Source organism: Pelobates fuscus, chromosome 1 (genome assembly GCF_036172605.1).
Source record: "Pelobates fuscus isolate aPelFus1 chromosome 1, aPelFus1.pri, whole genome shotgun sequence".
Lineage (NCBI taxonomy): Eukaryota > Metazoa > Chordata > Amphibia > Anura > Pelobatidae > Pelobates > Pelobates fuscus.
In genome coordinates, this window is record NC_086317.1 from 171348345 (window position 1) to 171636702 (window position 288358).

A 288358-nucleotide genomic window follows, 5' to 3' on the forward strand; every position below is an offset into this window, starting at 1 on the left:
AGCCTGTGCATTTGAGGAGGTATCTCTGTGTGAGAACATTTGACCAATAAATGAAAATTAACTACTTTTTTTTTTTTTAAATTGGCTGTTTTTTGGTTTCATGTACATTTTTATTAAGAATGTCAAGTAACATTACACCAGTTGCAAATATTTTAGCAAAGTGTTAGAGAAAGTTAATCAAGATCACGCTGTTTACAGTTGGTTTGAGTAAGGGACATTCTAATGTGGTTTTACACACTAAAAATATAAAACAAAAATATCTAAGTAACAACAAAAGCAGAAAAATATCTTTGTCCCAACCACCCCTCCTACCCCCTCACAGTAAAACCTAGTCGCCTTGGAAAGTATTTCATTGGAGAAAACATATTCATGCCAGGTTTTGTTCAGCCCCACAACTGGGTCCGAGTGGAATGACCAAGGAGAAGATCAGAAGGACTTAAACTTAAAACGATGGTGTAACTAAGAAAAACTATTGTGTGTTTCTGGACCATCTACCCAACATCCTACTAATTCTAAAACATGGAAGCCAAACCCACTAGGGTTGGTGAGAAATAGGTTGCAAGAGGGTTGCATCTCACCACCACCTCTGCAGAGAACGAAGCATTGTACTCCAGAGTTGCCTTACTTTTTGGAAAGAAATGTCTAAAGTTGGTTTATAGAATTTCCATGTTTTGAGAATTTTTTTGACTAGTGTTTCTTTAGTAGTTAAAGTACGGAGCCTATCCATTTTGAATAAATGATTAAGTTTGGTTCGGAACATATTTTGAATGTGACTGTTTCCAGGCCCTGATGGGCACAGCCAACAAGGGATTCGATACAACAGTTGCAGGGAGGAGATTGTGTGGTCTGGCAAGGAGGCTGGCAGCACCAGAAAGGATTCCAGGTTTAGGTTGAAAATCTATTTTGAGATTGTATGCAATCCTATGTGTGTAAGAGTCAACTTTTGCCACTGGTAAAGTTCTGTAAAAGTGGACTTGAGGATGGGGGAATGTTTAATTTATAGACTAAGAACAGAATCTTGTAAATTTAGACACCATGGTATTGAAGGTACACCGGCTGTCAGGCAAACAGTAGGGTCCAATGACAGGCAGGCAGGGTTCCAACCCCCAAATACAGTGCATTTGATTAATTCCAGTTAACTCCTGCTACAGGAGTCAACGGTTGTAAGCAACAAGGAGGGATGGCAAGGACACGGTTGAGTCTGTGATATATATATCTGAAGGTCTTTAGCAAAGGCTGTTACCCTCAAGTCAGTATCTCCCATCAGGATTCCCCTGAGATCCTGCAAGCAGTCTATTGTTCTCAATAACGGATCTATGGCCAAGTTAAACAGTAAAGGACATTCTCACTTCACGTCCAATAGTGAAATTTGTAGAGTCAAGGCCATTCATTGTGATGCACGTGAGTGGATCTTGGTACAGTTTTTTAAAGAAAGTTACAAATGTATGGCCAAATTATTCTAGCTTCAGGTGGGGCTAGGTGATACAGTCAAATGCTTTTTCTATATCAAGACTAAGTGCAGAGGACACAAACCTACTAGCCCCTGGGAAGCGCCCACCACTGCCCTCCAGACTCCCATAACTGCATGTTGTCCAGTCGTTCTAGCCGGTGATCAGTTAAGATCTTAGGGAGAAAAGACTGCAGCCATCCTGCAATGATCTTCGTAAGGAGTTTGAGATCCTGGTTGAGCAGGGAGATTCTACTTCTTTAGAATCTCTACCCGGTTTGGGAAGGAGCATCTCGCAGGCTTTCACGTACAGCTGGTTAAATAATACTGATTTGTAGTTTTAGCATTTTATAATAGTCTGCTATGTACCCATCAGGATCCAGGGCCGTCCCAGTTTTGAGAGATGCAATTGATGGGTATATTTCCATTTCTGTGATGGGTTCAATCAGGAGAACTCATCTATGTGGTGAAGGTTAATGTTTAAAAAAAAACAAAAAAAACAACAACAATATCATGGGCATGGTGATCTTGTGGAACAGCTGTTAGTGTGTGAAAGTAATCATAAAAGAGCTCATTGTTGGCTGTGTGCTGTGTGATGGAGTAGGTGAACTGCACTATCAATAGAATACTTCATGTCCTTGAATTGAGATTCAAAAATCGGTTTGAGTAGGTTAGACACCTCTCATGCCATTTCTGAGGCTTGTTGTGAAATGAATGTTGAAGCTGATATGACTGGGATGGAGGGGTGTGAAGGACCCTTAAGATGTTATTTTTTTAGCTGATCTCTAGGGTTTGGTGTATGTTCGCTTTGAAGATAGTTTGTCAATTTATTTATTCGTAACTGAGGTGGAGGGGGGGGGGAGAAGCTAGATCAGCGAGAAATTATGTTTTGTAAGTAAGTTAAAGCAATGATGAGTGGAGGAAGCCACATTTTTGGTAAGCAAAAAGTTAGTGATTACGTGTAAATTACCAGGAGAGATACAGATTAAGTCCCTATTTTTTTTTAGGAAAAGTACTATGTGTTTCAGAGGTGCATAGAACTGGAGTAGTGTACTGTGGTTTGGTGAGAAATCCACTGCGTGTGGCCAGTGCCATTTGAAGCAATGTTCAGAGTGATAGTAGTGAAAGGTGACTATAGAAGCATTAATCGTTTAAAAGGCAGAGAGAGGATGAGAAAAACAGAGGGAGGATACAGATGGGGTAAGCAGTAAGGAAGGAGGGATCAGTTAGGATAGGAGTTCACTCAGCCATCTGGCTGTCTTTTGGGCTATGAGCCAAGGAGAGGTCAACTGCAATTCAGGCTTTAGGGCTGAGGAGACCTTTGAGACAGCACAAGCCACCAATTGGCTGGCCATTAGTCCGGCAATGCTATAAGTGAACCATGACGTCAAGGGAGAGCAACAAACCACACCCTCAAAGTGAGAATGGTAGAAAACTTGAAAATAAATCAATATTAACCAAAGTATGTACAGTCACCTAGGCACTTACACAGACTGGATTTAAGAAAAAATATGCTTTGCAATACGTGCACCAGAGGATAATGAATAAAATGCTATTGTAGAAGAGTTTATATAGGGCTCAGCCCCTAAGACTCTTGAGAGAAGACTGCTAAGTCATAATGGTGTGTTCCATATGGGATGCAATGAGGAAAGGTTTGTGCCTCAACTCCCTCTCATTGTGGGGGTCAGACACAATAAGGTAACTTCAGGGCAGACACTCTGTGTCCCTTGGATGGTCTCTGCTGTGGGTATCGAGGTAGGATTGGGACGGATTGCTCCCCAGCTATCAGAGCCAAGAAAAAAACACGGCAAGCGAACATGATTGAGGAACTGGAAGTTCCAATTTGGCTATTTTGACTTAAATTCTGTTATTGCTTTTCTTTTCATCTCAGTTCTTTGAGAATAAAACCTATAGCTAGTTGAACCGCCTAATGTAGGAAATGGAAAAAATACACTATAGCACTTAAGGCTTTGTGGAAAGGTAACATTATTAGGATATATATTTAAATGATTGTCTTTAAGAGCACCACAGGTTAAGAATATGTTGATTATAGCAGAAGGAAACCATTTGGATCTCTGATTTTTCAGTCTGCTTTTCTTTTCATCCTGAATAATTTACAGGATACTCAGTGTTTCTGAAAGTGAGAGACTATGGGTGGGGGAAGGAATGGAACCTTTGCTAACTCTGTACATATACACACCATAAACATACTATAGAATTCTTGGGAGCGACTGAGCAAACCTTAATTTTCTACACTACCAGCTTTAAAGAAGTTACTCTTTAATAATAATATTTTTATTTAAATTAAATAAATATATATATATATATATATATATATATATATATAAGTGTGTGTGTGTGTGTGTGTGTGTGTGTGTGTGTGTATATATATATATATATAATATATAATGCACATTTCTGTAACATGGTGTTTTTTATTCAGATACGGGATACATTTTTTTCTTTTTGTCTTCTGTATGTTCCCTCTTCTTTCTGCACCCACATAGAGGGATGACCTGATTTCTCAACCAATTCTTACCTCAGATTCCATTCTCCCTTCTAACAGAGATTTGTTTAATTATGACAACCAGTGCAGTAAATTTTTGATGAAGATGTTATTAAATATTTGTGGCGGCAACGTGGGCTTTTAATTATTCAGTATGAAGTGCAAATACAGTTGACTCTAGAGTTCCCAGCATATCCTATCAGAGAGATCATAGAGGCAAGCAAGAGCTAGGCCCTGTAGGGATGATAGTTTGTGATTCACGTGACTGTTAATTCAAACTATGAAAAGCCACATAAAGAGTATAAAGCAAGAGAAAGAGACAAGATACTAGTGGTCATTAACAAAAAGTGACAGAGTCTATTCACTATACAATGCATTGTGATGAATTGTGTCTGAGACGTTTTCTAATTGAACTATTTTGGACTTAAAAAAAGCTTAATGTAGTTGTTCTGGTATCTATATTTAGTCACTACAGGCTTTTTAATGTAAATACTGCCTTTTTAGAGAAAAGGCAGTATTTACACTTTACACTGCTGCCTAGGGACGAGATCAGTGGCAGTCACTCAGAAGGCCACTAGAGGTACTTCCTAGGTCAGTGCTGCATGTTGTGCAGCACTAACATTCAGCGTCTCCATGCTCTGCATGGAGGTGCTGAACATTCTTCATAGAGATGCATTGAGTCAATACGTCTCTATTCAGAGATGGTGACTGGTGCAGCCTGACGTTTTGCCACAAATGTGCACTAGCTTCCCAATGCTTTCCTATGGGATCGTCAATGCTGATGGTCTCAGTCAAGGAGGCGCAGGGGGGCGGATCCACGCAGCGCTTGAATAAAGGTACATTTTCTACTTATTTAAGGGGGCAAAGCTAAATAGTGTTTTAACACTATACAGACAGAAATACACATTTGTATTTCTGACCTTATATTGTTACTTTAATATTCTTGTGACAATCTGCCTGTGTCTGTTCCTTTATTATATGTGTTATACTATACTACCTTTTATTGACCAATCACTAAGTTTATCTTCCTTTAATTAAAACTTTGGAAACTTAAAGAAAAGAAGTGTTCTCACACATACAAAGATCATTTCAAATTTAATAACAATATAGCCAAACTGAAAGCATAACTGACTTATAGATTTCTTCCAGTTTGGCTGTTTTGATTTATGTTTGAAATTCAGTTTGAATTCTCACTTTAGTTAATAACCCTGATAATATGTGCCAGGCTGCACTGACATACATGTGTATGAAGCATGTTCTGTTCACAAGACATGCTGTTGCCACATGTGTTTAATTCTCAATTCACTGGCTTGGAAAGATGCATCTACTGCTGTTACCAAGGAAACCTTAAAACATTTATTAGTCGTTGTTAGGTGTTTAAACCCAAAAGTGTTAAGAACAGGGGGAGGAAGCGAAAGGGGGAGGGAGGGAGAAAAGAAGCTGAGAATTAAGAAAAAGAAAAAAAATGTCATGCACTTGGGAAATTGTTTGTACGAACAGGAAAGATAGGAGAATAAACAATCTGAGGTTTATTCACTAAGTAGTGACTTGTGGTGAACTAAAATGGAATTTACCCAATAAAATGTATTACAAGTATAGCAGAGTTTGGATTTTATTTTAGTTCAAATATGTTGACCTTAATTTTCCTTATTCAGCTTTAAATGCACCACAATTTACTGTTTAGCAAATAAACCCTTGTGAAATCACAGTGGCGATTGTGAGGTTCTGTGACCTCCTCTTGTTGTTAAGCAGGAATATGACTTAAGCGTTCTGAGTGCCTTGTTGCATCTTGTTCACACGATCTGTTTAGAGTGCTCTAAAGCAACAGGCAAAAAGGATAGTGCTGTGTAATGCGCGTATTTTTCATGTGTGTGCTGCCACTTGCATTGAAGGTTAATGAGTGATGAATCCAGATGTTCAGTGTGGGTCTCTAGACTCTGATCTGAAACATCATAAGTTTTAGATAATGGTGGGACCCAGGGATCCCAGGTTTATGAGAATATGTCAATCATTCATTGTCACCATGGGAGCAATGCTGCACTACGCTCATTAATCATAATAGCTTCCACGCTATCAGCCTCTGTGTGCGCACACAGACACATGCATTCACAAAGGACTTCTTCCAAAATACAGTCGATCCCACTAGAGTAGTTGCGTAGGCAGTTGTACCAGTGACAGCTATTTCTATAATGTACAGGAGCTCTCGCTCTCTCCCTATGTCCTCTGTTTTACTTAGACACTCTTATTCCTCTATATCCTGTAGCTGTCTCTGCATCTCAACATCCCTTTCTTCTGTCCTTTTCAATGCCTCATGGAAAGTGTCATACAGTGTCTATCCCTCAGGGAAGTGTCTTATGGGGTCAGTGACTGCAGTTTGAGCTGAAGAACCCATTTCAGACAAGACAGTCTGTGCTGAGCAGAATGCCATTCAGCGGATCAGTGACCCATTAACTTCTACACTGCCAAATTAGACACATAGCAGTCACTCAAAAGTCACACACAAATTTAAAAAATGAAACATGATTTAGATGGCAGATACAAGCCAACTAGCCCATCTGATATCTTTGTTTTCCTTCTAAAGGCACATATTTTATTCTTGATTTTGCTGTTCAGGACAGAAGTGAATCAACACCAAGATGCCTTGAACTTTTCCGCTGTATAAGTCTTGACCACCTGTGCTGGAATGCTGCTCTTTGTATTTACATAATTTAAGGAGCCTATGAACCACATGTAGTGAAACAAGCAAATCCCCTTCATGATATTTAATATATGATATAGCAATGCATGATTATATACTGTCACATAATCCCCATTATTTTGTATATGTCAGGCAAATCATTTTGTTATACTTGAGGTTGGTATTTAATGAGTGAGCGAGTGCAGCCCTCTTGGTTATTTATATATATATATATATATATATATATATATATATCAAGATTTACACTAGAGATGTGCAGCCATCGTGCTTCTAATTCATGTGCATCAAAGCAGCTCACGGTTGATCGAGAAACAGTGTTTGTGAATAGGGGGTTGCTTGCAGTAAAGAACACATTCCTGATTAAGTGCATTCATTGACATCTCTGTTTCTCTCCAGGCCAGATGTCACTTATTAGATAAAGTTTATGGTATCAGAAATTGGGTTTGTGTTCTTATCACCTAGGTCCTAGGGCAAGGCTCAAACTTCCAAGTCCTACACTACTACGTAAGTGTCCCTATATAGGAAGGAAATTCTCTTTGAGCCCAAATTCCTATTTTCTACCCTAATGTCCCTTTTTCAAGGATATGCATATTGTTCATGTGTCTTAATGTATAACAGAGCTCCAGAGCAATAATTATCCCAGTACTGTGAAATCATTCTGGGAAAATAGTCTTTAATGATGAGTGCTGTGCTGCCTGGGAACAGTTCCCTGGTGTCCCCAGATGCAGAGAACAATGGCATTAAAAAAGTATTGTGGGACAGATCTCCAATATTGGGTCTGTCCCACCAAAAGCAGGATAGTTGGGAGACATGCAAATGCCCTTTCTGGTAAGTGACACTGGGAATTCATAACATGAAAAATGCTAAACCTACAATCCCACTATCATTGGTTTATATGTCCATGTCTAGAACTCTGGGTTTACCATTAATTTTACCTGTATCTAACTTCATCTTATGTGTTCAATCCATTCTCATGTTGCAAAATAAATCAGCTTTTTACTACAAAAATATTGTTTTAATTTGTGTAATGGATTTCCCTTTGATTGTCTGACAGCAGTGGTAGTGAACATTGTAGGCCAAAGTGCCACATTTTCCACAGTATTAGTAATAGAGTAAAAGTAGTAAAGAGTTGAAAGGGCTTCTATTATTCTTTTTTTCTCTCTCTTGATTTCCACACCCCTATTTCTCAATCTGTCTCCACACTAATTTCCCTATTAAATCCCCCTTCATTCTTTCTCTAATCTCTATGTCAGTATTTATTCTAGTTATCATACCATCTTCACTTCAATCACAACTGCTTCATCTCCTTCAATTCAGTGCTAACCCATACCTATAAAGCATTGACCAATTCCAGCCCCTCTTATATCTCTTCACAGATCCATAGATATGCCCCTTCTTGGTCTCTCCTTCTGCCTGTGACCTTCTCCTGTCTGCAGCTCGCACCAGTACGGCCAACTCACGCTTGCAGGACTTCTTGTGGGCGGCTCCCTTCCTATGGAATAGCGTGCCTACTGCCATCAGACTCTCCCCTAGTCTTCAATTGTTTAAGAAGTGCCTTAAAACCCATCTCTTTATGAAAGCCGTAAGAGTAACCTCTACCTCACATACCTGTCTCCCAGAGTAACCTCTACCTCACATGCCTGTCTCTTGCTCTCTCCTAAAGGGCAGCACTCTACTCTCTCCTCCATCTCTGCTTCACTCCCACCATATTTGATTGCTATTTCCTGTCCTATTGTGTTTTACACTCCACCTCCTATAGAATGTAAGCTTGTTTGAGCAGGGCCCTCTTCAACCTATCAGTTGTCTTGTAAGTGTCCTATTTAGAGTTAAATCCCTATTGTAAAGCGCTACAGAATCTGAATATGAATATGGCAACAATAATAATAATAATAATAATAATAATAATATTGATCAAATTCATCCCACTGTTCTATCTAAGTACCAAACCTTCCCGATTTATAATCTGGCCCATTTGTGTGCTCACCCCTCTATGCACATAACTGTCCTTGTTGTGCTTTTTTATTTGTATGATACTTTTTTATGCCATGAAAGTACTGTAATGGTAAAAAAAAAAAAAAAAAAAAGTACATCTTTGAATTATATGGTTTTACATATAAGGACATAATAACAATCATCTGTTCTAAAATTTGCTAAACAGTAAATTGTGGTGCATTGAAATTAGGTAAATACAACCTCAGATGAACAACAACATATGACATATTACACCATGATCAGGATTAATTTAACAAAAATAAAGCCAAAATATAAAGCAATATGTGAAAAACTAAGAACACCCTTACTGCCAAAGGAATTTAGAGGCTAAGTAGCAGACAGGTACTGCTAATAAAATGTCCTCGATTAATTGATCATGAACAAGTGTGGACACATCTATAAAAGCCGACATTTTAGTAGTTTGCTGGTCTGGCGCATTCAGGTGTTTGTTAACACAATGCCAAGGAGGAATTACATCCGTAATGATCTTAGAGATCTTTGTTGCTGCCCATCAAACTCAGAAGGGTTATAAGGCCGTTTTCAAATAATTTAAAGTCCAGAGAAAGATTGTTCAAAAGTGGAAAACATTCAAGACAATTAAATAATGAATATGAACTTAAAGTGCAGTCTCCCAGCTTTCATGTGAGGGTAGTCACATCCAAATTGGAGGAAGGGTTTATGAATTACAGCTCTTTGATATGTAGCCCCCTCTATTTCAAGGGACGAAACGTAATTGAACAATTGACTCAAAAGCTGTTTCATGTACAGGTGTGGGCCATTCCTTCCTAATTTCTTCAGAGATTAGGCAGGTAAAATGTCTGGAGTTGATTCCAGGTGTGGCATTTACATTTGGAAGCTGTTGCTTTGAACCCACACAATGTGGTCAAATGAGCTCTTAATGCAAGTGAACCAGGCCATCTCTAAGCTGCAAAAAAAAATAATAAAAAAAAATAGCAGAGATAGCAAGAACATTAGGAGTGGCCAAATCAACAGTTTGATACATTCTGAGAAAACAACAACAACGCACTAGTGAGCTCTGCAACCCAAAAAGGCCTGGACTTCCATGAAGACAACAGTGGTGGATGATTGTAGGATCCTTTCCATGGTAAAGAAAAACCCTTTCACAAAATCCAGGCTAGTGAAGAACACTATCCAGGAGGTAGGCATATCATTAGCCAAGTCTACCATAAAGAGAAAACTTGGAGAGCAAATACAGAGGGTTCACCACAAGGTGCAAACCATTCGTAAACCTTATGGATAGAAAGGCCAGATAAGACCTTGCCAAAAAACATATAAAAAGACAGCACAGTTCTGCAACAGTATTCCTTTGACAGATGAAACTAAGATCAATCGGTACCAGAATGATGGGAATAAAAAAGTATTGAGAAGGCTGCAACAGCTTCTGGAACATAACACATTATCTGTAAAACGCAGTGGAGGCAGTGTGATTGCATGGGCATGCATGGCTTCCAGTGGCACTGGGTCACTAGTGTTAATTGATGATGTGACAGAAGACAGAAGCAGCCGGATGAATTGTGAAGTGTATAGGGATAAATTGTGAGATTCAGCCAAATCCAGCTAAGTCGATTGGTTGCCATTTCACTTTAAATTTGGACAATGACCCAAAACATACTGCAAAAGCAACCCATGTGTTTTTTTAAGGCAAAGAAGTGGACTATTCTGTAATGGCCAAGTCAATCACCTGATCTCAACCCGATTGAGCATGCATTTCACTTGCTGAAGGCAAAACTTAAAGCAGAAAGACCTACAAACAACTGAAGACAGGTGCATTCAAGGCCTGGCAAAGCATCACAATGGAAGAAACCCAGCATTTGGCGATCGCCAATGGGTTCCAGACTTCAAGCAGTCATTGCTTGTAAAGGATTCTCGACAAAGTATTAGAAATTAACATTTTATTTATGATTGTGTTAATTTGTCCAAATACATTTGAGCCCCTAAAATAAGGGACTGTGTATGAAAATGGTTGCAATTTACTACATGTTTCATATGGCATTTTTGTTCAACCCCTTGAACTAAAGCTGAAAGTCTGCACTTCATATGCATCTTGGTTGTTTTTTTTTTTAAATCCACTGTGGTGGCGTACAGAGAGAAAATTGTGTCAAATATCCAAATATTTCCAGACTTAACTGTATTTACCTAATTTTAAGACCAGCTAAGGAACAGATGATGTTATGTCCTGATATGTAAAAGCACAGAATTCAAAGAGGGTGTACTTTGTTTTTTTCCAAGACTATATTTGCTGTGATATAAGCACTAGCTGCAAATGTCCACCTGGCAACTATGTCATGGCAAATCTAGCACCACAGCATGCAAAATTAAACCTCAGGGTTGAGAGTTACTTGTAGGTACATAGATAATTCCAACGTTGAGGCCTGTGAATGCCAGTGGTAGCACCAGTACTATTTGTCTTCAATGTCCTATAGATAAGTTCAGGGATAAGAGATAAGGGTCCAAAGGTTGACTGGCCTGGTGAGCAGGAGGGCAATTAGCCCGAGGCCTCTCTAAAATCTCATCTGGTAGGCAAACATCATGACTCCAATTATAGTAGTGGCTACAAAAAAATTGGTTAACATGGCCACCATCGAAGTATGCATGGGCAATGGTTTATTCCAATGACCATGGCTGTGACCCACCATCGAAGTTTGCATGGGCAAAGGCTTATTCCAATGACCATGGCTGTGATCATGGGAAAATGCTGGTTATTGACTCTAATGAGATATCACAGCTTCAGATTCTATCTTTGTCTAGAAACGGTGCAGGGCATCACATAATGCAACTTTACTAGCATGGAAAGGCTGGCAAAGAGTGTAGATGGCTGCAGATTAAAACCATTCTTTCGAAAATTAAAACAGCAAGAGGTGTGATGAGAAATCTAGGACCACAAATCCAGGAACTTCGATGACGGCTCTAGACAGAGACCTAACAGAATACGGAGCCCTCTCAGGATATAAAGTCAACTTATCAAAATCCACTGCCCTCCCAATAGCCATGACGGCGAACGACACGATGCACATTAGGAATCACCACCACATACCCATAACACATACCGCGATCAAGTATCTAGGGATACATTTGACGGCTGATCCCCGAAAGCTGTACGGAGCTAACTACACCCCCCTTATCAAGACCCTGGACGCGGACCTTGACAAATGGACTGATAAGCCCATATCCTGGATAGGGAGAGTGCACACAATCAAAATGAATATACTCCCCAGGCTCCTCTTCCTCTTCCAAGCCCTCCCCATCCCCGTCACTAAAAATGACCTGGCCCCCTTACAGAGGGCTATCGGAGACTTTATATGGCAGCGCAAACGACACAGAGTGGCCCGCAACATACTATACAGACCCAAAGATGGAGGGGGTTTGGGGTTACCCCATCTTTACAACTACTACCTAGCGGCTCAATTGGCACAGGTGGCCTTGTGGCATTCAACACCGGGAAACCGCAGATGGGCAGACCTTGAAGCTGGCTTCACGGGAGCCGACTTGCCCCAATTCTACATATGGGTACCGAGAGAACACAGGGCTATCCTGCGCACGGGCTGCCCAGCCATACTGAACTCCCTACGGGTATGGGACTCCACGGCCCTAAAATTCAAACTAACCTCGGCCCCCTCCCCAATGATGCCCCTGTTTCGAAATAGAGCTTTCTTACCGGGTATGAGGGCCCAAGATTTTAAAAACATAGAGGAGGCGGGGATACAGAGGGCGTTACACTTATATGAAGGGAACCAATTGGTGACGTTCGACATGCTGACAGAAAGGACCAGGTTAGGCCCCTCAGACTTCTTTAGATACATGCAAATTCGTGATTTCGCACAACATAATTTAGCAAAAACGGCAGCAACCACTGCACTCACAGGTTTCGAGCGAATGTGCCTCAGAGAAAACCCCCCAAAGGGGTTGATATCTAACCTCTATGCACACCTATGCACAAACAGCTCAGATTGGGGCAACCTCCCCTACACCACACAGTGGGAAACTGACCTCAATGAGACACTAGAGGGCACAGATTGGAGGGAAATCTGGGAAGCGAACAAAACTATCTCGATATGCGTCACCCAACAAGAGCAGGCCTACAAGACCATGCTGAGATGGTATACGACCCCGGCAAAACTATACCGCATGGGAAAAACCCCAGACGACCTATGCTGGAGAGGGTGCGGGCATAAGGGGACTTACATCCATATGTGGTGGGTATGCCCTAAAGCACAGGCTTTCTGGAGAGATGTAGGGAACCTATTGCAACAAGTATTCCACAGGCACGTAACGGTAGACCCATGGGTGTTCTTACTCTCGAGAACTCTAGACGACTGGCCTAGGAAGCAACAAAAACTGTTGCATAAAATCACGTTAGCAGCCAGACTTACCATGGCACAGGCTTGGCTTAAACCAGAAATCCCCCAGGTGACCGCACTAATTTCTAAAATAAAGGACATACGGGTTATGGACGACCTCACAGCACGAGTGAGAGGTAATATAAAATCATACGAAAAAATCTGGGAAATGTGGATGGCTGGTGACTGGGGCTCATAAGTAAACCATACTAGGACCACCCCACTGACACACTGCCTTCCACCGCTAACACGCTTGACTGGTAAAAAGTGACACACCTCCTGCACGGCGCTCCGATGCTCACCATGAGACTCCGCTCCTACCCCCCCCCCCAGACTATCCTCCCCCCCCCCCTCTGTTAATTCCTAATTAATTACCTCAATAGCCCCATGTCTCCCCACCCATAATAGTGTGTTTTATTTCTTTTTTTTTTCTAACCTCAGACCTTATATTTCAGACTGGGCCCCTTAAAACAGCATTAACACCCAGCACTCCCAAGCAACCAAGTCCTGCTGAATCTTCAGAGCAGAGGTATCATCTCTGGAAGATTGCCCACCCACCCCTCCCCACACCATCCCGCCCCATGGTCGACAACTTACTTATAGATAGTGCACATCAGCTGGTTTCCTTAACACACCAATCAAATCACTAAACCTCTCCTCACCTGAATATATTTAACACACTGCATCCTTACATTGGTTTAATCACTCATTGATATTTGTGTGTTTGTATATATGATCTACAAATCTATATAATACACTTTTTCTAATGTTCTCCCTTCTATTTTTCACTTTAACACTAACTTCTCTCATCACTAAAATATCGCTATCCTTTCACTCACCTATCCCTAGCAACACCATAATTATTACTTCAACCTTACTCCCCTCCCCTCTCTATTCAGCCCATGCACTCTACACATACCTTTCCAGCCTATCTCCACCAACTCCTCACAAATCCTCTACATACATACCATCCTACAAAACTTTCAAATCCTACTCCCACCTTCACTTCCTTTCTATCCTTCTGCTCCTAGCTGCTGGTGATGTCTCTCCTAACCCCGGCCCCCTCGCAACAAACTCAGCACATACTAACCCAAGGATCCACACTAATCTCATACCCATCTCATGTTCCTCTAAATCCTCCTTCAATACTGCCCTCTGGAACGCACGCTCTGTTTGCAATATAACTAAATCCACTGCTGTCCATGACTTCTTCATCTCTCGTTCTATAGATTTACTAGCCATAACAGAAACCTGGCTCTCCCCCTCTGACACTGCCACCCCTGCATCTTTGTCCTTCGGTGGTCTCCAACTTACCCACAACCCAAGAAACTCTGAATGTAAAGGTGGTGGTGTTGGGTTTCTCCTCTCCCCTCACTGCTCTTTTAAACCTCTTCCCACCCCCCCTTCTCTCTCTTTCCCATCATTTGAAATACACTCAATTCGCCTTTTCAAACCCTTCTCTGCTAACATTGCTGTTATTTACCGCCCCCCTGGTTCCCCTCTTCTCTTCCTTGACCACTTTGCTGCCTGGCTACCCTATTTCCTCTCTTCTAACATTCCATCCCTAATTCTCGGGGACTTCAATATTCCTATAAACCCACCTTTGACCTCTGCAGCCACCAAACTACTTTCCATCACTTCCTCCCTCGGGCTATCGCAGTGGGCAGATTCTCCCACCCATGTAGCTGGCAATACCCTTGACCTAATCTTCACTTATGCATGTACAGTATCTAATATCTGCAACACTCCATATCCACTCTCTGATCACCACCTCTTATCATTTGCTCTCACATACCCCCTCACCCAAAAACCTCAGCCTAACCCCCCTCAACTCAGGAGGGACCTTAATTCTCTTGATCTCCAACAGTTGTCATCTGACATTGATTCACAACTGCTGTCCATCCCTTCCCTCTCCTGTCCTTCACAGGCCATCTCCATATATAACTCTACTCTTACATCTGCCTTGAACACTGCAGCGCCACTCCAAACAAGCACCTCAAGGAGGACCCGCCCCCAACCATGGCATACTAAATCAACGCGCTACCTGCAAAGATGCTCCCGTTGTGCTGAACGCTCCTGGAGGAAGTCTCGTACACAATCAGACTTTCTCCATTATAGATTCATATTGTGCTCATACAGTGCAGCCCTTGCCCTTGCCAAACAGTCCTATTTTTCCACTCTCATTAGTTCATGTTCCCGCAACCCCAGGCGTCTCTTTCACACCTTTAATTCTCTTCTTCACCCTGCTGTGGCCACCCCCAAAACAAACCTTACTGCTGATAACTTCGCATGTTACTTCACTGACAAGATTGAACAGCTAAGGAATGAATTCTCCCCTCCTTGCCTTTCTGTTTCTCAATCACACATAGATCATGCCTTTCCTACCCTTCAGACATTCTCCCCAGCTACTGACCAAGAGGTGGCTGCTCTTCTTTGCTCCTCTCGCCCCACCACTTGCCCGCTCGATCCTGTCCCATCTCACCTTATTAGATCTCTCTCCACTTGTCTCGTGCCTTCTTTAACACACATCTTCAACTGCTCGCTCTCCTCTGGCATCGTCCCTGCTGACCTTAAACATGCCACTGTAGTACCTATACTAAAAAAACCATCCCTCGACCCATCCACCCCCTCTAACTACCGTCCCATATCCCTGCTCCCTTTTTCCTCAAAGCTTCTGGAAAGACTTGTCTTTACCCGTGTGTCTCATTTCCTCAATTCCAACTCTCTCCTTGACCCTCTTCAATCTGGCTTCCGCCCTCTCCACTCTACAGAGACTGCCCTTATCAAAGTTACTAACGACCTAATCGCAGCTAAATCCAAAGGCCACTACTCCATACTAATTCTTCTTGACCTCTCAGCGGCCTTTGACACCGTTGATCATGCTCTCCTTCTTCAAACTCTTCAATCGCTTGGTCTCTGTGACTCTGTCCTCTCGTGGTTTTCCTCCTATCTCTCCCAACGCTCATTCAGTGTCTCCTTTTCTAATGATACCTCCTCCCCTTGCCCTGTCTCAGTTGGAGTTCCCCAAGGCTCCGTCCTTGGTCCCCTTCTATTTTCTCTTTATACTGCCTCTCTTGGCAAACTTATTACCTCTTTTGGATTTCACTACCACCTGTACGCTGATGACACCCAACTATATCTCTCCTCCCCGGACCTCTCCCCTGCCGTCCTGCAACGTGTCACTGCTTGCCTTTCTTCCATCTCTGACTGGATGTCCTCCCGCTTTCTGAAACTCAATCTCTCAAAAACTGAGCTCCTTGTCTTTCCTCCTCCTAATACTGATCCTCCTCTTTCGCTCTCCCTCCAAGTTTGTGGTACCAACATCAGTCCATCCTTGCAAGCACGCTGTCTTGGCGTCATACTTGACTCTGGTCTCACCTTTGAGCCTCACATCCAGCATGTTGCCAAATCCTGTAGATTCCATCTTAAAAACATAGCCCGCATCCGCCCCTTTCTTGCACCAGATACTACCAAGGAGCTTGTCCATGCTCTAGTAATTTCCCGCATGGATTATTGTAACGCTCTCCTGATTGGTCTCCCCAATAGCCGTACTGCACCCTTACAGTCCGTAATGAATGCTGCTGCTAGATTGATTTTCCTCTCTAGTCGTTTCTCTCACACCTCACCCCTCTGCCAGTCCTTACATTGGCTTCCTGTATGCTATAGGAGTCAATTCAAGGTACTAACTCACACCTATAAAGCACTGAACAACTCTAGCCCCTCTTATATCTCCTCACAGATCCATAGGTATGTCCCTTCTCGGTCTCTCCGTTCTGCCCGTGACCACCTCCTGTCCGTTGTCCGCACTCGTACGGCCAACTCGCGCTTGCAGGACTTCTCACGGGCGGCTCCCTTCCTATGGAATAGCCTGCCTACCGCCATCAGACTCTCCCCTAGTCTTGCATCTTTTAAGAAGTGCCTTAAAACCCATCTCTTTAGGAAAGCTTATGGCCTCCAAGACTAACCCTTACCTCACATACCTGTCTCTTTCCCTCTCCTAAAGGGCAGCCCACCTTATTTGATTGTAAATTCCTGTCCTAATGTGTTTTACACCCCACCTCCTATAGAATGTAAGCTCGTTTGAGCAGGGTCCTCTTCAACCTATTGTTCCTGTAAGTTTATTTGTAATTGTCCTATTTATAGTTAAATCCCCCTCTCATAATATTGTAAAGCGCTACGGAATCTGTTGGCGCTATATAAATGGCAATAATAAATAAATAAATAAATGAGGGACAACAGGCTAAGTCTACTCATCCGCAGCATCGAGAGGACTTACTCATTAAGTATCCAGCCAACGAGCAGTGTTTGATGATACATGAGTGGATACCCCACGCTCGGAGCACAGGTCTGGGCTACGTGGCTCGTCCCTCCGGGCTGGATACTACATGGTTTAATCAAGTTTACTTAGGCACCTCTATAGCATGCACATTTAATATGTTTTTGTTCTTTATGTCGTTCTCTTTTTATGACTATTGTCGTTTCTCATTGTATTATTTACATGTACAATGTATATAATGTATAACTGTGACACCAATTAGCTAACACTAACGAATCTGAGAAACTATATCTAAACCGCGGACGCGGTATGTTCCAGTGCCAATTGTACACAAACCATTGTAAACAGGGGAACTTGTATTATAACTTGCAATGTGTTATACGAAGAAATACCAATGTCACTCCAAAAATAAAGAATTTGAAAAAAAAAAAAGAAATCTAGGACCAGTGGTTAGACAGAGGCCACGGAACCTTGAATTTTCTTGGCCCCATTAAACATCACTCTGTGAAGAATGAACCGGCTGGTCAAACTGGTAAACTGCCTGAACCCCATGGGATCTTTCTTTGTCTACATGTCAACAGGAGTAAGACCACAGGCAGAAATTATGCAGGGTTTTTCATAACTCAACATTATGTTGGTTTGTTCTTATGCTCTTTGTGATCTCCAGGCCTGCACTGGCCTTTTGGGATATATCCTAGTAGACTGCAGTATCTGCGGCTGATGTGGCTGCCTAACTACAATAAGTATGTATGATTTCCCTGAAGGTGTGTACCAGTGACCACACAGTGAGATGACACATTGATCATATCATTCATAACACACGTTAGTTGTCTTTAATGGAAATGTGTTGGAAACAGAGTCTGCATCTCCAAGGCATGCACAAATCTCCATGAATACTCTTCATACTGTGCAAGGTATAATGATCAAGGTAATATGGATATATGATGACATACCTTGCAACTCGTTGAGCCTTCCTTTTTCAAATCTATGTGTATTACATGCGCCATTTAGGTAGCAGAATCGTCATCGGAGAATTTCATGTGTAAAAGAATCCATTCATTTGTAAAGGTCAAAAGTTCCCAGTCCTTCCATAGCTTTACCCCATTAGGACAGCACAATGCTTAGAAGAGAAGAGGTGCATTCGCTTAAAATGGTCTGTCATGAGGAGGACTCCACCTCTAGGTTCTCAATTTGCAGAAACAAATGAAAAGACGCTCAGTCAAAATTGAGCTACAAGTGGAATTAAATGCAGCAATTAAACTGACCTGGCAACATTTCAACCTCTGGGAGGTCTTTGTTAAGCCCATGATCATTTCATTTGTTTCAGCATCCTGTTTAGCTTGTTCTAGATTGTTTTTAAATAAACAAATATGTTTATATGTCTATCTGTTCCTGTCCAAATCTGAGATGATTAAATTGAGTATACGCAGAAGTAAATTCAGACTGACACACGGAGTTCAGGTTAAAAGCGCTTCGAGAAAATTTAATGGCATCTGATTAAAAGCGGGCTCGCAGACCCTTATAAGAGCGAAATTGCATCATCATTGAATATCAAGATAACAACAAATAAACATCATTAATTGGATTAAGTGTTAAGTGGTTATGTCAATGTCCACCCATCAATATTATTAATTGGCTCCAGCACTAAGTGGTTAGCTAGGTGTCCTCCCACCGGGAGGTGGCGTTATTCTGGACACGGGTGTGGACAGATGGCTCAAGCGCCATCTTACCCAGCACGAGGCTTACTCGGTGGGAAGGGGGGCTTGGGCGTCATTTTGGGTAGTTAGTGATGTCAGACTCTAGGTCAGGTTCAGGGTCTTTTTTATGAAAGAACATTTCATACAAGCTGTTTCTCATGGCCTAGCTATAGTATACTTTGTTGCATGTTACAGGAACTTGATAATTCCGGTGTTAGTCATGTCCTTCTAGAAACTACAGTCTCTGTTCATTATTCTAAATGCTGTTAGGAAAATCTGTCATGTAATGTAGACAAAATGGAGTTAGTACAAAAATTCAATACAGGATCAATAAAGGTTTTTAATAATTCTACATCAGTCCCCCCTATGAAATGTTAGATTCTAAAAAAAGATAAACTTTATTTTGTTAATACCAGAAGACGTGTTAGCCCAAAGGCACAGAAACCCAGTGGCCGCTAGCTAGTGTTATTGCAAAGTGCAATTCTGTCCCTTCCTGTCCCTAACAGGCTGCAGCACATCCGTCAATACGGGCAGGAAATCTCTTCACTCCGCTGGTGGCCCGCGGTGGCTAGTCCACCACTTCTCCGCACGGCAGTCAGTTCCATAGAGACGGACGCTGTCCCTAAGCTGGTTCCCTACCTAGAACCAGGGCCGTCTTTAATACTGATTGGGCCCTGGGCAAGCATTTGCTTGGGCCCCCTGGACCCACTCCCTGGCATGCAATCATGCCTCCACCCCAACGCAGTGGGCGAACTAAAGTAGAAAGAGTCCTGGTGCAAGAATTTAATTTGGACTCCAATTGCAAGGTTGGAAAGAAGGTACAACCCTATCTGTCGTGCAACTCCAACAATGCATTGACAGCTGGGGCTCTACCAATTTCCCATGCTTGCAGGATTGTATTTAGCACTGTGTTTGTATGTAAAAAAATTTTGTTATGGAGTATGTTTGTGTGAATGTGTTTGTATGTAGTATTAGAGTTTGAATGCAAGTGTACATTTAAGTGTAGTGCTGGTTTTTGAATGTAGGGGTTTGTTTATATATAATTTTGGTATTTAACAGAGGTGTGTTTGTATGAAGTGTTGACTTCCAATGCAGGAGTGTGTTTGTATGTAATGTTGAAGTTTGAATGGAAGGGTGTATTTGTATTTATTGTTGGTGCTCTGACCCAGGTAAACACACTGACACACAAGCAGATACACACACTGACTACATACATATACGCACACAGATAAACACACACACACACAGAGATAAACTGAGACATACTGACACACATAAACACATACAATGATAGACATACTGACACACAGGCACATACGATGACAAACATACTGACACACAGATACATATACTGACACACACAGGCACAAACACTAATAGACATACTGACACACACACACACACACACACATGCACATATACAGACATACTAACACACACACAGTATCTCTATCAGCATAGGTGGCTATGTGTGTGTCAGTATGTCTGTATATGTGCCTGTGTGTGTGTCAGTATATCTATCAGTATAAGTGCCTGTGTGTGTGTGTGTGTCAGTATGTCTGTATATGTGTGTGTGTGTCAGTATGTCTGTATATGTGCGTGCGTGTGTGTGTGTCAGTATGTCTATCAGTGTATGTGCCTATGTGTGTGTCAGAATGTCTGTCAGTGTATGTATCTGTGTGTCAGTATGTTTGTCATTGTATGTGCCTGAGTGTGTCATTATGTCTATCAGTGTGCCTTGGTCAGTATGTATATCAGTGTATGTGCCTGACACACACACACACACCAGGTACACACACACACAGACACACTGGAAGACATACTGACACACAGGCACATACACTGGCAGACATACTGACACACACAGACACATACACTGTCAGACATACTGACATACACAGACACATACACTGCCAGACAGACATACTGACACACACAGACACATACACTATCAGACATACTGACACACACACACAGACACATACACTATCAGACATACTGACATACACTATCAGACATACTGACACACACAGACACATACACTGTCAGACATACTGACACACACAGACACATACACTGTCAGACATACTGACACACACAGACACATACACTATCAGACATACTGACACACACAGACACAAACATACTGACATACACACATACATACTGACACACACAGACACATACACTGTCAGACATACTGACACACACACAGACATACTGACACACACAGACACATACACTGTCAGACATACTGACACACACACAGACATACTGACACACACAGACACATACACTGTCAGACATACTGACACACACAGACACAGACATACTGAACATACACACACACAGACATACTGACACACACAGACACATACACTGTCAGACAAACTGACAAACATATAAAATTTACATTTAAGCACACCCTCCAGTTTCCTACCTTTTGCTGGAGGGTGGCATCCCTGCCTGAGGATGATGTGAGTGAGGAGCCCCCATCCTCACTGGCTCCTCCTCCTCCCTCCCATGCAGGTCCTTCTTCTCCTGCGCAGCAGCTCTTTATGGGAGGAAGTGACGCTCAGCACTCACTTCCTCCCAGTGCTGCCGAAAAGCGAGGGGCCCGGTCGCGCTGTTAAAGGACCACAGCGCCCGACCGGCCCCTGCTGGTACAAGCCCACTGGGTGGCCCTAAGTGCATGGGCCACCCGATGGGACTCCTTACAGGGCGTGGCCCGCCTAAAGTGGCCAGGAAACATTTTTTTTTTAGGGCAGCTGGGCCCGCGGGACAGCTGCCTTGGGCCCCCCAGGAGTAATTGGGCCCGGGGCAGCTGCCCCGTTTGCCCCTTGTTAAAGACGGCCCTGCCTAGAACTCTTGCACTTTATCAGTAAAAGGGATAGATTGCAGCGGCAGACAGGGTGAGTTGAGATCTTGGAAATCTTGGTCATCAACTGTCAGATGTGCGAAAGTTGGTGCCGCTTGGTCTACAGTCTTCTGTAGGAATTTTCTCAGACAGGGGAGGACACAACAAACGAGAAGAGCAAAAATAAAAAGAGAAATTAGTATTGCCATACCAATATGCATTAAAGCTTTTTGCCATCCTGTCATCCAACCAAACCATCTTTCCCAGGGATCTTTTATCCCAGAATTCCTTTTTAACTCTTCAGAGAGTTGATTTAATTTCTCTATGGCCAAGGTGACTTTACCATTAGGACCTGTGTTTTCTGGGATGTAGGTACAACAGGTCATGGTGTTGGGCAATATTTTACATACACCCCCTTTTTCAGCTAGAATCATGTCTAAGGCCATTCTATTCTGGAAGGACATTTGAGATGTAGCCTGCAGCTGTTCGGCTAAACCCTGGAGGGCATCCCTGGTGTAGTTAACAAAGCGTTGTTGGTTTTAATAAATGTAATTTATCCAATTTAAATTTTTGTTTGCAGTAACTATGGTAAAAAGTGATTCAAACCCCGCAGCAACTTCATCTCTTGCTTTAAACTCATTAGGCACCCCCCTAGGCACCCCAATGGCATCAATGTAAATGTGAGGGTCAAAACTGCCTTTTACTGGGTTAAGCTTCACGCTTAACCTTGGCTGGTGTGTGTATGGACTCATGTATGTCAGGGTGTGTGTCAGAGATAATATGTATAGGCATGATAGCTTTAGCCAGAGTACACTCCCCCCACCATTCCTTGTCCATCCTGGATCTTAGCTGTAAATCCCCACACAACCAGTAAATATCCCCCAATGACCTAGTATGGAATTGTAATAGGTACATAGGAACAGTTCTGTAGGTGGCACAATACCCTTTGGAGAAGTTACCCAAGAATTTACCAATTCCATCATAATTGGCATAACAAGTGTAGTTACCTTTATAAACTGTAACACCATCTGGGGGTTTGACATCCTTGGTTAGAAGAGGGTATTCTACTGTCCATGCTTTGCAGAGGGACCTATTGAAATTGTAGTGGTAGGCAAAAAGACTCAAAACACATTCTTCTATATCTACTGGCAAAGTTAAAGGTACGGTGCCGAGGTGAGGCCGGGCACCACCACACACATAGCATGCAGTTCTGTTATGTTTGTTGGCATTATATTTCATCCATTCTAACCATAAATTAACATCATTAAAACCTGTTTCAGCGGCCATGGTATCTTCAAAGGTGGGATTAGCAATGGCCATCATGTCTTTAAAAGACTGGATGTGTGGTTTTAATGGATTTGAGACCATGTGTGTGGCCCCTTGCCACTCTGGAGAGTGGAACATATCTTTTAGGTAGAAGTGCCCTAATTTGTTATAGGAACCTTTCTTCCAATACATTCCCATTACATACTGGTCTGCATCTGTTGGACTGGGATGCTCAATGTTTAGGATTAATTTCATGGGTATGCCCCCTCCAGGCTTCCTCAGAGTCATTCTTTGGAGAAGGGATCTACCGTGATCATCTACTTTAGATAAGGCACTTTTTGGTTTGTAACCCCAGGCAGGCCCGGCATTCCATCCCGCCGCCCCCCAATGGTTACAGTTGTGCCCCCATTGTTTGTCAACTACACAAACATAGGGGTCTTTTACATGAGGGATATCTCTATAGATATTTTGAATTTGTGACGTAGGGAATGGGCAGTCTACAATGTCACAGTAATCAAAAGTGTATGTAGCCACACGGGTACATGAAGAGTTGTACCAGAAGGTATACCCACTGGCATCTTTAGTAATGGCTACTTGTTGGGCCTTAATTAGACTAATTAAGGAGATGATGTACCAGAGGCACATGGTTGTGCGGTATCTGCTTCCTCTGGGGCAGGAGTCTTCTTGCAATGGGAAGCGTGGATCCAATGTGGCCTGCCGGCCAACTTGACGGAGGTTGAAGTGATCAGGAGAACTTGGAATGGTCCGTCAAATCTTGGTTCTAGGGTGTGTTTCCGCACAAATCTCTTGACCAGAACCCAATCTCCGGGAAGCAGGTTGTGGGTACCCGTATCAAAATCGGGATCTGGAATTGAAGAGAAAACTTGGGCATGTATTTAGTTCAAGGCACTTGCAAGTTCAGTTACATAGTCTACTAAAACATCAGTTTGAAGCTGCAACTGTTGCGGGTAATAACAACCTAGTCTGGGTGCAGTCCCAAATAGAATCTCATATGGGGATAGTGAGTGCTTCCCTCTAGGTGTGTGCCTAACGCTGAATAAAGCTATTGACAGGCTTTCTGGCCAGGGCATCTTTGTTTCTTGTGACATTTTTAACATTCTGGCTTTTAGGGTGCCATTCATGCGTTCCACTTTGCCACTACTTTGTGGGTGGTAAGGGGTGTGAAAGGCTAGGGTCACTCCAAGAGCAGTCCAGATTTCTTTAGTCACTGTTGCTGTAAAAGCTGGGCCCTGGTCACTTTCAATAACTTCTGGAAGTCCAAATCTACATACAATATCTGTAAGTAGACGTCTTGCTGTTGTTTTTGCAGTGATATTGGTTACTGGGTAGGCTTCAGGCCAGCCTGAAAACATGTCCACTATTACTAGTGCATATTCATGAGGCCCACTCTTGGGCATTTGTATGTGGTCAATCTGAATTCTCTGGAATGGGTACATAGGCTTAGCCAGGTGTTTCAAAGGCACTTTGATTGGTTTTCCTGGGTTGCATTTTGCGCAAATGACACAGGCCCTACAGAAGCTGTTGATCAATGTTGTGATTCCAGGTGCTTCGTAATACTTTTGTATGAGGGCGGCCATTAAGTCTTTTGACAGATGTGCAGGTCCATGTGCCCATTGGACAACTGCTGGATATAAGTTCTTAGGAAGGCAGAATCTAAAGTTGTTGTAGTTTACTCCATCCTTTAGGACTGCGCCTTTCTTCTTCCATTTCTGTATTTCCTCGGGGGCAGTTGTAGCTTGCTGTTCCCGTAAGATTCTTAGGTCAGTAGGAAGAGTCTGCAAGGTAAAAATAGGAATTTCTTCGTGTCTGGACACTTCTTCATCCACTTCCTGCAATTTTCTTGCCGCTTGCTTAGCAGTCTGATCAGCTAAGTGGTTGCCCTTTGCTTCATCTGTTTCCAATTTCCCATGTGCCTTTACTTTCAAGATGGCCACTTCTTCAGGGAGTAGGAGGGCATCCATTAGTTCCTTGATTGCAGAGCTGTGTTTGACTGGTGTACCGGCAGTGGTAAGAAATCCTCTTGTTTTCCAAATTAGTCCGAAGTCATGTGCCACACCCAGAGCGTATCTTGAATCTGTGTAGATGTTGGCACGTTTTCCTTCGGAGATCTTGCATGCTGAAGTCAGGGCTTGCAATTCAGCTTCTTGTGCAGACATTGCTGGTGGTAAAGATGATGATTTGATAACTTCATCTGTTGTGGTTACGGCATATCCTGTGTGGTATTTTCCTTCTTCATCAGCATACCTTGAACCGTCCACAAACAGAGTGAGATCAGGATCTGTTAATGGATTCTCATGCACAGTTGGTAGGTGTATTGTCTCCATTTTCATCTGTTCAAAACAATCATGAGGTGTCTCTGGGTCATAATTATTCACTATGACCAGATCTTGAAATTCATTTTCCAGGAAGTGGCGTGGCCATGCTTCAAGATGGTCAGTTGTTGGGTATTTGGCAATGCCATTTTCCTGTAGCTGTGGTTCATCCATGGTGGCCCATAATTTTGCCATGGGCCCAAGATCATTCCATGATTTTGTTTTCAACTTGGTGACAGGGACATGTGGAATGGCAGTATCCCAATGACGGTACAAGTATTTGAGTTCTGAAGGTAGTTGAATCAAGACCATGCTGTTGCCTTCAGAGTCACAGTAGAAGTCTTGTGCAGTGAGTTTCACCTCCACCCAATGATAGAGTTCATCTTCATAGCAAGGTTCAGGAGTGATGTTTGGTTTGTACCACATGGTACAGAAGGCATATCCTGCTCCCTCGCAGAGAGGTGTTTGTCCATCATGAAAGGATAAATCAGGATGCATTCTCTTGATGGTACCAGTAAGAAGGTAAATGTAGGTTTCATCCATGATAAACCCATAGTGGATACCCCCCTCAGGTAGTGGGAGGAGAGTGGACGGATTGAGAACTTGACATCTTTGTATGGTGATGTTGTCAGGTAATAGGAGGTGACATTGAAGGCGTAGGTGTCTTGCAGGAGACACATGCTTGAGTTGTACTTGGTTGATGATGGCAGAAATGTCATGAAGGGCCAAGACAACTAGAGGGTGGCCAAGGACCAGGTCTGCAGTTCTTTCAATGAGTTCTCTTGCTGCAAAAACGGCCCGTAGGCAAGAAGGGGTCCCTCTAGCCACAATATCCAGCTGGCAGGAGAAAAATCCAAAATCTTAAGTCATTTGTTTGAGTAAGGACTCCTGTAGCGTGGCCTTGTCTTTCAGAGACAAACAACTTGAAGGGTTTGGTATAGTTTGGTAGGCCTAGAGCAGGAGCAGATGCAATGGCACGTTTTAGTGTGCAGAAGTTGTCTAGTGCTTCATTGGTCAGGCAGAATGGGTCTGACTTGAGTGCATCATAGAGTGGTTGCATGAGCAGAGAGGGTTCTGGGATCCATGCTCGGCAGTAGGAAATGAGGCCTAAGAAGGCATGTAGAGATTTTGAAGTCCTTGGTGGAGGAATATCCAGTACTGCTTTGACTCGGTCACGAGTGAGATGTCTGGTACCCTGAGATAGACAATGTCCAAGGAAGATTACAGTAGGTTGACAGAATTGAAGCTTGAGAAGTGAAGCTTTGCATCCTTGGTCTGCTAAATAGCAAAGGAGACTAATTGAACATTCTTCAGTTGTAGGTATGTCATCTCCACAGAGCAGCAAATCATCCACATACTGGAGCAGGACAACTTGTGGGTGGTCTGATTGCCATGGATCAAGGATAGAGCACATGGCCTTTGCAAATTGACTTGGAGAATTTTGTGCCCCTTGGGGCATGACAGTCCATGTATACTGTTGCATTTCATGTGTGAAGGCGAATAGGTATTGACAAATTGGATCCAGGGGTACACTGAAGAAGGCGTTGGCCAGATTAATGACTGTGAAGTATTTTGCAGAAGGTGGGACTCCAGAGAGCAGAGTGTGTGGATTTGGTACAATAGGGGTGTCCAGGACAGTGGCTTCATTCACTGCACGGAGATCCTGGACCATCCTGTATTTCTCTGGTACACCTTTTGGAGTCTTCTTCTTTACAGGAAACTATGGGGTGTTGCATTTTGATTCACATTTCACGAGAGCACCCTTCTCCAAGAGTGCTTTGATTTGAATTGAGATAGCTGCAGCTTGAGCTGGTTTTAAAGGATATTGTGGTTTCCTTGGTAGCTTTGCTCCTGGAATGAGTTTTACCACCACAGGTGGGACCTTTAGGTGTCCTATGTCCTCTGGGCCTGAGGACCACAGCTTTGCAGGTACTCTTGTCTTCAGTGAATCAGGGAAATTGGACCTCAGTTCCTTTGCATCCCCATGGGGTTCTTCTAAATGGAGCATCAAAGGCAGGGAGCACAGGGCTGAGGTGTCTGACACAGATAGAGGGGTGGATAACTCCACTTGTCCATCTGGAGTGAAGATGATAGATGCCTGCAGGCGTGAGAGGACATCAGCGCCTAACAGGTTAATGGGGCATGTGGAGGATACCACAAAACGAGCAAGCAAGCTAGGGTAGTTGCCAACTCATAATGGAGTTGTTAAAGGATTGTGTCTTGGTTGGCCATCCACTCCTACACAAGAGACATCAATATTTGACAGAAATGATGGGTCTGGCAGGTCTTGTTCTCGTAGAACATTTTGGGCTGCACTTGTGTCAACAAGAAATGTAGTAAGTTGTCCTTCAATGGGTAGAGTCACAGTGGCAAGTGGCCCCCCCTTATCCCCTGAAGACACTGCCATGACAGGGGTTGATGACACAGGCTTGCCAATTTCCTAATCATCAGGTTCCTCAACTATTGGAACTGTTTTTGTGGCTTTGGGGCCAGGAGCAGGCTTGAACACCTTCTTTGGTTCTGGGCAATAATTTTTGAAGTGTCCTTTAGCTTTGCAATTAAAGCAATATCCATCCTCAGGTTTGGTGCCTTTTGGGACTGGTCCGGGGCGGGACACCATGAGAGGAGCTGAAGTGGGCCTTCTAGGAGTCTGGGCAGATTCCAGACCTCTAGCAACTAAGAGTAAAGTATCCAGAGGGACTACCTTATATTCAGGGCGTGCAGCAATGATTCCCTTGCGTATGGAGTCTTTAACACCTTGGACAAATGCACCAGACAGCATTTGAGAATGGATCTTGTCTGTCAGATCAAATCCCAAATCTGTAAACAATTGAAACAGTCTTGCATGAAACCTTTCCACTGATTCTCCTTTTCCCTGTACAATATCAGTAAGGCCAGCAGCCTGATCTGCAAGTTTGTCCTTAGCCCATTCTTTTAGCTGGTTGCAGAATGCTATTCCGGAGGGGTAATCAATGTCACTTATAAGCAAATCTGTACTGAGGTGGCGGGCAATGCTGGGCCAGTATGCATCTCCGGCTTTGATAGCACAAATGCTTAGTAAATCACGCCATGCAGCGGAATAAGTCTTTTGAATTTGAACTATCCCTCGGTAAAAAGGCACAGGTTGCTTTTCTGGGTCAGGGAGTGATTTCATCAGAGAACTAGCCTGAGTAGGATTAAAAGAAACATATTTAGGAGGAGCCTGATCCCCTCGGCCCGTATGTCCGAAAGGATCATCAAGGGAACAGCGAGGCGGAGGCCCTGAGGCATCCGGTGAGCCCCGGTATCCATGAGAGCCGGTCTCCTCATACTCATCTTCGTCTGAGACCAAAGCCCCTCTGGACTGTGGGGCCACTCGGGGTGTCAGGGCCAGGGGAAAGGCGGGGATCCCGGATGCCGGGGTGGCCAGTGGATTATAATCCTGGGATGAGTAGTCACCTGGAAGTACCGGCATCAGGGGTGCTGGATGACTGGGGGCCGCCATATTGGAGGCGTGAAAGGAAGCTGCATTAGGGTTAAGGGAGGTAGTGGTGGCCATGTTGGATGTGGGCACATCCGGGGTAGACTGTGCTGGATTGGGCGTGACCGGGGTCTGGGGAGTGGCTTGGGAAAGGAAGTAGGCTTGGGTTGGATAGGGCAGGGCCATGTGGTAAGGGAAGGGGTATGGCCAGGCCATCTAGGCAGGGGCTGAGGTGGAACCTGGGGAGGGCGGGTTAGTTGGGCAAGGATTAGGGAAGGAGGTGGGAAATGAAACTGAAGGGGTGGGAACTTGCGCTGTGGGAGGAGTGGGCAGGAGAGAGGACGGAGAGAGATTAGTAGAGGCGGGTGTAGTAGGAGGAGCCAGAGTGGGTGTAGTGGGATTGACAGTAGCGGGTGAGGAGGGGTTAGAGAACTGGGTGGATGCAAGTGGGAGGGTAGGATTATTGACGGATAGGGAGCGTAGAGAAGGAATGGCGGATGAAATGTTTGGATTAGACAGAGAAGGTAGTGCAGGGATGGATGAGGATGATGGGAATGTTAGTGATGATGATGGGGAAAATAAAGATCCATCAGAATTCAGGACCGGACAAACAGGGGAAATGACGGGATGGGTGGTGGGAGGATTGGGAGTGGGGAACATGGTCAGCTGGCTGTCACTTATTGCTGACTGAACCTTGGGGATGGACATACCCTGGGCGCCATTTTGGGGCGCTGGCTGAGGAAATGCCCCAGCAACATAATTATTATGATATACATACAATTTTACACCTTTGTGATCTATTTCTTCCTCAACCCAACCTTCCTGCTGAATAGCCTTTGCTACTCTATACCACGCTTCTGCAGTACGTAATAAATCATTATCTGTAAGCTTGCCTTTCTTCTCTGTCAGTAATCTACGCCAGCTTTCTGGCTGCAATCTACCACATGTAGGCACAGCAATTTTACACACTTTAGCAATCTTTTCAACTCCTTTAACCATCTCTTCACCTTCTCTATCTTCAACTAGATCACACGCTAGCCAGCCCTTACCGGGCTTTCCCAATCCCTGTCCCATACCTCCCTATAAAAGGCGTCCCTGATATAGGGGAAAGAAGATGAAACAGAGTGTCTACAATGCTCGACTGCCACTCGGAAGGGTGGGTCCCCCCAAGTGCGTCTTCCCAAAACGTAGACTAGTCACTAATTCCGCCTACCCGAGGTAGCCACGGATTGGAGCGAGGTGAGAAGTGTGTGACCAATCACTTCTCTCACAAGAGAAATAGGAGTGGATAGTGTAAATAACACAGGAAGTAGAGTAAAAGGTAAAAGTAAAGTGAAAGTAGAGACAGACACAGGAGTTTGAATGACTCCCAATTAAAACAACAATTCAATTGAAATACAGTGCATGCATCACAGTTCAAATAAATTCAACAGTAATCCCTTTCCTTTACTCATGTGACCAAAGTCACCTCCCTCAACCTCGTAGTGTCCCCGCTCGGAGAATGACTTCCTCAAGTCTCACTACCAGCGGCCAAGGATAACAGCTAACACCGGCCCGAAATCCATATGCCTCCCCCGTTACAGTAGTCCACTAAGAGTGGCCACCACTATCCTCACCCTTGTAGCGCCCCTATGGACCCACCCATAAGTCTCACTACCCCGTGGTGATGGAGACAGCAATGCCTGCCCGAATCCACGCACCACAAATAAAATTGGAATGCCACCAGCTTCAGCGCTCGAAGCTGGAGGGTACCACCTCTCTGCAAGCAGAGCTATGTGCACAATGAGGCTAGCTAGGCTATCAAAGTGACACCATGGGGAATCCCCAGGAAGCAATGAGTCTACACCCCTCCACAGATTCCCCCCTCCTCTTTTTCCTTACTGCTGCAGCTACCCAGCACCTAAAAGAGGTAAACAGGCAAAGAAGACCCCCAGGAAAACTTCCACAGGTCCACCCCCCCCCCTTTTTCCCTACAGCCACAGCCACGTGGCTCCTAAAAGGAGTAAACAGGCAACAGAGGACCCCAGTCACACACCCGCAGGGCCACCCTCCTTTATCCCAAAAAGGGGTAAACAGACAAACAGAGGACCCCCAGGCAAACTACCACAGGTCCACCCCCCTCTTATCCCAAATAGGGGTACACAGATAAACACTCTCCCCGGGCACTTAAGCTAAAAACAGGCCAATACAAACACACCCAGGCAACAGATAGACTAAATGCAGGTAAACAGGTGGGTAACAACAATAAGGCACCGGGCAAGATATTACCTGTCTTTGATGTCCTCCCGGGAAGCAGTCACAGACACTTGGACGGGTCAATCAAAGGGGCTGGAACATACCGGCTAGGCTCTGCAGTAGTCTCTACCGTGTATTCAGAGGTGATCAGTCTCTTATCCTTCCCCCCGGATTCCTCCGTCCAACAGCGTCTTCCTTAGGACGGCTTACCGGCCAGAGGCCATAGCCCGATGCCCCACATATGGGCGCCAAATTGTTCTAGATTGTTTTTAAATAAACAAATATGTTTATATGTCTATCTGTTCCTGTCCAAATCTGAGATGATTAAATTGCGTATACGCAGAAGTAAATTCAGACTGACACACGGAGTTCAGGTTAAAAGCACTTCGAGAAAATGTAATGGCATATGATTAAAAGCGGGCTCGCAGACCCTTATAAGAGCGAAATTGCATCATCATTGAATATCAAGATAACAACAAATAAACATCATTAATTGGATTAAGTGTTAAGTGGTTATGTCAATGTCCACCCATCAATATTATTAATTGGCTCCAGCACTAAGTGGTTAGCTAGGTGTCCTCCCACCGGGAGGTGGCGTTATTCTGGACACGGGTGTGGACAGATGGCTCAAGCGCCATCTTACCCAGCACGAGGCTTACTCGGTGGGAAGGGGGGCTTGGGCGTCATTTTGGGTAGTTAGTGATGTCAGACTCTAGGTCAGGTTCAGAGTCTTTATTATGAAAGAACATTTCATACAAGCTGTTTCTCATGGCCTAGCTATAGTATACTTTGTTGCATGTTACAGGAACTTGATAATTCCGGTGTTAGTCATGTCCTTCTAGAAACTACAGTCTCTGTTCATTATTCTAAATGCTGTTAGGAAAATCTGTCATGTAATGTAGACAAAATGGAGTTAGTACAAAAATTCAATACAGGATCAATAAAGGTTTTTAATAATTCTACATCAAGCTCACTTGCAACGAGAATGATAGTTTCCACAACGAATAAAACAAAGTAGAACAGCAAGAGAACAAAGTTTGAATAAATAATATCTGAGAGAGAAGTGCTAAGCACATACAATCTGGAGAGCCCTTAAAAACAGGCACGGGTTTGAAAATGTGAAAATACAAAGAGAACCAGACAGGTTTTGGTTTGTTTTATTTTTTGCAAGTTTTAACAAATAAAGAAATGTATGAATAATTAAACAGTATATATATTTTTCTTTTCTTTTTTTTTTTTTTGAATTCTTTATTTTTGAGTGCATGGATATACAAGACAGCTTACCCTGCCACAATAGCGTTCATAATATGGTGTTAAGCCCACCACTACTTCCAAAGTACCCCATTATTGGTGGGTCCTACACTACAATGTGGGAGACAAATAAATAGTAATAGTGTTATAAATAAAACAGTGTTAAATACTAGTAAGAGCATAGTGAGTATACAAACATAAGTGATGAAAGCAATTAAAAACAGTGTTAAAACTAAATAATTAATGTGTTAGTGCTGAAAATTAGTATACTCACTAATGCAGATGACTGTGCTCACTGGAAAAAATAATACAAGTGACTTGACTACTGATAAACTCCTCCTTAATATACACACCTGTGGCCACCTCTAAAGGAGACTCTGAAGCTGGGGGGGGGCCTGGGCGGGGTGCTTAACCCCTAAGGAATCTGGTCTGGACTCCAAATATAGTATAAACAGAGAAAGGATAGGGGGCACTCCCGAGACCTGAATTTTGCATGAAAGGTGCTGCCGCTGTGACCAAAATTTCATAAATGAGAAAATAAATAGTGCGGCGCACTCAGACTACAAAATACAAAAAACAAAGAAGGCTACTAAAATGCCTAACTGAGTATAAATATGGGGATTTGGTTCCACCATATGGCCATATGTTGTTAAGCCCACCACTACTTTCAAAGTACCCCATTATTGGTGGGTCCTACACTACAATGTGGGAGACAAATAAATAGTAATAGTGTTATAAATAAAACAGTGTTAAATACTAGTAAGAGCATAGTGAGTATACAAACATAGTGCCCCCTATCCTTTCTCTGTTTATACAATAGCGTTCATAAGCATAAACATATCACAACGATATTACAATAGTGGCATTTGAGCAGTGCACATTTTTGTATATGGTTGTAGAAACAAAACATGAGTCGACATTGCTTGCTCGTTACAGTTAAAGTTACTAGGTTAATCTGCGCTAAATCGTCAGCTTGGCTAAATAATAAGATCATTAATACAGAGTGAAGAAAAGAAAAAAGGGAACAAAAAATGCTTATCAGTGCTAGGCTAGATACATTAGTGATGCTAAAACAGTTGTAGTGTGGTAATGCGCTGTGCTGCGTGGTCACAGTTGGCCTGCGTGCGAGGTTTATACAGGGTGTGTTGCTCTAGTGTGGGCTAGTTGAGAACTGCGCATTTTAATTATGTTGAGAGTGAGACTTGAGTTTGATTTAACATGCTATTCTAACCACAGGCTGAGTTAAGACATACTGTGTGTGTCGTGGTATGGTTTGGCTAGGCCAGGCTAATATAGATCGCTTATATAACATAACACAACATGCCAGTGTAATTAGGCGTAATTAGGTGTATCAAAAATTAGATGTAATTTTGATAAAACAAGCTAAATTAATAACAGGCTGAGTTAAGACATACTGTGTTTGCTGTAGTATGGTTCAGTTAGGCCAGGCTACTACAGATCGCTTATATAACATAACACAACATGTCAGTGGTATTAGGTGTATCAAAAGTTAGACGTAATTTTGATAAAATATACAAGATAGAAAAGAGAGCGCATGTACTAAAGAAAAACATAAATGGTAACCAATATAAAATCTAAATAGAGCAGTATTTTTAAACGGGGGCTCCAATAGCCCATATTAGTAAGCATCGATAAGCCAACATGTTAACTTCCACTTGTGTGTGGTAAACTTTGAACATTCAACATATATCTGTAAGGCCACTGCTATCCAGGGTAAGACATTTTATGTTATAATACATGCTAGGTAAATGAGGTGAACGTTTATCTATAGGTGTGCACGCTGAGACATAGTGTATTGCCTGCAGGGTCATATCTTAGTGTGGTGTACTGCTAGCCTTCAAACATATTTATAAGACATTGCACAAGAATAAACAGCTTTAAGCCCAATAAAGTCCTGGGACCTCCTAAATGCTCCATAGGAAAGACAGGTAGTAGATAGCCTATTAAAATAATGAGGAGAGAGACAGAAACGAAAAATCAAATTATACTAATAACGGGAAATGGCTAAGTGAGTTCGGCAGGGGCTAGTCAGTGTCCTCTGGTATTAGAGGGCTTGCAGCGTGGATGGCAGAGCTGCAGTGAGTTGTTCTGCCGCTATCAGCCTATGCCCTTGCTATGGGCTGGCCCCGGGCGTGGATGTGTGGTGAGGCTTAGGGAGTCCATGTAGCTCTGTGATCTCCGTTGGCTGTCACCGTGTCGGGGTCTCGGTGTGATGAGGTGGACCCAAGATATTTCAAAAACATTGTAAGAACAATAACAATATTAGTTTAGCTACGAGGAGTAAAATAGACAGTTTGGAAGATTTCAGAGGTATATTAGGATTAATCTCCTATGGGAATAGTGATGCCTCTAGGACTGAGCAAGTGTATGAGCAACGGTGTGTCCTTAATGCCAATTGCTCTGCGCCATAAGGGCAGCCGGTGAGACATGTGGTTGGGTACACGTGATTCTCTATCTCTAGGCGATTAGGCGAGACAGAGACTAGGCAAATAATAATGTTGATAAAGCCGAGCAGTCATTCACCTCAGATTCGATTAACTGTGGGCCAGGAGAGAAAAGAAAAAAAAATAGAATTTTTTAGAAATTAACTAGGGTAAGAGCTTGCCCGTCAGGGCTGTCAAATCAAACTTTGACTGAGCATGTAGTCATTCTCCCAATTGCGGGGTGACTGAGCTGTCCAGCTGTGGTTGAGTCCAGTTATGGAACTTCAGTGTCCCTACTAAATGAGGCGTCCTGGGGTACTCCAGAGAGCCGCTAGGGATGTCTGCAGTATCTAGGTGGTGACCGTTGCATAGGAGTCCGGTGTTGCGCCCGTGGGGAGGAATGGTGTGATCCTCGCAGGGTCCCAGCTGCAGGTGGCAGAAGTAGGGGTAGGTGGTCCCCCCTGTGAGAGCGAGTCCTGCGGTAGGCCCAGAGTCTTTAGCAGGGCTGCGGCATCCTGGATGTCGTGGAGTTGGTGTGTGTCTGCCCCCTGTTGAATTAGGAGTGCTCGGGGGAGTCGCCAGCGGTACCCGATCTTGTGGCGTTGAAGCAGGGTGGTTAGCGGTCGGAGCGACCGACGCCAGGCTAGGGTGCCACTGGATAAATCCGCAAAGAACGTCAGCTCCATGGACTCAAATTGGAGAGGCGTTTTCCTTCGCAGGGCTGCGAGTACTGCAGCTTTGTCTTGGCCATTTCGGAACGCAAGTAGGACGTCCCTTGAGGCTGTGGCTGGTGCGCTTGCAGGGTTGATCTCTTTGGCTTGCCTGGTCGGTAGGATGGTTGTTAGTAGGCGTTTCATGACTTGTGGCAGCTCGGTATCTGGCACTGCCTCTGAGACCCCTCTGATTTTCAGGTTGTGTCTCCGTCTGGAGTCCTCTTGTGCCGCGAAGCGGCTATCTTGCTTCTGGGTCTGTAGTTGTAGGTTGTGCACTGCCTGTTGTAGCGTGGCAATGCTCTGTGCATGAGCTTGTGTGGATCCCTCCAGTGTGCCGATGCGGCCTGTCAGACCCTGTAGGTCGTTTCGGAGCGCCGTGACATCCGCTAGGATGTTTCTCTGCAGGTCTGCCAATAGCGTCTTGACGATCGCCGTGGTGACCGGCTCAGAATCTGCGCCCTTTTTGCTGCGTTTAGGCATTTGTGTTGGGGCAGGAGCAGGTAGGTGTTCGTCATCTGCATCCTCAGACAGTTCCTCCGAAAAGTCTGAGCAGCCGCCATGGAGAGCCGCCATGTTTGCCCCGCTTGCGTAGCTTGCTTGCCGCCACATTTCTCCGATCGTTAGCCCTGGGGTGGGCTTGCCTGGTATAGTTTTTCTTGTTTTTCGTCCCATGTAATCTCGGGGACCTTTCCTGCCGATTGGAGGGTGAGAGGGTGTGGGACAGTCGTTGATTTTCCCGGGTGAAGCTCCATATTTTTCTTCTTTTAATGTCCTTTTTGTGCTACCTTGAGTTTACAGAAAGGAATTAACTTATCTCTAGATGTTATATTTATTTTCTTTATTTATTGCACAGATAACACATTTTCATTTAGTGGTCCAGGTAATTGACTTGCTCTAAGTTCAGCACAGTTTGCTAGTTATTGAATTAGCTGAAATTACACTGGGCAAGACATAGTTTTCTTCAGTTGTGTGTAAATTGATAGTTGTTGCCACCCTGTCACTTTGCACCTGATTGTGGCATTATTTATTTAAATAAAAATTTATAATTTTACTCTTTCATATTTGTTGATTTTTTTCTATAAAACATGACAGTCTAACTTTTTAAAGAAAGGAAATGCCATATACATATTGTGCTAGCCAAATGTATAGGTGAACAGTCATTTTATTATACAGCCACTTTACTTTGTACCAGCAAAAGCTCTAAAGACTACAAGCATCAAGGCCTGCAATGCTTGTTCGCAGAGTCACCCCACCTCCACGTGACATGGCAGCATCCAACAAAGATTTGTGTATAGGTGTTTACTTACAATATTGGTATACCTCAGGTGTAATATAACAGCTGTGTGACCATGGCAATTCTGATAATTCCAGGGTGCCTTATTGAGTGAGAAGAAAGTGTTCTTCATATCAGTATTTCTTTGTGGAAGTACATAAAGAAATGTAGATTTGGTTTATATCATAGTTACAGGGGGATATCGTCCACAATCTTTTCAGGAGATGTATGTTTTAATTATCTTAATTCTTAAAACTTGGGCTTGGGTTGTTATGTGGGGTCCTTCTTGTATTGATTATCACTAATATTACATCCAATATCCACTTGTGTAGCTATGCAATGTTTCTCCATTAAAAATAAGACAAATATATACTAATTCTTAGTCTAGGCATTGGTCACTGAGTTTAATTAATATAACAGAAATATAGTAGTTACATAACTGAGGATACACTTGAACTTGGAGTTTCCCTTGATGGGATGATAGATTTGAAGTAATCAACTAAGTCCATTTCTTAGGATATATTCTTAATGGATTAGTTCATTTTCTGTCTGCAATACGTAGATGCTACATACTGCTGGGCATCCCTTTTCTTTAAAAAAATATATTGTCCATGAAAAATGATGGCAATGGCAAGCCTAGACCCAACAGTAGAGTTTCTTGAAGAGGTATAGATGTTTCACAGTCCGTATCCCCACAGATAAGGGTACTCTTTCATCACACCCTAATCAATAGGGATTGTCAAACTGCATTCCAACACAAAGATATGCAAATTCTATGAGAGAAGAGAGAGGCCTCCAGATTAGTTAAAGCTTCATGTTCCGTGCCACATGATTTTGACATTTACATGTTTACACTACTCATCAATACTTTACATTCGCATAATCTCAGACAGTGCAGTCCTTCTTGACTTTCAATATGGTGGCTAAGGCCTGTCCTTGTGGAGGAATAAGGGGATTCTATTCTGGGCTCTTTACTTTGAAAGGGCCACTGCTGTGGTTTTCATTTAGCTGCTGTTGCATAAGTTAAACTAATATAAAGGGACACTATAGTTATCAGAACAACTACAACTACAGAGAAAAGTCAGTGTTTACATTGCAGCCTAGGAACACTTCTTGTGGCCACTCCTCAGACATCCACTAGATGTGCTTCCTGGGTCAGTATCAGGTACGTACGACAAAAAAGGTCCTTAAGGACTACGGACGTACCTGATACGTCCGTGGCTAATTAGAGAGCTGGAAGCGATCGCTTCCAACCGCTCTAGCGGTATTGCATCGATGCCTCAATGTCGAGGCATTGTGCAATACCCCCCTGACTGCCGGGCTCCCCAGTGATCACTCCCCCCAGACAGATTACGTACGGGTCGCTCCACATGGAGCCTGGCAGTGAGGCAGAGCATCGGAAGCCATCAGGCAGGAAGATTTAAATAATAAAAAAAATTATAATAATTTAAAAAATGTTTTAACCCCTTCCCCCCTCTACCTCCATATGTACTTACCCGATCGCTGCCGTTATATATAACGTCCTATTAAGTGTATTTTTTTTATTAATATATACATATATCTTATTTTTTTAATTAATATATACATATATCTATATCTATATATATATATATATATATATATTGTAAAAATAAATAATAATTAATTAAAAATAAATAAAAAAAATGAAAAATAATTTTAAAAAATTATATATATATATATATAGATATAGATATATATGTAATTGTATTCTACCTGTATTTTGAAATTAATATATATATATATATATATATATATATTTATATCAAAATACACTTAGAATGAAATTATATATATATATATATATATATATATATATATGTATAGGAAACATGGGGGGATGGTTGCACTCACCTAAACATGCTTAAATGGGGTGCTGCTGGGGGCCATATTATACAATAAACAATACACAAGATCCAGCGCACTCTCCTATCCACTAAACAGCAACTACAATGTTGACAGATTTTATTAGTTTGTAAAAGTTTTTTTTTTTTTTTAAACACCTAATCTAGGCCTAGATTAGGTGTTTTAAAAAAAACAAAAAAACTTTTCCAAACTAATAAAATCTGTCAACATTGTAGTTGCTGTTTAGTGGATAGGAGAGTGCGCTGGATCTTGTGTATTGTTTATTGTATATATCTATGTATATATAAATAAATAAAAATAATACGAAATATACAAATGTCCATATACATAATTATATAAATAATTTCATAAATATACCCGTATACTTCAAGTATATAAATATTACATAGTTACATAGCTGAAAAGAGACTTGCGTCCATCAAGTTCAGCCTTCCTCACATATGTTGTTGCTGTTGATCCAAAAGAAGGCAAAAAAACCTAGTCTGAAGCGCTTCCAATTTTGCCACAAACTAGGAAAAGGTGCGTTCAAAGTGTCGATGATCAATGTGTCCTGCAATTCACACTAATTCTTGCAGCTAGCTGCGTTCTTCATCGACGCACGAGCCGATGAAGAACGCAGCTAGCTGCGAGAATTAGTGTGAATTGCAGGACACATTGATCATCGACACCTTGAACGCACCTTGCGGCTCCGGGTTCCTCCCGGGTCTACGCCTGTCTGAGGGTCGCTCAAGGTACTTTGTAGGTCTAGCTCGCTCAAGTTTTTATCGATGTTGGCTTCTACTTTATCACGATTTATACACACTATCTTGGTGTATCTACATTTTTATATTCTTCTAATAAAGGTTTACTTACCCTATTATGTGACGTTTGACTGCAGGAGGTATAGTTCAGTGGATTTGATTTTCCACCCGTCTTTTTAGTAGCCACTTAGTCACAAACAATGACCAAAGTTAGCATTCATAATAGTTTTTTTTGCATTTTTAACACACAAACAAATATAAATGCTAACTTTGGCCAGTGTTTGTAACTAAGTGGCTATTAAAAAAGACTGGACATACCCCATATTGAATACCCTGAGTTGTCTACTTTTCAAAAATATATGGTTTGATGGTGGTAGAATACATTGGCCGGCTTTAAAAATGTCCCAAATAGGACATGGGTGCATAATGACCAGCTGTGAAAATTACAAGTTGGAAAACTGGAATGCGCACCCTCCAAATAAGGTCTTTTAGCCCCCAGAGAACCCGACACACCTATACATGGGTGGTATCACTGTACTCAGGAGATGCTGCTGAACACATATTGGGGTGTTCCTTGGCAGTAACCCTTAAAGTTCACAGTACATGTATTCCTAAATTGCTATGTGTGTCAAAAAAACACCCATATTTTTTTTTTAAACTTTTTTTATCTGGCATAGATTGGTGGTAAAATGGTTGCATGAAAAGAGTCAAAATTCCCCAAGTTTAATACCTTAGATTGTCTTCTTTTAAAAAAGATATACATGTTTAGGGTTATTCAGGGATTCCTGACAGATATCAGTGTTACAATATAACTGATTAATTTGTTAATTTTGAAAAAAAAATGTTTGGAAAGTGCCACAAGTGCCACTTGTACTTATAGCCCTATAACTTTAAAAAAAAAAAAACTAAGAGCATGTTAACATTGGGTATTTCTAAAAACTCAGGACACAATTTAGCAAGGGTGTTTTTTGGCGGTTGTAGATTTTGGGGGTCAGAGTATGGAAAAGTGTGTTTTTTCATCATATGTTATAAGTTTTTTATAGTAAATTATGATATGATGAAAATAATGGTATCTTTAGAAACACCATTTAATGAAGAGAAAAACTGTATATAATATGTGTGGGTACAGTAAATGAGTAGAGGGAAAATTACAGCTGAACACAAACACCGCAGAAATGTAAAAACAGCTCTAGTCCCAAACGATAAGAAAATTGAAAAGCGGTCTGGTCACTAGGGGGTTAAACATTGGCTTCAAACCTTTAATTAGAGGTGGATTTTCAGGTCTGTCACAATAAAAAGGTATTTGACTAATCTCATTATAGTGGTTAAAGGGCCAGTTCAGTACTCACTGGATATTTTTAGCAATCCACTTCTTATTTTAGAAGAGTTCTGAATCTTAGTAGTTATCTTAAATGTTTACTTAGACAGAAGAATAACTCAATAGTTGGTTTAATACATAGTGACTATTATATAAAGGACACCACATGATCTGACATTGAAATTACACAAATATAAATACATGTATTGTTACAATTATTTTATGCCATCTGTATTACCTGTCCTGAATATACTGAAATAACGAAAAAAATGTAAAAAAAAAAAAAAAAATGACCCTTTCAGCTTTTGGTTTATTAGTCTCTTCATTTTCCTTGGCCCACTGATGTAAATTAACTGTTGATGTCCTGACATTACCCCAGCTGAATGGAGAGACGGTTCCAAAGTGGACACCAGTCTTAGAACTTGTCTTCAGAAGGATAGCACAGCTCTTCCATCAACAGCTGACTGACATATTAGCAAGATAAACAAGAATCCAGTATGAGAAATGTAAAATGACAAAAAGGCAGGCATGTGTGTGGGCATCCGTCATGCATTGTTGTGATATCGGTTTGTAAAAGGTATTGGGGCATAATTAGCACGAGGATATGTTAATTGAGGGGGAAATCTGGTTCTGTAAATTGTGCTGAGTGAATTACTGACTTTAAGATGCATGGTAACAGGGATTGTTGGTGTAACGGACACCTTCCGTTGACGGATGCTCCTAGCGCTTCCTGAGGACTCCAAGCACTGCAGCAGACACCACAACCACCGCAGACTCCACCACCGCCGTAGCTTAACTGGAGCCACGCCGTCTTCCTTCCACCCTGTATGAACCTCCAGCATCCAGGAACGTGTGGGGAGGACCTCTCCTCCAAGGAGAGCGTAACAGGATCAAGCTCTCAAAAGAGCTAAGTGATTAAAGCTCAAGGGAATATGTAGTGCATAGCAATCCCCAGTGTGATATAGCAGTTCCCTCCAATAACGAGACAAGGCTATGTATTGAGGGTCAAGAAGATCTCTGGTTTAATGACACACACACTCTGATTTTATGCAATTCTTCCCTGCAAGGGAGACGCCCACATACAATTATACATTACCCAATCATATATCGGTTACATCCCACAAATTCCCTCCCCTCTGCTTGGGAGATATTTGAATTTCTTACTGTATCTACTCAATTATCTCCAAGCTGAAAAATCATACTTTTTATGCATTTTAATAACTTTCTCATTTTACATAGTACATGAATAAAAGTGATGAACTAGTGATGTACCGAACTGTTCGCTGGCGAATAGTTCCTGGCGAACATAGCATGTTCGCGTTCGCCACGGCGGGCGAACACATGCGCGGTTCGATCCGCCCCCTATTCGTCATCATTGACTAAACTTTGACCCTGTGCCTCACAGTTAGCAGACACATTCCAGCCAATCAGCAGCAGACCCTCCCTTCCAGACCCCCCCACCTCCTGTACAGCATCCATTTTAGATTCATTCTGAAGCTGCATTCTTAGATAGAAGAGGGAAAGTGTAGCTGCTGCTCATTTGATAGGGAAATGTATAGCTTGGCTAGTGTATTCAGTGTCCACTACAGTCCTGAAGGACTCATCTGATCTCTGCTGTAAGGACAGCACCCCAAAAAGCCCTTTTTAGGGCTAGAACATCAGTCTGCTTTTTTTTCTTGTGTAATCTAATTGCAGTTGCCTGCCTGCCTGCCAGCTTCTGTGTCAGGCTCACAGTGGATACTATACCCACTTGCCCAGTGCCACCACTCATATCTGGTTTCACAATAGCTTGCATTTAAAAACCAAAAAAAATATTTTCACTGTAATAGATTGAATAGCAGTTAGTTGTCTTCAAGCGGGTGTGTCAGGCCTACAGCGTGTACTCTGCCAACCTCTGCAAGTGCACATTGCCACTCATATCTGGTGTCACAATAGCGTGCATTTAAAACCCAAAAACTTTTTTCACTGTTATAGATTGAATAGCAGTTAGTTGTCTTCAAGCGGGTGTGTCAGGCCTACAGGCTACAGCGTGTACTCTGCCAACCTCTGCAAGTGCACATTGCCACTCATATCTGGTGTCACAATAGCGTGCATTTAAAACCAAAAAACTTTTTTCACTGTTATAGATTAAATAGCAGTTAGTTGTCTTCAAGCGGGTGTGTCAGGCCTACAGCGTGTACTCTGCCAACCTCTGCAAGTGCACATTGCCACTCATATCTGGTCTCACAGTAGCTTGCACGCATAGTACCACTAATCCAAAAAAAAATGACATTCAGAGGCAGGCCACCCCGCAGGGGCCGTTGTGGTCGTGGTGCTGTGATTCCCTTTTGCCCTGGAATAATGCCCTATTTTCAGAGGCCACGTACCCTGAACTTGAAAAGTTCTGAGGACATAGTTGACTGGCTAACACAGGACACCCAATCTTCTACAGCTTCCACTCGGAACCTTGACGCACCATCCTCCTCCAGCTTAGCTTCGGGCACCTCTCAAGATACCACTCACCCGCATGCCGCCACCACTAGCATCACAGCCACTTCACTTTATCTGTCAGAGGAGTTATTTACACATCCGTTTGAAGAAATGAGTGATGCCATTATTGCCAGAGGATGTAGATAACAGGGATATGTCTCAGTCAGGCAGCATTACACACATGGACGTACGGTGTGATGATGATAATGTTGTACCCGCTGCTGCTTCCTTTGCTGAGTTGTCAGATACAAGTGAAGCGGTTGATGATGACGATGCGTCCATGGATGTCACGTGGGTGCCCGCTCGGCAAGAAGAAGAACAGGGCGAAAGTTCAGATGGGGAGACAGAGGAGGAGGAGACGAGTTGGAAGCAGGGGGAGGTCGTCGCAAGGAGCTAGTGGCACAGTCAGACAGCATGCATCGGCACCCGGGGTCAGCCCGACAGCACGCCAATCAACGCATGCTGTGTCCACCACCAGAATGCCGTCATTGCAGAGCTCAGCAGTGTGGCACTTTTTTTGTGTGTCTGCCTCTGACAACAGCGATGCCATTTGCAACCTGTGCCAAAAGAAACTGAGTCGTGGGAAGTCCAACACTCACCTAGGTACAACTGCTTTGCGTAGGCACATGATCGCACATCACAAACGCCTATGGGATCAACACATGAGTACAAGCAGCACACAAACTCAAAGCGGCCATCCTCCTCCTGGTCCAGCATCTTCAGCCACGTCAACCACTGCTGTCCTCCTTGCCCCTTCTCAACCATCCGCCACTCCGTCTCTCGCCTTGAGCAGTTCCCGCTCATCTGCCCACAGTCAGGTGTCTGTCAAGGACATGTTTGAGTGTAAGAAGCCAATGTCAGAAAGTCACCCCCTTGCCCAGTGTCTGACAGCTGGCTTGTCTAAACTATTAGCCCGACAGCTTTTACCATACAAGCTGGTGGAGTCTGAGGCGTTCAAAACATTTGTGGCTATTGGGACACCGCAGTGGAAGGTACCCGGACGAAATTTATTTTCACAAAAGGCAATCCCCAATCTGTACTCGATTGTGCAAAAGGAAGTAATGGCATGTCTGGCACACAGTGTTGGGGCAAGGGTCCATCTGACCACTGATACCTGGTCTGCAAAGCATGGTCAGGGCAGGTATATCACCTACACTGCGCATTTGGTAAACCTGCTGACGGCTGCCAAGCCTGGAATGCGTGGCTCTGCAGAGGAGTTGGTGACATCGCCACGACTTGCAGGCAGGCCTGCTGCCACCTCCTCTACTCCTCCTACTCCATCCTCTTCCATAACCTCCTCGGCTGAGTCCTCTTCTGCTGCTGCGTCTTGCTCCACATCAACGGCACCCCCCCAGCTCCCCAGGTACTATTTCACATCCCGGATACGGCAGTGTCACGCCGTCTTGGGTTTGACTTGCTTGAAAGCAGAGAGTCACACCGGACAAGCACTCCTGTCCGCCCTGAACACACAGGTGAAAAAGTGGCTGACTCCGCAGCAACTGGATATCGGCAAAGTGGTTTGTGACAATGGAACAAATTTGTTGGCGGCATTGAAGTTGGGCAAGTTGACACATGTGCCGTGCATGGCACATGTGTGTAATCTGATCGTACAACGCTTTGTGCATATATACACAGGCTTACAGGACGTCCTGAAGCAGGCCAGGAAGGTGTGTGGCCATTTCAGGCGTTCCTACACGGCCATGGCGCACTTTGCAGATATCCAGCGGCGAAACAACATGCCAGTGAGGCGCTTGATTTGCGACAGCCCAACACGTTGGAATTCAACACTCCTAATATTCGACCGCCTGCTCCAACAAGAAAAAGCCGTTAATGAATATTTGTATGACCGGGGTGCTAGGACAGCCTCTGGGGAGCTGGGAATTTTTTTTTGCCACATTACTGGACGCTCATGCGCAATGCCTGTAGGCTCATGCGGCCTTTTGAGGAGGTGACAAACCTAGTCAGCGACATCATACCATTTGTTTTCTTCCTGGAGCGTGCCCTGCGAAGATAGCTGGATCAGGCCATAGATGAGCGTGAAGAGGAAGAGTTGTGGTCACCATCACCACCAGAAACAGCCTTATCAGCATTGTTTGCTGGAAGAGGATTGTGAGGAAGAGGAGTCAGAGGAGGAATGTGGCTTTGAGGAGGAGGAGGAGGAGCAAGACCAAACACAACAGGCATCCCAGGGTGCTCGTTGTCACCTATCTGGTACCCGTGGTGTTGTACGTGGCTGGGGGGAAGAACATACCTTCATTGAGATCACTGAGGAGGAGGAACGGGAAATGAGTAGCTCGGCATCCAACCTTGTGCAAATGGGGTCTTTCATGCTGTAGTGCCTGTTGAGGGACCCTCGTATAAAAAGGCTGAAGGAGAAGGACCTGTACTGGGTGTCCACGCTACTAGACCCCCGGTATAAGCAGAAAGTGGCTGAAATGTTACCAAATTACAACAAGTCGGAAAGTATGCAGCATTTGCAAAATAAATTAAAAAGTATGCTTTACACAGCGTATAAGGGTGATGTCACAGCACAACGGGAATCTAACAGGGGAAGAGGTGAAAGTAATCCTCCTCCTCCCACGACCACGCCGGCAAGGACAGGACGCTTAAAGATGTGTTGTTGATGGAGGACATGCGGAGCTTTTTAAGTCCTACGCATCGCCACAGCCCTTTGGGATCCACCCTCAGAGAACGACTCGACCGACAGGTAGCAGACTACCTCGCCTTAACTGAAGATATCGACACTCTGAGGAGCGATGAACCCCTTGACTACTGGGTGTGCAGGCTTGAACTGTGGCCTGAGCTATCCCAATTTGCGAAAGGACCTTCAGTGCAGCAGAAGGTATTGTCACTGAGAAGAGGTCAAAAAAGTCTAGATTACCTCACCTTTATTAAGATGAATGAGGGATGGCTCCCGAAGGGACTGACAGTGGGCGATACATTCGACTAAAAAAGGTCTGATGAGATGAGCTGCCTTGGGCTAAAAAGGGTGACCCTATGTAGGAGGAACAGTCTCTATTCTGCTCTGTGTCAGTGTGTATCAGGGTCCCTGAGGACAGGTGTCAATCCATATCTGCCAAGTGACCCTATGTAGGAGGAACAGTCCCTATTCTGCTCTGTGTCAGTGTGTATCAGGGTCCCTGAGGACAGGTGTCAATCCATATCTGCCAAGTGACCCTATGTAGGGGGAACAGTCGTTGTGTAGTAGGGAATGGCCTACTTTGGTTGCCGCATGGCCACCACGTGGCAGTTTGGATCCTAATCTGGTACAGCGTGTACACGTGGCTGTATCAGGTAGGCCTGAACTTTACGGCCAGTTTCCACATATTGATTGTTGGAGGCAGGCCGTAAATGACTCGCCAAAATGGATCCGAGTATGCCACGAGGAACAATGTCGCCTCATGGTGGCCAGGACTCGCTTGTCCACTAAGGCCGTAATTATGCCCATTTTGGACACGCCCCCTGAGTCTGAGATCCCTATGCCGCCCCCTTACTCCTTCTCCACCGGAAAAGGAAGAGGAGGTGCTGCTGGAAACGCTCTTCCCCTTTCCCTGTTGTCCCCACCTACTTTCTCCTCTAGCTCAGAGCCCAGCCCTCTTGCTTCAAAACCTCCCCTTCAAATACCTGCTTCCGTTAACTCCACATACCCAGATTTGGCGCCATATCTAGCTTCCGGTCAGGCTCCCCCTAGCCCGGCCCGGAATATTTTACTCACCAACCTTCCCCATAGTAAAGCTTCCCTATCCCCTTGCCTTACTACCCCTCGACCGGAACCCCTAACTGACGCATCTCTACGAAGCCCCATATTAACCCGACAACTGACCGGTACTCTCCAACCCCGACACTATCAAATGCCACTTCGATTGACTCCTGGCCCGACACACATTAACGATGACGGCCATATACAATATGCTGATCCAGTCTACGTCTATGTCCCTTTCACGACCACCGATCTCTTTAATTGGAAGACCCATAACGCCTCTTACACCGAAAAGCCTCAAGCCATGACGGATCTGTTTACTTCAATAGTCCAGACACATAATCCCACTTGGGCTGATTGCCAGCAATTATTAATGACATTATTTAATAACGAGGAAAGGACTAGGATAAATCAAGCAGCAATTAAAGCGCTGGAAGAAGAGGCCCGTACACAAAATCAGGCCAACCCAGCAGCATGGGCCACAGCCCATTATCCAAACACCGATCCAAATTGGAATGTCAATGACTTGGTTCATTTAAAAGCTTATAGGGACGCTATTATTGCTGGCATGAAAGCTGGAGGAAAGAAGGCGATTAACATGTCTAAGACGGCTGAGGTATTGCAGAAATGTGATGAATCACCCAGTGTCTTTTATGACCGATTATTGGAGGCATACCGCTTGTATACCCCCTTTAATCCGGAGGCCCCTGAGAATTCCCGGATGGTTAACTCTGCCTTTGTCAGCCAAGCCTACAGAGATATAAAGCGCAAGCTACAAAAGTTAGAAGGGTTCGTAGGGATGTCCATAACCCAACTAATGGAGGTAGCGAATAAAGTGTATATGAACAGGGAAACAGAAACGAAGAAAGAGGAAGAGCGCAAGATGCGTAGAAAGGCAGATATGCTAGCGGTAGCGATCGCAGGCGTAGATAGAAGGGAAAAAGAGGTGTATAGGGGAGCAGATAAAGGCGATGGTAAGTGGAATAGGGAACCCCTGAGTAGAAATCAGTGCGCGTACTGTAGGGAAGAAGGGCATTGGAGAAGTGAGTGTCCACAAAGGGAACAGTATGAGAGAGACAGACCTAGGGCAGGATATGGTAATTATAGAGGCAGAGCGAGAGGTAGAGGAGGTCCTGGCGGGAATAATGGTAGTAATAGAGGAAGTGTTAGAGAAGACAGGTATTATCCAGCAGCGCAGAGATCCCGCGATAGAAAAGATAGGGACTTTGTAGGATTGGCTGACATGGTTATGGAGGACTATTGATACCGACCGGGCTCTATCCCCCTTGGCCGAGCGGAGCCTATGGTCGATGTATCAATAGGGGGAAAAAGGAGTGCGTTCATGATCGATACTGGTGCTGAACATTCGGTGGTGACTGACCTAGTTGCTCCTCCATCTGGAAGAACCATCACCGTAATAGGAGCAACTGGAAGAAGTGCTGCTAAACCGGTTCTTAAAAGTCGACTGTGTACATTGGGAGGCCACGTAGTAAAACATCAATTCCTTTATATGCCTGAATGTCCAGTCCAACTGTTAGGACGTGATTTGTTGTCAAAACTACAAGCGCAGATAACGTTTCTACCAAATGGAACAACATCTTTAAAGTTCAATGGACCTTCAGGTATAATGACAATATCTGTACCAAAGGAAGAAGAGTGGCGACTTTATACAGCGCTGACTAGCCAAAACCCTAAGAGTGATGAATCCTTGTTTAATATACCAGGAGTGTGGGCAGAGAACAACCCACCAGCACTTGCTCGCAATATCCCACCATTTCGAATCGAACTGAAACTTGGGGTCTATCCAGTGAGCTTAAGGCAATATCATATCCCACAAAAGGCCAAGAATAATATACAATCATATTTGGATAAGTTCATAAGGTATGGTTGTGGCGAAACCGACCTCGCCACGTGTCCTTGGAGGGGGCTGATTGCCCGCCTCTTGCCTTTGGACTATGGACCAGACTTTATGGGAATGTGATACCCCCCAGATAGCTATGCCATGGAGCCTATTCATATAATGAAAGACTATGGGAAAGACTTTGGCTCCATGGCAATTAAACTGTATTTGTGTGGTCTGCGTGCCATTCACCTAATAATGTGCACGCAGACCTGAGCTATCTGGGGATATGTTAAATGTCTGTGTTTAATGTATAAAATGTGACTTTATGTATTTTAAAGAGTTTTATGTTGTTTTGCAACCATGTGGTTAATGGAGTCTGCCTCTAGTCCTGGATAATTAGATTTCTTCTCCAATTATCTCCAGGGCAGAAGGGAGGAAGCCAGGATGCATTGTGGGGATGTTTTACTTTTACTGTTTGAGCCAGGGGGAATAAAAGATAGTTTTACTAACTGTTGAACCCCTGGTCTGATTCATGCCATTTTTTAATATGTTGTTCCCCTGAATGGATTGATTGTGGATATGTATTTTTATGTGAATGTGATGTATGGTTTTAAAGTTATGAAAGTTGTGTAAAAGTATATTTTACACTGTATGCATAATGGGATTATGTGTCACACTAAGGGGAGGGGATGTGTGGGAGGTAACATCTATGTCATTGGTTCTTTTATGCCTCCCCCTGGGTGTGGCCTGTATGTGTGAGTTGGAAATAAAAGCCAGGCTGGATGAGCCAGTCCAGAGTTCCTGTTTTACCCTCAAAGTGATGTGTCGTCTCATTATTGGGGGGGAAGATTTATTGTATGCTGTTCCAGTTGACTGCTAGGAGTACAAGCCTATTCGTATGGTTCCTATTCAATGGTCTACAGCATTCATACGCTTGGGAGAATTTAAAGGTTTCTCGGATTCGGTGATTGTGGTGTCTGCCAGAGAGCTTGGAGTCCTCAGGAAGCACTAGGAGCATCCATTAACGGAGGTACCAAGTCGGGGTGCCAGGTGATCCGTTACATTGGTGGCAAGCAGTGGGATGGCATCCTAGTGTGAGGTAAAGCAGCTCAGAGACACTGTTTGGATTTACAAATTGAGGGCAACGCTAGCAGTCGTGCAGCGCCCCTGGGAGCAGACAAGTATGGAAGGTTCTGGCTCTGGAGATGATTGGCTGGCCGAGGTGAGGCAGCGAGTGGCCGAGTATGGGGATGATATACCCATGGAGACACGCCGGGTGATCTGGAACCAGGTCATGGCTGAGCGAAACACAAGGCTGGACCGAGAATTCCGGTTGGCAAAAGAGAGGAAGTATGCTCAGCAGCAGGAGCGGTACAGCAGCCGAGTAGAGGCTGCATCCGAGGAGGTTAGCCGTCTTTCCCTGAGGCGGCGGGAGGAACCCGAAGTGGGGGTCCTCATAGACTGGTCCTGTGAGGAACCACAACAGGCAGGTAGAGATGGGACCAAGGTCTCTTCACCGGGCCCTTACTCACAAATGTTGCGGGGCCTCACGGATTGGTCCTGGGAAGACCCACAGATGGCAGGTGGAGATGGAACTGCGGTCTCTCTACCGGCCCTACAGGGATGCTGGGCAGTCGGCCCAGATCCCCAGCGGCAGTGTGCGTTACAGGGAGCTGAAGGTGCCGTTCTTGCTCCCCAGCGGCAGTCTACGGTGCAGGGAGAGGAGCCTGTTATCCCCTCTCCCCAGCGGCTGAAGGTGTGTAAGGGAGAGGAGTTTGTTATTCCCTCTCCCCAGCGGCAGCGCAGCTCACCAAGGGGAGACAGTAAGCCCCTCACCAGCGCAGATGGGACCGTGGTCTCTGCGCCCTGCCTACAGGGAGTACAGAGGGTCAGCCCTGCTCCCCAGCGGCTGAAAGTGTGTAAGGGAGAGGAGTTTGTTATTCCCTCTCCCCAGCGGCAGCTTAGCACACCAAGGGGAGACAGTAAGCCCCACACCAGCGCAGATGGGACCGTGGTCTCTGCGCCCAAGTTACAGGGAGCTGAAGGAGCCGTCCTCCCTCCCCAGCGGCAGTGTGATTTGTTGGGAATTGGGAGCCCGGTCTCCATTCCCCAGCGGCAGAGTATCCAGCAGGGAATAGAGAGCCCAGCCCCCTTTCCCCCACAGCAGGACTCTGTGCTGGGAGGAGAGACAGTCGGTCTCCCTCCGCAGAGACGGGAAGTATGCATGGGAGAGGAGATTGTTACCACCTCTCCCCAGCGGCGGATCATTAACGTACAGGGAATAGAGAGCCCAGTCTCCATTCCCCAGCGGCAGAGTGTTCTAATGGGAGAGGAGCTGGTTACCACCTCTCCCCAGCGGCAGCTTAATGTACCAGGGGGAGACTGTAAGCCCCACACCTGTGCAGATGGGACCGTGGTCTCTGCACTTCCAGCACAGGGGGTAGGGACGGTCGGTCCTGCCCCCCCACAACAGGGCTGTTTAGCCAAAGGGGACACAGTCTGTCTCCAGCAGCAGAGCTGTGTAACTAAAGGGGAGACAGTCGGTCTCCAGCAGCAGAGCTGTGTAACTCAAGGGGAGACAGTCGGTCTCCAGCAGCAGAGCTGTGTAACTCAAGGGGAGACAGTCGGTCTCCAACAGCAGAGCGGTGTAACTCAAGGGGAGACAGTCGGTCTCCAGCAGCAGAGCGGTGTATTTAAAGGGGAGACAGTCGGTCTCCAGCAACCAGGCTCCAACCAGACTACTCCCGTGGTAGTGCTGGCAACAGGACAGAGTACCGCTGGTCTCTGCCCCCTCAGCAACCTACCAAGGCAGCCTACCAGTCCCCCACACAGCCGTGGTGAGGCACCTGAACCTGGACAAGATTCTCCCTCACCCAGGTGTAGTAACTGTTTATTGTGGGTGGGCTGCTCTGCTGTTTCTGTCTTGTGGGTGGGCTGCTGGACTAACAAGGGCACTGACCGGCAGGAGGTCAAGTACCCTGTTAGTCTGGGGGGTAAAGGGGAGAAGTGTGGCGAAACCGACCTCGCCACGTGTCCTTGGAGGGGGCTGATTGCCCGCCTCTTGCCTTTGGACTATGGACCAGACTTTATGGGAATGTGATACCCCCCAGATAGCTATGCCATGGAGCCTATTCATATAATGAAAGACTATTCATATAATGAAAGACTATGGGAAATTGCTCCATGGCAATTAAACTGTATTTGTGTGGTCTGCGTGCCATTCACCTAATAATGTGCACGCAGACCTGAGCTATCTGGGGATATGTTAAATGTCTGTGTTTAATGTATAAAATGTGACTTTATGTATTTTAAAGAGTTTTATGTTGTTTTGCAACCATGTGGTTAATGGAGTCTGCCTCTAGTCCTGGATAATTAGATTTCTTCTCCAATTATCTCCAGGGCAGAAGGGAGGAAGCCAGGATGCATTGTGGGGATGTTTTACTTTTACTGTTTGAGCCAGGGGGAATAAAAGATAGTTTTACTAACTGTTGAACCCCTGGTCTGATTCATGCCATTTTTTAATATGTTGTTCCCCTGAATGGATTGATTGTGGATATGTATTTTTATGTGAATGTGATGTATGGTTTTAAAGTTATGAAAGTTGTGTAAAAGTATATTTTACACTGTATGCATAATGGGATTATGTGTCACACTAAGGGGAGGGGATGTGTGGGAGGTAACATCTATGTCATTGGTTCTTTTATGCCTCCCCCTGGGTGTGGCCTGTATGTGTGAGTTGGAAATAAAAGCCAGGCTGGATGAGCCAGTCCAGAGTTCCTGTTTTACCCTCAAAGTGATGTGTCGTCTCATTATTGGGGGGGAAGATTTATTGTATGCTGTTCCAGTTGACTGCTAGGAGTACAAGCCTATTCGTATGGTTCCTATTCAATGGTCTACAGCATTCATACGCTTGGGAGAATTTAAAGGTTTCTCGGATTCGGTGATTGTGGTGTCTGCCAGAGAGCTTGGAGTCCTCAGGAAGCACTAGGAGCATCCATTAACGGAGGTACCAAGTCGGGGTGCCAGGTGATCCGTTACAATGGTATCCTAAAATTCTGTACTTCCCCCTGGAACACCCCATTGCTGCCTGTTCAAAAGCCCGGTACAGATGAGTATCGCCCTATGCAGGACTTGAGAGCAGTCAATGATGCGGTTGTAAGTATACACCCAGTTGTGCCCAATCCATATAACCTGCTTGCTTTAATTCCGGGCGGGGCTACCTATTTCACTGTCTTAGATCTTAAAGATGCCTTCTTTTGCCTTCGAATTGCTGCGGAGAGCCAGTGTATCTTCGCATTCCAGTGGGAAAATGCTGTAACGGGCGCGAAACGCCAGATGACTTGGACAAGACTGCCCCAAGGGTTTAAAAATTCATCTACCCTATTTGGATCAGCTTTAAGTCAAGACTTACTGGATTTCAAGTCCATCCCAGGAGAGTGTGTACTATTGCAATATGTAGATGATTTGTTGATAGCGGCAGTTACAAGAGAAATATGTCAGCCAGCAACACATGATCTACTACACATTCTTTGGAAGGCAGGATACAAGGTGTCCAGGAAGAAAGCTCAGTTGTGTCAGCCAACTGTCAAGTATCTGGGATTCCATATTTCTGAAGGTCAAAGAATAATGGGGCCAGAGAGAAAAGAAGCTGTATGCCAAATACCAATACCCAAGAATAGAAGACAAGTGTGGGAATTCTTGGGGGCAGCAGGTTTCTGTAGGATATGGATTCCCAGTTATGCGATATTGGCGAAACCTCTTTATGCAGCTATAAAAGGTACAGAACACGATCCCTTCCTGTGGACACCTGAACAGCAAAAGGCATTTGAAGATGTGAAGAAGGCTTTGATGAGTGCCCCAGCATTAGGTCTACCTGGTCATACACGTCCATTCTACTTATATGTACACGAGCACAGAAGAATGGCTGTGGGAGTATTGACACAGTACTTGGGATCATGGCAAAGACCTGTTGCATATATGTCAAAACAACTGGATGCAGTGGCCAGTGGTCTTCCACCTTGTCTAAGAGCCATAGCTGCCGCCGCCCTGCTGGTAGCTGAAGCCGATAAACTCACTCTGGGTCAAGAACTCTATGTGCGAGTCCCGCACGCAGTACAGACGTTGCTAGACTATAAAGGCAATCATTGGTTTAGTAACAGCCGCATGACTAAGCATCAAGCTATGTTGTGTGAAAACCCAAGAGTGCATTTAGAGACTGTTAACACCTTAAATCCAGCTACCCTTTTGCCACAACCTACTGAAAGTCAACACGATTGCCTGGAGGTGATGGATGAAGTATTTTCAAGTAGACCAGATCTTCGTGACTTTCCCATCCAGAACCCTGATGTCCAGTACTATACGGACGGCAGTAGTTATGTGAAAGAAGGGATTCGCTATGCAGGATATGCAGTAACAACCATAGACAAGGTGATAGAAGCTCGGCCATTGTCAAAAGGAACATCGGCACAGAAGGCTGAACTAATTGCACTAACACGAGCGTTACAATTGGCTGAAGGTTTAAGAGTGAACATCTACACGGACTCCAAGTATGCGTTTTTAACCACTCATGCCCACGGAGCTTTGTATAAAGAAAGAGGACTATTGAATTCAGAGGGTAAAGAAATTAAGTACGCAGCTGAAATATTACAACTACTGGAAGCCGTGTGGGAACCAAAAGAAGTTGGTATTATACATTGTCGGGCACATCTGAAAGGAGATGGTGATGTAACCAAAGGAAATCGGATGGCAGATAATGCAGCTAAGCGTGCCGCTGAATCAGGAAGACAGGAATATGTGGAACATATATCTGCTCTTATACCGACTCCACTGACTCAATGGACTCCAGTTTATACAGCTCAAGAAGAAGAGTGGTTAAAGACTGAAGCTGGGAAGTACCTGGAGAACAAATGGTATCAGTTAGAAGATGGAAGAATAGTTATTCCAGCATCACTAGCTGTAGAAATTGTCCAGAACGATCACAACGGGGCACATTCTGGAAGAGATAGTATGGTAGAATCGCTCAGAAAACATTTCTACATACCAAGATTGTCCAACTTGACTCAAGCCATTGTACGAAGATGTGTAATATGTGCTAAGAACAACGCAAGGCAAGGACCAGTGAAACCACCGGGAGTCCAGTATATGGGGGGACTCCCTATGTCCGATCTTCAAATAGACTATACAGTAATGCCTAAATCCGGTGGACATCGCTACCTACTAGTAGTTGTGTGTACCTATTCAGGTTGGGTAGAAGCATGTCCTACTCGTACAGAAAAAGCAGGAGAAGTTGTACGATTCCTGTTACGAGAAATAATACCCCGATATGGACTACCATGCTCTATAGGATCGGATAATGGTCCAGCCTTTGTTCATCAGTGCCTACAACAACTGACTCATATAATATACAAAAAAAACAAGCTAAAAGATGGCGCAGTAATTTCTAAGTGTCTATAAGATATTTAAACAAATAATAGCAGCACCTTATAAGTGTAAAAGCTCAAAAACACTAGAATACAAATAGTTAAAACATAAAGTGCGCTGTGTCTTTAAATAGCTATGCCTTCACAAAATTGTGCAAAATGCAACACTCACAAAAGTGCTTAAGTGCAAAATGTGCAAAACAATAAATGTTGTGACTTGTGTATAGATTCTTATTATACAACAAATTGTGATAAAAAAAGGGTTAATTTTGTGAAATAATATAGTTTTACAAACCCAAATTGATAGAAGTAAATGATGCTCTACATGTAAAAAGGAGACAAAACATATAATAGTATAATACTGTAAGAACACTTGAGAATATTTAAAAATGTGGTATAACACTCACAAACACAGAGCAGGTAAAGAGACTGCTCAGGCTATAATCGCTTGTACACTGTGAACAGTGTCTCCAGGGAGTAGACCTCTGGAATCCAATAGGTTAAAAACGATGGGGCGGTTGTCTCAGTAAAAGATAAATTTTATTGCATAAAAACAATCTGCAGCCTTCGATATACAACTTCTCTAGACTGGATTATACTCGCTTTAACTCCACTGCGAATGGGCAAACAGACATCCAGATACCGGTTCTCCAGATACCAATAGGTTAAAAACGATGGGGCGGTCGTCTCAGTAAAAGATACATTTTATTGCATAAAAACAATCTGCAGCCTTCGATATACAACTTCTCTAGACTGGATTATACTCGCTTTAACTCCACTCCGAACGGGCAAACAGACATCCAGATACCGGTTCTCTGGATGTTGTGAGTAGTGTCCCTCGGTCTTTCAAGCGTCCAATCCTCCTTGCGTGCTGCGTGCTAGCGTGATGACGCGTTTCGCCGTAAAGGCTTCCTCAGATCACGTGTTCATGTGCCGACCATCCCATTATAACAGCCTCCAAAAGTGGGCGTACTTCAGTCATTAAGAAAAAAGTCATTAAGAAAAAAAGTCCGATATGTCCATCTGGCTGAATTCAGCCTGCTAATCAGAAAACTTTTAAGTCTTAAAGAGACATACTCAAAATTACAAGTGGTATTATAAAAACATAAAAAAATACATATAGTCAAATACATTATTAGGAAATACGTTTTAAATAAGATACTTTCAAATGATATTACCTTACATATGCATAATTAATTTAAAAACGTCTGGCAATAATAGACAAGGGAGAATAAAAATTATTAAAGGGACCATATCACATAAAATTAAAAAGGTCAAACTCAATATTAAGACCGGAGGGTTGCAAGGTATTCAATCTATAAACCCATCTCATCTCAACTTTTCCTATTTGTTGTATAAAATTCCCTCCCCTCCATGACTTCTTAACATTCTGGATGCCTAAAAACACAAGTCCTTTTGGGTCCATATTATGGTACTTCTTAAAATGAGCTGACACACTGTGCAACTCATACCCTCTCCTTATATTATAAACATGTTCTGCTATTCTTTTGTGCAGAGGCCTAATCGTTCTACCGACATATTGCAGTCCGCAGGGACATACTAGTAAATATATCACATTTCTTGTAAAGCAAGTGATAAACTCATTAATCTGATGTTCCACATTATTATACTTATTCTTAAATTTACTAATCCCTTTCAAGGTGCTATTGATACTACATCTACAGCCAATACATTTATTACAAGAGTAAAAGCCATTTTTACTTGTTAAAAAATTATTGGTCAACCTATTACCACTGTCCTCTTTTGGATAGATATTAGTTAGAATACTAATATCTATCCAAAAGAGGACAGTGGTAATAGGTTGACCAATAATTTTTTAACAAGTAAAAATGGCTTTTACTCTTGTAATAAATGTATTGGCTGTAGATGTAGTATCAATAGCACCTTGAAAGGGATTAGTAAATTTAAGAATAAGTATAATAATGTGGAACATCAGATTAATGAGTTTATCACTTGCTTTACAAGAAATGTGATATATTTACTAGTATGTCCCTGCGGACTGCAATATGTCGGTAGAACGATTAGGCCTCTGCACAAAAGAATAGCAGAACATGTTTATAATATAAGGAGAGGGTATGAGTTGCACAGTGTGTCAGCTCATTTTAAGAAGTACCATAATATGGACCCAAAAGGACTTGTGTTTTTAGGCATCCAGAATGTTAAGAAGTCATGGAGGGGAGGGAATTGTATACAACAAATAGGAAAAGTTGAGATGAGATGGGTTTATAGATTGAATACCTTGCAACCCTCCGGTCTTAATATTGAGTTTGACCTTTTTAATTTTATGTGATATGGTCCCTTTAATAATTTTTATTCTCCCTTGTCTATTATTGCCAGACGTTTTTAAATTAATTATGCATATGTAAGGTAATATCATTTGAAAGTATTCTTATTTAAAACGTATTTCCTAATAATGTATTTGACTATATGTATTTTTTTATGTTTTTATAATACCACTTGTAATTTTGAGTATGTCTCTTTAAGACTTAAAAGTTTTCTGATTAGCAGGCTGAATTCAGCCAGATGGACATATCGGACTTTTTTTCTTAATGACTTTTTTCTTAATGACTGAAGTACGCCCACTTTTGGAGGCTGTTATAATGGGATGGTCGCACAGGAACACGTGATCTGAGGAAGCCTTTACGGCGAAACGCGTCATCACGATAGCACGCAGCACGCAAGGAGGATTGGACGCTTGAAAGACCGAGGGACACTACTCACAACATCCAGAGAACCGGTATCTGGATGTCTGTTTGCCCGTTTGGAGTGGAGTTAAAGCGAGTATAATCCAGTCTAGAGAAGTTGTATATCGAAGGCTGCAGATTGTTTTTATGCAATAAAATTTATCTTTTACTGAGACGACCGCCCCATCGTTTTTAACCTATTGGATTCCAGAGGTCTACTCCCTGGAGACACTGTTCACAGTGTACAAGCGATTATAGCCTGAGCAGTCTCTTTACCTGCTCTGTGTTTGTGAGTGTTATACCACATTTTTAAATATTCTCAAGTGTTCTTACAGTATTATACTATTATATGTTTTGTCTCCTTTTTACATGTAGAGCATCATTTACTTCTATCAATTTGGGTTTGTAAAACTATATTATTTCACAAAACTAACCCTTTTTTTTATCACAATTTGTTGTATAATAAGAATCTATACACAAGTCACAACATTTATTGTTTTGCACATTTTGCACTTAAGCACTTTTGTGAGTGTTGCATTTTGCACAATTTTGTGAAGGCATAGCTATTTAAAGACACAGCGCACTTTATGTTTTAACTGACTCATATGCTTGGTATTAAGTGGAAGCTTCATACGGCATATAGACCTCAGAGCTCTGGTAAAGTAGAAAGAATGAATAGAACTATTAAGAACCAGTTGGCAAAGATGTGTCAAGAGACTCAGCTTAAGTGGAATGTTCTTTTGCCTATAGCTCTGTTACGTATTCGTAGTACACCTACCAGAAGGATGGGTCTCTCACCTTTTGAAATCATGTATGGGCGTCCACCTCCCGTACTTGGTAACTTAAGGGGGGATTTGAGTCAGTTGGGAGAAGGAATTACCCGGCAGCAGGTTGTAGAGTTGGGTAAAACTATGGAGGAGGTACAGAAATGGGTACAAGATAATTACCTGTGAATATTTATCCCCCTGTTCATAGCTATCATCCAGGAGATCAAGTGTGGATTAAAGAGTGGAACAGTATACCGTTAGTGGAGGGGTCCTTATGTTGTTCTTTTGTCTACCCCTACAGCAATAAAGGTGGCTGAAGTGACTCAGTGGATTCATCACTCCAGGGTTAAACCAGCAGCAGTAGATTCTTGGCAAGCTACACCAGATCCAGAGAATCCCTGCAAGATCCGGTTAAAGCGCACGACTCAGTCGGAGTGACGAGGAGATATTGGGATTACAAGTGTGTTTAAAGAGATCAGTAAGTGAGTGTTTTGACGGCCATAATAAAGCCTGACCACTTACCCACGTGTCATAGCCAGGGTGTCTCGAAGGGACCTCTGTGAAGGGTAGAGCAGAACTCCATTCCTTGCAGCCCTTACATCCTGGAAGCTGAGGTGCCATCGCACGGACGAAGACTGAGGATGAAGACGTTGAAATAAGTGTTTTTGATAATGTGTAATTTTGTGTTTCTAAATATTCAGGAAGGTAGAGGTACCGACACACCTAGCTGTGAGGTTTGCATTAAGACTACTATAGGTAATCATATTTCCCAGACCCTAATTTGGCATTCACAATATGAGTGTAAAGGATATGTGTCTAGGTGTAGATACTTAGGTATAGAATATAGTGTATGCCATTTAGGAGTAGGAGACCCTAAGTGCTTCAATCCAGAGTATCAACCCCGTACAATTTGGTTGACCCTCCAGAATGGAGATCCACAGGAGACCCTAATAAATAAAACAGTATTAGAAACCGTACATTCTTCGGGTGTTCTGCTATTTGATGCATGTAAAGTGATATAAATTGGTAGAAAGCCGTGGAATGTATGTGGGGATCTTAAATGGGAGAGAACGTATGGGTCTAACGATAAGTATATTTGTCCCAGTAGTAAAAATAAGTATGTAAATCCAAAATGCCCAGATAGGGATTATAATTATTGCCCATATTGGTCTTGTGTGGGGTGGGCAACTTGGGGACAGACAGTAGATAAGGATATGATTGTTACTAAGTTGCCTACCAAACCGTATTGTACGTCTATGGAGTGTAACCCAGTCCATATACTTATTATAAATCCTGAACAATTTTTGGATAGGTTTGGTAACTTATTTGGGTTCCAGATATATGGGACGGGTTTAGATCCTGGGACAATATTATTTATAGGGATAGAGACCGATACCGTAGCATCCCAAACTCATCTGGTTTTCCATTCTTTTTATGAAGAGATGAGTGTAGAAAATAAGATCCCCCATAATGCTAAAAACCTGTTTATAGATTTAGCTGAAAGTATTGCTGGTAGTCTTAATGTGACCAACTGCTATGTATGTGGAGGCACTAACATGGGAGACCAATGGCCCTGGGAAGCAAAGGAGGTAATGTCCGGTTCTGAGACAGTTGAACAAATAATATCTTCTCAAGCCGATTATCAAATGAGTGTTAGAGGTAAATCTGAGTGGCGATTAAAGACCTCCATCATAGGTTATGTTTGCATAGCAAGAAAAGGAATAATGTTTAACACATCTGTAGGAGAACTAACTTGTCTAGGGCAAAAAGCTTATGATGATACTACAAAGAATACAACCTGGTGGTCGGCTTCAAATGTCTCAGAACCACCTAACCCGTTTGCAAGTTATGCCAATTTAAAGGACGCGTGGTTTGATCTATCTATCACATCTAGTTGGAAAGCCCCAGCAAATTTGTACTGGATCTGTGGTAAGAAGGCCTATTCGGAGTTACCACAGGACTGGTAAGGGGCATGTGTGTTAGGAATGCTCAAACCATCCTTCTTCTTGTTGCCTATTGAAACAGGAGAGACTTTGGGAGTTAAAGTATATGATGTGAATCATAGGAAGAAAAGGGGACCCCTAGAGATAGGTACCTGGGAAGATAATGAATGGCCTCCCCAGCGTATTATAGATTATTATGGGCCAGCCACTTGGGCAGAAGATGGTACTTTCGGATATAGAACCCCAATATATATGCTCAACCGTATTATAAGGTTACAGGCGGTGGTTGAGATAATTACCAATGAGACATCACAAGCGCTCAATCTCCTAGCGAAGCATAATACTAGGATGAGGACAGCCGTTTACCAAAATAGATTAGCTTTGGATTATCTATTGGCAGTAGAGGGAGGTGTATGTGGGAAGTTTAACCTAAGCAATTGCTGTCTTCAAATAGATGATGAAGGGCAAGCAATAGCTGAGCTTACTAGCCATATGGTTAAACTAGCGCATGTGTCTACTCAGGTATGGAAAGGGTATAATCCAAGTAGTTGGTTTGGTAATTGGTATGAGCAGTTTGGAGGACTTAAGGCATTGGTAGGTGGAGTCATGCTAATCTTAATGCTGTGTCTTCTCCTACCATGTCTTGTTCCTTTGGTAGTTAGGTCTGTGCAGGGCATTATAGAAAATATAGCAGAAAGAAAGGCTGCTGCACAGATAATGGCCATATATAGATATGAGGCTCTAAATCAGGGAGAACTAGTGCAGGAAGAAGAATGTTGAGGGATTCACGTCATTAGTCGCAAAGTCTGGTCTGGTTCATGGCAACCTGAGGTATATGCAAACTAAGGTTAAGTGATGCCTCCGTAATTGTGAAAATATCAGAGGCATCAAAGGGGGGAATGTGGTGGAATCTCTGTAAAAATAAATTTAGTAGGCCGAGATTACCACGTGGCATGTGTACGTGCATATACTGGTGTATCGGTTGGTTGGTTGCACGTGGCAAAGATACGATCAGTAGTGTACGGAGCATGTGCGAGAATACCGGATGTAGTATTCCCCTCCTCCATTGTGCTGGGCAAGCCATGCGGTCAAACAGGAAGTTAGTTCTTGTTCGTTTGATTGGGTAAGAGAATGTGTGGGTGGAGCTACTTATGGGTGGAGTTACATGCTTATATAAGGAGCCTACACTATTGTCTGGGGCTCAGAACTTGTTGTATTTTGGTGACATTAGTCCCTCTGAGTCCCGATCGGTGAACCGAATAAAGAATCTCTTCCTTCCTGAAGAAACCTGTGTCCATCTCTCTGTGCTTGGCTTCCGTCAGTTTCTCCGGTATCATTACCTCCTTCACCCTAATGCTAGTGAGAGAGCACATCAACCTAAATATCTGTAAAAAAATAAAATAAATAATAATATATATATATATATATATATATATATATATATATATATATATATATAAAATACCTTTTTCTAGCATGACAGAATTTCAAACAGATCTGGCTTTAGTTAATAGAAGAATTGCAAATCCAGTCAGAATACAGTCATCTTCATTACATTTTGTCCATCTTGGTGAATAGACTCCTTAGTAAACAACCTTGTGTGCGACTGTTACAAGTAGCTATACATATTTTTCTTGTACATATGAGGTCATGGCCTTGCTCCACTCCCTACCCTTCTTTGAATAAATTGACAACGTATAGCCTTATTAACCCTCACATCAATATTCATTGCCAGAGAGGTCAATCAATACCAGCTGTAACCTGCACTGACCCCTCTCTTCCCATCCCACACTTTGCCTATCCACTATCAATCTGAAATATGTAAAGCCTTAAGGGAAATTTTATGGATAAAGGAAGATGTAGACCCCAGATTCGGAATAGTAAGAAATGTCCCGTGTCTATTAAACCTTGATTTAGGGTGCATAGCTGTACTAATTAATGCACTGCTCAACAGCTCTGGAACAGATAATCAATTACGGGCAGATTGCTCTCCAGGTTTGTCAACGACACTCTGTAACATCGGAACATAGTAAATATAACAATGCTATGCAGATCTAGCAGCATTAGAGTTAACAGGGAACAGTCACATCCCAGGATATATAATATTTTATTTACTTACACCCTATATATAATAAATAGGTGTTTTGTAAGGTGGGCTCCTCCATCTTAGCTCTGTCTTGGTCAGTCATTTTGTTAAGCTTTGTATTTTGTACGACCAAATGAGAGAGTCTGGCAGGCAGATTCCATCACACTGCAGACTTTTATAGGAATAAACACAACATGATAACGTTTTGTCCGATATGGACATCCTTTCTGACTTGAGAAAGACCGTCCATGTCAGCCACAAAATTGTCATGTGCTTACTCCAATACAAAGTCTGCAGTGTGATGGAAACTGCGTGCCTGGACTCGCTCTGTATTTGGAAATATTATAGGGGGCTTGACATCCCCTGATAATGGGGCACTAGTATATTATTTGGTTTAATTACCTCATATAATGTCCCTACTGGAAACTTATCTGTCCCTTGTACCAGTCATTCACCACAGAGATTAGGAGCATCAGAGACAGGCAGGGCTAGTCACTAAACTCTAATTTGTATTGATTTGTTGTAATTCTAAAAGCATAGTTAAGGCTAAAAGAGCTAAGCTATGACAACTGCCACGTGGAAGAATTTTTACAGATCACCTATTTTAGCCTAAATTTACCCATTTGGATGTTAATTTGCTAGTGAATAAACCCAGTTGTTTATTACTCCTCCTCCAATACAATGTGTGCATTGGCAGTGTTTGGACTGTCACTCACTAAATCTTTGAAACAAAATTGTAGGAAAACGAAGTATTCCATTAACAAAAAAAGTTAACACAGGTTACAAGTGATTATAGGTTTAAGTTAATGTTTTATTTAATGGTCTGATTATCAGAGAAGCGATTTTACCCTTTGAAGGGGGCAGATCGTTCATTTTGCAGATCGGTCAGTGTAGTGTTTATTTTTTATTTTTTATGCAATGCTCTGCAACTCTACCAGTTCCTGTTGATACAACTCTGTATCTCTGACAGAGATCGTCCTGTACATCTAGCTGAGAAGCATTTATGCAATGTTCAGCCATGGGCACAGTGCTCTGCAGATGAAGAAGGGAATAATTATTGGTACAATATTCTGGAACGGTATCTGTCAATGAGGAGGTAGTGGTGCAATGCAGTCTGTTTTTTTTTTTTTTTTTTGCACAGCATTTGTAATGCTCTGCAGCTGCTATGTGTCACGGATCCCCGGGGTTTCCCTGCTTCGTTTGTGATCTGCAGACTGATTTTGCACACAGGCCAGATGCTCTGCACAGAATCCTAATGTAGGCAGGAGCTGCTTGCAGAGCAGAGGGAGTCCCCCTCCCTTCCTCCCGCCCGCCATCCTGCGCATACCAAGCACAAACACAGTCAGCACTTGTGACAGCACTCACTCTGCAGCAACACCATGGCACCTGTGCGCAATGATTACTGTTACAGCTGTGTCAGTGTATCATGGGGTGGGGGGCACAGCTTCAGGAGTTGGTTTCCGTCAGAACACACATCTCATGACCTTCAGTAGAAGAAGCAGGGAGATGTGCTACACAGTATGGGCATTGCACTGTGCAACGGTGTGCAGAGTGGCTCTACTGTTGCATGTTGTGTATGTTAAATTTCATAAGTGCTGATCTGAAATATATTTATCCTATTATACGTAAGGCAAAATCTTGAAACAATGAGCGTTTTTTTTTTTTTTCAATAGGAGTTCATGTTTGGTATTTTACTCTATACTTTCTATAATTATAGCGTAATTGGTACTTTGGAGTTTCTTCACTAAGCAGTGAATAGTGGAGAGCTGACATGAGAATTAGAAATGTTATACCAAAGTAGCGAGAAAATAAAACCAGCTTGATAGTTATTTTTACAATCCAGCTATTTTTGGCCTAGATACTGCAATTCCCTTGCCAATTCTTCGCAGATCCCTGTTTAGTGAATAAACCACGTGTGTCAATAGATTCCACCCCCTCTAAACTTCATTTAAAATTGTGTTTGTTAATACCGAATACACAGCTATGATTTTTGTTCCATCAATTCTTTTTTTTTTCTTTCTATCAAATATTTTATAAGCAATAGGTTTTGTATGAATTGTGAGAGCAGTTTCAAAGCATGTCCAGCCCATTCCAGAACTCTCTCTAGTATTTGTAAGCAGGGTGTCTCTCTGTGCCCCTGGGCGCAGCATTCAGACTGATCAATATGTGAGATCCTGCCTGAAAGTCACCTTCACGCTGCAGAGGAGGGGGGAAGTCTGCTGTGTGCTCTGTGTTATGTGCACAATGACTACGCTAGCGTTTGTGTGATCCATGATGCGTTGTGCAACCATAGTATACTTTTTAGGGCATGTGTACGCATAAATTCTCATTTGGGGTTTATTCCCTAAACAGCAAATTGTAGTTAATTAAAACCTGAATTGTCAAAGTTAACTGATAACTGACCTAGACAGAGCTAAGATGGAGAAGCCCACCTTACAATACACCTATTTATTATATATAGGGTGTAAGTAAATACAATTATTATATATCCTGGGATGTGACTGTTCCCTGTTAACTCTATTGCTGCTAGATATGCATAGCATTGTTATATTTACTATTTTCTATAGTTGTGCTGGATAGTGATGTCGCGAACATAACATTTTCCGTTCGCAAACGGTGAACGCGAACTTCCGCAAATGTTCGCGAACGGGCGAACCGCCATAGACGTCAATAGGCAGGCGAATTTTAAGACCCACAGGGACTCTTTCTGGCCACAATAGTGATGGAAAAGTTGTTTCAAGGGGACTAACACCTGGACTGTGGCATGCCGGAGGGGGATCCATGGCAAAACTCCCATGGAAAATTACATAGTTGATGCAGAGTCTGGTTTTAATCCATAAAGGGCATAAATCACCTAACATTCCTAAATTGTTTGGAATAACGTGCTTTAAAACATCAGGTATGATGTTGTATCGATCAGGTAGTGTAAGGGTTACGCCCGCTTCACAGTGACAGACCAAACTCCCCGTTTAACGCACCGCAAACATTCCATTTGCACAACTGCAAACTCCCCATTTGCACAAGGTTGGATACCGATCGATGGTTCGATATTCTGAGCCCTCTCTGATTTACTGTACACGACTATTCGATATTCCCACAAATTTTATATAGCATTTTATGTTTGTTTGAGACCACCTTAAAAATATTGGATATCGCTAAAAATCATGATCACTATATACTTTCTCTACGAACCAAACTACTTATCCATCCGCTATACCACTTTATCCCACCTAGTGATGTCCCGAACTGTTCGCGAACTGTCTGCCGGCGAACAATAGCGTGTTCGCGTTGGGCGAACATATGCGATTTCCGGTCCGCCCCCTATTCGTCATCATTGAGTAAACTTTGGCCCGGAACCTCACAGTCAGCAGACACATTCCAGCCAATCAGCAGCAGACCCTCCCTCCCAGGATGTGTCTGCTGACTGTGAGGTTCCGGGTCAACGTTTACTCAATGATGACGAATAGGGGGCGTACCGGAAATCGCAAATGTTCGCCCAACGCGAACACACTATTGTTCGCCAGCGGACAGTTCGCGAACAGTTTGGCGAACAGTTCGGGACATCACTAATCCCACCTAAAACTAGTGCCCAGTTAAAATACTTGACTCTTACTTACCCACACTCAGTCATGCCACACACATTTCACCACTACTCTCACTGAATCCCTCTGACTACGGATAAATTCATCTTCTACATAAGAACACTACTCCTAAGATTGGGTTGTATCCATGTCTCGGGTCTTTCATTTAGAATAGGGGCAGCTTCGGTCTCCTTCAACACTGACACTCCAGTGCATATTATTAAAAGATTGGGCAGATTGAAATCCTCAGTCTACAACCAATATATTCCTCATCCCGAGAAAGAAATGAGGAAAGCTTTTAAAAGCTTCTAAAAGTTTGGCTTTGTAAATTTGATGCAATAAGTGTGTTTTTCTTTAATACCTTTTCACCCACTTTGCATGAACCCGATTTACATATATTACTAATATGTTTCTGAACATATATATTATATTATTCACTCACTCACTCACTCACTCACTCACTCTCTGGGCCGGCCTAAGACATCATGCTGCCTAGGTCCAACAATAAATGACTATGGGGGATAATGTATAATAAACACAGGTTACTGGCTATGGGGGGATAATGTATAATAAACACAGGTTACTGGCTATGAGAGGTATGATGTATAATAAACACAGGTTACTGGCTATGGGAGGGATAATGTAAAATAAACACAGGTTACTGGTGTTGGGGGGATAATGTATAATAAACACAGGTTACTGGTTGTGGGGGGATAATGTATAATAAACACAGGTTACTGGCTATGGGAGGATAATGTATAATAAACACAGGTTACTGGCTATGGGGGGATAATGTATAATAAACACAGGTTACTGGCTATGGAGGGATAATGTATAATAAACACAGGTTACTGGCTATGGAGGGATAATGTATAATAAACAGAGGTTACTGGCTATGGGAGGATAATGTATAATAAACACGGGTTACTGGCTATGGGGGGATAATGTATAATAAACACAGGTTACTGGCTATGGGGAGGATAATGTATAATAGACACAGCTTACTGGTTGTGGGGGGATAATGTATAATAAACACAGGTTACTGGTTGTGGGGGGATAATGTATAATAAACACAGGTTACTGGCTATGGGGGAGATAATGTATAATAAGCACAGGTTACTGGCTATGGGGAGGATAATGTATAATAAACACAGGTTACTGGCTATGGGAGGATAATGTATAATAAACACAGGTTACTGGCTATGGGGGGATAATGTATAATAAACACAGGTTACTGGCTATGGGGAGGATAATGTATAATAAACACAGGTTACTGGCTATGGGGGATAATGTATAATAAACACAGGTTACTGGCTATGGAGGACAATGTATAATAATTAATAAACACAAAAAAAAAATGAACGCAGCTTCAGAATTAATCTAAATTGTATGCTGTCTAGGAGGTGGGAGGGTCTGGGAGGGAGGGTCTGCTGCTGATTGTATGGAATGTGTCTGCTGACTGTGAGGTACAGGGTCAAAGTTTACTCAATGATAACGAATAGGGGGCGGACCGAACATCGCATATGTTCGTCGTCCGTGGCGAACGCGAACATGCTATGTTCGCCGGGAACTTTTCGCCAGCGAACCGTTCAGGACATCACTAATTATATACAATTGTGCTCAAAAGTTTGCATACCCTGGCAGAAATTTTAAAAGTTTGGCATTGATTTTGAAAATACGACTGATCATGCAAAGAAATGTTTTAGATTGCAGGATAGTGATCATATGAAGCCATTTATTATAACATAGTTGTTTGGCTCCTTTTTAAATCATAATGATAACAGAAATCACCCAAATGGCCTTCATCAAAAGTTTACATACCCTTGAATGTTTGGCCTTGTTACAGACACACAAGGTGACACACACAGGTTAAAATGGCAATTAAAGATTAATTTCCCCTACCTGTGGCTTTTCAAATTGCAATTAGTGTCTGTGTATAAATAGTCAATGAGTTTGTTAGCTCTACGTGGATGCACTGAGGAGGATATAAAGGATATAAAAAGATATTCAAAGCCTTGAAAATACCAGTCAGTACTGTTCAATCACTTATTAAGAAGTGGAAAATTCAGGGATCTCTTGATACAAAGCCAAGATACAAAACAAGATACACCTAGAAAAAACAAGAGCAGAGAACACTCATAGGGAAACACCGTTGAGTAGAGATGTCCCTGCTATAGATATTTGCACTCACAGAATAAAGGAGTAATTCAAGCCCATCAAGGTATTTTTAAATCTTGAAATGAAATTCCTCAAGGGTACATGCAGAAGAAAGAAGAACTGGACATAGTGTAAAAACTTAATGATATAAAAATCACGTTTTTAATTGAAACACTTACAAGAAGTAAGGAGTAAAAATGCTCATCAAAGATTTTAATCTCTCTCTCCAGGATGATAAATGGGAGGAGCAGGTTACAAGATTTACAGGCAGCTCTACGCGTTTCGTCTATATATTAGACTTCATCAGGAGCAGTAGTAAAAGAGCATGTAAAACAATCAGATCAAAGTATATCAATAAAAAGTCCCATGTCTTCTATCTTCTTTTAAAGGTCCTTCTCGCCATATTCCACGCCAATTCCGCCAATCCGTGAGTCCCATAGCAGGTGTTGTAAGTTTTCTTAAGTTCATGTCCATATATGGACTTTCGCACGGTCGCCGTGGAACGCACGTGCGTTCCACCTATCCAGAAGAGATCCTCCTTTTTCGGCGTCCCTCTAAGTACGTCATCCTTCTGCGGCTGGAACGCACGTGCGTTCCACCCCAGCCGCGGCCGAGTAACGAAAGGGGACAGGAACGAAGGAGAAACAAGATGTATAAATATATCAAAAAACATTGACAGAATTAACATGGGCAAATGCCCCATAACTAATTAAACACACATAGTGATTATAAATAAAACAAGCATTAATGATTATACAAATATGCTGAATGGAATTTAATTGACACATAATAAAATAAAATGACACATAGAATAATAAAATAATGAAGATGACTTGAGACTATTTAAGGGGGCGGTACTGGAGTACACAAACTATAAAAAAATATAAAAAATATAAAAAATTGTGAAGAATAATGTAAAAGAATAATATGAAAAAAATAAATAAACAAAGAAAAATATGTGAATAAAATAATCAAAATAAAATTAAATAAAATAGAATAAAATAAATAATAAATATAAATACGGATACAAATAAAAAATAATAATAAAAATGCGGTAAAGATTAAAGAAAACAAATTAAATCAAAATCCACATTCAACCCGTAGGGTTGAACTGTTCTAAGTTTGTGAATCCAGTATCCCTCCCTTTGTCTCAGGTAGACCAAGAAAGATTTCAGCCACAACTGCCAGAATAATTGTTCGGGATACAAAGAAAAACCCACAGAAATACAGGCTGCTCTAGAAAAAGATGGTGTGAGCTGGATGGTCGGGTTACCAGACAAAAGCTTTTACTGCGTCAATGCCACACAAAAGCCCAGTTACAATATACCCGACAACACCTTGACATACCTCACAGCTTCTGTAATTTAGAGTGACAAGATCAAAACAGAGGTCAGAACCAAAAGCGCTATGTTTAGAGAGGGGTCAACAAGGCCTATAGTGAAAAGAAAACCATCCCCACTGAAGCATAGTATTGGCTCACTGATGTTTTGGGGGATGTGAACTCTAAAGGCATGGGGAATCTTGTGAAAATTGATGGCAAGATGAATGCAGCATGTTATCAGAAAATACTGGCAGACAATTTGCATTCTTCTGCGCGAAGGCTGCGTATGGGATGCTCTTAGACTTTCCAGCATGACAATGACCCTAAGCACAAGGCCAAGTTGACCCTCCAGTGGTTACAGCAGAAAAAGGTGAAGGTTCTGGAGTGACCATCACAGTCTCCTGACCTTGATGTCATTGAGCCACTCTGGGGCAGTTACATACTAATAGGGGGAAGAGGGGGCCGTATGCCCCGGGTGCTACTCGTTACGTGGTGCCACCTACCCTCACAGTGAGAGCCGCGGGCAGGCAGCAGAGGGAGGAAACCAGAGGCGCACAATGCCACGCTGTCAATGTGCTCCGCCCTCACGGTGTTCTGAGCCGAAGGGCTCTGACACTGTGTGTGGGCGGCGCCACAGCGGGAGACCATGGAGTTAGGATCAGCAAGGAGCAGCTAGCAGGCAGAGGAGCAGAGTAAGCGATTGCTAATATTGTTTTTTTAAATTGTTTTTTTGTATAGGGAGGGGAGGGTTGGGGACAGGGGTCTTGTTCGAGGTGGGTGCACAGGGGTCTGTAAGGGGGGCAGGGTTTTATGTGAATGGTGGTGCAGCGGTCTTGTAGAGAGGGGGCAGGGGTTTTTGTGAATGATGAGTGCAGGGTTCTTGGAGAGGGGGCAGGAATTTTTTTATGAATGGGGTGAAGGAGGTTTGTAGAGGTATGCAGGGTTTTTTGTAGAGGGGTGCAGGGTTTTCTTGTATAGGGGTGCAGTTTTGTTTTTTTGAGAGAAGTGCGCAGTGTTTTTTAGAGAGGGGTGCAGGTTTTGTTTTAAACAGGTGTGCAGTTTTTTGTAGAGAGGGGCAGGGGATTTGTAAAAGGTGGACTGGGCAGAGGCTTTGTAGAAAGGGGGGTTTGTAGAAGGGGACAGGGCGGAGGGTTTTGTAAAGGAGGGGGGGCAGGGGTTTTGTACGGGGGGCGGGAGCATTTGTAGAAGAGGGACTGGGAAGGTGTTTTGTAAAAGGGGGACCAGGCAGGGTTTTGTAGAAGACAATAAAAACCAAGGTGGGGGGGGGGGGGGGGGGGAGGGGGCGGTGCCAAACACAGGATCCGCCCCGAGTGTGGATGAATAGGCAGCTATATCACCTGCAAGAATTAGGGGCCTCATAGACAACAATTACAAAAGACTGCATGCTACCATTGATGCTAAAGGAGGCAATACACAGTATTAAGAACTAAGAGAATGCAGACTTTTGAACAGGGGTCATTTCATTTTTTTCTTTGTTGCCATGTTTTGTTTTATAATTGTGCCATTCTGTTATAACCTACAGTTGAATATGAATCCCATAAGGAATAAAATAAATGTTTTTTGCTTGCTCACTCATGTTTTCTTTATAACTGATACATATATTACCAATTCTCCAAGGGTAGGCAAACTTTTGAGCACAACTGTGCATGTCATGATTTTATGCATGTATGATAGGTGCCATATTGGTGACCCCCATTTTACTATTTTGTAGATCTTGGACTACTGTTATTTATGCACATTCATTGAGACATTTGGGACTCCTCCCATGAACAGTTGTCACATGTATTGGTTACATTATTGCAGCCACAGATAGGCAAGAAAAACAGAGACGTTTCCCCTCCAGGGCTCTGTTATCACAGGATTCTCATTTTGGGCGACTTCCCTTTAGACGACACTGAAGCTTAGAACTGCAGAAACCGGGACAGAACAGTGTATCAGTGATCCGCACTCTTTTTAAATGTTAGAGAAAACAAACCAGAAAAAAACCATGGGTTACCTATAAGACTTAGGTTGTGACCTTTTGTTTGGTGGGAAAGAATCAAGATTAGAGGAATCTGAGACTTCCATATCCATCTGCAGAACCAAATGCAAGAAATAATCTCAAATCTCAAATTGAATCCCAAGGGGCCAGGGGAACAAATCCCCAGGTAAGCCATAAAAGAAAAAGAATAGTTCCAAGGAAAAAGCACATGTCCTATAGGGATAGGATAGGAACAAAAAGACTGAGGGAGGAGGGGATAGGAGGAGGTACTTATACATTTATTTTAATTAGTCCTGTCTAATTAGGGATAGGGAGGAGCTACCTATTGTTGTGCTGCCATGTATATGGCCAGGAAAAGAAAATCTCTCACTGGATAATCCAATATTCTCATTATGTAGCTCAAACTAGCTGTTTCTGAGTGGCCAGACCTCTGGGTGGATCAGAGGGGTTTTGTCAGGATCCCGCGGGCGGCTGCGAGGGGAGGCTGCAGTCCGCTCGCGGCACTCACCCTCCAGCCGTCCGCGGTCCCCTTCCTGCCATGCGCTCGGTGGGCGGTATCCTCCCAGCCACGGATACCGCCCGCGCCTTCCTCCACGTCCCCCAGCGGCAGCATGCATGACGCTGCACGCTGGGAGACCGCCCAATTTATTACACGCCGGGGTCAGCCACCTGACCCGGCGTTAAAGGCACAGTGCCTCAATCACAGTGGGAGGTCTAGATACCTCCCACGTGTGATTGTTAATTCTGATTGGAAATTATCCAATAAGAATTAACCTTATGGTTTAAATACTTACTTTTCCTGTTCCTCCCTGCCCTGTTGTGGTCTTTGCTTGCTAGTATTGCTACTGAACTTGTGTTTCTGGTTACGTACTCTCTGGCTTGTTTATCTGACATTGTGACTTTCTCCTACCCTTTGACCTCGGCTTGTTTCTCGTTATTCTGTCTTCTGGTTCCACTTACTCGGCTTGTCTCCTGACCATTCTTTGTGTGCTTAGCCAGGCCACTCTAAGGTCCGGTACTGCACCTTTTCTCTGTGTGTGTGTGTGTGTGTTAGCGTGTTTGGTTCCCAGAATCGTGACAGGTTTGGCCTGGCAGTTTATTGTCCAGTCCATATTTTCTTAAATTATGTTCTTTGAATAACCCAAAGTCAGAGCATATGCACCAATACATTTTATGACACCCTATGTCCAGCTCTGGTGATGGTTATCTAGTCGTTACATTTCATGGCTTAGGCCTGGCGTTTGATCAAAGTCTACAATAAATGTTATCCCAACATGAACGGAAACAACTCATAACATATATCAAATGCCAACGCATGCTTTGGCATGACAATTATTATTGTACCCATAGTGCCATAGGCGTGGGTAATAGTGAACAATATAAAATATTGAATATTGTAATGACTGATCTATTTCTGTATTCAGAATATCATAAGATACATAATGTAACCAGTTATAGAGATAAAGCTATTAGGACGTAAATTAGATTTACCAGTAACCTTGCAAATATGGGGTAATCAGCCAGTCCTCATATATAAATGGGATTGATGGGATTTGGCTATAGCAATTAGAGAATGACATATTGACTGCCAACAAGATATAGAATAAAATACCTTATTTGATCATAAATACATGTGTGTATCCATTTAATTTCACTGGGCACAATTTCTATATGCATAATAACATTGCCACCAAAATCAGTTGATGTTATATATATATATATGAAACAGGAAAAATTCAAGAATTTACACAGAATATTTTTTAAGCCTTTATTTTAGGGGACGATGAACATTTTTTGACAGCTAGCATACATACATGTGACCTAAATTTGCTCTATGAATTTTACTTCTTTGACCTGGTTTGTGCATACGATGCACTCCCTATAATTATTAAAAATTGTTCTAGATAGAATTGCACTGCTCAGTGGAAGGTGCCAGTGGGAAGACGAGGGATGCAGAAATAGCCCTCTCCAAATCTGCTCAGGTTAATGGGGTTCCCATCCAGTCGAATGTCTTCCAGGGCTCGTCTGATGAATGTACGGTCCTGGCTGTCACAGAATGTATCCTTGTGCATTGTCTGGATTTTGTTATTCTGAAAATATCCAAAAGCAAATGGTTTATTAATGATAAATAAGTATTAATTTAGGAATAATAAATAAGTTAATATATATATATATAGTTATTGCAAAAAGAAAGTTCATGAAAACATGTTGATTGTTTAAAAGTTAAGAAGTGGTTATAGGAACACTCCAAGCAATATAACATTACAATGTGTTGTAGTGTATTTGGTTCCAAGAGTGCCCTGGCACCCTCCCAGTGTAATGATTCAAGTCATTTAAGAAGGAGCTGTAGTGGTTATGGTTCTTAGAGTGTTCCTTTAACCCCTTAAGGACGGCGGGCATGCTATGCGTTCCTTGGGGACCAGCCTCTAAATGCCGGCGGGCGGCATATAACTTTCACCCCGTCCAGGGGACTTACCTGCTCGCCGACGATCCCACGCCGGCGATCGCAATGGGGGGACTTATGTTGCATCTCAGGGAGTCCCACTGCTGCTGATCCGGCCCTCGTGGGCCGTGTGATTGTGAGGTCCTTGTGAGCACCTCACGATCACATGGACGGAATAACCGTCCATAGCAGTGCCAGGAATGACAGGTTATCCCCCTGCTGCCTGAAATAAATTTAAATAAAGTTAAAACAGTGTACAATTAAATAATATATACTTAGATCTAATCATCTAAATATAATCAATAGCTCTAATCATGGCAGCATATACATCATGGGTTAGCTCCGCCCCTCACAGCCGATAGGACAGGAAAAACACCAACGGCATTAAAAGGAGGCTCCATTCCTAAGGTCTTCTGTCTTTTTCCTGTCCTACAGCCCTTAGGATGTGAGCATTTTGCTCCCTTTACTTATGGACATGTATGTTTTTTCTCTTCAATACTTTATTTTTTTTTTGCTATTTTAGGGTGCCTTTATTCTGTGGTGCCTTTGTATTATGGTGCCTTTTATATTAGGGTGCCTTATACTGTGGTGTTTTTATACTATGGTACTTTTACACTGTGATTCCTTTAATCTGTGGTGCATTATGCAGCTGTGCATTATGCTGTAATGCTTTTTTTGCCACAGGTAGTATTTATTTTTTGTTTATTTGATGTCTGAATCTACACCATGTTCTGATGGGAACGCAGTGGAAGGAAAACCGTTATGCATTAACTGTCTTCAGAAGGTAACCTCTTCAGCATAACCTATACCTGCTCAGCTACAGGACATGTTGACATAGCTTACAAAGGAAGTGTCAAGGTATTTCAGAGGCCATAAGGGTAAGAAAAAGAGGCCAAACTTTACCCTGTGAAGGAAGGTACCTCCCCCAACTGGACTACACTACCTAAGGTGGATGCGCCGATTTCCAGGGTAGCCTGTGGGACGATGCTAACACTTGACAACTCTGCTTTTTTTCCTCAAGCCTATGGATCAAAAGTGGGCGCAGACCTGTCCAAATTTATACGCCTGCCGATGCAAGATGTCATACAGCTGTAGCTTTCACTGCTGTTTCTAGAACTAAATGAAGTGGTCTGGGTACCACGTCTATCTAGGGTTAACCCTGCAGCTGTAAACATAGCAGTTTCAGAGAAACTGTTATGTTTACATTAGGGTTAATCCAGCCTCTAGTGGCTGTCTCATTGACAGCCGCTAGAGGCGCTTCCGCGCTTCTCACTGTGAAAATCACAGTGAGAAGACGCTGCCGTCCATAGGAAAGCATTGAGAAATACTTTCCTATGGACTGATTGAATGCGCGCACGGCTCTTGCCACGCTTGCGCATTCGGCGCTGACGTCGGAAGAGGGAAGAGAGTTCCTCAGCGCAGAGGTAGCCCGGCGCTGGAGAAAGGTAAGTGTTTAACCCCTTCAGCCCGGCGGGAGGGGGGCCATGAGGGTGGGGGGGACCTAAAGACCCTATAGTGTCAGGAAAACAAGTTTGTTTTCCTGGCACTATAGTGGTCCTTTAAGGGTATGGTAAAACTATATGAGGTTTATTTTTGCAATGAAATTTAAAATGAGATGTATAAAGCATTCTTTACCGAGAGTAGTTATGACAGTGACATATCAAAGTGAATTTCAAATTTAAGGTCAACATACCCAAACTGGTATTTTATACTTTCAGTTCAGCTACTCTGACCTTAAATTTTCAATTCTATTTTACTTTGAATTTGCTTTTTAATTCTCACATTAGTAAATAACCCTGTATACAGCCCTGCAGGTCATATTTATAATCACAAACAGCTACATTCTATGAGACAACATGAGACAATTCAGAATTATATGAATTGAAAAATAAAATGCTCAAACAGTGTGATTAAAAAAATAAATAAATGAAAATATATATATATTCTAGTATGTATGTATGGTATGTATGTGTGTGTCTCTATATATATATATATATATATATATATATATATATATATATATATATATATATGTATATATATATATGTATGTATATACATATTAGAATAAAAAAAGGCCTGGGCCAGTTGTTCATTGCAATGCAATTATTTTTTATTTAGCTCCTGCAAATCCTACATTAAGAATAGCATGTAGTACAATATGCATCTGGTGATAGTATGAATTGCTGGTAGCACTGTCCATGAAAATAATCTTTCTTAACAACAGAGGAAATCACAGACACGCAAATCAGGGGGAAAAGTGCATCATATTTTAAAGTCGTATTTCTTGTTCAGTTCATGTCTGCAAGTGCAAATTGGGAACTTGCCCAATCCTCTGGAGAGCAAATAACTAATTTAAGTTCCGCTCTGTTTTAGCACAATGTGCCTCTAGGCATATATTTGTCAAGCAGGGAGGGAATAAAACCCTCTTTAAATCCTATGTTATTCTGTGAAAGCTATTAATCAAAATGCCTAAAAAAAAATCTATACACTGGATAACTAGGCTACACAGAATAAGAGGATTTGCCTGTATATTTCCCTTGGGAGTTTACTCACTGATTATAAGAAACAGCAGACAAGTAAAGGATTCTGGGTACCTGGAGGTGAAGCGACTGCAGACTAAAAGGGAGAGGCACAGGGATATAGTCAAGTTTGTTGTCCGACAGGTATAGAAACTGCAACTTTGTCAGGTCCTGCAACAAAAGACAAGGCAGCAATTGTATGAAACAGAAGGAAATTAGAAGACTATTGTGGTCATTTTTTATACCATGTAATAAATTTATTCAATGGATGAAAACTTGTTTGTATTTTAGAAATGGCTTCAGTGGTTTAGTTTGCGTAGTACCTGAATATTCTAATTTCGAATGATTGAAAATGCACCTTTTCTAGTTATTCACTAAGCAGGGATATTTTTTTTTCTGAACGAAATTATAGGCCATAGTAGCCAAACCGTTAACACATCTGTGTTGGAGAATGTATCCAGTTCTGTTATTTGGGCACACAATCTGCAGCTCCCTTGTCGATTCCAAACTTAGAACGCAGACCAATGGTTTTCATCAGTTTAGATACTGATGACTTTTAGTCAATAAATCTTTTTTTCATCTGGTGACCCATAAAAGAAGAGACACTATAGATGTAAAGTGAGTTACGGGCCTGAAGTGCCTCTGAACTGTTGAGGGTCATGTGTATAATTAGATACAGGCATGACGTTCTCTGGGCTGAATGAAGACATAGGTCTATAAGACATATAGCAGCCATTTATGTCAAGGTAATTCTGTACCTTTATTTTTCGAAAATGTTGCTCAATTTTATTTGTTTTAAGGTTTTGTCCTTTCACGCAACACTGAATATCAGGCCTAGAATAGGAAAGATATTTCACATATATATCATATGAAAAATATATATTCTTAAGGGCCTTTTATGCTGGATAGTCACTGAGCAGGTGTTCCCGTTGCTAGGTGATGTCTCACGTGTGTTTCACAGTCTTTAAGACGGATGATATAAACAATTTTCTATCTATGAAGAGTGTGCCTACAAAGAGCAATATATTTTAAGACATAAGTATTTGCTATTCTGGGGAAAAGTGGTAAATAAAGAGCATTCACCTTGGAAACCAAGAGTGTCTCTCAGCAGTTAGCACTTTGCCCAGAATAGTAGCTATGCTGCCTTGCTAAATCAGGCCACATGACTGTTACAAACCAGACAAGTAAACAATGTCCTATAAAATAAAAATACTATATGAAGTGTACTAAATGCAGTGCTGTTACCTGTTGTACTAAACCATGTAATTTAAATATATACTTCTAAACTTTCATAAAAATTTACCATTGTCAATGCTTAGTTATTTCCTGAATCCTAACCCAAATCAAAACGAGCCTCTGCTCCCTCAACCACCCCCATCCCACTCCGTCTCTTGCTCCTGTAATAAATATGCTGTTACCCTGATTATCAGGCACTGCTTTTTCCAATACATTCCCACAACAATACGATCCACAGTCACCATTCCTATGAACTACCATCCCAATGACAATGAACCTTAAAGTCATTACAGACACCATCCCCCTTTTTTTAGACAACTTCTTTAGCCTCTCATCTATTACAGACTACTTGCTCCTGATTAGTCTCTAAAACCCTCTTCCCTATCCATTACATATTCCACATACCTCACATCACACATTTTACACCTCCTCTATATTTGCCTTTCCTTTAAAACGTCCCTCCTCTCCATTACAAATTGTCCAACTTGCCAAAGCCAATACATCACTACTTTAATATATTGTAAAAGCCCACAAAATCACCATTTTGGTTGTTGTTAACCTAGTGATCTTGACATATTAATCACATGATGAAGTGATTAACGACAATGGCAAAAGCTGAGTCCAGGTTTAAATGTATAACCATTTATACATTTGGCAGCATTAAATCAGTTTAAGACTGGATTGGATTGGATTATGTTAATTAAAAATCAGGCAATACTTGCCTAAGTGAAGCCGATAAAGTAAAAACAAGTGAGGATTGTGATCGACACCCTAGTTATAATACTGTTTGACTTAACTGTTTTAATTCTACTGATGTTTGATGCAGAACTTTAATATGTAGAGAGAGAACTCTATTTTACAATCTGGTCTAAAGTGCTAAACTAAAAGTGGGCAATCACCATGGAAACCTGGAAAATATTTCATTGGTGACTCCTCCCCTTTACATTTTTGCGCCACTGTATTGAACAGAACACTTTGATAATCTAATCACGAGACAGCAAAGTTGAATTTAGAAATGTTTTGAAATATTGAAGACCAAAATAGGAGAGTTGGAAATAATAACAAACTGTGATCATGTGGAGATTTTTTCCATACTCAATTATATTATGTACATTTTGCAAAGAGGTTCTGAAATTACCACAGACTTTTATTACTAGAATCATTGATCAGTCTGGTAATGTTCTGAGGCCAACAATAATAAAATATCAGCAATAATAGTATAATTATATTTCTTTTTATATCATGTTATATACTGCTCTCTGACCATTCTGCACTAGATATACATTCTGGACTCGAGCCATCAGTTACATCCATCCACTCTATTGAGAGATTATGTTTTTTTTTAATGCAACAGGTCTGTTCACTAAAATGTAAATTGTTGGAAATTGAAACTGAATTTCAAATTTAAGCCATAATTTTTCCACTTTGGTTATTAAACTCTGATATTCACTTTGAATTCCAAACACTTTCCTGATTGATCCAGTGGGGCTTATTTTTCTCATATCAATTTTGTCTATCCTCCCCAGTTCCCATAGTATCTATGATCTAACACATGGGTCGTCAACCTGGTCCCTACCACCCACTAGTGGGCGTTTCAGGATTCCAGGTGGGCGGTAGGGATTTTTTAATTTTGAGAGATTGGGCGGGCGGGCGAGAGCCGGCGGTACCCCTGCGACCAGGTACCGCCATCACCACTTGCGGCCCCGGCCCGTGCGGCAAACCGCAGGGGGCGCATATGGAGGGGTCCATGCATGTGTGTCGTATGCATGTGTGTCTTGCGTCTGTCTGTCTGTGTGTATGTGTCTTTGTATGTATGTCTTATGTGTGTGTCTTTGTATGTGTGTGTCTGTATGCATGTCTGTGTGTGTGTCTGTATGTATGTGTGCCTGTCTGTTTGTATGTATGTGTCTTGTGTGTGTGTGTGTGTCTGTATGTGTGCCTGTCTGTCTGTATGTATGTGTCTTGTGTGTGTGTGTGTGTGTCTGTATGTATGTATGTATGTATGTGTGCCTGTCTGTTACAGTGGGCTATAGTAAGTAATAGTAAGTGGGATACCTAGCTCAGCCTTCCTACTGGGCATTGCTATAAGGAAGGTTAATTTTTTTTTAAAAAAAGAGTGGAAAAAAGGTGGGTCGGGAATTGAGGAGGGAGAGGAGGGGAGCTGACGCACAGATGAGAAATCATATTATGCGCAATAAGAGAAGTCGTCTGAATATCACCGAAAGAGGAGACCTTAGTTTGTTCCTTACTAAAATCGAACCAGATATCAAATATTTAGTCTTGCAGCATCAACCTCAAGGATCTTATTAATCACTAGTAAAGGTAATTTCAATTTACTTTATTGTTTTCTCAGTAAACTTTATAAAGTTAAAAACATTATAAACATGCTTTAAGTAGAAATAAAAAGATAAATGTACGTACATTTATTTTTTAAAAAACACCCTCCTTTCTAAAAAATATTCCGCACTTGCGCGAAAACTGGTCGGCGGTAAGGAAATTTTTTCAACCGAAAAGATGCATTAGTGGGCAGTAGGCAGAAAAAGGTTGACTACCACTGATCTAACACTTTTTAGAATACAAAATTTATAATGTACAGTATTCCTATTTGTGTGATTAATATGTCCTAGAACCAATATACTTTTTTTTTTTTTTTTGCAAATGGGTGTACAGTCTTTTAGAAACACATGACCACTCTATATGAAAATATTTAATATTTAATAGATCAGGTTAGGCAACCTTTAAGCAGCACTGTGCCAAAACTAGATTTTGAAGTCTCTTGAAGTGCTAGTCCTATTTTTTCTTTTTTTAAACGTGTATTTTGCATTGTGCAACTTGTGTTATGTATAGGTGCTGCAGCTGCTTTGCAGGGTTGTACTTGCGATACTGTTATAATACTTATGTGCATTCCTCCCATCTTTGATGTCCTGCTTTTGGGGACACCAAGGAACTGTTCCTAGCAAGCACAGCACGAGTGAATCAAAAAGACATGCTCGTGCTTTGTTCAGGGCACTAGGACCCTGCAAGGAGATTGAAATAGTGTTCCCTGCAGTGTCTGTCCTCAGTGGATTGGACTAAATGATTGGCAGGATCCACTACTTTTGGGGCTGAGCCAATGACACGATTGCATATCTGGCCCGCCCACTCTACCTTATACCACTAGGCTTCTCGATTTTATGGACACTGGAGTTGGGAGGTATGTAGGTGCATGACCAGTTTGCAGTATTGTAGTATTTGTGGTACCCTCTATGGCAGAGACTTACACATTGCACATACACTGCAAGTCTCACACACAATGCTACATACACACACACACACACACAATCACACTGTTAGACACAAACAAACTGCAAGACACAGACACTGTAACACACATATACCCACACATTGAGAAATGACTGCTTTGTTGTTGTTTTTTTGCAATCTTTTTTGCTTACCATTTAGCAAAAGGAGGGTGGCTTTCTGAGGTCCAATGTCGACCAGGCTGGCCAGGTACAGGGCAAGGTGCTTCAGCGTGCTGGTCTCCACCCACACGGTTTATCTATAATCAGTTCCTCCCAGTGCATCCAAATGTAAATTGAGGGATACACCCCACCACCCTCTGCAAATGGGTACTTGCAGATATCTTAAGAAGTCATCAGCCTTGCAAGCCGTGCAAAGGTATCCCTTGTGCCATAGGTTGCTGCCCCCTTTTATAGTACTATCTAGTTACTAATCATACACAATGCAGTATAGTAATTTTGAGGTGTCTTATGTTCGTACATCATCACATTTCTAAATTTCTATAAGGATGCATGTCCACGTCTGGGTAAATAGTAAAGTGGATGTTTCATTTTCTAGGATAGAAATGACATGCTTTCAAAAATAGCTCAGAATTCATGAGTAAGCTCAAGGGAAAACAACTATATCTTTTTAGCAATATGAAGTTTGACGTTTGGGACACTGACGAATGGGTACTACTAGTATGGAGTTTAAAGAAGCAGATGTAATACAGGATCTGTGTGTTGTTGTTAGGTGTATCAACACCACTATAAGAAACTAAAAATTCTTAAATAGAAGCCATTTGTCTCTCCTCTAGATGCCACAACTTGAAATCTGATGTTAAGTACTAATCTACTACAATTCTGTAGAGCTGGTAAAGGAAAAACAAAAAAAAAATGAGTAAACCGCTAATTTAATTTAAAAACATTTCTAAATCAAACTATAGCCATATAATGGGCCCCTAGACAGATTTGCAGCTTGGTCCCCCCTTCATTCTTCACATAAGGATGGCTCATGGTCAAGTGCCCCTGTCTAATCGCTGGGCCCTAGGTGGCTGTCCAGGGTTGCCTTATGGTTAATCTTGCTCTGACTCTATTCATAGCTTGGATATTTTATCCTGGGTTCTACAATCTAAGCTGACATTCAGCAATCTTCTGCTTGTTGCGAACAAATTCCCTAAGTGCCATTAAACATCCCAGAAAACACATTGAACCTGATTGCAAATTGAGCTAATTGTCCATTTTATATATTATATTTAACAGGGTTTGCTTTTAATATCTAACACTTGTCATTTCTAATTGCTTGCGACTGGAGATTACACATTTTAGTAAAATTTGATTCTGTTTTTTGATTGAGCATCTAGAGCAAGCATGTCAAACTCGCGAGCCGCATGCGGCCCACAAGGACCATCTTTGCGGCCCGGCGAGCCGCGAGTAGATGCTGGTGTTATAGCAGAGTAGGCACCTGCTTTCCCCATATTGTAGGTGCCTACTCTGCTAAGACTTACCCGGCCGGGGAGGAGGGCCGCCAGGGAGCTCAGTGTTCTGCTCCTCACTGATCCCTCGCACGCAGACTGAAGGGAAGCCGGACGCCGGAATATGACGTTACTAAACCACGCGAGGGAGCAGTGAGGAGCAGAAAGGACCCCAGGGAGATGCCTCCCATCGGCTCTATAAGTTAAGGAGCAGTAAAGTATGTGTGTGTAAGTGTGTCTGTCAGGCAGTGATTGTGTGTCTGTGTGTGTCTGTCTGTCAGTGAGTGTGTGTGTGTGTCTGTCAGCGAGTATGTGTGTGTCTGTCAGCTAGTATGTGTGTGTGTCTGTCAGTGAGTATGTGTGTGTCTGTCAGTGAGTGTGTGTGTGTGTGTGTCTGCCTGTGAGTATGTGTGTGTGTGTCTGCCAGTGTGTGTGTCTGTCTGTGAGTATGTGTGTGTGTCTTTCTGTGTGTGTCTGTCTATCTGTCTGTGAGTGTGTGTGTGTGTCTGTCAGTGTGTGTCTGTCTGTCAGTGTGTCAGCAAGTATGTGTGAGTATGTGCGTGTGTGTGTCTGTCAGTGTGTCTGTCTGTCAGTGTGTCTGTATGTGTCTGTCTGTCTGTGAGTATGTGTGTGTCTGTCTGTGAGTGAGTGTGTGTCTGTTAGTGAGTATGTGTGTGTGTGTGTGTGTGTGTGCGGCCCACATAAACTTAAACCTTGTTTATGTGGCCCGTGCCACGCTTTGAGTTTGACATACTTGATCTAGAGAGTTTCAAACTTGTTTTAGTAGCATTCTACTTTATATTCTAGAGCTCTCTCTTTGTTTTAAACTTTCACCTTGAAGGCCTCTGTCCGGATGCCTGAACTCTGCAGTTGATTCAGTTTGGCATCTAGATGAATGAGACTTGATGGCAACTCAGGTAGAGCCCTCAGCTGGTTTTCCGACAGGATGAGCTCCTGAAGAGATGGCAGCAGACGAAAGGCGCCCTCATCAATCTGAGATAGAGAGTTGCTGGAGAGATCCACACGCTTTAGTTTCTCTGTGAATAGAAAAATGTCAGCTTAGTCAAACCGCGAAGAACTAAGATTAATGATGTCATCATCATATTTAATATGTTAAGAATATTATGCAATATAAATTTGTTTGTAGAACAATACTATGACATCTTTATTAGAAACATTAAATATTGTCCTGTTATTATTGGTTTTATATGGTATGCATTTAAAATGCATGACAACAAAATATTCTGTAAAATACAAATTGACTTAATTGAAGTGCAAAGCTTGATTTGCTTAAGGCACTCTTTTTCATGTCTTAAATTTCAATAACAGCGCACTATTCAAAATGTGCACTATAGTCGTTGCTGCCACCCAGGAGTAGTGGGAGTTTATGTGCAGGGCTTAACTTTGTATGTTTGTATTTGCTTTTGTATTTGTGTTCCCTATTAAGGTTTAATAAGTATGTAGGGGTTTAGAAAAATTCCCCCCTCTCTCTCATTAGAGATTTTTACCTTTAGCTGAAGACAGCAAGAGGTTTTGTCTTGTTGTGGCAGGTGAGCTTACACTTAAATGACCATTGGAGTGATACTAAAAAACCTCCAGTTATTTAAATGTGCATAGGGATTTGAGATGGTACGCAAGTATATGTTTTGATAAAGCTCTGAGTGTGAATGAACCAACCAACTGTAAGTTGTATTATTCCTTCTAAAACTTTCTGATTATATTAAGAAAAAACTAAACTATTTCCCTTTCACCCAAATCACATACTCAGTCCTGCAAAGTCTCCAGAGCGTATTTGTTCAATTTTGTTAAAGCGGGCATAGAAGTAAGTTGTTTCTTTGGGGAGTGGTGGAATAGTAGTGAGGTCTACATCGTCACAGTATACAGAGCTTCCGAGGCAAACACAAAGCAAGCATGTTGGTAGACCTGGGAACGAGAAGAGCAAAAAAGTCAATATCCACTTCAAATTCTTATATAACTGTGAGAATGGCCACATTTTAGAAAGGCCAGACCTATGTTTGATTTACATTGTTGGCAGTCATTTTGATGTGCCTTTATGAACGTTAAACTTATGAAACCATCACTACAAACACTATATCCTCTAGTGTGTTATGGTGTTTCCTTGGTGCCCCGCAATGTAAGTCAAAACTTCTGCTACAATTTACATAGGGTCTACCACACACCCGTCATCTAATCTGTGACAGTTGCAAGCTCTCTGCACTGACCTTGCCCCACGAAGAAGCTTCTAACTCTCATTAGAGGAAGTGACTGGTGCTCATTGGCTTTAATACTTACATTGTGGGGTAGTGCCAAGGCACTCCTGACACCATAAGCAGACATTGACACACCTTTCTTGCATGTGACTTACATAGCCTTCCTAATCACTTCCTGTAACGGGAGAGCTAATGTTTATACTTCCTTTATTGCACAGTCTGTTTAATTTAGAATTTCTCATCTCCTGCACTGCTCATAGCGTTCTAGATCCTGCACGAGTCTCCTGTGTGTGATTTAAGTTCAATTTAAAGAGCAGGAGATAAAAACTTCTAAAATAAGTAAGTTCTAAAACCCTCTATTAAAGGAGGCCGTGTCAGTCGCAGCCTGGGGAGGTCTGGCTAGGACTGCATAAACAGAAACAAAAGTGATTTAACTCCTAAATGGCAGAGAATTGAGCAGTGAGACTGCAGGGGTATGATCTATACACCAAGACTGCTTCATTAAGCTGAAGTTATTTTGATGTCTATAGTGTCCCTTGAACTTGCACACCATCCGAACAAATACAGGAGTCTTTTGTTTGTGTGCTCTTTGCACATGCCTTCACCGTGTTTGTTTGTATTGTTATTTTACATTATATAGTTACATAGTTATACAGGCTGAAAAAAAGACTTGCGTCCATCAAGTTCAGACTTTCTCACATCAGTTTTTGCTGTTGACCCAAAAGAAGGTAAAAAAAACAAAACAATTTGAAGTGCTTTCCAATTTTGCAACAAGCAAAAGAAATCTCGACTCCAGAATGGCATTGAGATCTCTTTTTGCATCAACACACTCCTCCCCACATGTTAAAAATGATATCCCTGAATACTACATTTTTACAAGAATTCATCCAGTCGCTGTTTAAACATCTGTACAGAGTCTGATAAAACCACGTCTTCATCTTTATTGTTCTTACCGCAAAGAACCTTTTTCTTTGCCTTAGACTAAATCTAATTTCTTCTGATATAAAAGGGTGGCCTTGTGTCCTATGTATAGTCATGTTAGAAGTAGATTTCCACACAATGGTTTGTACTGGTCCCCAATATATTTGCTTAATGCTATCATAACACCTCTGAGGTTTTTAATCTAAATAGAAGCCTTTCTTCACAACTAAAATATTCCATTAATTGTATTTATTTTGTAGCCCACCTGTGCTCTTTTTGCTCTACGTCTAGTGCCATAATATCATTATTTAGATTATACAGCATATTTAAAGGGACACTATAGTCACCAGAACAACTACAGTTTATTGAATTTGTTCTGGTGTGTAGAATCATTACGTTCAGGCTTTTTGCTGTAAACACTGTCTTTTCAGAGAAAATGCAGTGTTTACATTACAGCCTAGTGATAACTTCACTGGCCACTCCTCAGATGGCTGTTAGAGATCCTTCTTGGGTCATAGCTGCCTAAAAGGCATCCAAATATTCAGTATCTCTTCCCTCTGCATGCAGACACTGATTCAATTTATCTCTATGAGGAGATGTTGATTGGCCAGGGCTGTGTTTGAATCATGCTGGCTCTGCCCCTGATCTGCCTCTTTGTCAGTCTCAGCCAATCCTGTGGGGAAGCACTGTGATTGGATCGGGCTGCCACTTCTGATGATGACAGCAGACTGCTTTTTTTTTTTGAGGCAAACAGCATGCAGAGTTACAGTTTCTGGCTTGAATACAGTAAGATTTGTTATATTTATGGAGGCATGAGGGGCCCAGGGGGGGCTAGATGGTGGTTTTAACACTATAGGGTCAGGAATACATGTTTGTGTTCCTGACCCTATAGTGATCCTTTAAGGTTCAATCTTACCACTGATTTATAAAGAGACAAAATTATATTTGCATCTCGAGAATGAATGTCCTTTTTTATACATGACCTTACTGGCCTTAGCAACTGACAATTCACATTGCACATTGTTGCCTTATTTGCTGTCTATAACGATTCCCAGCTCCTTCTTGTGTATTGTTATTCCTAATTCACTGCCATTTAGGGTGTAAATTGCTTGTCCATTCTTTACCTCGAACTGTATAACTTTGCATTTATCTACATTAAATTTAATTTGCCATTTGAGTGCCCAGTCCCCCAATCTATCTAAATCCATCTGCAGCAAAGCAATTTCCTGCTCACATTGTATTACAAAATATTGACACATGACTTTCATTGCATATTTGAAGATCATTTACAAATATGTTGAACATAAGTGGTCCCAGAAAAGACCCCAGAGGGATATTGTTTTATTATCTTATTTTTTTTACACCTGTATGCTAGCTTTGTCCTACTTTGCCAATCTTTTCATTTTTTTTTTTAAACATTTTAATAGTCTCCTAACAATCTCTGCATCGGTAGATTATGGATATCACTCCTTCTTTGTAAATTCTCTCCCAGATCACTCCAACAACTCCGCACAAAGCCAGTTCTAAGGAAATTTTAACAAGACTGAGGCTGATACTATATAAATATACCTATTTTCATACATTTAAAAGATTTTTTACACTTTTGGTCCTGAGTATTTAGTAATAAGGCTTTGAACTATATAAATTTCATTACACCCAATTCAAAAACCTAAGGGAATTTCAGCCTGGCTGGAACAGGCAGATGTTGAATCTGTAGTGCAGAATGAGTGGCGTCTGTGTACTATCACTTGAGAATGTTGTCTTCAACTAAGCACCCACTTGGCCCTGCAGAATGAGCCATTGGGTATGTACTATGTAGCCTCCTTTAGGTTTTATGAGCTCTTATGGCCAGAGTACATAAGAGGCAACTTGTCAGTTCCATAAAATGGCACAAATGCGTGATGTGCTGCTGTCCTCAATGTGTCTTTATATGTGAGTACCACCGAGGGGTAAAAAAGATCAAATGCTAAATCAACAAACTGATATCCACAACAGGATTTTGTAGGTATTTCCGATTAAACTAATATATTGTTATGTAAACCTTACATTGTGAAAAGATTATGACCTATAATCAGATGTATTTATTGTCACCAGTTGTGCAATCCCATGTGAATATGACTGTAATGGAACATAAAATATTTTGTTTAACAATATACTTGTTTTAGGCATATAGCTGAGGCTTACCAAGGACTCTGGATGTCTGCAGATATAATCAATTTTAAGAGGAGGTTAATGAATTCTACTATTCTCAAGAGAATATCATTGGGTATTTATATTGTCAGCATTGCCTGGTTTATTAGGAGAGCTAAAATCACTTATTTCTTGTAAGATAATAAAGTAGAAAAGGTGCACACATTTTAGAATAACCAATAGGTTTTAACAAAGATAGTAAAAGATGACTTGTAAAAAGACTTACAAACATACAGATTTTTATTAATGCCAGAGGAAAATAACTAGTGCTTTTGGTCATGCGATGCTGCAATGTAGCATGACAACATATAAAGTAAAGAAAGGCTGTGTGGCCAAAAATATAGAGAATGCATATACGTAATCACCTTTTGGTCATAAATGTTCATACGTGGTAATTGGAGACTAGTGACCAAAGGGTAGACTATAACTGTAGAAATACAACTTTCATGATACATTGACAGCCTTACGGTGTACTTGTTCAACAGGTGGGAGCCTACGTTTGGCCACCCCTGGTCTAAGACAGTAATCCAGGTGGACTGGCAAGATGTGCCACATTATACAGGGGGCATACTTGGCTCACAAAGTACAGTGCTTCTAAATTACAACCTAGGTGTATGGAAAATAGAAGCACACAATCCAACATGCAACACAGATGTCTAGTTTAGCCACATTTCCATACTTACTCAATGAGGTGTTATGCACGCATGCAGTCACTATCCTAATATTCTGCTGGCATTTTGGGAATTCAATAAAAAACACATATTTCGTAATTAACTTACCATGCCACAAAAATTGCAATGGATAAATATTTAATGTATTAGGGTTTCATTGAACTGCTCTTTACACAGTAATTTAATTTTCTTGTCCTAAAGTTACACAGCAGCTGTGCATCTAATGTTTCAAATATGTAATGCACCTACCGTATATACTTGAGTATAAGCCGACCCGAATATAAGTCGAGGCTCCTAATTTTACCCCAAAAAACTGGGAAAACTTATTGACTCGAGTATAAGACTAGGGTGAGAAATGCAGCAGCTTTTGGTAAATCTCTAAATAAAATTAGATCCTAAAAAAATTATATTCATTAAAAATGTATTTACAGTGTGTGTGTATGAGTGCAGTGTGTGTGTATGAGAATGCAGTGTGGGTATGAGTGCAGTGTGTGTATGAGTGCAGTGTGTGTGTATGAGTGCAGTGTGTGTATGAGTGCAGTGTGTGTATGAGTGCAGTGTGTGTGTATGAGTGCAGTGTGTGTGTATGAGTGCAGTGTGTGTGTGTGTGTGTGATGCAGTGTGTGTAAGAGTGCAGTGTGTGTGTGTGTGTGTGTGATGCAGTGTGTGTAAGAGTGCAGTGTGTGTGTATGAGTGCAGTGTGTATGAATGCAGTGTTTGAGTGTGTGATGCAGAGCCTTGGGCATTTTTATTACTTTTTTTATTATTTTATTTGAATAGTTTTTTTTTAATTATTATTATTTTATTTATTTTTTAATTATTATTATTATTATTAATATTTTTATTATTTTTTTCGTCCCCCCTCCCTGCTTGATACATGGCAGGGAGGGGGGCTCTCACTCCCTGGTGGTCCAGTGGCATTGGCAGTTCAGTGGGGAGAGAGGGGGGCTGGCAGGAAGCACTTACCTCTCCTGCAGCTCCTGTCAGCTCCCTTCTCCTCCGCGCCGGTCCGTGCAGCTCCTCTGTCAGCTCACAGTGTAAGTCTCGCGAGAGCCGCACTATGACCCCGCGGCTCTCGTGAGACTTACACTGGGAGCTGACAGAGGTGCTGAAAGGACCGTTGCGGAGGAGAAGGGAGCTGACAGGCGCTGCAGGCCCCCAGTCTGTATTATGGCAATGTAAATTGCCATAATACAGACACTGACTCGAGTATAACCCGAGTTGGGGTTTTTCAGCACAAAAAATGTGCTGAAAAACTCGGCTTATACTCGAGTATATACGGTATTTTTTCACAAAAAGAACGTGAAGTTGTAGTGATTGTGTTAGTAGATGAAGTTTATGTGAGTGTGAGAAAAGCAGCATAATTGCAATACAATATGCTAGTAATTTTCTATTAGAAGGCTCTCACTCTGGTGTATTGGGAGCTGTCTGGATGAGTTTCATGTGATAATTAGGTCAGCCCATGCCGAACGTCCACTCATTACATTTGATTAGTAGTGATGTACCGAACTGTTCGCTGGCGAATAGTTCCTGGCGAACATAACGTGTTCGCGTTCACCACGGTGGGCGAACACATGCGCGGTTCGATCCGCCCCCTATTCGTCATCATTGAGTAAACTTTGACCCTGTGCCTCACGGTCAGCAGACACATTCCGGCAAAAGGCCTGACACACCCGCTTGAAGGCCTGACACACCCGCTTGAAGGACACTGACTGCTATTAGCTTACAGTGAAAAACTTTTTTTCTTTTTAAAGGCACGCTATTGTGACACCAGATATGAGTGGCAATGTGCAGTTGCAGAGGTTGGCACTCATATCTGGTGTCACAATAGCGTGCATTTAAAACCAAAAAACTTTATTCACTGTTATAGATTGAATAGCAGTTAGTTGTCTTCAAGCGGGTGTGTCAGGCCTTCAGCGTGTACTCTGCCAACCTCTGGTCGTGGTGCTGTGATTCCCTTTTGCCCTAGAATAATGCCCAATTTTCAGAGGCCACGTACCCTGAACTTGAAAAGTTCTGAGGACATAGTTGACTGGCTAACACAGGACACCCAATCTTCTACAGCTTCCGCTCGGAACCTTGACGCACCATCCTCCTCCAGCTTAGCTTCGGGCACCTCTCAAGATACCACTCACCCGCCTGCCGCCACCACCAACACTAGCACCACAGCCGCTTCACTTTATCTGTCAGAGGAGTTATTTACACATCCGTTTGAAGAAATGAATGATGCGCAACCATTATTGCCAGAGGATGTAGATAAACGGGATATGTCTCAGTCAGGCAGCATTACACACATGGACGTACGGTGTGATGATGATGATGTTGTATCGCTGCTGCTTCCTTTGCTGAGTTGTCAGATTCAAGTAAGCGGTTGATGATGACGATGCGTCCATGGATGTCACGTGGGTGCCCGCTCGGCAAGAAGAAGAACAGGGCGAAAGTTCAGATGGGGAGACAGAGAGGAGGAGGAGACGAGTTGGAAGCAGGGGGAGGTCATCGCAAGGCGCTAGTGGCACAGTCAGACAGCATGCATCGGCACCCGGGGTCACCCCGACAGCACGCCAATCAACGCATGCTGTGTCCACCACCAGAATGCCGTCATTGCGGAGCTCAGCAGTGTGGCATTTTTTTGTGTGTCTGCCTCTGACAACAGCGATGCCATTTGCAACCTGTGCCAAAAGAAACTGAGTCGTGGGAAGTCCAACACCCACCTAGGTACAACTGCTTTGCGTAGGCACATGATCGCACATCACAAACGCCTATTGGATCAACACATGAGTACAAGCAGCACACAAACTCAAAGCCGCCATCCTCCTCCTGGTCCATCAACTTTAGCCACGTCAACCACTGCTGTCCTCCTTGCCCCCTCTCAAGCATCCGCCACTCCGTCTCTCGCCTTGAGCAGTTCCCGCTCATCTGCCCACAGTCAGGTGTCTGTCAAAGACATGTTTGAGCGTAAGAAGCCAATGTCAGAAAGTCACCCCCTTGCCCAGCGTCTGACAGCTGGCTTGTCCGAACTATTAGCCCGCCAGCTTTTACCATACAACATGAGGCGTTCAAAAAAATTTGTGGCTATTGGGATACTGCAGTTGAAGGTACCCGGACGAAATTTCTTTGCACAAAAGGCAATCCCCAACCTGTACTCGATTGTGCAAAAGGAAGTAATGGCATGTCTGGCACACAGTGTTGGGGCAAGGGTCCATCTGACCACTGATACCTGATCTGCAAAGCATGGTCAGGGCAGGTATATCACCTACATTTCGCATTGGGTAAACCTGCTGACGGCTGCCAAGCATGGAATGTGTGGCTCTGCAGAGGAGATGGTGACACTGCCACGACTTGCAGGCAGGCCTGCTGCCACCTCCTCTACTCCTCCTACTCCATCCTCTTCCATAACCTCCTCGGCTGAGTCCTCTTCTGCTGCTGCGTCTTGCTCCACATTAACGGCACCCCCCCAGCTCCCCAGGTACTATTCCACATCCTGGATACGGCAGTGTCACGCCGTCTTGGGTTTGACTTGCTTGAGAGTCACACCGGACAAGCACTCCTGTCCGCCCTGAATGCACAGGTGGAAAAGTGGCTGACTCCGCAGCAACTGGATATCGGCAAAGTGGTTTGTGACCAAGGAACAAATTTGTTGGCGGCATTGAAGTTGGGCAAGTTGACACATGTGCCGTGCATGGCACATGTGTGTAATCTCATCGTACAACGCTTTGTGCATAAGTACACAGGCTTACAGGACGTCCTGAAGCAGGCCAGGAAGGTGTGTAGCCATTTCAGGCGTTCCTACACGGCCATGGCGCACTTTGCAGATATTCAGCGGCGAAACAACATGCCAGTGAGGCGCTTGATTTGCGACAGCCGACACGTTGGAATTCAACACTCCTAATGTTCGACCGCCTGCTCCAACAAGAAAAAGCCGTTAATGAATATTTGTATTACCGGGGTGCTAGGACAGCCTCTGGGGAGCTGGGAATTTTTTTGCCACGTTACTGGACACTCATGCACAATGCCTGTAGGCTCATGCGTCCTTTTGAGGAGGTAACAAACCTAGTCAGTCACACCGAAGGCACCATCAGCGACATCATACCATTTGTTTTCTTCCTGGAGCGTGCCCTGCGAAGAGTGCTGGATCAGGCCGTAGATGAGCGTGAAGAGGAAGAGTTGTGGCCACCATCACCACCAGAAACAGCCTTATCAGCATCGCTTGCTGGACCTGCGGCAACGCTGGAAGATGATTGTGAGGAAGAGGAGGAATGTGGCTTTGAGGAGGAGGAGGAAGACCAACCACAACAGGCATCCCAGGGTGCTCGTTGACAGGACGCTTTAAAGACGTGTTGTTGATGGAGGACATGCGGACCTTTTTAAGTCCTACGCATCGCCACAGCCCTTCGGGACAGTAGGTCCTTATCCTTATCCTTATTTACTGAATATTCCCCTGTATAACAATGTTTGGCATTTAGTGAATATTCCCTATTCTGCTCTGTGTCAGTGTGTATCAGGGTCTCTGAGGACACGTGTCAATCCATATCTGCCAAGTGACCCTATGTAAGGGGAACAGTCCCTATTCTGCTCTGTGTCAGTGTGTATCAGGGTCCCTGAGGATAGGTGTCAATCCATATCTGCCAAGTGACCCTATGTAGGGGGAACAGTCCCTATTCTGCTCTGTGTCAGTGTGTATCAGGGTCCCTGAGGACAGGTGTCAATCCATATCTGCCAAGTGACCCTATGTAGGGGGAACAGTCCCTATTCTGCTCTGTGTCAGTGTGTATCAGGGTCTCTGAGGACAGGTGTCAATCCATATCTGCCAAGTGACCCTATGTAGGGGGAACAGTCCCTATTCTGCTCTGTGTCAGTGTGTATCAGGGATCCTTAGGATAGGTGTCAATCCATATCTGCCAAGTGACCCTATGTAGGGGGAACAGTCCCTATTCTGCTCTGTGTCAGTGTGTATCAGGGTCCCTGAGGACAGGTGTCAATCCATATCTGCCAAGTGACCCTATGTAGGGGGAACAGTCCCTATTCTGCTCTGTGTCAGTGTGTATCAGGGTCTCTGAGGACAGGTGTCAATCCATATCTGCCAAGTGACCCTATGTAGGGGGAACAGTCCCTATTCTGCTCTGTGTCAGTGTGTATCAGGGATCCTTAAGATAGGTGTCAATCCATATCTGCCAAGTGACCCTATGTAGGGGGAACAGTCCCTATTCTGCTCTGTGTCAGTTCGTATCAGGGTCTCTGAGGACAGGTGTCAATCCATATCTGCCAAGTGACCCTATGTAGGGGGAACAGTCCCTATTCTGCTCTGTGTCAGTGTGTATCAGGGATCCTTAGGATAGGTGTCAATCCATAACTGCCAAGTGACCCTATGTAGGGGGAACAGTCCCTATTCTGCTCTGTGTCAGTGTGTATCAGGGTCTCTGAGGACAGGTGTCAATCCATATGTCAAGGTGTCAATATGTCAGGTGTCAATCCATATCCATTGTGATTTAGGAATGTCAGGTGATTTATGCCCTTTATGGATTAAAACCCGACTCTGCATCAACTGTGTAATTTTCCATGGGAGTTTTGCCATGGATCCCCCTCCGGCATGCCACAGTCCAGGTGTTAGTCCCCTTGAAACAACTTTTCCATCACTAGTGTGGCCAGAAAGAGTCCCTGTGGGTTTTAAAATTTGCCTGCCCATTGAAGTCTATGGCGATTCGCCAGGTTCGCGAACGTTTGCGGAAGTTCGCGTCCGCCGTTCGCGAACCGAAAATGTTGTGTTTGCGACATCACTGTTGATTAGCGAAACCGCTTATTGATTTAACACTAGTCATACCACAGGTGCTATCAGCCTGCCCACAATGGATCCAATAATGGTAAGAGTGTAAAAATCATTATAATTTTAGAAATCATTAAAGCGGCACATACATATCTTTTTGACATACTCATATGGACTGTTAGAATTTTACTGAAATGTAGTTACTACTTTTTCTTAGTATTTTTCCTTTGCCTAACACTTCTTGACACTGGGCACAGCTACCGCCGTCAAGGAGTTTCAATCCTCCAGCCATCACCAGTGACTGCTGTAGGTAAATTGGCTATATATAAGGAGAATCACGAAGGACAGGATCAAGTCAATAAATCTCACCTTTACCTGCCACCCCTTGCCACCAGAACCTATGTGACAATGCCATCAACGTCAGAAGGTGACAGGTCCTCTAATCCTTGCAGTTACATGCTGCTGTACTCTGACAGCCTCCTCACAAGCAGTAACATACAGAAGGGGGGCAGTGTGGGAGCCCACCACAGGTGACTGATGGGTGCTGGGTACACAGAACTACCCCTTTCTGCACTGTAACCTATTTTAGTACTTCCTATGGAACAGCCTGCCTACCGCCATCAGACTCTCCCCTAGTCTTCAGTCGTTTAAGAGGTGCCTTTAAACGTTTAAGAGGTGCCTCTTTAGGAAAGCTTATGGCTTCCCAGAGTAACCTCTACCTCACACACCTGTCTCTTGCTCTCTCTCAAAGGGCAGCACTCTACTCTCCCCTCCAGCTCTGCTTCACTCCCATCACCTTATTTGATAATTCCTGTCCTAATGTGTTTTACACCCCACCTCCTATAGACTGTAAGCTCGTTTGAGCAGGGTCCTCTTCAACCTATCGTTCCTGTACGTTTTCTTGTAATTGTCCTATTTATAGTTAAATCCCCCCTCTCATAATATTGAAAAGCGCTACGGAATCTGTTGGTGCTATGTAAATGGCAATAATAATAATAATAATAATAATAGTGTAGGAATGTCATGACCCTCTGCTGGTCTTGTAATCCTAACACCTGTACACTTATGAAATAAAGCAATAGGCTTGTCTACAGTAAAAGCATATATTCAGGGATATCTGTCACTAGCATGCATTGAGTGAATGGAGCAAAGCTCATGATATCAAAAAAAGAATTATAGCTCTTACTGATTAGCCTCAGATGGGTTAATTAGCTTATCAGTAACCTGGTTAGACAAAATACACAGATCAACATTAAAGCCACCTACCTGAAATAATGTAGGTCCCTCTTGTGCTCTTGAGGAAAGGACCATTCCTGAACAATTTTTGCAGTGTGACTTTTTCCTGCTGAAAGAGGCCACTGCAACAATCTCTAGGTAGGTGGTACGTGTAAAAGTATCATCCACCTGAATGCCAAGATGCCAGATTTCCCAGCAGATCATTGCCCAGATCATAACACTGCCTCCGTCGGCCTACCCTCTTCCCATAGTGGTTGCTGCTGGCATCTCTTCCCCAGGTAAACAATGCACACACAGCCATCCACCTGATCAAAAAAAAAAACGTGATTCTTCAGACCATGCAACCTTCTACCATTGCACCATGTGATGAACTCACTATTAACAATCACGTTGGATGAGCTCCCCTATTTTGTATAACAGTTTTACCGAACCCCACATGCTTTTCCCTATATCAATACCTGCAAACTACCGAACACCGACCACCCATCTAGCTTGTGAACTAGAAAGAAACCACAACCTTAAGTGCTCTCTCTGGGTGGCCACCATTTGCATAACTGAAAACAAGTGCTTCAGGACAAGATGGCCATTTGTCTTCCAAACTCGGGCAGCGGTACTCTGCCTCGCGAACTCCGGGAAAAATCATACCGTTGCCTGCTCCATTCCTAGACAAGGGGAAACGTCCTTTAAATTCGCATAGGATCTCCCAAACAGTGACCATCCGCTACCTCCTTTTCTCTGGAACTATTTTGGGCAGCAGCCACATGTGCGGGCCGGTCAAAACTTTACCCCGTGGCGATTCGGCTATGTTACATGGATCTGAGCACTATTTGGACAACTTGGGAGCTCAGACCGGGCTATCTAGAGATATAATACTTGTGGGGGTTCCTATCAATATTGCATGTATTTTGGGGTGTTTTTTGTGTCATGTATTGTAACTCCTAGTGCCTGGGAGATAATTAGTTTAAGGAAAAGCAAGCTCACATATCTCCCAGACACAGTGGCGTCGGAGTAGGCTTTCTGTTATAGTGAATGGAGACCCCATGCTGGGGTCTGTGTATATAAACAGGCTACTTGGCTATAATAAGCCAGTTTTTTTTTTTTTTTTAATTCTTTATTTTTTCTTGTGCATATGAATATACATGACATATAATCCTGCAGTGCCACAACAGCTTTAACAGGCGCATTAAGAGTATTGGTTAATGTGGCTTGCGGTAGACCGCACAATTTAATATTTTAGAACATAGAACAGGCTGCGTATAGAATATGATTACTGACTATTTAGTTACAACGTATGAAAACAGTGTGATTAGTCTCGAGGAGTTGTACATCATATCACATATTCTGCACTGTTTATGTTAGTATGCATGCGTGTCTAGAGGACCTGCCTGAACGAGACAGATTATACGACTCATGAGACATGAAAATATGAAAAGAAAACCTCAGGCATACTCATAGATTATCATCATAGATTATCAGTAAGCTTTCAGTTAGTTGTGATGAACGATTAGTTGTTACAAAAGATTATTTTGCCCCTGAGACCTCACCAACCATACAGCAAACCAGGTAAGCAAAGGAACCCTGCCCCCCATGCTGATCTAAGGTTAATGAGGGAAGACATGCGTTAATTATAGACAGCAGATATCAATAGTCCCAAGAAATGGGCCCATGGTAAAGGTTAAGACTCTGCATGATATTAAGTGTTACAGCATGGTGGTGCCAGATGACCCAGGAATCTCAGGAACCTTCCGTTAGTGTCCTCCTCCAGCTGTAGGCTGCTTTGCACATGTAGGATGCTTTGCCCATGTATTCCGCCTGCAAGATGGAGAGTTCATGTGAACTGTTGCCCCCTTGTGGACAGGCTGTCATCGGTTGCCGTGGCCCTGTTGTGAAGGCGTATAATGCTGGAGTCCTTCTGTGGAGTGTCCCCTCTTGCCGGACCGGCCCAAAGGTAAGTTCTTTGATGAGGGGTCGGTGTGGGCTATCTCTGAGCTTTTGGTGAGTATCGGGTGGGCACTGCTCGGAGCCCTATGTGATCCAGCCTCTCCATGATGTTGGGTTCCACCTGCACTCTGTGGGGAGTTTGGCCAGCTAGGAGGGAGAGTCTACATGCCTCTGGGTTTGGGCATATAGAGTTGATTTTGCCGCCATTTTGCACGCGGCTCCGGGTTCCATCCATAGTAGTGTGGTGATAGGACCCTGCCGCAGGTTCACCGTTGCCGCAGGGGTCTCGGGGCATGGACCGGGATAACCCCCACCGGCCCGAGAGGGGGGGGGGCCTACTCCACGAACTTGTGAGGGTCTGGCATGACACAGTCGGATGGGATAGCGGGGCGGCGGCCTAAGTAGGCCTCATCCTATGCGGACGACATGAGTCTCTCTGAGGGACTAAAACACGGTATGCAAGCCTCTCCTCAGGTCCAGTGCCCCTTCGTGTATCGGACCGCATTCTCTGGTCATCAGGAGAGTACCAGGTCAGTTTTAACTTGCTTAAATTTCGCCTGATTGCAGGAGCTGTTGTTTCACGCGGCTGGTCTGCATGGCGGTCAGGCCCCGCCCCCCAAGCCAGTTTATTTTGTATCCCTTATCAAGTCTCGACTGATGTTTGGGTAGGCGAGAGTTATAATCACTGCTTCACTTTGGGACCTGGGAAAATCTACAGCGCAGGTCCCACTCAGGGTACAGGTGCTCCATTACAGTCTAGTTAAGACACTCATGTCCCAATTGTAGTTGCTTTCAGCAATGGACAGGGGTCATCATGGGCATTCTGAAAGCTGTGATGCACGGTGTGTTCTGACCCCTTTCGTTCATGGCCAGCATTACGTATTTCAACAATTTGAGCTACAGAAGTTCTTCTATGTGATCAAAGCAGATGAGCTAGCTTAAACTTTCCATGTGCATCAATGAGACTTAGGGACCTGGTTGTCCTTCCTTGCACCACGTTTGATAGTTACTATTATTATTATTATTATGATATTTATAGAGCGCCATCAAATTCGCAGCGCTTTACAATGGGTGGACGAACAGACATGTAGTTGTAACCAGACAAGTTGGACACACAGGAACAGAGGGGTTGAGGGCCCTGCTCAATGAGCTTACATGCTAGAGGGAGTGGGGTAAAATGACACTGCATACTAGGAACACCCCACAAGACTTGCTGTTTTGGAAATGCTCTGATCCAGTTGTCAATGCATCACTATTTGGCCCTTGTCAAAGTCACTCAGATCTTTTCAATTGCCCATTTTTCCTGCTTTCAACACATGACATTCAAGAACTGACTGTTCACTTGCTGTCTAATATATCCCACCATTTCACAGGTGCCATTGTAATGATATAATCAATGTTATTCACTTCACCTGTCAGTTATTTTAATGTTGTGGCTGACAAGTTTATATATTGTCAATATTGATGTGCATTTAATCTGTGGGTGTTTTCCTATAATAATTAAAATAAATCTTATGCAGCACAGGACAAATATAAGCTTTACGTATAAGCAGAGATAATACTGACCTTGTTCTGTCATTGATCCAAAGAGACCAGGTTCTGTTGGCTTTTTAAAGGAGGGGTTTGGAGTAATTTTTGGGGGTGCTCTGGTTGTAACCATCTCTGTCTTTTTGGCAAGAGTAGCCAGAGTGCCAACCTCAATCTACACAGAGAGGAGACAAAGGAAACCAAAATCATGTCATCAATTTACAATATCTCATAAAATGCAGTTAATAAATAGCGATCAATAAGATCAAAATGTTAAGCCGAAATGCATATGTGAAACCTGACACTTTTTTAACCCCTTAAGGACACATGACGTGTGTGACACGTCATGATTCCCTTTTATTCCAGAAGCTTGGTCCTTAAGGGGTTAAAGCAATTGCTGTTAAAATATCTATAATCTGCTGAATGTTTACATTTTTTATATATATTGTAAAAAAAAAAGAAAAATAACAAAAAGTGTAGCTATATAAAATAAATAAAACATTTTGTTTTGCACATTATACTACAAATTTTTATCTATCTTCTGTCTCGTTCATTAATTTCTGTCACAATTTTCTACTTCCTAGTTTAAGATTATCCATAAAACCTGAAACTGTGGGGAATTGGCCTGGTAACTGAAAATTATAGGCCACAATATTGAACTAAAGATTCTCTAATTCCAGTTCCTCTTACATTTCCGGCTGTTATTTTGGCTGAAAATGTGCAATTCGCTAAATGCTACAGCAGGAAATGGCTTCTTTTCCCAGCAGGAAGTATCAACAAAGGTGGCAGACAGAAACCAAAGAAAATATGAGGCAAAAGTGTTCAAGCATGCAGTTAGTACAAGGTGAAACAATGTGGTTATTCCCAATCATTTTGGCAGAAATATTCTTTTTTGTTGAGAATGTAGTTCTTGCTGCTGTTCAAGTTGTTTAAATTTTAGTGCCCCCAAAATGGTGACTATTACTGACATGCAAAAACAACTGCAATATTGGCAGGCCTAGCGGGTATGTAATATCAGTCGCTATTAAAATGCTAATGCCAAAATTAGGTTATTATATACTTTGGATAAAAAACTTAGGAAGTGAGAGAACTTTGTTAATGAAAAATGCGGAGCATTTTTAAAATAGGGTATTTATTCAATAATAAGAGCAAAAAGTCAGTGAGCAAACGTTTAACCACTCACCCCTTTCACCCTGACAAGAACAAAGCTTTCCTATGCTTCTAGTCTGTAGCTTAAGCGACAGACCTTCAGTGTGGGAGAGAAATAGTGATGTCCCAAACTGTTCGCTGGCGAATAGTTCCTGGCGAACATCGCTTGTTCACGTTCGCCACGGATGGCGAACACATGCACTGTTCGGTCCGCCCCCTATTCGTCATCATAGAGTAAACTTTGACCCTGTGCCTCACAGTCACCAGACACATTCCAGTCAATCAGCAGCAGACCCTCCCACCTCCTGGACAGCATCCATTTTACATTCATTGTGAAGCTGCATTCTTAGTGAGAGGAGGGACAGTGTAGCTGCTGCTGATTTGATAGGGAAATTGATAGCCAGGCTAGTGTATTCAGTGTCCACTACAGTCCTGAAGGGCTCATCTGATCTCTGCTGTAAGGACAGCACCCCAAAAAGCCCTTTTTAGGGCTAGAACATCAGTCTGCTTTTTTTTTTCTGTGTAATGTAATTGCAGTTGCCTGCCTGCCAGCCTGTGTGTAAGGCTCACAGCATATACTGTGCCCACTTGCCCAGTGCCACAACTCACTCACTGGTGTCACAATAGCTTGCATTTAAAAAAACCAAAACTTTTTTGACTGTAATATCATAGCAGTCAGTTTCCTTCACTAGTGTGCGTTTCAGGGCCTGCCCAGTGCTACCACTCACTCACTGGTGTCGCAATAGCTTGCATTTAAAAAAAACCAAAACTTTTTTGACTGTAATATAATAGCAGTCAGTTTTCTTCACTAGTGTGCGTTTCAGGGCCTGCCCAGTGCCACCACTCACTCACTAGTGTCACAATAGCTTGCATTTAAAAAAAAACAAAAACTTTTTTGACTGTAATATAATAGCAGTCAGTTTCCTTCACGCATGTGCGTTTCGGGGCCTGCCAGGGCACAGTGTCACACCAGTGCAACTCATATCTGGTGTAACAGTAGAGTACATTTAAAAAAAAAAATTTTTTTGACTGTAATAGATTGAATAGCAGTTAGTTGTCTGCCAGCGTGTGTGTCTGGCTCACAGCGTATACTGTGACCACTTGCCCAGTGCCACCACTCATATCTGGTGTCACAATAGCTTGCATTTAAAAAAAAAAACTTTTTGGACTGTAATATAATAGCAGTCAGTTTCCTTCACACGTGTGCGTTTCAGGGCCTGCCAGGGCACAGTTTCACACCAGTGCAACTCATATCTGGTGTAACAGTAGTGTACATTTTTTTAAAAAAATACAATTTTGACTGTAATAGATTGAATAGCAGTTAGTTGTCTGCCAGCGTGTGTGTCAGGCTCACAGCGTATACTGTGCCCACTTGCCCAGTGCCACCACTCATATCTGGTGTCACAAAAGCTTGCATTTAAAAAAAACTAAACTTTTTGGACTGTAATATAATAGCATTCAGTTTCCTTCACGAGTGTGCATTTCAGGGCCTGCCCAATGCCACCACTCACTCATATCTGGTGTCCCAATAGCTTGCATTTAAAAAAAAACTAAACTTTTTGGACTGTAATATAATAGCAGTCAGTTTTCTTCACGAGTGTGCGTTTCAGGGCCTGCCAGGGCACAGTGTCACACCAGTGCCACTCATATCTGTTGTCACAGTAGCTTGCACAAATAGTACCACTAATCGAAAAAAAAAATGACAGGCAGAGGCAGGCCACCCCGCAGGGGCCGTCGTGGTCATGGTGCTGTGATTCCCTTTGGCCCTAGAAAAATGCCCAGTGTTTAGAGGCCACGTACCCTGAACTTGAAAAGTTCTGAGGACATAGTTGACTGGCTAACACAGGACACCCAATCTTCTACAGCTTCCGCTTGGAACCTTGACGCACCATCCTCCTCCAGCTTAGCTTCGGGCACCTCTCAAGTTACCACTCGCCCACTTGCCGCCACCACCAACACTAGCACCACAGCCGCTTCACTTAAACATAGAAACATAGAATGTGACGGCAGATAAGAACCATTCGGCCCATCTAGTCTGCCCAATTTTCTAAATACTTTCATTAGTCTCTGGCCTTATCTTATAGTTAGGATAGCCTTATGCCTATCCCACGCATGCTTAAACTCCTTTACTGTGTTAATCTCTGCCACTTAAGCTGGAAGGCTATTCCATGCATCCACTACCCTCTCAGTAAAGTAATACTTCCTGGTATTATTTTATTTTTATTTTTTTTAATTCTTTATTTTTATTGTGCAGAAAGATTCACAAACAGCACGTTCTGCCATAACAGCTAGGGCGTGTAGAGTGTCGACAATATTGTACATTGGTTCAGCAGTGAAAAAACATTGCACATTTTATATATAAACGAGTAACATATAGTAGTATCCTATTTTGTGTTTGTAGAAATAATAATAAATCGTTAAACTCCGCTGATAACTGTAGCAGAAGACTGCGCAGTTGGTTTAAGAGACGTGGCCCGCTTAAAATAAAGATTTGCCTGCTATGTGGCCCGTTTAGGTTTCATGGGATTAGGTCCCCGGCCATAGGTCTCCTTATGTTCTGCTAGTACGTTAACACATTAGCTGGAGCATAATAAGCATAGGAGGAGCATACATATTGGTAAGGCCAGTATTATTAGGTACGTTAAGCAGTGGTATCAGTATAATACCCTATCTCCTGGAGTGCATGGTCAGGAAACATACAATTCTAGTATATGAGAGCTTACATGTGAGGAGGCATTAAGAGAGAACATGCGCAATTTTTGTAGATTATAATGGCAAGCGCAGAGCCCTGTCTAGCTGTGACTAGTGGTATGCACTTGTGGGCGACTAAAAGCCTTCAAGATAGTGTGACATTTAGCAAAAAAACATAACAAGAAATCGCAAAGAAAAGAAAAAGGAACAACGTTGTGCTGAATAACGCTTAGCGCCTAGCGTGATCTCGTTTGGCTAGATAAGATTTTGATCTCAAAGATATCACTTGCCACTATTCCACCTTACAAAGAAAGGAAAAGCAAAATGGCAGTGTCACCGGCAAACCAACTTAGAATCACAGTGCTTGTAAGTATGTCCGTGACCAGAGTCTCTGAGTGAGTGCTTTAGGTTTCTGTTTGTCCACATAATAATAATAATGAAATTGAATTACATAAAAATGGCTGGCATGTAACTTATGTAACTTATGCATGTAACATACGATAACTGGGTTATCTACTTAGAGTAACTACGCTACGTTAGAACAGATTTCTTTAACAGGAGCTAGGTAGGGTAAAGTGAGATTAGAAACTGCTGGGGTCTTCCAAAACAACAGGAAACAGCTCAAATACGCAGGCTGAGTTATCCTGTCGCTTTCAAGGCTGTGTAGGTCGAGTTCAGTTTAGCCCACACCATCTCGGCAGAGGATAGGTGAGAGCCCCAAAGTCCCCAATAAGGCCCCAAACCTTGTAACTTGGTCCGTAGTACCATCCGTTTTCATCCTGTTTGGTACAGCTCGGACTTTGTCGTCCTCGTCCTTTCTTTTATGACCCCAGAGTTTGCTGTCTCTGTGGCGGGGGACGGCCATTATGGTGCCTGATGGAGTATGCAGCCGTGCGGTCGCCTGTGTTGCCGGGAGATTCAGCAACATGGTTGAGGGAGGTGCAGAGTCCGCGTGGGGTAATCGGAGAAGGCCTGGAGTGCTTTGCTGGAGTCTCTTTGTTGTTGCCGATTCTCGTCGCTGGGTTAAGTGAGGGGCCCGGAGGGTCCCCTTTGCTTGCCAGGGTTGTGAGTTGATCCGTTTCCCCACCTTGCCAGGGAGATGCAGGTATATGAACCCCTGCCGCCTTCTGGTATCCGCTTTTTTGGGCTGTGCGTTCTGCCTCCGCCCTTGCCGGTTTGGGTTAGTATCGCCCTCTTGCTGAGTTTGCCGTTGTGCTTGCGCCGCTGTTTTCCCTTGTCTAACAGCCTGTGGGGTACCTCTGTGCGGGGTCTGGAGAGTCTCTTCTGGCTCTGGGCCCTTCATGTGGGCTTCCAGGGACTCCCAGAAAGCAGTGAAGATTCTGTTTAGCCGCAACTCAGTTTCCCACCATGCGTTAGCTGTGTTGGCGGTGTGGGAGGCTTCCGCCATCTTGGAGGTCGTAGGGACAGTAGCTTTTGGGCTCCAAGGAGCCGGTTCTAGCCCATTGCTTTGCCAGGGAGACAGTTTGGGGTAGACCGGGATGACCCCCACCGGTCCAGAGGGGGGGGAACGAGGGCTCGCAGTCTGCTTTCCGGCGTGGCCTTGCTGCTGGGGAGCGGCCGTCTCCCCTGCGCCTGCCCCGCTTGTAGGCCTCATTGTGTGCTGTGCCCGTTTTGGCGCTTGAGAGGTACCGATCTCTGCACCTCGGTGTCCTCTCTCAGGTGGTAACTTCGGGTTCTCGTTTAAGTGCCTGTGTGGCGGTTGATTTTAAAGTTAAGTGCCCGGTTTAGCAGGAGCTGCCGAGATGAGCGTCTTCACAGCTCTGCGTTCAGGCCCCGCCCCCTTCCTGGTATTATTTTTAAACCTTTGTCCCTCTAATTTATGACTATGTCCTCTTGTTTTGGTAGTTTTTCTTCTTTTAAATATAGTCTCCTCCTTTACTGTGTTGATTCTCTTTATGTATTTAAATGTTTCTATCATATCCCCCCTGTCTCGTCTGTCACTTGATCTGTCAGAGGAGTTATTTACACATCAGTTGGAAGAAATGAGTGATGCGCAACCATTATTGCCAGAGGATGTAGATAACAGGGAGGCAGCATTACAGTCAGGCAGCATTTCAGTCAGGCAGCATTACACACGTACGGTGTGATGATGATGATGTTGTACCCGCTGCTGCTTCCTTTGCTGAGTTGTCAGATACAAGTGAAGCGGCTGATGATGACGATGCGTCCGTGGATGTGACGTGGGTGCCCGCTAGAAGAGAAGAAGAACAGGGGGAAAGTTCAAATGGGGAGACAGAGAGGAGGAGACGAGTTGGAAGCAGGGGGAGGTCGTCGCAAGGAGCTAGTGGCACAGTCAGACAGCATGCATCGGCACCCGGGGTCAGCCAGACAGCACGCCAATCAACGCATGCTGTTGCCACCACCAGAATGCCGTCATTGCAGAGCTCAGCAGTGTGGCATTTTTTTGTGTGTCTGCCTCTGACAACAGCGATGCCATCACATGTGTACAAGCAGCACACAAACTCAAAGCCGCCATCCTCCTCCTGGTCCAGCATCATCAACCACGTTAACCACTGCTGTCCTCCTTGCCCCCTCTCAACCATCCGCCACTCCGTCTCTCGCCTTGAGCAGTTCCCGCTCATTTGCCCACAGTCAAGTGTCTGTCAAGGACATGTTTGAGCGTAAGAAGCCAATGTCAGAAAGTCACCCCCTTGCCCGGCGTCTGACAGCTGGCTTGTCTGAACTATTAGCCCGCCAGCTTTTACCATACAAGCTGGTGGAGTCTGAGGCATTCAAAAAATTTGTAGCTATTGGGACACCGCAGTGGAAGGTACCCGGACGAAATTTTTTTGCACAAAAGGCAATCCCCAATCTGTACTCGATTGTGCAAAAGGAAGTAATGGCATGTCTGGCACACAGTGTTGGGGCAAGGGTCCATCTGACCACTGATACCTGGTCTGCAAAGCATGGTCAGGGCAGGTATATCACCTACACTGCGCATTTGGTAAACCTGCTGACGGCTGCCAAGCATGGAATGCGTGGCATTGCAGAGGAGTTGGTGACACCGCCACGACTTGCAGGCAGGCCTGCTGCCACCTCCTCTACTCCTCCTACTCCATCCTCTTCCATAACCTCTTCGGCTGAGTCCTCTTCTGCTGCTGCGTCTTGCTCCACATCAACGGCACCCCCCCAGCTCCCCAGGTACTGTTCCACATCCCGGATATGGCAGTGTCACGCCATCTTGGGGTTGACTTGCCTGAAAGCAGAGAGTCACACCGGACCAGCACTCCTGTCCGCCCTGAACGCACAGGTGGATCAGTGGCTGACTCCACACCAACTGGAGATTGGCAAAGTGGTTTGTGACAACGGAAGAAATTTGTAGGCGGCATTGCATTTGGGCAAGTTGACACATGTGCCGTGCATGGCACAAGTGTGTAATCTGATCGTACAACGCTTTGTGCATAAGTACCCAGGCTTACAGGACGTCCTTAAGCAGGCCAGGAAGGTGTGTGGCCATTTCAGGCGTTCCTACACGACCATGGCGCAGTTTTCCGATTTCCAGCGGCGAAACAACATGCCAGTGAGGTGCTTGATTTGCGACAGCCCGACACGTTGGAATTCAACACTCCTAATGTTCGACCGCCTGCTCCAACAAGAAAAAGCCGTTAACGAGTATTTGTATGACCGGGGTGCTAGGACAACCTCTGCGGAGCTGGGAATTTTTTTGCCACGTTACTGGACGCTCATGTGCAATGCCTGTAGGCTCATGTGTCCTTTTAAGGAGGTGACAAACCGAGTCAGTCGCACCGGAGGCACCATCAGCGACATCATACCATTTGTTTTCTTCCTGGAGCGTGCCCTGCGAAGAGTGCTGGATCAGGCCGTAGATGAGCGTGAAGAGGAAGAGTTGTAGTCACCATCACCACCAGAAACAGCCTTATCAGCATCGCTTGCTGGACCTGCGGCAATGCTGGAAGAGGATTGTGAGGAAGAGGAGTCAGAGGAGGAATGTGGCTTTGAGGAGGAGGAGGAAGACCAACCACAACAGGCATCCCAGGGTGCTCGTTGTCACCTATCTGGTACCCGTGGTGTTGTACATGGCTGGGGGGAAGAACATACCTTCAGAGAGATCACTGAGGACGAGGAACAGGACATGAGTAGCTCAGCATCAAACCTTGTGCAAATGGGGTCTTTCATGCTGTCGTGCCTGTTGAGGGACCCTCGTATAAAAAGACTGAAGGAGAACGACCTGTACTGGGTGTTCACGCTACTAGACCCCCGGTATAAGCAGAAAGTGCCTGAAATTTTACCGAATTACGGCAAGTCGGAAAGGATGCAGTTCCAAAATCAATTAAAAAGCTTTACACAGCGTATAAGGGTGATGTCACAGCACAACGGGAATCTAACAGGGGAAGAGGTGAAAGTAATCCTCCTCCTCCCACAACCACGCCGGCAAGGACAGGACGCTTTACAGACGTGTTGTTGATGGAGGACATGCAGAGCTTTTTAAGTCCTACGCATCGCCACAGCCCTTCGGGGTCCACCCTCAGAGAACGACTCGACCGACAGGTAGCAGACTACCTCGCCTTAACTGCAGATATCGACACTCTGAGGAGCGATGAACCCCTTGACTACTGGGTGTGCAGGCTTGACCTGTGGCCTGAGCTATCCCAATTTGCGATAGAACTTCTGGCCTGCCCCGCTTCAAGTGTCCTGTCAGAAAGGACCTTCAGTGCAGCAGGAGGTATTGTCACTGAGAAGAGAAGTCGCCTAGGTCAAAAAAGTCTAGATTACCTCACCTTTATTAAGATGAATGAGGGATGGATCCCGAAGGAACTGACAGTGGGCGATACATTCGTCTAAAAAAGGCTTGATGAGGGGGACTACACTTAAAGTGTCGCTGTCGCTGTTACCTGCCCGCCGCGTCATATTTAAATCCCTAGCTCACCCCAATACCTTGCCCTGTCGTGGTTTCCTGTTCCTGGTTTCCTGAGAGTGCTTTATCATTGTGAATCTGATTTCCTGGTATCCTGATCTTGGCTTTTCCCTGGTTATTCTGAATTCTGGTTTCCCTGACTTGGCTTGTGTAAACGGTATTGTGTATTTTCTGGCTTCCTTGACCTCGGCTTTCCCTTTGACCATTCTCTGTCTCTAGCGTATTAGTCCGGCCATTCTAAGGTCCGGTCTACGCTCTGTCCTTTTATTTTCCTTTTCTTGCCTTTGTATATGTTTACATAGTTTCTGCATGCTGAACCACACTAGTAGTCGTGACATTGGGATTAAACTGATAAGAATAGTACTACTTAACACACCACTCCTATCTGGTGGCACATTAGAAAGCACGCGCAGTGCCCCAAATTTGAAGTAGAGGGACCGACCAAGCATCTTTTTCCATCTCCCGGTTCCTAAAATCGATGCCTTATATACACGTCCCCTGATAGGGGACGTAACAGGGATTAAACTTATAAGAATAGTACTACTTAACACACCACTCCTATCTGGTGGCACATTAGATTGCACGCGCAGTGCCCCAAATTTGAAGTAGGAGGACCGACCAAGCATCTTTTTCCATTTCCCGGTTCCTAAAATCGATGCCTTATATACACGTCCCCTGATAGGGGACGTAACAGGGATTAAACTAATAGGAATAGTACACTTAACACACCTTATAATAACGCAGAGAGAGGCAACGCAGAGAGAGGAGTCCGAAGAAGAGGAGTCAGAGGAGGAAGGTGGCTTTGAGGAGGTGGAAGACCAAACACAGCAGGCGTCCCAGGGGGCTTGTTGTCACCTTTCGGGGACCCTTGGTGTTGAACGTGGCTGGGTGGAGGAAGAGAGACCTTCAATGACATCAGTGAGGACAAGGAACGGGACATGGCTAGCTTGGTATCCAACCTTGGGCAAATGGGGAGTTTACGGTTGTGCAAATGGACTGTTTGCGGTTGTTTGCGGTGCGTTAAACGGGGAGTTTTGTCTGTCACTGTGAAGCGGGCGTAACCCTTACACTACCTGATCGATACATCATCATACCTGATGTTTTAAAGCACGTTATTCCAAACAATTTAGGAATGTTAGGTGATTTATGCCCTTTATGGATTAAAACCAGACTCTGCATCAACTATGTAATTTTCCATGGGAGTTTTGCCATGGATCCCCCTCCGGCATGCCACAGTCCAGGTGTTAGTCCCCTTGAAACAACTTTTCCATCACTATTGTGGCCAGAAAGAGTCCCTGTGGGTTTTAAAATTTGCCTGCCTATTGAAGTCTATGGCGGTTCGCCCCGGTTCGCCCGTTCGCGAACATTTGCGGAAGTTCGCGTTCGCCGTTCACGAACCGAAAATTTTATGTTCGCAACATCACTAGAGAGAAACAGTGCCCTATCAGCTACAGTAAAGATAACAAGAAGAAGTTACACAGAAAGAATATTCCAAGCAGGTAAAAACTACTACAATGAAAAACATTTGAAAAAAGGGACCTACATCAGAGAGAAAAAAAATAATTAGATTTTTTGGGGAGGGAGTAGGGTTCTTGTCATTCTTTATTTTTGCTCCTTCCAGACTGTGAAGAAACCAACATACAGTTATCATGGAATAAACCATAAAAGCATACAAAATTGAAGACAAGTATATATTTGGGTGGTGGGTTTTCAATTAAAAGAAAAATAACAGTTCTGACACTATACTCCTTGGGAATGAGACAGCAGTACGCTAAAGACACTCTCCTACAGGTTGCAATTAAAAGTATTTAGAGTGAAGAAAAAGAAACTGTAAAACAGTGACTCAAAAACCCATGCTAAAAGTATAAGCAAAGCTGTACGAATGCCTCAACATATACCAACAAAAGTATATATCCATGTAACGAGAGATGTATGAGGTAGAGAGGCCTCAAACCCTTATGTTCTCCCACCTCCGTTGATCCTCAATAGTAAGCACCTTACTAGTCCTCTACTTCTTGAATCATTAGTAACTTCTGTTCCAGCATGGCAATATGATTAGTATGCTCAACAGTGGTAACTTCACTATTACGTGGACGTTTGTAGAAGACTCCATTGATCTCTTCATAGAAATAGCCTATGTGGAAGCCTACGTGCAAATTGTATCCCAGAGATCTTTCAGTAAGAGCCTAAGGGTACCCTCTGTCACTGGAGAATTATTTCTCAACACAAGTGGAGGAAATTGGATTGAGGTTTGGGGGGGCTGGGATCTTCAACATCAAAGATCTTCTCACTGGGTGATCCATAGCCATGTCATGTTTCTGTGAGTTTCAGGGCCTCCAATATTTGCCATTTCATTCAGACTGTTCAGTTTAGAATGCTTACTTGCGTCCCATAGTTTGTGTAGATATCCTGTGATGGGTATATGCAAAGCAAATCCAGTCCAATCACCCCAAAAATAAGATAAAAGAGGTTCACAAGGCAGTTTGCTCCACCCATAATTTGCATTTTCTTATTCACCACCAGATTTTAGAATGCTTGTACAAATCAGAAACAACCTTTAAGAGAGAGGTGAGTGGCCAAATGGATCTCAGCTAGCACATGATGACACCTCAAGTGTCAATGTGAAGAGCAGGTTAACTTAACTTGGAAAGATTAAACTCGAGGAAGACTATTTACTCCATTAGCTGTGGTGATATTTGTGGGGACTGAGAATGTTCCCTGTAGGAGAAAACACTTGCTAGCTTTGTACAGTGGTGGGTGGAAATAATAGCTGTTGTGCAACCAGAAACAGAGCAGGCCTCACACTCAGAGGGTCAGTAAGAGTCAAAGCACATTCAGTCATGAAGCTTTGACAATTCCAGAGGCACTACTCTACTTCACTTGCTTGCTGCTTCATCCTCTCCCCTACACCGGTGGGCTAATACATTATCAGTAGAATCTGTTCAACCCTTGGGTCACAGGTTTGAATCCCAGCACGGTTGACTCAGCCCTTCATCCTTCGGAGGTAGATAAAATGAGTATTGGGGGCGTGGCCTACCAGCTAATGATGTAGGATGCAGTTCTTTGAGTCTCCGTGCTTTCGCCCACATTGCCCCTTCTATAAGCTCTCCAACCTCTAGCAATGGGAAAACCTAAGCGCACAATGACCCCTGGCCCCTCTGGCGATGGGCCCCATGGACAACTTCATCTGCAACCCGGATGGTCCCTGTCACACACGTCAGCTTGACAAAATGGCGCCGACCTCGCCGAACTCCGATAGCCTGACTCCCTACCAGGATCCGCAAGGAGTGTAACACTGGCTCAAATCTCTGCTGAGTTAGCAACCATCTCAGCAAGCATGCTCACAAAAGCGGACAAGCAAGCCCTATCGGAATTAAGAACAGTGATCCGGCAGTAAGTGCAAGAGGTCCACAAGAATCTCTCTGCCCTGGAGCACCGTGTGGAAGCAACAAGCATACCACTCTCAACTGATACAGCTATAGAGAGACAGGGATCAGTTCTGTTGGACCTCTGACGACAAATAGAGGTTTGGATAATAGCAGTAGGCGCAACAATATCAGAGGCGGATGGGGAAGACCTCTCGGAAGCTCTTACACACCTGTTCTCGCAGATCCTGGAAGAGGAGGCACCTGAAGAATACCATATTGAAAGGGCCTACAGAGCGCTCCATCCTCAGAGACGAGACGGCCTACCACGGGACTTCATATGTTGCCTGACTCCCTACCGGGATCTACGCCCTGAGACCCCTGACCCTCATGCTCCAAGAGAAGATTCCAGAGGGCCACCCTTACCAACACCCCAGTCCGGAGAAGTCGTACCAGCACCACAGCTGGCTGAGCGGAGCACCTCTTTGAGGAGACGAGGTGGACCCGAATAATCCTAAAGAATAAAGGCCTCCCACCCTGGCATGCGGGACTCCCTGTCACCGATAGGACCTCTGCCCGCGTTGTACGTTTCCCGCGGAGCGGTGTAGGCCTGGATGAAGATGGTATCTATAAGTACACCCCCCTGCCTGGTTGGCTGGCCCCGGGATCCTTGGTTTGGGGTACTCTCAATTAGCCACACCCTGCAGTTGGTGACCCTTGGATCACTAAGCTCACAACCTCTCTAAACAGCAACTCATGGCAAGACCTGGTCTCTACCCCGGTTACGTACGACCTATAGGGACTGTTGCCATGAAGGCCTTAGAGTGAACCTATTTGCAGCTACACTAGGGTGCGCTCAGGGTGGGCACACATGGACTGTTTGGGAGGGGACGTACGGGATTGGGATTGTCTATGGTCATGGTGGGTTATTGGGTGGGGAGTTGCTCCTTGAGGCCCACAGGGGTGGTGTGGCATGGTGTAACGGATCGCCTGGCACCCCGACTGGGTACCTCCATTGAAGGATGCTCCTAGCGCTTACAGAGGGCTCCAAGCGCTCCGCAGACACCACAACCACCGCAGACCCCACGAACCGCCACAGCTTGGTTGGGGTCTTGCCGTCTCCTTTCCACCCTGGACCTCCGACAAGGCTCCAGGTTCCAGTGGGTGATCCTCTCCTCCAAGAGAGTGAAGCAGGAGCAAGCTCTTAAAAGAGCTTAGAAGTGATTATCCAAGGGAGCAGGCAGAGCATAGCAATCCCTTGTAGTGATATAGCAATTCCCCCATTAAGAGACAGGACTCTAGATTGAGGGTGAAGAAGAACTGATGTTTAATGGCAGGTACTCTGCTTTTATGCAGTGCTCCCCTGCGAGGGAGACACCCACAGGCAATTAGGCATTAGCCAATCAAATATCGGTTACATCCCACATATTCCCTCCCCTCTGCTTGGGAGATAATTGAGTTTCTTACTGTATCTACTCAATTATCTCCAAGCTAAAACTTATAATTTTTTATAACTCCAAAACTATACATTCAATCTTCATAAAAAACACATATTAATAATCAGCATACTTTACTTACAAACATGTAAACATGAATCTTCGAATGGGACTTAGTCTCCAGCCGCAGTGACGAAGAAGGTACAGGTCAGCGGTGTTCGTGCATTTGGGTAGCCGCAAACAGTTCCATAGATTTGGCTGCACACCGCGTTCGAATAAGTTAAAATGGTCGCCTCCACGTGTTCGTTTGTCGAATGGCGGCCACTTCGACACTTCAACGACTTCGGCACTTCGACTGCATTCGAAGTGCCAGTTTAAAAGTTGTAACACTGCTCCCACGTATTTAAAGGGCCAGGAACACCATACAAAAATCCATTGTGCCCAAATACAGTTCTAAAAGGGCAATACATCCCAGGGCCATAGTCGCAGGGCAGGAGGCTGGCAAACAGGCCCCTCCAAAAACCAGTGGCGAGGTTACTTTCGCCACATATCTCCCCTTTGAGGGGAAGACTAACCAGGCACCTGACCTTCTGTCGGTCAGTGCCTATGTTAGTCGATTCACCAACCCACAATAAACCAGTGCCAGAGCAGCCTCCCCCCAACAACAAAGTGTAAGAGCAAGTGTAAGAGTGTAAGAGCAGCCCACGCACAACAAACAGTTACTGTACCTGGGTAATTCGCTGTGGGGACTTAAGGGGCAGAGGCCAGTGGCGCTCTGCCCTGATGCCAGCTCTTCTGCTGGGATAGCCTGCAGGACATCCGGCTCTGGACATGGGACAAAGATAGGGCAGAGGCCGACTGCACTCTGCCCAGCTGCCAGCTCTTCTGCTGGGGTGCTGGGAACATAGTCCAGCTCAGTAGCCAGGGGAACATGGGAGTCAGTGGGGGTTAACATCTCCTCTGTTAACCCTGGGGCCAAGTTAGGAGTTAGCTGGGGAGGGGAATTCATACTTACCCCCTCCTCCTGGTGTCCCTGTGAGGGTAGTTGGGGATCTGGACAGGCTGTCCAGCATCCCTGTAGGTCAAGCACAGAGACCACGGTCCCATCTGCGCCGTCTTGGAGATTGGTGTCTCTCCTTGTTAGGGTAAGCTGCCGCTGGGGAGAGAGGGTGCTGTTCGAATAAGTTAGAATAAGTTAGAATGGCCGCCACTTCGACGACTTTGATGATTTCAGCACTTCGACTGCATTCGAAGTGCCAGTTTGAAAGTTGTAACACTGCTCCCACGTATTTAAAGGGCCAGGAACACCATACAAAAATCCATTGTGCCCAAATACAGTTCTAAAAGGGCAATACATCCCAGGGCCATAGTCGCAAGGCAGGAGGCTGGCAAACACGCCCCTCCAAAAACCAGTGGCAAGGTTACTTTCGCCACACATGGGCCCTGATGTTAGTTGGTCGTGGCGCTACCTACCCGGTGCGACCCAGAGCTGACTTGCTTGTGCACTGTGCGGCAGGGTGCCTCCCTACCCTTGGGGGCCCCTTGGTCCCATAACCCAATGGCGTGGGACGTGTCACGCATACCCCTTAATTAGGCTAACTAGACTGGCCCGAGCTCCCCTGCACCCTCGGACACTCCTAGCGCACACTGACCCGGGCTCCCCCCTCCTCCCCCTGAGCGACAAAGTGAGATCTGAGAACACTCTGACATCATGTAGAAGCCAGTTAGCTCATAGATGGGAGATGTACAGCCAGCCCTTCCATCCTATCCTGCGAAAGGCTACCGACATAGCAAGCTGCAGTAATCCCTCCTACACCTACACCACCCTGTTGGCTGGCCCCGAGATCCTGGGTTTGGGGTACTCTCAATCAGCCGCACCCTGCAGTGGGTGACCCACACCTGCTCACGGCGTCAACATCCCTCATACCTACGCTCTGGAAGAGGGCAGGGGCACCAACCTTCCAGCAATGGGAAGACAGGGTGAGGGAGATACACTCTATGGAGTCGTTGACCGCAGCCCTCCACGGCCGCTTGGATGCCTGTACTAGAACCTGGACCCCATGGCTGTTGTACATGGCCACCAACGTAATGGGCACTTAATCTGCCCCCTCCCCTCTTACCCCCAATCCCCACCCCTTTTTTGTCTCTTTTCTTTCTCTCTTTTTCCCTCTCCTCTCTCTCGCACTTGATGCAATCCCAGGCTTTTTCTTCCCTCAGCCCAACCCCGACGGATGTCCTACCCATAGGCGTGTGCAGCCTATTGCATTAGGGTGTGCACCCTAAAGCACAAACACACACGCCGCGTATATATGTGTGTGTATGTATGTATATATATATATATATACCCACACATATATATATATATATATACATATATACACACACACAAACACACACACATATATATATATATATATATATATACACTGCTGTGTGTGTGTGAGGGTGCTGTTAGTGTGTGTGTCTGTGCTGCCATGCCTGATCCCTAGTGTGAGTGAACTCTAGCCTGCAGGCAACGCTCCGACCTCGCGAGAGGAACCCAGCGAAACTGCTGGCTAGAGGAGTTGCAAGGGGTGGCATTGTGTGTATGCATATCGGTGTTGTGCACATGTGTGTATTGGTGTGGTAATAATAAGGGGTGTAGTGTGTGTTTAGGGGAGTTGTGTGTGCATAAGGGTACAGTTAGTGCACAGGAGGTGTATATCGGCATAGTATGAATGCAGTGGTAGGGTGTTTATAGGGGTATAGAATGTGTAGTGCTTTTGTATGTGTGTATGCAGGTGGTGTAATACGTGTGTTTATAGGGAATATAGAGTGTGTGTAGTGATTGAGTGCAGTGTATAGGGGTATAGAGTGTGTGTGAGTGCAGAGGGTGTAGTGTGTGTATATAGGGGTATAGTGTGTAGTGTGTATATAGTGTGTGTAGGTGCAGGTGGTGTAGTGTGTATGTATAGGGGGTATAGTGTGTAGGTGCAGGGGGTGTAATGTGTATAGGGGGTATAGTGGGTATAGGGGTATAGGGGGTATAGTGTGTAGGTGTAGGGGTATAGTGTGTAGGTATAGGGAGTATAGTGTGTAGGTGCAGGGGGTGTATAGTGTGTGGGTGCAGGGGGTATAGTGTGTGGGTGCAGGGGGTGTATAGTATGTAGGTGCAGGGGGTGTATAGTGTGTAGGTGCAGGGAGTATAGTGTGTGGGTGCAGGGGGTGTATAGTGTGTAGGTGCAGGGGGTATAGTGTGTGGGTGCAGGGGGTGTATAGTGTGTAGGTGCAGGGGGTATAGTGTGTGGGTGCAGGGGGTGTATAGTGTGTAGGTGCAGGGGGTATAGTGTGTGGGTGCAGGGGGTGTATAGTGTGTAGGTGCAGGGGGTATAGTGTGTAGGTGCAGGGGGTATAGTGTGTGGGTGCAGGGGGTGTATAGTGTGTAGGTGCAGGGGGTATATAGTGTGTAGGTGCAGGGGTGTATAGTGTGTAGGTGCAGGGGGTATAGTGTGTGGGTGCAGGGGGTGTATAGTGTGTGTGGTGTGTAGGTGTAGGGTGTATATTGGGTATAGTTTATTACTAAAGAAGGGCTGGATAGTGTTAAATAATAAATTTTGATTGTTTCATTATTTAAAATAAAATAACCCTACACATTTACTCCCCTTTCCCCTTGTTACCTTATTATTTTGCAGGGGGGATAGGGAGCATGCTGCTGATCATCCCTGGTGATCCAGTGGGCTGGTGATGTGGTCTGTACCTCCGCAGGGTACAGACCATACCTTCCTCTCGCGAGAGTTGGAGTTTCAGAGCATTGCCGTGGGTTACACCCGGCACACCCCGTGCGCACGCCTATGGTCCTACCCCGTGACTTACTCCCTCCCCAGAGATAGATGAGTGTAGACAATCACCACTCGACTGACTCCTGCAACCTCTGATGACCCACAGGGATGCATCACTGACTTAGAAACCAGCGGCCTATGTGTATAAGCACAATACCCTAATGTAACTCTGTCAGAAGCAATGTGCGCCCACTGTCTCTTGCATATTATTTTTCCGGTTCGAAATGTTTTGGACTCACTTCTTTAGAAATGCGAAGTCGATTTGATACTTGCACTCCCGTGTTGCACAGTGTGAAGCACTGGCGTGGAAATGCTGAAAGCTCACCACAGAAATGCATTAATTCATCGCATTTCTATGAGGAAATTCTGATTGGTGCAGAGCTGTGTTTTGCTGCACGTGCTAAATAGCCTTCCAATGCTTTCCTATGGGAAAATATTGGATGGGCTGAGATAATCAAGATTGATGATCTCAGTCATGGAGGTGGGGTCAGTTGTGGCGAGACCGGCGCGGCGTGGGAGAAAAGGTAAGTAAAATAGCCTTTTCACTGTATAACGAGTATTCCTGACACAATAGCGTTCTTTTAACATATAACTGATCAAAGCAGAGTTTTACTTGTCCTAGGGAATTCAAGGATTTTACAATTATCATGACGGAAAGTCATGATTTTATTAAAGACACGGAGGCGAGTATTATGCTGCACTCTTTCTTTATTTCCCTCAGCAGCAAAGAAACATTATTGGAAAAAAAAAACATTAAAACAGGTCTGCCTTCCAACAGGCAATGTCCGCCTAGCAACATGATCATCCAATCAGCGCCATCCTTTCCCTATAGCTGGCTGAGTGTTGATGACCATTTCCTCTTTCTTTCTTGCGACTCCCGAAGAAACTCAAACTCGGAACAGGAAACCAGAGTAAACCAAACGATTCGTAACAAAGCACGTGATTCCAAGAGGTCTTTTAGCCAGGTCACGCTAAAGAAACAAGAGAAATATGGTAATTTCTTGAAAATTATGGGTTGTCCGCATATATATAGGTCTAAATGTCTGCAAGAACAGTGATAACTTTTCATATCAGTAATAAGAGGCAACTACCAACCTGAGGACAACAATGGCAATAAAGTCCCATCATTATATAGTGCTCTAGAGCGATGTAGATATGTGATATCATCCCTACCGTCAAGTTGAACTTACCTTGGAAATCTTTTCTCTGAAAACTTACCTCGTCCCACCACTGAGCCGTCCGAGGGTGGGTGGGTGGGATAATACTCGCCTCCGTGTCTTTAATAAAATCATGACTTTCCGTCATGATAATTGTAAAATCCTTGAATTTTATTAAAGACCCGGAGGCTCCTATTATGCTATTTCAAAGCTGTGATATCACGGCTTCTGCGAAATGCTGGATTGGTTTGAAATAGAAATTACGGAAAGTAGATTCTGCGGACCAATCAGCCGCCTTCAGTATATCTTCCAAGCGACAACCCACCATGGAGGCTTTGGAGGCCATGGCACCGCGAACTGAATGAGGAGAGAATATGGAGGTATCAATACCTGCCAAGGACATGAGCCATTTGACCCAGCGGGCCAAGGTAGGAGAGGATACCGGAGCGTGTGGTTTACGGAAGGAGATGAAGAGTTGGGGGTTCGACTCAATCCGGAGGGATGCAGTACGAGCTTCGTACGCCCTAAGACATGCTACTGGGCAGAGGAGTGGTGTCGCGGGGAACGCTGGATACAGGACCGATCTGGAGGACGATTTCGTCCTTCGTGAGATGTCAAAGACGACTCCTTCTGGGGTGAAGGATCGGGCATTGACATCGAGAGCTCGAACGTCTGACACTCTCTTGCATGAGACTAGACATAACAGCATAACTAGTTTAGCTGAGATTTGTTTTAAGGATAGAGACTCGTTGTCTGGCCACCTAGTCAGGAAAGTTAGTACCAGGGAGACGTCCCATAGGGAGGAATAGCGAGGTAAGGGTGGCCTTGCGAAGCGGATGCCTCTTAGGAGGCGACATACTAAGGGATGTCGTCCTATTGGAACCCCGTCAATGCCGGTATGGCCGGCTGAGATAGCTGATCGGTAGAGGTTTACCGTTCTGTATGCTTTCCCGTTATCATAGAGGGAGGTCAAGAATTGCAGGACAGTTGTCACAGGAGTTGATAGGGGATCCACACCCCGTGCCACGCACCAACCATCCCATGTGCGCCAAGCAGACTTGTAAGACTGTCTCGTGCCGGGTGCCCATGCGCCCTCGAGAAGTCGTAGAGTCGATTGCGAAACTCCCTCGATTGACCAGGGTCCCCGGAAATCAGCCATGCCATGAGGCGGAGGAGGCCCTGAAGTATCAGGGGGTGGGGATTCCCTTCGGGGTCCCGGAGGAGAGATTGGGTGTCCGGGAGGAGACGTGGAGGGTCTATGGCCATCTCCAGCAGAGGAGGAAACCAAGGTTGTGCCGGCCATAGGGGGGTTATTAGAACCATGTCGCCCAAGTGGCGCCGTAGGTGGAGGAGGCAACGAGGGATAAGGGCAAATGGAGGGAATGCATAGTTCCTGGTTGTTGACCAGTCTTGTGAGAATGCATTCGTAGCCGCTGCCGTGGGGTCTGGCCTCCAACTGAAGAAGGTCGGAAGTTGGGCGTTCAAGCGAGAGGCAAATAAGTCTATTGCCAGAGGACCCCACAGATCCCAAATGCGTTGGAAGATTTGGGGATCGAGGTGCCAGTCGCTGGAGTCCCGCAGGTGACGGGAGTACCAATCTGCCGTAGTGTTGCATGACCCTGGCAAATATTCCGCCTTGACTGTCATGTTGTGTTGCGGACAGAACTGCCAAAAATCTCGAGCCAAATTCGCTAGAACTTTGGATCTTGTGCCACCGAGGTGGTTGATATAACGGACAGCCGATATGTTGTCCATCTTCAGTAGGATTGAACACTGGGACAGTGTCGGGGAGAGGCTGCGAATCGCAAAGGATCCTGCTAGGAGTTCCAAGCAATTTATGTGGAGCCTGGATTCCGCTTCTGACCAGCGTCCGCCTGTGGAGGTATCTCCGCAGCGTGCGCCCCAACCGTAAGAACTCGCGTCCGATTCGATGACTATATCTGGGGCTGAGCCGAAGATGGCTCTGCCGTTCCACGCCTCCATGTGTAGGAGCCACCATTGGAGTTCTTTCTTCGCTTCCGCGTCTAGAGTCAGAGTATCCTCGTATGAGGCACCGCCTCTGAGGTGTGACGCTTGTAAGCGTTGTAGGGCTCTGTAATGAAGGGGGCCCGGAAATATGGCCTGTATGGAGGCCGCTAGAAGCCCAATCACTCTGGCCAGGTGTTTGAGCGATATTTGAGGAAAGGTAAGCACACGTCTTATCTCTTTCTTGATATTTCTCATCTTGGAGGTTGGTAAATGCAATGTTTGCGTTTCTGAGTCCACCAAGAGTCCTAGGAACTCTATTTGTTGAGTGGGGGCCAGGATGGACTTTTCCCCAATTGATTATGAAGCCCAAATTCTGTAGCAAGGTTGTGGTCCAACCGAGGTGAGTATGGAGTAATGGTATTGACTGGGATAGCAGCAGGATGTCGTCTAAGTATATGATTAGACGAATCCCCCGACTGCGTAGGAGCGCGATAACGGGCTTCATGAGCTTGGTGAAACACCAAGGTGCGGAAGAGAGACCGAAGGGAAGGCAGCGGAACCGCCATTTTCTTCCCTGCCATATGAATTGCAGGAAGTTTTGGTGTGCTTGCGCAATGGGTACTGTAAGATAAGCGTCTCTTAGGTCGAGTTTGACCATCCAGTCCGCTGGTTGGAGCAAGTCCCGTAGGCAATGGATGCCTTCCATCTTGAAGTGATGGTAGGCTACGTAGGTGTTTAAATGTTTGAGGTTGATAACTGGGCGGGATCCGCCCCCTTTTTTGGGAACAATGAATAAATTGCTCACAAATCCCGGGGTATGCATGGGGATTTCTTGGATAGCACCCTTGAGTGCCAAGTCTTGAATTTCCTCGGAAACGAGGGTCGTGTCTATTTGGGAAAAAGCAATCTCCCTGGGTGGGGAGAGCTGAGTGGGCAGGGATACAAAATCTATGAGATATCCTTGGACTGCCCTGAGAATCCAAACATCTGATGTAATTAGGGCCCATACATGGGAAAAATGTGTGAGTCTGCCCCCTATCAATAGATGTGAAGAAAATTGAGAAGGGTAGCTTACCGTAAGGACGTCTTCCGGAAGGAGCGCCTCGTGCACCTCTCGACAACCAAGGTCTACCTCGTTGGGGGAAGAAGGTTGGAGCGGGCCTCTGGTCGTGGAAGGGGGTTCTCCCCATATAGGAGCCTCGGTTCGGGCGCGAACCTCTACTGAGTCTGCCGGACAGACGGCCCCTTGCTCTGCCGGCCCCACCAAAAACCTTTGGGTGGAATACCCTTTTTAGATTAGTTTGTGCCTTGTCCAAGGCTGTGAATGTCTGGACATAAGAGCCCAGGTCTTTTACAAAAGATTCTCCAAAAAGATACCCTTTTGCTTGGGCTCCTGGCTCAGTAATGGCCATATTTACCAGTTTGGGTTCTATTTTAATTAGGATAGATTTCCTGCGCTCAGTAGCCAGGGCCGTATTGGCATTGCCTATAAGGCATATCACTCTTTGAATCCAACCTCTAATAGTGAGGCGATCTAAGGCTTCGTCGCGCGCCAAGGATTCCTCTACGGCTTCGAAAATTTTGGTTGCCGGACCCAAAATATCCAAGACTTTATCTTGACAATTATAGAGGGAGAAGTCTAGACCTTTCTTAGGTTTCCAATTGGTTTTACTTAGAAATTGTATGATTTTAGGGTCCACCTGGGGTGTCTTACAGACTTCGTCTGGTACGGTGGGACGTGGGCATTCGGCCCTTAGTTTGTTACGTGTTGCCTTGTCTAAAGGCTTACGGGCTCGAGATGCGATGTATTGCGCCACATGCTCAGCCGGTGACCATTCCGCAGAGCGGGGGTGCCGTAAATCGTCGGGTTCGAATAACGGTTCACCCTGTGGGTCAAGTATTCTACCCTCTTTGTGTATCTCAGAACTGGGCATGCCAGTGGTAGCCATTTTAGTGGAGGGATCATGCTCCTTATCCATATCGTACTCCGACTCTAAGTCGGATAAGTCATTAGACTGATCTGAGTCTAGGGTGGGTGCACTCTCCTCATCTGAACTGAGCTCTGACTCAGTATTATCAGGCTGGGTTTTAGCCCACTTCCAGTGTCTAGCCGTTTTTGCCCGGCTAGAGGCTCTCTTGCGCGGTGGTTCAATATTCGCGCCATCCATGACAGGTGTTATACTGTCCATCATTAGTTTGGAGGAGTGCTTAACTTTTGCCAGGGCTTTGCGGCCGAGGCGTGGGGGTTGAGAAACAGGTGGTATCGCGACTGACATAGCAGGCGGAGGGACCATGAGTTGGGCCTGTAGTAATGCTTGGGTAAAAGATTTGGAGATAGAAGAGGACATAATGTCCATGGCAGATGCCAAGGCTTTGGATACAGAATTGGAAACAGTAGTATCCATGATGGCCTGGATTTCCTCAGATGCTGGGAAATCCACCTCATCCCCAGGAGTTACAGGGGGAATACCCAAGACAGTGTGAGGGTTAGTTTGTGCCCCTGAGGGGCCAGGCAAGTCATTAGAGGACTGCATATTGCTAGCAAAGAACAGGCAAATAGATATAGCAGAGTATTAGAAGTGGTATTGGCAGGTTAAGTAACCCAGCAAAGGACTTAGAACAATATATCTAGCAATAGGTAGATGAATAGTACTCACTGAGATTAATAATGAAATTTTTTGGGAGCAGGTAGAAAGGGGGGACCGTCCGCCACAACTCTGGACACCAACTCCGATTCAGGGGACGGAGTGGGCGTGTCACAGACGAAAAGAGCGCGAAAGCGCCGTTTAAAATGGCCGCCGGTGAAAATTCCGGCTGAATTGAGGGTTAAATAGTGCTAAACGTTAGCCGCGAGGCGGCAGAAGAATATGTGCTCAGTTAGTGCCCGGCGGTTGCGGCTGTTTACCGCGCTCGGTTAACGAAATTCCGAGCGCGGACACAGCAGCCGAGTCACAAGATGGCCGCCGGAGGCGTCCCTGACGGGATGCGCACGCGCGGCTGACTCAGACAATGCCGGGATCCGCGGTTCACAGAAAAAACCTCCCTAGGATTTTGAATCCTAGGGAGTAACAAATGACCAAGAAAAAACTGGTGAATAGCGAAAAGGACTGTCAAGTTAAAGTAGTATGTGCCTATCACAGCACATTTCAATAAAGCACCACAATTAAAGGAACATGAATAAATATGTAAAAATAAAACTTTTTTCATGTATACTATCGATCAATATGAGAAGCATTCAATATACACAATTAGTATGCAATCATAAAACAAATACAAAATTCCCACAGCCAGAAGCTGAGAGAGTTGTACTTATCTGAGGGAAAGCAGCAAAGAAAGAGGAAATGGTCATCAACACTCAGCCAGCTATAGGGAAAGGATGGCGCTGATTGGATGATCATGTTGCTAGGCGGACATTGCCTGTTGGAAGGCAGACCTGTTTTAATGTTTTTTTTTTCCAATAATGTTTCTTTGCTGCTGAGGGAAATAAAGAAAGAGTGCAGCATAATAGGAGCCTCCGGGTCTTTAATAAAATTATGATTACAGCAGTGTGTCACCAGATTCCAGGGTTTATATTTGCAATACAATGACAAGGCTGATAAGGGCAGGACATTGTCTTCAGGTCAACAAAGTGATGTTGCTAAATATTAACCACTGAAGTATTGAGTTACTACTTTTACCAGTACTAGGTGCATGTAGAGGTGTTGAGTTAACCTGCACTTCTGTCAAAGCACGTTCACCTTTACTGGCATCACAAGCTTCTAACTTCATAAATCTTATTTTGCCAAATGTGTTACTTATACTATCACTCCCCCCTGCTGTTGATTCTCTACCTTTCTGTCTTCCCCTCCCCCAAGATCTGTTATTTTTCTCTGTTTCTGACACCCGCCCCCTCTGTTTTGCTATCTCCTGTCTGTGGATGTCTGTTTCATCTCTCTCCTGTCTCTCCTGCCTTAATTTCTATTTCTGTCATCTCTTTTTGCTCTTCAGCTGTCTCATTTACCCATCTATTTATCTCTACTCTCTTTCCGTTTATCTTTGTGTTTCATTTCACTTCCATTGATGCTTTAATGCAGCGTGTCTCATAAAGATACACTCTCACACAATATACTCCTTTTTGCATTTACCTGTCGCCTTTTTTTACACGGTATAATTTTCTGTTCCATCATCAGCTGTTTATGTCTCTTCTGTTATATCACGCACACTACCCACTTTACATGCTCACTCCATTTTCCTCCTATAACATTCCATCATCAGCTGTTTATGTCTCTTCTGTTATATCACGCACACTACACACTTTACATGCTCACTCCATTTTCCTCCTATAACACCCTAATCTATCCTTTATAATAAGAATTCTCTCCATTTACAAACTTGTTTTCACAAATTACCAGTGTCCTTTAATGTCCCTTTTTATTCTATAGCTTTTGGATGGAATGACTCTTCACCTCCTTGTTTCTCTCAGTCGAGCCGAGACTTATGCCCATCTAATAAACATAGTGGGTTAAAGAGACAGCTATTGGCCCCTTAGAATAGTTGAGCCCTCAACAACAATAATACATGTTCTTCTACATTTTTACATTCTCCTATAGCACTCTAATTACCCATAAACCTGAGTACACCGTCACCCACCTTTCTCTCATTTTATCTTTCCTAGCATACCTTTATTTTCCGGTATTTAAAAAAAAAAAAAATGTTAAACTCGCTATTCTTCCTCAATGTACACATACAAACTAATTTATTCCAAAGCAGTCTTTGTTCCCACATTCATACACCTTTGCTCTTACTTAGATCTACATATGTAACACAATTTTTTATATCTTGCAACAATCTGACTTATTTCAAGTTTATAGAATCTTTATGAAATACTCATTATGGCTGTACTTTCGTGCGAGAGTACAGCAGTGATGTTGGCTCCTAGCACTGAAGCGGCAGGGGTTGAAGAGGAGGTGCATGACAAAGATGGTAAGTAATTTCACCTTAACCTGCCCCCCCTGGCCACCGGGCTCCCAGCGGTGATGTCACTGTTGGGGGATTTGTAAATTCGGCAAACTCCCCAGACGGCGGCAATGCTGTTTTAAGATGCCTTTTTAGATCCTCTGTAAGAATGCAGTCGGAATAGATGTGAAATCTTTTATTGAGTGCTGATATTTGATTTCTTGGTATAGAGACCCAAATGACAGTCAGTGCTATAGGTTGCCCTCCAGTTTCCTGTATAATTAATTACCTTGCCTCTGAGTTGCCAATATTCATTAGTATTGAAGAGCAAGCCTATTTGAATTTGTTTTTTTCCTCGTAGTGTTACATTCCAGAAGACAGTGTGCTTTATAGATAGCTGGCAATAATAACCTAGAAGTTGAACCTAGAAAGCTTTAGGTTAGCAAAGTTGATCCATTACCTAGAATGTAAGCACGTTTGAGCAGTGCCCTCAAGTACTTTTATTTGTGTTCGTCCAACTTGTTGCAACTACTTGTTTGTTAATCCGTGTTTTGTACAGTGCTGAAGAATTTGTTGGGGCTTTATAAATAATAACGATAATTAATCGAAGCCCTGCTTGTTTACTATTGGTCAGAACCTGATGCAAATCAAGGACATATAAATAGAGCGTAAGCACAACAAAACTAAATAAACCTATACCCCATATCATCTCCAAAACCAAGTCACTCTTTAAATACAATAATTTACTAGATTTATACTGTTTCTCTGAAATGGATTTTCTCTCTTATCTAATACCCCTCAGCGTTCTACTGTAACATACCCTAGCATCTAACCTCTAACTTTTCCCATTACAATCATATCCCCCTCCACCCCAGACAATACTCTGTCCCTTTTCTTCCAGTATCTCTATTATGTGCTTTTCCCATTCCCAAGATTCTTTTAGTCTCTGACAGACAGGTCTCTGCTCTCTTTGGCTTGTAGCTTCTTGCCCTGATCATCTGTCATGGCAGATGCTCACAAACAGGCTCTGATGAAAGCTCAGCCCTGAGTGATATTTCAGAACCTTTCCCCCTTCTCTGCCCCCCTTTCATGTTCCTTCTCTCATCAGCCACAGAGAAATAAGTAATCTGACAAACCTGCTGCAAGATGCAGGATCAGAGGCTTCTCAAGCAATAGTTTCATCCCTCCTCCCATCCTTCCATCTAATGATCCGGCTCTGGTCTGTCAGTCTATTTACTATTCATCTATCTATCTTTATCTATACATGTTTCTATACCTATCGATCATCTACACAGCATCTATGTGTGTAAAGGCTTTCTGTCTGCCATTCTTTATGTTGTTACCCATCTATTAATCTTTGTATTTGCTAGCTCAATATTTATGCCTGTATCTATGTGAAAATGATTCATGTGTGTATGCACCATGTATATGTATTATTGTCCCTCTGTTCTTGATCTCTTATCTAGTATAGATAGATAGTGCCAGACTGCCAGTGTACTGTCCAAAGTCCAAACTAAGCCAAATTATGCATGACTCATAGCTCATTGTGAGGAGCATTACAGTCTGACAATAGGAACAAGACCTGTACACATGGAGTATCTATCTGTCTGTCTATCTATTATATATATATATATATATCATTCTACATGTTGTCTGTCTGTTTATCTATATGGTATCTATATTGCATCTATATGTCTGTTTGTCTATGTATGTTTGTCTGTTCATCCTTTCAAGTGTTTGTCCTCCTAACTGTCTATGCAAATATCTATCTTTTTAGAGAATGTCTATGCATTCTGTATTCTTAATAACACGTCCATGGACATAATACAGAAATGGAAACAAGATAAAAGTCATATCCATGTGGAATATCTATCTATCTATTTCAATCTACCTATCTATGTCTATCTCTCCATTTATCCCTCTATCTCTCTATCCTTACATCCTTCTATCTATCCATCCCTCTATCTATCCATCTATCCTTCTGTCAATGTGTTCATCTATTTTCTATCTAAGTCCATACAGAGTATGTGTAATACAATGTCCATGGGCATTATTAAGGATTACAATCAATTAATTAATTTCAAAGACACAATGATAATATGCAAATACAAAGATGTTTTTGATGCTTGAATTCCTTTACAGAATATTTTTTTTAAAACAGACTGAATATTGTTTATTCCATGTGATGGGATATCCTAAAATACCACTACCATGTAGTTTATACAGGACTTGGGGTTTTCCAAAACCAATGAGGCTTTACACATATTTAATTTATAGTAGCACAGTACTAGCTGACTGGCGGTGAACCCAATAGGACAGAAATCTTAATACGATACTGAAGTATTGTGATGGCATTGTGCTTTTAATGTCAGATTTTGTAAGTTTAAGCACAATACAGAATGTTGGAGTATTTTTGAACACTGTGTGTCAATTCAACACCATATTTCTCTGGTGATAAAGTCTACACTTTTCATCTGAAATAACATTAAATACTTGTCTGAACAGTAAGATTTTTATCCACATAAATGACCTATTGTCTATATTACTGCAAGACATAATACTCATGCATTTCAAAAAATGATCTGCACCGAATATAAAATACAATAGGCAGATCATGTCATATGCCATCAGTTCTCCATTCTCTCCACTGGTTACATATTTAAGCACTGTTGACCGTCAAACACCTATACAATTATTTTACATAACATCTACATGCTTTCTTTGAAGAAGAAGTATTTTCTGCATTGTTGCCAAAAAAAAAAAAAAAATCAAGGTAACTCATGCTGCTGCCACACTTGGAAACGTTCTTTTTATTTTAAATAGATGTTAAAAAAAAAACTTGTTTTGCCACTTTAGTAATGTTTATTGAATTGTATTTCTCTATTCTGATTCGGATTATTATTAAAGCTCCTTTGCGTTCTACAATTGCACTGGAAAGCGATTGTGTTTGCCTATTGGTTGGGTAAAAAAAATGACAACTGAAACCTTTGGTCAGGAATTTATGAGTTTGCCAGACTCAATTATGCAAAAGAATCTGCATTCTAGGTGTGATCAAACAACCTTTGAAAGGGAAGGTGCATTTCCACACAATACAAATATAATGGCAATTCTGCATCAACGTGATTAACTGTCACTATGCTATCTTCAAAGAAACTTTAATTTTAAAAGTCTCATTTGAAAAAGAACACATGGCACCCAGTGGTGTATCCTGGTTTTGTGCTGCCCTAGGCAGCCCCCCCCGCGCGCCACCCCCACCCAACCTTTACCCCGCCCCGCATTCTAAACACACACACACACACACATTCACTGAAAGATACGCATACACTAGCTAACAGAAACACACACACTAATAGACAAACTCACACTCAGTCAGTGGCGGATCCAGGGGGGGGGCAACGGGGCAATTGCCCCCCCCGAGAGCGGATCCTGCTGGGTGCCTTCACGGACCGGAGGGGAGATCAGAGATCTCCCTCTCCAGTCCGCTGGCACATTGCTGGGCGGCCGGCATTGGAGGGAGAGGAGACCCGGGAGCTCTAGCTTGCAGCTCCGCCGGGTCTCCTCTCGCGAGAACGGAGCGTTGCCGCGGTTACCATGGCAACGCTCCGTTCTCGCGAGAGTGAACTCTAGCCCACGAGGTGCAGGCTAGAGTTCACTCCCCCACTAGAACCGCCAGGGATTATCCACGAGGACCACCAGGGCTTCACAGAAGGGATATCCCCCCTCCCTGGGCAAAGGTAAGAAGGGAGGGGGGATAATATTTATAATAGTAATTGCAAATATTTGTTTTTAAATAAAAAAAAAATATGCTTTATATCCTCCCTTCCCTGGGCAAAGGTAAGAACGGAGGGGAGATATAAAACATATTTTTTAATTTAAAAAACAACAACACTTATCTGTTTTAATTACCCCCCCCCCCAACTACACACACACACTGCCCCACCACACACTTACCCCCACTGCACCCCCATAGACACACTGCCCCACTGCACCCCCATACACACACTGCACCCCCATACACACTCTTGCCCCCACTGCACCCCCACGCACACTGCACCCCCATACACCCCATACACACACTGCCCCCACTGCAGCCCATACACACACTTATCCCCACTACACCCCCATACACACACTGCCCCCACTGCACCCCCATACACACACTGCCCCCACTGCAGCCCATACACACACTTATCCCCACTACACCCCCATACACACTGCCCCCACTGCACCCCCATACACACACTGCCCCCACTGCAGTCCATACACACACTTACCCCCACTGCAGCCCATACACACACTTACCCCCACTGCACCCCCATACACACTTACCCCATGCACACTTACCCCCACTGCACCCCCATGCACACTTACCCCCACTGCACCCCCATGCACACACTTACCCCCACACACTACCCCCACTGCACCCCCGTACACACTACCCCCACTGCACCCCCGTACACACTACCCCCACTGCACCCCCCCATACACACACTGCCCCCACTACACCCCATACACAGTGTTCCCACTGCACCCCATATGTACACTGCGCTCCCATGCACACACTACACCACTCACACAAACGCACAATGCCCCTCCTACACACAGTGCTCCCACTGCACACACACACACAGTCACACACACACACCTACCTACCTAGAGGCCCTATCCCCATACTACAACCCCTATCCTGGCAGACCCCAGGTAAATTGTCAAACTGTTCTTAAACGGTTTGACTATTTACTCTGGGAGGGCACCACGGCATCCTGGCACCATAAACACTACAGAGAGCTGTAGTGGTTATTGTGCCTGGATTGTTTCTTTAAATTATATATGAGTGCCCCTCCCGAGATAAGGCTCTGGATCCGCCAGTGCACTCAGTAACATACAAACTCACACTCAGTAACAGACAAACTCACACTCAGTAACAGACAAACTCACACTCAGTAACAGACAAACACACTAACAGACACACACTAACAGACACACACTAACAGACACACACACACACTAACAGACACACACACTCGCTAACAGACACACACACACTCGCTAACAGACACACACACACTCACACTCACTAACAGACACACACACACACACTCGCTAACAGACACACACGCACTCGCTAACAGACACACACACTCACACTCACTAACAGACACACACACACTCGCTAACAGACACACACACACTCGCTAACAGACACACACACACTCGCTAACAGACACACACACTCACACTCACTAACAGACACACACACACTCACACTCACTAACAGACACACTCACACTCACTAACAGACACTCACATAAACACTTTTTTTTTTTTTTTACTTTAACCCCCCCCAGCCTCCTTACCTTTGGGAATGCTGGGGGGCCTTCTTTTTTCCCTGGTGGTCCAGTGGCTTTTTTTTTTACTTTAACCCCCCCCCAGCCTCCTTACCTTTGGGAATGCTGGGGGGGGGGGCCTTCTTTTTTCCCTGGTGGTCCAGTGGCTGCTGGGCGGTCGGGCGGCGCTGCTGGGTGGGCGGCGAGGGAGCACTCCCCCTGAGCTGTCTGCTCAGCTCCCTCGCGCGCCGCACAGTGAGGCTGGGAGGCGGAGCCGGAATATGACGTCATATTCCGGCTCCCAGCTTCACTGTGCAGCGCGCGCGAGGGAGCTGAGCAGACAGCTCAGGGGGAGTGCTCCCTCGCCGCCCGCCCCCAGCAGCGCCGCCCGACCGCCCAGCAGCAGCCCAGCATGTCTGTTAGCCGCAAGGCTAACAAGACATTTGCCTTGGGCATTTGGGGGCGGCTTTTTTTGCCGCCCCCTGGAAAATGCCGCCCAAGGCAAATGCCTTGTTTGCCTCGCGGCTAATACGCCCCTGATGGCACCCACATTTGACTTTACTGAATCTCTGTAATGTTAAGAGTATTATGCATAACTTCCCTGATGCTGGAGTATGGATAAAGTGGATTCAAAGCAAGAGATAGATATGGTTACGTATAGATAAGTTACTCTGGGAGTCCATAAGCATTTCTGAACAGATGTGTTTTGAAGGACTTCCTAAACAATTGATGCGAGAAGTCCTGCAAGCGCGAGTTAGCAGTAAGGGTGCGAGCAGCGGACAGGAGAAGGTAACCGGCAGAGTGGAGAGACCGAGAAGGGGCATATCTATGAATCAGTGAAGAAATGTAACAGGCTTTATAGGTAAGGGTTACTATTTTGAACTGACACCTATAGGATACAGGAAGCCAGTGTAAGCATCAACAGAGGGGCAAGGTATGGGAGGCGCGACGGGTGAGAAAGATCAGCTTGGAGGCAGCATTCCTAACAGATTGTAGCTGGGCCATTCTGCTTCTGGGGAGACCAACTAGAAGAGAATTACAGTAATCCATGCAAGAGATTACCAGAGCATGAACAAGCTCCTTGGCAGCATCTTGTGTGAGAAAGTGGTGTTTTTAAGGTGGAATCAACAGGTGCTTGCCATGTACACCAGCAATGTTTAACTTTTCTGGATAAAAAAGTTGCAAAATTTACTTTTTTGGTTCAAATATCCATGGGGTGTACCTGTAAGGGCTGTATTTATCATTTTCAGATTTTTATTCTGCTATAATACTATCTTCTAAAGACATCAGGACATAAAAAAGTCAAATTACACCACGGACATCAGAGCTAACATTATTGATGGAAACTGGTGTGAAATCAAGAATCTGAGGTCCTGTGATACAGTAACAGAGGAGAGGACTATCAACTAGGATTTCCTTGGAGATTGTGTGCTGGGGAGGATACGTTAGAAAGAATTGTTGGAAGCTTGAATCCTCCAAGCTTACTTGCCGGAGCACAGCAGAGCATTCTAGTGCATTAAAATAAGTTCTAAAGCTCTACAAACTGCCAAGTGGGTAAACATCTATTTAAGAACCTTTGGTAATTATCTGATATTGACATGCTTGCATTGGCTATACATGGAGAAGAGAGAAGCAGGATCATCTGTCTTGTTCAACTTGCATACGATATACAGAAGAATGTCTCTAGGTTAATTCCTCCCAGAGGGGTTAGACTCTAAGAAATAGACATACTCTTACACTCTTTATCTGTGTTCTCAGAAGTGACTGCTAAGTTTGTAGAGTTACAGACGAAAACCGAGATAACCGAGAAGTCTGGTCTATCATAGCTATTGCTGGGAAGCAGCTTATTCTCCAGACTACTGAACCATTCAATAACAGTGAAATAACAGGGAAAAGAATGGAAGACAAGCAAATATGAAAATAGATGTAGATAATTACCACTGGGGAATCTTGACCTGACATGATGGATTGGTTCTAACAAAGCTTTCATTTAATATTGTTGGATATGCTTTTGAGAGATTATATTTTTGGATAAGCTTTTAAAATGATTTAATATTATGAAAAATATTTTAATATTTTTTATATATTTCTGCTTCATGTGATATATTTTTGGTATTTTAATATTTTGAAAAAAAGTGTATCCAAAAATATTAAATCATTTAAAAAGCTTAACCAAAAATCTTAAATCAAGGCCTTTGTTTTCAATCCCTAATAAGGAAGATAAGTCACAGTCACATTTCAAGCGGGTATGGCAGAAATAATGGCAATATTGAATTTAATTATTTATTTAAGTATTTAACACATTCAAAGGTACATTAAAACCCATATTGTATCCAGGGCCAGTGCAAGGATTTTTGCCACCCTAGGCAAAATAAACATTTTCTGCCCCCTCCCCCTATGTGACATCACAATGCCCCACCCATATGATCTGTCATATAAACTAATGCCAGTGCTGCACACAGTGTGTGTTTACATTAAAAAGCCTGCAGGGACAGGCTATAGACACCAGAACCACTCCATTAAGCTGAAGTGGTTCTGGGGACTATAGTGTCCCTTTAATGTGAGGTCAATTAGAGATTAGTGTCACTAATAATATCCTAGATTGCCTACTTACAACCAGATGAGGATGGTGATGGGCTCTGGCTGCAGTTTGGCTCCACTGGTCTGGTGAAGAACAGGATCTCTGGAGGCTGTTTGTAACTGTGATCACAAAATTCAATGTTCTGGGAGAACGGGAAGCAGCTCCATTTTTTTTGGCCCCTTACACAGCTCAAGGTCTGGGCCCCAGGGCCTGACGGTGAGTATGCCCATAAGGCCCACCTATAAGTCCACCTACATGTTCCACCCATGAGTTTGCTCACAGGGAGTGCCAGTATAATGGCGGCAAGAGCATTATGGAAAATGTAGTCCAATACATCTAAAGTACCAAGGGTAAACTAGATGTTGTGGACTACATCTCCCATAATGCCTACCCCTGTGGTGATGTGAGTTGTGCATAGCACTATTAATCCATGTCTGCCACTTTCCCATGTTGAGAAATCTCAGAAATTTTAGCAATGGGATTGCTCATGTTTGTAATCAGCTATAGCCCCTTTCCATATTTAAGGTGATGCCCCTCTTGCCCTTGACCACTCATGTCCACATAAGGTGAGACCCATATACACAGGTACGGGTATATAATAGGAGGTAAAGTCACACCACTTTGTTTAAGATGTTGACTCTTGGATTGTACATGTGCTCAGACAAAGTCTAGAACTTCGGTTTAGTACACCCATGGCATAAGGCATATATATACATGATTGCTGGTGTGCTGTTGCAGTATCAGTTGCTGAAAATAATCTCTTATACTTTAGATGTAACACACCTATTCTAGTCCAAGGAATGCAGAAACATATTTTCTGATCTGTAGAAATTTGGGGAAGATGGTTATTTCACAAATTGCTTTATGTACTTCCATCAAACTAGCCTATTTGATTAAATTCTTAACTAAAAAATATGTCAGGCTAATCTCAGAAAACCTCCAATGAGGAATGATATGGCTCTGGAAAATACACTGCAATCACTATGATAAAGTGGAAAGATTTTTTTTTTTTTTTTTAAGACTCAGTCAGAGCTCCAGTCAGTTTCTCTGCCTTGTGCCAACAGATTGTAACTTATGCCACACCGTTTCCCTCTCACATAGTATAGGGGTCTGCCAGGATGAGTGTGAACAGGACTTCTGAATGGTATCTTTGTGAAAGCAGGAAGTATGGTGGGAGCTTGGTACATACACACATGGTATATGGCTGTGCAGGCTGCAACCTCAGTCTGTAGTGCCTTTTGAAATACAGATGCCTTGTTTAACCCCTTAAGGACCAAACTTCTGGAATAAAAGGAAATCATGACATGTCACACATGTCATGTGTCCTTAAGTGGTTAAGGAGGCAAAAATATTTACTGTGTGTTGTCATTATGCTCAATGTTTCTCTAAATGAAGAATTCATTAATTAATGAAAATGTATAAAACCATACATCCCGTCCCATGCACTATAAGAGCAGTTTTGTCTTAATTGTATATGTTAGTCATAGATGTCTGGTTTCAAAACACCTTCAGTCTTGTGGTTTATTATGATGTCTCCAGAACCCCTTGATAGCATTATTTCCCCATAATACATGATTCACCATTATCATGTATCCTCTATAAACGCACACATAATTGGTATATTCCATATAATTATATACTTGTTTGTCTCACGGCAGTGCAGGGGAAACATCCGACAACATACTTGTGATTAGCTGATGACAGACAAGAAATTATTAAGTATGAATTCTAATAGCTAATAGGATGCTTTTTAGATTTACTTTAATACAACAATACCACCAAAGCTGTCATTTTTCAAATTGTATACCTTTAATGACTTTATGGACCATATTGCTACTTATAAATAATAGTGAGTAAAAGCATATTGATCGCTAAATATGCGGTTTAATTTTTAAACTGGCCAGTGGCAGTAAGATATTTGGCCAGCTGGGGGAGTTCTGGTACTCTTTGTGGATTTATAAATCCAGCAAATTTATGGAGAGACTGGTCAAAGATACTGCTACTTAGTTGAACATGAAGGTAATCTCGAAAGAATTAAACATTTTCTTTTTATTAGACTGTGATAGGAATCTGAGACTAGCAGCATCCATAGATGAGCACTCATAACTGTAAATAAAAGTAACTGTAATTACATTTTCAGAATATGGGGCAAAATGCTATTATAATCATAATGTAATAATAATTCATGGATGAAAAAAGATAAATTAAAGAGGATACCTGTAGAAGTCTCTAGGATACCTATAGTCATTTCTAATCATGTGATGTTCACTTAAAACTGCCATTTGTAGCTAATTTTATTTGCAGATCATACTAGTATTGATTCTTAAATGAATGGAGAATTTGCATAACGGATCCATGCTTTAGTTTATTCAAATTTCACCTTGGCATTTTATGGCTTATTTATTTATTTTTTAATAAACTAGTCAACTACAACATGTTTTGATGCACAAGTCTGCTTAAGTAGGTAAGTGAGATGTATCAAAAGCAAGTGTATATATAAAAATGTTGCTACTGGGTATAATGGAAATGTATAGGTTACATTTATACCTAAGTGACAGGGGTCCCACAAGATTGGACAATGACAAGTTTAGTTTTTATACAGGACAGAGGCTGGTTAGTCGAGTCCCAAATATTCAATTCATGTTAAAGTATCAATGTAGTCGTAGTAGTTATGGTACTACCGACAGACCGTTTTAGAATGGTTTGACAATTTACCTGGGTCCTACTGGGTGCCTGTGCTGCGTATGTTCCATCAAAGCATGACTGCAATAGTTGGTAGAGCATAATCTGAGCCCTCTCAGTCATTAATTATTGTACTCTATAGAGCAATCCAGCTTCTACTGCTGGAGGAGATCAGCTGATGCGGATATAGTGCAAGGCATCTGGCTGCACCAAGGTAGAACACCTAAAAAGGCTTGCTACTCCTGCTACTATATTTACTGCACTTGGCTGTAGTGATTATGGTGCTTAAAATTGTATTTTAAAGTTGTTACATAAAGTGCTAGCATGCTGACAGTTTCATACACTACAAATAAACTACATTGTATAGTTAGGAAATTATGTATAAAATCAAGAAAGAGAGTAAGCGCTAAATAACAATAAAGCTGCAACCCTTAAAGGGAATCCCTCAAAAACCCTTCAAATACAACAAGAATAAAAACAAACAAAGATAAAGGTTGTGCCAAAATAGACCAATAAAATATAATATAAACTGTAATAGGATGGGATTTAGGTATAAAAGTCTTAGCTGAACAGATCTTCTTTAGATCAGATAGTCTTTAAAGTGCTTGTTCAGGAACAATGTCCTTGCTGTCCTTCCCCAAGGGGATCCGGTATTATGAAAAGATAAAACATAAAAAAACAAATAGCAAATGTTATGCACAAAACTCTGTTTGACGTATGAGCTATGTGATATTGTTGATACCTGTGAAAATTCTCAATAAAATACGATTGACACAAAAAACAACAAATAGCGTAGTATGTCCAATATGGTACAACAGATAATAAAAGAAGATGGTAATGCACTCACATGTATTTTAGAACTATAGCTAGCTCTAGTATGAAAAGCGTACATCGGTATAATCCCCGCTTATGGGATATGGTGCAGGCTTCTTCTTGCAAAGGTATATTCAACACTCAAATAAAACAGAGAGAGACGACCAATAGTGTTCACTGGATAAAACAGTGTAAATAAGATACATAAAAAGGTACTCACAAGAGTGGAGCAGACAAACTGCTCCTCATAGGCATGCGCACGGGGTGTGCCGGGTGTGCCTGGGCACACCCTAATCCCCGCGGCACGCCTATGTATTGAGACCGGCAGGGGAGATCTCAGGATCCCCCTTGTCGGCTCATGCAGAGCCGGCGCTATCCGAGCGCCGGCTCTGCTCTCAGCCTCCCCTCACCGGCTCACATGCAGGGAGGGAGACAGGAGAGGACCCGGGGAGCTCCGCCGGGCTACTCTCGCGAGATCTGAGCGTTGCCGCAGCAACGCTCAGATCTCGCGTGAGTGAACTCTAGCCCTTCGGGGGCTAGAGTTCACTCTCCACTGGACCACCAGGGATGGATGGCGGCAGCAGCAGGATCCCCCCTCCCAGGCATAAGGTAAGAAGGGAGGGGATAACTGATCTGCCCCCACCTCCACTGGACCACCAGGGAAGGCAGCAGGGAAGGATCCCCCCTCCCTACATGAAGTAAGAAGGGAGGGGGGATATTAAGTAATGTACCCCCACCTCCACCCCCCACAATCACCCACAGACAGACATAGCACCCACAGACATACACAGCACCAACACACATACAGCACCCACACACATACAGCACCTACACACATACAGCACCTACACACATACAGCACCCACACACATACAGCACCCACACACATACAGCACCCACACACATACAGCACCTACACACATACAGCACCTACACACATACAGCACCCACACACATACAGCACCCACAGACATACACAGCACATACACACATACAGCACCCACAGACATACAGCACATACACACATACAGCACCCACAAACATACACAGCACCCACACACATACACATCACCCACACACATACACAGCACCAACACACATACACAGCACCAACACACATACACAGCACCAACACACATACAGCACCCACACACACATACAGCACCCACACACACAGCACCCTCACACAAACAGCACCCTCACACTCACACAGCACACTAACAGTACCCTCACAAACACAAACAGGACCCTAACAAACACACACACACACACAGTACATTTACAGCACCCTCACAAGTGCACACACACACACAAACAGCACCCTGACACACAGAACATTCACAGCACCCTCACAAGCACGCACACACAAACACCGTCACCCACATAGTACACTACCAGCACCCTCACACACACATCACACTAACAGCACCCTCACACAGCTTTGTGTGTGTGTGTGTGTGTATATATGTGTATATATATATATACATACATACATACATACATACATACATATATACACGCCGCGTGTGCTTGTGCTTTAGGGTGCACACCCTAATGCAATAGGCTGCGCACGCCTATGCTGCTCCTTGACAACAGCGTTGGTGGTATGATCCCCACCTCAGGATTACTTGGAGTCCAGAATGATAAAATGCCAGGTAAAAATGATAAAAATATATAAAGTGTATTAAAAGATAATTGGCACGGGGGGCGGAGCTTGACTGCCATGCTGCCTGGATGTGCACAGCTAGAGCTCCCAGGCCTTGCTCTAATTCATGGGGATTACTCCTGGTCCACTCACTCCTGCAGACCGCAGACTGCAACCTTCTTGCTCACGGAACGACGCAGAACCCAGGGATACCCGTTGCAAATGTCTCCCCTGCTGAATTGCCCGACTCGAGGCTTGCGGCCTACCCGCGCTGGAACCGAGGGGAGACGGCCGCTCTCCCGGTTCAAGGACCGACGGTGTGACCTACACTTAAAGCTGTCCCCCCCCCCCTTTGGACCGGTCCAAATCCCGGTCCCCACTGGCCCACCACGCAAACCCAAACACACAGCAACCTGAGAATAAGGCACTAGCACAGACCGCAGCAACAACACGCAAGATGGCGGCAGTGCAGACCCAACACGAGAACACGCTGTCGGCGCCGACCCAGGGGAGCACAATGGATTCCCTAGCACAGCGCATAGATGCAGCCTTCGAGCGCTTCTGGGCCAAATTGGAGGCTCATACACATGCGGAGCCGGCACGGGGCTGGAGTGGCGAGCGGAATGGAGAGGGGCGGGGAAAGAGTGGGCACAACTACCAAGCCGCATAAAGCACCAGCACTCACTGGCCCACCCGGGCGGAGAGCACACAGGGAGGCAATCTCCCAGCATCACCCATAAACGCTGAATCCCCGACGCCGCAGGCGGCGAAGAAACACCTGGAGCTCATGCTATCCCCAACATGGGAAGGATCCGGACTCTAACTTGAGCCACCGAATCTCTGGCAATGAGATGCAAGCTCTCATCAGGGCCTGGGGCTGGAGGGATGCCAATCTCTACACCTGCCTCAAAACGCCCCATGCCTGCCTCAGCGGGCTCCCATGCACTGGCGTTGGCTGAAGCTGGACTCACATTACAGGTCTGGTCCCCATCCACTTTTGGCTGTTACCTAATTGGACAACGCCACCACCCTACGCTAATGTGCTATTTATAACCTAGCAAAATACTAATTTGGACTTGAGTTCCTACCTTTCATCACTCTATTCTATAAGTCTAAACTCTGCAGGGCTTACTCTACACTACAACTAAAGTAGCGATTGGGTGCGTGGGGACACAGTGGTTTATATAGTTATTCATATAGTTAGTATGTTTGCTTTTGATTATTCTCACTTCTGAAGAGCAAGGTCTAGTACAGACTCCAGTTTATCTAGTCATATGTCTACATGCCTAAATACTGAAACGTAACTGCAGTACCAGTGCACATTTGAATTGTGAGCCTGAGACTGTTAGGGCAGGCTTGCTCTGTATCTAGTAGCGAGGCATGCCAGAATAGCCTGCAACCCTATCTAATGTATATTATGCTACTGTGCACTCAGGAGGTGTACCTAGCTTGTTAAGTCCAACCGGTTATGACCAAACCAGGAAATGTCAATAATGTCATATAACGCATAACCTTTAAATGTGCATCCCATTAAGCAATGTTTTTTTACACTCATGTGGACAGTTCACTGCCTACCTATATGCTACTTAATACCTAAACACTCTGACTTATGTTAATTAAACGTGTCAATAAGCAAGCAAGCATACAATTAAGCTATCAGTCTGTTTAAATCTAGCATGCTATACCAGAAGATGAAGCTTACTAGCCTGCTATATCCATGTTAATATTATACTTGCACATGTCATGTTCTCTACCTTTGTCACACCTCTGAATATTTCACCCTGACATATGCATCTTACTATACAATCGTTTGTTTATACATGTTATGAATATAAAATTGTGCTAGTCTATCCTGTGCCCCGCATGTTGAGCGTGGGAAATGTTGGAGGACTGCTCTTGGGGCACCTCTCACCTGCCTGTACTACACATATGCACAGCAAAAATAAAGAATAAATAAAAAAAAAAAAGATAATTGGCACAATAAAAGGTGACCAAAAAATCTTTAATAGAATAAAATACACAGTATAAATATCCATAAACGCGTTTCGCCAACAAGGCTTCTTCAATATTCATATTCCATATTGAAGAAGCCTTGTTGGCGAAACGCGTTTGTGGATATTTATACTGTGTATTTTATTCTATTAAAGATTTTGTGGTCACCTTTTATTGTGCCAATTATCTTTTAATACACTTTATATATTTTTATCATTTTTACCTGGCATTTTATCATTCTGGACTCCAAGTAATCCTGAGGTGGGGATCATACCACCAACACTGTTGTCAAGGAGCAGTTTGTCTGCTCCACTCTTGTGAGTAAATTTTTATGTATCTTATTTACACTGTTTTATCCAGTGAACACTATTGGTCGTCTCTCTCTGTTTTATTTGAGTGTTGAACATACCTTTGCAAGAAGAAGCCTGCACCATATCCCATAAGCAGGGATTATACAGCTGTACGCTTTTCATACTAGAGCTAGCTATAGCTCTAATACATGTGAGTGCATTACCATCTTCTTTTATTATCTGTTGTACCATATTGGACATACTACGCTATTTGGTTTTTTATCTGTTTTATCTTTTCATAATACCGGATCCCCTTGGGGAAGGACAGCGAGGACATTGTTCCTGAACAAGCACTTTAAAGACTATCTGATCTAAAGAAGATCTGTTCAGCTAAGACTTTTATACCTAAATCCCATTCTATTACATTTTATATTATATTTTATTGGTCTATTTTGGTGCAACCTTTACCTTTGTTTGTTTTTATTCAAGGAAATTATGTATGCATGTTTGCAGGAACATACATCATCTTATGACCTTAACAGTACAGAAACAGGGGCAGATTTTCAAATAAACGTTTGTTGAAAATTCCTTTTTTTTTAAATCATCCATCAACCAGCCTTATCATAATTAAGTAAATTAATTTTAAAATAAACAAAACACAAAAACCAACAAGCCATTTTGCAAACATAAATACAGATTCACATCTCAGTTCTCAAACTGGTATTCATACACGAGTACAGAGATGCAGACAGATCTCCATGTACCTGAGATACGGACAGATCTCCATGTACCTGAGATGCGGACAGATCTCCTTGTACCTGAGATGCAGACAGATCTCCATTTACCTAAGATGCGGACAGATCTTCATGTACCTGAGATGCAGACAGATCTCCATGTACCTGAGATGCAGACAGATCTCCATTTGAAGCTCAACTGCTAAAGAGATGTAATGTCGGTTCAAATGTGTAGCTCAATATATAGGAAATCCTTCTGCCTGCTAAGTTCGCATTGTGACTAGATTTATAGATTTGTTTCGTTAGGAGCTGCAATTCATCCGAATTTGGGCCGATCGGTGATCATCTAAATTCCCCATCTCGTAACTGCCATGTAGATTAATCATGAAAACAAACAGCAAAACAACCAGCATGTTCTTTTTGGTTCATGATTTGCCATTCTGCCCATGGAACCAAAAAAATAAATGATTTTATTCATACATTAAGTGAGAAGTAAGTAATAGAGGGACAAAATGGAGGAGCAGTAAAAAAAAAAAAAAAGCCCAACAACCTATATTTATTTATTAATATGATATATTTAATAAATATATGTCTATACTTATTGATTTATTACTGCTCTTCTTTTTACTTCTGTTAGTTACTTTTTCTAACCTGATCTGTCAACCAAATGGTGGGAAAAAGTGCACTGCAAAATAAATGCACAATATTTATAAATTATTATTAATATTATGTACCGTATATACTCGAGTATAAGCCGACCCGAATATAAGCCGAGGCCCCTAATTTTACCCAAAAAAACTGGGAAAACTTATTGACTCGAGTATAAGACTAGGGTGAGAAATGCAGCAGCTACTGGTAAATTTCTAAATAAAATTAGATCCTAAAAAAAATATATTAATTGAATATTTATTTACCGTGTGTGTATAATGAATGCAGTGTGAGTGTATGAGTGCAGCGTGTGTGTATGAGTGCAGCGTGTGTGTATGAGTGCAGCGTGTGTATGAGTGCAGCGTGTGTATGAGTGCAGCGTGTGTGTATGAGTGCAGCGTGTGTGTATGAGTGCAGCGTGTGTGTATGAGTGCAGCGTGTGTATGAGTGCAGCGTGTGTATGAGTGCAGCGTGTGTATGAGTGCAGCGTGTGTTAATGAGTGCAGTGTGTGAGCGTATGAGTGCAGTGTTTGTGTGTGTGTGTGTGTGTTGCAGAGCCTTGGTGGGGGATGGGCAATTTAGTTTTTTATTATTATTTTATTTATTATTTTTATTTACTTAATTTAATTTTTTATTATTTTTGTATTATTATTTAATTTTTCTTTTTTTTTATTATTACTAATTTTTTTTTTTTCGTCCCCCCTCCCTGCTTGATACATGGCAGGGAGGGGGGCTCTGCTTCCCTGGTGGTCCAGCATTGGCAGTTCAGTGGGGGGCTGTGGGGGCTGTAAGAGAGTTTACTTACCTCTCCTGCAGCTCCTGTCAGCTCCCTCCTCCTCCGCGCCGTCCGTGCAGCTCCCTCTGTCAGCTCCCAGTGTAAGTCTCGCGAGAGCCGCGGCTCTCGCGAGACTTACACTGGGAGCTGACCGAGGTGCTGAACGGACGGCGCGGAGGAGGAGGAAGCTGACAGGAGCTGCAGGAGAGGTAAGTAAACTCTCTTACAGCCCCCACAGCCCCCAGTCTGTATTATGGCAATGCAAATTGCCATAATACAGACTATTGAATCGAGTATAAGCCGAGTTGGGGTTTTTTAGCACAAAAAATGTGCTAAAAAACTCGGCTTATACTCGAGTATATACGGTATATATTTAGCAGCACACTTTTTTTTCACCCATTTTTGCTTTCCATTTTGGATTATCCGATTAGTCCCCCAAACCTGTTTTCACGTACGGTATTCTAATGAACCGAACCACCACATGCACGAAATTCAGTTTTCCAGAAAAATGTTTTATTTTCAGATGAGCTAGTTCACCCGAAACTAATTTTATCACATGACAGGAGGCTTCGTATTTTGCATAAACTTTCTTTACTAACTCCATAGCAGCAAAGAAAAGAGTGACATAACTGAGAACCAATCACAATGCAGTATAGAGTATAAGAGGTGTAATGTATGACATAATTTCCTCTTTCTTTGCTGCTCCATCACAAGATAAATACAGATTTGGTGTATCCTCTCTGTCCTTTCATTACTACTGTATTTCATTCCATTTTGTAAACTACTGTTACTATTATAATATTGCTAATTATTTTCTATATTCCTTTTGGGGACTTTCCCCTCTGTTCTGGGGTTCTTCCCCTGGCTCTGGGAATTTCCATTGTGTCCCTTTCCCTTTATTCGAGGTCTTACCGGCTTTTTCGCCGTCTTCACCTCTAATTCCTAGTGTCAGTTTGTTCTCGCGGTATTTCCCGCTCTTTCTTTGCATTTGCACGTTGTATTCGTTTTTCGAACGGCACTTTGCCCGTTCATTCGTTTAAATTCTTTTCTTGTATTAGGCGCTCGCATTCGTTTCAGGGGCCGAACGCCTGCACCATCTATTGGTGCGGGCGTTCGGCTAATTCGTGCGCACGAAGCACAGCGGTCGTGTAAATCCCTTTTTGACGCCTAACACCTAGGGGAGGTACTAAAACCTCCCATTTCAACTGTCTTTAGTCCGGCAGCCATTTTAAACTGCTGATACTGCTCTGTTACAGACTCCTGGTAATTTCTGCAGCCAGATATTCTGGAATATTATCCTGAAGCCAGGTTTTCTTTTCTCCGCTCACTGTGGGACCAGTATAAGGTTAGTGCTTTGCACTTGGGGTCAGTTTAAGCCAGTTGGTATATCCTTATTCTGGGAGGGGTGAGCCCCCATTCATGTGCTGCTGAACGGACCTGTTTATGCAGGATTCCGAATTCCTGGGTGAGCCCCAGTGACAGCCCTCATCATCTCATTTGACCTACCAGTCGCTTAATCCTCTCAGGTTAACCATACCTAAATTTATACCATCCCTGGTCCCCAGGCCTCTCCAAGTTTTTTGTGCCACAAGTGCCCTCACGCATAATTACCCGGTGAGCCCCGAGTGTGAGTTATCATGGAAGAATCACAAAATCCCTCAGACCTCCAGGCCATGATTGCGGCAGCGGTAGCTAAGTCGTTCCAAATGGAACAAGAGGCATCTAAGACCACTCCCAGATGGGCTCATTATAGGGCAGATTCTGAGGACTCCGATTCCTCCAGGGAGCGCTCCCGCCCCTCTAAGCGCCATTGGAAAGGCGAAGCCATGGGACGTCGTAAGTCCAAAGGAAAAGCCCCTGCTAGACGCAGCAGAGACACGAGCAGGTCATCTCAAAAACCCGCTCAGGCTTCCTCTGGAGAAGAGGACGCAGGACCGTCACACACACTAGCGGTGGTGAACGAATGGCAGGCGGCTGCCTCCGACCAGGAGGAATCCGACTGGGACTCCGCTGCCAATTCTGACCCTTATCTGGTAAGGGAACAGACCCTGGGTGAGCCCCAGGATTCTGTGGTTACATCTTTGGATACCCCACAAGAGGGTTCAGAGCTATTTCTGGACAACTCTGGCCAAAGAATGTTCGACCCAAGGAACATTCGCCATCCCCGTTCGGAAGAATGGACACCACCCGAACACTTGACCAGATTCAGGCACTTCTGGCTCCGGAAGTCTCTCGATAAGGAAGTGAGAAAATGCATGAGATTGGAATGTCCTCGCCCAAGCCTACCAGACAAGGTAGCATACACTCCCGAGTTCGACCTGCTTATGACCACGTTTATGTCCCACGGGGGTCGGGACCCATGCAAGGGAGTGGAACGTGGCTTCAAGGGAGCCCAAGATAAATTATTGGATGCTATCGGTCCATTGGTGAGGATTATGGATATGGCAGATGATGCCTATGAAAGGGTTGATGATTTCACCCCAGATATGGTGCGTGAGTGAGCACGAGATACCCGAAAGTGGGCACAGAGGTGCTTCTGCTTCCTCGGGAACACTAATGTGTCCCTCTCTTCGGAGAGGCCCCAAGCAGCACTGTTCCAAATTGATGACAAGCTTGTCGAACTGGGGGATCAGGAATTGGGCCCCTTGGCACAGGGCAAACTGTTTGGAGAGGCCTTCCTTACTGAGCTCAATAAGAGAGTAAATATCTTCACATCCCTCAATAAGGCGCAAACGTCCATGCGGAAAGTATTCCGCGGATCCAACACTCAAGGTATTTTAGAGAGGGCTGGTCGGCAGAGTGGCCGTGCCACCAGCCGTTTCTGGCCATCCGGCCCCCCGGACAACCAGGACACAGCCATTATACACGGACTCATCTGTCCGCCATCGATTCCACCAGTTTAGGGGATCGGACCGTGGCCATGGTTTTCGAGGATGCTCCAGAGCGAGATTCTCCAATGGTAAGTCACCTTTCTATCCTATCTCTAACCCCCTGCCGTATTGCAGGACGTGTTTCTCTTTTTTTCCAGAATTGGGCAGACCTATCCTCAGACACATGGATACTGCGGATGGTACGGGGCTATCAAATAGAATTCGAGACGATGCCGCTGCAACAGACCCCACCTCGCCCGATTCAACTATCTCAGGCAGACGCTGGCGTGATAGACGCGGAACTTCAGGACTTACACTCCAAAGGTGCCATCCAACCGGCTCGGACCCCTCCGGATTTTACAGCAATATTTTCCTGTTCAGGAAGAAGACAGGAGAATTCCGACCTGTCATCAACCTCAGGGAACTGAATTCCTACGTGGTATATCGCCACTTCAAGATGGAAGGTATCCATCTCCTACGGGACCTACTTCGAGACAACAAATGGTTCACGCATCTAGACCTCAAGGACGCATACCTTACCATCCCCGTGCACGAAAGGAGCCGATCATATCTCCGTTTCTACTGGCACGGGACGCCTTGGCAAATCACCTGTCTCCCGTTTGGCCTCAGTTCGGCCCCATGGTGTTTCACCAAAATTATGAAACCGGTAATGGCGAAGCTGAGAGCCCAAGGCATAAGATGCATCGTCTACCTCAACGACATCTTGATACTCGACGAGGATGTAAGGACCCTAGCAAATCATACAGCCTACGCTGTACACCTACTCGAATCTCTGGGCTTCGTTATCAATGGCCCCAAATCATCTCTGATTCCCGCTCAGGTGATCAAATTCCTAGGGTTCGAGATAGACTCAACATCATGCACTCTACGCCTTCCGGCCGCAAAGATTACCACCATCCGCAGAGAAATTCGGAAAGTACTTCGACTGACGTCCATACCTTTACGACTACTGCCACGGATCGTGGGCCTTCTCTCCTCCATCCAAGCCATCTTTCCCGGACCCCTACATTACAGAGCCATGCAACGCCTCAAGGCAAGGTTCCTTTGCAGAATCCCGACTTACGACCAACCTATGTCAGACGAGGTTCGGGAAGAATTGCAATGGTGGCTGAACTGCATGCAGGCTTAGAACGGCCGGGCCATATTCGGAAACCAACCAGACTTCATACTGGAGTCAGACGCCAGACGCTCAGGCTGGGGAGCAACGGACGGCACCTCCTCCACGGGAGGAGTGTGGACTCCCCAAGAACTTTCTATGAACATCAACTGTCTGGAGCTCTTGGCAGGATCGTTCGCCATTCGCAGCCTAGCAAAGGAACTAACTGTTGCATCCTGCTCCGGATGGAGCGGGAGGCACCCGCTCTCAGGCACTAGTAGAACTCACAAAGGAAATCTTCGATTACTGCCTACCCCGCAACATCACATTGTTGGCGGAACATTTTCCAGGGGAATCCAACATGACAGCAGACTGGTAGTCACACCACTGGCTGGACGCCAGCGACTGGCAATTAGGTTTTTGAGATACTGGACGCACATAGGGGTCCTTTCTCCCTGGATTTATTCGCCTCCCGCATCAACCGTCAAATGAAAGACTTCTTCAGCTGGCTCCCAGACCCGGAGAGCCTAGCAACGGACGCTTTCCTACAGCAATGGCCACAACACGGAGCCTACGCATTCCCGCCATTCTTGATGATAACGAGGGTTCTGCACCGAATCAGGACACAGAGGGTGACACTGACCCTCATCACGCCACTGTGGCAGAGCCAGCCGTGGTTCCCGGAGCTCCTGGAACTGTCGAAGAAGGATCCCCTCCTCCTACCAGATACTCCGACCATTCTCAGGAACCCGATGGGACTACCCCATCCACTGGTCAGGGAAGACCGGCTTCCTTTAGTGGCCTGGACTCTTTCAGGGGTTCCTGGCGAACCGAAGATTTATCGCAGGAAACTAGGGATCTCCTATGGGATTCATGGGCACCAGGCACAAGGAGGTGCTATTTATCAGCATGGCACTGCTGGACAACTTGGTGTCTGGGACAGCATCTCAATCCCTTTACGGCACCTATTCCCTTCATCATGAACTTCTGGGAAATCGTACCGGTCCATCAACATGGTACGTTCGGCCATCTCGGCGGCCCATACGCCGACTCAAGGAACACCAGTAGGCCAGAACCCTCTCATCTACACTTTTTCCCCCAGAACTTGACCTCTGGATGAACAGCATGTTGATTTCACACGTGAAGCTAGCATCATAAGCAGTAATAGCCAAATTATTAGCACGAACAAAGTCTCAGATACCACTTTAACCTGGCACCTCAACATACCATTTAACAAGTGCCACAATATTACATAAAACACACATGCATTAGTGTCTACAGAGGTCCTTTTGTCCATCATAGATGCATGTATCTCCTGGTTCCTCAGAGCATTTGACATCTACTGTACTTTAATCTAATCAGGCCTACATTAATATCATCAACTATACATTCAATGTTTCTCATCAATCCTCTAGCACTAAGAAGTCCAGCTTTGGGGAATAAAAGCCAACAGACTTACTAAAGCAGCCTTACCAAGTCAGCATTCTTTGATTGACATGCCATCTAGGGACATTCCATCCAGAGGCATTCCATCTTGGTACCATTACACATTTAAACAGCTTATGGGAATATTTTATTACTCCGTAATTAACTAATGTCAGCATTTGAATTTTGTAGATTTATACAACCCCTTTTTTAGACACATAGCTGGCCTCATCAAATTATTTGTAACACATCAATGTTTGGCAACTTTTAGGTGTTCGAAACATTCCAATGTGTCCCAATTATGCCGGACTGTCTTGATTAGGGTAAAAAGGATGTATACTCTACCTATGGTTTAGATGAAAATCCAGAGATCCAGAGATTTATTCACAATATTGAAAAGTAAGTAGGTTGTTCAGAAAATGATAGAATAAAGAACAGATTTCATTTTAGATCATTCAGCCTCGAAGTGATACACCAAAAAACACTTAACATAATTCTTTCATGAACTAATATTACTTGACTTCTGGACAATAAATAGCCATGTCAATGGTGGGCAGATGTTTCTTGCTGCGATGCACTTTGGCTAATTTGTGGTACTGCCTCCGAACTAACTAGGTAACTGGGATGTACTGAGTTAAGCCAGTCAATGCCCTGGATATTGGCTTCCTATGTTGGAAGTAATGGCATCACTTGCAAGAATGTACATTCCTTGTCTCATGGAAATCCATGGGACCAAGGATTGAGCAAAATATCTCTGCCATGTCCTGATTCAAAAGCATGTTTGTGACAAACTGCCATTTGCCACTGGGCATTGGAGAGGACTGATTGCTAGCCTCCTGCCCTGCGACTATGACCCTGGGATGTATTGCCCTATAAGGAATTGAGTTGGGGCTTATGGACTTATATTATGCTGTTTCTGGCCCTTTAAGTGTGTTGTACAAAGAATGGGTACATTTGAACTGGCACTTCAGATGCAGTCGAAGTACCAAAGTCGTCGAAGTGGCCGCCATTCGAATAAAGAACACGTGGCGGCGGCCATTTTAACTTATTCGAACGCGGTCAGCGGTGTGTGCAGCCAGATCTATGGAACTGTTTTCGGCTACCCAATTGCACGAACACCGCTGACCCGTATCTTCTACTCTACTTCGACACTGCGGCTGGAGACTAAGTCCTGTTCGAAGATTCTAACGCTCGTTCGAATGGGACTTAGTAATTTTCTCGGTGTAAAATAGACTGACTGCACAGCCCAAATCCATTGAACTGTTTTTGGCATGAAAATGTGCTTGCGGTCGGTCAAAAGTGACCCATATCTATCTCCCGAACGGCTGAACGGATTCAAATGATTTTTCGGTATGTTTGTATTTGGAATGTGCTGATTAATAATAGGATGTATAGTTTTAGAGTTATGAAAGTTGGGTAAAAAGTATGTTTTAAACTGGATGGATAATTGGGTTACCTCTCAGGCTAAGGGGAGGAGATGTGTGGGATGTAACCATTGTTTGATTGGCTAATGTATAATTGTCTGTGGGCGTCTCCCTTGCATGGGAGAATTGCATAAAAGCAGAGTGTGCGTCATTAAACCTCAGTTCTTCTTGACCCTCAACACGTAGTCTTGTCTCGTGATTGGAGGGGACAGCTATATTCACACTGGGGATTGCTATGCTCTGCATACTCCCTGGAGCCTTAATCACTTAGCTCTTTTAAGAGCTGTTCCTGTTACGCTCTCCTTGGAGGAGAGGTCTTCCCCACACGGTCCTGGAGGACAGAAGCTTATCCAGGGTGGAAGGAAGATGGCAAGACTCCAGTTAAGCTAAGGCGGTTGTGGAGTCTGCGTTGGTTGTGGTGTCTGCTGCAGTGCTTGGAGTCCTCAGGAAGCGCTAGGAGCATCCTTCAACGGAGGTACCCAGTCGGGGTACCAGGTGATCCATTACAATGTTCTATATACAAAAGGATGCACACCGATTTATAAGCAATAATCAAACACTTGATTACACAATCAAGTCTTACAATAAAATAAACAGATAAACAATAAATAAAAAATAAAAACCTAAACGTGTGCCTTTCTCAAGGGATAGCCATAGATCTCTTGCAAAAGGTACAAGTTTAGATGCCAAAATGTTGGAGGTTTAGTGTTACACATGCCCAGCCCTTGGAGGCTTTATGTAAATGTAACTTTGAGGCATTACCTTGTGGTCTATATTCATTTTAGCCTGTGTCACTATTTTTGATTCATTGTTAATGTTTGTTGTATTGCAAGACTTGATTGTGTAATAACGTGTTTGATTATTGCTTACTTATACATTGGTGTGCATCCTTTTGTATACAGAACAGAGATTTGTTGGCATATTAGGGATGCCTCTTTAGTGGTACAACCTTTACCAATTGATGATATACTACTGATTCAAAAGCACATCACTGAACAAGGGTTAGGCCTAACAATCTGCCTAATAATCTGCATATTATTTTAAAAATTATGTTCTAAAACATATAATTAGCGATAGAGACATCTTTTTAGACATGTTAAAATGGCAATACAATGTTATTGCACTCTGGTGGGGAAGTATGTCCAAAGTATATAAAAGTCTGCACAAAGTAACCTATATAGACAAAATATAGATACATTTATTATTATACATAAGTGCTCTATACATTTTGCTAGCCCTATTGAGTTTGATGCTAGTAGTCATAGTGATATTACAACCCTTAGATGCATGTTCACTGAAGTTGGGACTGGAAGAATACACTTTATTAAGCTCAGCATCATTTACTGGTTGCTAAGGACCACTAAACTGCAAAGTATATGCATATTATATATCAGGGAGGGTCTTTTATTTTTACCTTTTTTAATATTCTTATGTTCACCACATTTTATGATTAAATTTAGGCTTACATTTTCTCTTCCCATTGTTTAATTGATACTGCTATTTTATATATTTTTTGTTTAAATTATATTTTGAACTTAGAATTCAGCACCTTTGTCTGGTAATGATTTCTCCTGGCTGTGCACTCTGATGGATTCTTAGTGACATGCTGGTATGTAACTACCAAACATGCCTCTGGAATTTATTCTTGGCAGTCATGCAAGTTATGGATGGAGCAAACAACAGTGCTTTATTTTGCTTTGGACGCATCAAACTTTCTATGACGACAATACACATGCAGCACAGTATACTAATGTACTCTTCTGTTACAATCTTTATTATGAATCTTTTTTGTCTATCCATCTGATCATTTCCAGTTATAAATAATATATATAATAATATAATGTATATAATTCCTTTTATTTTTCAGTTTGTACTCCGTATTCTATGCCACTTCTCAGGTAATGATGCACACATATAAAAGGTGAGAAGCCACCAATGGGATGTGCCTGCAGGCTCCACTGGGTTTCATGGTGATGACCCAATTTTTAATACTTTAGGACACTTTTTAGAACAGAACTCTCTGATTAATATCTCCCAGAGATGTGATTAATTTAAAGTTCTATGATCCACAATATTTTTCCTCACCTTAGGTTCAGGTTCTGAGTAGTCATACAGTTCATCATAGTTGTTCAGGTCTAATGAATCTCCATAGATATCCAGGCTTGGGTCATAATTATTCAGGTCAAGGTTCTCATATGAGCTGGTCTCACTGGGTTGGAGCTTTTCTGTTCTTCGTCTACCATTCTCAGTGGATGGTGGAGCCACAGAAATGGTTACTAACGATAGCCACAGAATCAAAGACAGCTGCATCTTGCAATGTATACGTAGGATATCCTATACACCTATGATCAGAAAATACAGTCATCGAAATGTGCTAACATATAGGTCTACTGGATGCATTTCTTCAAAGAGATTCTACGTTTTTTATACATGGGAGGTGTTAAGGAAATATTTTTTTTTAAATAAAGTTTCCTTGTAATATGAGAGAAATTATCTTAATTCAATTGTCAACCTAAAGCCTAATTGCTAACAATAGTGACCAGTTTCAACATTTAAACCACAAGTGTGTAAGAATTAAACTGTACTGCAAAAGGTTTTTTTACACTTAAGGATATTCATAAAATATTCGAGTGAAGGATCTATTTCTAGCCATCATGTTGAAACATAAAAAGTGTATTTCACTTTACTAAATTAAGCTGTAGAAAGACATTAGAGTCAAATAGACTTACCTATTACATCTCATCAGCAATGTATATATTGAATATTACAAGCAAAGTAACGGAACAGTAAGTGCATATTTATAGCAAATAAATAAAATATAGAGTTATCATAGGGGAAAAAAAAGATGGGTTCAATCGTTATAAAATGTATTACAAAGTAAAATAAATTAAATACACCAAGCCGCCTGCTGTGAAAAATACTGCTGTAAAATAGTCACAATTTTAGAGTCGTAATAGACTATATCTACTACTGATGTTCTAGTCATGCCTTTTGCTCCATACAGCGCTCTGTTTTATGCTAAACATATGTACCCCCACACATACTCCTATAGCTCTATATAATATAGACATGAAATGCCTATTACCTCTCTGCACAATCTCTTCCCATATCTTCTTTAGTTCAGCATTTCTATAATCCCGTGGCTCCTATTAATGCTGCATAAAACTAATTTTTAAATAAATCATACAGTGACAAGAATCGCTTGACTCTAATTTGTCCTGTCCTTACATGACTCAGTGCATCACACTACAACAGAATTCTTGACATACCTTTATATTTGTCATTGGTCTTTTTACACTGCGGAAGTCTATATATCTAATCTAATATATACATATTTGGTTACAAAAACATCTGTTTCTTAATTTCAGCTAATAATATCAAACAAAGGAAAGTTACAAAGTAACATGTCTCTATTGTGATATCTTATTGGTGGAATAACTATATACCTTGAAAAGTTGCACGAAGGCAAAACAACTTGGGTGAAAAATTGCTCTCACTTCTGCTTGTTTGTGGGCCAGTGAAGTCCGTAAAGTAGAATCTGTTCAAAAATGAACCTTGAAGATACTAATTGCAATGAAGGCTAGGGACAAAAGGAGGAGGCAGGAGATTGGTAGAGCAACCAATAAGATATATTTTTGCAGCTGTCAGCAGGACCCCTTGCAATGAGACCCAGTGACCCCAGGCCTGTACTTCAACCAATTAGACAGAGCTGTGGTTTTGAAGTGGGGGTGGTAAAAACGAGGGCATTCATATTTTTTTTTCCTGCCCAAGACAAAGTAATCCTGTCTGAACCTGTACCTTCAAGACAGAGAAAGCAAAACAAGGGTCTCAGGCAATATTAACTCTTTAACAGCAGAATAATTATCTTCAAGCATTTTGCCCACATCATATAGTTTTTTGAGAATCTTTATAAAGTTAAGGTACTAAAATAACTATCTTTTATATCATCACTGACTTACTATATATTTGACTTGTGTTCCACACAAGGCTTTTCTAGCAAATCCTAATACTACCTTATGTAATCCTTCATATCCATCAAATACCCATGGGTCTTATTTATCACTATCTTTCGCAGTCTGCTTTTAAACGAAAAAGCAGCTTAAGAGCATACAAATCCCCACTAACTGCTCTGTGATCTTCCTACATCAAATGTCCACATGGGTAAAATTAGAATGTATTAAAAATAACCAATATATGGATCTTTGATTTTCTGCCCTTTGAATAATGTGATTAGCTGCTATTAGCATTTAAAGAGTCAACTGAACAGGCATCTCTTATTGACTCCAGTGTATTTTAAACCACCTTGGAATCAATAAGTGAGACAATGTAACAGTATGTGAAAGAGTAAAGCCACAATGCAAAGAAAATCCAGGTATGTATATAGCTTATTAGAGAGAGGTTATTATTTTATTTATAGCTTGACATATCCCCCGTTGTGGGCCAAAATGTCTGTTCATGTCCAAAAAAGCTGCTTGAATTGATGGAGCGCCTGACTACATGACATTGAGGGGTTGCCAGCCGTTGTTCAAGAGCACCCTATTACTTTTTATATGAGTGCTTTCTTTTTATGATGGACTAAATTATTTTATTTGTAGGCATAATAATAAGCAGATATACAGATCATAGTTTGGGAATTTATAACAACATGGTAAATCCAAAATATTTGTCCTAATAAAATGGCACCATTGTGTTTTTTTTTGTCACTGCTCCTTGCTTCTGATCTCCTTAACCTCAGAACTTCACTTACATATTGTATTGAGATGCACTTCTTACCGGTGAAGAAATATATGAGATTTTGCAGCACTGATTTTGCTCCTTTTTTTTTTTTTTTTTTTTTTTTTTTTAATTCTTTATTTTTCATGTGCAAATAGTAACAGACATGCTTGAGCTGCCACAACAGCTGTTTCAAGCGCAATAATAACATTCAACTTTAGTCAATCATATGGCTTCGTTTAGACTGCACAATTTTATATTTAATTAAGTAGTGTTGTTTCTGTAGGCATTCAAGAAGTGGTGGCAATGTGTAGGTCGTGTAGTGAGCAATAGTTTAGTTGCGTAATGTCGTGTGTGTGTCTCTTATTTGCTGGTGTATGCCTTGGCTAGTTGTCTCCAGGAATCATGGCATTCCCGGTACGCGTGGTCCTAGCGAGTCGGGTGGTTTGTGGCCTGCCATGTGGGTTTGGTAGCCCCTGTAACCCAGGGGAGGGGGGGGGGGGGTATGAGCAGGAGTATGTGGACGGGCTTGGGATGGCCCATTCTCTGTCGAGCTGCCCTGTGGTTGCGAGTGTAACTACTGTATTTGGGCTGTTTGGTATTTCGTTGCATGTGTGTAACATGTGGTGTGCCCCGAAATTTGAGCCCCTTGGCGTCTAATATCGTGTGTGTAAGGTAACAATATATACCAGACATCTATAAAACAGGTATTTGGGGCATCTTCAACTGTGAAGTTCGCAGTAGTCCTTTACAGGTGCCTTAGAGGCCAGTCTTTGGGTTGCGGTTTGCCCATGGGTGGGGAGGGTAACAGTAATGAACCAGGTTGTCGCCTGTGGAGTAATGTCCCACAGTAGGGGAGTTTTTCATCTGCCCTCAGGTGGTGGGTGCTGCGAGTGCGGCTTTCCCCTTTCCCCGTGGGATGAAGGGGACAGTCTTCGTCGGGTCCCATCTCGGTGTTGCCGTTGTTTGTTCAGGTGCAGTCGTGGTTAACAGCCCCTCCGTGGGTAGGCCCAGTTGAGGCAGCAAGGCGGTCGCTTCCTGGATATCCGAAATGGTGTATGTCCGGTTGTCATGTTGGATTCGTAGCGCGCGCGGTGTGCGCCAGCGGTAGGTAATTTGCTTCTCCCGCAGCAGTGAGGTAAGGGGTTGTAGGGACCTGCGCCATTGCAGAGTCTCCCCTGACAGGTCCGCATAAAAGGCCAGCGTCATGCCTTCAAAGGTGTAGGTGGTGGATCCCTTCAGGGCTGCCAGTACCGCCATCTTGTCTGTCGGGCTTTTATACCTCACCACTAGGTCTCGGGGGGCCGCCTCAGGTGCTCTCCGGGGTTTCGGGATCCGGAAGGCTGCCTCAAAGCCAATGTTCCTGGCTTGTTTAGGCGTCAGCAGCACTCCCGAGAGCCGTCTCAAGAGGTGAGGAATTTCTTCTGCTGGGATATCCTCCGGAATTCCACGTATTTTTAAATTGTTGCGGCGCCTGGCATCCTCCATTGCCGCGAAGCGCTGGTCGGTTTTGGCCTGCTTTTGTTTAAGGGCCTGGATTTCCTGCTTGAGCTGTGCAATATCGTGTGTTTGCTGTGTGGAGGTAGCTTCGGCCGCGTCGATGCGGCTCACTAGGCCCGCGAGGTCTGTGCGTAGCTGTGCGACATCCGCCTGGAGAGTTTTCTGCAGGTCTCCTAGGAGAGTCTTCAATAGCGCTGCCGTGACCGGTTCTGCTGCCGCTGGGCTTGGTGTCGGTTGTTGGGGTCTCTCTGGAGGTAGGCTGATAGTGGCGTCCTCCGGATAGAAATCCCCCGAGGAGTCAGAAAGCTCGTCGAGGTCGGCGGCCATCTTGGGGCCGTAGGCACCCTGTGCCCGGTGGAAGAGATCTTGTATGCTGGTCCCCTGTGCGGGTCGGTTTGGTTTCTGTTTTTTTGTCTTCCTCCCCATTACTGTTCTGGGCCGCCTGGGTGTTATTTTTAAAGGTTGGGTGACCGATATTCGTTGGGTTACACTGGGTATTCACGGAGCCCATCCACCCTGCGTCTGCTCTGATCGGCTGCCAGACTCCGCCCCCCCTGATTTTGCTCCTGCAACTCCAGCCTATGGTAGAAGTTTGGGAATTGTTTCTGTTTGTGCATGAGAGGGACTAAAAGGAAAGGAAAAAAAGAGAGTAACATTTTAAGTTGGAGTACCATGAGTATAAGTGTGGAGGAACCAACCTCGCCACTGGCCACTGGAGGAGCCTGGTCGCCCGCCTCCTGCCGCTGGACTATGGCCCCATGTTTAACACTGTTCTTTTTCCCTGCAGAAAGGCTGGTTTGTGCCTTTCTGCGGACTGTTAAAGCCATGCTACCCCAGATAGCTATGCCATGGAGCCCAGCCGTATACTGAAAGACTGTATGAAAGACTTTGGCTCCATGGCGATTGAACTGTATGCATGTGACCCGGTAATAATGTGCGCTCAGATCTAAGCTATCTGGGGATAGGTACAATGTGTATGTTCTATGTGATAAATGTAACAGTATGTAATTTTATGTCTTTTATTGTCCTTTGTCTGCCATGTGGTTAATGGAGTTTTGCCTTTGTTCTTTGAGATAATTGGATTACTTCCCAATTATCTCCAGGACAGAGAGGAGGGATTGTGATGCATTGTGGGATTGTAAGCTTGTGATTGGTCAGTGTCCAATATGTTTCCCAGTTTCCCATCTGGTCCCCTAGGGGATTGTCCACCAGGTGGGAGACCTGCATAAAAGCCGGGCAGGTAGCCCCAGTAAATCAGTTCTGCTTGACCCTCAAACGAAGTGTCGTCTCGTTCTTGGGGGGAATTGGATTGTATGCTGTTACAGTGCGACTGCCAGGAGTGTAAACTGTTCGTATGGTTTTTCCTGTTCGGCTTTTTACAGCATTTGTGTGTTTCCTGTTCGGGAGTTTGGAGCATTCCCCTGGTTCCAGGTCGGGAGATTGGTGAATTCATGTGTTTGCAGTTCGGGAGATTGGTGAATTTGTGTGTTTGCAGTTCGGGAGTTTGAGTATTCATGTGCTTGCAATTCGGGAGATTGGTGATTGCAGTAGCTGCCTGTGCATCTGAAAAGGGGAATATCGCCTAAACTGTTTTTAACCTCTTGTGTGCAAAACGGTCTGTTACATAAAGAATAGGGCCAAGTGCTGGTGAATGAAATTAAACACTTTGAGTTGTGTGTTCTGAGAATTTACAAAGAGGTTTCTGAAGAACCAATAATGAGAATTATTTGACCTCTCAACCACTTGGTAGATGTCTGTAGAGAGATAGTACAGTTTGAGGTCAGGCAGCCCCCTCTCCAATCTCGAGAAGACCAGGATGGAATGCTGAAGGTCTTTTCTCTGTGTATTCATGCTGTATGAGAATGGAGTATTTTAAAAAATAAACAATATTAGAAAAGCTCCATCTTTAGTACCCAAACTGTCTTCAACCAAAGACTAATTTCCACGCTTGTTCATAAACACCCTCAACCCCTTAAGACACAGCTTCTGGAATAAAAGGAAATCATGACGGAATATTTCCGTCATGTGTCCTTAAGGGGTTAATGTATATCTGTCATGGTATAAATTTATTTCATAGTAAATTAAATTATATAGAATTGGGAGAAAAACATTTGTCTAAAAAAAGGGCCAAACCCTACCTTTCAATCAGTTCTTCATCGGAGAGAGCAACAGAACCCTACTACAAGTGGTATTCCGGCACTCTAGCATAGCCATCATAGTCTATGACAGTGTTTCTAGCACTAGCTAGAGAGTACAGGAATGGGTACACATCGTTGAGTATGTTGGCAATGAAGCCAGATGTTATGGAAAATGTTTGCCCTGCTTAAATGAAGTGCCCCCAATCTGGGCAAATTAAATAAAAACATAAGCAGGACACAGGCAGCAGAGTTACGTCGACTGGGCTGTAGTTCACTTTATAATATAACATATTCACTTCAAGCTTTGTAAATAACAACAGCTTGTAGATCTTTGCAGCTAAATAATACTGACAGTTTTCTAAGGACAACACTTGTGCTGCCCCCAATTTAATGTTTACCATTTTTAAACCTGGAGATATGCCAAGAAAGGTGCATTTTCCAAATTATTGCCATAGCAACTCCACAAGGACAGTATAAATGTTCGCTCAGCACATACTTCACTAGTGATTATCTGAGCAAGTTGACCTTATTGTTTGCAAAGACATGTCTTGCCAAATTTCATGGATATCTATTGAAAATAAAAAACACCACGTTTATAGTTAGGGTTCAGAGATTAAATGTGCTTAAATATAGAATGCATTTTTATTTAGAGAATTATGGGTTGTTCACAGTGCCTGGTGTCACGATTCTGATAGGATATCAAATAGATTTAACATTTTCATTTTTAGTTTAGTGTAGTTTATTTGGTTTGGGGTCCCTAGTGGCTGTCTGACTGTGTAGGAGTGAAAGATGTGAAATATAAACAGTGCCATTTCTCCGAAACAGCAATGTGTTTAAGTTCAAGACTGCTACAGCAACATCTATGCCCCAAAGTCAATTCATGCAAATGTTATTAAGTCTTCCTTTTTACATCGAGAGCAGGTGTCATTTTTAGTTAGGTAGCAACAGGTCATGTTTCCTGTTGAACATGGAAACCAGGTACTACTTAGCATTTACCATGCCCTATTAATTTCTGTTTGAATTTATTTGAGTATGATATCATAGAAAGAGCTGATAATTGTAAGCGATAGTTACGGCTATTTTAGTAGTTACACTTGAGGAAATTTCCATCCTCTGAAAGAGCTCCTCACCTCTCAATTTCTTTCCTTGTAGTGCAAAGATTCTCAGTTGATATTTTGCTGCATATGAATGAATTACTTCTTGAATAATAATATTTAAAAAGTAGAGGTAGATTGCAGATCTCTGGAAGGTGGTCTCTGGAGAGGAAGAAATACATGTGGAAGAAAACACATTTTCTGAAAATTCACAAAATACAGTGTGGGTGAGTTAAAACTTAGTAGGTTACAACAGAAGATCGATCTATTAGAGGTAAAATGAGAAGATCCTACTGATACCGGAGAAACTGACGGAAGCCAAGCACAGAGAGATGGACACAGGTTTCTTCAGGAAGGAAGAGATTCTTTATTCGATTCACCGACCGGGACTCAGAGGGACTAATGTCACCAAAAAACAGCAAAGTCTGAGTCCTGATCATACAGTGTAGGTCCCTTATATAGGCATGTAGCTCCTCCCATAATCAGTTCAACCTGCACATACTCTTATCTAAGCAACCGAATAGAGACTAAATTCCTGTTTGACCACATGGCTTGCCCAGCACAAGGGAGGAGGGGAAATACTCGTATATCCTGTATTCCTACATATGCTCCTTACACTACTGATTGTATCTTAGCTACGTGTAACTAACTAACTGATACATCAACATATGCAAGTGCACATACCACGTGGCAATCTTGTCCTAGTAAATTTATTTTTACTGAGATTCCACCACACTACAAGGTCTTTTCTCCGAAATCAACAAAACACTAGGTATAACGTAGACTCCTCGGCATCAAATATTAAGAATTCAGAATTGGATATTTTGAAAATAGGTCCGCAAACACCAAAATTAGGAAGGGACAAATGAGTCCAATGATATCAAAAACAACAAAAAACTTTTCCACCGGGGCCTTAAGGGATGTGCTCTTCCCAGAACCAGCCACTGCCATAACACATTATTTATTTTAATTATCCATGTAATTTTTAATGTAATATATTAAATTTCCACAATGTTTACATGTAAAAATAAAATTAAACAATATATAGCGCAGAGGGTATTTTCAATTTATGAAGAATGGTAAGTAATAGATAAAAGTGTTCCACACTCCACACAGCTTATAAAAACAGTTCTAGTGAGAAGGTGGTCACCAACCCCATTCAAATGTGCTCCTTTCAATTACCCAAAACAATGTGGTGCAAAGAAAAATGTTTATTAGCAACAGCATCAAAGTCTGGATAAGAGGAACATCTAGTGTCTGAATACCCTGGGATGTGTGAGACAAGTTCCCTCTCATTTGGAGCTGTTTAATCCCAGAAACAGGGGTGTATGGGCTCTGGTACATGTGGGTTGGATCATTGCATTTACATCTATATTTATGTTGTGTATATATTTATGATATATAGATGGTCTGCACCATCACTTTAGTGTGTGGGATTTAAGGTAAATTTTACTATATGCTGAAACTGCAGTAAACATATATAAATTCGTTTTTGTAAATACAATACTTATTGGCTTATTGTAAATTTACTATAAACAGAAATAATACTTTTCATTTCTATTTTATTGATAAAAAAGAAATGGAGCATTTTAGGTTAACAAATTTAAATCTCTTTAGTTTGGCAAAAACATAAAAAAATATATATTATACAAATATATTCAGGGACAATACAAACCATTGTCTGGAAAATTATTCATAAACAGGACAAGAGATCACGCATTTAGACTGGAAGAAAGGAGATGCAGAGATATACGCTTACCCTTGCAAATAAACACAGACCAAGGTGACCAGATAAGGAACCACATGACCTGTGAGTCTGTGCACGGGGGCTGTGCAGGATATTGCTCCAAGTCGCAGTACAGGCAAGGACACAAGCAGGAGAATCATCGAGGGTAGGCCAAAATTCAGAGGGTGCCAGAAGTCAGGATAAACAAGGGTAAGCCAAAGTCAGAGGGTACCAGAGATCAGGACACACTATAAGAATAAACCAAGGTCAGGAGCCGAATGGAGAACACTGGATCACAAATACAAACGCAGGAACCAGAGCCAATGAACTCACACTGCCCTCAGGAAGAGGCAGTGTCTTACACCTGGCTAATTGGGCATCAGCTTCAGGTGGGCTGAGATTGATGGGAGCAGCCCCAGGTAAAATCCAGCCCCCAGTGTTGAAGACAAGGCAAGGATAAGCATAATACAGGTATAAGAACTGATGTGTGGCCCAGAGGAAAGATAGCAAGACTAGGACACAGATGGACCTCAGTTCAAATCCCCTGTTGAGCACTTCTGGGGTGACCACGTCTGACAAACCGACACTGCCACCACTCCCACACTTATATTAACTCCTCCTGATTCAGCCACACTCAACCCCTCCACTCAAGCAGCACTTACCTCGTCACATTCTCCTCCTCATGTCACTCTGTTACAATCACCCAGTCAAAAAAAAACCTCTAATCCTGTCATGCCCACGACCTGTCACTCTCCCACCCCAACCCTTCCACACTCATCCCGTCACAATAATACGTCTAATCCTGTTACACTTGCATTCTTAATTAACCCCGTTAATCCTGTCAAACTCACTCCTCCAACCATGCCACATTAACCCCTAATCCTGTCATACGTAGTTTTTCTCACCCTGTAACACTCTCCGCAAACCATGTCACACTCACCCTCCCTCATTCTGTGACACTCATGACTCAACTCTGTCTTATTCACCCCCTTGCTCTGTCACACTCACCCCGCCACAGTTACCCCTTTAGTCACCCTGTCACCCCTTGAAGACAATTATTATACACACAGTCATAACACATAGCTTTGCCATAAACACAGTGCCCAAAGGCAGCATCCCCACCCCCCACCTATACACAAAACACTGCAAGCAGCTGCCCCACACACAAACATATACATGCTCAGAGAAACATACATACAGATACAAGGATACTGTCAGACACACACTCAGGTAGACAATGCAAGACACAATCCAAAATACACACAGCCAGATAAATACACATGACTGATTTTTTTTCAACAGCCCAACCAAAATTAAAATTTCTGTTTCCATTAACCTCTTCACACCAGCACTTATGCATACGCAACTTCCAGGCTATACAACCATACCCTGTAATCGTGTATAAACAATTAGCATAAATGCTAATTTAAATTGTTTATTGCTAATTATGCCAGAACTACATTCAGAGACCTCACATTGACGTGGGACAGTGAGCAACAACAATACAAGCCTCTGAACGATGTGTACAGAGAGTAGCTCTCTATATCCAGTGCTGCAAGTCCGTCATTCAATATATCTACAGCTTGATATGCACACACAAGCTAACCGCTATTTTTTTTCCCACTAATGGCCAAGTCTAGAGCCATCACCTTGTATAGTAGACATGTAACCTTATATTTGCTACCCGATATTCCTAAGTCAAACATTTCACAATTTACTGTCTCATAAGACTTTAATGATAGGGATGTATTCTCCCCCCCCAAGAAGGACCATGCACTCGAGGGGAGCCCCCCCTAATTTGCCGTTGTTTGTTACCGGGGGCAAGGGGCTAGGTGTAGGTGAAATGTGTGTCTGTTCTCTAACCGAGTACCAAGTGCGGAGTGCATGTGACACCAGTTACCATTCATCCCTGTGTTCCAACCCCCTTTGTGTTCCCAACCATGTCGCCGACTCCAAGCAAGTGTCCGTGCCTCCCCTGTCCAGTGCCACCCATTGTTTGTGTGTGCTGCCCGCCTGCCAGTCAAGGATACAGTGCAGAACCGCGACTTGATAGTACTTTTTAAAATCTGGCAACTCTAATCACCCCCTGTGTCTAGGTAGACATAACAACTTGTGGCGAAGCCTCGATCTTTCCCCCCACCACACATAGTGTATGAACGCTGTTTTGAGTGTAGGAGGAAAAGGATGCCGGTACCATCAGTGGGATTGTTTGGAAGAGATAAAGGACTCGTGGGAGTATATACATTTTGATCACAGCTCATTCGCCTGTACCATGTGGGTATGCCCATCTATTCAGGTCCGCCATCTGCGTCTTCAGTAGGGGTAAAAAGTTATGTTGGTATATGTCCCGAGGATCTGTGGTTACCCATATGCCAAGGTATTTAATTTTGCCAAAGCACTAATGAAACAGGAACAGCGATGCCATGTATCCCTCAGTGGGAAGCATGATATTGAGTACTTCACATTTTGATAGATTGAACTTAAATCCTGAAAATCTGCTGAATCGTTCAAATTCCACAAGGAGGTAAGGTAATGTGGTCTGAGGTTCAGATATAAAGAACAAAAGATCATCCGCGTAGGTGGCAGCCTTATGCTCCGCTCTCTGCCAGGTATAGCCCTGGATATCTGGGTTCTGGTGGATCGCCTGGAGTAGCGGCTCCAGTGATATGGCGAACAGCAGAGGTGACAGATGGCATCCCTGCCTCGTTCTGTTGCTGATACCAGAGTTATCCATCAGGGCCCCATTAACCCTCACAGAGGCTCGTGGTTTGTTGTATAAGGCGGAGATACAAGCAAGCATTCTATATGAAAATACAGTGTAATATAGGTTTTAAGGCCTATATCGATAGGGGAGCACTCACAAATGATAATAAAACATAAACATGCAATTTTCTTACCCCCTTATTAAACAGATGGAGGGGTGTATATCTTAAATAAAAATAAATAAAAAATATATAGTGTAGATGGTATTGGGAAAGTGCAAGAGACTGGTAAATGAATAGAACCACTCAGATGGTTCAGAGCCTGATACATCTGGCTCTGTAGAATGCACTGTTATGCTTTTATGGCAGCATCACACCTCTCTTTGATGGTTAAAACGATCTCCACATACATAAGGTGAGAGAAAACAAGAAGAGTATAGCCTGTATTAAGCTTATCAACTAAGCAGTAGTTTCTATGTTAAGCTCACCTTGAACAGAGCTTTAAGATCCTGGCTCTGAGGTTGAAACACTTAGTGTCAGTTTGTGGGGTGACACTCTCCTTGTGTCAGGATTACTAGTTGATCCAGCACGCAGAACTGAATCACACCTAAGACAAAGGTAACGTCTTACCAAGCCTTAAAATGGCCGGATTTAACGTACCAGAGAATAGTCAGAATACTTGCCGAGGTCAGGGACACAGAAGGAGACGATGAGGGAAAGCTAAAAGTCAGGGATACCAGAATACAGGGACGTCAAAACGAAGCCAAAGTCAATAACCAGAATTAAACGCTCAGGAACACACTATCGGACAACCACTAAGGGAAACCACGACAGGGCAATGAGTAAAAGGCAAAAAAGGAGTTTAAGCCTCCTTCAGATCCGATTGGCCGTACCTGGCCTTTGACCCCAGAATGTGTGTGCGGGTCCTTTACGTGACGTCACACACACGTCGACATATTGGTGTGGATCGGCCGCCGTACACCAAGATGTCGCAGGAGTCAGATATATTGCTTCATTACCGCTGAACGGCACTTCCGCATTTATCAGGAAGGAAACTACTGCAAATACCGCAAGGTGAGGGTGAACATGTTACACCTTGTAGATAAATGTAGAAGCAGTGAGACATAAAACTAGACATAAAGGTATTTACTCTAAAAAACAATACATATATAAAATATTAAATACAAAAGACCATGGCACAATACAGTGGAGCTATCGAGCTCAGGGTAGCAAAGTGGGAAGCGCGATCCACGCAGCGTCCTCTGGAGAGATCCATCATCCCCCCAAAATAAAGCTTGCGCAGCCCTCATACCCCGTCCCATACCAGCGCAGTCTCAAACCTGGGATGTAGCAATGGCCAAAGCATATCAGCGCCCATACCTCACACTCTCCTCTCATGAAAAGCATTTAGACCCCCCCAAAAAAATTCCCACCCAAAACACAATGAAAAACCGCAGCAGGACTCCCTACCCTGTTCCCTTCACCCAACAAAGACCCAAATGGGGATCACCTCAGGCAGTGACAGTATGTGTGTAATTCACGACCGGAGAGATTCTCCAGCTAGGCCGAGGCATGCCATTCGCCTAAGTGTCAGGGTTCAAAAGAAAGGTAAAAAACCCCAACAAATTAGAGGCATCCCCAGGCCCACATCTTCCCCCTCAGCCTCCGGTATTCCACGAACCCGAATGTTGCATCGACTGCCCCTATTATCTAGGTCCTCCAGTGATATCCTCATAGCTAGGAGCAGTTCCTACTGTCTTGACACCCCCGTGTCAGTAGCCGCCATCCTCGTGGTTTGGATTTCGGCTGATTCCACCAACGCTTGGATGCGGCTTCCCTGCGCGACCACCTCCGTCCGGAAGCCCACCATCTCCCCTTTCAGTGTGTCTTTAATGGTGGTAGTAAGGGTGAGTAGATCAGCTTTTGTGGCCATGGAGGCTTTTGTCGCCTCTCCACACGTGCACGGCTGGGATTGAAGAAAGCTCAATATATACAGCTTTCTTCAATCCCAGCCGTGCACGTGTGGAGAGGTCGAGAGCCCTAAGATGGCGCCGTCCTCCCTGGCAGGCTTGGAATCCCACACGTTAGATCGTATTGGGGAGGAACTAAGGAATATGGTAGCACCCAGTTGGTGCCCTGTTTGCGAGCCCCTCTGGGCCTGGGGGTTTCGGGCGCTTGGTACGTCCCATTAGCTTAGTGTGGCTGGGTATAAAATGCTTATTACGGGACCGATGGAGCGGAATGTTCGGTTTATGCGGCTATCTGTTGACATTTGATGGGTTTAAAAACTATTTGTTTTCCGTGTTTTTATGCATAGCAGCTATTGTATAATAAGAGGTAATTGAATAATGTATTGATTTCTTAATGATATATTGAGCTTTTTTAAGATAGTTTATTTTCTTTCTCAAATTATGCCCCACTAACTACATTTTTTGCTAGCACCCACCCCACCCCTATGGAAAAAAAACAACCTAAATACCAAAGGTACAGGCAATAAATCTATCATAATCATCAAAATATGCATAACCCGAGGAGGTAAAATTTCTCTTTATGTTTTTTTTTTCTTTCTTTTTCTGCAGCATGAAAGCATATGATTTTGATGGCAAGATTTATTTAGGAACATCATTATAAAGAGATTCTTTAGCAACTTAGCAACAGATATGTATGTGGGTGGCATGAAGCCAGTTCGAATAATAATAATAAAAAAATGCTGAAACTATTTGGATTGAAAAACGATAGGACAATATTCCCTCTAGTGGAGATCATAAGATTCAAGATAGTTTGACAAATTGCAGAAACAAAGTAAAAAATGTTTAATGTTATGGTTGTGCTAAAGCATTTCTCAATCTGTCAATGAAAAGTAAAGTGATTAAGAAAATTAAAGAGAATAAATATGTTGTTGTGAAACTAGCATATTGTACTACTTGATACTAGTGGGATTATGAATAAGAATTCTATATGCATCTGATTCATGAAATGACACATACAATACATATCATGGAATTGTTGCAGAACTAAAATCTGGAAAAGTAATACTTTTCGTCTTAAGGACACATGACGGACATTTTCCGTCATGCTGGCCCTTTACTTCTTAAGCTGTGTCCTTGTCGGGATCCCGCGGGCGGCTGCGAGGGGAGGCTGCACTCCGCTCGCAGTACTCACCCTCCAGCCGTCCGCGGTCCCCTCCTCCTCCTGGGCTCGGCGAGCGGCATCCTTCCAGTCTTGGATGCCGCCCGCGTCTTCCTCCACGTCCCCCAGCGGCAGCATGCATGACGCTGCACGCTGGGAGACCGCCCAATCACAGTGGAAGGTTTAGATATCTCCCACGTGTGATTGTTAATTCTGATTGGAAATTATCCAATCAGAATTAACCTTATGGTTTAAATACTTACCCTTCCTGCCCTGTTGTGGTCTTTGCTTGCTAGTATTGCTACTGAACTTGTGTTTCTGGTTACGTACTCTCTGGCTTGTTAATCTGACTTTGTGACTTTCTCCTACTCTTTGACCTCGGCTTGTTTCTCGTTATTCTGTCTTCTGGGTGCCCTTACTCGGCTCGTCTCCTGACTATTCTGTGTGTGCTTAGCCTGGCCACTCTAAGGTCCGGTACTGCACCTTTTCTGTGTGTGTGTGTGTGTTAGCGTGTTGGGTTCCCCGAATCGTGAAAGTCCTGAAGGGGTTATTACCTGACTTGAGCCCAGAGGATCAACATTACATCCATTGACTACCCGTAGATAAGGGCTAAACCTGCAAATGCATATGTTGAAGAATAAAATAGCCTTTAGTCCTGTTACTTCAGCCCTGTGAGATACAATCCTTTACTTGCAGCGTGGACTTTCCATGTTGATGGACTAATCTTGTGAATGATGATATTAGTGAGAATATAAAGTATGACAGTGTTTGTATAGATTTCAGAGCATAAAAAGGGATTGAAGAAACTGAATATACATGTGAAATAGAAACATGTGAATAGTTTTTGTGCATAATTTTTTTTCCCCCAATTTCTTCAAACATATTTTTCTGATGATTAGAATTTTCTCCAAAGGTTTTTATCACAGATATGATATTTGAAATCTGTTTCTAATAGGTGAGATATGTAAGTGTTTTAACACCACCTGTATATATTTTGTGCCTGAAGGGGGAAAAAAACAAGTTTACTGTGTACTGCTTTTTAATAATGTTGTGCCCAGTTTTTAATTCATACAAATACATTGTGTTGGTACACTTTCAAAAATCTGAGTTATTGATATAGATGTGCTTATAAATTGTATGTGATGCTCAATACAATGGAATAAGGTACTGGAATATGGAAGCTGCATCTTTGTACAAGTAAAGACAGATTTGTCAGTCACGTTTTCATCTTGACACCTGTCAATATTATCAACATTGCCCTTGGCTGTTACTGAACGGCAGTGTTTCTGATGGCACTCATATCACAAAATAGGGATAAGCTAGGCAAACTTAACTGGAGAATGGAACAATTTACTTTGAAGGAGAAAATGTATTTCTGACCTTTTAAGGGACCTATTGTATAACACTGCAAAAATGAATGGTGATTAGTAAATAATCATAATATTAAAGATAAAGGATGCTTACAGGAACCAGAAGTAGAAACAAGCAAAATAGTTCTTTACTGGCAGTACAATAATGCAGAACTGGAACACTGCCGGCCTACTTGGCACAAGTTAACTCAAATTAAATATATGACCTCAGCTGCTAGACTTGGCACTCTTACTGTACTGCCAGGCTGTGCATGCTCTATCAAAGGCAGCATGGATACATAGCGGTTAAACCATGAAAGGCAGCACTAGTTCAGTATACAGAGCAACAGAAATTACAATTGGAAAGGATACATCATCAAAATTTTAGTATTGTCACACATGGTAAGGCTGTCTATACTGGAACTTTAATAACTATACGGGAACTTGAATAAAGATTAAAAGCTCCAGACACTATTACAGGGTATTGTAGTGGTAATGGTAGATAAAATAAAGATTGGTATATAAACATAAGATACCTATTTCTCAAGATCTCTAGATCCGATAAACTGAGATATATTGGCGACGTTCCTAAGGAATTGTATGGACTGGAGTAGACTTTACATCAAAATTCAGAAGAATCAGCCAGATTAAGTGTGGCTGTGACAAGATAAAATGCATACAATTGCTTACATTATGTATGAATCCCTTGACTTGAGAAAGAATCATTTCATGGTTGAAACATTGCCTTTACCTAGGGGTAAAAATAAACAATGATCTCTAATCAAAGTGAACAAAGGCTTTGATGTCATATAAAGTGTTACCTGCTGGGTTTTCCAGATCAATAGGTATGGAATATGATATAGTAAAATGGCTAGGAAATTCGACACTGAAGTTTTAATCTTCATTAATTTAATTTCTCAAGTTCAGTTCTAACAGCACAACAATTGTAATTGGCAATGCACTAAATGCAAATAGGTTGATATATTGTTTGTATACATATTCAAACTCGCATATCCAGGTGGTTTCGTTTATGTCTGCTAAAGAATCATCTAAAATACTACAGGAAATAAAGCTTTGTATAGTTAAACATAAGCCTTACATGTAAAGGCAGGAATGCCTTTTTTATTTCTTTATGAATTAGTGTTTGGTTTCATTCCATTTGTCGTAGTTTGCAGTGGAGCCTCCAGCACTTATTAAACAGTACACTTCTTAGGCTTCACTAGGGGAAAAAATGTATAAAAGATTTATTTTCTAGGAAGTGGTCTATAGTACAAAACGTTGGGCAAACACCAGGGAAACCAGTGGAATCAACAGGAACATTCCATTGGTGACTCTTCCTCTTTTTGCAACACATTTGAGAACAAAACACTTTGATAAATCTCCCTCGGTGTCTTTCTGCTGTGGACTAAAAAGGTCTAGGTATTGCTAGGTGTTGTTATCAATACCTGCCTCCTACTGGCATCTTACCACTCTTTACCACATGTTTGATCATGGTGTTTGTTTCACCTTGTGTCTCCATCGTCATCTTCTTTGTTCCATTTTTATTTTGTTATGCCTTAACCATTGTAACGGCACCCTGTGCATAAAGGGGGTTAAACCGCCGTTTATAAGATCTTCCCCTTCCAGAGATACAGGCACAGCTACTGCAGAACACCAAACTCCCGAACTGAATACAAGGGAATGCTCCAAACTCCCGAACTGCATACAAAATAGCACTCCAAACTCCCGAACTGGAATCTCACGAATAGCTGCTAGCAGACGAATAGGAAAAGCACCCAAGCGGCTTACACTCCTAGCAGTCAGTCTCTAACAGCATACAGTAAATCCCCCCAAGGACGAGACAGAGCTCCGTTGATGGTCAAGCAGTGGTCTGGTTTAATGTGGGCTACCTGCCAAGTATTTATGCAGGTCTTCTACCTGGTGGACACTCCCCTAGGGGACCAGATGGAAGACTGGGACACAAATGGTAAAATGACCAATCACAGGCATACAGGGTTAAAACACTCTCACAGTACATTACAACCCCTCCCCTCTATCCTGGAGATAATTGGGTAGTAATCCAATTATCTCCAAGGACAGAGGCAAAACTCCATTAACCACATGGTTACAGTAAAACACTAAAAACCAATAAAATACATAATGTTATGTGACGAAACCAATCTCGCCACATTGTATTGGAGGAGCCTGGTTGCCCGCCTGCTACCTCTGGACTATGGACCGGCAGCTAAAGGGTTAATTTTACTGTGCAGAATGATTTATTTCTCCCTTTCTGCACAGCAGTTCGGTAGATTTCATCTACCGAACAAACAGCCGTTCACCAACCTCCCCAGAGCCGTGGGAAGCCGGCCGGCGTTGTTAATTGGCCACCCAGAAGCTGGAGTGTGCCCTCCATTTACCTCCCTGAAGCTGCGGTTAATTGCCTGTTAACTGTGTGGCCGCTGTTACACTTAGCGGCCGCTAGGTGGCGCTGTTCTGGAGCTCCCCGGGCAGCCAACACTTTGCTGCCCGGCTTTCATGCACCAAAATCGGACACTTTTACGTGCAGGCACCGCTGAACCTCCAGCCCCTGGTTCTAATTCGAATGGATTTGGTGAATGCAGGGAAATTCGGTAGTTTATGTTTTATGTGAACTGTAGTAACCCAGATAGCCTGCCATGGAGCCTGTTCGTATAATTAAAGACTTTAGCTCCATGGCAATTAAAATGTATTTGTGTGGTCTGGGTGCCATTCACCTAATAATGTGCGCCCAGACCTGAGCTATCTGGGGATATGTTACATGTCTGTGTTTTATGTATAAAATGTGTCTGTATGTATTTTAAAGTGATAGTCTGTTTCTGTGTCACCATGTGCATAATGGAGTCTGGCCTTTGTCTTAGGAGATAATTGAATTACTTCATTAATTATCTCCAGGGCAGGGAGGAGGAAACCAGGATGCATTGTGGGAAAGTATTGTGGCTGTGTGTACGAAAATGATACATGTCTGTCTGCTGTTTCAGTCTTCCATCTGGTCCCCTAGGGGAGTGTCCACCAGGTGGGAGACCTGCATAAATACAGGGGCAGGTAGCCCTGAATAAACAGACCACTGCTTGACCTTCAACACGGAGCCTTGTCTCGTTCTTGGGGGGATTCACTGTATGCTGTTGGAGATTGATTGCTAAGGAGTGTAAGCTGATGTCTGCTTTTCCCTATTCATCTGCTAGCAGCTATTCGTGAGGTTCCAGCTGGAGTGCTACCTTATTCCCTTGTATGCAGTTCGGGAGTTTGGTGCATTCATTTATATCCGAATTCGTGAGTTTTGGTGCTTTTATAGTAGCTGTGCCTTGTTTGGGAAAAGGGGATTATCGCCTAAACGGATTTTTCCCCTTTTATGCTGAAACGGTCCGTAACAATTGGTGGCAAGCGGCGGGATCGTTCCTACAGCCAGAAGGACAGCTACAGAACACCATTGCTTTGGATTTTTACAATTTGAGGGCAACGCATGTCCCAGTACAGCGACCCTAAAAGCAACAGCATGGAACCAGCAGTGGAGTACGATGAGGGTGACATGGATGACCGGGAGGCGTTAAGGAAAGGCATCTGGTACCAGGCACTGGACATTGTGGAATACCAACGAGGTGAGAGACTTCCCAAGGAAGATCAGCGTTTGCAGGAGCGACTAGCCCTGCGGATGCCCTTCCTGGGAGAGCAGCCCAGGGAGGAATGGGTAAAAGAATTGGAGCTCCGGGTATGGCAGGAGATGTGGCTGGAGGATGCCTACCAGGCGCTTTGGTGGTATGTTGCACGGCACCTGCCCTGGACAGCCGAGCATGACAAGCCAGAGGGAGAGGAGTTTGATGGTCCTGGCTTGTTATGGGAGACTTTTGCAGAGCCTGAATTTGGGAGCCCCACACAAGCCCGGTTCAGTGATCTCTTTGAGTGGAGGGAGAGCAGGTATGACTGGGACGACACTCATGAAATTGAGCAAGACCTGGTCCACCTAGTAACCCTAGAGATGGAGCTGGAACAGGACTACCAAAATCTGTTCCACTCCAGTGAGAAGGCTCAACAGGGAAGCGCAGACCCAGATCCAGACCCCTTCAGCTGGGAAGATATTGTACAATTTTACTGGGAAGAACCCCAGGTGGCCAGTGGAGATGGGACCGAGGTCTCTCCACCGAGCCTGCAGGGAATTGGGAGCCCAGTCTCCATTCCCCAGCGGCAGGCTGAGTTACAGGGGGCAGAGGTAGTTGTTCCTGCCCCCCAGCAGCAGAGTGATATGCCAGGAGGGCAATGTGAAGTGCAGGGAGAGGAGAGCAGTGGCCTCCCTCCCCAGCGGCAGGCTGAGTTACAGGGGGCAGAGGTTGTTGTTCCTGCCCCCCAGCAGCAGAGTGATATGCCAGGAGGGCAATGTGAAGTGCAGGGAGAGGAGAGCAGCGTCCTCCCTCCCCAGCGGCAGGCTGAGTTACAGGGGGCAGAGGTAGTTGTTCCTGCCCCCCAGCAGCAGAGTGATATGCCAGGAGGGCAATGTGAAGTGCAGGGAGAGGAGAGCAGTGGCCTCCCTCCCCAGCGGCAGGCTGAGTTACAGGGGGCAGAGGTAGTTGTTCCTGCCCCCCAGCAGCAGAGTGATATGCCAGGAGGGCAATGTGGAATACAGGGAGAGGAGAGCAGCGTCCTCCCTCCCCAGCGGCAGCGTGAGTTTTCGGGAATTGGGGGCCCAGTCTCCATTCTCCAGCGGCAGAGTATCCAGCAGGGAATAGAGAGCCCTGTCTCCTTTCCCCAGCGGCAGGACTCTGTATTGGGAGGAGAGACAGTCGGTCTCCCTCCGCAAAGACTAGGAATATGTATGGGAGAGGAGCTTGTTACCACCTCTCCCCAGCGGCGGATCATTAATGTGCAGAGTGTTCTATCGGGAGAGGAACTTGTTACCCCCTCTCCCCAGCGGCAGCTTAATGTACCAGGGGGAGACTGTAAACCCCCCACCAGTGCAGATGGGACCGTGGTCTCTGCACTTACCACACAGGGGGTAGGGATGGTCGGTCCTACCCCCCCACGACAGAGCTGTGTATCCAAGGGGGAGACAACCGGTCTCCCCACTCAGCAGCAGAGCTATGCAACTAAGGGGGAGACAGTCCGTCTCCAGCAACCAGGCTCCAACCAGACTACTCCGGTGGTAGTGCTGGCACCAGGACAGAGTACCGCTGGTCTCTGCCCACTCAGCAACCCACCAAGGCAGCCTACCAGTCCCCTACACAGCCGTGGTGAGGCAACTGGACCGGGACAAACTTCTCCTCTACCCAGGTGTAGTAACTATTTATTGTGGGTGGGCTGTACTGTTTTTTTTGCTTTGTGGGTGGGTTGCTGGACTAACAAGGGCACTGACCGGCAGGAGGTCAGGTACCCTGTTAGTCTTTTTGGAAAGGGGGAGAGATGTGACGAAACCAATCTCGCCACATTGTATTGGAGGAGCCTGGTTGCCCGCCTGCTACCTCTGGACTATGGACCGGCAGCTAAAGGGTTAATTTTACTGTGCAGAATGATTTATTTCTCCCTTTCTGCACAGCAGTTCGGTAGATTTCATCTACCGAACAAACAGCCGTTCACCAACCTCCCCAGAGCCGTGGGAAGCCGGCCGGCGTTGTTAATTGGCCACCCAGAAGCTGGAGTGTGCCCTCCATTTACCTTCCTGAAGCTGCGGTTAATTGCCTGTTAACTGTGTGGCCGCTGTTACACTTAGCGGCCGCTAGGTGGCGCTGTTCTGGAGCTCCCCGGGCAGCCAACACTTTGCTGCCCGGCTTTCATGCTCCAAAATCGGACACTTTTACGTGCAGGCACCGCTGAACCTCCAGCCCCTGGTTCTAATTCGAATGGATTTGGTGAATGCAGGGAAATTCGGTAGTTTATGTTTTATGTGAACTGTAGTAACCCAGATAGCCTGCCATGGAGCCTGTTCGTATAATTAAAGACTTTAGCTCCATGGCAATTAAAATGTATTTGTGTGGTCTGAGTGCCATTCACCTAATAATGTGCGCCCAGACCTGAGCTATCTGGGGATATGTTACATGTCTGTGTTTTATGTATAAAATGTGTCTGTATGTATTTTAAAGTGATAGTCTGTTTCTGTGTCACCATGTGCATAATGGAGTCTGGCCTTTGTCTTAGGAGATAATTGAATTACTTCATTAATTATCTCCAGGGCAGGGAGGAGGAAACCAGGATGCATTGTGGGAAAGTATTGTGGCTGTGTGTACGAAAATGATACATGTCTGTCTGCTGTTTCAGTCTTCCATCTGGTCCCCTAGGGGAGTGTCCACCAGGTGGGAGACCTGCATAAATACAGGGGCAGGTAGCCCTGAATAAACAGACCACTGCTTGACCTTCAACACGGAGCCTTGTCTCGTTCTTGGGGGGATTCACTGTATGCTGTTGGAGATTGATTGCTAAGGAGTGTAAGCTGATGTCTGCTTTTCCCTATTCATCTGCTAGCAGCTATTCGTGAGGTTCCAGCTGGAGTGCTACCTTATTCCCTTGTATGCAGTTCGGGAGTTTGGTGCATTCATTTATATCCGAATTCGTGAGTTTTGGTGCTTTTATAGTAGCTGTGCCTTGTTTGGGAAAAGGGGATTATCGCCTAAACGGATTTTTCCCCTTTTATGCTGAAACGGTCCGTAACATGTTACATTTGTCACATAAAATATATACATGATAGCTGGGATCTGAGCGCACAAAAGTACCGAATAGCGCTCACATCCTATGCACACAGTCCAATCGCCGTGGCTATCTGGGGTAATGCTGTTCATACGGTTTTAACTACCGAATGAACAGGCATCTGGTTAAATGACCGAATGCAGAAGCAAGGAGGCTGACGTCTCAGCGATGTTCACGCAAATAAGTGTGCATAGTTTGAGCGCTGAACACCGCTGGCCATTCGGGACTTTAAAATGGCCGCCACCACGTGTTCGGCAAACAAACAAAGGCCACCCAGTATTCGTCAATTAAGCTGCGGTTAACCGCAGCATCTGGGAGGTCAATTGATGGCACACTCCAGCTCCCAGGTGGTCCAGTCATTTGTTTGTTTGTTCAGTAGATTGAATCTACCTACCGCCGGGCAGAAAGGCACGAACAAGCCTTTTCTGCAGGGGAAAAGAATACTTTTTAACATGGGGCCATAGTCCAGAGGCACCAGGCGGGCAACCAGGCTTCTCCAATGCAATGTGGCGAGATTGGTCTCGTCACAACCATGTTTCTGATTCAGTTTGAACTTTACCAGTCTATATGTTCCTGAACCCTGTCTCCTAAATTCCTTATCGCTGTTACATTGTTTATTTTTTTTTTACTCTATTGTCTTATCCTTGTTTGTTTCTTGTCTTCAACTGACCACTCTTCCTGATTCTCAATCTAAACTACACTGCTCAAAAAAATAAATGGAACATTTAAACAACACAATGTAACTCCAAGTCAATCACACTTCTGTGAAATCAAACTGTCCACTTAGGAAGCAACAATGAGTGACAATCAATTTCACATGCTGTTGTGCAAATGGGATAGACAACAGGTGGAAATTATAGGCAATTAGCAAGACAACCCCAATAAAGGAGTGGTTCTGCAGGTGGTGACACAGACCACTTCTCAGTTCCTATGATTCCTGGCGGATGTTTTGGTCACTTGAATGCTGGCGGCGCTTTTCACTCTAGTGGTAGCATGAGACGGAGTCTACAACCCACACAAGTGGCTCAGGTAGTGCAGCTCATCCAGGATGGCACATCAATACGAGCTGTGGCAAGAAGGTTTGCAGTGTCTGTCAGCGTAGTGTCCAGAGGATGGAGGCGCTACCAGGAGACAGGCCAGTACATCAGGAGACGTGGATGAGGCCGTAGGAGGGCAACAACCCAGCAGCAGGACTGCTACCTCCGCCTTTGTGCAAGGAGAAACATGAGGAGCACTGCCAGAGCCCTGCAAAATGACCTCCAGCAGGCCACAAATGTGCATGTGTCTGCTCAAACGGTCAGAAACAGACTCCATGAGGGTGGTATGAGGGCCCGACGTCCACAGGTGGGGGTTGTGCTTACAGCCCAACACCATGCAGGATGTTTGGCATTTGCCAGAGAACACCAAGATTGGCAAATTCGCCACTGGCGCCCTGTGCTCTTCACAGATGAAAGCAGGCTCACACTGAGCACATGTGACAGACGTGACAACGCCTGCAACATCCTCCAGCATGACCGGTTTGGCAGTGGGTCAGTAATGATGTGGGGTGGCATTTGTTTGTGGGGCCGCACAGCCCTCCATGTGCTTGCCAGAGGTAGCCTGACTGCCATTAGGTACCGAGATAAGATCCTCAAACCCCTTGTGAGACCATATGCTGGTGTGGTTGGCCCTCCTAATGCAAGACAATGCTAGACCTCATGTGGCTGGAGTGTGTCAGCAGTTCCTGCAAGACGAAGGCATTGATGCTATGGAGTTGCCCTCCTGTTCCCCAGACCAGAATCCAATTGAGCACAATTGTGGTTGCACCACAGACTTTCCAGGAGTTGGCAGATGCTTTAGTCCAGGCCTCTTGATCACACCCGACCCCTCCCACGGCCGCGCCTTCGCGACCTTTCACCTTTGGATTCCCTCATATCATTCCCTTTTTCCATCAAATAAAAGTCAAATTTCAGCATTCTTTAAGCGCTATACAAGGGTTTTAAACCATCCCATGTACTCATTTATGCAAAACGATCACTGTGTATCATTTATGTTTATCTTGTATATATGTACATGTCATGTGATCGCGATCACATGCTAATGACGTCATTATGGCGCCAATTTTCATTTTCAAGCCATTACTGCTGCCTATATAATGTAACCAGCCAGGAGTATCTGTCTACACTTGAAAAAGCCTATTTTGGTCGAAACGCGTTGTGTTTTTATGAATTTGTTATAATTAAAGTATTTTTAGACTACCTATATTCCTATGGTCAGTCCTTCTATTTTTAATTTTTGCTACTTTTATCCTGGCTGTTTTTTACTGTCTTAAAGATCCTGCACTCCATACATCACCAGAAGGATATCCTACATGTGGGGAGTTTAAATACCACTGTATGCTGTTTTACTCAGAGCTGGTTATAGCTCTTTTTATTGTAAGTTAGCACTCTCAGGACTTCAGTGTTTGTCTGTAGCTGCAGGTGTCATACGTTATTGTACCATTGGTTCGCTTTTCCTTTATGTTTTTTATATGCTGACACGAGTTGTTGTACAAAGTATTGAAGAATCACCTATTGTCCAGCTATATCCTACATGTGGGGAGTTTCAAATACCACTGTATGCTGTTTTACCTAGAGCTGGGCATAGCTCTATCGATCGTGAGTTGGCATTTTTCTCCTCTGTGTTGTCCGTGACACCATTCCTAACGGTTTTGCACTATTGGTCTTCCTTTTGTCTAATTTTATTTTTCATATCAACCACTGAGGACCTTATTAAGAACCTAAGAAGACCTACCCAAGACCTACTTTTGTATTTTCAGAGTCTTTTGTAAATATTATCTCTTATTTGTACTATTTATCTCTTATTTATTCTACCCTGTATTTTTGTTGTCTCCTGCTCCCAGATTTATTGAAGGGATTGAGGGTTGCCCTTCCCCTCAGGTGTGCAGCTCCATCCAACTCTGTGATCAGTACTGTAGCGCTGTTCCACCCCAAATTCTATTTCTCTCTGTTATATGCACCCAGATATACTTGAAAGGTACATTTAAATAATTTGAGATAATTTATTTTGATGAATGAACTTGCTTACAGGTTTTACCAGAGATGTTGGCATCCTTGTTACCATATATGTGAAATATAGAAGTCCCACATTATTTACATTCACACCTCAGCATATCTGACCATATCAACCTTTCATTATTCCCTGAGCCCCAGCAGCGTGGACACGGACAGTCTTCTTCCTGTCCTCATAAACTATTCTATAAAAATTCAAAATGATTCTGGGCATATGGCCCAAATAAGTCAATCTATTCTACAATAAACAATCTTCAATGCCATCACCCAATGTCTGTACATCTCTGACAGAGGGCTCCACCTGACTTCATGCTTTTTATCAACCTCTTTGTCTCTATTCTATACTCTACGTAAAGGGATACAATACGCATCAAAACAACGTTTGCTTAATGAAGCAGTTTGGTTGTATAGAGTAGGGGTTCCCAAATATTTTTGCCCCTTTGACATAGTGTACCAACATTGTGGAACCCCCTTCAATCCCCCCGGTATTTTTTTTTTTTTTTAAACTGCGCCATTTTTTGTATGTGTCTGTGTGTCAAGGTGTGTGTATGTGTGTGTCAGTGTGTATGAATCTGACACACAGATAGACACACTGACACACGATACACCCACCTTGACACACATTGTGTGTCTGTGTGTGTGTGCATGTATCTGTGTGTCAAGGTGTGTGTATCTATGTGTCAAAGTGTGTATATCTGTGTTTGTATGTGCCAGTGTGTGTATCTGTGTGTCAGTGTGTACCTGTGTGTGTGTATGTATATGACACACAGATACACACACTGGCACATAGTGACTCACATATGCACACAATGACATACAGACACACACACTTTGACACACAGATACACACACACACACACACACACTCAGATGCACACAGTGACACATACACTCATTTTGACTAACAAATACACAGACACTCAGTTCCACACAGTGACATATACACACACTTGCACCCACAGATACACACACTGGCACATGCACACACTCAGATACACACATTGACACATTCACACAGTGTCACATTCAAACACACTGAGATACACTGGCACATACACACACCAATAAACACACACTCAGATACACACAGTGACACATACACAAACCTTGACACACAGATACACACACTGACACACACTCAGACACACGTACTCTTTGACAGACACACATACACTCTCAATGACATACACATACTCTTTGACAGATACACATACAAACACATATACACTCTCACTGACAAGCACGCACACACACTCACTGACAAGCACACAAACACTCTCACTGACAAACACACATACACACACTCACTGACAAACACACATACAAATTCCTTAACTGACACACACAAAATGTATTTATTTTTTTAAATTTCACTCCACCCAGCCTCCCTACCTTTGGGAGTGCTGGCATGGAGTCTATATTTCCCTGGGGTCCAGTGGGGCTGCTGGGCTGATCAGTTGTTGTGCAGTCCCTGGGGTCCAGTGGGGCTGCTGGGCTTAGCGTCTGGCGTGCGGGCGTACAGTGCGGGCGGCGAGGGAGCAGTGATCTTCCTGCTTAGCTCCCTCATGTGCCTCTTTGTGATGCTGGAGCCGGAGTGACGTCATATTCTGGCACTACTGTTCACACTGCGAGAATGGCCGCTGCGATAATTGAGGCGGGCAGCGAGGGAGCAGTCCCCCCTGCTCAGCTCCCTCACCGCCCGCTTCAATTATCGCGGCGATCATTTTGGTCAAAACGTGATGTATAGCTTCATTAAGGTAAAGTTTTTTGTGTGCCTATAGTGTTCCTTTAAGTACGCTTGTTTTTTTCTGTTTTCTCCACATCCATGCATTATGACTGTAGGTCATTGTTTCTAGGTTCAACTTCAACACACTCACTGTGTATATGTACTGTACACTAATTGTTAAGCAGTATATTGGCACAATTATGGACACATTTATGTTGTCACAGTTGTATTTTATCCCCCCAACCTTCTGTTTCAATGTACAATTCCCCTCTAGATTGTAAGCTCACTTGCAGGGTGCTCTTCTCATTTTGTTTCAGTGTTGTCTATATATTTATTACCTGTTTGTATAATTACCAATTTTCTTTTTGCATAAATTGTAAAGTGCCTCTGGATAAAAGTGCCATATAAAAACTGTTAAATAAATACCTTCCAGAGGGGTGGACACATTTAGTGGTCTAGTCTTCACAGGCGATGTCTATTTGGCTAAAAGTGCACCTGTATGTTGGTTAACTCATTTAGTGAATATGAATAGCCCTATAAGTATTTAGAGTGCTAAGTCCTGTCTAATGCTTCTAAGCTTTAGGCTTCTTAATATTTACCCTACAGCTTGATGTTTCTGTTGTTTCTCCCTAAGTATCTACAACACACCGCATTCTAAAATAAAATAGCACTGATATAAACAACTCCTAAGTACCTAATTTAGCCAGAAGATGGCAATCCTTTCCCAACAGTTAACTTGTCACAACGTTTTGACCTCTATCATAACCTTTTCTGATTACCCAAGTTTTAGGAAACTTAAACATGCCTAGGATTCTACAGAACCACGTCTCCATAGACTAGTATTTATAAAAAAGTATAATTAGTCTTCCCATTGCCACTACTAGAGCTGATATGTGAATTCATAGTTTAATAATACAAAGGCTAACGTTTTGAATTTTGTTTTTAAATCCATTATAATGAAGAACTTACTTATTCTTTGCTAACAATTTTCCATCTTTGCTTACAAAAACCCAATTGTATTTTGTTTTAGGAATCAACTGCTTTTCTTTAGTTTTGTAAAGTCAAACGGAAAAAAAATAATGGAAACAAAACAAAAACCATGCAATTTATTTTAGGAAGATAATCAAGCGACATTATGTGAGAAACTTGGTAGATGGGGAATGTAGAGGGAGGGATAGAGCAAATGAGACAGCATGCAAAAACAAAAATTGTCTTTAATTAAAATGGAAGAGACAGATTTTGAACAACAAAAGAGCACAGAGAGCTGCAATACAGCAATCTCTCTTAGCTTCAAACGCTGTGTACATCATTAACAAAAATATAATGAGCATTTAACCCCTTTGTCTTCAACTGAATGTGCAGCACATTGCAGTGAGTTGCAGCAACTATACTAGTAAGAGCAAATGTATAGTAGTAGCATCCTGTGTATATAGATATAAATATATATATATTTACACCTATACATATTGTGCATGAACATATACTAATTTTCAGGTCTAAATAGTTACTGAGAAAGCATGCAGCAAGATATTAAGGGTAAAAAGTCATGTGCTCAAGACTTAACTAGTGTAGCATGTTCATATAGCAATGTACATAATGTATATATTAGTAAAACATAATTAAATATATATAAATTGTGTTTTAATAATGCAGTAATTACCATTCTCCTTTAAAGAGACTCTATATGTATGCCTTGAGTTGCCTGTTGTCCACTCACTGTATTCGAAGAGTTTAATACTGAAATAGGTTCCCCAGGTACCGGCTGCACAGCACCCTCTAGGGATTCAGCAAGACAAAGATAAACTCCTCCTTAGTCATATCACCTCATACCAGCAAGAGGCAGCAGTGATAGGCAAAGAGCACTTAATGCTCTCAGCCAATCACTGTTACCCATTGCTGATTTGGTGAATACAGAAGCATCGGACCAAGAAGTAGAGATAGGTTTGGTTGCCTGTTCTCATTAATTTCTACGATGTTCAGAAATGGTTTAGCACTGAACAGAGTACTCTAGGCACCATAAGCATTTCAATGAGACAATGTGGTTATAGTGCTTATAGTGTTCCTTTAAGGACACTAATACACAGTTTTTTTCTATAATACTTCAAGGAGGCCTATGCATTGTTAAAGCAGAATTTTAGATATTTGTATTTATAAGCATTGTACTGATATGAGTAGTTAAAGTAAATTTTGTAGAGAATGTGTTGTGATAACATTGTCAGAGTTATTTACTGACATGAGAATTAAAAGTCAATTTCCCATTTAAAGGGACATCCCAGGCACCCAGACCACTTCTGCCCATTGGAGTGGTCTGGGTGCCAACTCCCACTACCCTTAACCCTGCAAGTGTAATTATTGCAGTTTTCATAAACTGCAATAATTGCATTGCAGGGTTAACTCCTCCTCTAGTGGCTGTCTAATAGACAGCCACTAGAGGGCACTTCCGGGATTCTAGCACCGGTTTTCTGTGCTATAGCATCGCTGGACATCCTTACGCTTTGTGATCCCTCAATGCTTTCCTATGGAGAGGTCTAACGCGCATGCGCATTAGGTCTCCCCTGCCGGATGACGTGGTGACGGGGAGGAGCATGGGTGGACCCAGAAGCAGCGCAGAGGGACATTGGCGCTGCCTCAGGTAAGTCACTGAAGGGGTTTTGACCCCTTCGGCAACCGGGGATGGGAGGTGGGAGGGAGAGGGTACCTGCAGTGCCAGGAAAACGATTTGTCTTCCTGGCACTGGAGAGTCCCTTTAAAGGTTTACACCAACCCTTTTGCGGGTAAAATGAAAAAGGTGCCCCCACCTCTGTTTACTCTCCACCCTCCAAAAGAAATGTATTACTTACCTGGAATTAAGTGCCTGGCAAATCTCTCGGCACTGACTTCCACTCTTTCTAATGACGTCAGCCAGGTGCCTCTCGCAGTCAAATCATATACCAGGAGCCACATGCAGTCCAATTATAGGCTCAATATCTCTGTTGCCAGCTTACAGTGAACGCTGACATTGGACGCATTTTATGCACAGAATTGATTTCAGGCAGTCTGGAACAGAGTTCCAGGCTGCTTGAATTATGTGTTCTGGAAGTGGAAATAGCCCCAGGCAGAAAATAAAAAAGATCTCTGAATGTGTAGTGTTTTAAACAGAAACACTGCACTTTCAGGCTCCTATCACCACGACCACTTCAAATCACTAAAATGGTTTAGATGGTTGGAGTAACCCTTTAAGGCCATAGTAGATGAATTATATACTGTAACTAAATACCCTTTTTTTAAGTCAGGTATTTTGTGAGTGAGTGTGCTGGATCCTGTAAATACACATACAGAACAGTGAACTGTATATTATAGGGGAAATAATGCCATGAGTCTGGAAACATCATAATACAACTCCACAAGAATGATGGTTGAGTAGTTTACAAATGCCTCCAGATCCACAAATGCCTCCAGGGACACTGTAGGCACCCAGACCACTTCATCTCCTTCAAGTGGTTTGGGTGCAATGTTCCATTTTTCTTAACCCTGCAGTGGTAATTATTGCAGTTTCTGAGACACTGCAATAATTACCTCTCAGGGTTAACTCCACCTCTGGGGCTGTAGTGTGTGTAGGATGGTTGGCGCTATAGTATATGTGGGGATAGGGGCTGTATTGTGTGAGCTGTAGTGAATGTGCATGTGTTTTTAGTATGTGTCTGGGTGGGAGGATAGGGACTGTAATGTGTGTGTGGGTAGTGACTATAATGTGTGTCGGTAGGAGTTGTAATGTTTTTGTTTAGGGGCTGTTATGTGTGTGGGGGTAGGGGGTGATATGGGCTGTAGTGTGTGTGCATGTATTTTGGGGATAGCAGGGCTGTAGTATATGTGTATATTTTGGGGCATCATTAGAGTGCTTCTGTAGCACATGTTCCTTTATGTAGGGGGCTGGCTGGAAGGCTGTAGGTCAGCCTGGCATGCTGGACACCAAGCTGACGTGCCTCTTCCCTGTGTGCCACACATTTAGGTGTTCCCAAGTGAAGCAAATTGTGTCACTGGTAATGTTCCCTTATAGGCCTGTATCCTTGTTTCAATTTCATACTTTCCATTGTTAGGATAGAGGGGATACGGGCTGTAGTGTGTGGATTTAAGGGGTTAGGGTTGTAGTTTGTGTGTGTCTATGGATATAAGGTTGCAGTGTGTGTGTTTAGGGGATATAGGGCTATAGTGTGTGTGAAGAGTATAGGGACTCATAGCCCTCATGACCCACTGGGCATTTACCTGGTTTGTCGGATGGTGGGGCCTGGTTCCAGGGACCTGTTCCGCATTCTCAAATCGGCTCAGCAGTTCAGTCTACCAAGCAGATTTCAGGATTCATATGGGGACAGGGCACTAGGCCCATAAACAGAGTTATTCAGAGGGGTGACCTGTCAGTTAGTCTGACCACCTACTTTAGGGGCAGTCTTACCTACTGTATAGGCAGACCCACCTTTTTTTACAGGTAGTTCTTCCTGTCTGCCCCTATGTGCAGCCAGTTGGCAGGTATGCCAATAGAAAGTTACACATTCTCTTGGGATGTACATGAAAAGTGCTGCCCGGCAGTATATAGAATTTGAATGCATTTGGAAAAGAGTGACTTAATCAGTTGGGATCCCATTGGAATGATGATGATTAATAAATTTTCACTTTCAGCATATGATTACTGTATACTGCTGGGGAGTACTATTCATGAAACTCCCAACAGCTTGCATAATGAAAAACATGACTGGAAGTTCATCTCTACAGTGTGTATTGTATGTTTATTATAGCATGGTTTAATGCTATGTGTAACAGGGTATGGTGTGTTTGTGTAGCAGTCTAAATGTACAAATAGGTGTTTGCTTTAGTGTTGCACTTTATATTCATTTAATCTTGTATAAGTTTCTCAGATGACCACAGACTGCAGCAGCCGGAAGCACATGATCACATCCAGTGGAATAGGGGGTTTCAGCTGGTTTCCATCTAGTCTCAGATATCGCAGTCGGGGCATAGAAGAGAAATCAGAAGCTGAGAAATCATATGGAGCGAATGGCAGTGGGCAAATTTCGGTACCATTAATTTCTACAGAGGAAAAAAAAACAGAAAGATTATCAGACAGCTCAGGGGTGGGATATATTAGGCAGAAAGTGAACAATCAGTTTTTGAATTTCATGTGTTGGAAGCAGGAAAAATGGGAAAGTGAAAAGAGTGACTTTGACCAGACCAAATAGTGATGGTGAGACGATGGGTCAGAGCATGTCCAAAACAAAAAGTCTTGTGGGGTGTGTTTCTGGTATGCAGTGGTTAGTACCTACTAAAAGTGGTGCAAGAAAGGACAACTGGTGAACCAGTGTCACAGTCATGGATGCCCAAGGTTCATTGATGCACATGAGGAGCAAAGGCTAGCCCTTCTTATCCAATCACACAGAAGAGGTACTACAGATGCTCCTCACTTACCGACCAGGTTCCATTTTTTTAGACCCGGTCGTAAAACAAATTGGTTGGTAAGTGAGGAGCATGGGCACCAGTTTAGGTCTATGTTTGGGGACATTTCCCCAAACATAGACAAGCCCAGCAGAGCAGGGAATCCCTCAAATCTATGTTAAGGGAACGTTCCCCGAAAACTTAGATTAGATGGATTCCCTTCTCTGGTGCGTTTTTCTATGTTTAAGGAAATTTCCCTGAACGTAGACATACGCACCAGAGAAGGGAATCCCTCTAATCTATGTTCGAGGAAAATTCCCCAAACATAGACCAACTCTGTAACGTGGGGAATCCCTTGACGTGCAAAACAGGTAGGTCGCACAGTGAGGACCACCTGTATAGCTCAAATTGCTGAAAAACGTAATGCTGGTCATCATAGAAGGTGTCAGAAGACACAGTGCATCACAGTTTGCTACATATGGGACTCTGTACATCAGTTTTATGCTCTGTGAAATGTTCTGCTGGGAAACCTTGGGTCCTGGAATTCATCTAGATGTTACTTTGACATGTACCAACTACCTAGAGATAATGGAAGTCCATGTATACCCCTTCATAGCAATTGTGTTCCCTGATGGCAGTGGCCTCTTTCAGCAGGATAATGTACCCTGCCACACTGCAAAAATTGTCCAGGAATGGTTGGCCTCAAAACTCCCCAAATCTTAATCTGATTGAGCATATGTGGGATGTGCTGGAACAACAAATGCAATCCATGGAGGCCCCACCTTGCAATTTACAGGATTTAACGGATGTGCTGCTAATGTCTTGGTGCCACATAGCATAGGACACATTCAGAGGTCTTGTGGAGACCATGCCTTACATAGTTACATAGCTGAAAAGAGACTTGCGTCCATCAAGTTCAGCCTTCCTCACATATGTTTTTGCTGTTGATCCAAAAGAAGGCAAAAAACCTAGTCTGAAGTGCTTCCAATTTAGCAACAAACTAGGAAAAAATTCCTTCTTAACCCCAAAATAGCAGTCAGATGTCTCCTTGGATCAAGCAACTATTACCCCACTAATTAGAAATTATATCCCTGTATGTTATGTTTTTGGAAGTATTTATCCAATTGCTGTTTAAACATCTGTATGGACTCTGACAAAACCACCTCTTCAGGCAGAGAATTCCATACCCTTATTGCTCTTACTGTAAAAAAACCTTTTTGTTTGCCTTAGAAGAAATCTCCTTTCTTCCAGCCTAAATGTGTGACTTCGTGTCCTATGTATAGCCCTGTTTATGAATAGATTTCCAGATAAAGGTTTGTACTGGCCCCGAATATATTTCATATCCCCTCTCAGGCGCCCTTTTTCCAAACTAAACAGATGTCAATTTTTTTACTTTTCTTCGTAACTAAATTGCTCCATCTTTTATCAATTTTGTAGTGCCATGATATCTTTCTTTAGAACAGGTGCCCAAAATTGCACAGCTGTTTTGGCAGCACAAGGGGGAACTACATGCTATTAGGCAGGTGGTATTAATATTGTTGCTGATCAGTGTATATTATAAGGTAAGGCACATGCTTTACAATTTCTTTACCAATATCAGATCACTAAAAAAGAGCCCTGCACCTTACGTTACACGCTAAGGTATTTGAGATCACTATTTTGATAAAAAGAAGGAATAATAGACACATTACCCAAAACCTCAGACACTTAGCAAAACTAACACAAACATTACTTTTCAAAGTAATTGAAAACACTTTTCTAACAATTAATCAGTTTAATTATTGTGTAAGTGCATGAACAGAATAAAAACAAAAATACTTCCCATGACATGATGGCATGTTCAAAACAAAACACGACTAATGAGTCCTTGTTAGATCAAATAAAATGGAAATAAGCACTGTAACTAAAACATAACATAGCACAATCAATAACCTAAAAAATATATTCACAATACATGTAGTGTCCATTGTTAATACCGTAAAGAAACACACACTACATTGCAAATATGGAGCATAAATAATACTAGTATCACTAAGGGACAGCTGGCAAGTTGTGGCCTGGGGTGCAAAAACTATTTAGTGGTCCAATTAAGTGGCAATTGTATCAACCCTGTTGACATCATCTATAGACACAAGTACACAAACAAAATAGATTGTGTTAAAAGACATCCAAGATATTTGAATATAAAGAATTAAAGTACTATGCACTTGGGCATTTAGATGTGAAAAGTAGTTAGAGAGCAGCCAGGGGACCAATTGCCTAGCCCCCTTGACACTTATATATCATTAACCAATAAGGGTGATCTCCCCAACCAGGCAAGCATTGAGTAAAATGAGTTCTGAAGGATTTTTCAGCAATGGAATGCTATTAATGCATTAAATGCATTAACTTTGTATATCAAGCCAATTAAAAGTAAATGCATAAACTTGGCATATTATGCCAATGAACATTAAATGCATAAACATGGTATATGATGCCAATAAGCATTACACACAAACATGTTATATCATGCCAAAAATCATTAAATGTATAAACTTGGTATATTATACCAATGAGCAGTAAATTCATAAGTTTTGTATGGCATGCCAAAGAGCAGTAAATTCATAACATTTGTATATCATGCCAAAGAGACATATGTGTCTTTAAAAACCTGCCAGTTGCATCTGTGTCAACAAACAATCTGCCAGTGTGATCTTTCTGTCACCAGCCTCTCTGTGCCATCTCTCTCCCACAGCCTCTTTGTGACATTTTTCTGCTCCCAGCCTCTCTGTGCCATCGCTCTGCCCCCAGCACCACTGTGCCATCTCTCTGCCCCCAACAAATTTCTCAGGCACCCATTTGGCATCTTGCTCTACACCCAGATGCCTGTCATCCCCAGCACTTACCTCAAGATCCAGATGGCATCCTCAGGTGTCTAGTAGGAGGCAGTGTCTGTCTGCCTCTCAAGCTCTCCACACTTTTAGTGAAGTCATGTGACTTCCCGAGGGCAAAAGATAGAGAGACAGAATGACTGTACACATGCACAGTGCCCAGGCACCACACTGCCTCCCACTCAGTGCAGAGGCGGCTGGCTGGCAGCAGTAAAATATGCCAGAAATGCTGCTGAATATTCCGAATGCCAGCACTGACTGCATTGGTTAGAATTTTGGGTGACCTGTAGGGCAATTGCACCCCCCCCCCCCCCCGCCCCTGAATATCACCAATAAAATTAGTTATCTGTAACCCTTAATCTGTGATGATGTTATTTTTATTTTCCCCTCACAATGGTAAGCTCGATATCGCAAGAGTTTTGCTAACATTTCCTGAGTAATTCCAGGTTTCAGTTTGATTTTTGATGCATTACCAGCAGTAAAATGACCCATTAATTTTGGATTGTGAGTGCTTTGAAAACTGTCTTGTGATTCCAGTTGGAAGTGAGAAAAGCTATTGATTGTTTACTGAGGTTGGATCATACTCTTTGTAATATAATAAAGCATCTCATAATTTTTTTTAAATTCAAGTAAAACATTTTTTAGATGAAACCACTTGCCTAAATTTCCCTCTATGACAGCTATTTTATTGCTTATTAACCTACAGTTCGATTGTCAGTTATCTGACCTAGTGCTCACTATTCTACAACTATCCATTAGTTTATAATGTGAGTGGTCCTTTAATTTGAAGACCAGAACTGGAGATTGTTCTTAATTAGAAACAGAAGTTCTCTGCTGCCTCACCTTTTCTTTCTCTGTTAAGTGTTTGTGGGGAATCTGTGGAGCCAAGAAGGAATTTAGAGTTGTGAAGGATTTTATATGCATAGCTGGAGAACTTGTATAAAGTTTCATAGAAGAGCACATATAACTGAATTGTCATGATTTGGATACTAAAATTATGAAGTTTAAAAAGTAAATGCTGCCATGAACCATAATTTCCACCATGTCTAGCCAGTTTTGGCTTGTTTATAAGACAGATTGTGGGCTCACTGGTGTGTGCTCTGGCTCCCTTCCAGATTGCTCTCTTACACTTGTATTCGGTCATTACCTATGGAGGAAGTAAAGTTCGGTCATATTGTCCAAACACTCTCATTACGGCCCTGACTAGCCTTGGTCAAACTGGGCAAATGCTTGGTGGGTTCCAGTTGCCTTGAGTTACATAGCTGAAAAGAGACTTGCGTCCATCAAGTTCAGCCTTCCTCACATATGTTTTTGCTGTTGATCCAAAAGAAGGCAAAAAACCTAGTCTGAAGTGCTTCCAATTTAGCAACAAACTAGGAAAAAATTCCTTCTTAACCCCAAAATAGCAGTCAGATGTCTCCTTGGATCAAGCAACTATTACCCCACTAATTAGAAATTATATCCCTGTATGTTATGTTTTTGGAAGTATTTATCCAATTGCTGTTTAAACATCTGTATGGACTCTGACAAAACCACCTCTTCAGGCAGAGAATTCCATACCCTTATTGCTCTTACTGTAAAAAAACCTTTTTGTTTGCCTTAGAAGAAATCTCCTTTCTTCCAGCCTAAATGTGTGACTTCGTGTCCTATGTATAGCCCTGTTTATGAATAGATTTCCAGATAAAGGTTTGTACTGGCCCCGAATATATTTCATATCCCCTCTCAGGCGCCCTTTTTCCAAACTAAACAGATGTCAATTTTTTTACTTTTCTTCGTAACTAAATTGCTCCATCTTTTATCAATTTTGTAGTGCCATGATATCTTTCTTTAGAACAGGTTCCCAAAATTGCACAGCTGTTTTGGCAGCACAAGGGGGAACTACATGCTATTAGGCAGGTGGTATTAATATTGTTGCTGATCAGTGTATATTATAAGGTAAGGCACATGCTTTACAATTTCTTTACCAATATCAGATCACTAAAAAAGAGCCCTGCACCTTACGTTACACGCTAAGGTATTTGAGATCACTATTTTGATAAAAAGAAGGAATAATAGACACATTACCCAAAACCTCAGACACTTAGCAAAACTAACACAAACATTACTTTTCAAAGTAATTGAAAACACTTTTCTAACAATTAATCAGTTTAATTATTGTGTAAGTGCATGAACAGAATAAAAACAAAAATACTTCCCATGACATGATGGCATGTTCAAAACAAAACACGACTAATGAGTCCTTGTTAGATCAAATAAAATGGAAATAAGCACTGTAACTAAAACATAACATAGCACAATCAATAACCTAAAAAATATATTCACAATACATGTAGTGTCCATTGTTAATACCGTAAAGAAACACACACTACATTGCAAATATGGAGCATAAATAATACTAGTATCACTAAGGGACAGCTGGCAAGTTGTGGCCTGGGGTGCAAAAACTATTTAGTGGTCCAATTAAGTGGCAATTGTATCAACCCTGTTGACATCATCTATAGACACAAGTACACAAACAAAATAGATTGTGTTAAAAGACATCCAAGATATTTGAATATAAAGAATTAAAGTACTATGCACTTGGGCATTTAGATGTGAAAAGTAGTTAGAGAGCAGCCAGGGGACCAATTGCCTAGCCCCCTTGACACTTATATATCATTAACCAATAAGGGTGATCTCCCCAACCAGGCAAGCATTGAGTAAAATGAGTTCTGAAGGATTTTTCAGCAATGGAATGCTATTAATGCATTAAATGCATTAACTTTGTATATCAAGCCAATTAAAAGTAAATGCATAAACTTGGCATATTATGCCAATGAACATTAAATGCATAAACATGGTATATGATGCCAATAAGCATTACACACAAACATGTTATATCATGCCAAAAATCATTAAATGTATAAACTTGGTATATTATACCAATGAGCAGTAAATTCATAAGTTTTGTATGGCATGCCAAAGAGCAGTAAATTCATAACATTTGTATATCATGCCAAAGAGACATATGTGTCTTTAAAAACCTGCCAGTTGCATCTGTGTCAACAAACAATCTGCCAGTGTGATCTTTCTGTCACCAGCCTCTCTGTGCCATCTCTCTCCCACAGCCTCTTTGTGACATTTTTCTGCTCCCAGCCTCTCTGTGCCATCGCTCTGCCCCCAGCACCACTGTGCCATCTCTCTGCCCCCAACAAATTTCTCAGGCACCCATTTGGCATCTTGCTCTACACCCAGATGCCTGTCATCCCCAGCACTTACCTCAAGATCCAGATGGCATCCTCAGGTGTCTAGTAGGAGGCAGTGTCTGTCTGCCTCTCAAGCTCTCCACACTTTTAGTGAAGTCATGTGACTTCCCGAGGGCAAAAGATAGAGAGACAGAATGACTGTACACATGCACAGTGCCCAGGCACCACACTGCCTCCCACTCAGTGCAGAGGCGGCTGGCTGGCAGCAGTAAAATATGCCAGAAATGCTGCTGAATATTCCGAATGCCAGCACTGACTGCATTGGTTAGAATTTTGGGTGACCTGTAGGGCAATTGCACCCCCCCCCCCCCGCCCCTGAATATCACCAATAAAATTAGTTATCTGTAACCCTTAATCTGTGATGATGTTATTTTTATTTTCCCCTCACAATGGTAAGCTCGATATCGCAAGAGTTTTGCTAACATTTCCTGAGTAATTCCAGGTTTCAGTTTGATTTTTGATGCATTACCAGCAGTAAAATGACCCATTAATTTTGGATTGTGAGTGCTTTGAAAACTGTCTTGTGATTCCAGTTGGAAGTGAGAAAAGCTATTGATTGTTTACTGAGGTTGGATCATACTCTTTGTAATATAATAAAGCATCTCATAATTTTTTTAAAATTCAAGTAAAACATTTTTTAGATGAAACCACTTGCCTAAATTTCCCTCTATGACAGCTATTTTATTGCTTATTAACCTACAGTTCGATTGTCAGTTATCTGACCTAGTGCTCACTATTCTACAACTATCCATTAGTTTATAATGTGAGTGGTCCTTTAATTTGAAGACCAGAACTGGAGATTGTTCTTAATTAGAAACAGAAGTTCTCTGCTGCCTCACCTTTTCTTTCTCTGTTAAGTGTTTGTGGGGAATCTGTGGAGCCAAGAAGGAATTTAGAGTTGTGAAGGATTTTATATGCATAGCTGGAGAACTTGTATAAAGTTTCATAGAAGAGCACATATAACTGAATTGTCATGATTTGGATACTAAAATTATGAAGTTTAAAAAGTAAATGCTGCCATGAACCATAATTTCCACCATGTCTAGCCAGTTTTGGCTTGTTTATAAGACAGATTGTGGGCTCACTGGTGTGTGCTCTGGCTCCCTTCCAGATTGCTCTCTTACACTTGTATTCGGTCATTACCTATGGAGGAAGTAAAGTTCGGTCATATTGTCCAAACACTCTCATTACGGCCCTGACTAGCCTTGGTCAAACTGGGCAAATGCTTGGTGGGTTCCAGTTGCCTTGAGCTGAGACCATAAGATCTTCAAAGCTGGTCCATATAGGGCTACTATAATCCCAAACCATGCTAAAGAGGGTTCTATGTCTCTTCTTCAAAGATTTACCTAAATGGCCCTAATGGGGCAGAACCCATGGAGATGGTCTGCAACTTAGCCAGGTGCAGATTAAGCACAACACACTCAAAAAATTAGAGTGAAAATGTGAGAGGAAAGCACATGGTCTGCACCATCATGTGGATCATCGTGGATCAGCATGTCCTCCCTTCCTTGCCCAAGGTAACAATGTGGGTGAGAAAGCCTTTATTTTTTAACAGATTTTAAAGCCCCTATCTCACCCCCCACAAAAGAGCAGCCCATCCTTTACACACAATACATCCCCTACACACCCTCACAATACATCTCCTACACAGCAGGCAAATACAGCAGGATATTAATCAGTGCATTACATACTATTACATAGGTATCAAACTTTATAGTGCCTGAAAAACAAATCAGTAGTTAAATGTAAGAAAAATGTATAACGTACCTATATACCGTATATACTCGAGTATAAGCCGACCCGAATATAAGCCGAGGCCCCTAATTTTACCCCAAAAAACTGGGAAAACTTATTGACTCGAGTATAAGACTAGGGTGGGAAATGCAGCAGCTGCTGGTAAATTTCTAAATAAAATTAGATCCTTAAAAAATTATATTAATTGAATATTTATTTACAGTGTGTGTATATAATGAATGCAGTGTGTGTATGAGAATGCAGTGTGTGTGTATGAGAATGCAGTGTGTGTGTATGAGAATGCAGTGTGTATATGAGTGCAGTGTGTGTATATGAATGCAGTGTGTGTGTATGAGAATGCTGTGTGTATGAGAATGCTGTGTGTATGAGTGCAGTGTGTGTGTATGAGAATGCTGTGTATGAGTGCAGTGTGTGTATGAGTGCAGTGTGTGTATGAATGCTGTGTGTGTGTGTATGAATGCTGTGTGTATGAGTGCAGTGTGTATGAGTGCTGTGTGTGTGTATGAGTGCAGTGTGTGTGTATGAATGCAGTGTGTGTGTATGAGTGCAGTGTGTGTATGTGTGTGTGTAATGCAGAGTGTGATGCAGAGCCTTGGTGGGGGGTGGGCATTTTTATTTTTTTATAATTATTTTAATATTTTTTTTTTGTTTCATTACATTTTTTTATTTTATTATTTTTTATTTTATTATTTTTTATTTTATTATTTTTTTATTTTTATTTTTTTTATTATTATTAATATATATATATATATATATATATTTTTGTCCCCCCTCCCTGCTTGCTAGCTGGCCAGGGAGGGGGGCTCTCCTTCCCTGGTGGTCCAGTGGATGGGCACTGTGTAGAAGGGGGCTGTGGGGGCTGCAGAGAGATGTTACTTACCTTTCCTGCAGCTCCTGTCAGCTCTCTCCTCCTCCGCCGGTCCGTTCAGCACCTCGGTCAGCTCCCAGTGTAAATCTCGCGAGAGCCGCGGCTCTCGCGAGATTTACACTGTGAGCTGACAGAAGAGCTGAACGGACCGGCGGAGGAGGAGAGAGCTGACAGGAGCTGCAGGAAAGGTAAGTAACATCTCTCTGCAGCCCCCACAGCCCCCATTGTCTGTATTATGGCAATGCAAATTGCCATAATACAGACTGACTCGAGTATAAGCCGAGTTGGGGTTTTTCAGCACAAAAAATGTGCTGAAAAACTCGGCTTATACTCGAGTATATACGGTAATTATATCTCCAGCACAACATTTTCAAAGAGAACACTGAGCAGTCAAGGGGAAACAAGTAGGACAGACATTCCATCTTCCATTTACTACACCTAACCTCAATTTCACCTCACACTGGGTTCTGCTTTTAATGTTTCATTGCAATCTTTATGTTTTAGTCCGTAATATCTAATCTACCAATTCCAGTCACAAAAAGGATTTTTTAACACTTCACGAAAGGCTAGGTTTCTCTGGGTAAATAGGGTGCAACATACCTTTTGAGGAAAAAACTAAGCTTTAGAATGCCTAAACAACACATATAAATGCATCACACCTTTGTTCCCTTGCCTCTTTGTTTAAAATGGATAACTCGAGGGGGCCCGGGCGCCCTGCGGACCCCTGCGTCCGGGTTCCTGCCGCCATGTTTTGCGGCCCCGGCCTGCGCGGCAAACGCACATGAAGGGGTCCATTGGGTGGCCCATGCTGTTAGGGCCACCCGATGGATATGGATTTTCAGGGGGCCCGGTCAGCACTGCGGTGCTTTAACAGTTTTTGCACAGTGCTCTTTGTGTAAAGCCTATTAATTGAGGTTGTGTGCTGTTATGATCTTGCCACAATATATTAAAGAGTCCAAGCACCATCAACACTTCAGTGATTTGAAGCGATCATGGTGCTTGGAGTCTGTATGTGCAGTGCTTGAGTTTAACCCCATTGCTGATGGAGGTGCAATGCCACCTCTGGTAGCATCAGTGGGGCTTCATTAGCCAGCAAGAGTTCTGGGCTGGCCAACCAGATACACACTGATACACAGATACACACACAAATACACAAATACTGGTGTGGCAAAAATAACACTAGGTCTTGGAGAGGCCTGCTTGCCAGCCTCTTGCCTTGTGACTATGGCCCCTGGGAGATTGTGCCCTTTAAAAACATTATTTGGGCTTATTGGATTTTGGGACACTTTTTCTGCTCCTTTGAATCCATGGGAAGGTGTGCCTCTTCCCCTCCCCCCGTTTCCTGTCCCATTGTTCTCCTGCAGGGCATTGTCCCTGGGACACGGCCAGACCAGTTGAAACTGGCTGCTTTGTCCCTCCTCAATCTCTCGTCAGCCCTTGCTATTGTTTAACCCCATGGCGATTTGACTGTGTTCGTGGTATCTGAGTGCTGTTCGGCTATACTGAGCGCTCAGATCCAAGCTGGGGATGTTTTGGGCATGAAAGCCATGCTTGCAGTCGGTCAAATAGGACTTCCATATAACTTTTGAACCACTGGACCAATTTGTATGATTTTGACATATGTTTGTTTGCTTATGCTGGTTCAAAATATGTAAATTGCATGTATGGTTTGGAAGTTATGAATATTGTATAAAACTGTATATATTTTCCTGCCTGTGATAATTAAGTTAACCCATTGTGTACAGTAATTATATCACAGGCAGAGGGGAGGGTTTCTGTGTCATGACTGGGAGTGTCTGATTGTATTGTATTGTGTTTGATTGGCTCCTCCACAAGACCACCTGGGTGGTAACTTTGTGAGAAAAGTTGCATATAAGACAATAAACCCTCAGACTGCTGAGTTCCTGTTTTACCCTCAACATAGCGCCTCGTCTCATGTGTGGGGGAAAAGGCTGCATCTACACTGGGGATTGCTATACGCTGTATACTACAATCACTAAGATCTTATAAGAGCTTGTTCCAGCTTTGCTCTCTGCAGGACGAGAGGTTAGGTCTGCAGTGCTGATGGTGTCAAGTGGAGTGCTTGGAGTCCTCGGGAAGCACTAGGAGCATCCTTCAACGGAGGTACCAAGTCGGGGTGCCAGGTGATCTGTTACAACTGGCACATACACTAAGATAAACACACTGACACACAGATACACACACTTACATAAACTCAGATACACTAAAACTGGCACATACACTCAGATACACACTGACATACAGATGCACATCCTGACATACACACAATCTTACACACATACATTTCATAATTTATACATTTGCAGCAGCTCTCCAGTTAGCTTACCTTTGTGTCCAGCAGGGCAGTTAGGATGGGAGTGAGCTGTTGCTCTTCTCTGCCTCCATGCATCCTCCAACCTTCTCCTCCCTCACGGCTCTCTTTGAAGCAGGGTGGCAGCACTTAGCATTTCTCCCCTGCCGTCTGATATCGCAGGGACCAGGTCAGCTCTTAAAGGGCCGTCACTCGACCGGCTCCCTGTTTAACTAGTTTAGAAAGTATTATTTAGCAAGTATCATGCTAAATAGTACAATATCCCGGAAATCACACACACAATCTGACATACAATGTGTGTGTGATTTCCGGGCTATTATATATGATTTGCGGGAGTCAGGAAGCCACATTTAAAATGTGGGAGTCTCCCAGAGGCTCCTGGGGATTTGGGATGTCTGTTTATCACACAACTTTATCATGCAACTTGGAAACTCCCCTTTCTTCCACAAATGATCTGATGCATGTGGAATAAGGAGCCATGTATTAGCACCAGACCTTTGTCTCTCTCTCTCTTATAAAAGGTGGGGTGGTGGGGCAGAGACCTGGGAATTTATAAGTACAGTTGTAAGTTTATGGAGAAGTTTAACAAAAATATACAATTCTCCAAGCATGGCCAGAATTACATGGCATGTGCCTGTAGACAATTTTAAACCCAAAAAAATAATTAATGAGTTTAATGAATGTAAAAACTGGGCATTGCAGGCAAAAACAACAACTAAAAGTCGAAAAAAACATATTCAAATTGGACAACTGCATGTGTATAAATGTACCTATTTCTGTAATGTATTGTGTCTGAATATGTAAATATAGTGAGTGCATGCAACTGTGTAAATACATGCAGGGTTAAACATTTTTTATAAGTGGATAGGTCGCAGGGGTCGCAGCTGCGACTGGACTCATCACTCCAGGGGGCCCGGGCGCCCTGCGGACCCATGCGTCCGGGTTCCTGCCGCCATGTTTTGCGGCCCCGGCCTGCGCGGCAAACGCACATGAAGGGGTCCATCGGGTGGCCCATGCTGTTAGGGCTACCTACCCGATGGATATGGATTTTCAGGGGGCCCGGTCAGCACTGCGGTGCTTTAACAGCGCGACGGGGCCCCCGTGATAACATCAGACAGAGCTGGGAGGAAGTGACTGCCCCGGTCACTCCTCCCAGCTGTCAGAGTGCTGTGTGGGAGGAAGGAGGAGGGAGTGGGAACTCTGACTCCCACCAGCCTGAGCCATCACTGGACCCTAGGGAAAGTCGCCCTCCTGCCAAAGGAGACACACACACACACACATACAGACCCATACATACAGACTGTATGTAGACTCAAGGAAGCAAGGTGAAGGGTCAGAGTAGGACCCGTCAAGGGGGGTCTGCCTTGACGTTGGCAGGCGGGCATTCCCTCTAGTGGCTATTGGAGTAACTAAATGACCTCCATTTGTTTAAATATAAATAGGGATTAAGGAGAGAGTGCAGGTAGTTTTCTTTGGTTTTTACTACATGTATTGAGCTGATGTGTACTGATGTGTACTGTGGTCGTTGCTGCCGCCCAGGAGAGATGGGAGTGAGCACAGGACTTTTCTTTTTGCATTTGTATGTATGTATGTGTCTGTGTGTATGTCTGTCGGGGGTGTGTGTGTCTGTCTGTATGTATGTGTCTGTCGGGGGGGGTGTATGTGTGTGTGTGTATTTTTCTGTATGTATCTGTATGTGTGTGTGTCTCTCTTTATGTGTGTCTCTGTATGTGTGTGTGTATGTGTGTGTCTGTTTATATGTGTCTGGGGGGGGCACGGATCGGGGGGTGGGGGCACGGATCAGTTTTGCACCAGGTTCCCATGGATTGTGTGTACGCCACTGATAGGGAGATTTAATTTTAAAGAGGGTGGATAATGTTAGAGTAAATTTACAAAAGGTATTAAGAAGCTTAAAAGCTTCTGAGAAGGTATAGAGTGGATTTAGGGCTTTAGTGGGATTTAATTTAGTATTGGATACATGGTGGTTTTAATTATTAAGAGGAGTAAAAGGGTTATTATAACTTGTTTCTCATACGGTACATTTTTTTCTCTTTATTATGCCAGATTGGGCACTATTGAACATGTCTAGCCCCTTATTTAATAAATAAAAAAATGCTGGGCGAAGTCCTCTTCCCTCGTTTCCACTCCCTATTTGACTTCATACATGACATCCATGATCCAACAAAACGCTTCTCTATGAAAAGCATTTAATGAAACCATTTTTCCTAGTTGACAGAGCAAGCGATCGCTCTGGGGAGCGGGAGGAGGTAGTGGGAAAGGTTGGCTTTTACTATGCTTTAAAAAAAAAAAAAAAGTAGTTGATGAAAATAGAGAGAGGTCAAACTTCCCCTAGCAGGCGCTTATGGCAGATATAATTTTTGCAGAATTGTGTGTGCAGGGGATGCAAATAGCCTTTGGCACAAAACTGCAAGTATCTCAGTATATTCAGCATTTCAAACAGAAACGCTGCACATACAGACTCCTACCACATTGACCATTTGTAAAAGCAGAAGTAGCCACAGTGATTGGACTAATCACTTAAATCTAGACTTCTGTCTAGTTTTTGTTTTTTTTTAGGTTTAGGCCTTGAGTGCTTAAATTTGGGACTAAGGAAAAATATTATTTAGGTTTTGCGAGAGGTTACATTTAGGGTTAGGGAAAAAGGGGTTGCTTAGGATATGGGTATGACTGTATCTTCATAGGATCACCCTTCTAATATAGATAGTAGAACTGCAAGAGCTGTTATACCAGCGGTTCCCAAACTGTGTGCCGCGGTGCCCCAGGGCACAAAGGGGCGCCGCAAGATATTTGCCTCACTGTGCCTCACTCTACCCTACTGGCTCTGCAGGACCAGAGGGGAGATCAGAGATCTCCCTCTCTGGCCCAATAGCACTTTGCTGACAGCCGGCAGGGGAATGAGGGAGAGAGGACCCGGGGGGAGCTCTAACATGCAGCTCCGCCAAGTTCTCCTCTCGCGAGCTTGGAGTGTTGCCGCGATTACCATGGCAATGCTCCAAATCTCGCATGAGTGAAGTCTAGCAGCTCCTGAGTCTACTAGAGTTCACTGTCACCACTAAGACTGCCAAGGCTTCTCCACCGGACCACCAGGGATTGCAGGAAATATCCCCCTTCCCAGTCAAAGGTAAGCAGGGAGGAGGGATTTCATTTTAATTTTAATTAAAAGAAAAGAGAGTATATATTTATTAATTTGCCCTCCTACTCCAAACAGACCTCACACCACACAATACCTCCCCCCCATACACACACACACGGCTCGCCCATGGACACACACTTCTCCCCATACGAACAATTACCCCTATATACACACACTGCCCCCCATACACACACATTGCCCTCCCATACACACACACACACTGCACCTCTCCACACACTGCACACCAACCACACACCAACCACACACTGTACCCCTCACACAACCTGCCCCCCCATACACACACTTTACCCCTCACACACACAATGTACCCCTCATGCACAAATTGCCCCACATACACACACACTGCACCCCTCACACACAAACACACTACATTCTTGACAAACACAATACACCCCTGTACCACACACACACACACACACACACACTACAGCCCCTAACCGGGCAGACCCCAGGTAAGTTGTCAAACTGTTCTTAAACAGTTTGACTACTTACCCTGGGAGGGCACTACGGCACTACTGGCACCATAACCATTTCTGTAATGTAGTGGTTATTGTGCCTGGATTGTTTCTTTAAATAATCTACCAGTGCCACTTCCAAGATTAGGTTCTCTATCTGTGCCTGAACGGCAAGCATTTCTGCCGAACAGGGGCCCAGCATATGCCACAGCGCTGTACATATATATAACCTAGAAAATTTTTTGACTTGGGCTGCATTAGAAAAAAATTGAAATATTAAGGGTGCCTTGAACCTAAAAAGTTTGGGAACCACTGTGTTATTATACCGTTTGCATCACTGTTCCCCCTCCAAGGCATTTCCTGTGTTAGAGGCTGTTGGTGGGCAAATGGGAAGTGATTCCTTCCACTTCCTGTCTATCCTCAGAGAAGGACACTGGAGGAGCTGAGACAGCACTGAGTTTTAATCCCTCGATACATGTCCCTGCAGCTCTTCTATCAAGCTTTAGAGTCTGACTGGACTACAGAAGACATTGGCCAAGGTTGTTATCTCCCTTCACAAGCCCACCTAATCTCCAAAATTGATAAGTGCCCCTTACAGGATAGGTGCCTACTCTGCCTATTGGGAAATCCAGTCCTCTATCCAACAAAATTAAAAGATTGCAGCTACATGCACCAGAAAGAATATAAGCAAGGTGTATCTAATTCAGGCATAGTCAATCTTCAGGACTCCAGATGTTTTGGACTACACCTACCTTGATGCTTTGCCAGCATTATGGGTGTAATAGCATTAGGGGGGATGTAGTCCACAACATGTGGAGTGCCGAAGGTTGCCTATCCCTGATCTAAGTTAATGCCTCTCATTTCTTGGATATAGATTTCCTTTTTTTTTAAATTACATTGTTTGGCAGCATACTTTATAACATCTGTGGTTTTTTAGTGAATCGCCATGGATGATAACATCTCTGCTGTGACAAAGTATGTGAGAGTTTTATCTGCATGTTTTCCAGCCAGGGCACAGACCAGTAAGCTGGCTGGAAGTAGATCTGTGACTGAATAAATTTAATGCTCCTGCATATAGAGTGAAGGCTTTTCCTTTACTCACCAACACTTCATTATCATTCTGGTGGTGCATTATATTGTAAGGTATATCAATTCTGCCTTGAGGGTCGTAAATGCTTCGAGCCAAGGATCCTTAAATGCTAGTGCCTTAACTGCCTCTCATGCAATAACTGTCTGCTAGATTAAATTCCCTTCATATAAACGTATCACTTCCATAGAGGGCAAACATAAAAATTATGAAAATGTTTAAAATGTGCAAGATGTGAAAGCTTCCCAGCATATCCTGGTGCTATAATTAATTTAAATATCTGATATTTTGGAATCTTTGGTGTCCAGTTGAAAGTCTTTAGTTAGATATTCCAAGACACAGACCTCACCATTCTCTCTATGTTTTCTCAAAATACTGTAATACTTCTGACTTCTGTTATGATTCTCCCCCTTTTGACGATTATACCAATTTTTCTAAAACTTCCTTCTCTAATTTCTCCCCTGCCTATACTGCACATTGGGTTCTCCTATTCCCCACCAGTATACAACAAAATATTTAATTTATAAAAAGCCAACAAGTTCCATACAATGGATGAGCTAACATTGTACAATGGAGATAAGCTAAAATTTGTCTAACTCACTACTCTAGGTTTATGTGGCCGGATTTACATCACAAGCACCTGTAGGAACATAATTCTCAAGTGCCCCCAATCATCCAACTTCCAAACTAGCAGTGTGTCAATGTCTGAGTGCATGCATTTCTGTGTATGTGTACAAGTGCATGTCTGTGTAGGGTGTGCATTAGTGCAGGGCTCGACAAATACCAGGTGCCAGGTCGCCATGGCAACTAGAAATTTCGCCCTGGCACCTGGGATTTGCCAGCTCGTTAATGTGGCCACTGAGGGTGCTCATGAAGGCGGCTGCCGCTGGAAATATTGGAGCCGCCCGCCCTGGGGAGCAAAGAGGTGGCCGGCTGAGGCAGCATGGAGCCAGCCGCCCGTGGGAGTAAGAAGGCCCCATGGAGCCGGCAGCCCGTAGGAGCATAGAGGTGGTGCACAAGGCTGAAAAGGTAGTCTTTACACTGAAAAGCCTGCATGGACAGGCTATTTACACCAGGACAACTATATTCAACGGTAGCGGTCCTGGTGATTATACTGTCCCTTTAAGAATTGCGTTTTTCTTGTTGAAAATGACTGGCTCCTAACTTTTTTAGCTAGCTCCTAGATTACAAACAAATTTGTCAGGCCCTGCGTTAGTGTGTTTGTAACAGTGTGGGCAGCAGCATGTGCAGTCTTTTATGTCTTGGGCTCTGTGTGTTCGCATTTTTTGTGGTGAGTGGGGAGGTTTTCTTGTTAAGAAATTCTGATACTGTTGGGATTGGTGATTGTAATGACGTGTGTCAGTTCTTCCATAACTTTCATGTTCATGAGGGTTGTCTCTGTAAGTGCAATTTTTTTAAGTATATCTTTTGTTTAGGTGATATGTTCTGACTTGTTTATTTGAGTAGTTAGTTTTGTCTCTTATATAACTTCTTAACTTCTTAACGAGGGGAGGGAACGGTCCTACAGACGATACAGAGCTGGAGGACACTGAGGTACCAGACTCACATTTCACCCACACCGAGCCAACAAAGCCATTGGAGGAGGCTTACCCCCCAACGCATGGCCTATTGCTACCACTGGATCGTTCATCCCTATACACAAAGCCCTGGGAGATGGAAGACTACGTACACTGGACTCGTTGCTAGAAGGTGAGCCCAGGACTCCCCTCGCCGTCATGAGACACTTACAGATGAAGCACTACTACGATGCAACGCCTCACAAGGAACGCCTACACAGAGAACTCTCTTGGTTTGAAAACCTCTGTATCAGGGGCGACCCCTTGGAACACGCGATCTCGGCACTCTACCAACACCTACTGACGGCCGGCATAACTAATGCCAACACATTCCAACGACAATGGGAAGAACAGCTAGGGACGACCTTCACAACACCTCAATGGGATAAAGCACTCATATGGCAACAGAAGAGCTCCATGACCTCATATTATCAAGAGATGAATTACAAGTGAATCTCTTCTTGGTACAGAACACCGACGCTTTTACACCGGATCTTTCCTTCCACCCCCCCTACCTGCTGGCGATGCACATTGACGCACATCTGGTGGACATGCAGAGACATAACCATATACTGGGAAATGATCAAAGACGCGGTGAAATCTATCCTAGGTGATATACCGGACTGGAGTGCGGAACTGGCCTTGCTCCACATTTCGACGCAACCAATCCCGTTATACAAAAGGTCAATACTTCGACATCTGCTAAATGCAGCCAAAGCATCCATACCGGCACACTGGAAAATGGCGACAGTACCTACTAAGAGGGAATAGATACAAAGAGTGGAGGACATCCAGGCGGCGGAAGCGATACACGCCTCTCTGATAGACCGCGGAACCAAACAAGCAGAGATGTGGTTCCCATGGTTCCAATACATCTCCCAATACCGGCGGGAAGAAGACTCTGCTGGGGCTGTAGAAGGAACATCAGCAGGGACAGAGCCCTCGTAACACAGATCACAATACAACCCCTTTCCCACTCCTACCTACCCTACCTTAATACGCTATCCCACCCTCTCTCCCCAACTTTTCCTGGCGGGACGCTGGGGTACTGGGGCGGGGGAGACCGGGGGCGGGGGCTGAGGTAGTCAAACGCGTGATATACAATACACTATATACCGGACAAAGTGTACCGCACACAACATAACCACAATCTGACTCAGGCTTCCCACCCCCTGCGTCTCGGGACGCATACCGAGTGCTACTCGGAACACAGGGAACTTATAATATTGCTACAAAACACCCACAAACACTACGTCTTACCACCGCTCAAAGCACACACCTGAACGCCTATGGACCCCATACCGCCTGCACTCAGACGAGGTAGTAGGCATTCACCACAACATACCCTTAACTCAGGACGACACAGAATAGAGATCAGTGGAATGACACACACCACGAACCCATACACGGACGGTGCACAAGTACACCTATATCAATGAATCTAGAGAAGCATAGTAAAACCAGTACGATACACCACTGAAGCTACCAGGCTCTGAGAGACCGGCCACATGCACGACCTACGAATTACTAAGCTTGCATACTTCTTGGTCCCTGTTAGCTTGACCCTGGAACAGACTCAAGCCTACGGGACGTACTCTGGTAACCGAAACTAGAGACACACAATACCTAATTTTGTAGCTTTATGTATTAAATATGGGTAAGCGTCTCGCCCGCTCAGGGCAACAACATATGGGACCTGCGTGTCCTTTCATCATAGCTGGTCTGCGAACCCACCTGTTATTATATTGCACCCGATGTTAACACTTCAGACATATCTCACAACTGTCTTTGCAAAAAAAAAAAAAAAAAAAGTTTCCTTTTGACTGCTTGTTAACTTGTAAAAATATCCACGTTCACATTCTGTAACTTTCACTTTGAAAATAAAAATCAGAATTACAAAAAAAAATATATATTTCTTAATTTTTATATGCTTAGTGTCTATCTCGACTTTCTCGATTTTGCTTTGAATCAGTATAGAATTTTGTTTGTATGCCTTGGTCTCAGTGAAGGGTAAGAGCTTTTCCCTAAGGTCATTAATCTCTGTGTCCAGAATGGACAATTTTTTTCCCTTTTTCACTATTAAAGTTTCCATGAGACCAAGGGTACAAAGTTCTAGTTTACTGTTACATTCATCCATGAATTCTAGATCGTCTTGATCAGAGGTGGGTAGTTTCAGTAGTCTTAGACCCCGGGGGGTAATTTGTTCATCAATATATTTTTTTAAAGTGTATATTTCCCATTTTAATGTAATTTCTGTACTAAGAGCTTTTTCTAGTTTTATAAACAATTCTTGTTTGCTTAGACTAGGGTAACTTATTTGAATAGGGCTAAAAAAAACTCTGTATCTCTTTATATGGAAAGGTTATGAAGATTCAGCCTCAATTCTTTTATTAACAACAGAGGCATAATTTTATTCCTATTACTTTTTTAACAATAATAACAAAAGTGGTAACATAAAAAAAGATTATAAAGAATTGGTACATTTTAAGACAATAAAATAAGCATAGGCCTACCCAGGTGTTAAACATTCCTAGTGGGTGGTGCTTTTAGGAGTTACATAAGTGCTGCTTCTAAGTGTGTGATTGGAGATATTCTGGAGAATTTTACAGAATCTTCAACTGTCTAAGATTTTGCTAAGAGATTTCTTTTTTACTGCTACAGGTAAGATCCATCTATAGGAAAAGGTTACTGATTGCACAAGGTTTGATTTCCTGTTGGTAATTGGTAAGGCATTTGATTTTATTAGCAAGGTGCTTGCTATTGATTCCTGGTTAAGTAGCTATTGTTTGCAAATAAGCATAGGCCTACCCAGGTGTTAAACATTCCTAGTGGGTGGGGATTTTAAGAGTTGTAATGGCACCCCCAGGCATAAAAGGGTTAACAGCCGTTTAGTAGATCTTTCCCTTCCAGAGACACAGGCACAGCTACTGCAGAACCCCAAACTCCCGAACAGGATACCAAGTAGCACTCCAAACTCCCGAACTGGAACCTCATAAATAGCTGCTAGCAGCTGAACAGGAAAAGCACCCAAGCGGCTTACACTCCTGGCAATCAGTCTCTAACAGCATACAGTAAATCCCCAAAGAACGAGACAAAGCTCTGTGTTGAGGGTCAAGCAGTGAACAGCCAGAGCTGTGGGTTTATTGTTCTTATATACACATTAGTACCACCCACAGGGTTTGGGAAAACAACCAATAAACACGTACAATACACTCAGACACTCCCACACAAAATCCTCCCCTCTGCCTGTGATACAATTACCTTACACAATGGGTAATGTAATTATCACAGACAGAGAAATACAGTTTTTCCACATTATTCATAACTTTAAAAGTATGCATCATATTCACATAAAACTCAGCATACTCCAAATACAAACATACGTCAAAATCATACAAATTGGTCCAGTGGTTCAAAAGATAGATCGTAGTCCTTTGTGACCAAATGAAGCATGGCTTTTCTGCCCAAAACCAGTTCCACAGATTCTTCTATCCTGGAGATAATTGGGAAGTAATCCAATTATCTCCAAGGACAGAGGCAAAACTCCATTAAGCACATGGCAGTAAAAAGACAGTAAAATACAATAAAATACACAAGGTTACATTTATTACATAAAATACAGACATGCAACATATCCCCAGATAGCTTAGGTCTGAGCACACATTATTACTGAATGGCGCTCAGACCACACACATACAGTTCAATTGCCATGGAGCCAAAGTCTTTCCCATAGTCTTTTATTATACAAATGGGCTCCATGGCATAGCTATCTGGGGTATCACCGCTCAAACAGGGCAAGCACCGAATGACCGGGCTTTTATGTCTTTGCAGGGGAAAATTAAGCGCTTCAACATGGGGCCATAATTTAAAGGCAGCAGGCGGGCAACCGGGCTCCTCCAATGCACAGTGGCGAGATTGGTCTCGTCACAAGAGTTATATAAGGATTGTGGTCATTAGCTTGGCTAATATAGCTTGGTTGTCGCTTCTAAGTGTGTGATTGGCGATATTCTGGAGGTAATTTGAGGTATACAGGAGGACAAAAAAAAGTTAAGATTTGTTAGATTTTAATTATTCACCTAATTAAAATGGCAGACTTAGTTCAGTGTAATAGTTGTTATGCATTTGTTTCACATTCTACTTTTTTGGAAATTTGGATGCTGTCTAATCTGTAGACAGTTCTCTATATTGCGACAGGAGATTGTATTTTTGAAGTCTGAGATTTGTAAATTATCTGGTAAACAAACGCTGGAACTGCTGCAAAGCCACTGCCTTGCAGGCTTGGAGACTATGGTGAGGCCTAATAGAAAGCAGTTGTTGTTGGGGGATTCTATCATAAGAGGTGTGGAGATGGACAATGGTGGTCTTGTGAGATGTCTTCCCGGAGCTACTGCTCACAAAGACAGGAGACGTATTTGTAATACTGTTAAGCGAGCAAAGCAGGAAGGGGAATTCGATGTACTTGTCCATCTAGGGACAAATTACTTGGCTTGCAATGAGGTTTCAGAGGTAAAGGAAGTGTTTTGTGTTTTTGCCAATGATACACGGCAGGTTGCTTCCACACTGTCATTCTCTGAAGTTCTGACTGTGCATAACACTCAGAACGACAGGCGGATGAGTACTAGGGACTTTAACTTTTGGCTTGGTGATTGGTGTCGGGAGCTAGGATTTGGCTTTATTTCTCATGGTAGCACTGTTTGGAATAGAAGTAAACTGTACAAAATAGATGGTTTGCATCTTTCTCAAAAGGGAACAAATGTTCTCAGTGAGCAGTTCAGAGGTTTTGAACATAGAGTCTGTTTGGGTTATGTTAGAGTTTGGTCATCACACTGTAACTCGTGTATGCAGGGCATAAAAATTTGCCGCCCCCCATGTGACATCACAATGCCCCACCCATATGATCTGCCATATGAACTAATGCCAGTGCTGCACACAGTGTGTGTTTACATTAAAAGCCTGCAGGGACAGGCTATAGACACCGTAACCACTTCATTAAGCTGCAGTGGTTCTGGGGACTATAGTGTCCCTTTAATGTGAGGTAAATTCGAGATTAGTGGAGCAACTTAAATGGAGTCCAAAATAAATGGGATTATTTAAAAGCTGCACTACTGAAGGCAACAGAAAATTGCATTACGCTTGTCAGTAAAAGCAAAAAATTCAAGAAACCACTGTGGTACTCCGCAGATGTGGCCAAAATAGTAAAAAACAAAAAGTTAGCATTTAGTAATTATAAAAAAAAACCAGAGTGAGGAAGACAGAATGACCTATAAGATTAGGCAGAAAGAGGCTAAGCAAGTTATAAGAGCTTCCAAATCCCACACAGAAGAGAAAATAGCACAGTCAGTAAAAAAGGGGGACAAAACTTTTTTTAGATACATATATGAGAAAAGAAAAGTAAAACAAGGATTAGTTAGATTAAAAACAAAAGAAGGAAGGTATGTAGATGAGGATAAAGGTCTAGCTGACTGCCTCAATGAATATTTTTGTTCGGTATTTACAGCTGAAAATGAAGGAAAGGACCTCTGTTAAAAAAAAAGGATAAATGAGTCATTTATTACATGTGAGTTTACAGAGGAAGAGGTTCTATTTCAACTGTCAAAAGTAAAGACAAATAAGTCAATGGGACCTGATGGAATACACCCAAAGCTATTAAAAGAGCTTAGTGCTGTACTAGCAAAACCATTAACAGATTTATTTAACCAATCATTGTTAACAGGAGTAGTCCCAGAAGATTGGAAGTTAGCGAATGTTGTGCCCATTCACAAGAAAGGTAATAAGGAGGAGTCGGGCAACTATAGGCCAGTAAGCCTTACTTCAGTAGTGGGGAAAGTGATGGAAACCATGTTAAAGGATAGGATTGTTGAACATCTAAAAACACATGGATTTCAAGATCAGAGACAACACGGGTTTACTTCAGGGAGATCATGCCAAACTAATCTTATTGATTTTTTTGATTGGGTAACTAAAATTATAGATCAGGGTGGTGCAGTAGACATTGCTTACCTAGATTTCAGTAAGACTTTTGACACTGTTGCACATAGAAGGCTTATCAATAAACTGCAATCTTTGAGTTTGGATTCCAATATTGTTGAATGGGTAAGGCAGTGGCTGAGTGACAGGCAACAGAGGGTTGTAGTCAATGGAGTATATTCGAAGCTTGGGCTTGTCACCAGTGGGGTACCTCAGGGATCTGTACTTGGACCCATTCTCTTTAATATTTTTATTAGTGATATTGCAGAAGGTCTTGATGGTAAGGTGTGTCTTTTTGCGGATGATACTAAGATATGTAACAGGGTTGATGTTCCAGGAGGGATAAGCCAAATGGCAAATGATTTAGGTAAACTAGAAAAATGGTCAGAGTTGTGGCAACTGACATTTAATGTGGATAAGTGCAAGATAATGCATCTTGGACGTAAAAACCCAAGGGCAGAGTACAGAATATTTGATAGAGTCCTAACCTCAACATCTGAGGAAAGGGATTTAGGGGTGATTATTTCTGAGGACTTAAAGGTAGGCAGACAATGTAATAGAGCAGCAGGAAATGCTAGCAGAATGCTTGGTTGTATAGGGAGAGGTATTAGCAGTAGAAAGAGGGAAGTGCTCATGCCATTGTACAGAACACTGGTGAGACCTCACTTGGAGTACTGTACACAGTACTGGAGACCATATCTTCAGAAGGATATTGATACCTTAGAGAGAGTTCAAAGAAGGGCTACTAAACTGGTTCATGGATTGCAGGATAAAACTTACCAGGAAAGGTTAAAGGATCTTAACATGTATAGCTTGGAGGAAAGACGAGACAGGGGGGATATGATAGAAACATTTAAATACATAAAGGGAATCAACACAGTAAAGGAGGAGACTATATTTAAAAGAAGAAAAACTACCACAACCAGAGGACATAGTCTTAAATTAGAGGGACAAAGGTTTAAAAATAATATCAGGAAGTATTACTTTACTGAGAGGGTAGTGGATGCATGGAATAGCCTTCCAGCTGAAGTGGTGGAGGTTAACACAGTAAAGGAGTTTAAGCATGCGTGGGATAGGCATAAGGCTATCCTAACTATAAGATAATGCCAGGGACTAATAAAAGTATTTAGAAAACTGGGCAGACTAGATGGGCCGAATGGTTCTTATCTGCCGTCACATTCTATGTTTCTATGTTTCTAATAATATACTAGATTGACTACTTACAACCAGGATGGTGATGGGCTCTGGCTGCAGTTTGGCTCTACTGGTCTGCTGTAGAACAGGATCTCTGAAGGCTGTTTGTAACTATGGTCACAAAATTCAATGTTCTGGGAGAACGGGAAGCAGCTCCATTTTTTGGGGCCCCTTACACAGCCCAAGGTCTGGGCCCCAGGCCTGACGGTGAGTATGCCCATAAGGCCCACCGATAAGTCCACCTATATGTTCCACCCATGAGTTCGGGAGTGGAGTGTGTAGGGGATGTGTTATGTGTTATTGTAGAGGATCTAATGTGTGTGTTTATGGAATGTAGTGTATAGGGATACCAGTTTGTGTGTGTGTGTGTGTGTAGTGGAAGCAGTGTGTGTTTGTGTATAACAGATGTATTGTGTGTTTCTGGTGGTGTGTAAGGGACGCATTGTGTGAATCTGTGTTTGTATGCATAAGGGATGCAATGTGTGTGTCTGTAAGTGTGTGCATTGAGTGTGTGTAAGAAATGCTGTGTTTCTGTGTGTATGTAAGAGAAGCAGTGTGTGTGTTTGCATGTGTGTGTAAGGGATGCATTGTGTGTTTCTGTGTATGTGTGGAAAGGATGCATTGTCTTTGTGTGTAAGGGTTGCATTGTGTGTGTGTTTGTGTGTGTGTGTAATGGATGCATTGTTTGTTTATCTGTGTGATAGGGAAGCATTGTGTGTTTCTGTGTATGTATAGGGATGCATTGTGTGTGTGTGTGTGCGCATAGTGTGAAAGAGCTCCCTGTCCTGCCCCCTGTCCCATAGAGCTCTCCCCTGCGCCTTAGTGGTCTTTCCTCTCCCCCCACCCTCCCCTAGTGGTCTCTTCTCACACCCACCCACCCTCCCTGTGTTCTTCTCACACCCACCCTCCCTCCCTGTGTTCTTCTCTGCCCCCAACCCTCCCTGTGTTCTCCTCACCTCCCCTTCTCCTTACCCCCTCTCCCTGTGTTCTTCTCACTCCCCCCTTGTGTTCTTCTCACTCCCCCTTGTGTTTTTCTCACTCCCCCGTGTTCTCCTCATCTCCCCTTCTCCTCACCCCCCTCCCTGTGTTCTTCTTAATCCCCCCGTGTTCTTCTTACTCCCCCTCCCTGTGTTCTTCTTACTCCCCCCTGTTTTCTTCTTACTCCCACTCCCCTCTTCTTCTTACTCCCCCTCTTCTTCTTACTCCCTCCCCTCCCCTCTTTTTCTGACTCTTCCCCCTCTTTTTCTTACTCCCCCTCCCCCCTCTTCTTCTTATTCTCCCCTCCCCTGTTTTCTTCTTACTCCTCGTCCCCTTTTTTCTTACTCCCCCCTCCCCTCTTCTTCTTACTCCCCCCCTCGCCTCTTCTTCTTACTCCCCTCCCCCCTTCTTCTTACTCCCCCTCCCCTCTTCTTCTTACTCCCCCTTCCCCCTTCTTCTTACTCCCCCTCCCCTCTTATTCTTACTCCCCCTCCTCTCTTCTTCTTGCTCCCCCCCTCTTCTTCTTACTCTCACCCTCCCCTTTTCTTCTTACTCCCTCCCCTCCCCCAGTTCTTCTTATCCCCCCTCCCTGTGTTCTACTCACCTCCCCTTCCATCGTGTAGCATGGGTGGTCGAGCTCCTCTGCGATCCACAGTACAGGAGTTTCTGTTTCCTGTACCTGGCCGGACTGACAGGAAGTGCACTTCCTATCAGTCCGGCCAGGACCGCGGACCGGAGAGGAGCTCGGCCACGCTACAGGAAGAGGAGGTGAGGAGAGAGGCATTGCTGCAGCCGCCTGAAGCTCTCTAGAGAGCGCTCAGGCGGCTGCAGCATTTAAAAGGCTGGCGATGCGGGCGCAGGGCACCCCCTCCTATATGGCGCCCTAGGCGGCTGCCTAGTTCGCCTTATAGGAAGCGCCGGCCTTGCGTGTATGTGTGATTTTATAGGCCCCCAGGACAAGTAGAAGAGTTAGATAATCTACTAGTTGAGGAAATATCTAAAATGACAATGAAGGGGGAAGTTATCATCATGGGTGACTTTAATCTTCCTGATGTGAATTGGAAAACCAAGATAGCTGCTTGTGCCAGGAGCACACATATTCTAAACTGTCTTTAAAACAAGTCGTTGAGGAGCCAACTCGTAAAGAGGCCATACTAGATTTAGTGTTAACAAATGGAGATTTGGTATCAGATATTTCTCTAGGTTAAAATTTTTGGATCCAGTGATCATCAGTCAGTGTGGTTTAATTTAATATAAGAACAGTGACTGAGTCACATCACACAAAAACAAAAGTTTTAGACTGACTTTTCTAAAATTAGAATATGTGTAAAGGAGTCATTATCAGAGTGGAGCAATTTAAATGGAGTCCAAGAGAAATGGGATTATTTAAAAGTTGCACTGCTGAAGGCAACATAAAATTGCATTAGGCTTGTCAGTAAAAGCAAAAAATTCAAGAAACCACTGTGGTACTCCACAGATGTGGCCAAAATAGTAAAAAACTAAACGTTAGCATTTAGTAATTATAAAAAAAAAACAGATTGAGGAAGACAGAATGATCTATAAGATTAGGCAGAAAGAGGCTAAGCAAGTTATAAGAGCTTCCAAATCACACACAGAAGAGAAAATAGCACAGTCAGTAAAAAAGGGGGCACGACATTTTTTTTAGATACATAAATGAGAAAAGTAAAATGAGGAAAGTAAAACAAGAATTAGATTAAAAACAAAAGAAGGAACGTAGAAGAGGATAAAGGTCTAGCTGACTGCCTCAATGAATATTTTTGTTCAGTATTTACAGATGAAAACGAAGGAAAGGGGCCTCAGTTAGGAAAAAGGCCAAATTAGTCATTTGTTACATGTGAGTTTACAGAGGAAGAGGTTCTATTTCAACTGTCAAAAGTAAAGACAAATAAGTCAATGGAACCTGATGGAATACACCCAAAGTTATTAAAAGAGCTTAGTGGTGTACTAGCAAAACCATGAACAGATTTATTTAACCAATCATTACTAACAGGTGTAGCCCCAGAAGATTGAAAGTTAGTGAATGTTGTGCCCATTCACAAGAAAGGTAGTAGGGAGGAGGGCAACTATAGGCTAGTAAGCCTTACTTCAGTAGTGGGGAAAGTAACGGAAACCATGTTAAAGGATAGGATTGTTGAACATCTAAAATCACATGGATTTCAAGATCAGAGACAACACGGGTTTACTTCAGGGAGATCATGCCAAACTAATCTTATTGATTTTTTTGAATGGCTAACTAAAATAATAGATCAGGGTGGTGCAGTAGACATTGCTTACCTAGATTTCAGGAGGCTTTTGACACTGTTGCACATAGAAGGCTTATCAGTAAACTGCAATCTTTAAGTTTGGATTCCAATATTGTTGAATGGGTAAGGCAGTGGTTGAGTGACAGGCAACAGAGGGCTGTCAATCTAGTATATTCGAAGCATGGGCTTGTCACCAGTGGGGATCTGTACTTGGACCCATTCTCTTTAATATTTTTATTAGTGATTATTGCAGAAGGTCTTGATGGTAAGGTATGTCTTTTTTTGCTGGTACTAAGATGTGTAACAGGGTTGATGTTCCAGGAGGGATAAGCCAAATGGCAAATGATTTAGGTAAACTAGAAAAATGGTCAGAGTTGTGGCAACTGACATTTAATGTGGATAAGTGCAAGATAATGCATCTCGGATGTAAAAATCCAAGGGCAGAGTACAGAATATTTGATAGAGTCCTAACCTCAATATCTGAGGAAAGGGATTTAGGAGTGATTATTTCTGATGAGTTAAAGGTAGGCAGACAATGTAATAGAGCATATACAAACAGGATTTGTAAACACAACCCCAGTGAAAAAAACGTGTATAATTTAAAACAAACCGGAACTTCCCTGTATTAGGTGAAGTATCCAGATAGATCCCCAAAGACTTCCTCCTGTCTTCAGCAAATATATACAAATAGAATAGGGGATAATCTGCTAAATACAGATAAAATAGAAAAACATAGTGTTTAACTGTGTGAGAGTGAGTGACAATGTGTTGATTCCAATTGGCCACTCACAAATTTTTTGATGGAAAACAGCTTTAAGTGAAATCCTTTCTTCAATATTCGCTGTATTTTCTCATCTTCACACTCCCATCAGTAGGTTGGAATATGTAACTCAGAAGAAGAGATATACAGAAAAATGAAGTGGTGTAGTAAAAAAGAAATGAAATAACTTACATATAAGCTTAAAACAATTTGCATATCACCACTACACTCTGGAAGTGCACTTCATTTTTCTGTATATCTCTTCTTCTGAGTTACATATTCCAACCTACTGATGGGAGTGTGAAGATGAGAAAATACAGCGAATATTGAAGAAAGGATTTCACTTAAAGCTGTTTTCAATCAAAAAATTTGTGAGTGGCTAATTGGAATCAACACATTGTCACTCACTCTCACACAGTTAAATGCTATGTTTTTCTATTTTATCTGTATTTAGCAGATTATCCCCTATTCTATTTGTAATGTAATAGAGCAGCAGGAAATGCTAACAGAATGCTTGGTTGTATAGGGAGAGGTATTAGCAGTAGAAAGAGCGAAGTGCTCATGCCATTGTACAGAACACTGGTGAGACCTCACTTGGAGTATTGTACGCAGTACTGGAGACCGTATCTCCAGAAGGATATTGATACTTCAGAGAGAGTTCAGAGAAGGGCTACTAAACTGGTTCATGGATTGCAGGATAAAACTTACCAGGAAAGGTTAAAGGATCTTAACATGTATAGCTTGGAGGAAAGACGAGACAGGGGGGATATGATAGAAACATTTAAATACATAAAGGGAATCAACACAGTAAAGGAGGAGACTATATTTAAAAGAAGAAAAACTACCACAACAAGAGGTCTTAAATTAGAGGGGCAAAGGTTTAAAAATAATATCCGGAAGTATTACTTTACTCAGAGGGTAGTGGATGCATGGAATAGACTTCCAGCTGAAGTGGTAGAGGTTAAAAGAAACTCATTTTACTGGCACTATAGTATTAATAGGTCTCCCCCACCCTCATGGCCCCCCTCCCGCCGGGCTCTAGGGGGAGGAAGGGGTTAAACTCTTACCTTTCTCCAGCGCCGTAAATGTAAATTTTGTATAGTCTGTAAAACTACTGACCCCGCTGTACCTTCTAAAGTAACTCAATGTATTTCTAATACTTGTGCCAATATTCTTTTAATACACTTTCTATTGATTTTATTTTTAACATTTTAAACATCCTGTACTCCAAGAAATCCTAGGTGGGGATCTTACCACCAACGCTGTCATCAAAGAGCAGTTAGCCTGCTCTTCGCTTGTGAGTACTATTTTATTTATCTTATTACTGCTGTTTTATTCAGTGAGCACTATTAGTTGTCTCTTTTTACCCTTCTCCTGAGTGTTGAACATACCCCTGACGGAAGAATCATACTGCATATCCCATAAGCAGGGATTATAACGCTGTGCGCCCTTCACACTAGAGCTAGCTATAGCTCTAACAAATGTGAGTTTATTACTATCTCTTCCACATAACGAATATATTGGACTGTACATATTAAACTATTTAGTTCCTCTTATTTCTTGTCTTTCATATCAGTGGATCTGCCCAGATAAAGATAGTGAGGATATTACACTCGATCAAGCACTTTATTCATTATCTGTGTAAGATCATTCTATTTAGACTCTTTCACTTATATTTGGACTTTTTATATTGGAGTATCTATTGCTATAGGACTTTGGTGCAGCCTTACTTCTCTTTTATCACTCTTTCTGTATTTTAAAAGGGATGTGAGGGATTCCCCTTTTTTAGGGTTGCCAATTGTTAATTAGCACTTACTCTCTTCTCTTGTTGTACCTGTAACTGGAAATTCGACCTAGTGGGCTATGACATTTAAAGCCACATTTTATGTATTGTTACATGAAGAAAACAAAACGCATAGTGAAGTGGACAACAAGAACCCTGTTACAAAAAGTAGCGTGCAGCTTTATACATTTTAGAGAACAAGGCTTGGCAGATCCCAGCAACCAGGGCTTATACTTTTTTTTTTACTGGTTACACCTATTTTTATTTGTACAAATCTCAAAGAATATAATTTTTTTTCTGATTCCTTACAAGTGCATGGAAACTTATGCTGATCTTTGTCTTTTAATTTTAGGAAGGTGATAATCCTTGCGGATACTTGGCTAGACAGATGGAAACCTGGATCATTTTAGTGTAGTTGTATTGTTCTTGCTTGATGCTAAGAAATAATGGCTTTAAGTTGTGGGACAAAATATATTTTACTACTAAATGGAAGGAAACCCTGCCTTTATTTATATGATTTAAAAATAATAAATATTTTTTTTCAAGGCAGGTTCAGAATTCTATATAAGCTGTATTTCTACTGTTTTATCAATCTTTATCTAATTTTATCGTCCTTGCCTCCTAACAGTAATTAGTTAAAGGGACTGCTGCAAGTTTCATCACATTGATCACAACACGAACATCTGACACGTTCACTCAGAGAATGGTTATATGCAAACATTCTGACATACCGTATATACTCGAGTATAAGCCGACCCGAATATAAGCCGAGGCCCCTAATTTTACCCCAAAAAACTGGGAAAACTTATTGACTCGAGTATAAGACTAGGGTGGGAAATGCAGCAGCTGCTGGTAAATTTCTAAATAAAATTAGATCCTTAAAAAATTATATTAATTGAATATTTATTTACAGTGTGTGTATATAATGAATGCAGTGTGTGTATGAGAATGCAGTGTGTGTGTATGAGAATGCAGTGTGTGTGTATGAGAATGCAGTGTGTATATGAGTGCAGTGTGTGTATATGAATGCAGTGTGTGTGTATGAGAATGCTGTGTGTATGAGAATGCTGTGTGTATGAGTGCAGTGTGTGTGTATGAGAATGCTGTGTATGAGTGCAGTGTGTGTATGAGTGCAGTGTGTGTATGAATGCTGTGTGTGTGTGTATGAATGCTGTGTGTATGAGTGCAGTGTGTATGAGTGCTGTGTGTGTGTATGAGTGCAGTGTGTGTGTATGAATGCAGTGTGTGTGTATGAGTGCAGTGTGTGTATGTGTGTGTGTAATGCAGAGTGTGATGCAGAGCCTTGGTGGGGGGTGGGCATTTTTATTTTTTTATAATTATTTTAATATTTTTTTTTTGTTTCATTACATTTTTTTATTTTATTATTTTTTATTTTATTATTTTTTATTTTATTATTTTTTTATTTTTATTTTTTTTATTATTATTAATATATATATATATATATATTTTTGTCCCCCCTCCCTGCTTGCTAGCTGGCCAGGGAGGGGGGCTCTCCTTCCCTGGTGGTCCAGTGGATGGGCACTGTGTAGAAGGGGGCTGTGGGGGCTGCAGAGAGATGTTACTTACCTTTCCTGCAGCTCCTGTCAGCTCTCTCCTCCTCCGCCGGTCCGTTCAGCACCTCGGTCAGCTCCCAGTGTAAATCTCGCGAGAGCCGCGGCTCTCGCGAGATTTACACTGTGAGCTGACAGAAGAGCTGAACGGACCGGCGGAGGAGGAGAGAGCTGACAGGAGCTGCAGGAAAGGTAAGTAACATCTCTCTGCAGCCCCCACAGCCCCCATTGTCTGTATTATGGCAATGCAAATTGCCATAATACAGACTGACTCGAGTATAAGCCGAGTTGGGGTTTTTCAGCACAAAAAATGTGCTGAAAAACTCGGCTTATACTCGAGTATATACGGTATGTTTTACATTCATATGGATGAATGCAATGGAAAATACACAATAGGAAACTATATTGGAAGATTTTGAACCAGGGCCGGACTGGGACAAAAATTCAGCCCGGGCAATTCAAGGCAGAGCAGCCCACTAGTAGGGGCGGGGTCAGAAAGGGGACGTGTAATGTCACCACCATTAACACGCACCCCCCACAAAATAATTTGTGTTGTAGTGTATGTGTAAAGGGGTCTGTTCGTGGCGTACTATGTGTGGTTAGATGCTGTAGTGTGTGTGTGTGTGTTTCTGGGTTGTAAAGTATGTGTGTATGTGCGTGCGTGTGTGTGTGTTTGGAGGGCCTGTGGAGTATGTGGGCCTAGGGGATGTAGTGTGTGCATGTAAGGCTGTACAGTGTGTTTGTAAGTGTATCTAGGGGCTCTAGTGTGTGTATACATATAGGGGCTGTAGAGCACATGTGTATAGGTGTGTCAATGTATGCATAGGTGGTATAGTGTGTACAGGGGGTGTAGAATGTGTATTTATAGGGGATATAAATCAGTGTGTGTGCATGCAGGGGGTGTAATATGTGTGTTTATAGGGGTATAAAGTATGTGAGTGCAGGGAGTGTAGTGTATGTTTAGGCGGTATAGAGTGTGTTTACTGTGCGTATGTAAGTGCTCTGGGTATAGTGTGTATATAAGGGGTATAGAGTGTGTGTAGTGTGTTTGTGTGAGTGCAGGGGGTGTAATGTGCATACAGGGATATAGTGTGTGTGTAGTATTTATAGAAAGGTATAGCATCTGTGCAGTGTGTTTGTGTGTAAGTGCACGAGGTGTAGTGTGTATATAGGGGTATAGTGTGTGTAGTGTTTTTGTGTGTTAGTGCAGGGGGTGCAGTGTGTCTGTGTGTTAGTGCAGGGGAGCAGTATACATGGGGTTTAGTGTGTTAGTGGAGGGGGTGTAGTGTGTGTTTGTGTGTTAGTGCAGGGGGTGCAGTGTGTCTGTGTGTTAGTGCAGGGGGTGCAGTGTGTCTGTGTGTTAGTGCAGGGGGTGCAGTGTGTCTGTGTGTTTGTGTGTTAGTGCAGGGGGTGCAGTGTGTCTGTGTGTTGGCGCAGGGGTGTAGTGTGTGTTTGTGTGTTAGTGCAGGGGATGCAGTGTGTCTGTGTGTTAATGCAGGGGGTGCAGTGTGTTTGTGTGTTGGTGCAGGGGGTGCAGTGTGTTTGTGTGTTGGTGCAGGGGGTGCAGTGTGTCTGTGTGTTGGTGCAGGGGGTGCAGTGTGTTTGTGTGTTAGTGCAGGGGGTGCAGTGTGTCTATGTGTTAGTGCAGGGGGTGCAGTGTGTTTGTGTGTTAGTGCAGGGGGTGCAGTGTGTCTATGTGTTAGTGCAGGGGGTGCAGTGTGTTTGTGTGTTAGTGCAGGGGAGCAGTATGCATGGGGTTTAGTGTGTTAGTGCAGGGGGTGTAGTGTGTGTTTGTGTGTTGGTGCAGGGGGTGCAGTGTGTGTTTGTGTGTTGGTGCAGGGGGTGCAGTGTGTCTATGTGTTAGTGCAGGGGGTGCAGTGTGATTGTGTGTTAGTGCAGGGGGTGCAGTGTGTCTATGTATTAGTGCAGGGGGTGCAGTGTGTTTGTGTGTTAGTGCAGGGGAGCAGTATGCATGGGGTTTAGTGTGTTAGTGCAGGGGGTGTAGTGTGTGTTTGTGTGTTGGTGCAGTGTGTGTTTGTGTGTTGGTGCAGGGGGTGCAGTGTGTTTGTGTGTTGGTGCAGGGGAGCAGTATGCATGGGGTTTAGTGTGTTAGTGCAGGGGGTGTAGTGTGTGTTTGTGTGTTAGTGCACGGGGTGCAGTGTGTTGGTGCAGGGGGTGCAGTGTGTTTGTGTGTTGGTGCAGGGGGTGCAGTGTGTTTGTGTGTTGGTGCAGGGGGTGCAGTGTGTTTGTGTGTTGGTGCAGGGGAGCAGTATGCATGGGGTTTAGTGTGTTAGTGCAGGGGGTGTAGTGTGTGTTTGTGTGTTAGTGCAGGGGGTGCAGTGTGTGTAGTGTGTGTGTATATGTGAGGGGGGTGTATATAGATATGGTCTTAAATTAATTATTTATTTCAAAAACAAAAAAAATCCCATTAAATTCCTTTTATAACTTTGTGGTTGGATATGGGCTTAAATTAATAATTTAATTAAAAAAAAAACAACAACAACATTTTCTCTATTATAACTTTGCAGGGGGAGATGAAACATGCAGGTACCTGGTAGTCCAGTGAGGGGGGGCCACGCCGCACACCGATCCCTGGCGGTCCAGGGCAGGTAATTTCAGTTTGTACCCCGCAGGGTACAGACCATGTCTCTCCCTCTCGCGAGCACCGTATTTTCAGAGCGTTGCCGCGGGTTACCATGGCAACGCTCTGATAATCTCGGAGCTCGCGAGAGGAAGAGAAGGCAGCTTCTCGGCGTGTGCGGACGGTGACCGGCTCACTGCCCGATCTCCCCTGCGGCTCATGATGGGAACTCCTTCTTGGGGCCGGTGCTGCCCTGCATGGGCCGGCAGGGGAGATCTTTTGATCTTTCCTACCGGCTTTGGCCCATGGCCATCGCGGCCCACCGGGCATTTGCCCGGTGTGCCCGATGGCCAGTCCGGGCCTGTTTTGAACAAATGTATATTCAATCTGGTTGGATGTTAGACTCCATTAATGTAAGTTTATTTGATGGTGTATATTCAGTCTGTGGATATTGTTTGAATTTATTTCATGAATGTAAGTCTATCAAACCCATATTGCTAAAAATGGCAAATTGGACTTCTAGTTAGACTGTATTTATACTGCTATTAATTAGTGTATTACAAATGGCATTACCCATAAAAACGCTGGAAAATTTTAAAGGTCCAGAAGAAGCAACATACCACTGCAGCTCAGGATATCAGTAAATTTGAACCTTGTAAGTTGTCATCTGATTTTATGTGTATTTGTAAACCATCCTTCCTTAGCTGCATTGATAATACATTATTTAGACTTCCATGTTATCTATGTCAGCATATTACAACTTGGACAGCAGTGATCGGCTGATATTTATATTTCAAGGAACACTTTAGGGTCAGGAACACAAACATGTATTTCTGACCCTATAGTGTTACAAACACTATATAGCCCCCTGGCCCAACTAAATATAGTTACATCTTACATTTGTTCCAGTCCACTGGTGCTGGCTCTGCCCCCGATCTGCCTCCTTAGCTGACATCATCAGAAGTGATGGCCTCAGCCAATCAAAATGATTTCCATTAGAAGATTGTCAATTTTAAAGATTTCAGCCAAGGAGGCCGGGGCCGGATGGGGAGCTAAGCGCCACCCTGGCTAATCAGCATCTCCTCATAGAGATGCATTGAAGAAATGTATCTCTATAGGGAATGTTCAGTATATCCATGCAGAGTGTGGAGACACTGAATGTCAGTGCTGCACAGTATGCAACACTACCCCAGGAAGTACCTCTAGTAACCATCTGAGGAGTGGCCACTGGAGGTGTCCCTGGGCTTTAATGTAAACACTGCATTTTTCTATTAAAAGACAGTGTTTACAGCAGAAAGCCTGCAGGGACTGACTACACTCACCAGAACAACTACAACAGCTGTAGTGTCCCTTTAACCATCATTTTATTTATCAAATATCACAAGTAACTGAGAATTGTTGATTCTTCTGTAGGGTTTTTTATTTGCCCATACAAAAGCAATTTAGAATATATTTGCCTGACCTTCATTACTATCAGATATCTATTACTGCTAGATCTTTAAATATTCCAAATTCACAAACTAAAATTTGTGAATCCTAAGCCCTTTTCAGCTTTTCTAATTTTCTAATTGCACCAACAGCTTTATTCTGTTAATACTGAAAGCAAACAATAATACTTAGATAACTAACACAGGTACTCATGGCAACATTGGATAAGGCTATGCAAGCATTCACCTGCAGACCTTCTTCATAGTTTCCTAACCGAACACGTAGTAAAATCCCACCTGCTATGACAAATTACATCCATAGAAAGATTTCCTGTAATCTTTTGGCACCGCATTTATTACTCCTTTGATACTTGTGTTATTGCTATTATTTAATCATAACGCCATTCATAGTTTGGCTTTACTCCCAGGATGTGTTTGGGAAATCCTATCTCCCTGAATCTTTTCTCTGTGTATTGGAAGAGATAACTATCTGCAGAAACATTTTCTTTTTTTGACAATGGTATGTGTAAAAGGGAGAATGGGTTAATTAGACAATTACATTTAAGATCTTAAGAGTATGACTGTGAAAGGTCACTTAAGAGGGGTTCTGCTTAGAAAAACTATTTGTAACTAGAATAGAAATTAAAGTGGAAACACCTGCAAATGCAACTTACTTTCAATGATGTTATCATTCAGGTAAAGATGCTCTAGATTAGCGTTAATTGGTGGGACCACACTAAGTTTGTTGTGGGAGAGCTGCAATACCAGGAGACTGGAGATGTTGAAAGTGCTTTTGGGTATCCCTTTTTCTGACAGTTGATTGTAATTTAACCGTAGGAAGACCAGGTTGGGAAGCTCCTTAAAATAGCCACTGGGAATGTCTTCAATGTTATTCCTGTCTAGAAACAGCTGATTAACACTCTCTGGAACTGTTGGAGGCATTTTTCGCAGAATGTTGTGAGCAAGATTCAGCTGAATGAGGTTCTTTAAGCCCTTAAATGTATTCTTGTTAAATACCCCATCACTTAGCTTGTTGTTGTGCAAATCCAGCAAAATCAGGTGATCCATCTTACTGAAGACACCAGAGGGTATCTTGGAGATCTGATTACGGCTGAGACGGAGCTGCTCCAATTTAGGAGGCAGATAAGATGGTATCTCCTTCAGTTGATTTTTCTCCATATACAAATAAGTAAGGTTGTCTAATTTCTCTAGGATTTTCTTCTCAATTTTCTTAATTTTGTTATTGTCCAAGTTGATCCATTGCAGCTCAGTGGCATTTTTGAAGGAATCTTCTTGCAGGTCATTAATGAAATTATTTTGCAGATAGACATACCTAGTGCGGGAAGGTAATATTGGTACTTTGCGCAGGTTGCGACTATCACAATATATAGAAGTAGGGAAGTCAGCGGGGCAGTAACATTCTCGTGGGCAATCAGGAAACACAGATGGAGGTCCTGGAGGAAGTGGAGGGGGTAGATCAGTGGGTTCAGCAGGTTCTGGTGGAAGGGGGGTTGGTCTCTTTGTTGGACGTACTACAGTTGGCTTAGGCCTACGCCGTTGACCATTTATCTCGATTACCAAAACCAGGATGAAGGGTAATAGTAGAACTATCCAGGCTCTCATAGTCACCTTCTTCAAGCAAAAAATGAAGGAAGAAACAAAAAAAATAAGTATTAACCAAATATTTTATTTAACAGTGTACATTAAAGCATTTTTTAAGGAACAGGCTGTTTCTTTTTGTTTTTTCCATAACTTAACTGGCCATGGAATATTCTGTGATTAACTTTTCAAATACATAGCTATGATGCAATAGTGCCACTGAAGCTGAAGAAAAACATACACTTGGAAATCTTATTAAAGGGACCCTATAGTGCCAGGAAAACAACGCCATTTTCCTTGCACTATAGGGTTAATAGATCCCCCCCCTCCCTCGGGGCCCACCTCCTGTGCGGATTCAGCCACTTACCTGAAACCAGCGCCGATGTCCCTCGGTGCTGGGTAAGGCTCCGCCCATGCTCCTCCCCTGCCGATGTCAGCCATCGGGGAGACCTAATGCGCATGTGCGGCAATGGCCGCGCGCATTAGACCTCCCCATCGGAAAAAAATAGTCAATGGTTTCCTATGGGGAAAATCTGACGCTGGAGGTCCATGAGGACCTCCAGCGTCAGATAATGGATCAAAAGTCCGTTTAGATCAGGGGTAGTCAACCTTTTTCTACCTTCCGCCCACTAATGCATCTTTCTTGATGGAAAAATTTCCTTACCGCCCACCAGTTTTCGCGCAAGTGCGAAATATTTTTTAGAAAGGAGGGTGTTTTTAAAAATAAAATAAATGTATGTACATTTATCTTTTTATTTCTACTTTATCCATGTTTATAATGTTTTTTAACTTTATAAAGTTTAATGAGAAAAAGTAAATTGAAATTACCTTTACTAGTGATTAATGAGGTCCTTGAGGTTGATGCTGCGAGACTAAATATTATCTGGTTCGATTTTCGTAAGGTGGATAGGGGGGGCTGTAAGGTGGGTAGGTGTTCTGTAAGTTGGGTAGGGGTTCTGTATGGTGGGTAAGGGTTCTGTATGGTGGGTAAGGGTTCTGTATGGTGGGTAGGGGGACTGTGAGTTGGTATGGGGGCTGTGAGGTGGGTAGGGGGGCCATATAGTGGGTAGAGGGGCTGTAAGGTGGGTAGAGGGGCTGTGAGGTGGGTAGGGGGACTGTGAGGTGGGTAGGGGGCTGCATAGTAGGTAGGGGGACTGTGAGGTGGATGGGGGACTGTGAGGTGAATAGGGGGCAGTATAGTGGGTAGGGGAGCTGTGAGGTGGGTAGGGGGGCTCTATAGTGGGTAGGGGGGCTCTATAGTGGGTAGGGGGATTGTATAGTGGGTAGGGGGGCTGTGAGGTGGGTAGGAGTATAGTATAGTGGGTAGGGGAGCTGTGAGGTGGGTAGGGGGGCTCTATAGTGGGTAGGGGGCTCTATAGTGGGTAGGGGGGTTGTATAGTGGGTAGGGGAGCTGTGAGGTGGGTAGGGGGGCAGTATAGTGGGTAGGGGGACTGTGAGGTGAATGGGGGGCTGAATAGTGGGTAGGGGGACTGTGAGGTGGGTAGGTGGCAGTATAGTAGGTAGGGGAGCTGTGATGTGAGTAGGGGGCAGTATAGTGGGTAGGGGAGCTGTGAGGTGTTTAGGGGGGCTCTATAGTGGGTAGGGGGCTGTAAGGGGGGGTAGGGAGGCTCTATAGTGGGTAGGGGGCTGTGAGGTGGGTAGGGGGGCTGTGAGGTGGGTAGGGGGCCTGTGAGGTGGGTAGGGGGCCTGTGAGGTGGGGAGGGGGGCTGTGATGTGGGGAGGGGGGCTGTGATGTGGGTAGGGGGGCAGTATAGTGGGTAGGGGGCTGTGAGATGGGTAGGGGGACATTATAGTGGGTAGGGGGCATTATAGTGAGTAGGGGGTCAGTATAGTGGGTAGGGGCAGTGAGGTGGGTAGGGGGGCTGTGAGGTGGGTAGGGGGGCAGTATAGTGGGTAGGGGGCTGTGCGGTGGGTAGGGGGGCATTATAGTGGGTAGGGGGCATTATAGTGAGTAGGGGGTCAGTATGGTGGGTAGGGGGGCAGTATAGTGGGTAGGGGGCTGTGAGGTGGGTAGAGGGACTGTCTGTGAGGTGGGGGCATTTGAATGGTGGGTAGGGGGCTGAAAAAGGTAAATACCTTTCAGTGTCCTCTTGGTATGGTGGGCAGCTTCCCAGTAACATGTGTGGGGGTGGAGCTTGTGGGCGGGAGGCAGAGCTTCTGTTTGGGGGCGGGGCATGCGACCGGAATGATTTTAGAGTGTGCAGGGAGACTGAGAGGTCTCCCTGCAGCTGCTGGCAGCCACACCAGCCCCCAGCTCCTCCCTCCTTCCTCCTTCCTCCCCTCGGACTGACAGGCTGGCACAGTCTGAGGGGAGGATTAATCAGAATGATTAGGTCTGTCAGCCCAGCCCCAGCCACACCAGCCCAGCCACCCACTCTCTCAAACAGAGGATTTAGCCGCCGAAATCCCTACCGCCCACCTGGAATCCTGAAACGCCCACTAGTGGGCGGTAGAGACCAGGTTGACGACCCATGGTTTAGATTCCTGAAGCCCTCTGGTGGCTGTCTGGTAGACAGCCACAGAGGGCAGACTTAGAGCTGCAATGTAAACATTGCAGTTCTCTGGAATTGCAATGCTTAACATTGCAGCACTAAGTGCAAAAGGGTCACAGCACCCAGACTACTTCAATTAGCTGAAGTGGTCTGGGTGCCTACAGTGTCCCTTTAAGAACGTAGTATGTGGCTCTTTTATAGACCAAAGTAGCATGACGTTACCTCCATTTTTAATACATAGTTTTGTCAAGCACTACATGCCTCCTAGATCCCAGAAGAGTCTCCATAAATCAAAAGCCTCTTATTCTGGGCCAAGGATTTTCTTTATGCCATGAATGCCTTTCCAGCAGAGGTCTAAAGGATAGTGGAACTGATAAACTGATAGCAGCCATACTACTATCAGCCTATTTATAACTTGATTTACAGTTTTATGAACAAGGCTTTCCGAACATCTCAAGCTCAAGTTGCAATGATATGGGACAACAAAATAAGAAGTAAAGTTTGATCCACGGATCCAAGGGCAGTGTTATAGCTGCAACAATGTTTACAAATTGCAGTGGTTGTAAAATACTTGAGAAAAGGATAAAAGAAAACAGGATACTCTCTGAACCTTACCATTTACAGTGAAACAATTGTTAATGCTTTATGTATGATACATTTTGTTCCACTAATATTTGCATTAAAGCAGTTTGGTATCTGGTAGTACAGAAAATTTCAGGATTATATATAATACTGGGCATGATTTAGAACAAGTACCCTGAATTTGATGCAATATTCACTAAATAGACACTCAGCACCAAAACAACTTTAGCTTAGTAATGCAGTTTTAGTGTATAGATCATGCTCAATTCTCCATTTAGGAGTTAAATCACTGTTGTTTCTGTTAGTGCTGCACTAACTACACCTTCCCTGGCTGAGACTCCCATATCCTCTATGAAAAACTGCTTTTATTTTCAGGTGCGACAGCCCAGTGTGTTTACTTTAGATGTTTTTGTCTCCTGTTCTTTATTTTCCTGCTCTGCAAATTGAAAGTTAATCACACACAGGACGCTCCTGAAGGCTCTAGCAGGCTATCAACAGAAAAGGAGACAAGTAGTACTAAATTAAACAGAATGCACAATAAAGAACGTTTAACCCCTTAAGGACACGTGACATGTCATGATTCCCTTTTATTCCAGAAGTTTTGGTCACATGCAAGGAGGCAAGGCTAGATTTGCAAAAAAGGCAAGGCTAGATTTGCAAGTGATTTAACTATTAAATGATAAGAATTGAGCAGTTAGATGGCAAGGGCATGATACATACACCAAAACTGCTTTATAAAGCTAACGTTGTTTTGGTGCTTATACTATCCCTCAGACAAGATGTAAACATTCATACATGACCACAAAAAACGACACTTCAGTGTGCAGTGATTTGCTTTGAAATTTTTGCCATTCTAAGTAAGCTCATTAAAATAGACTGACACTACATGTTCATTATCTGCTGCTGTAGATCAAACAAAATAAAAAAACGTAGTTTTTACAACTGCTGTCAGCTTATCTTTTCTAATCTTTTCTAGTTTATTTTGATATATTTAACACATACTGATGCATTAATTCGGAAGAATTTATAGGTTGCATCTTGTTTGAAGGAACACTCTAACGTTGTGTATAAATACTTTACCCTTTTAGATCACTGACCCCCTCCCTTTCCACTGTAGAATAAATAATTAGTTTACCTCTAAGCCAGCATTGAGATGGTCCCCTCCCTGCAGCGATGCTCCACTCACAATGGAATGCTTCTCGTAGAAGCATTACAATGGAGGGTGCATGCATAGCAATCATATTTCTGCGCTGGTATGGTGTATCCTAGACATTATGAAAATGCCAATTTATATTTAAATCTCCAGTTTTGTTTTGTTTTTTTAAATTCTTTATTTAATCACAACACAAGTATAAAGGTTAAAAACATGGACACACCAAATGTCAAAAGAGAGAGAGAGAGAGAAAAAAAAAAACACAAGAAAACAAGCCACGGAGGACAAAGCACTTAAACAGTAAAATCATCCCAAGACAAAATCTTTTCAAAGGAGGGGAGGGGTTATGTGCAAGCCTGCCCTTTAGGCAATTGGCAGCATTTTTGGCTTTGACCTCAAGGATTGAAGAAGTCACGGAGTGATATACTGTACATGACAATACCCTATGGTTTTTTTTTTTATTAAATAGCTTTTGGTGATGAATAAACAGGCCCTCTAAGGAGCATGGATACAGTTTGAAAGGTGATATAGCAGAGACAGTAAGTGTGAATATTGGACCACCACAGGACAAGTCCACCCACCAGAAACATGTATGCACAAAAACATGCCCTTAAGCTCACATGTCTGTTAACAGAGGTCTTCTGGGGTTCTGCCCATATAATACTATTTACCAGAGGTGGTGTACATTTGAAAGATTTGTTCCTGTAGGTTATCACTGATAGAGACTTTCCTAGCAACCTCCCATATAGCCACTAAAGTCACACAGACCACTAAAGTCACACAAAACCACTTCATCTCAATTAAGTGTTCTGGATGCAGTGGTCCTGTCATTTTAACCCTATTATCTAAAACATTGTAGTTTAATTAGAAACTGCAATGTTTACATTACAGGGTTAAATTTACCTCTATTGGTTTTCTTCCTCATCAGGAAGATATTTTCTCTTTCCTATATGTGCACTATTGGATGGGAGACGAACAGGGCTGGCGCTTCCTATAAGGCGAACAAGGCAGCCGCCTAGGGCGCCATATAGGAGGGGGCGCCCTGCGCCCCCATCGCCGGCCCTTTAAATGTTGCAGCCGCCTGAGCGCTCTATAGAGAGCGCTCAGCCGGCTGCTGCACTGCCTCACCTCCCCTGTAGCGTGGCCGCGCTCCTCTCCGGTCCGCGACCCGGCCGGACTGACAGGAAGTGCACACTTAGTGTGCACTTAGTGTGCACTTCCTGTCAGTCCGGCCGGTTACAGGAAACAGAAACTCCTGTACCGCGGACCGGAGAGGAGCTCGGCCACGCTACAGGAAGGGGAGGTGAGGTTAGGAGGAGAACTGGGGGGGGGGGTTGAAGAACTGGGGGAGGGAAGGGAGATAAGAAGAACGGGGGGGTAAGAAGAACAAGGGGAGGGGGGTAAAAAGAAGAGGGAAGGTGGGGGAGTAAGAAGGAAACAAGGGAGGGGGGAGTAAGAAGAAAACAAGGGAGGGGGGATTAAGAAGAAAACTAGGGAGGGGGAGTAAGAAGAAAACAAGGGAGGGGGAGTAAGAAGAATACAAGGGAGGGGGAGTAAGAAGAAGACAAGTGGAGGGGGGAGTAAGAAGAAGACAAGTGGAGGGGGCTAAGAAGGGGGAAGGGGGAGTATGAAGAGGGGTCGGGGGAGTAAGAAGAAGAGGGGTGGGGGGAGTAAGAAGAAAGGGGGGAGTAAGAAGACAAGTGGAGGGGGGAGTAAGAAGAAGAGGGGAGGGGGGAGTAGGAAGAAGAGGGGAGGGGGGAGTAAGAAGAAAGGGGGGAAGGGGAGTAAGAAGAAGACAAGTGGAGGGGAGGAGTAAGAAGAAGAGGGGAGGGGGGAGTAAGAAGAAGAGGGGAGGGGAGAGTAAGAAGAAGAGGGGGAGGGGGTAAGAAGAAGAGGGGGGGTAAGAAGAAGAGGGGGGTAAGAAGAAGAGGGGTGGGGGGAGTAAGAAGAACACAGGGAGGGGGGTGAGGAGAGGGGGAGGCGAGAAGAACACAGGGAGGGTGGAGTGAGAAGAACACAGGGAGGGGGTTAGGTTGGAAGAACACAGGGAGGGGGAGTGAGAAGAACACGGAGAGGGAGGTGAGGAGAACAAGGGGGGAGGTGAGAAGACACGGGGGAGAGGTGAGAAGAACACAGGAGAGGGGGTGAGGAGAAGTGGAGATGAGGAGAAGGGGAGGTGAGGAAAACACAGGGAGGGTGGGTGGGTGTGAGAAGAGACCCCCAGGGGAGGGTGGGGGGAGAGGAGAGACCACTAAGGGGCAGGGGAGAGCTCTAAGGGACAGAAGGGAGAGCTCTTTCACACTACACGCACACACACAATGCATCCCTTACACACACATGCAAACACACACACGCACACACACACTGCTTCTCTTACATACACACAGAAACATTGCATTTCTTACACACACTCAATGCACACACTTACAGACACATACCTTGCATCCCTTATGCATACAAACACAGATTCACACAATGGATCCCTTACACACAACCACAAACACACACTGCTTCCACTACACACAAACACACTGCATCACCTACACAAACTGGTATGCCTATACACTACATTCCATAAGCACACACATTAGATCCTCTACAATAACACATAACACATCCCCTACACACTACACTCCCTGTGAGCGAATTTAATGGGTGGAACATATAGGTGGACTTATGGGTGGGCCTTATGGGAATACTCACCGTCAGGCCCTGGGGCCCAGACCTTGAGCTGCTTCCTGTTCTCCCAGAACATTGAATTTTGTGACCGCAGTTACAAACAGCCTCCAGAGATCCGGTTCTACACAAGACCAGTGGAGCGAAACTGCAGCCAGTGCCCAACACCATCTTCATCTGGTTGTAAGTAGGCAATCTAGTATATTATTAGTGACACTAATCTCTAATTAACCTCACATTAAATGGACACTATAGTCCCCAGAACCACTGCAGCTTAATGAAGTGGTTCCGGTGTCTATAGCGTGTCCCTGCAGGCTTTTTAATGTAAACACAGTGTGCAGCACTGGCGTTAGTTCATATGGCAGATCATATGGGTGGGGCATTGTGATGTCACATGGGGGTCGGCAAATTTTTCTTTTGCCTAGGGCGGCAAAAATCCTTGCACCGGCCCTGGAGACGAAGGAGCAGCCATCATTAGTAGGGAGTTAGATCTACTTTATCCAAGCACTGGATTTACATTGACAAAAAAGAAATATGCTTTGCATGAGGACGCCCAGCATCTTAGAAAACCCCACAGGAAAGCATTGATACAATGCTTTCCTATGGTGAAGGCCTAAGGCATGTGCACATTAGGTTCCCCCCCATTGCCAATGCTGGAAGGACCTCGGCACTAGAAATAGGTAAGTGTTAAAAGGGTTTTTTAATCCTGTTAACACCAAAGGGAGTAGGTCAATAACCTTAGGACAGAAGGACACTATAGCTTTAGGAATACAGTTTTAAACACGCATAAGGTTCTTGGATCACTGTGATGTTGCAGGAGGAGGATCCCAATTCAGCATCAAGGAACTTCGGTGCTGGAATTAGGTAAGTGAAAAAAACTTACTTGATTATGGGGGAGGGGAAAGGGACGAGATGGGGGGAGATGCACTCAAATCATATCAGAATACATTTCTGCCACTTCCATGACACCAAGATTTGTGAATTTGCAGCAACTTTTAGATTCTGTATTGCCTTTGTTATTTTGTTTAGGTAAATTGTGGTTCTGGCCAAAGAGGATTTAAAGGTGTCTGCCCCAACTGAGCTTTGGTAGGCCAGGAGATTATGTTATTCATGAGACTTTTGCACAGTGCAAGAATTCAGTGCGGGCCGAATCGATTGGTTTAAAAAAAAAAAAAAGAAGTTTAGTGGGCGTGGTCAAAATTACATTCATATGGCGTTTGGTTTGGACAAATTTTGTCCAGCCACTATGTATATATTTTGCAGTACACTGATAGGCACATTTTCCCACCATTTGATTTACAGATTAAGTTAGAAGAAGTAACCAGTAGAGAGAAAAAAAATTGAGCAGTAAAAAGAGAATCTGTATTTACTAAATATATAATACAGAAAAATAGATTTTTGTACTGCTCCTTCTTTTTTCCCTCTATCAATCACTTTCTTGGTCTGTGATTAACATCAACATTTAGTGGCTATTCCCAAACCATCAACCATATTTTTTTTTAATCAATCATCTCTTATTTTAGCGCCAAAGACGGAACTCTGAATCTCAAATCAAAAGAAATGGCTTGTCTACTGTCCGTTTTGTTTGATTTGTGATCTGGTCATATGGTAAATGGGAGAGTTACGGAATTCAGATGATCCGCCTATCGCCCAAAATATGGATGAAACTAAATTAATTTGAAACCGAATGCACAAGTCGGTTATTTACTTATATGTATGGTTTACAATATTATGCCCACAGAACCTATATTATGTGCCAACTTTGATTTTACATAAAAATGTATGTTCATCTTTCTTTTATGTACATGGCATATGTAAGTTAATATCCTCTCAGTCAGCATGAGCCAATCCATTAAACATAGACAGCAATAAATTGCTAATGTAATTCTTTCCTGTGCATACTCGGTGCTGACATTATTGAATATTAAAGCCAATGATTACTCATTGGCTGGTGAGGTAAGTTAGCTATTAGGAGTTGCCTTCCTCAACCAAAATCTTTTCTCCTCCCAGTTGTTCTAACAGCTGAACACAGTATTTTATACACAGCTGGAGAGTTCCAGATTTTTTGGCATTTTCATCTTTTTTACATTCCAATCAGATGATTCTGGTTCTGTTCATTTTCTCATCCTGAACTGCTCTAAGGGAGCTCAGGGTAGGTGGGTGTCAAATGTCCTTAATCCACCTCTTCATATTCCATTCTAAGTCAATCATTGTTTAATGAGACATGGCAATTTGATCTTCACACTCCTGGGCACTTTGTTTATATGATATTTAAGAGCATAGATGCATATTCAATAGTAATAACATTGCTTGCTATCCATGTTTTCGGATTGCAAAATTTGAGGCAAATGAGTACAATTAATGGATAACGCATTAGTCTCCATGTAATGTATCATAAATATGTGCTTCAACATCCAATGTACTTTAGAGAAGCAGCAACAATACAGAGATAACTTTAAATTCTGCTGATTTGTTTCCTCTTTCTATAATAGATCAAATGTGTTCTTTTGTTTCGAGGACTAAATTAGCAGTGATCATGTGTATTACGCAACATGCATATTTTAGATATCAAGGAAACACGTGGCCTATTGACGCACAGTGGGCCTTATTTTTTTTTGTCACTGTATCTTTAGTCTACTCATAATTTTGTTTAAAAAAAAATTCAGCCTGTTTTTGAGCATTTGTTCTACTAGTTTATTGCCTAAGGGCTATGTCTGTGCTACTTTCAATCTCTTTGTGTATATTCTTGTTCTGATCTTCATCCTAATACACAATTACATTTTGTTTTCACCATTCTATTACTCACTGCTTTCTATAATAACCTACAACTAGTACAACCTGTCCTTACTATAACGCAACTACTGTTCCCTTTCTGTTTATCCTTTCATTTATCTCTCGTTCTGTTCTCCATGGTCTGTGCATGGTCCCTCTGTAAGCCTGTCCTAATAGTATTCACGATTTGGCAAACTGGAGTTTTGATTGGTTTCCATGGAAACTCTTTATCTGACTCCCCTGAGCTTTTTTTATCCTTATTACACACATATTTCCAGACACTATACTGAGAAAAGTGATGAAGCAGACACCAGAGGTGGGGGTGTTGGGGTTGAGAATTACATATAAATCTAGCAGGCAGACCCATAATATGCTGTATCAAAAACCAATGGAATTTAAATCGAAACCTGACTAAAATAGACTAAAACAGTGCCACATGTATTGTCTATATTGAGTTAACACAATCTAATGATGTTTGGAACTCTGAGATCTGAAGTAACTGAGCAAATTAATATTAATCTAAGCAAAGCTATACAGTAAACAGGTACAAACAAATTCACGCAGTTACCTATTGTCAGTTTCAACTCCCATCATGCTCACAGTGCTACCAGTAGCTGTGGAGCACAATATGGAGATGCCTGAGCTATATCTAGCACAAAATATAGACAACCATGATGTGTGTGACATAAATATACTGTAAATCTAAATTTTAGAACTGTGAATTTGTTGTATGCAGTAAATTGAAATAATAACAATGTATGTCAAATAGGAAAGGTACATTGTGATTACTCTGGTGCTCCTGTTATCTACCTTGGAAGAATAAAGGGCTGAGTCCACTCTGACAGGATTTGAACCTGTAACACATAGGGGTGGAACATATTCTACTTATGATACATTATCCCACTGATTTATCTCATTGGCCTCAATTTTGCTGTTAATTATGAATCTATAGTAATCATTGTTCAATAATTACCTATTCAGTCTGTGCCATGAGTAACTTAAACTACTACACTACTGACAATGATGTGTTGAGAATTAGGGGCTTGCATGCTGCAGCTACTAAAATCAGCAATTTGTCATAGTAGGCTATTTTAAAAAGTCCTTATCCATAGGTAGGTGGAATGCTTTGCCTGGATCATTTGTGGTTCCAATACTTTACTTCCAAAAATGTGCATTACTGTCTATTTTAATTTTAAGAGTTTTAATGCATTTATGAAAGCACAGGGTAGGTGTGAATGTTTGAGGCAGAGGGTATTTTGAATATGTCACCAATGCAGTGTAGCATACAGATAATTCAAATTAATTCAGGTAGCACAGTCATAGTTCAGACATCTGCATATATTTATTGGTTGTGTGCTTGGACTCCCCCTGCCTCCTGCCATTTATCCATATGTTATATATCCATATGTTGGATACAATTAATACAGGCTATTGCTCCCTCTCTGCCCTTATACCCATCTCATAAAATATATAGACTGTTTTTGGGGGGATTTAGCTCATCCATATTTAGTGACGAGGAAATGTTGAACTTCCTATGTTCAAAAATGTAAAAAAAAAAAAAAAAAATTAGAAAAACAAATTTCAACAACTTTACTTTAAGCCTTGTTCTGGGTTCTAAATAAACTGTCTTAGCAACATAGTCCTTGAAGAAGTGGAACAAGGAAAAACACAATTGCCACACCTTTAACTATGATTTGCATCACACACACACATCTCTCATCCTGCTTCAGAGCTGCGATGATGCTCTTAATATTTCCATGTAGCTGTTTAAGTGCATAAAGTTAACAAGGCACTCAAACAATTTTAAAAGTGATTATAGTGATTATAGTGATTATATGATGCTGTTTTTCTATTTTAACCCCAGAATGTCAGAAAAAAAGTTTAACACAAAAGTTAATATTGAAAGAATAATTTAGAACCTGCTAAACATTATTTTTGCTATTGCATTTCTGAGCTTTTTTTTGTTTAAATATAATTCATCATTTCTAAGTATTTAACCCTAAAACGTTCAGTGATAGTTATTGATAATTTATTGAGAATCCCCAATTATTTGTGAATGACAGTGTAAGAAACGTACATTTGCTGTAATTAAGGGGTGCACAAAGCACAACAGTGATTGTCTTGTGTACAGATTTACAAACATGAATCACAGGGTTCAGGGGAGGTATTTTCTATAAGGCTTGTCCACTAAGGATGCAGTAAAACATGCAGGAGAGTTTCAAAGAAAAGTTCAGTCATAAGATTAATAGATGTAGTTTATTCTGTACTAAGGTCTATAAGGGTATGACAGAATGACAGGAGACAAACCTCTTACCTGTATGGGGAGCCTGACACGGCTTCTGCCGGCTGAATACAGGTGGGCTTTATTCCCAAAGAAATATTTTGGTCTTTTTCCTCCCTCCCTCTCTTGCTCTCTCCTCCCTCCCTCGCTCTCTCTATTGAGTCCAGATCCCTGTGAGCAAATCTCGGAGTTCTCTGGGATCCAGGGAATGAGGGTGGGGAAGACAGATGAACAGGGGGGTTGTGGGGGGCTAGGGGGGTGGAATAAGGGAGAGGGAGATTGAAGGAGGAGGACAAGAGGCAAAGAGAAAGAGTAGGGATGGGAGGGAGAAAGAAAACAGAGGTACAAAAAATAGGAGGTCAGAAAAAGAGAAATTAAAAAAAAAATGGGTATAGAAAAAACTTAGTATAGAGCACAATGATGTCTTTATTTGGCAGCTGTGAGTCTGTAGATTTAATTCCTGCACAAAATTACTCACCCTTTCCAAGCATCACCTTATGTCTGCTAGTATTCTGTCATTTCCAAAGACTACACTGTGTTCTGTGGCCACTGCTTTTATTACAGAAAAGGGTTTAAAAGGTGTGAGAACAAACACTGGAACAAAGTATCAGTTGATAGTATCTTGATAGGAATAGAAGGGATCTGATATCACTGCCAGCAAGTAAAGTTACCAAGTAAAAGTTACCAAAGTTAAGTTAACCCAATGGACCCAGTCATTTAGGGAAAACTGGGGTTGAGTACATGGATGTCTAGGTTTGGCACTAAAATTAGAATTGCATCCTATTATTGATTCATAGGGCATGGAAACAGAAAAAGAAGACTGAATCTGATACCAACTATGTAGCTGTCTTTTGTTGACAAATCAAAATGTTTTAGTATTTTTTTTAAGTAGACAATTAAAAGAGCGAAAAAAACATAATTTAGGGGCCAGTGATCCTCTACCACAGAACTACAGTGTACATATATATCTGTGTGCAATACTTAACTACCTTATAGGAAAGCATACATTTGAGGAGAATCTCTGGAAGCCGTTTAAGCAGTAAGTATTGCAGTTAGCATGTTTATCTCCCATGCTAAAATGAGTGTAGCACTCGCCTATATTGGGGGTTTGTGACTCATAAAGAGGGAGAAACCCTCAGCCGAGGACTCTTGGGGATGTATGGGAATCTTAAACCTGTGAGAATCTCACTGCTGCTTACATTGACCAGTCTTCTCTTCAGCAATCTTTGTTTTCTTTTCTATACCCCAATCTCCTAGGCTTCCCCAATCCCTCTCATCTGCAAAGGACAGCAGGAATGAGGGGGGAGGAGAGCCAGCGGACCCACTCCTTCACTCCTCACCTCTTGGTTCCTACTCAGTGGTTAGGTTGCCGCATTCGCTCATCCAGAAATGGGGTGACATAGATTATGGCCTATAGACCCGCCCAACTCACTCTTTACACCCTTAACTGTATGGGTTTTAACATTCTGAGCTGCAGATCACACTTATTGAAGCAACTATGTATCACAGTCACTGGCACTCTTACAAGAGACACATTTTAAGGAAGGCTCCCCACCTACATTGCGAAGCAAAATGTATCTTACAGTATATTTTGGCAACACCCAAGTGGCTAAGGAGGCAGGGGTTGCTTGCTGCTCAAGTACAATTTCATGAGAGGGATTGTGAAAGAGATACAGAGGGCCGGTACATATTTTTACAAGGATATAGAGGGGTCTCAATATATGCACCTAACTGGAAACAACCACAGTTCCAATGCAAAACCTTTAACAATGGTGGTAGGTGAAGATTCTAGTTGTACCCCCTTTACCAAAAGCTTGACTTCTCAACTGGACATAGCAGCATAGCACAGACAGGACTTCAAGTAATCAGGAGGGCACTGACGGAGCTGTGTCTGGTGAATTGCTGGAGAGCATTGAACCCTGTATGTAAAGATCAGGACTGGTCCATCCATAGGCTGGCCAGTCCATAAGTCCCGTTGGGACCATGGCACCAGGAGGCACTTTGACAGGGGTGGCATTTTGAAGTGTCGTAATTTCGGTGGAGATGGTGGGATGATCTGCCCCGGGCTGCCCTTTTTTGGGGTGGCACTTTTCGACACAGTGCCTTGTGTGCAGCTGAGACCCCTTGTCATAAGCTCACTCACACTCAGTCAAGGAGGGAGGGGGAAGATGATTTGCAACAGAGGAACTTTCCTCCTCCTCTTGGGGCACTCAGCTTCCTCCCCATGCATCTAGCTTACTCCTCCTTCTGCATGGCCAGGGCCCAGCCAGGGGCCACAAGCTGCTACCAACTGTTGCTTAGTGATACTGGCCGACAAGGAGCACCAGGCCGGACACAGCGCCAGGTATGAGGAGCCAGGGGAGATGACAGGAAAGCTTTCGGAGTTTAATAGCAGGGTTGGCAATGCATCCACAGCACACACAGACACACTACATCCCCAGCACACACACAGACACACTCAATTCCCAGCACACACACAAATACTGCATCCCTACCACACACACAGACACACACTGCATTCAAAGCACACATACAGACACTACATCCCTAGCACACACAGACACTCCATCCCCAGCACACACACACACACACACTGCATCCCTAGCAAACACACAGACACACTCCAACCCCAGCACACACACATAGACACACTCCATCTCCAGCACACATAGCCTGACTCCATTCCCAGCACACACACACACACACACACGGCATCCATAACAATCCATAACACACACAGACACACACTCCATCCACAGCACACACACACAAACACACACATTACATTCCCAACACACACACATATGCACTACATTCCCTGCACACACACACTCGGCATCCCTAGCACACACACACACACACACACTGCATCCCTAGCACACCCACAGGCACACTTCATCCCCAGCTCACACAGACACACTCCCTCCCCAGCACACACACAAGCACACACATTACATTCCCAACACACACACATATACACTACATTCCCTGCACACACACACACACTCTGCATCCCTAGCACACACACATACACACATGCCACCACCAGGACAGAGACACAACTACATTCCCAGCACACACACAGACACAACTACATTCTCAGCACACACTGCATCCCCAGCACACACTGCATCCCTAGCACACACACTCTCTCTCTCTCACACACACACACACACTGCATTCCTAGCACACACACATACATACCCCATCTCCAGTGTGCACACTCAGATACACTATATCCCCAGCACACACATACACCCACTACATCCACAACACATGCATAGACACACTCCATCCCCAGCACACACCCAGCACACACACACAGACACACTACATCCCCTAAACAAACACACATACACTCCATCCCCAGCACACACATACATACTCCATCCCTAGCACCTACACAAGCACATACTTCATCCCAAGCATACACATAGACACACTGCACTCAAGCACAAATGCACACACATTGCATCTCCAGCACACACACACATACAACCTACATCCCCAGCACACACACTGCATCCAAAATCACTTGCAGAGACACTGCATCCCTTTGACACTACACCACACACACACACACACACATACTCAGCATCCACTATTTTTGGTGGAATGGCTTTGGTAGGGGACATCATTAAGATTATACTTATTACCAGGGCCACCATCAGAAATTCAAGATCTGGGCCCCGGGGAGGGGGGTGGGGCAAGGCTTGACTCATGTGCAGATTTTTGTTTAACTTTGTATTAACTATCCACAGACTTCAGGTGGTAGGGGTTTTCAATCATATTTTTTTCCCCACCATAACCTTTTTGTTTTTTGATTCCCACGCACTTTCAAGCCTCAATAGCCAACCAGTAACCAACCTCATGCTGATGATTTGCATTAACAATGAAACAGCTGTCCATGAGTGGTTCACTGGCTTTGCATGTTCTCCTAAGTTGTGTTTCTACGTTGTTGTATACAGCAAACACAGACTCAAAGGAATCCATGTTTAAAATGGAATGAGGCAAAAATTTGATTCTTTGTTAAATTAATTTGCATATGCCCACCCAGAATCCTTTGTGGTAGTAACATCACTGCAAATGTGGGAAAAGCAAGTCTTATGGCTTGACTGGTGTGCAGATTTTTGTTTAACATTGCATTATATATATATACACAATTTGTGTTTGAATGTAAGCATGAAGTATGTGTGTGAATGTTGGTGTTTGAATGCAGGTGTGCATTTGTGTATAGTGAATACACTTCCACACACACTGATACACAGACACATACACTGACACACATGCAAATACACAGACACACAGATACACACTCTGACACACATGCAAATGCACACACATATATATCCACATAGACACACACACAGATACACATAAACTCAAATATTGACACATAACACACACACAGACACACACAGATACCTATACTGATACAAAAGGACACAGATGCACACACACAGTTGCACACATACAGACACACAGAGACATACTGACAAACACACATATGTACTAACAGAGACACATATTGAAACAGACATACGCACATACAGGCATACATACTGTAACGCTTACATATATTGATATGGAGCACAACTGCAGATCTCCTAGGACTTAGATTGTTGATTAGGATACTTAGAGAATAGAATAGGAACTGTGTATTCAATTATGGAAAATACAGGTACTGTATCTTTAATTACTTCGCTGTTTGTTTAAATGGAGTAAGCAGCTTCTGACATACATGCAATCTAGCACATTGGAGTTTGCAAGTTTTAAGGAAATGGAGGAAGTTAGAAATGAAGTTGAAGCAGGAGTGATTCGTTTTGGAGCTAGAGATAGCAGGCCTGAGAGCAACTGTAGCATGAATGCTTAGCGGACTTGAGAGCAGGCTGTAGCAGGAATGCTTAGCGGGCTTGAGAGCAGGTAAGCTCCTATTACAAAGATAATAATTGACTTAGCTTCCAAGGTTGAAAAATCAGGTTCCCGGAGTTCTCCTCCGGGGAGGGAAGTTTCTCAAACAGGATGAAGAAAGTCCAGATACTAGCCGTGGTCGAGGAGAGGAGAAGGAGGGTAAGTAGATTTCCAATCCGGTTCAGTACACAAGTAGAGGTTGCAGAGAATCTTTAGCCGGTTTGATATCACGGTAACGCTGTTCAATAATCCAGCGTCTTGTATCTGGCGCGGTCGCATTATGTAGCATGGGGAGACCGCGTCAGAGAAGGGGTGTGGCTAAACTCCGTCAACCCGGAAGAGACAGGGAATTACCGGTAGTTAAGGCATGACACATACTGACACACACATACTGAAACAAACATACAAACACACAGAGACACACAGACATGCATACTGACACACAGACACAAACTAACATAGATACAGACACACGCACATGCATAAGGACATACAGACACACACATACCTACATACTGACATACATACAGACACACATACACATACAAGCATACTGATAAATGTGCTATGGAATTTGTTGGCGCTATATAAATGATAAAAATAATAAAAAAATAACATACATACATACTGACATACATACAAACACACATACATACTGACATACATACACAAACATACATACTGACACACACACACACACATACATACAGACACTGACATACACACACATACAGACACTGACACACTCATACATACAGACACACACATACATACTGACACACACACATACATACAGACACACACATACATACAGACACACACATACATACTGACACACACATACATACAGACACACACACATACATACAGACACTCACAAACATACTGACACACACACACACACACATACATACAGACACACACATACATACTGACACACAGACACATACATACAGACACATACCGACACACACACACACACACACACACACACATTGTGGTGGATCACCAGTATATCACAGGCACGGACTCCCTTTTCCAGTGTGATTTAGCTCTATCAAGTAGTGAAGGTGAATATAGCTGGTATAGCTTCCCCCCCCATACATTAGTCGAGACTGAATGCTAGGGGTAGATCTGTTTATTACAGGCAAGCAGTCTCAAGTTATATACAGACCCCCAGCAGGGGGTCTCCATACAGAAATACATTAAGCTCCTCCCTGTGTCTGAGAGATAATTGAGTCAGGAAACTATAACTCAATTATCTCTCAGTTACAGAAAAAACATAACAAACCATACAACCCCCCAAAAGTACCCTAAAAATACATGTGGACCCCACAAGAGTCACATCCCCGGATAGCCCTGATCTGAGCACCCAAGTTGGCCAAAATGTGCTCAGATCAGTTCGGTGGTATGGAATCGCCATCGGGGTAAAGTTTTGACCAGCCGACCATGAGATAGAAGCCCAAAATAGTTCCAGGGAAATGGTGGCAATGGCCGGTCTCTGTTCAAGGGTTCCTCTACGAAAACCACACAATATAGTCGACTGCTTTCAAGTAGCGAATGCTCCCCCATTCGGTAGTTTCTATCTCGAAAAACGCCATTCGTATAGCTGGTCAGAAACTGGGACGGTCAGCAGCTCCACCTTCACCGGTGTTCGTGCCATAAAGAGTTCCAGGCACTCTACGACCATATACCGGTGCCTGCGTTCGGGAGACAAAATGACTGCCATCCATTCTGTAGACCACGTGCGTTCGGTTGCACAAAACATCATCCACCCAGGGGAGCATTTATTAATTGTTTCCTTTGCGGTTTCGCACTTGATAACTGGCGTTCCACGTTCCAATGGGGTGCTGGGGTGGTCCTTGTTCGGTAGCCAAACTAGGGAGGTCAAACGAAAATTCAAAAAGGGAATGGTGCTGATACAAGTGATGGGGTATTCTTTCTCACACATACATACATACTGACACACACACACATATACAGACACACACAGACATACATACTGACACACACACATACATACAGACACACACATATATACTGATACACACACATACACACATACTGACATAGACATACATACATACATACATACATACACACTGTTACACACACAGGCATCTAATTTTTCAGCCACCCTCCTGTTTCTTACCTTTTCAGCGCAGGAGGTGGCTGGGGCTGATGGGAGTAAGTCTGGCTCTCCCTCTTCACCGCTTCTGCTCTGTCTCTCCTCCCTCCCACGCGGAGTGAGCAGGGAGGAAATGACCGTCTGTCACTTCCTCCCAGCACTAGTTGCAGCTGACATTTTTAAAGGCTGCAATAGTTGTGCTATTACACGGCCGCAGCGCTGACTGAGCCCCTGAAGATACAGGGCCCATTGGGTGGCCCTATATACATGGGCCACTCGATGGGCCTCATCAATGTGCGGGCCCTGGTGCAGGCTGCTGGGTCTACCTGGATCAATCTGGATTTATACCTGGCAGGGAAGATAGGGACAACATGCTGAGACTCTTTATTATCCAGCATTTAGCCATAAGGTGTGACTTGCTACTACTGCTACTACTGTCTACAGATGCCGAGAATGCCTTTGACTGGATGTTCATGCATCCATATCCATATAGAAAATGGGATTTTGGTAAAAGATACATGCTTGGTTATCGGCTTTATACACTTGTCCTAACTTGAGAGTGTGGTAAATGAGGCACTCAAAACACAGATCCTCCTCAGTTTTGGAACGGCACAAAGCAGGCCCCCTCTTTCCACTGTCTTTTGCGTTGATGGTAGAATCCTTTCTTGAAGCAGTCAGAAAATCTCTTGCATCAATTACTGTAATTTTCTCCTAATTAGTCTCCCTAGAAGCCGCACCACCCCCTTACAATCTGTGGCGAATGCTGCTGCCAGGCTGATCTTTCTTTCATGTCGCTCCTCTCACACCACACCCCTCTGTCGATCCTTACACTGGCTTCCTGTCCCCTACAGGTGTAAATTTAAAATACTAACCATTACCTATAAAGCTCTAACCAACTCTAACCCCTCTTACATTTCTTCACTGATTCATAGGCATGCCCCATCTCGGTCTCTCTGCTCTACTGGCTACCTTCACCTGCCTGTTGCATGCACCCTTACTGCAAATTTACGCCTGCAAGACTTTTCATGGGCTGCTCCTTTCCTTTGGAACAGCCTGCTGTAACGGATCCACTGGCACCCCGACTGGGTACCTCCGTTGAAAGATGCTCCTAGCGCTTCCAGAGGACTCCAAGCACTCCACCAGACACCATAAGCACCGCAGGCTGCAGCTATCTCCCTTCAGAACGAAGCAGGAACAAGCTCTTACAAGAGCTCAGTGATTATAGCAAGGGAATATGCCTAGCATAGCAATCCCTGGTAGCAGATTCCCCCAATAATGAAGGGGGGGGACACACACAGTAACGTACATTAACCAATCACACAATAGTTACATCCCACACATAGCCCTCCCCTCTACCTGTAAACTAATTATCTGTACACACAGGAAAATACAATTATCATAGGTAGGGAAAATACAGTTTTTACACAACATTCATAACTCCCAAAATATACATCACATTCGCATAAAAATACATATTCACAATCAATCCATTTGGGTGAACAACATACTCAAAAATCATACGAATTGGACCAGGGGTTCAAAAGTTAGTACAAATGTGCATTTGACCTTCTGGAAGCATGGTTTTTCCAGCTCAAACTAGTTCCACAGAATCCTCTATCCTGGAGACAATGGAGAAGCTGATTTAATTATATCCAGGAACAAACACAGCCTCCATTAAGCACATGTTACCAGCAACCACCAAAAGACATAAAAATACATAACTCCTGTTATACTAAACAGAACCCCTACATTCAACCCATCCCCAGATGGCTTGGATCTGAGCGCTCAACACATCCAAACAGTGCTCAGATGCCACAAACACAGTTCAAACGCCATGGGGTTTAAGTTTCGTATGGGCTGATGAGAGGGCCCATAATCCTGGGGCAGCCCAATAACCCACAGTATGCCCAAATACCGTGCATAAAGGGCCAAATCGCCCAGGGACCGTAGTCACAGGGTAAGAGGCGGGCAAGCAGCCCCCTCCAAAACACAGTGGCGAAGTGGCTTTCGCTACATATCTTCCCATTCGGGGGTAGACTAACCAGGTACCTGACCTTCTGCCGGTCAGTACCTAGATTAGTCGGACAGCCCACCCATAAAACAAAATTAGCAGAGTAGCCCACCCACAAAACAAATTTAGCAGTGTAGCCCCCCCACAATAAAGAATTCACAGAATATCCCCCCCACAATAAGTCATACTGGCCTGTAGGTCCCAAGTTGTGGGGTGAAACTGTGGCACCCTCGGCCTTGCTGGGCAAATGGCTGTGAGTACTTGGGGGCCAGATGCCCGATGTGCTCTGCTCCGGGGTCAGAGCTGGGGTAGTCTCAGGGTAAGGAAAAAAGGAAGGACAGAGGCCAGCGGCGCTCTGCCCAGTTGCTAGCTCTTCCGCTGGGGCAGCCTGTAGAAAGTCAGGCTCAGGGGAAGGAAACAAGGGAGGACAGAGGCCAGCGGCGCTCTGCCCAGTTGCCAGCTCTTCTGCTGGGGGGTCAGGGAACAAAGGAGTTGACTGGGGAGGAGAAATATAACTTACCTCCCCCTGGTACTCCGGCTGCTGCTGGGGGGGGAGGTCGATGCTCTCCACTTTCTGTAACTACAGCTCTAGTTGGGGATCTGGGCCGGTTGCCCAGCATCCCTGTAGGGCCGGTGGAGAGATCTCGGTCCCATCTCCACCTGCCTGCAGGGGGTCCTCCCAGGACCAGTCTATGAGGTCCTCTACCTCGGGTACCTCTGGTTGCTGTTGGGGAGGGAGACCGGTTGTCTCTTCCTCCAATAACACATTCTGCCGCTGGGGAGTGAGACCGACTGTCTCCCCTCCCTGTAAAACATACTGCCGCTGGGGATCTGGGCCGGGTGCCCAGCATCCCTGTAGGGCCGGTAGAGAGACCTCGGTCCCATCTCCACCGGCCACCTCGGTTTCTTCCTCATCCAACTCTACCTGTGGCTGGAGTTTCTCCCAACGTGCCCACTGGCCTTCCCTCAATGCCCTGTGTTGTAGGTTCCGGGTCACCATGTCCCACACGAACCGCACGTATTTCTCCTCTGGATTGGGTCCGTAAAACTTCAGGTGCAACCCTACCATCGTGCCAAACTCTAGTACGGAGTAGCTATACGCCATGCTTGCTGTAGCCACTGCTGGTTCCATTATGTTGCTGAAGATAGGGACGCTGCACAACTCCACATGTTACCGGTGTCTCTGAGCTGCTTCTCCTCGCACTAGGACGCCATCCCACCGCTTGCCACCAATGTAACGGATCCACTGGCACCCCGACTGGGTACCTTCGTTGAAAGATGCTCCTAGCGCTTCCAGAGGACTCCAAGCACTCCACCAGACACCATAAGCACCGCAGGCTGCAGCTATCTCCCTTCAGAACGAAGCAGGAACAAGCTCTTACAAGAGCTCAGTGATTATAGCAAGGGAATATGCCTAGCATAGCAATCCCTGGTAGCAGATTCCCCCAATAAGAGACAGGACTCAAGTTGAGGGTAAAAATAGAACTCTCTGGCTGCTAGCTTGCAGCCCTTTTTATTAGGTGCTCCCATGAAGGGGAGGGACACACACAGTAACGTACATTAACCAATCACACAATAGTTACATCCCACACATAGCCCTCCCCTCTACCTGTAAACTAATTATCTGTACACACAGGAAAATACAATTATCATAGGTAGGGAAAATACAGTTTTTACACAACATTCATAACTCCCAAAATATACATCACATTCGCATAAAAATACATATTCACAATCAATCCATTCGGGGGAACAACATACTCATACGAATTGGACCAGGGGTTCAAAAGTTAGTACAAATGTGCATTTGACCTTCTGGAAGCATGGTTTTTCCAGCTCAAACTAGTTCCACAGAATCCTCTATCCTGGAGACAATGGAGAAGCTGATTTAATTATATCCAGGGACAAACACAGCCTCCATTAAGCACATGTTACCAGCAACCACCAAAAGACATAAAAATACATAACTCCTGTTATACTAAACAGAACCCCCACATTCAACCCATCCCCAGATGGCTTGGATCTGAGCGCTCAACATATCCAAACAGCGCTCAGATGCCACAAACACAGTTCAAACGCCATGGGGTTTAAGTTTCGTATGGGCTGATGAGAGGGCCCATAATCCTGGGGCAGCCCAATAACCCACAGTATGCCCAAATACCGTGCATAAAGGGCCAAATCGCCCAGGGACCGTAGTCACAGGGTAAGAGGCGGGCAAGCAGCTCCCTCCAAAACACAGTGGCGAAGTGGCTTTCGCTACACCTGCCTACCCCTGTTAGACTCTCCCCTAGTCTTCAATACTTTAAAAAGTCCTTCAAAACCTTTTCAGGATTGCTTATGGCCTCCAAGAGTAACTTCTATCTTTCAAACCTTCCTCTCGCTCTTTCCTGTAGGGCCACACTCCACTCTCACTTCCAGTTCTGCTAATTTCCCACCATGTCTATTTGCTGCCTATCTCAATACCCTTCCTATTGTGTTTTTACACCCCATCTCCTCTAGACTGTAAGCTTGTTTGAGCAGGGTCCTCAACTACCTATTGTTCCTGTTACGTTTTGTTATTGTCTCATTTGGTAAATTCCCCTTTTATTGTAAAGCGCTGCGGAATAAGCTGGCGCCATATAAATACCAATAATAATAATAAGAATAATGTGTGTGTGTCTAAATGTGTGTGTATGTCTATGTGTGTGTCTGCATGTGTATCTGGGGTGGTGGTGGCGGGTAGACATATGGGGGGGCCCCAGGGCAGTTTTCGCACAGGGTCCCCGTGGTTTCTAGTTACGCCTCTGATTGGTGCGACTGTCTTTCTTGAAATATTGCAAAACGCCAGCTCTCCAGAGGATTCTGTAATGACAGGCTAAGACTAAGATTAAACTATGGGTTGGTCTGGTGTGGGTGCGATACAGGAATGCATTGCCATCCTTTGCTTTGCTTTCCAGGAGGTCTGCCGGGAAGGAGGCTGGCTTTTTTCCCCTTTGGAGAGCTCTGAACATGAAGAAACTCAAACCATCGGAAAAGCTTGTAGGGGATAGACTCCTTTCTGTTATGGAGCTATTTCGCTACACCCAGTTGCAACACTTTTATAGCTCTAATCATAGTAGACAATTGGTGCAAAGGGATCTCACTTGGTTTGAGACTTTGTGTCTGGGGCTGTGGAACCGGAGAGAATGGTCTCAATGTTGTATCTACACTTTCTGATGGGAGATGGGAATTTAAAATGCAAGAGGAAGGACTTCAGAGTATGACTTTAACAAACAAACAATGGAACAAGGTGTTCATATTACATCACAAAAGCTTGCTTAGCACTAGGTACCAGGAAGACAATTATACATTTTTATCCCTGTGATATAGGACTCCCTCTCCTTTTCACAGAATATTTCTCATGGTACCCATGGAGTGCTAGAGATGTGGCATTGACAAATGAAAACATATTTGGTGAGATTGTCCATGCATTACTGCATTTTAGCAAATGTACACGCAATATATTGAATGCTACTCTAACGATTTCAAAATATAAGAAATCAATTCTACTGTATCTAAATGCATGTTGGAAAGTCAGATCAGAGAAATTCCAGGCAGCTGAGGCTCAGTTGGCCTCTCTGACAGGGTAATGTGTGCAGCACACCTACACTGGCTTCCATGGCTTGACTACTTGTCTCTGAGAGATGGAAAGGGGGGAGCATCTGTGGCTGCGGGCCGGGACAGTGGAGCCGTTACCTTACACAACATTCTCTTGTCTAATTATTTTTTTTTTTGTCAATCTTTCTTTTTATTGTTTTTGTATTTGTAGGTGAGAATACAAGAAATCAGTAACAATTCGGTTCATAGCATTCACGGCAGTGTATACAGAAACATAGTCATAGTTCCCATCTATATAGTTGTGCTGAGACGTACAGCTACAATAATTTTCGTTAGCAGTCGTTGGCATTAGAGTTATAGCAATTCTAGCATTAAAGCAGATCTTGTGAGAGGAAAAGCAGGAACAGTCAGGTAGTGTCGTCAGGGGACAATGGTTGCATAATATTATCTAGTGCCTTTTACACTTTATCTCGTGTCGATTATCGCATTTGGGTTTTACTGTTTCCCTCCTAGAATTTATGCGAGAGATTAGAGTATAGAGCGTGGAAACATATACAGCAATGTCCGGGGTGGCTTCCCCAATGGACCTCTAGGTGTCAAGGGCTATCTGTCCATCTGGGACCGTAATACTTTCCGGCGTAAATTGTGGGGTAGTCTTGGATGCGTCAGTTTTCTTCTGTCCCAGCTAGTGTCTGCCGCTCGTGTGTGTGCTGTGTTCTAGTCTTATGTCGGGCGTGGGCCTCTGTAGTATTGGCGTTGCTGTCATTTAGTTGCAGCATCTCTGGTAGGGAGTCTCTGTACCTATATGCCTCCCATGTGCTGCCCACCTTCCCTCGTTCCCAGGTTTGGGTCTGTTAAGGTGTCATGTTAATGTTTGTTGGCTATGAACGGGGTGGCATCGGTGCTGGCTACTCAGTTGGTCTGGTAGTGACCTGCTCTGTCTATACCGCTCGCTGCGAGTATCAGGGATGGTCAGAGTTTGAGACGTGGAGGCGTAAGAGTAGGTAGAGCAGAGTGAGCAGAAGTTAGAAGGAGACAAGAAAATATATAGGGGTTAGAGGACATGAGGGTTGGGAGGAAAGGGTAAGGGAGGACAATATGGTCATCCCGGGACACTCTCGTCTGGGGTGCATCACCTCCTCGCGCCTCTCCACGGTGTCCCCCTAGGGGTGCCCCTGTTCTCTCTTCGCCCCCAGGTGGTCCAGGCATTGCCCTCTCCTTCGGTGAGGGTGGCGGTGTATGTCGTTTGTGTTCTTTCAGTTCAGCCTCTCCGAGACAAACATGAGCCACGGGGTCCAGGTCTGCATATAGCGTTCGGTGGTGTTCCGGAGGAAGGCCGTGAGTTGTTCCATTCCATGGATCTCCTCCACTTTGTCCATCCATTGTATGAGGGTAGGCACTTGTGGGGATCGTCATCTCAATGGGATAAGGAGTTTGGACGCATTTAGTAGATGTCTGGTCAATGATTTTTTATAGCGTGAGAGAGGTAGGGGGGTGTGATGAAGGAGCATCTGTAACGGTTGAAAGGGGAGCTCCACGTCCAGGATGTCCTTAATCTTCGTGTGGATTTGTCGCCAGTATGGGGCTATCTTCCTGCACGACCACCAGATATGTAAGTCAGTGCCTGTCTCAGTGCCACATCTCCAGCAGGTCTTGGAGAGTTCAGGTATCATTCTGTGTAGCCTCTCCGGTGTTCAATACCAGCCAGTCAGTAGTTTATAATTAAGTTCTTGGTGTTTGGAACTCATGGCGCTTTGGTGGGACAGGGTGTGGATTTTCGACCATTGGGGTGCCGTAAGTGTGACACCTGTGGCCTCCTCCCAGCGTGTCATGTGTTTCATGGGTTCCGCCGGTGTTGTGGTTAGGATCATTTTGTAGAGGGTAGAGACACCACGATTCACGTGGTAGCGTAGCTTGCATAGGTTTTCGAATTCCGTGTCCGGTCTGTGGAACAGGTGGCGTCCCGAGTGTGTCTGATAGTAGGTTTTAACTTAGAAATATCGGAACCTATCGAGGCCCGACGGTATTGCTTCCTGAATCAGGTCCGAGAGTTGCTTCAGTGCGTCCCCTGTACACCACTGTTGCATGTATGTCCATTCAGCCTCCCCGAACGCCTTAATATCCCTGGGTGAGAGGCCCCCCGCGAGGTCCGGATTGTGCGTGATCGGGGTGAGTGGCCCCGGAGTCGTGGACAACTGAAGTTTCGCCCTGATAGAATACCAGGTCCGAAGCATCGCCCCTATGAACGGGTGATTCCGAGTCCGCGAGCTTGTCAGTGGGCCGCCAAGCCATGCCGCTGCCGGGAGAGCGCCCTCCATCTGTGCCCGTTCCAGGTGGATCCACGCTTTGTCGGTTTTGGGCACGTGCCAATCCACCACTCTATGTAAGTGGGTCGCCTTGTGGTAGTCTCTTATGGAGGGGAGACCAGTTCCTCCCTGATCCTTCGGTTGATGGAGGTGTACTCTCTTCAGCCTGGGGGCTTTAGAGTGCCATATAAACTGGGTGATGGCTGTATCCATGGCTCGTAAGAAGGAGGCAGTTGGGTTGATAGGAATGGTTTGGAATAAATATAGAAGGCGGTGTAGGAGGTTCATCTTTATCGCATTTATTCTCCCAAACCAGGATACACAGAGGCTTGCCCAGCGTGTCAGGTCTGTTTTCAATGTGTGGAGCATCGGTGCAGTTGTTGTGGGCGTATAATTAGGTTAAATCTGCAGAGAGCCAGATCCCCAGGTATTTGATTTTGTGGTGGCACCATGCGAAGGCGGGTTTTCAAGTGTTCGGTCAGGTCCCTATTAATGGTGATGGGGAGCGCCTCCGATTTATCCGTGTTTAGCTTCATGTTGGACACCCTGCCATATTCTTCGAAAGCCTTTAGTATGTTCGGTAGGGAAACTATCGGGTCATCCACGTAGAATAGCATATCGTCGGCATAGGCCGTCACCTTATGCGTCTGTCCATGGACAGTGACCCCAATTCCCCCGTCCCGTCTGACCACCCCCAGAAATGGTTCTAGGGAGAGGGCAAACAGAAGGGGGGAGAGCGGGCAGCCCTGCCGTGTTCCATTTCGAATGTGGACCAGCTCAGAGAGAGCACCATTGATCCGTATCCGTGCGGTCGGGTTCATGTATAGGGAGGAAATCCATGTCATCGTGTGTGGTCCAAAGCCCATGGCCCTCAGTGTAGCCTTCAGGTAGCGCCAGTCAATCCTGTCAAAAGCTTTCTCCGCATCTGTGGAGAGGACCAGGATCTTTTGCAAGGACTGCCGTGCTGCATGGATGACATTTAGGGTGTGTATGGTGTTGTCCCTGGCTTCTCTCCCCGTGATAAAACCAACTTGGTCAGGGTGGACCAGTTCCGGTAATACCCGTCCAATACGCGTGGCGTTGACCTTCGTGAAAAGTTTTAAATCAGCGTTCAGGAGGGATATCGGTCTATAACTCCCACAGTTGGTAGGGTCCTTTCCTTCTTTAGGTATAACTGTGATCGTGGCTGTCAGTATGTCCCTCGGCAGGGCTCCGCCTTCCAGCAGAGAGTTAAGGCCTGCGAGTAATTTAGGAAGCAGGACATCTCCAAATTCCTTAAGATATCGCACCGGGAAACCATCTGGGCCTGGAGCCTTGTTTAGTTTGGCGCCCTTCAACGCTGATTGTAGTGACCTCCTGGCGTCTAGGAGGGCTTTATAGTTGACATCCGTTTGGGTGGTCTTGTGGTTGTTTTCCAATTTTGCGATCTGCACGGTCAGTTCCCGGATACGCTGTTTCTATATCCTCTTTCTGTGCGTGTATATTTTGATAAGCAGTCCCCTAATAACGCACTTGTGTGTTTCCCAGACCGAAAGCGCTGGGATGTCCGGGGATTCATTTTCTTCTAAAAAGTTGGTTAGCGCCGCGCGGAGATCCGCGACTGTGGGTGTGTCGTTGAGGATGGATTCGTTCATTCGCCATTGACTAACTGTCGGGCGGTATAGAGGAGATCGGATACGTACCGATACAGGCGAGTGGTCAGACCACCCCAGAGGATGTATGTCTGCCGAAAGGAGCATGGGTAGAAGCTCTTGGGATAAAAACACATAGTCCACTCTGCTGTATTGTTTGTGTACCGTGGAGTAGTATGTAAAATCTTTGACACAGGGGTGGAGCGCTCTCCAAGCATCTACGAGGCCGGCATCTCGCAGCCCGTCTCTGATGTTCCGCAGTACATGGGGCGGAAACGAACTTGCTCCTCTAGATGTGTCAGATCTCGGTTCCAGGGCGACATTCAGGTCTCCGGCCGCTATCAGAAAGCCCTCTCGAAACCTCTCCAGCTTGCTCAGCGTCCGCCTGAGGAATTTGCGTTGTTGCGAATTCGGGGCATAGATGCTAGCGAAGGTGTAAGTACAGTCGGCTATAGTGCCTTTGACGAAGAGGAAGCGTCCCATGGTGTCCGCCAGTGTCCCCGTACAAATGAACGGGACCGTGCAAGCCAGCAAAATCGCCACCCCAGCTCTTTTTGCTGTCGGGTGATTCGCAAAGAAGCCCAGCGGGTATCATGCATCAAGGTAGTGGTGGCCCCTTGTCCCCCCGGAAATGGGTCTCTTGTAGGAACGCTATGGACACCCTCTCGTTCCATAGGGAGCGCAGGAGATGTGATCTCCGCTCCGGTACATTGAGGCCCCGGGCGTTATTCGACCAGACGTGGAGAGGCGCGGGGGTAAACCCAGTTCCCATGTTCCCGAAGTGGGGGGGGCAGGGGTATGGGAGAAGGGCGTGGGCGAGGAAGCAGGAAAGAGTAAAGAGTCCTATCCAGAACCCTACTGGGGTCACAGTGACTCGACACCGGAGGTGGGTGTGTCGCGTGATCCACTCCTAAGGAGCGTTTTCCAACCCCCTACCAATTTGGGCGCGGTGTCTGTCACGGGGCACTAGCCTCAACGAGCACCAGCACAGTGCCTAGTTTGAGTGTTCAGAGTGCAATGTGTTGCGCGTGTCTGGTACTGGTAGTATCGAGCTCAGACGAGTGGGTACGCCAACCCACAACAGTCGAAACCGTCTAAGGGTGTTGAGCGGGTGTATGTGAGTTAATACCACTTGTCGCCTACCCCCTTGGCCGAGGGTGAGAAGGCATATCGGGAGGCATAATGGTAGTTGGGCTCAGTCTGTCATCACGATAATCTTATGTGGCCACGTGTGGTCAGTTAGGGGGGCAGTTTACCTCTCTTGGGATCTCATGCATCTAGGGGATTACACCTGTCCATTCGGGGATCGGGGAGGGGCTATGGTCTCCGCAATAGTTGGTCCCTCCTGTTGGTCGGGTTTTTTTTTTCTCCCTCCCTCCCTCCCGGTTGTGGTGGGGCCAGTTCCGCGATTGTTCCGTGGGCTCCCTTGTCCAGAGTCAGTGGGCTGGCGGTGGCCTGCCATAATGTGGATTTGGTCGGGACAGCACGCATGGGTGCGGATCCCCCATAGGGTATAGAGAACAAGTCCTTGTGGGGCGTATGTGGCCTCCCTACCCAGGGTAGTTCCGTCTTCCGCTCTGGCTCGGGACCGTGTCCCCTGTCCCCCTCACATCTAATAGTCTGGAATGTATTTCAACCAAGCCTGCTTAACACACTGGGGATAGCATCAACCGCTGTCTGTAGACATGTACGGTCCCGGGGCCCTAGGTCCGCGTTCCTAACCCCCATTTCCCCCCCATCCAGTACCACTACCACGGAGCTTTTGTCCGTCTAGGTCATCGTCACTGGCACATAATGCAAACAATTAAGCGATATGTTAGCGAGGTTACAGGATGATAGTATTGCAAGGTAATAAAGTCAAGGCAACTGTCTCCCAGACAACCAGGAGCACACGGTTTGCAGGGTTCGTTGGAGGGTTTCTCGAGTGGTCTAGTAGTTCCCAATACGTCTGCATTCTGAGCCGTAGTGTCCCATAGGCCATGCCTGGTCCCCTTTCCCCACCCAAAGAACTGGCATAGACATCCACGCCCCAATGCAAGGTCCTGACCAGTACATCGATATAAGTCCCCTTCTGCGGAGCGTCCTGCAGCGACCCAAAGTTACCAGGCAGCCTTTGACCACATGCACGAGTGGAATGTTTGTAGCTGGGCCAAACTGCCAGCGGGAGCCATGCCGGATTCTCGGGCCAGTCAGCTAGGCAGGGCTCTCCCCAACCCGTTACCCCCCCACCCCAAGCGTCGTAGGTGCTCTCCCCCTGTCCCCCCCTATCTGCCCGGTGATATGCGTCTGTCCCCAGTAAGATCATAGCACTCACCCGACCTCAACTGACCCGATCAACTGCGCTCTATTCTTCTGGGCCGTCCGGCCCTCCCCTCCTACGCGGCGCGGCCAATCCACTTGGAGCCGCTTCAGCACTCCTTAGCGATAGTAGAGGATCCCTCCTTGAGGCTGTGGTTTCGTCTAGGATCCAGTTGCGTATCTGCGTTGGTGCCAGGCTCAGGGTCCTCTGGAATCTCGGGATGTCTTCCGGCCAGCGGGCCGTGATCCAGGCATTCCCGTGTTTCGCCTGGAGGCTAAAGGGGAAGCCCCAGCGACAGGGAATCCCCTTGTCTCTCAGGGCACTGGTGACCGGTCTCAGAGCTCGCCTCGCATCTAGGGTCAGACTAGATAGGTCTTGATATAGGGAGACTCCTGTTCCTCTGAACAGTATGGAAGGCAGACCCCGTGCTGCATCCATAATTTTATCTCTGAGGCCCTGCGTGGTTATGCAGCAGATCACGTCTCTGGGGCTGCCGTCTTGCCTCGCTGGCCCTAAGGCTCTGTGTGCGCGTTCTATGGTGAGCATTGCAGGTGACTCAGCTCCAAGGAGCTGTGCGAACAGTGCTGTTAGGGTGGTTGGGAGCGGCTCAGCATCCGTTTCAGGTAGGCCACGAACGCGGATATTATTGCGTCTGCTTCTGTTCTCCAGGTCTTCCACTTGTCTCTGGAGGGTGAGAAGCATATTACCCTGCCTGGTAACCAACTCCATTTCATCCACTCTCTGCTCCAAGTTTGTCAGATCTGTGTGCAGGCCTGCGAGTTCTTCTCTCAGGGCCGCTCTAAGTTCCTGCACAATGGAGCCTGTGTTTGCCTTAGTGAGCATCCTCCTGGAGATCTGGGTGAGCTTTGCCCTAATTTGTGCCAGGTCACCAACCTGTGTGGGGTCTGTCTGGGAGTCTTGCGCTCCCTCCGAGTCTGTGGACCCGGGCACCATTTTGTCCACATGGCGAGCGCCACGGAGGTCGGACGGTGTGGTTATAAAATCATCCATTGGTCCGGTGTTACGGCGCGGGGAGCCTGCTGCCGCCGTTCCCGATGTTAGGAGCTTCTTATTTCTCACCATCGCCTCCCGGTTCCGTGCTTAGATAGCGTTTTATTCGGCCAGGCGTGCAGAGCTCTCGCACTATGCGACCTGCACCATGCCCGTCCAGGCCACGCCTGTCTAATTATTTTAACCTAATCTTTTGTCCCTTGACTACTCCCGGACTGCTTTACTCTAATATTTTTAAACTAGACATCACTGAGGATTAGTGAACGCTGTAGACTTTTAACTCTGAGACTAGATTTTCGGTGCCAAGATTTGGGAGGGGCACTTGTACGTGACTTAGCTAATGCAAACGATTAACGTAGCAGTTTTTAGATATACTAGTTGGTGATAATTGTAAAAGCACTGTTATTATTATTGTAGTGATGACATGACTTATACTTTTATTTATGAGCTCTTTTCTGTATACATTGTGAAAATTCAAAAAAAAAAAAAAAAAAAACATGATACTGCTTTATGGCGGATCTGAATCTCCATATTTGTTTGTTAAGATAGGTGATTTTGGGGGCGGAGCCAAGCAACCAAGCAGCCAAGCCATCGAGACCCACGAGCCGCAGACCACGAGAATCGGAACCGGGTTGGGCTACCGCATCCAACGGTGCCTCTCTCGAGCTTCAAATCAGCCTGACAGATAAGCCGAGGTTTGCGGCCTACCAGACTCTGAGCCGCGGGGACCCCAGTAAATCACCTTCTGTCATGGAGTAACACTGCAGGGTTAAGTTCTCAGCAGTGAGGAGCCTGACTCCACCCCCCTCTGACACAGCTCTGACAGTATTTAGGGAGACTGGGCCAGAGGGAGGGTGCTTGGTGATTGATTGTTTGAGCTAACGTGTGAGCTCCCTCCTGGAAGCTCCATAGGTTCAGCTACTGGGAAACTTGCACCAGACAAAACCTTCCAGCCTTTGAGCAAATGCAAGGATTGCTTCAAGCCATAAAGGATTACTGGAGAAAGGAAACTTTGCTACTTTTCAAGTGGACAATATGTCTGGACTATAAACCTTAAAGGACCACTCTAGTGCCAGGAAAGCATACTCGTTTTCCTGGCACTAGAGTGCCCTGAGGGTGCCCCCACCCTCAGGGACCCCCTCCCGCCCGGCTCTGGAAAGGGGAAAAGGGTTAAACCTTACCTTTTTCCAGCGCCTCCCAGTCGGCTGAATGCGCACGCGCGGCAAGAGCTGCGCGCGCATTCAGCCGGTCGCATAGGAAAGCATTCATAATGCTTTCCTATGGACGCTTGCGTGCTCTCACTGTGATTTTCACAGTGAGAATCACGCAAGCGCCTCTAGCGGCTGTCAGTGAGACAGCCACTAGAGGAAAAAGGGGAAGGCTTAACTAATTGATAAACATAGCAGTTTCTCTGAAACTGCTATGTTTATAAAAAAATTAGTTAACCCTAGCTGGACCTGGCACCCATACCACTTCATTAAGCTGAAGTGGTCTGGGTGCCTAGAGTGGTCCTTTAAGTATATCTTTCAGCTAATTGATTACAAAATCATTTATTCTATGAACTGTTTCTTGCTCTGCAAATATATTCATTGCTACAAGTTACTAATCTCATGAAGGACAACTCCCATCATGCTTATTCACTATGAACTGTTTCTTGCTCTGCAAATATATTAATTGCTACAAGTTACTAATCTCATGAAGGACAACTCCCATCATGCTTATTCACTATGAACTGTTCTTGCTTTGCAACTATTCTCAGCTAATTGATTAACCCCTTAACGCCGTTACGGCGTTCCATGCCGTCGCGCTTTAAATGGGCTTTAAAGCCGTTGCGGCGGCATGGAACGCCGTAACGGTTTAAGCCCCCAGGAGCCAGCAACTACTCACCTCCGCCGCGATCCTCTTCTGGGGGGCTGCCTGAGAGCCCAGGCAGCCCCCCTCCGGCAAATGAGGCCCCCGGGGGCCATGTGATCGCTCTCAAAGAGCGATCACATGGCCCCCTATAGCTGGCTATGGATCTGCCAGCAGGGGGACTGTTTGAAATATCAGACAGTCCCCCTGCTGGTAGGAGGTGTAAAAAAAATAAAATAAACATGTTTAAAAATAAATTAAATATATTTTAATATATATATAATATGTATATATATTATATATATAATATATATACATATTATATATATGTAACGTCATGCAAAGTGTATTTTAATATTAATATAAGTATATAAATTAATATTAAAATACACTTAGCATGACGTTACATATATATAATATGTATATATATTATATATATAATAGATGTACATATATATATTATATATAAATACGTATAATTAAAATAATAAATAAATAAAATAATAAAATAAATAAATAAAATATTGAAACAAAATTTAATATAAATTATATATGCATATGTAATTTCATTCTAACTGTATTTTGTTATTAATATATATATATCGGTAACAAAATACACTTAGAATGACATTCTATATATATCTATATAAATATATAAAATACAAATAAATAAATATATAAAATACAAATAACCGCAAATATATATATATAGATAAATACATATAATTACATAAAAGATTACATTAGTATACACGTAGAATTTAAATACCTATAAATGCATATATATTAAAATTCTACGTGTATATTTAAATAATCTTTTAACGTAATTATGTGATTTGATTAATTAAAATTTGATTGACATGCCTGACAACACAGGGAGAAAGTGCAGAGAATTTAATTCGCAAGCACTATATTTGACCCTGTAACTCTCCAATACACCATAAAACCTGTACATAGGGGGTACTGTTTTACTCGGGAGACTTCACTGAACTCAAATATTAGTGTTTCAAACTGGTAAATTGTATTACAACAATGATATTTTAAGTAAAAGTGACGTTTTTCGCATTTTTTACCACCGAACGGCACTTTTATGGTCTATATTATTGTTGTAATATGTTTTACGGTTTTAAAACACTAATATTTGTGTTTAGTGAAGTCTCCCGAGAATAACAGTACCCCCCATGTACAGGTTTTATGGTGTTTTGGAAAGTTAGAGAGTCACATATAAGGCTTGCATTTCATTTTTTTCACATTGAAATTTGCCAGATTGGTTATGTTGCCTTTGAGAGCGTATGGTAGCCCAGGAATGAGAATTACCCCCATGATGGCATACCATTTGCAAAAGTAGACAACCCGAGGTATTGCAAGTGGGGTATGTCCAGTCTTTCTTAGTAGCCACTTAGTCACAAACACTGGCCAAATATTAGTTTTTTGCTTTTTTCACACAAAAACAAATATGAACGCTAATTTTGCCCAGTGTTTGTGACTAAGTGGCTACTAAAAAAGACTAAACATACCCCACTTTCAATACCTTGGCTTGTCTAATTTTTCAAATGGTATGCCATTATGGGGGTAATTCTCTTTCCTGGGCTACCACACCGTCTCAAAGGTAACATTACTAATCTGGAAAATTTCAATTTGAAAATGGAACGTTCTATATTTGACCCTGTAACTTTCCAAAACACCATAAAACCTGTTAATGGGGGGTACTGTTGTACTCGTGAGACATCGCTGATTACAAATATGTGCATTTTTTTGCAGTAAAACCTAACAGTATTATGACATTCACAGCTAAAATGGCAGACGGAAATACAAATTTAAAAAAAAATCTTATTTTCTCACCTTTTTTTTTATTTTATTCATAATAAATTATGTTCCATATATGAATAGTTAATGATAGATTAAAGCCCTGTTTCTCCTGAACAAAATGATATATAATAAGTGTGGGTGCATATAATTTGAAAGAGGGGAACTACGGTTGAACAGACATATAGCGCAAATTCCAGTTTTTGTTTACGTTTTGTTTTGATCAGAACGTGCACTATTGACTCCGTCCTGAAGGGGTTAATGTTCCTATTGAAGATTATTCTCATGAACTAATGTTACTTAATGCATCTCTGAAGAAATACTTAATACTGAACTTTGTGTTGTTGAATTACTTGCAATTCTTATTATTGGATTATTGCCTAAATGCAATTCATTTAAGTTTAACTCTTATTAAAACTTCGGTTGAATCAAGTTACCAGTGAGTCTCTCTTTTCTTAAAGCTACAGTATTGATACTTAAGGATTCTCCATTTCTTTACTATTGTAATTAGGGAGTTTACAAGCTGCAGTTGAGTTCCAACCCAAATCACCCCTAGTAGCGTAACACCTTCCCCCCCTCCCCCCCATGACCGGTGGGGGTTATCCCGGTCCGTAAAATCAGACTGAGACCAACCAGCTACAAGGTACCCCAGGGAGCACAGGAGGCAAGCGGAGACCACGAGGCCTACTCAAAATGGCCGACGGTGGCTTTACTCACCCAGGCCGGCGAAATCCCAGTGACTTGGAAGCAGACTTCAACGCCAGGTTCGAGGCCGTCTGCAGACAGTTCTGGACACGCCTGGAAAAGAGACACAGACCCATACTACCAATAAGGGTATGTATGGAACCCAGGCCGCACAAGGAACGACGCCTTAACAGAGGGGAGGGCTCCAAACAGCGCAAATCCAAAGTGCTGCATACGGGGACCCACTCGGGTACAACTCCCGAAATGGGCCCACCCAATATCAGAGCTGCAAGGGGTGAAACCTACCCAAGCCGACAGGGACATCAACGCCAGCAGAGAAGCCCGCGGAGGGCCGGGATTGCGGCCCGACGCGACTACACGCCAAGATACCAGCCACAGACACGACAGGCCAGGGGCAAGCGGGAGAGCCGGTGTAGCAACAGCCCAGACACGTCACTGGTGAGTCCCCTGGGAACGGAGCTCCACTCCAAACGCGCAGTCCCGGCCTCCAGAGTAGGCTGTGTGGCCCTCAGTACTGTGCGGGTTAAAGATCGGAGTAACACCCGGCGACGCAGACCGCAACAGCATAACACTGGAGCAGCTGCACAAGGGCCTACGCTGACATATACCGCAGTGAGACCCGAATTTCATGACCAAGAAGCTGAGGGACAGGATGAACATGGACTTCTGCATCAACCTAGGGGCCTCATACAAGGCTACACTGCCATGGGGAGCAACAACGTGCCAGCTGCAGGCGTGGGCTAAGTGACTTTTGACATCCCTACTAGGCACCCAGCTTGCTGGAATAATTAAAAGACTAACTGTTGTACGTTTTTGGCTTAACTCAGCGAACACCACACCGCCACACATGTACTGACACCTTCTCACCTGCGAACTCTGTGCCGCCATACATGTTTGCCTAGCATTGTATGAGCCTACTCCCACATATATCTTAACCTAGCACGCTTGTCTCAAGCTTTACTCTCATGTAGCTACTCGCATGTCCAAAAAATACATACCGACCACATAGTTTACACTATTTCATATAAGGACATGTATGATAACACTATGACCCAAATACTCAACTTAAGTTTCAGCTTGTTAAAATCTAAGTATAATCTTGAATTGTCTAAGCCTGTTTAAAATCTACCAAGTTGTTGACCCTGATTGTCAAACCTCTTACTAATTTAACATGCAAAACTGTGCAAGTACTAACACATACCCTATTGTTACAACTATTATTTGAAAAGCATGAGGAATGCCGTCGGGGTACCACATGCTCATTTGTTATGTCTCACTGCACTACAAAAATAAAGAATTAAAAAAAAATAAGATAGGTGATTTTAAGTAGCCTTGTGAAATTAAAATCTGTATTTTTGTGTGTGTATGCTGCTCCTTAATCTTTTTTTGTAGATATTTTTTCTCTTTACAGCAGCACAACTTTTGAGAAATGCATGTTTCAATTGAGCCCCTAGTTCTCCTTTTTTCTATGTGTATTTGGAATCGAAACCAAAGGTGCCTCTTTGGAGGCAAAAGCATAAATTTGAGGAAAATCTCTGGCAGCCATTTAAATAGTTAGCATGTTTATCTCCGTAGTGTAGGACCCAGTATCAGGTCCCCACTCCCCGGCTTACCTACCTCACACTCCCGCATCACGTCTCCCTCCACGGAGATGCCACGCCTGGGCACCTACACTGGCCAGTTAACATCCTCCAGACACTACCACCTTCCGAACGCGGCCACACAGAATCCGTAGCTTTGGGGGAATCCTATTGTACGTGTGCGCCGAAGCAAGGTCTCTTTAAGAGACAGGCGGTGGAAACAGAGAAGGAGGTGTGAATGAAGAAAGAGCTACAGTAAGTGGATATGCCCCCTCTCACTATTTAAACTCCACTAACCCTTGACTCTTTGCTCAGTTATACTGTGCTCCTGTTGAGTTAATATCTTCAATGCATGTCTATTTGATTCCTGCTTGACTCCTGACTACAATCCTGTGCCGCCTGTCCAGACCTTTGGCTTTCCTGACCATCCTTTGTTTTGACCCTATTGTACTGCATTCCTGATTAAGTTACGGCCTTTTCTGCATCTTGGGCTTCATCTTCTAAACAGTGTCCTGACACCCAGTGATGTTGGTGTACTGTGACATGGGCTTAACACAATATGGCCATGTAGTGGAACTGAATCCCCATACATAAAGGTAATCAACGTAGTAAAGGAGGAGACTATATTTAAAAAAAGAAAAACTACCACAACAAGAGGACATAGTCTTAAATTAGAGGGGCAAAGGTTTAAAAATAATATCAGGAAGTATTACTTTACTGAGAGGGTAGTGGATGCGTGGAATAGCCTTCCAGCTGAAGTGGTAGAGGTTAACACAGTAAAGGAGTTTAAGCATGCGTGGGATAGGCATAAGGCTATCCGAACTATAAGATAAGGCCAGGGACTAATGAAAGTATTTAGAAAATTGGGCAGACTAGATGGGCCGAATGGTTCTTATCTGCCGTCACATTCTATGTTTCTATGTTTCTATATTTGTTTGAAAAGATAAGTGATTCTAAGTAGCCTTTTACAATGTAAAACTGTATTTTTTTGTGTGTGCAAAGTTTCTTAATCGGCATTTTGCTAGGTATTATGTAACCAACCTTTACGTTCCCTTTCCTTATTAATACCTTTTGGGAACTGATTTAGTCTGTACCAGTCTGTACAATTCTAAACTGTACACAGACCATTTAGTATCACTGGCCTAGTAGGTGACAAATGTTTATGCAATGTACATCCTAGCCAAGAGGAGAATGTATAAAGGAGGGGAGAAGGCATTTCTTTCAGTTCAATTCATCCTAATAAGTGTGATGAGCACTTGGATTATTGTTGCAGGTCATGTGCAACTCCTAGAGGTTTATTTTGGCTGACTTAATGTATAGGGGCTGCCAAGTGAACTGAGTGCTTGTGGTTGAAATTGTAATTCTAATATATGGAATGTAATACTGTATATTGTGATAGGGGAAATATTGCAAATTTATACAAACCCTTATACTGTATTCACTTATTTATGATTAGTTGGTAGGAAAAACCCTATATTGGCAGTCATCAGATATGTGACATTTTTGCAGGAATTCAGTAATAAGATCTACATTTGAATATAATACAGTCCATTTTCTCAGATATCTACAATTTATCCCATTTCTAAGAAAAGTGGATTAAAGCTAATGCTGAAAATGATTCTGTGTTGCCTGTGGCGTTTTTTTTTTTTTAATTTAACAATTTAATGAGGCAGTCAATGTATGAAAGCATTTATGACTACATGCTGACTGCAACTGCTATATAACATTTTGCAAATAGTATTGCACTTTCTATTGAAGAAAAAAAAAATATTAACACCTACTGTGTTATTAGTTAGAGCAATGGTTAGAATAGTAGAGAGGACAGATAAATGCCACAATGAAATGAACTATCTATTGGAAGACACTTATTTGGATTACTAAAAACTGAAGAAGAGCCTGCCAATGCGTTATTGTGCAGTCTGGTGGGATAATATTTAGTCTTTAGTAATATATTTTGTGTGTTCCTTTATTCATTAACACGATTGCCAACCCTTTAAAGCTATAAAAATAAAACAATAGCACTGCTAACCCTACATATGATCTATAATCCAGCAACAGGATACGCTTCTCTTGGCAGCTGCTCTACTTTTTTTGAACCCATCAGTCATGATGATCTCCATCAAATTCAATGCTTCTCATGGATAAGCATTGGAGCCCTACTGTGCATGCATGGTAATTGCCACACTTCCCCATTATAATGCTTCTCACAGATAACAATGTAATCTAATTCTTCTTTATGAAAAGCATCAACAGCATTTGGCCCTTTTTTTGGCTAACAGTCCAGAAAGACAATCAGACCTTCACTCTTCATAAGATCTCTGACGCCCGTCGGTTCGCTGAACAGCTGAGCCTAGCTTACCTTTCCTCACCTCTTCGCAATCCTTGCTAGGATCAGCTTCAACCTTCAGCCAGAAGGCCCTCCAGACAATCCAATGAAAATCTTTGACAGGACACCTGATGGCCTAACAGGACATAGAACTCACTTTGACTTGCCTGGACTGGGATCTTGCCTTGATTGTTCATACCCTCCAACCCTCCTCCCACTCTCGGTACCGAGACCTACCAGCCTTCCCAAACTTGTCTGAGGCCTCACAACTCTCTTGGGGAGACATGTACTCAGGGTTAAACGATCAGACATCAGTCATATCACGTGATCTGACAATGCAGACATCTCAATAATGTTCTCTTGTCCGAAAAATGATTAGACTGTGGACATGGTGACTCAACCCACTCCTACTCCACGATAAAGCAGTAATTAACTCCCTCTTTACAGATATCAAAGGCTATTTTAATAATAAAAGGCATCTACAATTACCCTATGGGCAGCCCACAAAACTCTCATTTGTTGCAAACTCATTAGCCGAGCTTTCAAGAAAATCAAAATACCCAACTATTGATGGGCACTATGGCAGAATTCGAATGGATAGAAACAACCCAACCTTACAGCGAGAGATGTATTGAAATTACTTTCCCTAGCTGACACTTCAAAGGCATTAATGTGGTTGTAGCAAAGATATTACGAAAAGGGAAACAAAGCAGATTCCACGCTTGCCCGCCGCCTTAAAACTACACTTAATTCCAAAATATTTCTAAGATTTGCATCCCAAAAGGTACACTTAGCAAAATCCCAGAATAGATTGGGGAGATCTTTTAACAATACTTCACAAACCTCTAGAACCATCAGCAGACCATCTTCAGATGGATACATTTGACTTTTTAAACCAAATAAACACCCATATTTTCCTGATGAGCCTTGACCTCTGAGGTGACAGTTAAAGAACTATCCACAGCTTTCAAGCAAAACAAAAGCACAGGTTCTGATGAACTCCCGGCACATTACTACAAATGCTTAAGTGGTCTCCTTCTAAGATGTCTTTGAGCAGTCTTTAACGCCCTATTATGAGGAGAAAAACTTCCCTCAGACATTATTTGGTGAATATCACTCTAATCCCTAATCCAGGTAAGGACCATACCGAACCGGGTCACTATCGATAAATCTCATTATTAAATATTAAACGGAAACTTATTACGAGAATCAAAACCAGGCTTAACCAATTTTAGAAAAATGTATTCACCCAGCATAAGTAGGTTTTATACCGAATAGACAAGCATCAGACAACACTAGATGTAGCATTGACCTACTAAAGTATGTGGGTTTTAGGGGCTTCCCTATGGCGTTAGTCTCGTTAGATGCTAAGAAGGCATTTGATTGCCTTCCCTGGCCTTACCTTTTCCTTTTTGGGCTGCTTTTAAATCCTGTAAAATTCCACATTTTCCTCCAAGCAATATATCACACTCTGCTAGACTCCCTTCTCAAACCAAATATCCCGCCTCCCTCTTATCTCATTCTGAAAAGGACGAGACAGGGATGCCCGCTCTCCCCCCTCTTGTTCGCCTTATCCCTAGAACCTCTTTTGCAGGTGATCCGAACCAGCTGGGAAATCCAAGGGCTCAACATCAGAGGAGAATCTTGCAAAGTAGCAGCATATGCTGGCGACGTGCTTTTGACTATCACTATCCCAGAAACGTCTTTGGAATCTCTCCTTCAACTTTTACATAGCTACTCTAAAATTTCAGGCTACCGGTTGAATCTCACCAAATCAGATTAGCTCCTCTTAAAAATCGATAGAGATACCTTACAATGTATACAAGACAAGTTTCCTCTCCGCATATGTCCTCAAATTTAAAGGGACACTATAGTCACCTGAACAACTTCAGCTTAATGAGGTTGTTCAGGTGAGTGCTACAGCTCCCTGCAGCCTTTTTCTTGTAAGCACATTGGAAGCTTGGAACAATCAGACGGCCACCAGAGGGACTTCCGAGTTCAGAGGCCCTAAAAAGGCCTCACGTCGACGTATTCACGCATGGGTGAATACATCAGACGGGCTATCAGCACACAAAGCACTGAGAACGCGCTTTGTGTGCTGAGGCTGTCAGCACTGCTGTGGGCGTGGCTTCAGCTGACAGCTGAAGCCCGAACCCACAGGGATGCTTTCTGTCCACATTAGTGGTTTAAGGGGGGGGACCTACTCTCCTTCCCCCCCCAGCCCCCACCCCTGTGCGGTGGGTGGGGGCCCTAAAATTAAAAATAAGGGGGGGACCTACTGTTCCCGCCCGGCCCCCACCCCTGTGCGGCGGGTGGGGGCCCTAAAATTATCAATAAGGGGGGGGACCTACTGTCCCCTCCCGTCCCCACCCGTGAGCGGCGGGTGGGGGCCCTAAAATTATCAATAAGGGGGGGACCTACTGTCCCCCCCGGCCCCCACCCCTGAGCGGCGGGTGGGGGCCCTAAAATTATCAATAAGGGTGGGACCTACTGTCCCCCCCCGGCCCCCACCCCTGAGCGGCGGGTGGGGGCCCTAAAATTATCAATAAGGGGGGACCTACTGTCCTCCCCGGCCCCCACCCCTGAGCGGCGGGTGGGGGCCCTAAAATTATCAATAAGGGGGGGACCTATTGTCCCCCCCGGCCCCCACCCCTGAGCGGTGGGTGGGGGCCCTAAATACAAAGGGGGGCCCCTAGTTAACCCTCCCCCCCAAAAAAAAAAAAATTATCTCCCTACCTACCCCCCTCACCCTAACAATAATGAGGGGGGGACCTTTAACTAAAAACCTGTAAAAAAAAAAAAAATACATAAAAACAACATACCATTCGATGTTTTCTTTCTTCTAAAATCTTCTTTCTTCAGCCCCAAAAAAGGCCAAATAAAAAGCCATAATAACCGACGCAATAAAAAAAATAAAATAAAAAAAAGAGCGCAAAAAAAACAATCCATGTTCACCCATGGAGGGCTCCGCGCAGACTGAGCTTTGCAGGGCGGGGGAAGGCTTATAAAGCCTTGCCACGCCCTGCAATTAGGCTAAGAACACTCTGATTGGCTGGTTTAAGCCAATCAGAGTGCTCTCTGTCATTTTACAAGCGTGGGAAAATTCCAAAGAACTTTCCCACGCTTGTAAAATGACACAGAGCACTGTGATTGGATGGATTTCAAGCCATCCAATCACAGTGCTCTGTGTCATTTTACAAGCGTGGGAAAATTCCAAAGAACTTGAAATCCATCCAATCACAGTGCTCTGTGTCATTTTACACAGCGTCGGAAAATTCTTTGGAATTTTCCCACGCTGTGTAAAATAACAGAGAGCACACTGATTGGCTTAAACCAGCCAATCAGAGTGTTCTTAGCCTAATTGCAGGGCATGTCAAGGCTTTATAAGCCTTCCCCCGCCCTGCAAAGCTCAGTCTGCGCGGAGCCATTGTTTTCTTTTTGCGCTCGTTTTTTTTTTTTTTTTTTAATTGCGTCGGTTATTATGGCTTTTTATTTGGCCTTTTTTGGGGCTGAAGAAAGAAGATTTTAGAAGAAAGAAAACATCGAATGGTAAGTTGTTTTTATGTATTTTTTTTTTTTTACAGGTTTTTAGTTAAAGGTCCCCTCCTCATTATTGTAAGGGTGAGGGGGGTAGGTAGGGAGATAATTTTTTTTGCAGGGGGGAAGGATTAACTAGGGTCCTCCCCCCCTTTGTATTTAGGGCCCCCACCCACCGCTCAGGGGTGGGGGCCGGGGGGGACAATAGGTCCCCCCTTATTGATAATTTTAGGGCCCCCACCCGCCGCTCAGGGGTGTAGGCCAGGGGGGAAAGTAGGGGCCCCACCCGCCGCTCAGGGGTGGGGGCCGGGGGGGACAGTAGATCCCCCCCCTTATTGATAATTTTAGGGCCCCCACCCGCCGCTCAGGGGTGGGGGCCGGGGGGGACAGTAGGTCCCCCCCTTATTGATAATTTTAGGGCCCCCACCCGCCGCTCAGGGGTGGGGGCCGGGGGGGACAGTAGGTCCCCCCCTTATTGATAATTTTAGGGCCCCCACCCGCCGCTCAGGGGTGGGGGCCAGGGGGGACAGTAGGTCCCCCCCTTATTGATAATTTTAGGGCCCCCACCCGCCACTTAGGGGTGGGGGCCGGGGGGGACAGTAGGTCTCCCCCTTATTGATAATTTTAGGGTCCCCACCCGCCGCTCAGGGGTGGGGGACGGGGGGGACAGTAGGTCCCCCCCTTATTGATAATTTTAGGGCCCCCACCCGCCGCTCAGGGGTGGGGGACGGGGGGGACAGTAGGTCCCCCTCTTATTCATAATTTTAGGGCCACCACCCGCCACTCAGGGGTGGGGGCCGGGGACAGTAGGTCGGGCAGTAGGAACGTGCATTCCGCGCACATGCGCGGTATAGCGCTGACTATCTTCATAGGGCGGCATTCAATGCCGCTCTATGAAGAACGCGATTGGTGCAGCGCGAAGCCGCGCATGCGCACCACATCGCGATGACGCTTCTCTCAGAGAAGCGTCCTATTGGGCCCTGCGATTTCCTCATTTTGACGAAAAAGGGGGCGCAGCATGGCTGGGAGCTCGGCGCTGGAACGGAGGTAAGTTTTTAATATAAAAACACCTCGAAAATTATTTTTATTAAATGAAAGTTCATATAAAAGCAAGAAGGAAGGCTGGGGGACCTGTCTTTCTTGCTTTTATATGTTGACTAGTCCCTTTAACATATATAGGTAGACATTTAACAAAGGATACATCCAATCTCTATAAAACTAACTTGCTATCTCTCAGAAAGAGAGAGTGCACAAAGACCTCAATAGATCGAACCCAATAAACATCTCCTGGTTGTGTCGTGTCACCCCCAGTAAAATAATTCTGCTTCCTAGATTTCTATATGCATTACAAGCACTCCTGATTTCCTACAACAGGTCAGACTTTAAATATCTCCAATCAGTAATAGACTCCTTTGTCTGGAGAGGCAACAAACCGGGAATCCGTAGGAAAATTATAACTTCACCCAATATTTTCCAGATACAACATTGGCATCTTCTGCCAGATAGAAAAAGATGGGCAGATTTGGAACACCTCATGTTTGGATGGGACTATCCATCACGATTACCCATTCAGCTGACTTCTGGGACATCCTCAAGGACAACTATGAACTCTCTTCCTACCTATCTCCACTTATTCCTATTCTTCGCAACAAACTATTACCTCTAAGACTCACTCCAAAACACTACGGGGGCAGAGACATTACCAAATTGGGTACTTTGTTCCCCAATGGGAAAAGACTAGAATATACAGACGTGCTAGATCATTCCACATTAAACACTCACTTTAGTTATGTCCCGAACGGTTCGCTGGCGAATAGTTCCTGGCGAAAATAGCGTTTTCGCGTTCGCCACACACAGCGAACATATGCGATGTTCGGTCCGCCCCCTATTTTTTTTTGTGGTCTTTCAGCCAAATTGACTAACACTAAGTAAAAATTACTTAGTATTAGTAAACTGTGCCCCTATTTGCAATACCGCGAGTAGGGGCATGTCTATTAAACAGTGAGCAGCCTGTGGCTGCTCACTGTTAAAAAAAAAAAAGAGGTCCCCCCTCCCTGAGCGGGTGCGGGCCCTAAAGTAAAAAAAGGGAGGAGGACCTATTGTCCTCCCCCTGGACCCACCCCTGAGCGGTGGGTGGGGGCCCTAAATACCAATAGGGGGGGACCTATTGTCCTCCCCACCGGCCCCCACCCCTGAGCGGTGGGTGGGGGCCCTAAATACCAATGGGGGGACCTATTGTCCTCCACCCGGCCCCCACCCCTGAGCGGCGGGTGGGGGCCCTAAATACCAATAGGGGGGGACCTATTGTCCCCCCTGGCCCCCACCCCTGAGCGGCGGGTGGGGGCCCTAAATACCAATAGGGGGGACCTATTGTCCTCCCCCCGGCCCCCACCCCTGAGTGGCGGGTGGGGGCCCTAAATACCAATAGGGCGGACCTATTGTCCTCCCCCCGGCCCCCACCCCTGAGCGGCGGATGGGGGCCCTAAATACCAATGGGGGGACCTATTGTCCTCCCCCTCAGCACCCACCCCTGAGCGGCGGGTGGGGGCCCTAAAAACCAATAGGGGGGACCTATTGTCCTCCCCCATGCCCCCACCCCTGAGCAGCCGGTGGGGGCCCTAAATAGCAATTGGGGGGGACCTATTGTCCTTCCCCACTGGCCCCCACCCCTGAGCGGTGGGTGGGGGCCCTAAATACCAATAGGGGGGACCTATTTTCTTCCCCCCGGCCCCCACCCCTGAGCGGCGGGTGGGGGCCCTAAATACCAATAGGGTGGACCTATTGTCCTCCCCCCGGCCCCCACCCCTGAGCGGCGGGTGGGGGCCCTAAATACCAATAGGTGGGGGAACCTATTGTCCTCCCACCCGGCCCCCACCCCTGAGCGGCGGGTGGGGGCCCTAAAAAAAATGTCCCCGCAGGTGACTAGGGGTCCCCAAACCCCTAGTCACCCCCCTCTCCCCCCCAAAAAAAATTATCCCCCTACCTACCCCCCTCACCCTAAAAATAATGAGGGGTGAGTCAATAAAGCTAAAAACCTGTAAAAAAATAAAAATAAACTTACCATTGGATGTCTTCTTTTTTCTAAAATCTTCTTTCTTCAGCCCCCAAAAAGGCCGAATAAAAAGCCAATATAACCGTCGCACTTTAAAAATAAATAAATAAATAACGAGCACAAAAAAAATTAATCCTTGTTCACCCTTCGAGGGCACGCTGCGTACTGAGCTCCGCAGGGCGGGTCAAGGCTTATAAAGCCTTGCCACGCCCTGCAATTAGGCTTAGAACACTCTGATTGGTTGGTTAAGCCAATCAGAGTGCTCTGTGTCATTTTACACAGCGTGGGAAAATTCCAAAGAACTTTCCCGCGCTGTGTAAAATGACACAGAGCATTCTGATTGCGTGGATTTCAAGTCACAATATGTTCCCCCCATTGGTATTTAGGGCCCCCACCCGCCGCTCAGGGGTGGGGGCCGGGGGTAGGACATTAGGTCCCCCCATTGGTATTTAGGGCCCCCACCCGCCGTTCAGGGGTGGGGGCCGGGGGGAGGACATTAGGTCCCCCTCCATTGGTATTTAGGGCCCGCACCCGCCGCTCAGGGGTTGGGGCCCGGGGGGGAGGAAAATAGGTCCCCCCTATTGGTATTTAGGGCCCTCACCCGCCGCTCAGGGGTGGGGGCCGGGGGGAGGACAATAGGGCCCCCCATTGGTATTTAGGGCCCCCACCCTCCGCTCAGGGGTGGGGGCCAGGGGGGAGGACAATAGGTCCCCCCCTATTGGTAATTAGGGCCCCCACCCGCCGCTCAGGGGTGGGGGCCTAGGGGGAGGACAATAGGTCGTCCCCCCCTATTGGTATTTAGGGCCCCCACCCGCCGCTCAGGGGTGGGGGCCAGGGGGGAGGCCATTAGGTCCCCCCCCTTATTCTTGTTTAGGGCCCCCACCCACCGCTCAGGTGGGTGGGGGCCCATCACTATTGTGGCCAGAAAGAGTCCCTGTGGGTTTTAAAATTCGCCTGCCTATTGAAGTCTATGGCGGTTCGCCGGGTTGGCCCGTTCGCGAACATTTGCGGAAGTTCACGGTTGCTGTTCGCCATCGGAAAATGTAATGTTCGCGACATCACTAACCCACTTTTTAATTTTATTTTCTACAATTAAGAAGTTTTGCCTCCTCCCAACTTATCCAACAGGCAGGAACATTCCCTCTAACTCCCTACAAAGCTGGTTGCATATTATCATCCATTTGAAAGAGCCCAAGTTTGGACATATATGTGTCTGTAGTCACTCACACCATCCATCTTACGCTCCTGTACATAACAGCCTGGGAAGAGGATGTTGGTCCACCTTAGGAACCCACAGACTGATCTGACATCTGGGAATCCATTGTCTCTCTTGCCATCTGCATGTCCCACTTGGAACAGGCATATAACATGCTTTTCAGGTGGTACTTAAGCCATCAATGCTAAGCAGTAGTGATGTCGTGAACATAAAATTTTCGATTCGCGAACGGCAAACGCGAACTTCCGCAAATGTTTGCGAATGGGCGAACCGCCATAGACTTCAATAGGCAGGCGAATTTTAAAACCCACAGGGACTCTTTCTGGCCACAATAGTGATGGAAAAGTTGTTTCAAGGGGACTACCACCTGGACTGTGGCATGCCGGAAGGGGATCCATGGCAAAACTCCCATGGAAAATTACATAGTTGATGCAGAGTCTGGTTTTAATCCATAAAGGGCATAAATCACCTAACATTCCTAAATTGTTTGCAATAACCTGCTTTAAAACATCAGGTATGATGTTGTATCGATCAGGTAGTGTAAGGGTTATGCCCGCTTCACAGTGACAGACCAATCTCCCCGTTTAACGCACCGCAAACAACCGCAAACAATCCATTTGCACAAATGCAAACTCCCCATTTGCACAAGGTTGGATACCAAGCTAGCCATGTCCCGTTCCTTGTCCTCACTGATGTCATTGAAGGCCTCTTCCTCCACCCAGCCACGTACAACACCAAGGGTCCCCGAAAGGTGACAACAAGCCCCCTGGGACGCCTGCTGTGTTTGGTCTTCCACCTCCTCAAAGCCACCTTCCTCCTCTGACTCCTCTTCTTCAGACTCTTCTCTCTTTGCGTTGCCTCTCTCTGCGTTATTATAAGGTGTATTAAGTAGTACTATTTCTATCAGTTTAATCCCTGTTATGTCCCCTATCAGAAGACAACCCTGGAGAAGGTCCCAGCAGGACTTCACCAACTAATGATAAAGAAGAAGCTACAGGTTCCAGCCCTGACAGAGACTGGCGGACAGCGCCAGAAACACAGTTGGTCCCTTATACCACTGCTCCTTCTCCTTCTTCCCCCTCATCTGGATTGAATCCTGAAAGTCCCAGCTTTGTCCCTCATTCACCAGTTAGGGACTCTAACTCTATACGAGGATCTGGACCTCTGTCTACCAGATCCCTTCCCAATGGTGTGGGCGAAAGACCCTGTAATGAAGAAATTAGTGGACAACCACTGAGCAACCTAGGTAGAGGCAGAAGAAATCGGAGGGCCCCGAGATTCTTGACCTATGACAACATTGGGGAACCCACATATTCTCAGAATCCCCACACGTGCACTAAGTTAATTAATGTATTGCATACTTTGACTGAAAGATTGAGTGATAGAATTTCCCTGTATTAGATTGTATTGTACCATCTTGTTAAACGGTTATAAACCAGATGGACTGCTCTTGCCAGTGGAAGGCAAGGATTCTACAGAGGGGAAGATGTAACAGACTGCTATATTTTACAGTTTTTACTTTAAGCTTTGAGATATTGAACTTTGCCCTTTGCCCTGTCTTGTGAGGAGGAGGGGCTAGGATGGCAGGAAGAAGAGGACAGGGGAGAAGCCATGTTCTCTGAGTTGCTATAAAGAAAGTGTGTTCCTACCTGCTTATATGGTCTATTACTGCTGGGACAGTGAGATAATAACAGGGGAAGGCTAATGCACTGCAACTACAAGAAGTTGGAGACGGTCTACTGCTCTGCTAGGAGAATTAGAAGACTGTCATTTTATGTTCAACTCCCTGCAGATTCTGGAACTTTCTGCAGGAGTGTGAATGAGCTCTTGCATCCTGCCAGCAGAAGGAAGAGAAAGGATTGCCATTGCTGTTCTGCTGCTGTCCTACATTCTGCTGGATCTCTCTGTAAATATCTGCAGTTACAGAAGTCACTCAAAGGTACTGTCTCCAGAGATTGCTTCAGGATTCTCCCTTATAACTGTACCTGGGTAGCCCTACCTACACCTAAGGGCCCCAACATTGTGCACATAATTTACCTGCAGGTACCTAGAAGTTTAACTGTTCAGATGTAGTTATTAATGTTAATAAGAGAAGTTTGTTGTCTGCATTCCTGCTGCTAAAGACTCTTGTGACTGTGTTTAACATTAGCCAGGAACTGTGTTGTTATATGTGGCTGTTATATGTGTATCCCTTTGACCACAATACAGTGTTTATTCCCATGTCTGTATTCATTTCATGTCTCTGAGGTATTAAGTGGAGGATACTCATCTACTCAGTGGGGTGGGTTCCCCATAAATAGAAGTTGCACTGAGTGGAGGCACTGCGTCAGAACAAAATGTCCCGATCTCCCAACTATAGCGGAGGCTCAGGATCCCTGTCAGCCACAGAAGAAGGTGTAGCTAGCTACGGCTTGTTGCCAGGAGCAGGGCAAAAAAGGGTTACAGGGTTACAAGTGCATCGATTTTAGGAACCGGGAGATGGAAAAAGATGCTTGGTCGGTCCTCCTACTTCAAATTTGGGGAACTGCGCGTGCAATCTAATGTGCCACCAGATAGGAGTGGTGTGTTAAGTAGTACTATTCTTATCAGTTTAATCCCTGTTACGTCCCCTATCAGGGGACGTGTGTATAAGGCATAGATTTTAGGAACCGGGAGATGGAAAAAGATGCTTGGTCGGTCCTCCTACTTCAAATTTGGGGCACTGCGCGTGCAATCTAATGTGCCACCAGATAGGAGTGGTGTGTTAAGTAGTACTATTCTTATCAGTTTAACGACTACTAGTGTGGTCCAGCACGCAGAAACTATGTAAACATATACATAGGCAAGAAAAGGAAAATAAAAGGACAGAGCGTAAACCGGACCTTAGAATGGCCGGACTAATACGCTAGAGACAGAGAATGGTCAAAGGGAAAGCCTAGGTCAAGGAAGCCAGAAAATACACAATACCGTTTACACAAGCCAAGTCAGGGAAACCAGAATTCAGAATAACCAGGGAAAAGCCAAGATCAGGATACCAGGAAATCAGATTCACAATGATAAAGCACTCTCAGGAAACCAGGAACAGGAAACCACGACAGGGCAAGGTACTGGGGTGAGCTAGGGATTTAAATATCACGTGGTGGGCCGGCGGGCCGGCAGCCGCGACACCCTGTTACGTCCCCCTCATCAGGCCTTTTTTAGTCGAATGTATCGCCCACTGTCAGTCCCTTCGGGATCCATCCCTCATTCATTTTAATAAAGGTGATGTTGTGGCGAAACCAACTTCGCCACTGTGAACTGGAGAAGCCTGGTTGCTAGCCTCCTGCCCTGCGACTATGGCCCCTGGACATATTATACTGGAAAAACTATATTTGGGCATGTAATAATGTATATTGCTGCTACCGGCCCTTTTAAAAGCATCTACGAACAGATTGGGACTTTTGGGACTACTGTCCCTTTAAGACTGTGGAGCGTATTACAGTAATCCTGCCTTTAATACTTTAATGTCATGTATGTATTTTTGTATGCAGTTAACCTGGGTGATATATATGCAGCATTCATCTGATCGTTCGGTAGAATCACTCCATTCATTATATTGAGTGAAACTACCGAACAACCAGACCACCCAGGAATAAGTGTGCCTCCAATTACCGTTTGCAACAATGTTGCAAACAGGTAATTGGCAATCCATGTAATATATTCTTTGTCCTCTGGGTGGCCGCCATTCGGGAAACAAACACGTGGCGGCGGCCATCTTAAACTACCGAACAGCGGTGTTTTGCCGTCGAGTGTCTGGAACTGAAATCGGACACTCGACTAGGCAAACACCGCTGAGACCTCCAGACTTCCAGGATTTCGTGGGGAAACTACCGAACGGCCCGCCGTTCGGTAGAAAGAAACGTACGAACTAGGGGATTCATGCGAATCCCCCTTAGTCTCTATAACACCAGTAATTCGTCTGTTTCATTCACTTGTTTGTGACCGACCGCAGGGCCAAAATGCATGGAACTGTTTTCGGATACTTTACCCATGCGGTCGGTCAAATCTTCGGAACCTCATATCTCCCGAACCATTCATCCGAATGACCTGATTCTTGAATATGTTGTCCCCCTGAATAAGGGCTATCAGGGGATACCTGTTCTGGAGGTGTAGCGTATGTATTTGGGGTACATCCAGGAATTGGGGAAAAGGGTGTACGGTATAATTATATTAAGTGCTAATCTAAGGGGAGGAAATGTGTGGGAGGTACATCCCTGTGATTGGTTAATTTCATCCTCCCCCTGGGAGTGTCCTGTATGTACTTGTTTGTAATAAAAGCCAGGCTGGATGAGCCAGTCTGTTGTTCCTGTTTAACCCTCAAAATTAAGTGTCGTCTCGTTCTTGGGGGGAATTGGATTGTAAGCTGACTGCCAAGAGTGTAAGCGGATTGTATGCTTTTCTTGTTCAGCTGTTCCAGTTCGGAGTGTTATTTCGTATCCAGTTCGGGAGTTTGGTGTTCTGCAGTAGCTGTGCCTGTCTCTAGAAATGGGGATTATCGCCTAAACTGGGTTTTATCCTCTTGTAAGTGAAACGGTCCGTTACAATTGGTGGCAAGCGGCGGGATCGTTCCTACAACCAGAGGGACAGCTACAGACAACACTATTCCTGGATTACAAAGTGAGGGCAACGCCAGTACCCGTACAGCGCCCCTATCTACGAAGGATTTTGGGAAAATGGGCAACACGCACACCTGGGCAACACACACACCTGAGGAAGAGAGTGAATTAGAATGGAGAGATAATGCCCGGATAAGATTATGGTATGATGCCCGGGAAGAAGTCCAGTATCAACGGCAGCAGCGCTTTCCTGGTGCCGCATACCTGTTGGAGGAACAAATGGCCTGGCGGATGCCGCTTCTGGGGGACCAACCCGGAGGGGAGCGGGTAAGACAACTTGAGTACCTCATGGAAAGGGAACTGAGCCTGGGCGTCTCATACCGGGCACTGTGGTGGTGCACTGTCCAGCCAGAGACGTGGAGGGCAGAGGGCATCCAGCCGGAGGGGGATCACTACACTAGCCCTGGCCTGTTGTGGAAGGCCCTAACAGAAGACGCCGACTTCGGCAGTCCAGCAGAGTCACGGTACTGGGCTATCGTGCATTACTGGAGTGAGATGTTACAGGGCCCGAGATCTATTGGACTGGGACGAGACCTCCGCCGTTTCGCTGCCATGGAACAAGGGCTGGAGATGGACTATGTAGAACTATTAAATTCCGGCCCAGATCCCCAACGACAGTGTGTGTCCCAGGGAGCAGAAGGTGCAGTCCTTCCTCCCCAGCGGCAGTGTGTACCCCAGGGAGCTGATGGTGTCGTCCATCCTCCCCAGCGGCAGTGTGTGTCCCAGGGAGCAGAAGGTGCCGTCCTTCCTCCCCAGCGGCAGTGTGTACCCCAGGGAGCTGATGGTGTCGTCCATCCTCCCCAGCGGCAGTGTGTGCCCCAGGGAGCAGAAGGTGCAGTCCTTCCTCCCCAGCGGCAGTGTGTACCCCAGGGAGCGGATGGTGTCGTCCATCCTCCCCAGCGGCAGTGTGTAACCCAGGGAGCGGATGGTGTCGTCCTCCCTCCCCAGCGGCAGGCTGAGTTACAGGGGGCAGAGGTTGTTGTTCCTGCCCCCCAGCAGCAAAGTGAGATGCCAAGAAGGCAGTGTGAAGTGAAGGGAGCGGAGAGCAGCGTCCTCCCTCCCCAGCGGCAGTGTGTGTCCCAGGGAGCAGAAGGTGTCGTCCTTCCTCCCCAGCGGCAGTGTGTACCCCAGGGAGCCGAAGGTGCAGTCCTTCCTCCCCCCCGCATACTATCACCCACACAGCTTGCCTCCCCTGACCGTAGCTCACGAGAACTCGAGCACGTGGTCTGTAGCTCACACCCGGTGGAGCTGCAGACTAGAGTGCGATCCCGCTGGACCACCAGGGAAAAGGTATGTCAAAGTGGGGAGGCTTGTCACAGCCTCCCCACAACCTGTACACCCCCACACCCTGCTACCCCACAGCCTTCTCCCACACACCCTGCCCCCAGCATGTCACCACACACCCTGCTACTCCACAGCCTGCCCCCCACACCCTGTCCTCTACACCCTGTCCCCCTGCAGCCTGCCCCCTCACACCCTGCTACTCCACACCCTGCTACCCCACACCCTGTCCTCCACAGCCTGCCACCCCACAGCCTTCTCCCACACCCTGTCCCAGCACCCTACCCCCTCCATACCCTGCCCCCCACACCTTGTCCCCATAGCCTTCTGCCACACTCCGTACCCCTAGCATGCACCCAACAACCTGCCCCCTCCACACCCTGCCCCCACACCTTGTCCCTCACAGCCTTCTCCCACACACCCTGCCCTAAGCATGCACCCCCACACCCTGTCCTCCCACCCTGCACCCCCACACCCTGTCCCCCAACCCTGCCATCTACAGCTTGTCCCCCACAATCTGTCCTCCACAGCCTGCCAACCCAGAGCCTGCACACCTGCAGCCGGCCCCCACACCCTGATACCCAAAAGCCTGTCCCCCACACCCTGCCCTCCACCGCCTGCCACCACAGAGCCTGCACAGCCGCAGCCTGCCCCCCACACCCTGATACCTTGCCTCCCTCTACCTGTTCCCCACAGCCTTCTCCCACACACCCTGTCCTCCACAGCCTGCACCCCCACACCCTGGTACCCCACAGTCTGCCTCCCTCTACCTGTTCCCCACAGCCTTCTCCCACACACCCTGTCCTCCGCAGCCTGCAACCCCACACCCTGCTACCCCACAGTCTGCCCCGCATACTATCACCCACACAGCTTGCCCCCCACAGCCACCCTACACACTGCCCCCCACACTGTCACATTCCTACACACTACACCCCTATACTATTATCTTCTTACACACTGTCCCCCTATACTGTCACCTTCCTACACACTGTACCCGCCTTCCAGCCCACAGGTTAGAGGCAAGGAGGGGAAGGATAAGCCCAATTTAACTTAACCCCCCCAGCACTTATCCAACACTACATGCACTGCACAGACACCACTACGCAGACATTACATTCAGGGCCGGTGCAAGGATTTTTGGGTACATAGGCAAAATAAATTTTTCCGCCCTCCCCCTCTAAAATTACCATCTTCACCTATGTGCCTCCTAACCAGCCCCTCCCTCTTCCCCGTCCCTTAGTGTTCCTCTCCCCTCCCCCCTATAATAATATCCACCCAGCCTCCCTACCTGGAGAGCTGGTGTGGATGTGTCCCTGGGGTCCCTTGGTTTTTCTCTCCCCTCCCCTCTCTGTCCCTTGGTGCACCCCCCACCCTCTTAGCGGTCACACTCCCCTTCCTGGTGTGCCTCCTACCTGTCTTGTACCGTTGCGGAGCAGACCCTCTACAGGAGCTTCAGTTTTCTGTACCTGGCTGGACTGACAGGAAGTGCTCTCTCAGTGAGCACCTCCTCTCAGTCTGGCAAGGTACAGGAAACAGAAGCTCCTGTACTGCGCTCCGCTCCGCCACGCTACACTCAGTGGTGTATACACACTCACTCAATGACAAACACACAGACGTCACTGACAGACACAGACTCACTGATCTGACACACACTCATTCATTGACAGACACACACTCAATCACAAACATACTCTCACTGATTTGACAGACACTCACAAACACACACTCATACACTGACAGACACACACATTCATACAATCATTCACAGACACATACACACATACACAGACACACACATACACAGACACACACATACACAGACACACACACTCACAGACAAACACATACACAGACACACACACACACACAGAAACACTCACAGACAAACACATACACAGACACACACTCACAGACAAACACATACACACACAGACACATATACACACTCACACATACACAGACACACACTCACAGACAAACACATACAGACACACACTCACAGACAAACACATACACACACTCACAGACAAACACATACACACACACACTGACAAACACACACACACACACTCACAGACACATACACACACACTCACAGACACACACTCACACTCACAGACAAACACATACACAGACACACACACTCACAGACAAACACACACTCACACATACACTTTCAGACACACACACTCACAGACACACACACACTCACACATACACTTTCAGACACACACAAATTAATAATAATATCCACCCAGCCTCCCTACCTGGAGAGCTGGTGTGGATGTGTCCCTGGGGTCCAGTGGGGCTTCAGTGCGGCGGGCGGCAGCGTTCTAATGAGAGGCGGCGAGGGAGCTCTAACCTGTCTGCTCTGCTCCCTCGCGGGCTGTCTGCTGATGCCGGGAGCCGGAATATAACATCATATTCCGGCTCCCGCAGAATCACCACACGGCGCGCGAGGGAGCAGAGCAGACCGGTTAGAGCTCCCTCGCCGCCTCTCATTAGAACGCTGCCACCCGCCGGGGGTCCAGAAGGTGACCTGGCAGGAGGGGGACGCTTCCCTCCTGCCGGTCACCGAAATCTTGCGCCCCCAGAGCCGGTGCGCCCTAAGGCGGCCGCCTGTGCCGCCTTATGGACGCGCCGGCCCTGATTACATTCACTATGCAGCCACTACATCCACTATACAAACATTACATCCACATACAGACACTACATCCACATACTGATACTACATCCGCTACACAGACACTGCATCCATTAGACATATGCATGCACCACACAAATACTGCATACACTACACAAACACAGACAATGCATCTACTTCCACACACACATAAAATGTACTCAACACACACACACTGCATACAATACACGCTACATCCACAGCACAAAAACATACAGCATCCATGACAAACTTAAACTGCATCCACTACACACGCACACACACACACACACATACATACACACAATGCATTCACTACACACACTGCATACATTATACACACAATGCATTCACTACACACTGCATACAATACACACACTGCATACCATAACAGATGTTGGCATGCTTTTGGGGGGAACGGGGTCAGCATTTCTTTGGATCTTTGGATCCAAAGAGCACAATGTCTTGGGCCATCCCTGCACCAAAGGCATGCGAGACAGCCATTATTCAGCTCGGTACCACAGTGTGGGGTGTTGAGGAACAGAGACAATCGAGTTGGAACATCCTAATATGGTTTCCAGCGATTTCCTGTGTCTCTGGTGGTTTGTCGGAACCTTGGAAGTTGTGCAGCTTTAGTGATTCATATGCTCCCTGCCGTGGGGCTTTCGTGTCGATTGTTAGCACCTATATTCAAGCTTCAGGAGACGCAGGTTACTTTGATTGTGATGTCCCACATTGCCTGCAGAGGGCTCCAAGAGCCCAGAAGTAGGCTGCCTTCACCATGGAGTGCTTGGATCACAGAGCAGGCTTCATCGTCATCTTGAAAAATAAGTGAGACCTCAGGCATTTTCAGGCATTGTTAGGGTCCCAGGGTGGACTGGGATGACACAAGGGGGGAAAGGGCAGGGCTGGCACCTCGCTGATCAAAAGGTCCAGCCAGTAACTGACAGGCAGGATAGCAGGGCAGCGGCGTCCACCCCACTCACCACCCGAGCAGGCCGTGGTCGACGGAACCTTTGCCACGAGGGGGTAAAGCACAGGTCTTGGCTCATAGTCAGGGCCAGCACCTCTTGCTGATGTGGGCTGTCACTCCTCAGCGCACGATGCCAAGCTGGACTGCTTAAATGGGTCAAAAGGCAGACAAATTGTGGGAGCTGTTCTCCTTTGGGTATCCATTTAAACCTTATAGATGCTTCAACTCCTTGAAGGAAATTATGATGGCAAGTAACTCAATTACAATTTGATATATATATATATATATATATGTGTATATATATATATATATATATATATATATATATATATATATATATATATATATATATAAAGAGAGAGAGAGAGAGAGAGAGAGATTGTAGCCGTATTAGTCCAGTGTTGTAGATGTAAAAAAATAGATAAAATTTGTATCTTGTAATACCTTTTTTATTAGACTAACAGAATTTTTTAATGACAAGCTTTCGGGAGAACCTCCCTTTCTCAAGTCTGAAGCATTTCTGAGCAAGACGACACATAGAATTCAAAGTTGAGTTGTGATACAGGGGTTAAAGCAACATGAGTGCAGATAAGACACAGGTTTGTTAGAAAATAGACACCATTTTTGCAGAGGGTCATAAATATCTTTCTGAAGAGCAGAGTGACTCTATATATATGTGTATATTATTAATATTGATATTATATATACATAAAATATTCCTGAGGGTCTGCACTCCAGAGTTCCCAAGTTATAATCCCTGGTGATGAGAGAATGATGAGAGAATATAACAAACAATGAAAGCACTCCAAGGTTTTTATTGGAATTTTGAAAAATAAAACTTAGCTTTTATTGCAGCTTCTTAAAAGGTCAACGTTTCAGTTTCCATACAAAGCTTTTATCAGGAACAAAGTGTATTTATACCATTAGGAATAAAACAGAGTGTTAATCCCCCATGTGTGCTGCAAACAATCAAAATTCACCAAGTCACGGATGTGCTCCCCATGCTTGGGAGGTTGTGCACAACTATGTGGCGAATCAGCGAGATAGAAGTATAACTGCAGGGTCGTATGCAACAATGTTCCAATTTGTGAGGGCAAGGAAATTAAAATTAATCTATGTTACCAAATATTAAAATCATTGGCAAGACAGGAGGTACAGTGATACCTGTAAGCAAAATTATCTATAGACAGTGGCAACAAAATATTGCTACCCAGCAGGATTGAATGCAGAATATGCCTATAGTTTGTCTAACGTACACATATGTCAAATGTGTAGAACGAATGGCAGAGGAATACCAATGCTCACATTGAGCTGCCTTACATTTATATAGTACAGATGGCCCTTGTCACTGTAGAGAAGAGGCAGTGAATATAGTTACATAGTTACATAGCTGAAAAGAGACTTGCGTCCATCAAGTTCAGCCCTCCTCACATATATTTTTGCTGTTGATCCAAAAGAAGGCAAAAATCCCAGTTTGAAGCTCTTCCAATTTTGCAACAAACTTGGAAAACAATCATTCTTGACCCCCAAATCGCAGTCAGATATCTCCATGGATCAAGCAGCTATTACCCTTACTAATTAGAAAATATATCCCTGCATGTTATGTTTTTGGAAGTATGTATCCAATTGCTTTTTAAACATCTGTATAGACTCTGATAAAACCACCTCTTCAGGCAGGAACTCCATATCCTTACTGCTCTTACTGTAAAAAAAAAAACCTTTCCTTTGCCTTCGATTAAATCTCCTTTCTTCCAGCCTAAATGCGTGACCTCGTGTCCTATGTATAGCCCTGTTTAGGAATAGATTTCTAGATAATGAGTTGTACTGGCCCTGAATATATTTGTATAATGTTATCATATCCCCTCTGAGGCTCTGTTTTCCCAAACTAAAGAGATTTAAATTTTTTAACCTTTCTTCGTAACTACAGTGCGCCATTCCTTTTATCAATTTTGTAGCTCGTCTCTGCACTTTTTCTAGTGCCATGATATCCTATTTTAGAATAGGTGCCAAAAATTGCACAGCATATTCAAGGTGTGGTCTTACCAGTGATTTATAAAGAGGCAAACTTATATTTTCATCCTGAGAATTTATGCCCCTATTTATACATGACTAAACCTTACTGGCCTTAGCAACTGCATATTGACATTGCATATTGCTGCCTAATTTGCTGTCTATAACAATTCCCAAATCCTTCTCGTGTGCGGTTATCCCTAATTCACTACCATTTAGGCTGTAAGTTGCTTGTGCATTCTTGACCCTGAAGTGCATAACTTTATATTTCTCAACATTAAATTTCATCTGCCATTTTAGTGCCCAGTCCCCCAATCTATCTAAATCCCTCTGCAGCAAAGCAATATCCTGTTGCAAGACCATTTATAAATATGTTAAATCGAAGTGGTCCCAAAACAGAACCCTGAGGGACACCACTTACCACTTTCGTCCAGCTTGAAAATTTACCATTAATGAAAACTCATTGTACTCTATCATTAAGCCAATGTTCTACCCTAGAACAAGAATATTCACCTAGACCAATTTATTTTAGTTTGAAGACCAACCTATTGTGAGGAACCGTATGAAATGCATTGGCAAAATCCAAGTAGATCACATCCACTGCAACACCCTGATCTATAGTTCTATTTACTTCTTCGTAGAATGCAATCAGGTTAGTTTGGCATGACCTATGTTTCATAAAGCCATGCTGATTATTGCTCATAACAAAGTTCTTCCCAATGAATTCATGAATATTATCCCTTAATAGCCTTTCAAATATTTTCCCAGTTACAGTGAAGTGAAGCTTGCAGGTCTATAATTTTCAGGCAAGGATTTTGGACCATTTTTAAATATAGAAACAACACCTGCCTTCCTCCAATCCTTCGGTACAATACCTGAAACAAAATAATCTTGAAAGATTAAATACAGAGGTTCACTTATTTCCCCACTTAGCTCCTTAAGTACTCGTGGGGCCCCAGAGCTCTATTTACATTAATTTTCTTTGATTGCTGTAGCACTTTGTCATCCAATCACAAGTTATCTGCAAGTTTTTTGCAGCAATCATTTGCATGTATGTTGCCATGGGTTTGCATATCTCTTGCTATGGGCAATATAATGTACATAGTATACCACAGGACAGGTTTTATGCAATTCTTGGAGTCATTGTCTTGTTAGAAGGTCCAATGACAACCAAACTTCAGCTTACACACAGACAGCATTCCATTTTCTACTAGGATTTCCTGATACTGCAATGAATCCATCTTGCCTTCCACACGCTGCAGGTTTTTCAGTGCCAGATGATACAAAGCAGCCCCAGAGCATCCCCAAGCCACCATCATGCTTAACTGTAGGCAGCATGTTCTTTTCAGCACATAAATTCATTAATTCTTCTTCCTAAAGACATTGGGCTGAAAATTTCCAGTTTTGTTTCATCGCTCCACAGAGCAGACTTCCAATACTTCTGTGACTTATTTATATGATTTTGAGCATATTTGGAGCTGATTTTTCTTATGCTTTAGGGTCAGTAGTGGTGTTCGTCTTGGAGTTCTGACATAGAAACCTTCTGCGTTTAGTACAAGCCTTATTGTGTTCACTAAAATCGCAGTTCCTGTTGCCACCAAATTGTGCTGCAGATCTTTTGCAGTTACTCAAGGGTTTTTTACAACCTGCCTTCTCAGAAATCTGGTTAATAGCATTAATAGCTTGCTATTTCTGCCCCTTCCAGGTAGTATAAACACTGTTCCTTCAACTTTGAACTTGTGAACTATGCTTCTAATTGTGTCTCTAGGAACAATGAGTGACTTCACAATCTTTTTGTATCCTGTTCCTTTTTTTGTGAAGGGCGGTGATCTCTTCTCATAACTTTGTGGACCATTCTTTAGCCATATTTCTGTCAAATGTGACACTCAACAAACCCCTAGACAGCTCAGGTATTACTAGTGTTCCAGCTCAAGCACACCTGGTGCAACTAATGAAGGCCATGGTTAGTTGCATCAGATGTGCTTGAGACAACACCTGTTTTGCATATTTGTGCTATTTTGAGGAAATCTATTCAGGGAGTTGAATAATTTTGAGAATGGAGAAGCCATTATAAGTTGCATTTTATGTTGAATTTGGAGAAACCACTTGAAGGCTTTGCTGGCTTGAGCTGTTTCAATTGCTTTTGTTTGATTTGTTTATTGCAAACAACTGGAAGTCTCTAAAATTTGACAATACAAATGATTTTCAATGGGGGTTGATTACAACTGTATATATTTATTCATATGAGTATGACAAATTATTTAGATTGATTAGACAGTCTATGATACATTTTGCTTAAAACAAGTTTTTTTTGTTTGATTTGGGCATCAATACACATTCTGCACAGCCCACATGTATTTCAGTTCTTGTTATTAAAGTGTTTTAGGAAGGCTGGATCAATTTTAACACAATATACACACTCGAATAGACTGTGCAAACACAATATAAATAATAAATAAATAAATAAATAAACTTAACTTAACAACAGCTTCCCAACGGCAACTTTCCACATAGGTGCCAAAATAGAACAAATGGGTATACAAATAGGGGAAATCGCTGTCTGAACCTATAAAAAATTAATAAGACATAGTGAAGACTGTTACATATATGAAATAACAGACACGTTCTTGAGTGCACTCACAAGATGTAGGAAGGCAAATCGCTCTGAAATAGCCACCACCTACTCCTGTAGGGGGGTCACACTGAGAATACACTGGATCTTGTAGATATTAAAATCCGGAAACCAAAAGTAGAGCAGGAACAAAGTATGGTAGAAAAAAGTATTTATTCATAAATACAATAAAAGGCACTGGACCAGTGCCTTTTATTGTATTTATGAATAAATACTTTTTAAAATATATATAATGTCATGCTAAGTGTATTTTTATATTAATATGTACATATATATATATATATATATGTACCCTGTAACGTTCTACGACACCCTAAAACCTGTACATGGGGGGTACTGTTTTACTTGGGAGACTTCGCTGAACACAAATATTAGTGATTCAAAACAGTAAAACATATCACAGCGATGATATTGTCAGTGAAAGTGACTTTTTTTGCATTTTTCACACACAAACAGCACTTTTACTGATGATATAATTGTTGTGATACATTTTCCAGTTTTGAAACACTAATATTTGTGTTCAGCAAAGTCTCCTGAGTATAAAAGTACCCCCCATGTACAGGTTTTATAGCGTTTTTGAAAGTTACAGGGTCAAATATATGGGTCAAATATTTTTACATTGAAAATGGCCAGGTTGGTTACGTGCCTTTGAGAGCGTATGGTAGCCCAGGAATGAGAATTACCCCCATGATGGCATACCATTTGCAAAAGAAGACAACCCAAGGTATTGCAAATGGGGTATGTCCAGTCTTTTTTAGTAACCACTTAGTCACAAACACTGGCCAAAATTAGCGTTCAATTTAGTTTTTTACTTTTTTCACACACAAACAAATATGAACGCTAACTTTGGCCAGTGTTTGCGACTAACTGGCTACTAAAAAAGTCTGGACATACCCCATATTGAATACCCTGGGTTGTCTACTTTAAAAAAAATATGTACATGTGGGATGTTATTCAGAGATTTATGACAGATAATAGTGTTACAATGTCACTATTGATACATTTTAAAAATGTATGTTTTGAAACCGCAATATCCTACTTGTACTTATAGCCCTATAACATGCAAAAAAATAGCAAAAAGCATGTAAACACTGGGTATTTTTAAACTCAGGACAAAATTTTGATTCTATTTAGCAGTTTTTTTCATTCGCTTTTGTAGACGAATAAAAGATTTTTCACATAAAATTCAAATAACATGTATTTTTTTCAATTTTTCATCATATTTTTTCATTTTTTAAAAATTAAATTACATGAGATTATATAAATAATGGTATGTAAAGAAAGCCCCTTTTGTCCTGAAAAAAACAATATATAATTTGTATGGGAACAGTAAATGAGAGAGCGGAAAATTACAGCTAAACACAAACACCACAAAAGTGTAAAAAGATGCCTGGTCGCAAATGTACAACATCGCAAAAAAAGTCCGGTGCTTAAGGGGTTAAAACAGAGTTGGGAAAACAACTTTATTGTAAATAATCTAATGGAAGAGTGGGATAAGTTAAAGAAAAAGTTGAAGTTAAAAAACAGAATTTAAAATTTTTCACAGAAAACAGAATTTAAATTTTTTTTCAAAAATCAAGATAATCGAAGAGAACATAGAAAATATTGTGCTAAGAAATTGGATAAGACATGGCATAAAAAAGATAAACCAACTTATGGATGGTATTAATATCAAAACATTCCCTCGATTACAAACAGAGTTTTCCCTCCCAAATAATGAACTATTCGCATATTTGAGAATTAAAATCTTTATAGATCTTTATAAAAAGGATCTTATAACTGAGCATGCTTCTAGGTTATCTAGTCTAGTAAGCAGATATATTGTAAGTAGACCCCTGTCTAGATCAATGGAATATGTATCATCTATGTCCCCCTTGGATATATCGGTAATTCCCAGATGAGAAAATATTCTGGGTCATCAAATTGATCCAACTGAATGGGTGAAAGGTCTACACATGTTAACAAAAAATATACATTGTCTAAATTATGTGGAGACCCATGTTAAGGTTATTTATAAATGGTATATTACCCCAGATAAGTTATATAAGATCTCAGCCATAAACCCAAACATATGTTAGAGATGCAATCAAGAGGAGGGCTCATATATCCATATATGGTGGTACTGACCAAAGATTCTTAGAGTCTGGAATAAAGTGTTTGAATGTCTTGCACAAATAGATGTCCCTAGACTTATAAGGTCACCTCCAGTTGCTCTTCTCCATTTAAAATGGCCAATTTTAAATAAAATAGACCAATTTTTTGTAACCCATTGCTTTGTTGCAGTTAAAATTGTGATAGCACGAAGGTGGAAACAATCAGAACCTTCAACCTGGAGTGAGATCAAAAAACAAATAAACCAATAATTGGTAATGGAGTGAAGTCTCACCCATTTAAATAACTTCAGTACAAAGGGAGATAGGGAGGGAATTAGTGATAGGATAGAGGACATAAAAACATGGCCGGAATGACCCTGGCAAGAAAAGTATGATCTACCCATATCGGTAAAATCAATGTTTTCTTTCTTTCTTTTTTTTTTTTTTGTGATCTTAGTTATTGGGTGCTATATATGTTTTGAAATCTTTTGCCTCCCTTTTTTTTTTAAAAGTACATGGATGGGTAATGATACCTATACGTCTGTTTAGATAACATAGTATACTATATACATGTTTTTCTTCAGACCCAGATTGCTTTTGGGCGTACTCTGCGATGCAATGTCATCTTCTTTGGATTCTGGCCCCCCGGGTTCTGGGTGGTGCAGCTGGCGGAGTGTCAGGATCGGGACAGGGATCCAACACGCAGAGTACAGACAGTAGAAAGGTACGTATACCGGACCTTAGAATGGCCGGACTAACGTACGGAGATAGAGAGAATGGTCAAAGGCAAGCCGAGGTCGAGGGAACGAGAAGACAGGTAAGCGAGGAACAAGCCGAGTCAAAGGGTAACAGAGATAAGCAGAGTAATACAAACAAGCCGGGTCGGAACCAAAAGGATAACTGGAATACAAGAGCGCTGGGTGACTAGACAGGCTAGAACCACGACAGGGCAATGAGCAAATGGAAGAAGCACTGTTAAATACCCTGGCTCAGGAGAGTAGACACGCCTCCGACGAGTCCTGATAAGTTTCCAGACAATTGAGTGACAGGTCGGTCCGGGTTGGCGTCATGACGTCGACTGCTGGGCGTCGTGTTACAAAAGGAAGTGGATCCCTCGCGGCCGGCGTGTAAATGACCGGAAGGACCGCGAGGGACGGAGGAAACAGCCCTTTTGGACGGATAAACTTCTAAGTCTCTACCTCTCTCAGAGGTAGAGACTTCAGGTACCCTGACACGGAGGAACTCCTTTTGGTCGTCCATAGAGGTCAGGGTGAGCGTCTGGTTTCCCCGTGGTACCTCCAGGGACCCGTCTGCCCCCCATCGGTATCTGACTCCTGCTCCTCGCAGTTGTTTGGCAGCTGGTGCAAGTTGCCTCCGTTCCGCAAGTGCTGCGAATGGTAAATCCCCATAAAGGGCCACCGTGCTGCCTTCCATTTGCACAGTGCCCAGGTCTCTTCAGCGGGACATAATAGCGGAGCGGGTTGCCATGTCCTTTGTGACCGCTATAGTGTCTCTGGTTGCGTTTTCCGGAGCCGTTGCCGCTTTCCGGATTCGAAACGCTGAAAGTATTGCGGTGGGGTCAGTGCCTCCTTTAAGGCCCATTGTAGACAATAGGCGATGGATGTATGGTATTAATGCCTCTCCTTCCATGTTTTCCGGAATTCCCCTGAGGCGTATGTTCCGCCTTCTGTGTCGAGCTTCCATAGTGGTGATGGTCCGGGTTAGTTTCTGGACTTGTGAGGAGAGAGTCTGCATTGTGTCTTGGGAGTTCTGCATCTGGTGGTCCCTTGCATTTTCCCTAGTTTCCATTGCTGTGAGCCGTTGTTGGATGTCCCCCACCACTTTCTGTGTGCTTAATATATCTGCCCTCCACACCTCTCTCATTTCTTTTAAGAGATCCCTTATGTCTTTTTTCGTGACGGGGCTGATTCTGCTTCTGATTCTGTGTCAGGACATGGGGGCTCGGACTCTGCTGTATGTGAGGTAAGGCTTTCCCTATCGTCCTGGGAGTCCTCCTCTGCACTGCTAGCTGCGGCCGCCATCTTGGCGGCTGCCTGTGGGTTAGGCCTTGTAAATGAGAGCCGGATATCGGCCAATTTGGGTGTTTTTTCTTATTTTTGCGCCCCATTAGTGTCTCTGGTCGGGAGGCGTGTGTGTGGCCGATTTTGGGAGCCGGGTGTCGGGTAAGTGCTTACTGTATTGTGCGCTGATACGGAGCTCCACTCACTCACGTCTTGTTCGCTCGGCAGCCGGCCACGCCCCCCAGATAGCATAGTATACTAAGCAAGAGCGTGGCAGAAATGTTATATGTATGTTTGAATCAATGTTTGTATAAAAATGATTTTTTTTATAAAGATTTAAAAAAAAAAAAAAAAAAAGTACCAAAACCTGTTCCAAATGAAGAACCCCCCAAAAAAAGGTGGATAGCCTTTTAAGTCCAGAGCTTCTAGTTTAAATTTAGGGGAAACCCCAAAATAACAATTAAAAATGTATGGACATCATATTGGAAAGAAAACTAAAAGACAATGCCCTCACACGTAGCCAGTGCTAAATGATATGGAAAACTCCTTTATTAATT

General features: G+C 43.9%; 2 protein-coding genes and 1 pseudogene across 3 annotated transcripts; 1 reads left to right on the forward strand and 2 right to left on the reverse strand.

The window, feature by feature from the left end:
- Positions 1-39263: 39263 nt before the first annotated feature.
- Positions 39264-39415, forward strand: LOC134579157 (5.8S ribosomal RNA; annotated as a pseudogene).
- Positions 39416-73497: 34082 nt separating this feature from the next.
- On the reverse strand, positions 73498-152637 carry OPTC (opticin). The gene is made up of 7 exons (XM_063444388.1): positions 152317-152637; positions 150956-151212; positions 99171-99306; positions 84439-84597; positions 83509-83711; positions 76782-76877; positions 73498-73831 (listed from the first exon to the last, which is right to left on the reverse strand). The coding sequence occupies exons 2-7, from the start codon at positions 151178-151180 to the stop codon at positions 73661-73663; spliced, it is 990 nt and encodes a 329-aa protein (XP_063300458.1). The 5' UTR covers positions 151181-151212; positions 152317-152637; the 3' UTR covers positions 73498-73660.
- Positions 152638-179773: 27136 nt separating this feature from the next.
- Positions 179774-233802, reverse strand: PRELP (proline and arginine rich end leucine rich repeat protein). 2 transcript variants are annotated; one of them, XM_063452620.1, is made up of 3 exons: positions 233583-233802; positions 220648-221602; positions 179774-183742 (listed from the first exon to the last, which is right to left on the reverse strand). In XM_063452620.1, the coding sequence occupies exons 2-3, from the start codon at positions 221594-221596 to the stop codon at positions 183567-183569; spliced, it is 1125 nt and encodes a 374-aa protein (XP_063308690.1). In that variant the 5' UTR covers positions 221597-221602; positions 233583-233802; the 3' UTR covers positions 179774-183566. The 2 variants fall into 2 exon arrangements, with proteins under 2 accessions (XP_063308690.1, XP_063308679.1); XM_063452609.1 differs by having other exon boundaries at positions 220648-221605; positions 233583-233801.
- Between the last annotated feature and the right edge of the window lie 54556 nt (positions 233803-288358).

Coding starts and splice junctions, on each gene's coding strand:
- OPTC (XM_063444388.1), bottom strand. CDS start 151,180: ATGCAGCTGTCTTTGATTCTGTGGCTATCGTTAGTAACCATTTCTGTG. Junction 76,878..83,508: donor TCCGGACAGAGGCCTTCAAG/GTGAAAGTTTAA, acceptor CTTTTGTTGCAG/GACCTGACAAAGTTGCAGTT. Junction 73,832..76,781: donor TGCAGTCGCTTCACCTCCAG/GTACCCAGAATC, acceptor GGATATTTTCAG/AATAACAAAATCCAGACAAT.
- PRELP (XM_063452620.1), bottom strand. CDS start 221,596: ATGAGAGCCTGGATAGTTCTACTATTACCCTTCATCCTGGTTTTGGTA. Junction 183,743..220,647: donor GAATGATAACATCATTGAAA/GTAAGTTGCATT, acceptor TTTCCTCTGTAG/AAATTAATGGTACCGAAATT.